Raw genomic sequence first — 280,116 nt, 5'->3', positions numbered from 1 at the left:
TTTTGTAACATAGAAGAGTTCACTAGAAATTGAATATTCAAAAAAAATTTTTAAAAAAAAGAAATTGAATATTCAATATATTTACTAAATACCTACCAAGTACAAAGTATTATGTTAGGTATTTTTGTGGATAAGAATAATACAGGCCCTGAAACCTAAAAAATATACCACCCTATTTTGAAAATCTCTAAATTACAAATCAATTTCATGTTTGCTTATCAGACGCTATCTACTTCCAAAAAAGTTTTGGAATAGCATAATAAAAACCAATCAACCCATTAATACGTACATCTTTTTAAGTAATCAAGAGCATGAGAAAAATCAATTACTTCTTCTAAGACACAACATAAATGAATAATCCCTCCCAAAACTAGACAGTTCAACTAAAAATAAGTTAAGAAAGAACTCACATATCCTTATAAGTAAATGTAAGACAGATACTGTTGTGGCTGTGAGGTCCCGTCAAGTTACCCTGTGCACAACAGAACAGACAAACAAACACTGTCCGGAAGTCACCCTGTGCACAACAGAACAGACAGACAGACACTGTCTGGAAGTCACCCTGTGCACAACAGAACAGACAGACACTGTCTGGAAGTTACCCTGTGCACAACAGAGCAGACAGACACTGTCTGGAAGTCACCCTGTGCACAACAGTACAGACTGACAGACACAGTCCAGAAGTCACCCTGTGCACAACAGTACAGACTGACAGACACTGTCCGGAAGTCACCCTGTGCACAACAGAAGAAGCAAACCACTGTGAGTCAGCATTGACGTCGAATAGGCACAGTGACGAGGCCCTCAAACAGTGTCTATCAAAGAGTTACTACTACACTTTTCAAAGTTAACTGACTCCTAATCACAGTTTATAATGCTTGCACTTTACCTTCAGGGTATACCCTTCTATGACAATAACCTCTTGCTTTTGAGTCAATTTTGACACATAGTGACCCCATGCGACAAACTAGAACTGTGCCATGGGCCAGAATTCTAGGTCAAGTCTTTCTCCCGTGGACATTCACTCTCACTGCCTTAAGTTGATTCCCACTCACAGGATACGCTAGAACTTCCCCTATGGGTTTGCACAGTTGTAAATCTTTTTTTTAACATTTTATCAATTGTATCAAGCACATTTGTACATATGTTGCCATCATTATTTTAGAGACATTTATAATCTATGAGCTCTTGGTGTCAGGCTCTTTTTTCTGTTCCTCCCTCCCTCCCACCCTTGTAGCTCCCTTGATAGATTATAAATTATTATTATTTCCATATCTTACACCGACCGCTCTCTCCCTTCCCCCATGGTTTCTGTTGTTCGTCCCGGGGGGTACAGGAGGGCTGTTAATATGTCAATCATCACGACAGGTTCCCCCTCCTCTCCACACCTTCCCCTTGCCCTACTGGTATCATTACTCCATTCCTGTTCCTAGATTCCATGTGTCATGAGCTCTTATGTCTTATCCATACCTGTGCACATGCTCCGGTCTAGCCCATAGTGACAGGCAGCACTGGGGTCATGATAGTGGCAGGTGAGGAAGCCTTAAGGAGCCAGAGGAGTATCGTGAGTATTGTGTGTTTTATCGGTGCTTTACTGCACCCTGATTGACTCGTCCTTTCCCTGTGACCCCTCTTAGAGGACATGTCTCTAAGATGGGCTTTGTCTACAGATGGGCTTTGGGTCTCTGCTCCGACCCCCTCACGCAGAAACTTTCACCTTTCTTCCAGGGAGCAGTTGGCGGGTTTGGACTACCCACCTTGCCTCCATGCCAACACAGTGCCTCATGCTAAGTCTGGATCTCTCCGGCAAGAACAACTAGGCTGTTTCAGTGAACATGGTGCAAAGTAAGTGATTGGTCTTCTGAGTAAATTCTTAACTTTTATTTTTTTATTTGTTGAAGAATAAAACCTAACCATGTAAATATGAGGCTCCTTACCTAGAGAGTTTATTAGCAGGAACAAACTATTGAAAATCCACCTTTCCCCTTATTCCACATTCAATCCTTCAGCAAGCCCTGAATAGGTAGAGATATAGCTCCAACCTAAACTAAACCCATTGCTGTCGATTCACACTCTGATGTGTAGTGGCCCTTTAGGACAGAGTTAAACTGCTCCAGGAAGTTTCCAAGGCCTTACCTCTCTCTGGGAGGAAGCTGCTGCATTGTTAGCCCATGGGGCGGCTGTTGACTTCTCATGGTCCAAGGGGTAGCAAGTAAGCACTGTGCCAGCTGGTCTGCCCGATATCTGTAAAACCTATCCTCACATTTCCACATCCACTGTGGTTCAAATCAGTGACTGCAGTACAAGTTCAACCACCCCCGGGCTGTGATGTCTATTCTGACTCTTATGGACCCCATAGGGTACGGTAAGAGTCTCTGCTGGTGGATTTCCAAGGCTGAAAGTCTGTATGGATGGAAACAGACTGCTTGGCCTTTCTTGTAGGCATCAGCTGGTAGATTTGAATCGCTGACTTTAGGGTTAGCAGCCCATTGCTTAACCCACTGCACCCCCAAAGGCTCCTTTCTCCTTCATTCCTCATTCATTCTATTAGTTATCATTATTCACACCGCAGCAAGAGAGATCATCTATCTGAAAGCTTAAATCAGATCCTGTCATTTTCTTAATTACAGCAAAAAGCCAATAGTAAATGTGGAACAATGAAATTAGAAAGTCATCTCCACCAGGCCTTGAGGACGATGCTCCCGCTGAGAGCAGCCAGTCCACAGAGAGGACCACATGGCCGGCCCCACTATGAGTCACGATGTCCTTCACTGACCCATAACCCTACAGGGGACAACACTACTGGAGACACAGTGTGGGAATTGTGCCCAATCTGATTCCACCACACCGAAGCAAAACACTAAGGAGGTGCAACAAAACAGCAAGGGAACGGAGCGGCGAAGTCCCCAGGGAATACCAAAGGTGGACTTGGGGCCAGGGCTGGGTGCCCCAAAAGACTGGACTGGAAAACACTCCTAAAGCCCAACAAACAGTCCTTGAACTAACTACAATCTTTTCTTTCTTCTTGTGTTTTGTTTTTTTATCATTGGTTTGTTGTATATTGTTGCTTGGTTTTGCTCTGTCTTATTTTTATTCTCTGCAGGTCTGTCTAAATAAGATAGGCTAGATGAACAATCTGGAGGAGAAAACAAAGGGGCCGACAGTTCTGGGGGGACATGGGAGCGGGGGAGGTGGGAGGAAGATAGTGGTGTTAACAAACCTAGGGACAAGGGAACAACAAGTGATCCAAATCGGTGGTAAGGAGGTTGTAGGAGGCCTGGTAGGGAGTGATCAATGGTAATGTAACCAAGAGGAATTACTGAAACCCAAATGCAGATTGAGCATGACAGTGGGACAAGAGGAAAGTCAAAGGAAATAGAGGAAAGAGCTAGGAAGCAAAGGGTATTTAAAGAGGTCTAAATAAAGGCATGTACATATGTAAATATATTTATATATGATGATGAGGAAATAGATCTATGTGCATGTATTTATAGGTTTAGTATTAAGGTCACAGAAGGACATTGGGCCTCCACTCAAGTACTCCCTCAATGCAAGAATACTTTCTTCTATTAAATTGGCATTCTATGATGCTCACCTTCTTGACACAATCGCTGAAGACAAAGCAGGCGAATAAGCAAATGTGGTGAAGAAAGCTGATAGTGCCCAGCTATCAAAAGATATAGCATCTGGGTAAACAAGCGGCCATCTAGCTCAGAAGTAACAAAGCCCACATGGAAGAATCACACCAGCCTGTGCGATCACGAGGTGTCGAAGGGATCAGGTATCAGGCATCATCAGAACAAATAAAATCATATCATTGTGAATGAGTGGGGGAGTGTGAAGTGGAGACCCAAAGCCCATTTGTAGGCAACTGGACATCCCCTTACAGAAGGGTCTTGGGGAGGAGACGAGTCAGTCAGGGTGCGATGTAGCAACGATGAAGCATACAACTTTCCTCTAGTTCCTAAATGCTTCCTTCCCCCCTCACTATCATGATCCCAATTCTACTTTACAAATATGGCTAGACCAGAGGATGTACACTGGTACAGATAGGAACTGGAAACACAGGGAATCCAGGGCAGATGATCCCTTCAGGACCAGTGGTGTGAGTGGCAATACTGGGAGGGCAGAGGGAGGGTAGGTTGGAAAGGGGAAACCAATTACAAGGATCTACATATAATCTCTTCCCTGGGGGATGGACAACAGAAAAGTGGGTAAAGGGAGACGTCAGACAGGGCAAGATATGACAAAATAATAATTTATAAATTATCAAGGGTTCATGAGGGAGGGAGAAGGAGGGAGAGAGGGGAAAAATGAGGACCTGATGCCAGGGGCTTAGGTAGAGAGCAAATGTTTTGAGAATGACAGGGGCAATGAATGTAGAAATGTGCTTTACACAATTGATGTATGTATATGTATGGATTGTGATAAGAGTTGTATGCGCCCCTAATAAAATGATTAAAAAAAACAATAAATAAATTAGAAAATCATCATTTGGCACTGTCAAGGAAAGAGATATAAATAAGCCATCATTCATCGATACTTGAACTAGTCGGTGTTAAGTTTGAGGAGCAGCAGGATAATCACACTCTCAAGTATTTCCTCACAAGATATTTTTCAGTTCTAGACAGAGAAATCTTAGCAAGTCACCAATGTTACCATTACTAGTAATGGAACAAACTGGCATCAGGTACCCGCAAGCACTCAACTCAAATTGAAAAATGCTTTATAAAATACATGGTGTGTTCGTCTTTTTTTTTTTTTAAACTCATTGAGATAGTTAACGTTTATTGTGCCAACATGGCCAATGAACACATGTGGGATTAATGGAAGGGCGGAGAGAGAAATGGCTTGGCGAGCCCACCTCTCGTCACCAATTTTCCAATCATGTTCCTTCCAATTCCCTGACGGTGTGTCTGTCTTAAAAAAAATCCTAGAAACTAAAGAAATACTAATGAACTCTTTTTCCAATAGATTAAAGGAGACTCGTGACATGATTACTAAATGTGGAGTATAATCGTTCCCAGGGAAAATCATAAGGCGATCTGCTCCCATAAAGGTCAACAGCCTACGCAAGGTCCACTATGAGTCAGAATCAACTGTCTGGCAGTTGGTGGGGACACCCAGTTGGTTCCGACTCACAGCGACCTTCTGTACAGCAAGACAAAACCCTGCCTGGTCCTGCGGTCCTGCACCATCCTCACAATCATTAGGCTTGAGTGCACTGTGGCAGCCACTGTCGCAACCCAGCTCCTTCAGCGTCTTCCTCTTCTTCCTGACCCTCTGCTTTACCAAGCATGCTGTCCTTCTCCGGGGACTAGTCTCCCTTGATACTATGTCCAACGTATGTGACAAAAAGTTAAAGCTTCCACGGAGCATTCTGGCTGTACTTCTTTCGAGACAGACTTAATTGTTCTTCTGGCAATCCTGGGCATTTTCAATATGCTTCCCCAGCATCATATTCCAAATGGATTAATTCTTCTTCAGTGTTCCTTATTCAATGTGCAACTGAAAAGACCATGGCTTGAGTCAGGCCTACTTTAGTTCTCAAAGGTACATCCTTGCTCTTCAAGGATGAAAGATATTATTGGGAGAATTGCCCAAATTTGAATTAAATTTGTAGATCGAATAATACTATCATTGATTTTATGATTTTCATCATTATTCTGTGGTCATGTAGGATAATTTCGTTAAAATGTTTTGTTTGGAACTATATACTATTCTGGGGTTAAAAAATGCTAATGGCCTCCCACTTAAGAGTGAAATTAAAATCCAAACTATTACATGACCTGGTCCCTATGCCTATCACTTCCTGCTACTTTTCTCTTAATCATCGGGCCAAGGCCTAGAACAACCTAAGTTCTCTGCTGAATGTCTCACTGCCATCAAGTCGATCCTATCACAGCTACCCTGTACGACAGGGTAGAACTGGCCACCGTGGGTTTCTGAGACGCTAACTCTTTACAGGAATAGAACGCCTCTTCTTTTCCCCAATGGCTGGTAGTTTCGAACCGCTGATTTTTGTTGTTGTTGTTGTTGTTAGCAGTCTAATGCATGACCACTACACCACCGCAGCCTTGGCAACACCTGGGGAAGGTGGGGGGGGGTACTCAGTCTTTTTCCCACCCAAGTTTCAGTTTCATTATTATCCATTCTATCATTTCCTAGCAACAGACTTAAATTTGCACCTCGTTTATCAAAGCACTCTTCCATTTTTTACTAAAAAATGCAATTTTCCCATTAGTGCCTGGTAATTCCCATTGACTGTAAAAATTCATGCGGGATGGGAGCATATTTTGTTCATTCTTGTATCTGTAGTGTTAGAGTAGTTGGAACGTAAATCTCTTGAATTACTAAGGGGGTTATAGCACAGAAAGGACATTAATGCTTCTGTAAAATTTCAATCCGAGCTCAGGGAGACAAATTAAGGAACACTTTCCTTCTCAAAGGCCTGAGGACAAGTGCATGGTGGGGATGTTGACAACACAGTGGGCCACAAGCAGAATGCCAAGCGGAGGGTTAGCTTTCTTCTGCTTTGGTCTTAAAAAAAAAATCTTTTAAAGTCTTCCTTGCTTCAAAGAAAGAACTAAGATAAGAGAGAAAATGTAAAAGATAATTAATTCCTAGCTAATGGAATAGAGCATCTATCTTCTCAAGCAATCTAGTGACTGAATGGTAAATAGAGAATTTAAGCTTTACCAATCCCTGCCTTCCTCGCTTCTGCGCATTCGCGCCACCAGCGCTCGTTCCCCGCCCTTTCCCACAATTCTCTACGCTCTCGAGCTAACGCGAGAGGGGGAGGTGGGGAATCAGCCGCGCAGTGGTTGGCTGGAAATGCAGCCAATGAGAGAGCCTGTTACTCCTTTGTGCAGTCCTGCCGTGGAGAGGAAGCGTTTTGGGTCGCTAAGCCGTCAGGGTGCCGGTTGCGTTCAGCAGGATGAGCTCTATCGGGACCGGGGTGAGTGTGTTCTCTTTCGGCGAAATAATCTGGGCTGAGGATTGGCGCTGGCGGGAACCCGAGTGGCGGCTCTAGTGCTGGTCCTGCCCCAGCCCGTGGGCCGCTCCGCTGCTGGCGACCGGTGGGCTCCCCTCCGCTGTGGTTAGGCCTGCGCCGGGGGCACGGGCACTGCTCCAGCTCGGCCTCCGCAGCCCCGGCGGGGCGGGTTTGGCGCGCAGCCGTGAGCTTTGCGGGCTAGGCTTGATTGCTGAGTCACTTTAGCCTCTTAGGAAAACCGAAAGTGGAAACTCGTGGGGCCTGCGATAGTGTGGGACCGTTGGGACAATTAGACTCTTGATAGCCGCTGAGGCAGCCAGGCTTGCGATTCCAAAGATGAGAGACGCCTGATTTTTCTGTAAATCGCCTAGGGTCCTGCTGATTCCCTGGGCCTTCTCTGAGTTCTCTGTGTGTGGACTGATGGACCACTACGTTTGAGAGGCCCTGGAAATCTCGGGGCGGGATTGGTAAGAGTTGTTGGAAAAACTAAATCTGATGACGTCGTTCCTTCGGTTTTTACTCTGTCCTGCTTCCCCTGCACACATTACATCACGTGCAGTTATTACTATCATAAACACTCCAATTCTTCCAACTTGTAATAAGCACACGTTAAGGATTGTTTGTTTGGCTTACTATTTACCTTTGCGTAGTTGTATGCAGTCTTTTGCATACTCCTTTGGTGTACTTACAGAAAATAAAGTTTTTGTTTTAAAATGTCGATTTAGTTGTTTGCAATCGAGGCATTGAGTAATATGTTTCCGGAGAGAATCTACTTTTACTTGTTAACAAGATTCTGATACTGTGCATTAATCCCACATGCTGATGTTTGATGATAGGCAACGTAAATTACAAATTTCTTAATCCATTTGATTATGAGGTTCTAAAGTTATGCCATACTTTTATCGGTCTAGTAGGTGTGTGATAAATGCATATGGTAGCCAATTGACAATGCTTTAACATTATCACAAATAGTGCTGTTGTCAAGCCCTGTAGAAGTACTCTATAATGTAACTAGGATATTTACACTGGTATTACAGTGGTAGAGCTATTGATCTTCTTTAACAAATCACGGAACTGAGACTAGAAAGCATCACTGTTTAAAGTTTATTTCCTATGTTCTCTTCTCCCAAAAACTTCAGATAGTATTTTTTCTACTTTAACAGGCATTTCAAACTGCACATGTTTTAGATGGCTTTTTATTTTCTCATATCACCTCTGTTTAAACTCCTCCAAAGACTTCACATTGCATCTGTAATAAATACTTCCTTCTCTGGTCTACCTTCTTGATATAGACTATTCTCTGCTTTATTTTCACCGTAGTATCTCTTCCTGGGCTACTGCTATTATCTTCCCATGTCTGGCCGCATTTAAAGTAAGGACGTGCTGAATGAACAGTCATCCATGTATATCCGAATAGCAGTGAAGTAACAAATTATTGCTACTGGAATGCCAGTTCATACTTGCACAGGCTTATTCCTAATAAAGTGAGTTGATCAGTTGATGACTGCAGGCAACTTCTCAGTAATACACTTGTCTTAGATTTGGCAGGTGCCTTCAAGTAAAAGGTCCAATCAAAAGAGTGGCTTCCGAATGAAGCTGCTGGGCCAATTAAATTCGAAGTAGAGAGGTCAGCTCAGAATGTTAGGTGACTGTCTTTTGGGATTCCAAAGGAGTCATCGTGGTAGATTTTCTTAAAGGATCCAGGAAACCATGAGGGCTTATTATGAAGAAGTTGAAAGAAAACGGAAAAGTACATTGGTGAGGAAAAGGCCAGGAAAGTTGGGGCAAGGAACTTTTTCCATTGGAGTAGCAAAGGAGCTTCCTTTGAGGATTTCTTTGGTAACCAACCTACTCCAGCCAACCTACAGCCCTGATTTTGCGCTCTATAGATCATCAAAGGACAATTTGAATCTTTCAAAGATTGTAAAATTGTCTTTTTTGGCATGATTTAAATTGAAGAGCTCAGATTATTTCAGGAAGAGTTCCTACTGCCAACAGTTGATTCTGACTCATACTGACCCTATAGAACACCCTATAGAACAGAGTAGAAGTAGAACCACAGAGGTGGGTTTCTGAGAGTATAAATCTTTATGGAAGTAGAAAACATCATCTTTTTAAAAATTAATCATTTTATTGGGGGCTCTTATAAATCTTATGACAATCCATCGTTGACTTGTATTAAACACACTTGTACATATGTTGCCGTCAACATTTCCAGAACATTTTCTACTGGAGCCTTTGGGATGAGCTCCTTCGTCTCATCTTTCTACTGGGGCAGCTGGTGGTTTCAAACGGATGACCTTGCAGTGAGCAGCGCAAGCCTAACCTGTTATACCACCAAGGCACCTGGGGTAAAAATTAGAGAGATATCAACATGGCTTTTGGTGGTATACAGACCTAGATATGGATATGTTGAGGAATAATAGCTTTATATTTTGGTATATTAATAGCTTTCTATGACCAAACTTATTGCCCTCCAGTTGATTCTGATTCATAATGACCTCATATAATAGGGTAGAACTGCCCTTGTTAGTTTCCTACTTGTAACTCTTCCAGGAAGTGGGAAGCCTCATCTTTCTCTCTTCATTTAATAGATTCTTATTTAATGTTTGATAAATAGGAAATTATTTGTCCAGTTAGTGTTGGAGTACCACTATACATTTTAAAAATCATATTACTGGGGGCTCTAAAAGCCCATCAATTGTCTCAAGCATATTTGTATGCAAGTTACAATCGTCATTAACCATTAACTCTCTATTTGAGTCCTTTCTATCAGCTCTTCTCTCCCCCCCCCATGACACCCTTGATAAATGATAAATTATAGTTTTCATATCTTACATCAACTGGAGGGGGGTGTTATGCGTCGATCATTGTGATTGGTACCAGCTTCCTCCCCTCCTCCCACGACTTTCCCCCTACTGTTCTGGTATTACTAATACCATTTCTGTTCCTGAGGGATGTATCTGACCTGAATTCCATGTGTCGTCAGTTGTGATTTGTACCATCACTATACATTTGTTGAGCTTCTTTTTTTTTTAGCTTCTTATTCTGGGGTTCAAAGACATAGTTGGAGAAATTGAAAACGTGTGACCTTTGCTTAGTTGCTTTTGATAGATACTCTGATGTGCTCCCCTCCCTCTTCGAAACAAGAGTATTTTCTAGGATATGACACTCCAGATCTTTAGCCATTAAGTGGGAAGGAATTATGTAGGTATTACTGTTAAAAGACATAGTACTATAAGCTTTTTTTTTTTTTTTGCTTTTTACTGTAGTATGACCTATCAGCCTCTACATTCTCACCTGATGGAAGAGTTTTTCAAGTGGAATATGCTATGAAGGCTGTGGAAAATAGTAGGTAAGAAACATTGTGTTCCTTGAAATAAATACGTTTGACCTTATATGACTTAGGGTCTTTTAAATTTGTTTTTGATAATTACACTTTGCTATGTTACTTTGACCTAAACTAGTAAACATTATAAAACTCAATTTTATTATTACTGCTCTTTTTCTAGGCTAGATCATTTTCATGAGTCCTAATCCTTTTATTTCCAGTTAATTCCAGGATTGCCCACCAGGATCTTCTACTGTGTCTCAAATATACACTGTATTTGAGACAAACACATTATCTTTGTTACTTCATTTTTCTCTTGAATTCTTGCTTTATAGCATTGGTCTAGCTATTAGATTTATGACTTTATAGTACTCTCATTTATTGCTCTTGTATTTTAAATGTCCTGTAGTTACTGACATGTTTGTCTCAGGAAAGATTTTTTCTTTTAATTTTTATTAAATACTTTTATTGGGGGCTCTTACATCTCTTATCACAATCCATACATTCATCCATGTGTCAAGCACATTTGCCCATATGCCGCCATCATAATTTTCAAAGTATTTTCTTCCTACGTAAGCCCTTGATATCAGTTCCTCATTTTCCCCCCTCCCTCCTCCGGGGTTTTTTCTTTTTGTTGCTGTTGCCACTGAGTAATAAATGATAGGATTACTATATTTACATGTTTGACCTTACTGTCTCTTACTAGAGTAAGGAACTAAAATGATTTCTTGGCATATCATAATGTCTTTGTTCCGTTGTTAGCATTGTTCAAAAAAATTTATTTAAACAAATTTTATCATTCTGTTGAAGAAACTTTATACATATATAATCCTATTTTTATTTTCAAAAATCATTTTATTTGGATCTCTTACAGCTCTTATCACTATCCATCCATCCATTGTGTCAAGCACGTTTGTAAACATGTTGCCATCATTTTCAAAACATTTTGTTTCTACTTGAGCCCTTGATATCAGCTCATTTCCCCCCTCTGTCCCTTCCTCATGAATCCTTGATAATTTATAATTTTTTTCCATGTCTTAACACCAACAGTAGTTTCCCTTAACCCACTTTTCTGAATTTGAAAAATGTTTCTAAGAATGGAATCGCAGATTTGACGTATGTATTAAGTGTGATGGAGAGTACTTTGAAGGTGATAAGGTTATTTCAAATACACAGCTTTGAAAAAATTCTGGGTGTTTTTTGTATCTCATATCATTAATATAACATGCAAGTAAAATTTTCCTGATGATCATGCAACAATGGTTGAGGAGTACATTGGCCGGGAGCTACTTGCAAATGAGGCTGGAGTCAGCAGAGGATGTGGAACCAAAGGATACCATTGCTCAGATCAATCTTAGATGAAAACAGAGATGTTTAAATGAGGGAATTTTTATCATACAAGCAACATGCATAATAAACAGTAATTGATTATATATTCTTTTGGGCAAAATTATTTCAGCCTTTCTATTTTCACTAATGGGTTCAATAAACTCTAAACTCATTATTTTCATTATTTCTCCTTTAGTTCCCCCATGTTGAGCTTCTAAAGGCTAGGAAGGATTTTAGTCAAATTCCTCCTGCTCCCCTTTTCCTATAATTAGACCAGAGTCGGGTTCCTGAGCATTTCTCAAGAAAACTTGGATCTCTTTCTCACGTATCTAACATGGTCTAATCTCCAACCTTGTTTTGTCATCATCAGAATGAAAAAAATTTTCCTTAATTTGAGATTTGTGTTGAGGTCACAAGGCTCTCAAAATCCAGTTAAACTGACTTTTCTCCTATTAGAGATATAGACACAAGTTTGTTTTTTTTTTGTGTGTGAAGAACTAGAGTTTATTTTAGGCTTTTGGTTTGTATTAAATTTGTGTGCCTGTGTGTGTGTACATATGTGCACATGCGCCTATGTGTGCATGCCGTGCAGTTTGTCACTCTGAACTGTCTCTACTGTGACGCAGACATTCGCAGTTGATGGCCTTCTGCTGTCGGGACCCAGGCTGGTTGTGACTATGCCACGTGGCCAGAGCTGTCCGGCTGAGCTCGGCTGGCAGCCTGTGTCCGTGTAGACACAAGTTTTATGGAGAATTTAATATATAGTCTTCCCCTGCACTTTAGGTGTCTACATTGGTTCCCCTGTGTTAGTCTGGGTGGATTTGTGAAACAAAACCAGGGAGATTCATGTGTAAAATAGTATTATATCAAAGAGTAATTGTATATTAAGGAAACAGCCCAGTCCAGATCAAGTCCATAAGGCTGCTTTTAGCCCATATGTCCAATACCAGTCTATAAAGTTCTCTTCAGACTCACATGACACATGTAATGACCTCAACGGCAGGAAGTTGACAGGCCAGTGAGTGGAAATGCTTTTGGATTCCGTGGCAGTATCTCAGCAGTGGTATGGGTCTCCACATGGCTCCTCGAGCTACAGGTCTCTGGCTGCCATCAGCATAGCTCCATGTGGCTTGTTAGCAGGAATGGCTTTCAGGGAGTGAGCATGTATCTGCCCTCCAGTGAACTTATTTATCTCCTTTTATACCTCCCAAATGAGGTCATCAAGCTGTGACCTGATTGTCAGGCTAGACTCCACCCATTCGCAACTTGACGGACGATTATGAAATTGCCACATTCCCCCTTGCCCTGCTTTGCAAAACCACAAGAATTTGGCAAAGCCTGTGCAACTTTTTCAACTCATAAAATGAGGTACCCTACTGACCTTCACTTAATCATGGGTTAGACGCTGACTGCAGCCTGGCAGGTGAAAACCAACCGTTACTCTTCCAGAAATAGAAACATGAGACTTTGTGCTTCTGCAAAGATTTACAGTTCTGAAAACCCAACTGTAGTCACAATCAACTGGAGAGTAGTCATATTTTTTGGGAGAAGGGGCAGTACTGGGAGGGGAAGGAAAATCGTAGTGGGTTGTCCCTATGTTTATATTTGCCTCTGTTTTTAGTCAAGTTTTCATGGGTAGTAGACTACAATTCTGCCTTACCACTTCACATTTACATATATTCTACAAACTTGCAAACTCATTTGACCTTAAACTCTGTTATCTTTTGATGTATTTCAACTTATCATCCATTATTTAATGCTAAAAGTTTTCAAAATGCCTATAAATCTCCGAGGAATTCCTGAGACCCTTTTGTAAGGGGTCTGTGACATCAGTTACTTTCTTACAGAAAGACACTACCTTTCCACTATCTGGGTATTTGTATTTTTAATGTAAAATCATTGGTAGTAACGCTACTAGCAAGTTAACAAATCAATACAGTGGTGATAAACTAGTTACTGTATTCTTGGTATACTCCTGAAATTTAACCCCCCCCCAAAATATAAGGGTCTTTCAAATTAAGAATGTCCCTGATGAAACCTTAATTTAATTAAATCTAGAAATGATGTTGCACACTGACATTATCATTGCCTATTCAAGGAAAAGCACTCATTGAGCTCTATGGTGTAATGGATTATCCATTGAGCTACTAACCATGAGGTTGGCAGATCAAACTCACCAGCTACTCCTTAGAATGTCTGCTGAAGTGATGATTTAAAATTTCTGAAACCCAATGGGGAAATTCTGTCCTATAGGGTTGCAAGTCGGAATCGACATGATGGAAGTGGTTTATTTAAAAAAGAAATTTTTTTTCTGAATTAAAAGTTTTCTCATAGGACATAATTTTTACCTTAAAAGTTATCAGCCTAGGCAGGATAAATAATCCGGAGGAGAGAAAACAGGACCAGTGGTTCCTGGGGGACAGGGAAAAGGGGGAGGTGGGGGAATGGAAGTGAGTGTTACCAAACTAGAGACAAGGGAACAAAAAGTGATCTAAAATTGAGGGTGAGGGGGGCGTAGGATGCCTGGTGGGGCTTGATCAAGGGCAATTTAACCAAGAGGAATCACTGAAAACAGAGTGAAGGCCGAACATGATAGTGGAACAAGAAGAAAGTAAAAGGAAATAGAGAAAGAACTAGGAGGCAAAGGGCATTCATAGAGGTCTAAATACAGGCATGTATTGTATATGTATTTATATTTATATATAATGATAGGAAAATAGATCTGTATACATTTTTTTTCTGTATACATATTTTTGAGTATTAAGGCAGCAGATGAACAATGGGCCTCTACTCAAGTACTCCCTCAACACAAGAACACTTTGTTTTAATAACCTGGCATTCTGTGATGCTCAGCTTCCTGAAACGATCCCTAAAGACAAAATGGGTGCATAAATAAATGTGAAGAAAGCTGATGGTGCCCGGCTATCAAAAGAAACAACTTCTGGGGTGGCTTGAAGATAAACAAGTGACCATCTAACTGAGAAGCAACAAAGTCCAATGGAAGCAGCACACCATCCTGTGTGATCAATGAGGTGTCCATGGGATCAAGTATCAGGCATTAAAGACCCAGGACAAAAAGTATCAATGTGAGTAAGGGAGAGGACAGAGTGGAGACCCAAGCCCCACGTGTAGACAATTGGACATCTCCTTACAGAATGGCCACAAGGAAGAGACGAGCCAGTCAGGTTGCAGTGTAGCACTAGCACCGATAAAACATACAACTTTCCTTTACTCTTTAATGCTTCTTGACACGCCCCCCCCCACTATCATGATATGACCCCAATTCTACCTTACAATCCGGCTAGACCAGAGCATGTACATGGGTACAGATAAGAGCTAGAAACACAGGGAATCCAGGACACTTAAATCCTTCAGGACCAATAATGAGAGTAGTGATACAAGGAGGGGAACAGGGAAGGTTGGAGAAGAGAGGGGGAATTGATCACAATGAGCTACATATAACCACCTCCTGAGGGGGGGGGCGGCAACAGAAAGGTAATAATAATAATTTTTAAATTATCAAGAGTTTATGTGGGAGGGAGGGGGAAAAATGCGGATACAAAAGGCTCAAATAGAAAGCAAATGTTTAGAAAATGATGATGGCAACAAATGCGCTTGACATGATGAATAGATTGTGATGAGTTGTACAAGCCTCAATAAAGTGATTATATTATATAATTAGGGTTTAAAAAAAGGTTATCAGCCAAACCATGGTTATTTACACTTAGTTAAAAGGCACACAAAAAACCCTGGTGGCTCCGTGGTTAAGTGCTCAGATTGATGCTCTGAACCCACCAGGTGCTCTATGAAAAAAAGCACGTAGGAGTTGAGCATCCTTAAAAATTGTTGTTAGGTATATGAAAAAGCACTCTGTGTTGTATATATTTTTAATCTTTTTTCATTTATTTTCCTACCAACTGATATTACTTTAAAGTACTCACCTGCTTGTGAAAAATTAAATGGTAAAATTAATTTGTTTTTTAAAACTTAAGATTATGAAGTTTCTTTTACTTTGAGTCACAGTGATTCTTTCCTGTTTTAGTACAGCTATTGGAATCCGGTGTAAAGATGGTGTCGTCTTTGGGGTAGAGAAATTAGTCCTCTCTAAACTCTATGAAGAAGGTTCCAACAAACGGCTTTTTAATGTGGACCGGCATGTTGGAATGGTAAGGTCACATACGAAACTCCATTTTTGTCATCTTGTCCAATTTTTGTAATGTTGATGACTATGTTATAATGGTAAACTCAAATCTAAAATAGTTGGAATATAATTCAGGGACCCATTTATTTCCTTATTACTTTGGCAGAAGCCTCTGGAAAGTGAACAGCCGCAAAAGTAATTCATAGTAATAAACAGAGAATTACTGGTTTTGAAAAGTGTGTGTCATAATGAAAGAACATTTCATAACCTTTTATGGAAAAAAATGTGTGTGAAGTAAAAGGATGTGGGAGTGAGGGCTTTGTTTAAAAAAGAGATCTTGGCAGCATAGATCACCATTGAAGGTAGAGAAGGCACTTCCAAAATTTCTTGATAAAATGGAATTTTAAAATAACTGAATTTTTCCATGAACTTTTTGAAGCGCCCTTATACACTTGAAGACAGGACTCTAGATTTTTATTACGTTCCTGTGGAGATCACTGTCTTTCCGAAGCTGCTTTCAGCTAGAGAACACCTTTCTTAATTGTAAAGTGGGCTGCCAAGGAAAACTTGTAATGAAAGGGAAAGTGGTGAAAGAAAGGGAAAGTGAACACGTCCTTTTACATAGCATTAATAGCATCACTGTCTTGTCATTTCATCCAGCTAGGAGCAAAGCAACGACCTACTTGCCCAGGTGCAAGCCAAGCTGCTTAATACATAAATACACTACTGATAATACTGTTACACAGGGTACTTCCAAGAGTTGATGGGAAGATTCCATAATTTTTTAATTCCATTACTTTATATTATATGATTTTAAATGTCATTTTCTCACAAATATTTTTGAAACTTGCTCTCATACACAGACTAGTGAATACTATATAGTAGGAGCTAATACCAATGAGGGAGAAAAATTAGAAATGGCTTTAACCTTATATATGTACATTTAGATGCTATTTTACTCATAAATAAAAGTAATCTGTGGACTTTACATAATTATCTTTTAGTCTTGACAGCCCAGTGAGATTAGTGTCAATCCCATTTTCCAGAGAAGAATACAGAATGATAGGAGCATTCTTTATAGGAATTCCAAATTTATGGGAGTCTGAATTAGAGAGCAACGGGGTTGTTTTTTTTGTTGTTGTGTTGCACATTTAACATAGTATTTATATTTATGTTTTAGAACTTAGTTCTTTGTAAAAAAAAGCATACATTGGAGGAAAAAAAATTTTAACTTTAGTTCCTATCAACCAGCGTAATGACATTATTGTTAAGTGCCATCAATTTAGTTCTGACTCAAAAACGTGACTCTGTGTGCAATAGAATAAAACACTCTCCGGTCCTGTGACATCTTTCAGCCCATTGTCGCAGCCATTACATGTCATCCTGTCTTATTGACGGTTGACACGTTGACCAAGCGCGATGCTTTTCACTAGGGACTGGTTCCTCCTAAACCCGTTAAAGAAAACTGAGACAAACATAGACCTTGCTTCAAAGGAAGCATTCTGGCTGTGCTTTGAAAACAATGATGTGTACAGTGTAAGTTCAAATTTTGGAACCAGATTAGATACTACCAACCTCATGTTTTACATTGATTTTCGTAGTATTTTTATCACAAGATTCACTGTTTAGTTTTTCACATCTGTGTAATCAAAAGGAACATAGAATGTTAAAACAATGAAAGCTGCTTCCCTCAGACAAAATGCACCACTGAAATGATTCTTACTAAATACTAAAAAGTCTACGATAAATCATTGCATACTTTTCTTGGTTTGTGACAGGAATGCATTTATTGTTACTTCTCTTTCAGGCAGTTGCTGGCTTGTTGGCAGATGCTCGTTCTTTAGCAGACATAGCAAGAGAAGAAGCTTCCAACTTCAGATCAAACTTTGGCTATAACATTCCACTAAAGGTAAGCTGTTAGCATGTTGAGAAGTCTTTTGAACAATGATGGAAATTTACCAATGAGCTTTCTTTTTCTCCCTTCACTCCAAAGCATCTTGCAGACAGAGTGGCCATGTATGTACATGCATATACACTCTACAGTGCTGTCAGACCTTTTGGCTGCAGGTAAGGAATTTTGTTTTATAGCCAAATCTATAGTGTGTTTTCCCTAACATTTTACAGTCTTTTGCACCCTTAAAATATTAACTATTAGGACAAGATTAAATAAAAAGTATATTTATAAAAATAACTTTGAATAAAGGAACTTTAGAAAATTAAGAGATGAGAATATATAGAAATTAATCTGATTATAATAAATTCTCTGGTGCTAGTCTCATTTCAGGAAACAGCTAATTTTAAATGTATTTGCTATTTTCATTATTAGGTAGCCAGTTATTTTTCTTTTTTTTTTTTTCTTTTTTTTACTGGCCAGTTATTTTTCAATTACCTGCTTTTCATCTCATATAATTTAAGCACTTAAGTAAAATCTTCTTACCTGGAGTTTTCATTCCATGTACATTACATTTCAGAGTCCCAATTAGTTTCTCTTTTTGTTGTTAAACTTGTCATGTTGTTTATTTTGGGAGATAGAAACCAAAAATCCAAACTCACTGCCATCAAATTGATGCTGACTCATAGTTACTCTATAGGACGGGACAGAACTTCCCTTGTGTGTTTTCGAGACTAACTCTTTAGTGGGAGTACAAAGCCCAGTCTCGCTCTCGAGTAGCACCTGGTATTTTGAACTGCTGACCAACTAGGGTTCCTAGAGACCTGGAATAAATATAAATGCATACCGTATATATTTGTGTAGAAGCTGAGTTTTTTCAGCATTTTAATGCAGTTTTGTGATAAAATTAGGTGCCCCGGCTGATATTCAGGTTGGCTTATACTCAAGTATATATAGTAATTCTATTCAGAGAGATAGTTCATGACTCTAAATTTTTGCACAATTAAGTCATGTTTAGTGTGTAACACTTTGCTCCAGACTAAATAGAGTATTTTTCAACTGAGTTCTGAATTCTAATTATTTTCTTGTATTTTTGAGGTAATAAAACTATTGGAAGATGTGGTAACTTTCTCAGTAAGCATTTATTGAGCATACACTATGAGATTCACAGACATGAATAACACCATGACTGATAAAATGTTAAAGATGAAATCATAATAAGGTATGTATGTACCTTGTGTAGCAAGGGTACCAATTAGGGAAAGGCCTTTCTGAGAGGGAAGAAAAAGTGAGGTGTAGGAAGAGTGTTCAAGATATTTCAAATGAAGGGGCTGGTGTGAAACGGCATTTCAGGAGATGCAGAGGTTAAGGATGTGTGCTGTGTAGAGTATAATGTTTAGAGAGAATACCGAGGACTTTGGAAAGGCCCAGTGGAGAAGCAGTGTTGAATTGGACTGTGATCCTCCTAGTCGGCGGTTTGAAACACCAGCAGCTCTGAGGGAGGAAGACTGGGATTTTACTCCAGTAAACAGTTATCTTCTTGGAAACCCACAGAGGGTTGCTATGAGCATTGACTTGAGGGCAGTGAGTAACCTGAACTAACATTGAAGTAGTTTAAACAGAATAAATGACAGATATATGAAGGGTTTCAAAAGCTTATGGACAAGTCCACTTTTTAACTTTATTTTTTCATTAACCTTTTAAAGCCTTGTATATCTGTTTAAAATCCTTCAAAGTTAACTCAGGTTAAGTTGAAACTCTTTAGTAGACAGTATAAAAAATGAGTGTCATAGAGCAGAAGACAGAGAGTAAGTGGCGGTGGTACTGGACAGTTGCCTGTAGGCATTCCCCACCGGAAATAGTAGAATCAGGTTGTGTAGTTTTATACTTTCAGAGCAAAAATTTTAAAATATCAGTTTCAGAAAATACAATTTGTAGGATTATTTGAAAGCCTAGTTTTAAACTTGCTGAGTATGGACCAGTTTGTATTAGTGGAGGAAGTTGGGGAGGTAGTCTAGAAGTGGTAGGCCCAGTAGGGTGGGAAGCGTTTGTAGAGTGTGTGTAGTTAACTGGGAATTTTGTCCCCATCGTTTTTTTTAAATGCTTTATTCCTTTACTTATTGGACGCGTTGTAGTCTCACTCTGCATTATAATTTACTCCTTTCTCAACAGTGTTAAGATACCAGGAAATTGAGATTCAACCCTAGGCTTAATACCCAGCAAATAGAAAAAGCCACATGAACTATATATACTTTTATTAATTGCCACATTAAATGAAACCAATTTTACCCCAAAAAATGTGTTTTAGTAATTTATACTCTAAATCGCATTTTCATGACAGAGTCTCCTACCCCCAACCATCCCAACTTCAAGGTGTTAAGAACTATGGCTTACAGTCTTAATTTTCTTTTATGCAGTTTTATGTTAGGGTCTTACAGTGCGAATGATGGTGCACAGCTCTACATGATTGACCCATCAGGTGTTTCTTACGTGAGTCATCTTAAAATCATCTGAAATTCTAATTTTTCTATTTTAATAGTATTCTTTCATTAATACTTAAACCTATTTGTGTTACATGGAGCTTCCTTAAAATTAGTGTTAAGGAATGTGTTTTTAGCATTAATAACATTGCGTACAAATTTATTATGTATAAAAAGGAGGCTATCAATATGAAAATTTGAATATGTGCTATTCCATTACTGTATAAGCAGTGTCTTAAAATGGAATATAGTATTTTTCCTCCTAAAAAGTATTTTCAATAACATTTTAGATGCTTTGTGTAACTTTTCAAAGTCATGTTATTCCAAAATTTATATGTTACTAATTTTTTATCACTGAGCTTTTTAGTATTAAATCTTTAAAACATCACTATATATAGCATCTTTAATTTAAAAACAACTTGCATTCAGACCTCATAGGCCATCCAGGCCTCTAGCTGACTCTTAACAAAAAGGGAGTCTTGAAAAAAGAATAGAGACTGAGATGGATGGTTCCTTGTGGTTAGCCACAAAGAGTGAGGGATTCTGGAAAGCAAAAGGTGCACTGGGCTTCTGTAATTTTCAACTTTGTCAATGGTCAAGAGGGAGAAAGCACTAACAAGGCAAACCTTCCCAGGAGTTCCCCTCCTTGGCTAGAACTTCATTGCATGTCTTGCTCAAACCAGTCTCTAGATGAGAGACATAACCTCCATAATTGTTTAGGCCGGGTAGAATCACCTATCAGTCTGAGAACATGCTTAGAAGAATTTGGATGATGAACAAAATTCTAGTTTGAGATGACCAAGTGTATGCTATACTTTCTCCCTCATAAAAAAAGGAGAAGAGGACAGACATATCTACGAGTTACTTTGAGTATAAAGTGTTATACTTACAGAAACCAGGTGAATATAAAGATAATATAAAATGTATTATTTAAGTCAGTATCTGCCATGAAAAATCAAAACAATAATTTTATAACACCATAACAACAAAAATGAGGACTTCAGAGCATTGGACCTAAGTTATTTTTACTTCCCTACCTCATTTCTTATTGTCACGTAGCTAAAACTTCTTATTTCTGCCTCTTCTCCTAAATGTCTATATCTCTTGAGGGTGAATATGATGATGATAATTTTCTTTTAGATTATACATTTTTTTTCTCCAAGACATCAACTCTTAGAAATTTTAATTTCCTTGGGCCTCATGGACATCATTGCAGTGTATTTCTCTGTACTTTTAACAACTTTTTACACTTTAGAAATATTTAAAGTATGGTAGTGTATTAACTTAATTGGATAATCTATATAATTTTTTAATAGGGTTATTGGGGTTGTGCTATTGGTAAAGCGAGGCAAGCTGCAAAAACAGAAATTGAGAAGCTTCAGGTAATTCAAATTCACTGTTGACATTTTGTTGTTATATCCCTATGCATTCAAGTTGTTGGTGTTTCGAGAGCATTTTGAAGCTAAGTGTGTGGGAAAGTTGGTGACACATGACAGAGTTGTGGAATGGATACCTTTATGATTTTTTGATAGACTGCTGTGACCTTCAATTCAGAAAATCACTTGAGGGCCTCAAAGATTTGGTGGGAAAATTCCATGATCATTAACTCCATTTTTTTTTTTAAAGAGCTTTCTGAAGCCCCCTTAAAATCGTAGGTTAGTATCAGAGAGTTCAGTAGTACTAATGAAAAAATACAGAGTACTTTTTCCTGTGTCATTTCTGTTTGGAACACAGATTTCATGAGGACTATCTATCTGATTGTGCTCCAGTGCTTGCTGATTTTGTTTTAATATGAATTAAATATCATGCTGCAACTCTTTATTTTAGGCACAAAACTTATCAAGGCTTTGGTAAATTACAATGTAATACAATTTCTCATACATTGAATATTAATGGCATGCTGGACCCTTGGTCAAGAATTGCTGAATTTAACCCTCATATAAAGCCTGGACAAAAGGGCTGTTGGGAAATCACTTTAACCCAAGACCCATTCTAGTTCTGTTACTCATTTTCCCCTAATATTAGTTCAGTTCACTAACCTTTAAATGATTCAATCCTAGGTGGCAGAAATTATTACTAGCTAAAATTAAGAAAAAACTTTTTTGATTAAGGACAAATGTTGGGGCAACAAACTTGGCAGATGCCCCTTTCTAAGTTTTCTTGGAACACAGCCATATTTGGAATAGTGCGCTCTAGTGGTGCAGCTAGCTGGTTGTATGTGAGTCTAGCTCTGCAGCACCACACTACCTTTATTTCCCTTCTGGCCTCTGTATAATGAAGAATTAATTTATGAAATAGAAACTTCATAAGATGCATAAATATGCTATTGAAAATGTTTTCAACTAATGTTCAGGCTATAATTAGACATTTTAAATAAGTTTGCCTTTCTAGATGCAATTAATTTACTGTAGAACTTAAGTAATGCTCTTTCACTTCTATTTATCTCTAATTTAACATGAAAGAGTCAAAAGAAATGAAAATTACATCTCTCCATTTGTTCTATTTTCCTATAGTTCCATCCATTTATGTGTAGGCTTTTCCTCCCAGAGTTGCAAGCACCGTGATATCCTATGCCCAAATGTGTTCATATACCACTTTTTATCACAAGTATATCATGGACTAAATCCATCATGAAATTTACTTAGTAATCTCAGAGTGTCATTTGTAGCAATCACACAGTCAAGGTTACATATTGAATTTGATGTTAAAATTTTAAGAGTCCTCTTCACTCTTCTACACAATGTTAGGTTTTTGGAAACTTTATGGCACTTGAATTTGTCCGTTTCCTAAAAAGTAGAAATTCTTAAATGTGAAACTTAAATGGGTTTTTTTTGCTATTCATATAATTGTGTAGACACAGGTTTAAGTATCAATATTTCTAAATTTCAAAAGTATAATATATATAGGTCTAATTGAGAAACTGAAGGCGCTTTGGTGCCTAGTGGTTACTAGTTGGGATGCTAACCACAAAGTCAGCAGTTTGAAACCAACAGCTGTTCTTCAGGAGAAAGATGAGGCTGGGTTTTTACACTCTTGTAGATTTATTCTCCCGAAAACCAAAGGGGCAGTTCCACCCTGTCCTACTGGGTTGCTATGAATAGGAGTCATGATGGCAGAGTTGGGTTTTTTGTTTTGTTTTTAGTTCTGAAATTAGAACTAGTTGAAACACCTAAAAAGTATATACCGATAATCTTTATCTTCATCATTTCCCAACACCATACAAAGAAAGCATACCTAGAATATGATTGTTTGATTATATTCTGATTAAAAAATGCACCTATCTTATATACAAAAATAACTGCGTGGCTTAACTTAACCTACAGAGTACACATTCCATTGAGCCAGATAACTTGAAGTCAATTTTTCTAGTCTGAATTCCAAATATCCATTTAACAGAACACTGAATTGCTTCTAATAACAAACAAGTTTTTAGGTTTCTAGTTTTTTTAATATTACAAATACTTTAATCAAAACTGCATTTAGCCTTGTACTTTGAAAATATAGACATTCATGATTTGCTTGCCATTTACTGTCTTTGATTATAAAGGGGAAAAAAATTTTCCCCCTCCCTGAAATTTTTTTCAGCCTGTGAATAGATTACTTGAGGGCGTTAGATTTTTTGTTTTTAAATCATTTTATTGAGGGCTCTTACAACTCTTATCAAAATCCATCCATTCATCGTGTCAAGCATGTTTGTGCCTTTGTTGCCATCATCATCCTCAAAACACTCACTTTCTACTTGAGCCCTTGGTATCAGCTCATTTTTCCCCTCGCTCCCTCCCTCCCTTACCCATGACAATTTATAAATTATTTTGTCATGTCCTACACTGTCCAACATCTCCCTTCACCCACTTTTCTGTTGTCCGTCCCCTAAGGGAGGGGGTTATATGTAGATCCTTGTGATCAGTTCCCTTACTACCCCACCTTCCCTCCACCCTTCTGATATCACCACTGGTCTTCAGGGGGGGGATCATCTGTCCTAGATTCCGTTTCCAATTCCTTTCTGTACCAGTGTAAATTGTCTGGCCTAGGAGGGCTTTAGATTTTTAGAAATTTTAATACTTAATCAAGTAGCTGCTGGCATTTAGGGAATGAATGTCCACAATTTTAACACTAAACTGAGTTAGAACGCTTTCTTTTCTCTTAAATTTACTTTCCCTGGTCCTACCCTGGGTCTTACATCTGAAAGAGTTTTAAGTTCATTTTATTGGGGGCTCTTAAAGCTCTTTATTTTCCCAGCATGATACAATAATCCATCAGTTGTATCATGCATATTTGTAGTTATGTTGCCTTCACTATTTCTAAATGTTTTTTTCTTCACATTTACTTTCTTGGGGGGCTCTTAAAATCTATACATCCATTGTATCAAGCAAACTTGTACATAATGTTGCCAACATTTTCTAAACATTTACTTTCTATTTGAGCCCTTGGTGTCAGCTTTTTTCTCACCCTCATGTTCCCTTGATAATTTTATCTTACAAATACCTCAGTCTCCTCCCCCTGGGTGTGGTTATGTGTTGATCATTTCAATTGTTTCCTCCTTCCCCTTCTGGTATTGCTACTCCTGTTCCTGGATTCCATGTGTAGTAGTGAACTCTTAATTCTATTTGTACCTGTGCACATACTCCAGTCAAGTCTACATACAGGGAAAGATAGGTCTGGGGTCCTTATAGGTGGGAGCTGAGGAAGCCTATAGGAACCAGAGGAATATTGTATGCTTCGTTGGTGTTATACTGTACCCTGGTTGACTCATCCTTCCTTGAGGAAATGTCCCTTGGTCTACAGATGGGTTTTGGATTTCTGCTCAGACCCCCTTCTCAACTATATGGCTTTTGTTTGTTTTGGGTCTTCTGGTGTGCTTCTTCCAGTGGGCTTGTTGCCTGTGTGCTAGATGGCTGCTTGTTTAACTTAAAGCCTCCCCCCTCACCCCCTGTAAATCCTTTAAGACCCAAGACACTTTATCTTTTTGATAGCCAGCCATATACCATTTGCTTTTGTCACATGTGCTTATGTACTTATTTTGTCTTCAGCGATCGTGCCAGGAGAGTGAGCAGCACAGAATGCCAGATTGTTAGAACAAAGTGTGGAGAAATTGTTTTAAGAGTATTGGTTACTGAATAGAAATTGTGAATTTCTAAAACCAGTTACCTAAATGGAAACTGTTCTTTTGGTTCTTAAAACTTTTGTTTTCTGTAGATGAAGGAAATGACATGCCGTGATGTTGTTAAAGAAGTTGCAAAAATGTAAGTTCAACTTTTCTTTCCATTATTAAAAAAAATCACCCAAACTTACTTTATCTCAAGATATTTTGTTTTAAAATAGCATGTCTAATTTTTAGAAGTAAGATTTAACTTGACAAAGTTATAACCAAAAGAGGTAAAAAAATTCAAAGACTAAAACTCTTAAGAGTCACTTTAAAAACTGGTTCACTTCTAAAAACAGCTTTATTTCGGGGATTTACAAGGGAGCTTCAAAAAGTTCATGGATGAAGAGAGAAGGAAGTGTTCTAAAATTGTGGCGAAGGTTGCACAACTCTTCCTAATGATTGAATTGTATGCAATGTGAATTATATGCCAATAAAAATATATTTAAACTCTCAAGAGTTCATGGATGATGGCAACATATATACAAATATGCTTGATACAATTGATGTATGGAATGTTATAAGCCCACAAAATGATTATTTTTTTTTGGAAAAATTCTATGGTCTTTTAAGTTTGTCCATGAACTTTTGGAAGCCCTTACCTTTTTCAGGTTTATTATGTTTTTGTAGCAAGATGAGAAGAATTCAAAACATTTCAATCAGCTTTTCAGTCGTGATTTTCGCAACAGTTAGCAAGAGAGTCAATCAACCTGCATGTTTATATGTCAAAAATAGGCCCCAAATAAATGCCTGGTTAGTCAGCTCTTTGTGCAAATAGTGTATCTAGTTTTGCATTGGGTGTATACATGCTGGGGAAAAAAATTCTAGGAGCTCTATTGTAAAATAAAAATAAACCACTTAAATGGTACCTGTCTGTACTATCGACACTGATAGTACAGGATGTTCCCTCTTGATAATCCTGACAGTTATATTAAAACCTATGTTCTCTAGTTGTATCCAGTTATTCCTATTCCTATTATGAGACTATCCCCCACTTTCCCATTATGTCATTAAATAAGAACAAAATCCATACGTAACAAAAAGGTTACACAGCCACCCTTGTGTAATTGTTTTCTCCTAGTGTTCATAATATATGGATACAGTGTTCTCCTAGGGTTCAGAGAACCAAATCATCTTCTTTATGGTGTCTTTAGTGGGCTTGTATTGCTGACCTTGCATAGTAGCATATCCCAAGGGTTTAACCCACTGTATCACCAAGTCACTTTTACCTCGGGACCCAAGAACCTAGTTTTATTTTGTTACACAGAATATTGTCTCAGAAACTTAATAATTAAGTTTCAGATTCAATTTCAACTCTTTGGCAATGGCTTTGTGTGTAATTTAACAAATGTATTAAGGATGGGTATCTGATTTGCACTGACAGGGTTGATGCATGAATTTGAGTGGTTGAACATGGTCAAATGAGTTTTATTTTCTATTCTAGAATCTACATAGTGCATGATGAAGTTAAGGATAAAGCTTTTGAACTAGAACTCAGCTGGGTTGGTGAATGTAAGTTATATTTGTTTACTTTAGTAGTTATCCAAGACTGTAAACCTTCCCCTACCCTTTAATGTATTACTGAGATATTACTGAGAAGTACTCTTCTAGTTACAGGAACATTGGAGCCTTCCATGATGTTTAAAAAATTAATAAAAACAAACTGCCATAACACAATTTATTCCTTACTTGGATAGGTCTAAGCTCTGAAGAAACACAAATTTGAGTTCAAAGGATTTGGTATTTGCAGTACATTTTTTAGAATGTTGGTAGGTATTGCAAATCACAATATACTTCTGAATTTAAACTGATTTAATATGGCTTAATTTATAGTAACCAAAGGAAGACATGAAATTGTACCGAAAGATTTAAGGGAAGAAGCAGAGAAATATGCTAAGGTAAGCCACAGCATACAGACGTTTCCAGCTGTAGAAATAAGAATAGTAATAAAGGAACTGAATTGAATTTTGAAGAGTTCAACTGCAAAATCCAGATAGAAATTCTCTCGGTTATCCCCAAGAGGGATAAACTTGCCCTGGTTCTTCCAGCAAAAAGTGTGTGTGTGAGGCAGTTCCTTGGGACATTTAATGTGTTTTGATTGTTATGGATTCCCTTCACTTGGGGAGAAAAATGTGGCTTTGGATTCTTGTAAAAAGTTAGTGTAGGAAAACCAGAGGGGCAGAGAGGGTTGTGCTGAGCCAGAATCAGCTTGATGTCACTGCGCTTGCTTTTAGAGATTTTCTTTACACTTTGGTGTCTTACTGTAATCCAGTATTTATTTTCAATTTTAAATAGCTGAATGTTTAAGACCGTGGTATTGAAAACTAATCAAAAACCCTTCTTTTAACAGGAATCTTTGAAGGAGGAAGATGAGTCTGATGATGACAATATGTAACATTTACTGCAGCATCTAATTTAAATTTCTATTACAATCCTGTGTAAACTATTTAGCCCTGTGGGTTATTACATGCCCAGTAACCAAATTTCATTAAAATTTTTGTCTTGTAACCACTGAAGTTTGATTCGTATCTTTGTGACTAAATTGGAGGTAATTGACGGTGTGTTCATCACCCATCAGTACTAACATGTAGATTTATGTCTACTTTACAATTCCTTGAAATATACTAAGAAATGAGGTAGCTTTGAAATTGTGCATCTATGGATCTACTCCACCACTTACTCATCTACAGTGATTGTTAGTCGTTAGTCATAGTTTGTAAACTTTAGGTATGAGGCAGAAGAAAAATGTTTTGAATTAGGATAGTTTTTTTTACAAATTTTTAATATAAGTCTAGAATGTTTTTCTTTTATTGTGTTGAAGTGGAATGTATTTTAGTAATAATACAAAACAGACAATCCTTAAGGGAAAATAAATTTGGGTATTATGTGAAAGTGCTCTGTAAAAAGAATTGCTTTTAAGTGATCTGAACAGTACTCTGGCCTAGAAAAATAAATGTCATGTAACAGCAATACAAACAGCAGGAAGAAATAATTGTAAACTGACAGGTATCCTGGATATACATCAGCTTTATTGGGTTCATGCCAGTATCACCCTATTCAATTCCTATGCTTCTAGGAAGGCAAGAGTCACTGGGTTTAGCTGCAGGATATTGCTTGAGAGGAGTATGAACATTATTTACTTTAGATAGCAATCATTATCCTTGAATAGCTAACCCCAAACCAGTACTTTGTTATTGTTATGATTCTTTTTATGTAAGATTAAGCACCACATACTGTCACAGTGACACAACACCTAAACTACACTAATGTGAAGATTAGTAATAATCTGTGGCCAGCCTTAAACTTCTCCAAATTTTAAATGGCACATGAATCATCTATTCTTATGTGGTGAGTATTCATAAACAGTAATGCAAACCTAACTTTAAGGAACCAAGTAAGCTACTTGAATGTACTCAGCTCTTAAACTATTATGGAAACTGATTTTCATACACTTATAAACAAGGTTAATCTAGGCTCAGTTATAACTTTACGGTTGAGATCTGATAACTCTAAGAAATTAAGTGATAACACATTTGACTTTTTGACTAAAAAATTTATTATAAGGAAAGGCTGAGTACCTTATTGTAGTGTATCTGTAATGTTGGTACCTAGAAAAAAGAAAGGCAAATAGGTATTTTAAATAACAAGATTTTTGTTTAGGAATCCCAAATAAAACAAAGTAACAGAAACACTTATCTGACAATTGTCCACTTGCATTTATTTGTCTGATTCATAAAAGACCTAAAAAGTAAAAAGAGAAAACAAATCTTAGGTCATCAACATGTTTAACTGTTGAAAGATTACAATATTTTTCTCTTCATAAGATAAGCACAAATTATTGCTTGTCTTGCGAGCGTGTCCAATGATGAGAATACTGGTAAGAGTAAATCTTGTGAAGTCTTTAATACACAACACTAAACCCTAGATTGGAACTCAAAGTCAATCAGTCTTTTTTCTTTCTTGCACTTAACTATATATCCATAATCTATTCCCAAGGACTATACATCTAATAAATTAGTCTTAACAGTTTTCAACCTAAACTCCAAAACATGACATGACTAAGAGTACATCTGCTCTGAACCCTATCCAAGTAAAACTTTAGTTCTATTACTATCTACTGTGGCGTTTCCTATAAACTAAGATTTACACTCTGAAACCCTACAGTCATTGTTTGCTGTCAGATAGGTTTGCTATGAGTTAGAATCAACTTGATGGCAACGAGTTTGGTTTTGGGTTTCAATGTCATCCATTCTGACACAAAAATTGGAAAATCATGGATTTGGACACAGGTTATTAAAAGGCTACTACTAAATGGGTTTTAAGATTTTTGGCAATATGCAACATGAGAGATGAAGGGACTACTAGAGAATGAAGAGGGATATTTGGGAAATCTTTTGTCCACTTAAACACACATTTTGTCAGAAATATGAGGGTTATCAAAATTCTTTCCATTTAATTTTTCCACTGATTTGTGTGAAGCCCCCTTGTACTTGCTTCTGAGATAGGATTACCTAAGTGAGAAAAAGTAATATAAACTTAACAGCACATGGCTTCAAACATTGTAGAATGCTCATCAGTTGTTGCAAAAGAGGACAATAGTATTTTCAACAGCGTAGACAAATAATGGCATTAACATTCACTAATAGTTAGGGTTCAGATCTGACAGGTCAAGAACGAAAAACAGCTCTAAGATTATCAAAACAAATACACTGTTGATTATGACTCACAGTGACCCTACAGGAGGAAATACAATTGCCACTGGGCTTCTCAAGTTGGGAATATTAATGGGAGAAAAAAAGCCTCACCTTTCTCCGTGGTTAGTAGCCCAAAATGTTAACCCGCTATACCACCAGCCTCCTTGTGAAATCTGGTTAAAGAAAATTTCCTAGAAGGGCCTGGTTCCTTCCATTACACTAGTTAACACTACAGGTAAAGATTCTCCTACCAGCATCGTGGGCATTCAGACTTACACTGAAATTTTGTCTAAGGACACAGGCACTGTAAGAGCGAATTGTTTAAGTTCACTTCTTAGGATAAAAGCAGTATTTTATTCACTTAGAGCTAAATGTTCTATCACACTAGTTGTAAAACAAAGAACAAAGGCTTACAATGGCTTTGCTATAACATTCCTCAAAATACTGTTCAGACACATTTGACATCCACAAAGTAGCCCAATGGAGCAAATGGTCAAATGCAGTTCTTAGGTGTTAGTCTCAGACCAGACTACTAGAAATGCAGAGATCCTTCACAGACAACATGACTCATCCACATTCTGCAATACATCTGACATGGAAAGCCTAAAGGCAAGCGTGTTGCTGACACTAAGTATTTCTGACAATCAAGTTTCTCTTCCTTCCTTGCACTCCTCTTTCATGATAGGAGGCCAAATAAGGCTTTCTGATAAATGACTTCATATGTAGAAATGACATGCCTCTTTGTCTCTCTTGATATTCAGACAGATTCTAAACTGCCTATTTGGTGAAGCTTAAACAGAAAACTTCGGCTAGCCTACACTAAAACCATTCTTTTTCCCTAAATGGAAAGATGACAAAACAGGAAGTACACCGAGGCACAGAGGCAAGTTCTGTGGCTAAGTATTTACTGGTAACAGACTACTTACTTCTTCCTGACTGTGTAATAAATTGCAGAACTTCAAGTTTGAGAAGAAAATAGCCAGTGTGCTTTGGTTGCCGTGGCAACTTTCAAAGGCTTAAAGGGAGAATGACATGATGATATATGGGGATGAGAAACAGAGAGACGACTATCCTTGTTTGCCCTGTCCCTTCATACACAAGTCCTTGTCTGACCAAGTTATAAGCCACCTACGTTAAACATATGCTAGGAGCAGTTTTATAATTACATTAAGAAATGATTTTAAGTACATAGCAAAACTAGTTTATTTTGAAGGAACTACTTGGGAAATTTAGTTATTTTATGGCTTGGCCACAGGGTTTGAGGCAACCCTAAAGTAAATTACACCTAAGTGTAACTAATAGCAATTTTAGAGATGGCAAATCCAACCACACACCACCAAATGTAAAAACCAGGAAAGGAAGAAAGAAAACAAGTCCGTCCCCCCCATTGCTGTTCTACTTAAAAAGCAATTAAAACAATTTGTATCCTAACATCCCATTTAAGAGTAAATCAAAATTAAACCAAAACCTACCCCATAACATCTCAAATTCAGACTTCGCAAACACATGGGACAGTTACAGTTGCTTCATAAAGTTCCTAATTAAGTCATAAAATCAACCATCAGACTTCCATATATACTCCAGTATAAGCTGCCTTGAGTATCTGCCGAGGCACCTAATTTTACCACAAAACTGCATAAAAATATGCTGAAAAACTCGGCTTATATTGGAGTATATACGGTATTTAAAAAATAAACTAGAGCAGAAAATACTGAAAGCATCACACTTACTTGTTATTAATAAAAATAATTTCCGTAAGCACAAAAATGTCTGTTAACTACTAGTCCTCAGGAGTTGTTAGTTAATAGTGACCATTCAGCGATAGATTACTATTAGAAATATGCCTTGAAGTTAAGTGAAAAAACAGTACTATTTTGGAACCATCAAACATAAGACCTGTAAATATTTCTCTCCCATGCATTTCATTCTCTAAAAGCAAAATAAATACATGCAGAGTGAGACATCCTAGGTCAGGCAGCCAATATCTAACAAGGTTCTTCTGATTAGAACATGGAATATGTGTTTTCAAAGCCAATGCTTCTGTATTAGGATGCTTATTCGACCAAAAATCTCACTGATCATGTAAAAATTCTAATTAAAAAATGAGCATTGTTTAGGGTAAAGGTTTAAGAGCGAATTTGTTTCACATTTAATGGTCTGTACATAAAACGAAAAGCTCCACAATGGTCATATGCCCCATGGTATGTCAGAATTCTACCCATCTCCCCTTTAGGTTCCATGTTTTTTGGTCCAGATTGACAAACCAGCATCCGGGGTTTTTTTCCCCTTCAAAATGTCCTTCTGATCTCACATACTGATTGCTCTGTGGAACACATTCCTCTCAGGAACGCTTGTTTAGCTAAAAGGTGATCTGGTTGAAATACTTCAGTTAGGGGTTAGAATAGTGTTAAGGCTGGGGCATAGCCTCGATTCTTAATAGTTAGGAGTGACCTTTTTAGTTAATTTATTGTTTTGTTCTACTCTTTCCTCGACTCAGTCAGGGACCCTCTGTTGAATCCTAGTTAAAATTCTGAAAATTTCTGATTATGAGTGCACAACTGTTGTTTCAGCATTATGTATGCCTACCCTGAGCCTGACAGTATAACTCATCTCCCCATTTTCCATAAATTCCACTTCTCTGAAATCTTAAGGTCAATATCCTATCAAATATCACAGAAAACAAGGATCAAAAAGGTCTTTAAAAAATAGCTGATTGATTGCCTATTCTCAAACCACCCCTAATTTAATCCTAGATGTATTATAGAATTATTTAAAAAACACTATTTATAAGACCAGATTATTGGTTTAATAACTGACTCAGCCAGTTGGCCTCTATATTCTTTTATTGGTAAAAGGTGTAGCCTTAACCCTGGTTAAATTTTTCAGGAATCTGTACCACTGGTGGGTGATAAGGTAGGAAGACTTGGGAAAGATCAGTAACTATCAGAAAAACAATTCCTATGTCAGTTAATTTGGCATATCATCGTTTAAAAACAGGACACTTCAGTGAAAACTCTTGATATACCTCTTACATGCTCCTGAACCTGACCTAAAACCTCTAATGATTTTAAGCGACTGATCAAGATCCTTAAATGTGCAACACTGACAAAATGCATTTCACATGCATGCATTTGACCATTGAACCTCACCTTTTAGCTTGTTACATCTTTCATAAACCTGCACCAGAAAGGGTAAGTTGGTTCTGAACATCCCCCAACATATTCACCTCAAAAAACCTTGGGCCAGACCTACATACTGAAAACCCCAAAGCATCATTTTTGTTACCACTCAGTGATTTTTAAAGTTCATAGAATTATTGAAAAATAAAAGATCAAGGGTAATAAAAAAATAAAAGTAACGAAAAGAAACAACTACATAATTCATTAATAATGCAGAATGCTGTGCTGTATAAAGCTAAGTTATTTGTAGAATACGTTACCTTTTCCCTCATGTTTAAATCTTCAAGATTTTAGCAGATTCAATCTTAAAGCTAGCCTAAGATAGCAAAACTGTTTAATCCCTATTTAAATGAACCACAACTTATATGTAAGTTTGTCATACTATCGTGGATTGCATGTTGCTGTAATGCTGTCACCGAAGTTACTGCAGATCAGACTCCAATGAAAGAATAGGCAATCCACTTCTGAGGGATCAGTCAGAAAAACCTTACAAACAGCAGCAGCACACTCCCCGACACTATGCCAGAAGATGAAGGCATTCAATGTACGACTTGTGAGAGTTGCCACCTCAAAGGAGTCATCATCACGAGGTGCAGAGTAACCCTTTGGGGACCTTCATTTGAAGACATGGCACAACTCAAAAGGATTAGAAACAGCTGCTAATATCCAATAGTTGCAATGGGGAATGTTCAAAGTGTGAATATAGTAAAACTGAAAGTCGTCAAAAAGATGAAATAGAATGCATAAATGCCCATACCCGATGCATGTTAAGGAGACCTGATGAACCAAATATCAGAGGTTCTGATTCACCAGATGCTCCACAGAAGATTGAAAAGTCTCAGAAACCGAAAGGGGAAGTTCCATTGTTTTATATGGTCAGAATCCACTCAATGTCAGTGATTTAGTGAAACATGAACTGAAATGGATGATACTGGCCATTTGGAATCAGACAGTGTAGTTTACATGCTAGGAACGCTACATTCAAGAGGAATTTTTGACTCATTCATTGTCAAAATGAACATTTCAATGCTACTCGGGGCCTGGGGACTCATCTGGATAACCTCCCCAAGCAGGATTGATTTCCTGCTGTTCCCTCTTCAGAGGGGTCAGGGCCAAGGGCTCCAGGAATGTGGGGATTACCATGGGTAACCACTAAGGCCACACTGCTGCCAGAGGTAGGGGGAGATGAAGTAGTCCAGGGACCTGCACCCGGGTTGGAGTGTGCTGGGTGTGCCAGCAGCCAGCATGATCATGGGCTTCCCTTCCCTCGTTTAGCAGGGCGGCGCACCTGCCCTAGAGAATGGGCAACTGGCTGTTTCTATGACATATTTTTTACTTGTGTTTCATGTCACTTAAAAAAAAGTGAACAGAACAATTTTAAGTCAATATAATAGCCTATCCGTTTTATTTCTTTTTGTAAAATAAAATTTAAACTAAAAAAAGAACATTTCAAAATCTATACACCAACACTAAAGCTAGTGATGAAGAAACTGTTTTTCTACCAACTTTAGTCTGAAATTGATCATACAATCACGATGTGTTAATTGTTGACCATCTGGATGGGAAAGTTGGTAACAAAGGAACTGTAATTGGAAAATATGCCATTGGTGATACAAAAGAATCCAACAACATCTTCACTGCAAACCTTTTTTCATCATGACTGGACACACAAACTTTGTCAGACAATTCACAGCAATCAAAGCGCCTACATCTGAGAGGATGGACAATAAATAAGCTCAATATTAGCAACCCAAAATGAGCCCGAGGTTACACTATGGAATAGATCATTAAGTGCTCACATAGAAGTTCATGTTGAATGTCAGAAGGGACTGATATTTGAAGCTACTCTGGAAGAGAGCGAATGGAAGAAATGATGAGCTGAATAAAAATGTTCAAAGAGCAGTTCCAGAAGACACAGTATCACAACGAAATGTGCAATTACCTGGAGCTAGAAAATCAAAACAAACAAAGAAAACTAAAACAAAGAAGAACACTTTCAACACATCTCAAGTCGAAGTACCAAAAAACCAACCAACCTCACGTGTCAACCTGCAATAGGCAAAACATTGAATGACGCAGGAAGTTCAACACCGGTGTCAGTGGACCAAAAAGAAGAAGCAACCATTTCAAGAACCAATGGTACTGAAAGAAGTCTAAGCTACATTGAAGGCATCGATGAAATAAAGCTCCACTAATTGTGAGAATACCAGTCAAAATGTTTCCACAAGCTGACAAAACACTGGAAATAATACACTAAGAAATTTGTAAGATCGCTTCCTGGCCAACTGAATGGAAGAGATCTGTATTTGTGCCATTTCCCTCACCCCTGGCAAAAAAGTGATCCAACAGAATGTAACAATTACCAAACAATATTACTATCACATGTAAGTAAACTTTTGCTGGGGATCCCTCAACAGATACAGCAGTCCATCAATAGGGAGCTGGGAGAAATTCAAGCTGGATTCAGAAGAGGATAATGGCTACCTAGACATAGATCACACCAAACCTGCTTAAATGGTACCTGGTGGTTGCTTACCAAAAGGTTAGCAGTTTGAACCCACCATTAGTAGTTCTCAGGGAGAAAAGACCTGGTGATCTATTCTAATAAAGATGCCCCCAACTATATAGAGAGGAATATAGAGGGCAAGTGCCTCCCAAGACTCTGATGTGCAGGTAACCTTATAAATATCGATAAGCTGGCCCCATATTTTCCAATAGCATCTCTAATTCCAGATTTTACACTCGGTTCAGGGCCTAACCCTGGGTAGTACTGACAGTTCCGTGATCATAATACAACTACATTCTTGCATCCAATTAGAAGCCTCTTTTCTCCTAGTTTTATAGATTGTATTTCACTAATCTTACAGTCTTCACCGATTTACTAAAATATCATTCCTGTTCTGCTTTCTAGAACAACTTATTTAAAATCTCTAGATCTGATTGTTTACCAGATGTTGAAATATCTGAACCATTTAAATCTTTAAAAGTAACTTTAAATTAATAAAATTGGAAAAGTACTTATTTATAGTTTAATTTTTTACAAGTTTCATTATGGTTTCCCTTTTACTGACAGAAAGCTACTTAAGCACAGATCGTTGCCAGGTCGAGGAGGCAATATTAGGTAACACAGAGCTGTTTGAATCCACATCCTAATACACAGTCATTCTGGTATGAATTCAAATCATATTAAAGAAATCACTATCAGTTTGCTTTAGTTATAAATAAGCACAATTACTTAGCTTTCCAAAATATAACTAAATCACCAAAAAAGCAGCTACAGTCAATATAGCAACCAGTTCTGTTTCTTATTATATACTAAAATTTACAGAAGTAATTGCATGATGGAACAAATTCTATCCAACCCCTCCAAAAAAAAGCTTATGTACGTTTGTGTGTACACACACACACTCTCTCTCTTTCTCTCATATAGTATGTAGGTACATACATGGTCTACTAGTTGTTCAGAAGTCCCTGGTTGCACAAATTTATATATAGATACATAAGATAGTATATATATCTATATTTCCATATAGATATATAAGATACTCAATCCAGGTCTTTAAAACTGGAAACCTTTGGTTCACTTTCCACAAAAATTAGGTTTATTCTAAGACAAAATTTCTTTTTAATTTATTTTTTAGACAAGAGTTGTTTAATTTTGCGATATTTATAATTGACACATTGCAGAGCATAGAACTCTGGAGTCTAATTCTGATTTCAAAATAGCTTCACGTAACAGAAGCAGCTCTAGTGGCACACGGTTGTAGTTCAAACCCCACCAGCAACTGTACAGAAGAGTCTGCTTCTATAAAGATGAGCAGTTGCAGAAATCCAAGCGAGCATTCCTACTCTGTTCCTGAGGGCTGCTATGAGTCAGGACGGACGCAATGGCACTGAACTAATTTTGGTTTACTTAACAGAAGCATTCATTAAAAAATTTAAAACCCAACAATTTTGATTTTGTAGGAAAAATCCCTATCATTTATGAAATCATAAGGAAACTGTAATTGCAGTTAACTTTAAAAAAGATATATTCTCGGTTGGAGTCATTCAAATGTTACATAAAAAGCAATTCTAGGATTGGCCCGTGCGGGGCCTCGCCCTCGTCCAATATGGTGGCGCCCAGTGGCGGTGTGAACTGCGAGGAGTTCGCCGAGTTCAAGGTTATTATTCTTTTATTTTAAACATGTATAGGAATTGCTCAAGGTGATGAGGACGATTGATGACAGAATAGTCCACGAATTAAACACTACGGTTCCAACAGCTTCATTTGCAGGGAAAATTGATGCCAGCCAAACCTGTAAACAACTCTATGAGTCGTTGATGGTCGCTCATTCCAGTAGGGACAGAGTCATAAAAAACTGTACAGCTCAGACCTCAGCAGTAGTAACAAACCTCCGAGAAGAGAGAAAAGAATTTGGATGATTTAACGTTATTAAAGCAACTTAGAAAAGAACAAAGTTGAAATGGATGCAGTCAGAGCTGAATGTTGAAGAAGTAGTAAATGACAGGAGCTGGAAGGTGTTTAATGAACGCTGCCGAATTCACTTCAAGCCTCCAAAGAAAGAATAGAGAAAGAGAGACACTGCTTGTTAAAGGACCAGGCCATCTCACAAGAGCTAAGCACGGCAGACATCAGCAGGGTGGGCTTCCTAGAGTGATTTCTGAGCCAACAGTCCAAGACTTTTGTTGATATCAGACCCACTTAGCCAAGACCTCAAACATGAGTAATCCTGATAATTACGGAGCTATCAATTACTATTTTATACTGATTGTGTAAAAAATGTTTTATAACTGTTAAAATAATTTTCTGAAAAAAAAAAAAAGCAATTCTATCACATTTTAGTTTATTTAATTTCACTTACAGCAGGGTCTACTAGTTGTTTAGGAGTCCTTGGGTGGCACAAATGTTTAAGTACCTGTCTATGGGTCAAAAGACTGGCAGGTCCATGGGAGATGTGGAAGACAGCAGGCCTGCTTCCAAAAGGTCCCAGCCTTGAATACCCTCTGGAGCAAGTCCTACTCTGTCACACATGAAGATACATTGAGTAGGTAGGAATCAACTCAATAGCAACTAACTGGTTAATTTACAATTTCTTCATATTAATATAAAACCTTTAAATTCATAGGATTAAAACAAAATCTTGAGTAAATATTACTTGGAAATATTTGAGTGGGTTCTCTCAATATACATTTTACTAACAATTCTAAATCAGTTCAGAATAAAATCAAGTACTACGAAGGTTGGAAAAAGAAACGGGGAAGGTGACAACAGCAGTGCAATGCTTAGTTCTTGGAGTTTCTATTAAGGCCTAGTTTATTGCATGTTTTGCAGATAAAGATACGTAGATTCACAAGTATTTACAAAGTCTCTAACAAGTCCCAGTTCCAGAACACAATGTCACGTATTTTGCAGACAAAGACACACACACTTATAACAAATATTTCCAACCCTCCCATGATGATGAAAGCATGCGCCCTTTTGGCGCTGCTGCCCTGCCTTGTCCAGGGGAGAGTCAAAGAACTCCAGCTTAGTGTGACCACATGGAAGTGGTCCTAGCAGAGTACAACACGGAGGAGATCTACCAGGAAAAGGACTTCAGACAAGTGACACAGAAACAAAGTTAACTCAACGAACCATAGGAAAGGTTTCTTCTTCAAAATTTAAAAGGGCACATTTGCTGCAGCAGTGTTTCACTGTACAGCTCACCTACCATCAAGATCCACGTACAGAAATACATACTCCTGAGGCCTAAGTAAATTTCTCAAAATTATATGCAACTTAAAGATTGTGATAATTCTATTTGATGGTGAGCTCTGGTCATGGGTAATCTGGGAGAGAAAAGTTTTAAAATGCCCCCTCCACCCAAAAACAAAAACACCCCAGATCCTGAAGAAAACCTATGGAGGCTCAGTTCTAGTCTGACACATTGCCATGAGTCAGACGACTAAATAGCAACTGGTTTAGTAACAAGTTTTAGTTATGAGAAACATGTATTTAAAATAGAAATAGGTAGAAATTCTTTCATTATGTGGACAGACTGATCTGAACATTATCACTCAAAAGTGGTAAGCACAACACTGTACAGAATGCCAACTTTTTTTTTTTAGAGCACCTGAAATTTATTAAACCGTTCACTTTCCTAAAAGCACACAATGGGATATGGAGGGGATCCCAGCCCTACTCTTTCAGCCCAAGGCAGGCAGAGACCCAACACAACTTGGCCTACTGGCCAGAGCCAGAATGTCAGCCTTGCTGATATATTCTTTTGGGGCTCTAATGTATTTTAATTCCAAAACAATAACAAAACCCCAAAACAGAAAAAAATCTGGAGGGAAAAGTAGTAAAAAGAAAAAGCAGGATAATATAGAACAGCCAGGGCAAAAAAGCTTTCTAAACGTGTCAAAAGCCTTAAAACATGTTATTATCCCTTTTGCCTGTATTTCCACTTCTAGAAGTTTATTACAAAGAAATAATCAAGGACATGAAAAACAATCTATATGACTTACAAATTTTAGTCAGTGGTATCAGTCCCGCTCAAGAAAAATGTTGAGGTCGGCAGCTGTGAAGATTGCAGCCTTGAAATCCCTCGGAGCATCTCTTCTCTGTCCTACACGGTCCCTAGGCCAGAAACAATTTGACAGCATGTGCTGCATGGAATGTCAATTCTTAAGCACACTATTTTGCAAAACATACACTAATACATACTGCTCTTAAGTTAAAAAGAATAGTATATATAGTTTATGGTACAAACCAAAACACAAACAAAAAAACCCCAATTCATTGTCACTGAGTCAATTCTGACTCAAAATGATCCTACAGGGCAGGACAGAAATGCCCCCATGGGTTTCTGAGACTCTTAACGGGACTAGAAAGCCTCCTAGTTATCCCAAATTATGGTATATCTACCCTACAAAATACTATATAGCCAATGAAAGATGCTTTGTGAACAATATACCCAATGTTTCCTATAGAGAGGAAACAAACACATGGGTGACAAAAAGATCTAGAATGATCTTGATTTTGTGACACAAAACCAAACCTCTTTGTAATATGTAAGTATAGTATAAACTGGTTTGTTTTGATAGATGGAATTTAAAAGATTTTGTTTTCTTATACTTTTTTGTATTTCCTTAAAAAAAGTGTTTCTAAATACATATTGTTAAGATCTTTAAAGGCTATGTTCTCATATGGGGAAAATCATGTAATTTTCAGTGTTTCATGAGAAAACTATTAAGTACTAAACACCTAGATCTAAGTACTTGAATGGGTAAAGAAATCTATACCAAACTGAGAACAGAGATTCGAGTCAATTGGACTCACAGGGAATCTTACAGGACGGAGTAGAATTGCCTCATAGGGTGGCCAAGGCTCTAAAGCTTTACAGAAGCCCAGGGGCGCTTCTTTCTCCAGCAGTGGGTTCAAACCTTTGGGACAGCAGGTAAGCGTACTGTGCAGTAGGGTTCCCTAAGAAATCTTTAGGGCTGTCTCAGTTTTTGAGGTTCATTCAAAAGGATAACATCAGAAAGCTAATAATACTGTACAGCCCCACTTGACCCCTTAACCACACAAAACTTCTTCCAGTTACTATTTGTTTCATTCCTTCACCTGGCTCTCTATTAGTCCAGAGGAAACCTTCCCAGGAGATCTTCCTATTGTAAAAGATTTTTACAGCTAGGAGGGCTCACCTCAGAAATCCAAGTATTTGTGTTGAATGTATTTTCCGCAGAGCACCTGTCAAAAAAAATTAGTAAAAATAGTTAAATCACTTAACCACCCAAGGAAGCTCTAATGCTGAAAATACAAGTGTTAAGAGTCCAATTATTAAGTTTCCATGCAGGTCACTCTAGAAAATATGACCATACAGTATATTTTCTGAAACAGTAGTCTTGAGGAAAAGCCGCCGCAATGAATGAGAAATGGGTTCGCTCTAAGTGCCCTTGTTAAGTGAACTATGTACACGTGGAATACTGTGTATCACGTTTTTATTATCAGTCTTTAACACTTACTGTTCAATTAACACTCCAGCGCCACTCTTAATGTCTGCAGGCGTTTGTTACATTTAACGGCGACTCGAACTGTAACAAAACCCAGCAGATATTAAAAGTTGCATGTGTAACTGTTCTTGTTACAGTTAACGGCGGGGTCTGCAGAGAGCAACACCGACGGCAGCCTTGACCTCCGTACCCTTCGTTCTTGAACTTGGCGTTTTCAGACCCCACCAAATCACGGAGTAAGCAGCACAGCCACGGGCCGTGGGGCACAGGCCCGGGTCCAAGGTCAGTGGCAGGGCGGGCAGCGCGTGGGCACCCAGCGCTTCCTCAGTCTCCCCCGTGGCTTGGTCGCGTGAGCAGCACGTGGAAACACGCACTCCCCACGTAGGACGTGTCAGAGCCAAGCCACCCCACTCTTGCCTCGGGCCGGCGCCCTGCCGGGACGATGTCCAGTCCCCGAAACTCGACGCCAAAGGGAGGGGGGACAGCTGCCGAGGCGTCCGGGAGACCCTCGCAGATCTCCGCCGACGGAGAGCACGCCGTCCCCTCCTCCTCTCTCCCTCTCGCAGCCGGCGGGAGAGGAAGCCTCGCCCCCTCTCCGCCCGCCCCACTCCCCGCCCCGCCGCGGAGAGGACTTTCTTCGCCATGGCTGCCAGGCGGCCCCTCCACTTCCGGTGGCGCTACAGCTGCGCCATGCCCCGACCAGCCTGGCAACCACAGCCTCCAACTGACCTTTTCGCCTGGCCTGTGACGCCTCCGATATCCACTGAGTGCTGTTCTGGAGCGAGCGCTGACGGGCTCCCGGCCTCGAATGGATCTGCGCGACAGAGACACGACTCCCTGCTTGCCAGAAACATAAAACGCGATAGAGCCGCGGCCGCCGCTGCCGAGACAAAATGGCGCCGAGAAACGGGGTTAGCGCAGGCGCCTGGGAAAGACCGTGCCCCGCCCCCGTGCGAGCCCCTGGCCGCGGCTCTGGGCTCGGTTTCCATGGGACACCTCGTCGCCAATCCTCGGGCCGAACTGCTCTTCCTGACCCCTCCGCCGGCCAATCAGCGCCCAGTTGAGCACATCCGGAGACGTCTCTTCCAATCACTCCTCAGGACTAGCTTACTCAAGCCCCTGCTGGCCAGTCGTGCTGGCTGGCGAAAGCAGCCAACCACAAGTGGAAGATACCCTACCTGCTGTCTTTCACACCAATCCCTGAAGTTTCGGAGCTGCATCCAATGAGGACGGCAGCTGACGAGCGCCAATCGGAAGCGCTTCGGCGTCATGAGCAGCCAATGGGAGTTCGTGTAGAAGCGAATCGGCTCCACAGCTTGTTATTTGGTGGATTGTGGCAGTAAATCGGGCTAGTGGGGGACCGGGCGCAGGAACTGCCGCCGCGGCCGGGAGTGGTGCTGCCCGGACCGGGGCCCGCGGGGGTCAGTCGGGCGGAGGACTGGGGAGCTGACAGCGCGCACTTCCCCCGCAGTTGGTAGGTGGAGAGGAGGGAAGCGAGAGGTACTGAATGGGAAGCGGCAGTAGCAGCTGGTGCTGCTGCCCGGGGTCCCGGTGCAGTTGGAGGCGGGGAGGGGGTGCTGGGGAAGCGGCGCTGCGAGCGCCGGGGAACGGGCAAGTCGTGGGGCGGCGGCAGCAACTGCAGGAACCGCCGTTGCAGCAGCCTCCTCGGCCGCCTCCCCGGGCGCCCCGGGAAAATGGCTGTGGGGCTGGCCGCGCCGCTAAGTTTGCTTCGGCGCGGCAGGGAGCGGGCTGCTGGGGGGGAGCCGGCCCCCAACTCCGCGCTGCGTCCTCCCCCGGAGAAGTCGGTGGCAGGACCCGAGGGGTCGGGGGTGGGAGTCGCTCTGAGCTCCACAAAAAGTTGAGGCGGGCGCGGGGAGGAGGCGGTGGCTGCCGCTGTGCGGCTCCCCTCCCCTCCCACAGCCCGTCCCGGCCACCTCCCCTCCCGCTCTCCGCCCCCCGGCCCCCTCCCCCCGGGTCTCCCCGCACACCCGCCGCCGCGGGCTCCCGACGGCGGCCCCTTCCCCGCCGGGGCGAGGAAGCGCTTCTCCTTCCTGAAATGGTGCAGAGTGAAGGAAGCAGAGCAATGGCGCCGTGACACTCCGCTGCCGCCACCGCGGGCCGGGGCGGGCCGAGGGGGCCGAGCGGCGGAGGCGGGGCGCGGGCCTAAGTGTCGGGCGTCTCCGGGGGGCGACGGCGCGGAGCCTGGCGGCCGCCCGCCGTGAGGTCCGGGGAGAGCCGCTGACACGCGCCCCCTTCCCCGGCGCGACCCGTCCTGGGGCTGGGACTTGGGCATTCCCGGCGCAAGTGACGGGCGCGGCGGGGGCGCGGTGGGCCGCTGGCGAACTCCGGGGCGGAACCGGCTGCCCTTTGGCGCCTCCGGGCTCCTCGCTGCCTCCTCTGCCCCCGCGTCCTGGCTGCCCTCCGAGGGGACCCTGTCCCTTCGCTGGCGAGGCTTCTGCCCCTCCCCGCTGGCGTTTGTTTACTTTCTTCTCCCGGGTCGCTCCCACTGTTGGCTGATTCTGTGCCCGTCTCCCCCCGCCCTTGGTTGTAGCGACGGTGAAGATCGCTCGTGGAGCTGGAGCCCCACCGGTCACCGGTTAAAATGAAGGTACGTGGGATCAGCCCTGCGCTGGAGCTGCGGGTCTGCCTGCCTGGCACTGCCTGTCGTGAGTGAGCTTGGTGCCCTGGAATGTCATTTTTTCCCCCCTCCTTTAAACTGATTTCCTCTCCTCAGCAGCACTTACTGAAAAGGAAGGGAGGACGTTGAACGGGTGAGGAATGAACCAGTGGGTATAAATTCCGCCTGGCCAGCCCCTCGCTGAAGCATTTAGCACTTTGGAAAGGCTGGTGCGGCCTTTCAGTTGTCCGTGGGGCTAGTATTTTTAAGCACTTCCTGTGTTGGCAGCAACCTTCACAGAAGTAAAGCTTTTGTCCTCTTTTAGGTTAAAAAAATATTTTTTCTTTCCCAGTGCCAGTGCAATTTGCTAAGAAAAGTATATAGATTGAGTAAGAGATATATTTCTGCTGGGCATAAAGGGACATTATGTGCAAAAAAATTAAAGTTGAACTAAAACTAATAATTTTAGTGTAGTTTTTAGTCAGTGTCTTTCAACATATGTCCACTCAATATATACATTTTCTTCTGAAAATAACTAATCATAGCAAGTCAAACTAAGCAATGTATTGATGTTGAAAGAGGAAGACTGGCAGCCTAACATTGTGAGGTCTGTGACATTAAATGCTTCAGGTTGGGTATTCAATGGAAAGTATTCTCTTTTCCTTTTGCATTTTGTAAATCCACCAACTTTAAAAGGTACCAGATACTAGACTCCTTGATCAAACAGGTGTATTACGCTGTGAAATGTGTAGATAGCTTTTTCCAAGACTCTTTTGCTTCCTTAGCTTCTTGCATATTAGGTAACTGATCTAACCTTTAATGTTTTATGGAGAAATGAAAACTTTTCCATTTTTTACTAAAAGTACATCTTTTAAGTGTACATTTACCTCTGCATGTAGCGATATTGAATTGGATCTAGCTTTTGGGGAAAAAGGGAACAGAATGTCAGATTGAGATGGTGAGCATTACTGTCAAGATTGGAATTTATAGTACAAGAAAAATTCACTGTCTTTTCATTGTTTCATTCTGATCATGGTCATTAGATATTCCTCAGTGACACTTATTTTTTATACCAAGATGATCAGCCTGGTAAACTAGATAGGGCTAGAAGGGTCATCTGAATTTAGACTTAAGCCTCTCATATGCAGCTTTCAACCAAAGATTTTTCAAATCCCATTATCAAGAGGATTGTCTTCATTTCTTATCTGTGTAGTTATACTATGTTCAAGGTTTTGCCTTTATGTAGCTATGTTAATAAATCTTTAAATGAACATTGTCAGTGTTAATTTTAATAGCAATCTTTTAATTTGAAGATAGCATTTTGAGGAGGCCATCAATAAATGGCTTAAAGTTCTGTGAGAAATTTAAAGAGAATATGCCTTTCCTTTTTTTTCTTATATAAATTTTACAGCTGTTAGGCCGTTTTCTGTTTGGAGAAAAACATATTTCCTTACTGATAATTTGCAATTACACCTGAAAACACTTTATCTTAGATGACATTTGTATATAGAACGGACTTTTAATAAAAGTATTAGCTTCTGGGATATTTTTCAAATTAATGATATTGGTGAGCAAAGCATGTTAGCATTCTTGTTATTTTAAATATAGGACCTCTAAATGAGACTTGAGACTGAAGTCAGGAAAATAATAGTGCGGTTTACATTTTGTGATCTTTTCTTCAGGCGGCGGATGAGCCTGCCTACCTGACAGTGGGAACTGATGTCAGCGCCAAGTACCGAGGTGCCTTCTGTGAGGCAAAGATTAAGACTGTGAAAAGGCTGGTAAAAGTTAAGGTAACTCCACCACACCCCGAATGTATCTCCTTTATGAGTTTGGGATGGAAGAGAGTTGGGGAGGAAGATTCAGCCTCTGTTGAATTAATAATTGTACATAAAAAGCACATTAAGAAATGAAAAATAGAGAACTTAAAATGAGAAATTATTTTGAAATGCCTTTCCCAAAATACCCTTGCTCATATGTACTAATGTTTGAATCTTCCTTGTTTATGGCAGTTGTGATAAACCAAGTTGTCTAAAGAAATAAAACCAGTGACATTCATATATGTATACGAAAGAACTTAATATCACGAGGTAGTTTGTTTTGTAATTTTATCAAAGAGATATCCTTGTCCAGTCCAATTCAAGTCCGTAGAGCTGATGCTACCTGTGGCCCTCTTTAGACTCTCATAGTAATAGGCTAATCCCACAGAAAGGTGAAGAAGGAAGATCAGAGGTCACTACGATGGTTGTGGTTATGTGGGCGCAAGGTTGGCAGGAACGTGGAAGGCTTCTGACAGCTCTCTAGGGGTACAGCCCTGGAGGCAGACACACAGAGTCCCCGGGAGCAGGGAGGGTGAAGGGACAGAAGAGGAGACTTTCTCACTGTCCCCTGTACAAAAGGCCGCACTCCCAAGGAAGCACCATCAGTCTACCACCTGATTGACAGCATTAAGTTGACATTAAATCTGCCAGTGTAGCCAACTGACTTAGGCCATGATCTTGTTTTCTCCCTTTTGGTAAGGTTTAAGTAGAGATGATTTCACTGGTTAGATAAGAATAGTGCAATGCGAATTGAGTTTTCAAGACAGTGTCAAAAATATTTCAAGAAGTTCATTATTATGATAGCTTTCACTAAAAAAGAGTGAACATTTTATATAGTAATACTGTGTTAAAAAAATCATGCCTCCAGGTTGGTTCAGTGTGGCTAATGAGGAGCCCTTGGCTCCTTAGTGGGTTACCAGTTGGCTGATAACTACACGGTCAGCCGCCACCAAATGCACCAAAACTGCTCTGGAGGAGAAAGGTGAGGCTTTCTGTTCATGTGACGAGCTCATCTCTGTCCTAGAAAGTTGCTAATGAGAAAATTGAATGAAGAGAGATGACATATGTAATGGGAAAAATTGACATGGGTGCAGGAGCAGCACTTCAGGAGTGTAGTGAGCCCTTTCAGGAGCCTGTGTGGGAGACTGGATTATTGCCAGGACTGGGGTGGGACTCAGCTTGCAAAGAGCTGTGGTTGGGTACCATCTTGAGCAGCGTAACAACGTTCCTGACTGTGCTCAGGGAGTTGGTGCCTGTGCAGAGTGCACGCTGCCCTTGTTGTCTAGATTGTTTTTAATCAAGTGTTGACCGTTAATGTTTTTCCCCTTCTGGTTATCATCCCGGTTCACCTACATTTTGCAGATTTGGTTACATTGCAGTTTTGCTTGTTGGCCATGACTGAACAGGGAAGATTCAGCTTGAAACCTTGTTTGAGATAATAAAAAATGAACAGGACTAATAATCTTAGTTTATGTCTCCAGAATATTACGGTTAATATTTTTGTGTCTATGGTAATTTTACTGTGTAAATATATTTTAAGTAATCTGTTACCCAATGCTTATTGTAAATATTGATATTATAGAGCTATAAAATATAGTTTATGGAAGTCTTTGTTAGACATCCCGGTAGATTTGGCTTAACCCTTTAAATTTTTCAGTGTGGCTGTCATAACATTGTTATTATAACCGGGAAATCGTTATTGGATTACTTGCAATTTTGCAGTTTGCTTTTTTCATTGAAAATATCATGTTTTCCTGCCAGAAGTGCTGTGGAAGGGTAAAAAAAAGTCTGACTTGTTTTATTTCCAGTAGAGGTATACACCAGATATATACCAGAATTTCAAATTTTGTTAATGAGTGAATAAACTTGGAGAATATGATTTCTGTGTGGTCGATAAAAAGATTTATCTGTGATTTGGTATAAAATTTCTGTTAAAAGTGTAATTAGCCTATCAAACTTTTTTTTCAGTGTTAATAAGATGCCATTTGACAATTTTTCTCAGATTTCTTTTATATTTTATAGGAAATTTTTATGTAGGATTTTTACCATGTCAGCTCGACAGGATTTATTTAGTAAACATTTAATTAGGATTGTGTGAAGTCTTTACGTTTTTTGAATTTTGGTTGGTAAAGTCATTATTATGGTTGCTTGAGGAGCCTATATATTTCCTATAATTTGAATTTTTCTTACTTGGCCAATTGCTCCATTGTGGTGACTTTTACTATGTATTTGGAAAGAACTGCAGCAGATAAGCAGTCCTGGTAGCACAGTGGTTAAAACACTCAGCTGCTAACCCAAAGTTTGGGGGTTTGACTCCATTAGCTACTCTGCAGGAGAAAGATGTAGCAGTTTGTTTCTCCACGTGTTTATGACTTTGAAACTTTGGGAGCTATACAGGGTGCTTCTACTCAGTCCTCTAGGATCATTATGAGTTACAATCAACTCTGCAACAGTGGATTGGTAGTAGAAAAGAGCATTTGTCTGTAACAATTACATAGTATGATTGTTACTCACATTTACTTTATAAAGTATCAGAGTTCTCCTTTTATTTTATTTTCCTTATGGGGAATAGAGGTTGCTACTAGTTTGTTATAAACTTGATGAAAATCATACTCTTTTAAGACTTGTCTATAAAAAACAGTAAAGGCAGTTTTTAGTGAGGATCCCTGTAAGGAATAGTGATTATGCTTTGGGCTGCTAACTGCAAGGTCATCAGTTCGAAACCACCAGCCTCTCCAAGGGAGAAAGAGGAGACTTTCTACTCCCATAAAGAGTTACTGGCTTGAAAAGACACAGGGACAAGTTGTATCCTGTCCTATAGTGTCATCATGAATTGGAATCGACTAGGTGGTTGGTAAGTGTTCCGTAGTTTGTTCATTCATTAAACAAGCATTTAAGGGCTTGCAGTATACACTGACACTCGGTAACTGGTAGGGATCTTGCATCGAAGACCAGCGGGGTTAATGTGAGAGAAAATAAACATAGATGCAAGACCGTGTATTACGAATTAAACTCCAGTTAACAACAGGGTTCTAAGAAAGCCTCTAGTCATTATATCATTTAAAAGTAACATAAATTGTGCAAAAATGTTTTTCAGGTACTCCTAAAACAGGATAATACTACACAGTTGGTGCAGGATGATCAAGTAAAGGGTCCTTTAAGGGTATGTATGTTCTACCGTTTAAAATATGAAATTATGGATAATAATTTGAGGCAGTTTCCTGAGCTTTATGTTAATAAATTCCTTACAAATATTTAGAGAGACATTAATTTTTTTAATAAGTTCAGGTAAGGTTAGTCTTTTAGTGCAGGTCTTGATATTGCAATGACTGTCTTAGATTAAGAACGTTACATACACAGGTTGATTTTTTAGTCATTTGTTTTGAATTCTTGAACTGAACACCTCATTTTGATTTTTACATTGGTGTATCTATTTACTCTGCTAAGTCATGTGCTAGTATTATAAGCCTGACTCTTCAAGTTTTCTGGTTTATCAGTTACAGTACGTCATAATTCACTTTGTTAATTAAGGTTGTGAATACCTGCAGTATGTTTTCCATTCATTTCTGGCCAACTGTTTATGTAATAAATCTTTGTTATTCCAGAGTACGACTTTGCTTAATAATCTAGCATATGAAGGTCTGAAAACTAAAAGGCCAGCTGGCACATCTCTGTCTCTACAAGAGAACTTTTAGCTGAAAAACCTTATAAATGCGAGCATTGAAACCAGTATCTTATATTTTTGTGAAAAATTAAAGCTCTTTTTGCTACATTAATGATTTCACAATTTTTGTATATGGCAAATTTTTGAAGGCATTCTATAGCACAGTAAAAGAAAACACTCTGAAGGGAGTGTGAAAAGACTGGGTTCTCATCCTGGAGTCTTCACAAATCATTTTCTCTTTTGAAGCTACACTTTCCAATGAGTACAATGGGGAGATGATATAGATAATAGACCACAGCACTTGGGGGCTCAAGTTATATAAAGAACTACTCATAAAGAGCTAAGCCAATGTAAAGTAAAACTATCATAAGCATTATTATTATTATTAAACCCAGATTGTGTAGTTGGGGGCAGGGGGTGTCATTTGAGTTGCCTTTTTTAATTGTCATTTTTAAAAATTTGGATTTTATGGTTTAGGTCGGAGCTATTGTTGAAACAAAAGCATCTGATGGATCCTTTCAAGAAGCCATTATCAGCAAGCTGACAGATGCTAGTTGGTATACTGTAGGTAAGAGGTGGAGTAATTTTTAGTTCTTACATTTGTATTTCTATATTTTAGAGACAATGAATCATTGTGTTCCCAGAGAATTATGTATTAACCTTATAAGATATAGTTGGATAAATGTGTAATGGTGGCCTGCTGTTAATGAAATTAACTATCATAGTAACTGGGTCACTTATTGTTATGCCATCCATGAATTTATTTCTCTTTTGTAGAGTACCTTGATACTTCTCTTTAAGGAAGTTAAATTACGGTGTTATTTTTCTCTCAAAAGAAGTTAATTAATGTGTACACCTTAGTATTATGTATAGTCAGAATTTTTCTGTAGTTACAATTAAGATTACATAACTTCAAAATTTTATTATAGTGCTACTTATTTTATATAAGTATAATGTAATTGTTACCAGAGAATTTGCCAACTGAAAAAAAACCCATCATTTTACCGGGGAGATCTTACAGCTCTTACAACATTCCATACAACACTTGTAGCAAACATATTTGTACATATGTTGCCATCATCATTTCCAAGACATTTTCTGCTTGAGCCCTTGATATAAGTTCCTCTTTTTTCCCCTCCCTCCTTTTTATTTCGTTGCAGTAAATTTTGTTCCAATGAGGGGTCTTGGTTTCAGCTCTCAAGAAAGAAATAAGGTGCTACTGTTATGAATACATTAACGTTCCATGAATACGCTTTACTGCAGGGAGTAGCAACAAGGCTTATCATACATTTAAATTAAAGCCTAAAACTAGTACTTAAATAGTTACTGTCATTAGTAATGGTTAACTTTTTAGGTCTTTTTAACTTCATAATCCTGTGCAGAATTCACCATCCTTTCTTTTGCAAGGATCTACAGTGTAGTTGTTTGGGTTCTGCATTCATATCTTGATGTAAGTGGTTTGATTTTAATGATACATGTTCCTTCCCCATTTGGAAGGAAAAGAAATGAACCTTTAGGGTCAGTGTTAAAGCCATCAGCCATATTGAAGAAAATTCAGTGTTATCTTGGAGATTTGAGGTTGTGTTAATTTGCTTTTTAAAGAAATTGGCCTTGGCTTTTAAATTACTTGATTTGTTGATTTGTGTAAAAATCATTGGTCTTTTCTTGATACTTCAAGCTGTGCAGAACATGCTTGGTTAAAAATGATTCTCCTGTGTTTTATGTTGTGGCTTTTATTAGCAGGAGCCCTTAGCTGTCTGTAACTACTGTTTTCTAATCCTGTATATATTCTTATAACTCATAAAAGATAGTATTCCTTCTCAATAATGCTATTCTGAACAATACATGTTTTGAACATTTTATTGGTTGTGGCTACTGGAATTGTTTGAGATTTAAAATCTGCGCTTAAATACACCAAGTAAATGATTTATTCAGTAAATGACCTTCAAAGTTATGGGGGAGGGAACTTCAGTTATAGGATGATCTCAAAATGGAAATAAGCTTGTCGTATGTAAAGAAATACGACGGGACTAGAGCAAACTAAGCCAGGAGAAGGATAGTTCAAAAATGGCCTTAAGAAGTAACCAAGCATGGGGGCATAGGATAGATAAGCTATTGACGGGGTTGGATAAGAAGCTTAAATTGTTGAATGCAAAATAAATGTAACCCCCCCCCCCACTTAATTCCAATTTTTAAAAAAGAGTAAGTAACCAAACCCCAGACCACGGGTAGTGTAGGTGCACCTTAGTCCTAAAGGCAACATCTTTGCTTTTGAACACTTAAAACAGGTCTTTTGCACATAATTTGCAAAGAATAATACTTTGATTTGTTGAGTATGACTTCCATGAGCATCATTTTTAGTTTAAGTAAAATAAAATCTTTTGTAACTTCAAAAAACAAACAAACCGGGCTTCATATAAACTCTGAGAACACCAAATGCAACTTTGTGTCCTAAATGACTTGTAACAATGACAGAGGTTAATGTGTACAGAATCATGGGCATATGTATGATGCATTCCCAGATACTAATATTTCAACCTATAGGCTACTCAGGGAACCCTGGTGGCACAAGTGGTGCTCAGCTGCTCACTGAGAGATTGGGGTACATACCCACCAATCTGCGGAAGAAGTGGCGCTTTCTGTTCTGAGAGGGTTGCAGTGAGTAGAGTTGACTCATTGGCGGTGGATTTGTTTTTATGGTTTAAGTGTAACATGTCTCATGTCTCATACACAGGAAGCTCCAAGAATACCATGCTCATGCCTCTGTGGAAGTCATAATTTTCACATTAAAAAATTCACATTCTGGATTCCAGAATCATCCTTCAATTCTGATTAGCCATCTCTGTGCTCTACATGAGTGGCACTTTGACATTTCTGAACCGAGTCACCACTGAGTATGTACTCTATGGTGATTCTCTATGATAGGGACTAACTGAAGAAAATGAATAATTCTGGATTTTAGAGTTCACAATTTTAATGGCCTGTAATTCATTTTAGGTTCTAGTGTACATACAAATCACATGGTGCTTTTTTTTTTTTTAACACGCAAATTTGAGGGCTTCAAATCTTTTACAATTTATTAAGCCTAGGAATTTTCCTCTTTAAAAACATAATGTGTGGTTTTAATGTAGATCATTCACACTTACGAACACAAACCATAATTGGAAAAACAGACTTAGTTGGAAGAAAAATTCAGAATATTAAAGATTTTTTCCATATGTGTATGAGGATTGACCTATTAAAGTTTAATTGTCCTACATAGACTCAGTATAATACTCTGCTAGGAAGAACATTTAGATGTTGAAGGATAGGAGTCGTACATTGAATGATCAGAGTATAAGCTTACTGACTGACTGGTGAAAACTGTGATCTACCACAGATCAGAAACTTTCAATAATTGTCTTATGTTGAGCTCCTACTAATTAGATTTCCTGCGGGATAGAGACAGTTAAAGCATTCATCTGCTAATTTAGAAGTCGCAGTCAATCCAGAGAAGCCATGGATGAAAGTCCTGGTGCTCTGCTTTAAAAAATCCACAGTGGATTGTGGTAAGAGTTGTACAAGCCCCCAATAAAATAATTTTTTTTTTAATCCACTGTTGAAAACTCTGAGCACAGTTGTGTTCTAAAATGCGTGGCTGCCCTCAGTCTGAATAGACCTGATGGCAGCTGCTAATTGGCGCTACCTTTTGGATTGAATTAGTCTTTTCCTGAAACCATTCTTGATTTCCAATTCCGCATAAGTGTTACAGGTAGACCAGAAAGTTACGCTCATATTCACAGTCTCCATGACCTCATTTGATTTGAAGAGATCCCTGATGTTGTATGTTGGGTAATTATAATAGATACAAAAGAAGATTTCACTGTATGGTTTTAAAAGAAATAAATAATATCATTAGTGATCAGAAATTATCTAATGAGTCACGGATTAACTCTCTTTTAATATAATATTAGTGTTAGTTTCTGTTCTGCAATAGTTGATAAACCAGTTTTGAAAGAGATTATATGTCTAATCTGACTCCAATTGTAGGTCTAATAATGCCTTGAACAGTCAGTAACCCTGGTCTGCTCTCTTAGGTTCATATTTTTAGCAAAGAAGTATTTTCTCTTCCTATCAGAAAGCAGTGCTTTGTTTGTTGTTTGTTCATTTGGCAGTCCATGCATTACAGATCGGTGTCCTTATATATGGAAGTATATTATCTGTCCCTTCAGAAGGCATCAAATAGGGTTTGTATAGTACTTCTCCACTTGAATGTTGTCACTTCCTGGCAAATGCAGTTCACACATTATTCTCGCCATTATAAAGAATGCACGTGAAATTAACTTTTCCCTTCAAAATTCCGATTGATTTTATTTCAGAGTGGTTATTTAAAAAGAGAGAAAGCTAAGGACATATAATTATTGAGACTGCAATTGATTTAATGATAAAACCCTCTGGAAAAAGATTTTGTTTAGTTTGATAGTGGCTATTGGTCTTTTTTTTTTCTTTCCATGTTCTACATATAATCAAGCTTCTTGGATTATTTGCATTCGAGTTTTATATATACAAATATATTTTAAAGCATTTGATTGGGGACTCGTACAATTCTTATCACAATCCATACATCCATTGTGTCAAGCACATATGTACATTTGTTGCCATCATCATTCTCCAAACATTTGCCTTCTACTTGAGCCCTTAATATTAGCTGCTCATTTTTTCCCCTCCCTCCCCAAGTTACTATTGGTTTTATAATTTCATTTTTCTTCCTCATATTTCTGTGTTTGTGTCCCACCGTCACCATCTTTGTTTTGTAGGGATTAAAAAAAATCAGACAGACCAAAAAAAAAAAATCAGACATATTAAGGCTTTATGGTTTGGTATTATGAACATTAACACTAAAATTAATTTAAATGGAGTTTGTGATAGGTTGATGATTGTGAACTTTTCAAAATATAATGGTTCATTAGGCTTGTTGGTATCCTAAGAATTATAATTGTAAAAAAAATGAAAAAATAAGGGAAAAAATTATAATTATGATACAGTTGTCTACAGCACTGTTAATTAAGCACAGATCAGTGATGTTATTGGTGGAGGTTGTTGTGTTTTCTATACTTATGTTTTTAAATAATTATTAATTTCTGTATTGGGGCCATTAAAGCAGAGTTGCTTGTTTTGGAATTATTGTGATTCTGTGTGTGAATATGTGCTTTTGAAGCTTTTACTTTTTTCTTCATTGTATCTTGAATGTAAGACAGTCTAATTTAGTTATCTTTAGTTTAAGAGGAAGAACTAGTTTAACGTAGAAAATGTTGAAGAAGTTGGACACTTTAATCAATATTCTAGGAAAAGTAAGTTTATTGTTTAGAGGCAAGAGTTTCTTTCATTTAAAGTCAAATACAGAATTGTAACTGAAGACAAGTTAAAAGAGTAAACTTCAGGATTTTTCTTTATAAAAACTAACTTAAGAATATTGAGTATTCTGTTGAAGGATTGAAATATTTTATAGAAAAAATACTGAACAATGCAAGAAGCATCAAGGTTAGAGGAAACAAATACACAAAATCACTGTACCAAAAAGAATTGGTCGATGCTCATGAGGAGGTAGTATATGTCCAAGAACCAATGGTATTGAAGGAAGAAGTTCAAGATGCACTGGAAACCTTAGTGGGAAACAAGGCTGCAGAAATTGATTGTACCAATCGAAGTGTTTCAGTAAATGGATGCCATGCTGGGAGTGCTCACTCATCTAAGCCAAGAAGTTGGAAGGCAGCTACCTGGCCGCCTGTCTGAAAGTGATGCATATTTTGCCTTTTCTAGAGACAGGTAATCCAAAATCATGCTGAAATGATTGAACAATAGAATTTGTCACATGCAAGTAAGAGTTTGCTGTAGATATTCATAAGCAGTTGCAACTGGGAGGAATTTCAAGTCAGATTCGGAAGAGCATATGGAACAAAGGATATCATTGCTGATATTAGGAATGTAACTTAGTTGAAAGCAGAGAAGACAAAGATGTTTGCCTGTGTTTTATTGACCAGGCAGGGGCCTTTGATTGTGTAGATCCTGACACATTCGAAGAAGAGGAATCACAGGATACTTAGTATCTTCATAGACAACCTGTGCATAGACCAAAAGGCTGTTGCTCAAACCGAAAATGTGATTTACTGCTCAGTTTAAAATCAGCAAAAGTGTGCACTAAAGTGGTATGGTTTTTTAGTATACTTACTCAATTTGTGTGCTGCAAATCTATGAAACTGGACTATATAAATAAAATAGCTTCTGGATTGGTGAATGGCTCAGTAACAGCCTACAAGGTCCAGATGATACAACCATGCTTGCTGAAAACCCAGAACTTGAAACCTTTAAAAATGAAAATCAAAGCCTAGCCTTTAGTATGGATTACATCTCAACAGAACGAAAGCTGGATTCCTCACAATTGCACTACGGAGCAGCATCATGATAACTGGAGAAATGACTGCGCTTGTCAAGGATTTAATTTTACTTGACTTCAGAATCAGCACTCGTGGAAGCAGCAGTCAATAACTCAAGCAATGGCATTGGGGAAAACTGCAAAATACAGGGAAAAATCTCTTAAAGCAAAGGTGTCTCTTTAAGTGCAAAGGTAGGCCTGATCCAAACCAAAGTATTTTCATTCACCACCTCTGTATGTGAAGCTGGACAGTGACAACTAGGGAAGACTTTGAACTGCGGTGTTGGCAAAGAATACTAAATACACTGATGAGTGAGCAAATCTGCTCCGATGACGTCCACAAGAGTGCGGCTTACTGCCGCAAAGTACGGGTGGTGCGGCCAGACACCTGCGCTCCAGGGCTCATCGCAGCACAGCCCACAACCGCAAGGAGCTGGAAACAACTCACATTTCCACCAACTGACGAATGGATTTAAAAACTGGTACATACATACAACGGAGTACTACGCATCGCTGAAAAGCAGTGATTAATATATGAAGCACATCTCCGCATGGGAAGAACTGGAGGAAATTATGCTAAGCGAAGTAAGCCAGGCACAAAAGGACAAGCACAACATGAGTCCGCTGAGGAAAGCTTAAAAAAAATGCAGATGTGGCATGAGAAAAAGCTACTGCATACAAGCATTCCTGGGGTGAGGACCAGTTAGTTTGGCAAGAGCCAGACCAAATCCTGGGATACATATGGTAGCAAACTAAAAAGGAGGGGGAAAGGGGAGAGAAAAAGAAGAAGAAATGGATAGCGAGGGAACAGGGCACTAACCCACCCAAGGGGAAGGTATTTTTTTACATCTCCACAGGGAAAGAGGGACTAGACTTCAACCCGGTGCTCCAAGGTGTGAATGCAACATACTGGCATGGAGTAGAGAACCAGTGGAGAGGTCTGAGGGACTGGCCCCAATCCCAAGTACATGGACACCTGCCCCTCCCAGAATAATTTAATTCAAAGGACAGCACTGAAGCTGCAGCTCAGGGAGAGGGACAACGTCTGACCAGAACACATGGGAGCAAATGAAGGGGGAGGAAGGAAGAGTGAAGCACATCCTGGCCCACCAAACCTTGAGGACAATATTCCCACTCAGAACAGCCAATCCACAGAGAAGACTATATGGCTGGCCCCCTATAAGAGACGACATCCCTCACTGACCCATAGCCCCACGGGGACAACACCGGAGACACTGTGGGAATTGCCCTTGATCCGATCCTACCATACCGAGGCAAAACACTAAGGGCTTGGAACAGAACAGCAAGGGGACCAGAACAACAAAGTCCCCAGGGAATACCAAAAATAGACTTTGGGGCCAGGGTTTGGCACCCCAACAGACTCAATCAGAAAATACTCCTAAAAGCCAACAAATAGTCCTTGAACCAACTACAAGCTTTTCTTTTTTGTTGTTGTTGTTTGTTTGTTTTGTCATTGGCTTGTTGATGTTTTGCTTACTTTTGTTGCTTGGTTTTGCTCTGTCTTGTTTCTGTGCATGTTATTTCTGCAGGTCTTGTCTAAATAAAATAGGCTGGATGAACAATCTGGAGGAGAAAACAGGACCAACGGTTCCTGGGGGACATGGGAGAGAGGGAGGCGGGGGAAAGGAAGTGATATTAACAAACCCAGGGACAAGGGAACAAGTGATCCGAATAGGTGGTGAGCAGAGTGTAGGAGCCCTTGTAGGGCGTGACCAAGGGTAATGAAACCGAAAGGAATTACTGAAACCCAAATGAAGGCTGAGCATGATAGTGGGACAAGAGGAAAGTCAAAGGAAATAGAGGAAAGAGCTAGGAGATAAAAGGCATTTATAGAGATCTAAATAAAGACGTACATATGTAAATATATATGAGGATGGGGAAATAGATCTGTGCGTATATTTATAGGTTTCGTATTAAGGTAGCAGCAGATGGACATTGGGCCTCCACTCAAGTACTCCCTCAATGCAAGAACACTTTGTTCTCTTAAACTGGCATTCCATGTTGCTCACCTTCCCAACACGATTGCTGAAGACAAAGTGGGTGCATAAGCAAATGTGATGAAGAAAGCTGATGGTGCCCGACTATCAAAAGAGATAGCGTCTGGGGTCTTAAAGGCTTGAAGGTAAACAAGCACCCATCTAGCTCAGAAGCAGCAGAGCCCACATGGAAGAAACACACCAGCCTGTGTAATCACAGGTGTCAAAGGGATAAGGTAAAAGGCATCAAAGACCAAAATATCAAATCATTGTGAATGAGGAGTACAGATTGGGGGCCTAAGACTCATCTGTAGACAAATGAACATCCCCTTAAAGAAGGGTTGGGGGAGAAGATGAGACAGTCAGGGTGCAGTATAGTAACGATGAAACATACAACTTTCCTCTTGTTCCTAAATGCTTCCTCCCACCATCCCCCATCATGATCCCATATCTGACTGGACCAGAGTATGTACACTGGTACAGATAGGAACTGGAAGCACAGGGAATCCAGGACCGACCATCCCTTCAGGACCAGTGCTAAGAGTGGCAATACTAGGAGGGTGGAGGGAAGGTTGAATGGAAAAGGAACCAATTACAAGGATCTACATTTAACCTTCCTGGGGATAAACAACAGAAAAGTGGATGAAGGAAGTGGGTTACATGACAAAATAATTGATAAATTATCAAGGGTTCATGAGGGAGGGGGAACAGGGAGGGAGGGTGGAAAATGAGCTGATATCAAGGGTTCAAGTAGAAAGCAGATATTTTGAGAATGATGGCAACAAATGTACAAATGTGCTTGACATGATGGACGGTGATAAGAGTTGTACGAGCCCCCAATAAAATTTTTTTTTTTAATGGTGAGACTTGAGTTGGAACTGACTTTTCATGGCAACGAGTTTGGGTTTTGTTTGGAATGCCTTCTGTGTATGCTTTTCCATATCTAAAATGAGGTACCTGACATCTTACTTGGTTTCATAATTTGGGGTCTCTTCTAGGAGCATTCTCATGTTAATGAGCTTTGAAATATTAAGTGCTAAAATCAGAGTTCATGGCTGAATTTTAACCTATAAATATGTTAATCAACCAGGTAAATGTACTCGTATGCTCAGAGACTTAAGAGTCTCTAAACCTTGTAAAGGGTTACTGCGAGTCTGAAACTACTCGATGACTGTGGGTCATTTGGGAAATACTAGTAACTGTCAAATCTCTTCAGTTGTCCAGAAAATTTCAGCATAACTTCCAAGTAGTATGATTTTTTTAAGTACAATTGAAGGTAAATAAAGCTTCCATGTGATTGCTTTTTTTTTTTAAAGAATTTTTCTTTGGTTTTCATGTCTTTCTGGTATGCCTTTGGTTTGATCTTTATTTCTAAACTATATTTTTAGTGTTTGTAATTTTAGAATTTGATAGCCAGCACTTCTAATTTAGGTTAGTATGTTAGTGTGTAGAAGCAGTCAAACAGGCCAACACTCAAAGATTTAGTAAAAATTTACTATTGAGGAAAAAACTCATAATTCTTTTTTTAAAAGCAGGTTTTTTTTAATTTTAGGATTGAAAGTAATTTACTTATGATGACTAGGTTGCAAATGGGCTAAGAAAGTTACCTAGTGGTGATAATTGAAAGAGGAGAGACATTTAGGGGCAGCTTTTGGAGTTGTGTTTATCATCAGAATAAAATTGATTTCACACATTTTGAAAGATTATTAATAATAATTTTTACATATTAAACTCTTAAATGATAATAACTTTCTGTGATTGCATTTACATCTAATTAATTTACATGCATACATTTTTCCAATGTCTTTTGCTTATAGTGTTTGATGATGGTGATGAGCGAACACTGAGACGTACCTCACTTTGCCTGAAAGGGGAGAGACATTTTGCAGAGAGTGAGGTGAGGTCACGTGAATGGGCTCTTGGGTTGAACAAGAGGTACTGGCCAATAAGCGCAATGTAGACTCAATTCATCTGTTTCTTATCCAGACGCTTGACCAGCTTCCATTAACAAATCCAGAGCATTTTGGAACGCCAGTTATTGCAAAAAAGACAAACAGAGGAAGAAGATCTTCCCTTCCTGTGTGAGTTTTTCCCCACATGTATTAATAGCTTCAAAAGTACTGCAATATTAAACAAGTGGCTTTTTAAAAAAGGCAAAATGTACAAGGCTAACCTTTCTATAACAACATGTATTTTCATGTTAGACCTTTTACTTGAACAGATAGACTTAAATTATTCCCATTTATTTTTCCAAGGATTATCGCAGCAGTTTTGTAAAACCTTTTTTCTTTTCAGCGGCTATGCCTAATTCCTTCATTGCCATGATCGTTTCCCTGTTTTTAGGTGATTATATGTATTCTCACTTGTTTTGTTATAAAAACTTTTCCACAAAATAATTGCAAGACTAGTATAGTGAGCGCCCATAGTCTCTTGACCAATTGTTGACATTTTTGCCATATTTGCTTTCTCATCCTCTTTATATGTGTATCTATATCTTATGACTAGTTTTGATTTTTTTTTTTTTGACTAGTTTTGATTTTATGCAGGAAAAGATGAGACTGTCTGATCCCATAAAGATTCACAATTTCAAATCCTACCAAGCAGTTCTCGCTGTCCTATAGGGTCACAAAAGTCTCATTGATTTGACAACAGTGGGTTTGGCTTTTGATTTTTTTAATAATTTTATGTTGCTGAACTAATTAAGATGAACGTGTAATCACACTGTTTCTATGCATAAATACCTAGGAATAAGAGTGTTCTTTTATATAACCATACATTATCAAATTCCATAAATTGAAAATTTATAGACTATTGTTACCTAAGTTTATTAATATTTCAAGTTTTTCCAGTTCCAATAATACCCAAGTCTTGAATTCAATTCATGATCATATATTACATTTAATTTATGTAAAAACATTTTTTTTGCAAAAGTGATGAAATTTATTGGATTATCTATAGGAAACTATAGAGGGGCCCAGCATACCCTACTGTGTAGGCATGCCCAGCAAAGCGTCATACCTTTCACTGTACCCCCGTGTCCCAGAGGGAGTTCCATTGAGTTGAGCCCCGTAGCCCCAGGACTGGCTGGGGGTGGGGACAAAGTTTATGTAATTCTTAATCCTCCTTTATCCTGGAATAATGCCTTAGCCTTTTTTATCTTTCATGAAGTTAGAGATTATTTATTTATTTATTTTTAAGAATACAGTTCAGTGGTTTTGTGGGCAACAGCCTTGGTTGTGCACTGGTTAAGTGCTTAGGTTTGAACCAACCAGCTACTCTGGGAAAGAGCTGGCATCTGCTCCCATGTAGCACTGGAAACCTTACGGAGCGATCTAGTTCTGCCCTTTAGCGTCACCAACGGTTAGAATTAACTTGATGGGTTTCCTTCCTCCAGAATACATTTGTCCGATTATTTCCTTTTTTGATATAGACTGTACATTTTTAATAGTCATATTTCATGCGCAATGGTGTGACTTTTTCAGTGTAGTCTTATCTAGGGGCACATGTTATCGTTTCCTCATAGTTGGTGACTGTAGCTCTGGTCACCTGGTTAAGGTGGTACATGTCAAATTTCTCTTAAAAGTTGTAATTATTTTCCCTTAATAATTTATAGGTAATCTATGGTTACTTTGTGATTATTTAAATATGTTCTTCTCCATCAAACTTTCGCACAATAAGTTAGCATCTGTTGATAATATTGCATGAGTCGATTAACTCTGAAAGCAGAAAGTTTATTTTTAAAATTTCCACCCCTTATACATTAGTTATCTTTCAGCTTCAAGAGAATCTTATCATTTTGGATTTACAGATCTTTAAATAATATTTTATTGTTTTAAATGAAAATTGATTTAGTAACTTAGTTTTCCCAGTAACAACTTTTATACAAATTCGGTTATAAATTTTACATGTCAGAATTTTGATTATTGCCATTTTGTTCATTTGGTTTGGATTGCTCTAGCTTCCTTTCCCCTTTTATCCTCTCGTCTTTGCTTTTGGGTAAACGATTGCTGGGTGTCATTCGGATGCTTAAGAGAGCACACTTACGGGTGGTGATGTTTTTGTTTGGCTAAAAGGTGCCCTGTAGACATGGCATCAAAATGAAGTTCAGTGATCATCTTAGAAAGATAGTCTTGAGGTTTCGCTAGTCTCTATTGGTCTGGCCTTTTTTCTTAGGAATTTAAGGAGTTTGGGTCTACGTTTTTTGCCCATTCTGTCAGTGGCCTTCGTTTGTGTCCCCATCAGAACAATTCATAATGCTAACTGAGCATTATCTAATTCTTATGGTTTGATTAGAAAAGGCTGTGGTTTATGTGGGCTGTTAACCCCAGGGATTCTTTGAGGCTTTGACAATTTTCTTTCACTTCATACTAGTAGAGACCAACAGCTCTCTCTTAGATTACTTACTGCTTACAAGCATGTAAGACTCCAGAGGCCACCCACCAAAGTAGAATATAGAACATTATCTCTGTGAACTGTTATGCCAATTGACGCAGTTACCTGAGACTGAGTTCCCAAGCCTTCTAACCCAGTAAATTAATGCCGTGAATTGTTTGAATATGTGTAAGAAGCCTCCATAAGTGTACCCCTATAAGGTTTGGTATCTAGGACATAGTTCACTCAGGCATGTGTATAAACACACCAATAGACGCATCTGTAGGTTCATGGCCATTTACTTGGTGTGCCTTTCTAGACTCACATCCGTCCCTATCTGCCCACATAACCACACATCTCTTTTTGGGTTATTTTTAACCATTTTGGAAAATTGCCTACGTTAATAGCATTTACCACATTCTCCCATTTTCTTGTGTAGTTCTTAGTATCTTTATTCACTTTGATGAATTTGTGCTGATTTATCATATATTTTACTTTGTCTTCTCTGTCACCAAAAGTAAGTAATAAGTGTCAACTGTCTAGAAAGTGATTTTCTCTCCTTCCAATTTTTCCTGGTCATTGTCAAAGAAGTATGTTTTCTGAGTAACTTTTTTTGTTTCATGCGATAGTGGGATCTTGCAAAATTTGCGTTTTTGTGGTTAACTTATTTCACGCATGCAGCATATGATATCCTCCAGTTTCATACATGTTATAAGATGCTTCTAATTTAATTTTTTTAGTTGTGTCTTATTCCATATATGTTTGTTTAATGGTTTTCTTTTCCATTCATTGTTTTCTTTTTTTCCCAATAGTTTTACTGGCACATAATTTACATATCATTAATTCAATCATTCAATCATATGAAGATGAATTGTACAATTGTTTACAATTGTTATTACATCAGTTTTAGAACATTACCCCCCCCCACTGGTGAAATCGCTTTTAACATGAGTTGCGCAATCACAATCAGTTCTGGCGCTCCCTCCCCCTTCCAGCCTTCATTGTTCACTCTCAATCCCCTTTCCCTCCCTGTCACTCAACCCTCACACCTACATCTCCCCTACAAACCCTTGTGTCCGTTAATATCACTCTGCATTCTCTCCTCCATTCATCGTTGATGGGCACTTAGAGTTGTTTCTGTCTTGTTTTCTGAATGAAGCAGTTGAACATGGATGTGTCGACGTCTACTCGTGTCACTCTTCTTTGATCTCTTGTACATATGCCCAAGAATGAGTTGGTGGATCATAGATACTTCTGTGAACGATCTTCGAAAGCACATGACAAAAAGAATTAAATGATAATGAAGTTTTCCCACAGATTTTTGAAGCTCTATTGTATTTGATTGCTGCCTCTTTTGTTAGGGGTGAAATGGTATGTTTATTCCTGACTTGTGGGCCTCCTTAACGTCCTCTTAGGTGAAGTATTTGTTCATGTTTTTTTACTATTTTTTTCATTGAATTGGTGGTCTTTTTATTTTTGGAACTCTCTTTTTTTGGAATTTTCCATGCATTTTAGAAATTAAACCTTCACCAATGACATTGCTACTAAAGATTTTTTTTCTTTCAGTTTTTTGGTGAAGTCTTCTAATGAGCCCAAGTACGTAACTTTTAGGAATTGCCATTGCCTAATTTATCCTTTGCTGTTCACACATATTTTAGTTTTGAACCATATGTTAGCTTCCAGGGACCTTACAGCTTTTCCAATGAGGTGTTTGATCCACTTTTGAGTTCGTTTTTGTCCATAGTATGAGGATACTGTTTGATTTTGCTACATCTGAGGGTAAACAGATTGTTCTTTATCACTGAATGAACTTGAGAATCAGCTGCCTGTAGATGGATACATATACTTTTGGATTTTTACTTTTATTCTCTTTTCTATGTATCTGCCATTGAATGAGTGCCAGTCTATTTTGGATCTGTGGCTGTATAGTACGCTTTGACATGGGCAAGCTTTTGTGCTTCAGTGTTGCTTTAATGTTTTGTGATCTCCTGCCTCTCTATAAAGCGGTGGTGGTTCGTTGTCATGGAGTGAGTTCTAACTCACAGCAATCCTATCTGTACCAGAAGGAAGCACTGCGATGCTTGACCCCACTGGTGCAGCCGCCGTGTCAGTCTGCATTGAGGGTCTTTGCCTTCTTGGCTGCCCTCTCCATTATCCAGCATGATGTCCCTCCAGGACTGTGCCTTGTGTATCTCCAAAGTCTCTGAGATGACGTCTTGCCATCCTTGCTTCTATGGAGCATTCTAGCTGTACTTTTTCCAAGACAGATTTATCTGTTCTTTTAGCAGTCCATGATATTTTAAATATTCTTTGTTAGTACCATAATGTAAGTGCATCTATTATCCTTTGGTTTAGAGGTGATTGGAAATATCACGGCTTTGGTCAGGCATACTTTAGTCCTCAAAGTAGCGTCCTTTTCAACATTTCAAAGAGGACTTGTGCAGCAGATTTATGTGATGCAATGCACCATTTAATCTCTAGACTGCTGTGTGTGAGCATTGATTGTGGGTCCAAGCAAGACAAACTCCTTGACAACTTCTACCTTTTCTCCCATTTATCACGATGTTACCTATTGGTCTGGTTGTGAGGATATGGGTTTTTCTTTTCGTTACATGAAGTAGTAATCTATATTTAAGGCTGCAGTCCTTGATCTTTCAGCACGTGCTTCAAGTCTTCCTGGCTTTCAGTAAGCAAGGTGTGTCATCTGCATATAGCAGGTTGTTAATAAGCCTTCCTCCAACCTGGATGCCAAATTCTTCTCCACATAATCCAGCTATCCCGACTATTTGTTCATCATACAGATTGAATAAGTATAATGAGATGATACAACCCTGATACACACATTTCCTGGCTTTAAACTGTACAGATATTCCCTTGTGTAAACCGCCTCAATTACACAGATAAGTGTTCTGGAATTCTCACACTTCTAAAGGTTTCCATAGTTTGTTATAGTCCACACAGTTGAATACCTTTGCATAGTGAATAAAACACAAGTAAACATCTTCTGAGTATTCTTTGCTTTCAGCCAAGATCCATTTGAGGTCAGCGGTGATATCAAATAACTGTTGGTGTTTGAAATACCAGTTCCAGTGACATAGTTTCCAGCATCACAACAACACCTGAGCTACCACAGTACGACAAACTGTCAAGTGGTGGTGCTTTTTGGTGGTATTGACATTTTCACTGTTACGTCTTCCAATTCATGATCATGAAATGCTTTCTTGCAGTATTGTCTTATAATTTATTTCACTAAGTCTTTTATCTTCCTGTTTAGGTTTATTCCTGGGTAGTTATCCTTTTGATGCGCTATTGTAAATGGTACTGTTTTCCTTATTTCCTCGTCAAGATTCCCCTTGCTGATAGAGAGGAACTCAATTGATTTTTGTGAGTGTGTGTTGGTCTTATACCCTGTCACTCTGCTGAATCCTTTTGTTAGTTTCAGTAGTTCTACTTGTGGAGTCTCTGGGATTTTCTGTGTATAGAAAATGTCATTTGTGAATGAGAATAGTTTTACTTCTTCCTTTTACTGCATTTCCTTTATTTCTGTCTCCATCTTGCATTTTTGCTGTAGCTAGGACTTCCAGTATAACCCTGAATAAGAGTGATGATAAAGGGCATCTCTGTCTCATTGCCGTTCCTGAGAAAATTACTCTTTTCTCCTTTTGCAGTAATTGTTGGTTTTGCATATATGCCCTTAATTATGTTGAGTGATTTCCCTTCTATTCCTGCTAAAAAGGAAAGGTTTTTGGGTTTTCTCGAATGCTTTTTTCTGTGTTCATGTTGATAGTGATAATGCTGAGCCATCCTTATATCGCTTGATCAGGGTGTGCTTGTTTGATAGGCCAGAATTGTGTTGGCTAGAATTTGGAGACTCTATGCTTACCTTCGTGAGAGAGATTGGTTTGTAATTTTATTTCTTAGTGTTGTTTTTTCCTGACTTTGGGATTAGGCTCATAGAGTGAATTAGGGCACATTCCTTCCTTTACTGTTTTCTGGAATAATTTTTGTAGAAGTGATGTCAGTCCTCTTGTGCAATTCTAAAGTGAAGTCTTCCAGGCTAGGGCTTTTTGTTGAGATGTTTCTTTTGATGATATCTTCAATTTCGTCTTGTGTTGTAGGACTATTCATATTTTCTATCTTAGGTAGGTAGAACATTTCCAAAAATAAGTTTTTTTTTAGATTTAATGTTTTTGAAGTATTTATTTTTCATGCTTTTTTAGGGTCATTTTTATCTCAATTGGCTCTGTTTTAATGTCACTTATCTTATTTGTGTTTACACCTTTGAATGTGGTTTGTGTTTCCCTTTGTCATTTGGCAATTTTCTACTATTGGAGCCACTTCTCTCTAGTTTTGTTGATGCTTTTGTTGTTTTACAGTTCATTGGTTTCTGCTGATTTTTATTATTGTCTTTCTTCCGGAGACAAGGCTTCTCTTACTGACTGATCCTCGGTAAACTTGTTCCTGCTGGCGGAGTGAGCCATTGATCTGAGCCCTTCTTCCCTATGTGTGCATTGATTATAAATTCTCCTCGGAGCACTGCATCTGCTGTGTCCCATAGGGTTTCGTTTGTTGTGTTTTGAATTCCCTTTTATTTAATTGTTTTCTTTATTATTTCTGTTAGTGATTCCTACTTTTAAAGCCTTATGATTAGAGAAGGATTTACATAGTAATCAATGTTCTTTTCATTCATTTTGATACTCGAATGGTCTCAAATTTAGCCTTTGGGAACCACCATACAGTGGCTTTCTTAGGTCTTTTAACACATCCCCGCCATTTAAAAAGAAATTCTTTTTCTTTTGCCCCCGCCTTGGAATTACCTTATTTCTGTAAAAAAAAAAGTCTGGTTTTTATTTACAAACCATAGTCAGGTATTAGATGTTCTGGATGTCAGGGAATTACATGATTTAAAAAAAATACAGGTTATAAGAGGCAAAATCTAAATGAAAAAATAATGCCTAAGTGTTATGGGAATGGTAGTGGTAAAACAAATATACTGCTACAAACTAGAAAAAAAAGAAAGAAGAAAAAAAAACGACTATTGAATAGAAATCCTGGCTTGGACACTTAATAATAGATTAGATGTTTTTAGAAAGTTACTTAACTTCTTTAAAGTTAAAATTCACAACACATACTGTCTTTTTTCTTTTTAATCATTTTATTAAAGAGGGCTCATACAGCTTGTAACACTATACATTCATTGTGTCGAGCACATTTGGACATTTGTTGCCAACATCATTTTCAATACATTTTCTTTCTACTTGAGCCCTTGGAATCAGCTCCTCATTTTTTCCCTTCCTTCCCTCATGAACCCTTGATAATTTATAAATTACTATTATTTTTTCATGTCTGATTGTCTCCCTTTCCCCACTTCACATATTGTCTTAAATTTTGAAAAAAAAAAACTAAACAAAAACACAAGATAATGTTCTTTCCGAGAGTACTCCTGAGTAAAATAAGAATGATAGTGTCTTGCCAGTTTTTGTGAGGATTGAATTTGTATATAAAGTTATCCCTAAGCAGTAAGTACATACTACATGCTGTTTAAGGGTCTCTGGACAATACAGACAGTTAAGCTCTTCACTACTAACTAACGAGTGGATAATTGGAGCCCATCCAGAACTACTGATCCCAAATGAAAACCAGACTCGCTGTCATCAAGTGAATTCTGACTAATAGACACTCTGTGTCCTATAGAGTAAAACTGTCCCTGTGACTTCTGAGACTTTAACTCTTTAAAGGAATAGAAAGCCTCAGCTTTCTTCTGCCGAGCAGCTGGTGGTTTCAAACTGCCGACCCTATGGTGGGTTAAGCAGCCCAACACATAACCATTACACTACCAGGGCTCCGACGCACAACATCGACCTTTGACTTTGCTTCGGAAAAATTACAGCCTTGAAACCTATGGAGCAGCCTACTCTGCACACGTGCACTAACAATAACATTTAATAATTTGCTGAAGTCTAGATAATGTATTAATGCAGTGACTTCAAAGATTTTCCTGAAAACTTATTTATGTTGCTTTTACTTAGAATTTTAGTAAGTTGAGTTGTTAAGTTTCTCAGAATGCAGCAAATGGAAAATAATCAAGGTGTTGAAAAAACAAAAAGGATCGGTGAATGCATACAATAAAGAAGCAATGTAGAGCTTGAAGCTGTTGAATTATGGAGGCTATGCAGAAAGGAATAAAACTAAAAAATAAGAAATGTAACAGTTTAAGGCATTTACTATTCTTTTATACCTATGATTAAAATCTGAAGGTATGAATATATTACAAGATAGTGTGTTCGGGGAAGATGTTAAATTATTCAGTATATAATTATCAATAAGTAAAAGTATTCATTTTTATTTTTAAAAATCTGCTTAAATTAATGCATATTGCTGACACTTAAGGATTTTATTACACATCTGAGAATTAAGTTACTCTCATCATCATACATGTTTAAGTGAAGTATCTTCATAGTCTGGTAGAAAATTAATATTTATATTATCTAGCATCCGGCGTAAAAAGGAGAGGGACAAAAATCATTCAAAAAATATTTGAGAAATATGGTGCTGAGTTAGTCCCCCTTCTCCTCTTCCCTTTTCTTGCTCTCCAAAGATGACCTTGACGCTCCCAAAACGTCACCAAACTCTGCCAGCCCAATTAGCAAGAAATGTACACTATCTTTTAAGACCTTGAATTACTACCTGCAGCTGTGCTGTTCCCCCAGACCCCATTACCCTCTCCACAAGATAAAAGTGTAACTGCTAGCTAGACATTCAGAGCAGACCAGAGATAACTTGAGCAGGCTGGTGATTCTGGAGCAGGCCAGAGACCCATGAGATCCATGAGCAGGCCAGAGATCTGAAGCAGGCTGGAGATCCAGAGCAGAGCTCTTGTCTTTTCTTGGCCATGAATCGGAGCTAAGTCAGTTTCCAAAGACATCCTCAGCCGAGAGCAGCAGAGTGGACAAATAGTCTGCCCTTGCTTCCCTTTCCAAACCCAAACTTCACAAAAACAGCCAATGTGACCCCAAACCCAAAGAAAAGAATTATGTCCAAATTGTTAATAATTTCTTCCTCTGGATCCTCAAAACAACCAGTAAAAAACAAGTTACCAAAGGAAAAGTAAGATAAAATAATAAAAAATGCTTGAATCTGTAAACAGTTGACGGTTGAACTTCTGTCCAGATATGCATCGTCTTGGTACATGAGCTTAGAATTGCTGTGAGTCACCCAGGACTGTTTTCTTGCGGGCTTTGAGATGATCCATTTCCTCACTTCAAAAAGAATCCAGAGACTACGCCTGTTCCAGAGTATTTCAGATCAGAAGTTGTGTTCTCTCTCCTAACTTCACACCATTCTAACTGCGTCAGTACTGGTTTATGTTCGATCATGACGGAGTCCTTTTAACTTTCAGAACGGAAGATGAAAAGGAGGAAGAAAGCAGTGAAGAGGAAGATGAGGATAAGCGGCGCCTCAATGATGAATTATTAGGAAAAGTTGTAAGTGTGATAGCTACATCGGAGAATGCAGAATGGTGTCCTGCTTTGGTAAGTAAGATTTGTTTCTTACTAATTAAAATTGTTCACTTGACATTGATTTTTTAAAGTATTTTTGAAGTAGTGCATATATTTAATTTGGATTTTAGTACATTAAGTTTCATATCAGGTCCATAATACATAGCAATCATTTATGAGAATATTTCAGTTCTTCAAAATGTACCTGCTGAATGTCATCGTCTATCCTCTCTTATTTTGAGAGCCCTGGTGTTGGTCTAGGTGGTGTTGGACTAACTGCAAGGTTCAAATCCACCAACCTCAAAAATCCTGTAGAGGCTGCTATGAGTTGGAATCTATAGTAACGCTGGGTCTTTTTTTTTTTTTGCCTCTTAATTTGATTCTCAAATTCTTTCTTTACTATATTTAGACTAATTTTCTAGAATTGTGTAGTGAAATCTTTTCAGAATAGTTGATTTAATCATGATAGTCCCATTCTCAAAAACCTTCTGTGATTGCCAGATGGATAATTTTTGCTGCTTTCTTCAGGTGGGTATTTGAGGCCAACCTGAGCTCTGTCTTTTTCCCATTTTCTGCATGAACCTATCATGTCCTTTCCCATTTTTCCAGGCTTTCACTTCTGCCCTAAATCAATTAGTCAATATTTATTGACGCTCTGAAGTGAATTCAGCTTTGTACTTGGTCATTCCAAACAAAAGGAAAAATCCTTCCAAATCTGACTCATAGCGTTCTACAGGACAGAATAGTAATGCCCCTTTGAGTTTTCAATACTATAAATCTCTGTGGGAGCAGACAGCCTCGTCTTTCTCTTTAGGAGCAGCTGATGGATTTGAACCACTGCCCTTTCACCTAGTTTATTATGACACTTGGCCCTTAGAAAGAAAAATAAGATGGTGGAGCATGTTGTCCTCAAGAAGCACACTATTCATATTCAAAGGATTACGTATTAACTAAAGGTTAATGGTAGTAACTCACTGCCATGGAGTCGATTCCGACTGACAGCTACTGTATGGATGAGTGGAGCTGTCCCTGTCGGTTTCCTAGCCTGTAATTCTTTATGGGAGTAGAAACCCTCATCTTTCTGCCACTGGTGTATTTGAGCTACTGACCTTGCATTTAGCAACTCAATGCATGACCCATGATGCTACCAGATTAAACAATAATAAAATAGTGGGGTTTTTGCTGGAATAGGATCGGGGAGTATCTGAGGAAAGACAACATACTTAGATTTTATAGAAGGCATTGGCAATGCCAAATCTCTAATGGCATTGGGAAGGGATGAGAGGAAGGGGCGGACAAGAGAATGACTTGAAGATAGGAATTGTAGGACCTGGTAAGTAGTACCTATCTCTGTTTCCTTTGTCTCAAAGTTTAACTCAAGACCTCTCTTTTCTTCAGAGTCTCCCTGAACCACTAACAGAAGCACACTTTCTTCTTCTCTGACTTTTGATATCACTGCTACCTCTAAAGATAGTTTTGGCATCCACACATGTAACACACAAAATGTGTCCCTAATTAGATTATAATCCTTGAATGAGCTGAAGCAGTTTTTAGGATTTTATGTGCATGTAAATACATCACTCAATATCACCATAGGAGATTTGCTTCCATCTGAAAATTCTTTGTGCCTTTCAGTGATAAATGCATATTTAAGTTATAGTGTGCCAAAAATTGTTTTACAAATTAATTACTCAATAGATTTATCATTTCACAGATGATACAGAGAACAGGAGTAATACATGATTCCTAGATTGGCATGTGTTCAATAGTTAGACATCATGGCCAGAGGTAGTACATTTATTTGAAGCAAATCTAGGAAGCCCTATGAAGAAGGTGAACTTGAGCTGAATCTTGAAAGAATTAAAGTAGAACATTACTAGGGAAGGGCCTTAGAGGAACTAGGGAGATAAAATGAGGAAAGCCAGGAGTTTATACGTGGAACTAGTTTAAGTTTCTATTGTGGCTGACACTATAAGTTAGAGGAATAGTAGGAAACATGACTTCATTTGAATCTAGGGCATGAGGAGCCTTTAACATTCTTCCAAATCAAACTCTGCCACTGAAATGGTTCTACCTCACAGTGGCTGTATAGGACAGAGTGGAACCGCCCATGTGAGTTTCAGAGGCTTACGTCTCTATGGGAGCAGACAGCCTCATCTTTGACACAGTGTGCTGGTGACCTCAAACTGCTGACTTGGTGGTTAGCAGCCTAATTCTTAATTCACTTTCTAAGTAATTTGGATATAATTCTATAGAATATTTTGCACGAGGTGTAAATTATTTGCACTGTAAGTTTAATGACATGATGCTTTGTTATGTTGGATCAGTGGCATGAATCTCTTGGAGACCATCAGGGTAGTTAACAGGTGAGGCATTGAGTCCTGGGTTGTGCCTACTCATCCTTTAAGACATACGCTAAGCCTTTGCTGCCACATACATATCTTTTTTGTTTGTATCTCAATTACACTGTTAGCTTCTCTGGGGCAGAGACAACTATATTATTATCTAATAATTAAACACCTACCAAACTAAAAAGACATTTCCATCTGGTGTTAAAAACAGCTGGTATGACTGCTAAGATTATATAATTATCTGGTTATGTGCCGTTGAATATGATACCATGAGCCACGTGGAGCTATTTAATTCAAATGTAACTTCATTAAAGTTAAGTAGAATTTAGTTTCTCAGCCGTGCGAGCCACATTTCAAGTGAAAAGCCGATGTTCAGTTGCCTTGGTCATCGTGTTGAGCAGAGTGGATCTGCATAGCATGCTTGCCATGCAGGAGGTCCTCTGGGCTGTGCGGGTCAGATTTTCTCACAAGTGTTGTTGTTGATGTGATGAGCAAGCATAGATTTTTAAAATAAATTCTGAGTAGTGTATATAGAGATTAAATACTTACTGATGATGCTATGACTACATTTGTTATTTTGAAAAGTTAAGACACTGAAATATTCTTTGCTCAGATTTTTTTATATTTGTTTGGATTACTAAAAGTTGTATATGCCCTGTTAAGGAAGGGACCACAGGTATTTCTTTTAAATAAATATCCAACTTTTAAAGTAGATCCTGTGATCCAAGTGGATTTTAAGCAATTATAATATCCAAATTTTCCATCACAGATGTTACATTTTATATTTTTGGTAATAAATGAATTATTGTTTGGCTTAGAATGAATCTTGATATATATTTTTAATTTATTTATTTTTGAATCATTTTTTAAAAGTGGTATCACATTGTAATTTTGTTTTATTAGTTATTTTATAATGTGACAACTATAGCTAAGTTAAATATCTAGAATGCCAACATGTTAAAGCACCTGGGCAGACATTTTTTAAAAAGTAGTTCATTGATAATAAAGCTGTTCCTTGTAACATAGTCTATTTGAGATGTTATAAGATACAAAATTGTTCTTTTCAAAATTGTATTATTTTTTTCTGAGCAAGAGAAATAGGAATCAATTTGTTTGTTTATGCTTCAGGTAATTTCTCCCAGTTGTAATGATGACATCACAGTGAAAAAAGACCAATGCTTAGTTCGTTCATTTACGGATTCTAAATTGTGAGTAATCAACCGCTTGTTAATTACTACATGGGAGGGAAAAAGATGGAATCATTGTGATAAACCCTTAAGATCTTATTTTTAAAAGCAATTCATCTCATGAGTTAAGAAGAAATATATTAAGTTTTGACATTTAAAAATATAAACTATTGTGTACTGTTAAATTCAGTGTAGAATTATTCTATATAAAAATCCATGTTTCATAAAGTATGACAATGATTTTTCTATGGACAGTTTTTAGCGTTAACTCCAAAGTTCTCCAAGCTCAGTGCCATGCAGCTGATTAGATTTTGACTGATAGTCTCCCTATAGGACAGAGTAGAACTGCCTCTGCGGGTTTCCAAGGCTGTAAGTCTTCACAGAGTCCTGCCTCGGCCGGGTCCTGGGGATGGAGTAGTTAGTGGTCCTGAGGATGGAGTAGTTAGCGGTCCTGAGGATGGAGGAGTTAGCGGTCCTGGGGATGGAGGAGTTAGCGGTCCTGGGGATGGAGGAGTTAGCGGTCCTGGGGATGGAGGAGTTAGCGGTCCTGGGGATGGAGGAGTTAGCGGTCCTGGGGATGGAGGAGTTAGCGGTCCTGGGGATGGAGGAGTTAGCGGTCCTGGGGATGGAGGAGTTAGCGGTCCTGGGGATGGAGGAGTTAGCGGTCCTGGGGATGGAGGAGTTAGTGTTGGGCTGCTCAACACAAGGTCCGCAGATCACTAGCCTTTTCTCTACAGAGCCGTTTGAACTACCAGTTTTTTAGTTTGCAGCTTAGCACTTTGCTCCATGACAGCTCCTTACAAGTAGATAGATTTTTATTAATTTAATATTACTGTCATTCATTTTTTAAGTGAGAATTTACTTATTTTTTGTTGCTGTTTTCTTTTTAAGTTATTTTATTGAGGGCTCATACAACTCTTATCACGATCCATACATACATTAATTGTGTCAAGCACATTTGTTGTCCTCATCATTCTCAAAACATTTGTTCTCTACTTAAGCCCCTGGCATCACCCCTCATTTTCCCCTCCCTCCCTGCTCCCCTCTCCCTCATGAACCCTTGATAATTTATAAATTATTATTTTGTCATATCTTACACTGACCCACCTCTCTCTTCACCTACTTCTCGGTTTTCCGTCCACTAGGGACTGTCATTCTTATTAAAATGAATAATACATTAAAAATACTAAGTGTCAAAGTAGACATTAATTGTAAGTATTAAAAATGACACATTGCTAAAATTAACCCCATTGTCTTTAGGAACATTGTGTAGATTGAAATATTGTGAATGTGAGCCTCTTAAATATTATACCTCTGAGAAGCATATGGATCTTTCGGATTGAGGTATTAACTTTGCCTACTCTCCCATTCCCTTTTGAGGGATTAGGCTATACACAACGCTCTTTTTGAAAACATTTTATTTTTTTATTTCTGCCCCCCCCCCCTGAAAACATTTTAAAGGCAAAGTGATTTTGATTTATAGGCTTATATTTATGTGTTAATATAGGCTGTAAACATGGTCATTTTCATTTAATCCATTTGTTCTTCTCTATAATTAGTTACTCTGTAGCAAGAAAGGACATCAAAGAAGTAGACATTCTCAATCTACGTGAAGCTGAGCTCTCTGCGAAACCAGGTACAGTAGTGACTGGTCAACCCATGCTCTCATGGTGTGTTTTCATCTGGAAATAAGAATGTGTAATCACTGGTACTGTTGGAGGTATTCAGTGTTGATTACCACTTACACTTGATGGCCATTCCCTTCTTGATGTGTAGATGACATGCTTATTTAATTATTGGATAAGTTTACTTTCCTGGGTTTTGCCCTTCCTGCTGTTAACAGTGTTCCCTAAGGCAGGACAGTCATCTGTGTTCATCTGTGTGGCATTGCTCCAGCCACATAGTGGAATAGGCTTCAGCTTTCTGTATCATTTTCGCTTTGAAACAGCTCTTTTAGATTGATATGCTGGTCATCATTTTTGGAATAAGAAACCTACTCAGGGAGATCAAGTGTCCTGGTTAGGTTGTGGTAGTTAATAAGTGACTGATGAATCGGAATCAAGGTTTTCTGACTCTGACTTTCATGCTTTCTCCATATTCCTTTGGTACCAATTTTATAACACCTGCTGAAGTATATTTTCACTCCTAGGGCTTCAAAACGCAAGCATCTTTTTAAAAACAAGAGTTGTTCCAGACAACTGGAAAATGGATATAAGTGAAATCCTTGAGTCGTCCAGTAGTGATGATGAAGAGGGCCCGGCTGAAGAAAAGGAAGAAGAGAAGGAGAAAGAAGCCCAAAAGGAAGAGGAGGTGGTAGGTGAAATCACATGTTTGTCACAAAAAGACACTTGGTAGACTTTCTGGAAAGTAATATGTTCATATAGTTTTCCTCTCCTTAGATCATTATTTGCTTCTGTTCTTGCATTAAAATTATTGTGGTGGGAGTGAGAAGCTATTTTTTCTTTTGGAGGAGATTTTTGGCTACTAATGTTTCAATGAGCAAATTATATAGCTAATTTCAAGCGAGAAAGAGGTAATGAAGAAGTACCTCTTGTTAGGTGAAATACCTAACAAATGCAAACTGGCTCTTAAAAAATTTTTTCCCCAGGCAGCCAAGGAGGAAAAGAAATGTAGATTGTAGGGTGTGTGTGGGAGGGGGCGGGCGGGGGGCAGTGGTGGTAGTGGTAGTGGGTTGTGGGGGGGGTTGTTAAAGTATTTCAACTGGTGTGTGTGTCTGTGTGTTGGGAGTGTTAAAAAGTATTTAAAATGCTCACTTTAGGAAGTAATTGTTACTATCCTCTTTTAAAGGTGAGGGAAAAGGCTCAGAAAGTAACTTTTTCAGAGTGATACAGCTAAAATGTGAAGGACAGGGATTTGAACCAAAGTCTGTTCTGTCTTAATTTCTGAACCTCTTCTCTCTGAGATGTGTAACAGTATCTCAAGGATACTGGAGATAAAAAAAAAAAAAGTCCTACCTAAAGGCAAAGGTTATTTTATTTGACATGTTTTGTAGAAAAATAGTTACATATAATTTTTGAGATGCTGATGAGTTTTTTTGTAATCTTATTTAAATAGTATACATATAATTTATGAAACAATCCACCGGGTACCACATAATTACTTATGCAGATATTATTGTGTATTTGTTCTGTAGTTTATTTCAAGTGGGATACGTTGCCCAGTATATTTTTGTTGTTAGAGGATAAATGGGATTAGGACAAGACAAAGAAAATTAGTTTACTAAAATAGAGGGCCTGTTAAGCTTGCAGCATAGTTGCCTGTGAAGTGTGGGAATGCTTGCTTCTGTCTTCCTCAAACAGCTGTGAATGTAAGGAATAAAGTGAGCACACATGTATGTGTTGAAGGGCATAAGACATTTCTTTGCTGGTAGTTCCCCTGCAGTATGTGGTTTTTGCACTCAGAAATCAGAATGGCGGTTCATACTTACAGGCTGCCTACAGAGTTGCCATAGTAACATGCTGTTGGTTTTAAGTGAGCATGCTCGGAAAGACAGGAAGGTTTAACAGAGGCTTGGCAGGTTGCCAATGGAGGTTTGCCAGATGCTTTGAAATGGGCTGTCTTTCTTTTCCTTTCATGTAATGTCTGATTTTTATGTGGAAGAGAATGTAAGTAGTGTTGTATAACCCTGCGGATGCTATGCCCTAAGAGAGAAAGCAGATATTTGCAAGTCAGACTGAAAAATGTCCAGACACTGTACTGATTAAGTAGAAGGGGAATCTAACCAATTTTCATTTGCAAGAAAATGCAGCATATAGGTAAGATTTTTTTTTGCATTTTCTAGTTATCAGTTTGGTAGCCCAAAATGAGACTAATTAAGAATTTTAGGTATTGATGATGTGGCTGATGTGTAGTAGTCGTAACCAAGTGTAATTGTTTCTTGTAAAAAAGACAGTAGGAATCTATTTTTAGAAAATCAGAGGATGAAGGCTATTTTTCTGAAAAATAAGATGGATTTTGAAATGCTGATGATAACGAGACAGCTTGGCAAAATTCAGGATTGCAAGTCTGAGTATTAGATGTGATTTTTGTGTCTTACTTGTATTTATTTGTAAATTATATATTTCCAGGCCACATTTTCAGGGTGTGAACTGTTGCAGTCTGTGCTTTTTTGCCTATATATTTTTTTTCTTCAGTTACTGTTAGTTAGAATTCTATGTTGTCAAATGCTGGGAAAATATTGGTCTTTTTTTAGCTAATACTTTTAATTGGTATCTCTTTCAGATTGTATTTTCCTTACCTTCCCCCTCCTCCAAAATGTGAAATATTAAACAAAGGGTAAAAAGATGTTGGCTATAAAATCTAAGTAACTAGTGTATTCTTATAAATATTCATATCATAAACTATAATATCTTTTTCAAGTTGAATAAACATTTGTTTTAAAAAAAGAATGAAGACACAGAATCTGTTATCTATTTCTTATAGTGAATAAGTAAAGAAATTTTAAAAGAGGAAAGGACCCTCTAAGGAAAAGCTCTTAAACTATATTACTTAAAGTGTGAACCTGTTAAAATTAAGTAAACCAGGGTGCTTTTGATTATCTGAAAAATAGCAAAATTACAAAATTTAGACACTGCTCTAGATGGTTATTTTAAATTATTTTTCTTATGGCTAGTTTCATAGCATATATATTATAAAGCTCTTTGATAGAAATCAGTTCCTCATATTTCTTCTGACCAAGCAGGTAGATTTCCTTAAGTGTGATTTTGGTTTCTTTAAGAGAAAAATCAGCTGCATATCTTGTTTTAAGATTCAAGATTCAGTTGCTGAATCATCCTAACTTGTCTTGAGCACTAATTTTCTTTGAAATTTAGTACACTGAAAAACTGAAAAGCACTTAACTTACATATAGAAAAAGGAGGGGGAAATGAGTCTGTTTTAAGATGAATAAAAACCTAGTAAGCCCGGGCCTACCTGGCTTAGTCATTATAGGCCTTCACCACACAAGTGAGAGGTTGAGCTTTGGATTGTTAGACAAGATCATATTCTTTAAAAAAAAAAAAAAGAAGATCATATTCTTCTTGAAATGTATTGATGCTACTGTGCTTTTTATGAACATTTAATGTAGTCTATAATGATCCAAAAGATAACACCATTCTGTGAAACACCATGCCAATTCTTCAGTCTTCATTTGGTATTTATGGTTTGGGAAGAAATCCTGTGTGCAGTAGAATCATACAAGTGTTAGGTGCTTCTGCAGTGTTTAAATAGTGTTTTATAAAGAAAAATATTACAAAGATAATATAAGATAAATGAATTATCTTGTGAGGTTTATAATGATAAGGATAGCCCATGTAAATCTAATTAACAAATATAGGAGAGCTCTCTGTAAATGGATGGTTAACTATTTAGAAGACTGATTCTCAGCAGGAGTTTGACTTTTTTCAGGTTTTTCCTTATCTTTTAAAAAAATAATTTTACTAGGGGCTCATGCAACTCTTATCACAATCCATACCTACATCAGTTGTGTCAAGCACATTTTACATCCATTGCCCTCATCGTTCTCAGAACATTTGCTCCCCACCCAAGCCCCCGGCATCCGCTCCTCATTTCCTTCTCTTCGTAGCTCATAAACGTAAATGCTTTATCTTTGGGGATGTTTCCGTCGAGAGGTGCCTGTGCCCACTAGCTGAGGCCCTTTTGAAGACACTTGCAAAGGTATTTGTTAGTAACCATTTCAAGAGAACTCTGAGTACAAATGTGCAGTGTGCACATTCATACATACAGCGAATGCTTTACAATTCAGAAAAGGATGCGAATTTGGTAAAATTTAAAGATAACCCTAATGTTTTAAGTTTATCTAACTCCAGCTCTCAATCAAGTGTTTTTAAACAGGCCCTATAAGGCCAATTTTCCATGAATAGTTAAGACTTTTACTTGAATTAAAATATAACAATTGCTAAAGCCTTAAAGGTTAGCTTATTAAACAAGCACACAGAAAGGACCCAATGTATTCAGCACAACCTTTCTTCACAGTGTTAGCATCAGACTATTGAGTTAAGTAGGGTTCACCTAATCAGATTAATAAGGAGTGTACATTTGCACATATAAAGACAGATACATTTTTAGGCATCTTTTAAAAAGAGTACATCTTAATTAATGTGCTTTTCATAAACCAAAATGTCTTATAGTTATGTTAGTATGAAAAGAATTGACTGAGAGAATGTTGTACCCAAATTTTACCCAAACTATATCTTGTACTTTTACAAATGGGAAAAAATTACTCATATCATTTACGTGCCTCTGATATAATACAAGAGACATGTAATTACTCTAAGCAAGTTGTTAAACTCTGTTCTGAAGTTGATAAAACAACATCTTAGCACATAATGACAATATCATTAACATTTTCTTTAAAAAAATATAATTTTTAGGGGCTCATGCAACTCTTTTCACAATCTAACATATATCAATTGTGTAGAGCACATCTGTACAACCATTGCCCTCATCATTTTCAAAGCATTTTCTCTCCACTTAAGCTCCCAGCATCAGCTCCTCGTTTTAACCCCTTCCTCTCTGCTCCCCCTTCCCTCATGAGCCCTTGATAATTTATAAATTATTATTTTGTCATATCTTGCACTGTCCGACACCTCCCTTCATCCACTTTTCTGTTGTCCGTCCCCCAGGGAGGGGGTTATATGTAGATCCTTATAATTGGTTCCCCCTTTCCACCCACCCTCCCTGCATCCTCCTGGTATGGCCACTCTCACCACTGGTCCTGAAGGGATCATCCACCTTGGATTCCCTGTGTTTCCAGTTCCTATCTGTACCAGTGTACATCTTCTGGTCTAGCCAGACTTGTAAGGTAGAATTGAGATCATGATAGTAGTGGTGGTGGTGGTGGTTGGCGGGGGTGGGTGGGTGGGGTTGGGGATGGAGAAAGCATTTAGGAACTGGAGGAAAGTTGTTTGTTTCATTGTTGCTACACTGCACCCTGACTGGTCATCTCCACCCCACGACCGGATGTCCAATTGCCTACAGATGGGCTTTGGGTCTCTACTCCACACTTCCCCTCATTCACAATGATACGATATTTTCATTAACATTTTCTTATTCCTGAAAATCTCTCTTAAAACTGTGTACAACAGGGAAGACTGGTGCCACTCTAACTTTTATGATAGTCAAGTCTTGCTGGGGCTTTAACCCCTGGGCAGTACCCAGTTTCTATCATTAAATCTATCTCCCCCATTAAACTAACAACCCTATCCCTACCGAACTGTTAACTGCAGAGGACTAGGAACTTCAGATGGGAGAGAACATACTCTAAACCCCATCTCTTGTCTCCTTCCTTCAAGGTGCAATTGAAAATAAGCTGTCCTCTGTAAAACCAGTGTCTAGATTTGTGCTCAGGATCTGAACTAAAGCAGTGGCATCCTTACTACATTTCCCATATATGAGGGGGTACCCCCGCCCGGCCCTGCAAAAAAAAACAGATTTGCACTGGATGAAGTGAAACTTTCATAGTACACATTTTTCCCCACTAGTTGAGCAGCTCACTCTGAGTTAGTGCACCCAGTGGCGTCACCTGGGAAGGTTCTTTCTGGTCACAGTGAATTTTTTTGTAAAAGCAGTTTAGCTTGAACCTTGTTTGTTGTGATAGTAGATTTAAGAGAACAGCATGTGGCTGTGAGATTTTGTTTTCTGCTTTAGAGAATTTGTCACAGAAACTATTTTTATGTTGAACACAACTTACAGAGAAAGAGCTATGGGAAAAACTCAAGTGTATGAGTGATTTTCTCATTTCAAAAAAAGGTGAAATGTCAATTGATGACAAACCTCGTTCTGGATGTCCGTCAACTTTCCAAACATATGAAAATGCTGACTCATGGTGGATATGGAGTTTCTTTCACCGGGTCAGAATGTTAATCAAGCTTTCTATTTAGAGATCTGAAAAGATTGTATAACAGTGCGTGACAGAAAGGCCTGATTATTGGCTGAAGGGGGACTGGTTTTGCCCAATGTCAATACACCTGCTCAGGCAGCCATCTCAGTGCACCAGTTTTTGGTGAAAAAATACATAGCATGTCTTTCTTGCCAACACACCTGAACTGGTCCCGGGAGATTTCTTTTTGTTTCCATGAATGAAGAGGGACATGAAAAGACAGGGATTTGATGACATAGAATAGATAAAGAAAAAAAGAGGGAGGTGCTGTCAGCCATCTAAACAGATGAGTTTAAAAATAAATAAGTAAACAGATGAGTTTGAAAAGTTTTCATAAATAGAATCGCAGATTTGACAAATGTATTGAGGACATTTTCACTTAATACATTTGTCATGGCGAGGACTTTGAAGGTGGTTTGGTTGTTTTGTAAAAAAAAAATTTAATACATAGCTTTAGGTGGTGGGGAGGGGGTAGATTCAAGGTTTTTTTGGAGCGGGGGGTACGCATGTATTTGGTTGCCCCTCCAATCTTCTGTGTCCTCTGACTAAAGTAGTAGTTAAAAAATCCAAGGTAGATAGATCATGCCTTCTTCTTAAAACTAAGATTATTTAGGTTGTCAGTAAAAATGAAATATAAAAGTGTTGTAAGGACTTAGTTGTTTTTTTTTAATTGAAAGTGCAAATGTGATTACTTTAGAAATAAAGTAATTATGGGGTACAGAAATGGTTGTACTTTTTATTCTTTCAGATTGAAGTGTTTCTAAGATCCATAATGCCATTTTTCCTAAGTAGTATATGAATTTAACTGCTTAACTATTATATACTTAAAAATCTTAGCCTTGGAGGGGCAGGGGAGGAAGAAAAAAAAAATCTTAGCCTTTATACCAACTTCAGACTGTCTTTTCAAAATTTATTTTTATTTAATTTTTAAAACTTTTTTTTAACTGTGTCTTTTAAGACTTTTAATTTTTCTTCATTTTTCCCCCTTCTAAATTTAAGCAGTCAACTCTCAGTTTTTTTACGTATGATAATTTTTCTGGACAGTTTTTCAAAATTCTGTGTGAGATCGAATTACTGATACTTTCAGACCATGTTTTCCAAAATGGGTGATAGCACCCCCTGGGGGGTTCTGGAATGAGCCAAGGGAGTGGCAGAAGCAGATATCTACACCATGCTATGGATAATGGGCTACAATCCAAAAGATTTTAATTGCCATGAAGACACTGAGTAATTTTTTTTAAAGGCAATGGTAGGTCAAGTAAGTTTGAGATCAGTGCTCTAGGGGGTCGTTTTGACCCGTGTAGATCACCTGAGTTAGCATTGGGTTTTGTTTGTTTTCTCTTTAGTGTCCCCCCACCCCCATATTTCATTGAAATGCTCTTTAAAAAGTGTATCTGGCACCAGAGATACATATTGATGTCTTTTATTATACCACTGCTAAAAAGTTTAGCTTTTGTGAAGGTAAAAAGATTATCATACAGTAATTCTCTATTTGCTCTTAGTAATTAATTGTGCTTTTAAAAAATCATGATTGTTTCATCCTCAAAGTGTAGTCTATGAACGTTTTCTGTAGATACTCGTTTTTTAAGGTTTCCCAGACTTCTAAGAACGTTTTGTCTCTGAGACTGAGGCTGTGGTAGTAGACACTGTCAGTTTGTCTGCTCGCTCTTTTCCTTCCCGGAATAACACCCACCAGCTCGCTGCACAGAACTTAGTACAGCGTAGCCTACGATACATAGCTGTTGAATGAATGAAGGCTGGTCAGACATGTTAGGGAATTACTATCTGAAGCAAGGCACTAGAGGGTTTATTCTAAGGTTCTAGGAAAGGTCACTGTGGAAGGAACCAGGCCGAAGGATCTGACTTCCCTTCATAAATGATGTTTTCTCAGGCTGTACCCAATCTCATTTTCTTACATGGTTTTGTGAGTTTTGTTTAAGCCATTTTTAGGCTTAAGTCACTATTGCTTGCAATAAGTTACTGATTAATAGTATTCCGTCTCATCTTGCCACACTTATTTCAGGTGTCTTTGTTTGTTTGTTTTAATTTTATTTTATTAGGGACTCATACAACTCTTTTTACAATCTGTACATACATCATTTGTGTCCAGCACATTCATACGTATGTTGCCATCATCATTCTCAAAACACCTGCTTTCTACCTGAGCCGTTGGTATCAGCTCCTCATTTTCTTCTCCTTCCCTGCTCCCCCTGAACCCTTGATAATTTATAAATAATAATTATTTTATCATATATTTCAGGTGTCTTTTACCTGGTCTTTTCCCCACCTTTCTCTGTATCCTCCAGCGCATTCTTTATGTTGTCTGTTTCATTCTTCAGCATCATTAAATAAACTAGGGAAAATAAAATTACAGTTGTTGGGCCTTGCCAGCTGTACTCACCCATCCCCAAGTTTTAGATTCCTCCTGCTAGTTTCTTGTCCAGCCTTCTCACTTCTCCCCCCCCCCTCCCACCTCCGCCGTTATTCTAGAATTGGTAATAATGTCTCTGGGTATTGTGAAAATTGAATGTTCAAACTATTAGTTAAAATGTTGGTGGGTCAGAAGCCCCCCAGAGGCATGTCGGAAGGCAGGCTTGGTGATTTGTTTGCAAAAGGCCATAGCTGTGAAAACCCTTTGAAGCAGTTCTCTGCATACGTGAACTGATCAGATGTCAGAAGTGACTCAGCGGCACCTGTGCTGTGGTCACCATGAAGGTAGCTAAAAATAAGAGAATGGAGATGGAGAGATTAAGGCAGAGGTTCGCAACCTTCTTAATGCTGCGACCCTTTAATACAGTTCCTTATGTTGTGGTGACCCCAACCATCAACTTATTTTCATTGCTACTTCATAACTGTAATTTTGCTACTGTTTTGAATCGGGTGACTCCTGTGAAAGGGTCATTCGACCCCCAAAGGGGTCTCAACCCACAGGTTGAGAACTGTTGGATTAAGGGTTGTATGAGAGTTGGGAGGATTTGTGATGGAGTGTCAGAGATGGCTAATGGGTAACTAATGAAGATAAAATAGAGAATGAAGTTGCTGTTGTCCTTAATGACATGATTTCACATTAAAAAAAAACGTATTTTGGTTTAAATAAACCAAAGATTTTTATCTTCATATACAATGCATAACTTTGGGAACCAACAAATTCAGGTTTAGTTACACTCTTAAAATGTCCATTTTTTGTGGCACCAGATTGTCGTATGCTGAGAAACTATTCCAACCCACTCCTTAGAACTGTGTGCAAGGTACGTGGACCTTTGCATTTGACAAAGGGTATCATCTTTTGCTGACATGCGTTTTGAGAATTTGGACACTTTCTGTGCTCTGGGTTGTAGACTTGCTAACTAAGTAAGTTGACAGCTCAGCAGAAACAAGTTATTTAAAAGAATAAAAGCAATGTAGTTCTCTCCAGTAAAATAGCCACAAGTCCATTCTTCACTAGAATTTTTGCCATTCCTCAATCAATGAATGATCACTTTCTGATTAATGTGTGGGAAGAATAAGGTGAATTTCAGGCAAGTGATATGTGCCCCAACAACTTACATCATTAAAGAACATCTTTAACCCGTTCCCCTCTCCTTTTTCTGACTCCTATTACATTTCTGTTACCAGTGTTGTTCACCCTGAGAATGAATGGATATGAAATAGTTGAATAAAATCTCCTTCAATTCGTTTTTCAATTACAGCATGAGAGTGTCTTGCTAGATGGAAGTCATTGGGGATATAATCATGAGTGACATAGGAATGATCCCTAACTTTAGAAATGACTGTGCTTACTACATCCTGTTGGACCTCTGACGATTGCAGGCATGAATATGACTTATACTAAAATCAGCGTCCACTCCACTCGCACTACCCCATCCATGTGGAAACCTTTCCGTCATCAGGAGACCAGGGTAATGGTGTCGTTATCCACCTCTCGGGATTGCTTTAATCTAGCACACTCCGTCTTGTCAAAGAACGCTCAAAAACACATAACTGACGTCAGTTCCTCTTTATCTCTCTCACACTGCACATCTACCCACAGTTCTAGTCAGAACCTGTAGCATGTTTTTTAAAAGTCAGTTCCTAATCCCCAGCCTGTATCTGCAGCCTGTTGCACATGCTGTTTACACCGACCTCGTGAGTTCATAGATGGGCTTGTTTTATATGTCTATACCTACTCTAGACTCAGTGTCAGAAGATGAAAGCACATGTCTTCCGCATTCTAGCTCACAGTGCTTCTGCACAGTTGCTGACTCATAGCTATCAGTAGCTCTTTGAAGAAATAGTAAATTCATAATCTGTTTGATGGATGGGTAGCTAGATAAACAAACACTACCTAAGCAGTATTCACTTTTCTCCTGGAACCCTCACAATTACTGTATTGAATTATTCTTAGGCTGAATTAATTAAGCCATCTCGATTCAAGCATTCAGTAACAACTCTGTAGTGATGATTAACTCTGTGAATTGCTGAATTTTGTGTCATACTAGAATTTTCACTTAAGTTTTGCTAACATGAGTAAAACTGAAAATACTCTTAAGATTATATATCATTCTGAATTTATAAACTAAAAGAAAATATACATACTAAAAGATTGTACTCCCTTCTCTATCTCTTCTTGCTTTTAAAAAGTTATATATTATCAAGTATATATTTATTTAGTTTGACTATATTATATTAATAGCTATTAGCATTCTTAAAGATAGATGATTTTAAAGGGCCTATTACCATGCCTTCGGACAGCAAACACAGTATTTGTTACCTAGAATTGTCTTTGCTTTAATAACAGCTTTGAAAAAGACAGAAATTGGCAGGCAGGGGAGGGAGGGGGGAAAATGAGCTGATACAAAGGGCTCAAAGCATTTTCAAATGCTTTGAAATGATGTTGGCAGCATATGTACAAATGTTTCTGACATAATGGATGATTATATGGGTTGTGATGAGAGATGTAAGAGCCCTCAATAAAAGTATTTAATTTTTAAAAATCTAAATTTTTTAATATAAAATAATACTAGTTTGAAATTAAATTTTGATAAGTAGAAGAAACATAGCATTTAAAAATAGTATTAGTAAACCTGTAAAAATTTTCCCCAAATGCTAGATATAGTTTATCAGAAAAGGGAATATTTTATTACATAGTTTCTCTGACTAAGCCTGAGACCATGGCAGCATAATTTGAAATAATTCAGGTTATATGATTAGTAAAAAGTAACAGTTTAAACAGATATTTTTAGAAATGCTTGTTTGTATGGGAATTTTTTTGGTAAGTTTTTCCTTGTGAACTAAATTATATGTCCATTTTCCTTCCAAAAGAAATGATTGTCATTGCTGTATTTTCAGGGTTTGCGAAGTCAATTACCAAGGTCATGTAGGAAAGGCAAATGAGAAAAGCATGAGGTTTGAGACAGGGATAGTGAACATATTTGAATTTTTTAAAACATTGTTATATCGAAACAAAAACCTTTGTTCACTGTGACTTTGAAACCATTGGTTTATAGTCATTCAAAAATAGCAACACATAACTATATATGCAAATCATTCCTATATAATAAAAGCATTTGCTATTACGTTCCTCTACTAATATATTTATATGGGCCCAATGATATTTTGTTGAGGTTTTTTTTTGGGGGGGGTGTATTTTTTTTAAATTCCAAATAATGGTGAAAATGAATTTTCACATCTCGTTGCTTATTGCTGTCTCATTTCTTCTTAGCTAGATTTAATCTCACAAGGACATGTAATGTAGGTTTAGAGCGATAAATGGGGTGAAATATAGAGATTGTATATCTTCACAGTTCCATCAAATCAACTGGATTAAAATTATGTCACTCAAAATTTGGTATTATAGATTTTTTTTCATTTTATTAAAATCATATCTCTATATTTATCTTTGCAGCCTGAGGAAGAACTTGATCCTGAAGAGAGGGACAACTTCCTCCAACAGCTTTATAAGTTTATGGAAGACAGAGGTATTTCCATTAGTAATTATTTAAAATTAGTCATCTGTTTAATAGTTGTGCATTCTAGTCCTGGGCATGGTTATTTGGTTTGGGTTATTTTTTTTATCATGTGCTATGGCTAAGGATAAGTTAGAGCTGACAATAGTTAAATATTTGGAATCAAAACAAGCTATCTTGATACCTATTGTGGAAAGTCATCTAGCCTGAATCTGGTCTCCACACAATCACAATATCAGATCAGACCCTCTCTGATCAGGATGAGGGTGTTTAACAGAATTAGAAGAAATGGAGTGATTTAAAGCGAGTGGGTGTAGTCACTTCGACTCCTGTAGTCCCCGTGAGTGTCGGAGCAAACCTGCTCTGTAGGGCTTTCAGTGCCTGAGTTTTTGGATGTGCATCAGAAGGCCTTTCTTTAGAGATACCTGAATGGTTTTTAACTTCTAGCCTTTTTTACCAGCACATGATAGATAACTCTAATTAATGAAATTTTGGGAATTTAGAAGTTGATAGCATTTTTTGTGTGTTTTTTTCCTTTTTTTTGGTATTATTTTTCATTTAAGTAAACATTTTCTTTCTGCTCTCTGACATTAAAAAGGTACCCCAATCAACAAACCACCTGTGTTGGGCTACAAAGATCTCAATCTCTTCAAACTCTTCAGATTAGTTTATCATCAGGGTGGATGTGACAATGTAAGTATAGTATTGCTCTTTGAATATGTACTCGTCTGATACAAAGGTAAATCATCTAATGTTGTATTTCATATGTGCTTTAGAGAATAAGCACATTTTTTAAATAGACGAAGACTAATTCTGTAAGTATCATTTCCCTTTGTAAATGTTAATCGATAAAAATGTATTTTCCAGATTGATAGTGGCGCTGTGTGGAAGCAAATTTACATGGACCTTGGCATTCCTGTTTTGAATTCAGCTGCTGCCTACAATGTAAAAACTGCTTATAGGAAGTAAGTGGTCTTGTTTATTCTTCAGAGATTACATCTTTATATTACATCTTTATTCACTTTTTATTAAACTAAAATACATTAATTATGGAAGATTGAATTTAGAAAAGGTATATAATTCTGACTGGCCCGGAGCATGTACATGGGTAGAGATAAAAGCTGGGAACACAGCCAGGAGGCAGAGGGAATTTATAGAGGTCTAAGTAAAGGCATGTACATATGTAAATATATTTATATATAAGGATTGTATTAGGGTAGCAGGACATTGGGCCTCCACTCAAGTATTCCCTCAATGCAAGAATACTTTGTTCTATTAAATTGGCATTCCATGATGCTTACCTTCCCAACACAACTGCTGAAGGCAAATGGGTGCATAAGCAAATGTGGTGAAGAAAGCTGATGGTGCCTGGCTATCAAAAGAGATAGCGTCTGAGATCTTAAAGGCTTGAAGGTAAACAAGCGGCCATCTAGCTCAGAAGCAACAAAGCTCACACGGAAGAAGCACATCAATCTGTGTGATCACGAAGTGTCGAAGGGATCAGGTATCGGGCATCAAAGAACAAAAAATCTTATCATTGTGAATGAGGTGGAGTGCAGAGTGGGGACCCAAAGCCCATTTGTAGGCAACTGGACACTCCTTTACCAGAAGGGTTGCGGGGAGGAGACGAGTCAATCAGGGTTCAGTTGTAGCAACAATGAAACATACAGCTTTCCTCTATTTCCTAAGTGCTTCCTCCCTCTTCTCCACTATCATGATCCCAATTCAACCTTACAAATCTGGCTAGACCAGAGGATGTACACTGGTACAGATAGGAACTGGAAACACTGGGAATCCAGGAGAGATGATCCCTTCAGGACCAGTAGTAAGAGTGGCGATATTGGGAGGGTGGAGGGAGGATGGGGTAGAGAGGGATACCGATTACAAGGATTTACATATAACCTCCTCCCTGGGGTAACAGGCAACAGAAAAGTGGGTGAAGGGAGACGTTGGACAGTGTAAGACATGACAAAAAAATAATTTATAAATTATCAAGGGTTTATGAGGGAGGGGTGACTGGGGAGGGAGGGGGGAAATGTGGCACTCATGCCAAGGGCTTATGTGGAGAGCAAATGTTTAGAGAATGATGAGGGTAACGAATGTACAAATGTGCTTTGTACAATTGAAGTATGTATGGATTGTGATAAGAGTTGTATGAGCCCCTAATAAAATGATTAAAAAAGAGCTGGAAACACAGGGAATCCAGGACAGATAAACCCCCCAGGACCAATAATGAGAGTAGAGATCCCAGGAGGGGAAGAGGAAGGAAGGGGAAAAAGGGGGAACTGATCCCAACTGCATATAACCACCTCCCTGGGGGATGGACAACAGAAAAGTGAGTGAAGGGAGCCATCGGGCAGCGTAAGACATGACAACATAATAATAATTTATAAGTTATCAAGGGTTCGTGAGGGAGGGAAGGGGAAAAATGAGCTGATACCAAGGGTTCAAGTGGAAAGAAACTGTTTTGAAAAGTATCATGGCAACAACTGTACAAATGTGCTTGACGCAATGGATGTATGTATGTGATGAGTTGTATGAGCCCCTAATAAAATGCTGTTCATGAAAAGGACGAAAGAAAAGGCGTATAAAAAGGTTTAAGTTAATAGATCTCTATTGTAGAGGAAGGAGTTCCTGGGTGCCAACACTTTCTTCACTGCTAACTGAAGATTTACATTTTGTGCCCACCCAGGGGCTCCTTGAAAGACTTTGGTGATCTTCCAAAAGCCATAGTCTTGAAAATCAAAGGGACAGTCTTACAAGGAGGTACCCCTCAAAAACTGGAAAAAAGCTTCACTGTGCATGGCATTCAGAGTATGTATTTTGAGCAGCTTGCGCAGAGTTAGTGCACTGAGTGGCATCACCTTGGAAGGTTCTCTGGTCACAGTGTACTTTTTGTAAAAGCAGTTTCACTCAAACCTCATTTTTTTGTGATGGCCTTTCCAAGAGAATAGCATTACTGGAAAAATGCAAGTGTTATGACTGTTTTTTTTTTTTTTCGTTTAAAATAAGTTGAAATGTCGATTGATTACAAATCTTGTTCTAGAGGTCTATCAACTTCCGAATAGATGAAAATGTCAACTAGTAGTGCATTTGGAGTTCATTCCACAGGTTAGACAGCTAAGCTTTCTATTGAGAGGTTCTGAAAATGTTGCATAACAGTATGCGACAAAAAAGGCCTGATTTGTGGCAGACAGGGACTGGTTTTGCCACCAAAACAGTGCACCTGGTCACAAAGCCATCTACTAGACCAGTTTGGCAAAAAAAAAACCTGCATGTCTCTCTTGCCCTGACTCACCTGACCTCGCTCCAGGTGACTTCTTTTTGTTTCCACGTATGAAGGACAGGAAAGGACAGCAATTTGATGATGAAGAAGAGGTGAAGGGAAACAAGGAGGTGCATTCATCCAAACCTATGGGTTTGAAAAATGCTTTCAAGAATCACAGTTTTGACAAATGCATTAAGTGTAAAGGAGAACACCTTAAAGGTGATACAGTTGTTTAGTAAAAAAATTTAAATACATGCTTTGAAACACAAATTTCATTTTGGGGGGATGCCCCCTTGTATTCGGCAAATAATTCAATACATCAAGTTTTGTCTCACATTTTCTGGATTTCCTTTTCAAAATCGGGTGCATACAATATTTATGGTCTTAAATTATGATGCACATTTATAAGTTTTTCTCTTGAACCATCTTTAAATCAAAACTGTGAAAACCAGTGTTTAGTTATCACAAGTTCCTATTTCTCTGGAAGGCATTTCATTTTTTGATCCGCATGTCTGATTATAATCCTGTCTGAAACTCCAAGAAATTAGTAGCACAGTTAAAGTACTTTTTATGTTACTTGAGTTTTTCTTTCTAAAAAAATGTATATTTAATAATGTTCTCATTAACTTCAAAGACTTAAAAATTTTTAACATCAAGTATTGGTTGCTTAGGTATCTCTATGGTTTTGAGGAGTACTGCCGCTCTGCAAATATTCAGTTCAGAACTATTCACCACCATGAACCAAAAGTAAAAGAGGAAAAAAAAGACTTAGAAGAACCCATGGAAGAGGTGCTAAAAGAAGATCAAGAAATGCCTTTAGTAGAAGTGAAGAGCGAGCCTGAGGAAAATATTGATTCAAATAGTGAAAGTGAAAGAGAAGAAATAGAATTAAAATCTCCAAGGGTAAGCAGTGAATACTAATTTTTTCTGACTTATTTTAAATGATTTGATTTTAAAAGTCATTGTAGACATTTTCCTGTGAATACAAAATGTCACAGAGAACCCTCATGCACTCATAGAATTCCACCCATGTGTCCAAATAAACGAGGGCATTTTCACAAGTATACTTATTGCCACATTTTTATATTACTAAGAAATGGGAGAAAATTTTGGGGAAGGTAAACTTATTGCTACACTTACACTATGGCATACTGTATAGATGTTTTGCATAAGATGTAGATTTTTATGTAATATGAAAATAAGCCCACAAAAACTTGTGGCGTGACTAGGAAATATTTAAAATAATATGTCTAAAAATGGAATTCTGGGTAAAAAGTACACAGAGATAGATTCTGATAGATAACTGTTGCTTTTATTTATCTACCCCAAAACATCTAAAGGGCACTAGCTGGGTGCCAGGCACTCACTAGACCTAAGGTACAACTGTGCATGAGACAAAGTACTTAACATCTTAGAACTTAAACTCTAGTGTTTCTGAAAAACAATAAAATATGAAATGATAAATGTGCTTCTTTTTCCCTTCTGCCTTTGAAGTATAAAAAGCACATAGTCAAGAACTAGAAAGACCAGTTATTATATGTATGTTTTCATGTACATATATCATTTTTTTAAAAACTTGGTGTTTTCAAAGTTGGAATTGTGCCGGTTTATGCAGAATTTTATATAGTGAAGTTTATATAGAAGTATTTATTTAGAATTAATCTAGTGAAATGCCTGACCAGTCTCGTGGCCATGATGCAGCATGACAGAAACTGTTAGAGGTAGAACAAGTTGGTGCTGGTACAGTGCGCTTTCCAGAAACCTGTTCGGTTTTATACTGTGGGCAGTTCTGTACTGTCCTGTATGGTTGCTGAAGAGCCCTGGTGGCGTATTGATTACTAATTGGGCTGTGATCTGTAAGGTCAGCAGTTTGAAGCCACCAGCCGCTGCGAGAGAGAACGTGGGCTTTTCTGTTCCTGTAAATGGTTACAGCCTCAGAAACTCACAGGGTCAATTCTACCCTGTTGTGTTGGGTCACTAGGAGTCAGTATTGCCTCGATGGGAGTGGGTTTGTAGGGTTGCTTTGAATCCAAAAGGACCGGATGGCAGGGAGTTTACGTCTGATATAGCTAAAGATCATAGTTGACCTAGATAGAATTAGTATATTTACGTCGATCATTCGCATACTTTAGCAAGGAGACATGGGGTATGTATGAGTTGGTTGGTTTTCAGGGTCCCATCTCAAGCCAAAGAGAAGACTTGTTATTGTTGTTGAACTTTTAAGAAAAAAGATTTCTCTTTTATCATCTTTGTAGTGATAACTATTTTAAAGCTTTTATTCCTTCTAGGGGCGAAGGAGAATTGTTCGAGATGCGAATTGTATTACAAAAGAAAGTGAAGAGGAGAAACCAGAAGACAAATTACAAGAAAATGACACAGAAAGTAAGGACGTAGAGGATGACTATGAAACTGCAGAGAAAAAGGAAAACGAGCTACTCTTGGGGAGAAAAAATACACCAAAACACAAAGAGAAGAAAATCAAAAGGCAGGAGGATTCTGACAAAGATTCAGATGAAGAGGAAGAGAAAAGCCAAGAGAGGTACATTATCTTGTTTGTTCTCCAGAAGTACCCGTCTGGGGTGCAGCAGTGCTTTGTTCCTGCTTAGAGATTCAGGTGTGAGGGAATGTTTTCTTATTGGGACTTCCATTCCTCTTGTCTAATGAAGGTGAGACACATTGTGAAGATGATGTGTATCGCCTTTCGGAATTGGAGAATATACTGGTCGCACCATTTTAATAGCACTTGTGCCCTAAACAGTGGCCTCACAGAAGGCTGCGCCACCCAGTCAAAAGAAAGGTCCTGCAGTTGACAGCAGGGAAGGGAGCTGGAGAAAAATGGAGGAAGTGGACAAGAGGAAACAGCGACAGCAAAAATTCCATTTTAAAAAAGGTACAATGTGGGAAAGCTAACAAACACATGGGTGCACAGTACTAGAAGATATTTATGTGTGTTAGCTTTATTTAGGTCAGTTTTCTTTTTTCAAGTTACTGTATTTGGATAAGTGGCATGCACCCCTGATTCTTTGGAAAGTAAAGTCTTGCCCCACATCACACCAATCAAGTTCAGCTTTTAAATGTCCATCCTGTTTGCTGTTGAGTGAAAACTGTATTTTTCTCCCATGTCTTAAACATGTATGCTATAAATTGACTTAAAAATGAAGAATGATTAGGCAGCCCAGCTAGATCAAGCGATTGTCAAATCATGCTGTAAGTCTTGCCAAATGCATTTTCTGATTTTTTTATATACTACCAAATGAATTTCAAATCAGCTACAACATAACCTAGTTACCTTCATAAAACTTCTCCTCCATAGTTTTTAATATTATATGATGCTAGATACTCTGGAAATTTGAGTTTTTAGCACAGTTTAGGGAAAGTCATTTCTTACAACCAACTAGGGATACCTATCTGAAAATTAGCTGCAGAAAAATATTTGGAAAAATAGAATAATTGAGAAAGGTAATTTCATGATTCTATATGAATAGGTATTATATTGCATTATAAAAATTAGATTTGGATTTAGTGAATAAAGAAGTTTCTGTAGTGAAATATAATTAGGATTAGGAAAAATGGGAAGAAATAACATTGTGGGTATAAAATGTTAAATATAGGTAGTTACTGACTTAACGAAAGGGTTTTGTTGTGCTAACTCCATCTTATCAGTTCAGATGGAAGTGTAATACTTCATTATTTATTTTTGTTTTAATATTCCTGCTTTGGTTTGTCTTTGTGGAGTAGCATGAAAATGATAACAGCAATTTATGTTTTGCAACATTATATTCTATACATAATACTAATGATAAGTACAAATAAAGCACAAACTAGGGTCTTAAGTTAGTACTTCTAACTCAGGTATGTCTAAGTCGGAGACATTGACAATGAATTTATGCAGTTGTCAACAATACCAAAAAATGTATAGTTTGAAATGTTAAAATTCATTATTAAATATGAATATATACATATTTTTCTATGTCTTTATAATTATAAAAAGTATAATAGGCATAGAGAATATTTAATAGACTTGAGTATAAAAAAACAATTCTAACATTTAAATAAAACTTGAATATACTGACAACAAATATAGCCTGTATCCTCTTTCTGTAGAATCATGGAAATGGGGAGACTGTTTTAGCTGTAGAAATTTCTATTTAAAGTAGTTTCCTTCATGGTTTTTGAAATTACTTTTATCAGATTATTAAGGAAAGTATCCTTGGAGAGAAAATATTCCTACCACCAATGGCCTGTCAGCTACTGCTTCATGCTGAATTACCCAGTGGACATGAAAACAGTGCCTTATGGTTATTATTGAACACAATGTATCTTAAGCTATTTTACACCGTGGGACACTAGAATAACCTGTGATGGAAATCTAGTCTGCAGAGTTAACACAGAATGGTTTATTGTAAAAATATTTTAAATGTCCTTGGACCTCCCTGTGTGAAAGCCCTTTATACTTGACTATCAATGCAAAGGGAAGCTGCTGGGAGATGAGTGAGACAAACAGAAACCAATACAAGAGAAGTAAAGCTTTGTTGTCCTGGGGCTCTTCCACAAGTGTAGCAAGTGACCTCCTATTCAAATACTTACAGTTACTCTGGTCGGTGGGGAAGTCTACAAAATATAAATTAGGTGAAAGAGATGTTTACTAATGTAGATAACCCATTTTCACTATTTGCCCACATATACAAAAAAAATAAAAAGAAAGAAAGGAGCCATTCTAAAAGGAACAGGAGGTGAAAGTTAAAGATAATGTAGTTGCAGGAAGTTATAAAAATAGCTCTAGATCAATTTTGAGTAAGGTGGCACTGGAGTATGAATCCTAGAGATTTTTTCACCTAATCTTCTGATTTTGTTGTATCAGAATTGATTTATTTCACTTGTCTCTTCATTAATTGTGACTACTGATTGGCCCTTAGGAAGTACGGATTTTTGGTACAGTGCACCTTTACACAATTAAAGAATTCCTAATAGGTAGCTCATAAGGTCTTCTCCTTCTCCTCCTTCTTCTCCTCCTCCACTGACATGCTACTAAGGTAATACTGAGTTTATGGATATTCTACAAGATGGATTCTTTTGGCTTATGTGACTTTGTTTTCCACTAAGTTACTAGTAGCATTATCCCTGTTATAACTTACTGCAGGGAAGAAACTGAAAGCAAATGTGATTCTGAAGGAGAGGAGGATGAGGAAGACTCTGAACCCTGCCTAACAGGAACCAAAGTGAAAGTAAAATATGGACGAGGGAAAACCCAGAAAATTTATGAAGCCAGTATTAAAAGCACTGAAATTGATGATGGAGAAGTTTTATACTTGGTACATTACTATGGTTGGAATGTCAGGTAAGCAAGAAAATACTTTTTTTCTCCTTTTTTAATCATTATTATTGGGGGCTCGTACAACTCTTACTACAATCCATTCATCCATCTATCTATTGTGTCAAGCACATTTGTACATTTGTTGCATCATCAGAAAATACGTTCTTTTAAAATTCACTTCACTGAGGAAAAGCATGACTGTAAAGTTGCAGAAGGAAGGTCCACATTTTGAAAGTTCACGTACAGTTTGGATTTTCCAAATCTACATTTCCACTCTTTTATTATCTGTTGGTGCTTACAGCCAGACACACAGCAGGAGATGCGCAAGTTGAGTTTATTAATTGTTTGCAAAGAGGGAGAGCACATCCTATGTGGAGCTGGGTGGCGGTGTTCCGAGAGAGGGTGTTGGCTGCTCAGTGAGTGCTCAGGGCGCCACCTTCAGGAGGAGCGCAGCCCCAGGTTCTGCAGCAGCCCCTCGTCATTCACTTCCTGTTCTTGCTGTTCAGCTTGTCAGACATAAAGTCTGCGCCACACTGCTTAATAAGCCAAACTTTTTTTTAATACTAAAAATGTATATATTTAAAGAGAAAAAAATAAAAATGTATATATTTTTTAGGACTAGGGAAGTGGAGCTTTGGTCTAGATTCGATGCTGAGAGGAAGCAAGTCAAGACTAGATCAAGGCTGAGAATGAAATTGGTAAAGTAGCAGCACTCGTAAAAGCCAGGAAAGGAGGACTTTGGTCATTTTTCTGGCTTGGACAGTGTTTGTGTGTATTTTTCTGGCGTAGGCAGGATGAGTCTGGTTCTTTGTCTTGCCCATCATGGTCACAGAGTGGCCTTGTGTGATGTTGACCCTTGGTGGAATGCTTAGGTTCCAGAGGAGACCACAGCCTGACTGTGAGTGTCAATGAGCTCATAGCAACACTGAGGCCCAGCTGATAGTACCTGTCAGCTGCTTCCGCATGTTAGGGCCTGCTTTTCTCTTCCTCCTCTAGGAAGTCTTTGTGGTTATGATCTCTGGTTGCCCCTACTTACTTGGAACCAGACTGTAAATCAGGCACGATTTACTAGATGTGTGCGCTATTAAACCTCAGTTCCTTAGTGTCTAGATTGGAGAAACCAGCAGCATGTTCTGAGAAACAATTGCAGGGCCTTTCTTCCTTACCTTAACACATTAGGGGCATAGAACAGTGCCTGGCTTGGAGGAATTACTCAATAAATGTTGGCTGTTTGATTTGGTGGGGCTAAAGGTATAGGTTTATTGAATAGCAGACAAAACTTAAAATCGTGTCTCTCCGCACTGCTGTCGGACCCTGAGCGAAGGGCTGCATTTGCCCACTTGGAGTCACTGTCTTGGCGGTCGTGGCACGCGAGCCTTTCTCCCTCACCGTTCAGTCAGTCATCAGTAGCTTGTGTTTATATGCTTTCTCCTTTCCTCTTTTTATGTTTGACTTAGGACTCTTTTCAGTAGTTTTTTTATTATATCCCAACTGGTTATCTTATTAATTAGTTACTCAATTGGATATTCATGTGGTTAATGCTTTCTGGATGTCCTTTCATCCCCCTAAAAGCTGGTTTAATTCTGCTCTGTTAATTAAAATAGAACCTTTATGGTCTCTAGAAAATCTAGTGTGATTCTAAAACCGGGGAGCATTTTCAGTTAACGAGGAGAATCCTGGCCTCTAGTGGAGAATCTCTGGACCACACTTAATTGGCTACTTTAGTGCTAGAACAGTGGTTCTCAACCTTCCTAATTGCCGCAACCCTTTAATACAGTTCCTCATATTGTGGTGACCCCCAACCATAAAATTAGTTCCATTGCTACTTCATAACTGTAATTTTGCTACTGTTATGAATCTTTTTTTAAAAAAAACATTTTATTAGCGGCTCACACAACTCATCACAATCCATGCATATACATACATCAATAGTATAAAGCACATCTGCACATTCTTTGCCCTAATCATTTTCTTTCCTTTTTTTTTACATTTTATTAGGGGCTCATACAACTCTAATCACAATCCACACATATACATACATCAATTGTATAAAGCACATCCGTACATTCTTTGCCCTAATCACTCTCAAAGCATTTGCTCTCCACTTAAGCCCTCTGCATCAGGTCCTTTTTTTTTTTTTTTCCCCTCCCTCCTACTGTTATGAATCTTAATGTAAATATTTAATATGCAGGATGTAATTTCACTGTTACAAATTGAACATGTTTAAACAATTAAGGCATAGTGGTTATATTTTATGAAATATTTATGTGTTTTCCAGTGGTCTTAGACCCCTGTGAAAGGGTCATTCAACCCCCAAAGGGGTCGCAACCCACACGTTGAGAACCGCCGTGCTAGAAGTACTTACGTGTTGATTGGGCCAGTGTGCTCTGGAACAAGTGTATTGCAGGTCTGGCCTGTGCTGCTGAGTCATGACATTTTGGAACTGGGCAGAGTTATTTACTCTTGTTGGCTGTTGACTCGCACATCATGATGGAAGTGTCAGGTGCTGTCAAGTCAGTTCTAAGTCATAGTGACCCTACATACACAGCAAAATACCTGCCAGCCCTGGGCCATCTTCACAGTTGTTAAATTCGAATCTATTGTTGCATCCACTGTCAAGCCAACTTCCTCTGTTTTACTTAACCTCTACTTTACCAAGCATGATCTCCTCTTCCAAGGACTGGTTTCTCCTAACATGTCCCAAGTACGTGAGACCAAGTCTCACCATCCTTGCTTCTAAACTGCATTCTTACTATACTTCTTCCAAGACAGATTTTTTTTGCTCTCTGGCAGCCCACAATACTTTCAGTATTGTTATATGAGAGTGCTTCAAGAAGTTTGTGGGAAAATCCCATTATATTTTAATTCCATTTTGACACCTCTTTGCATTACACTTAACAGACCAAATATGATTTTATCCTATTGCTGTCTTTAACACCAGGCTGCGAATTGTTTGAGAGAAAGGGCCTTGACGTCACTGTTTCTGTGTACACTCTCTAATGCGCCTCATAGTGCTAGTAGGTCCTTAATAGATATCCAAATGAATAAACATTTCTAAATAGGTAAGGGGATACAGATACTTAAATGTCTGGCAAAGTGTTCATAGATTTAGATATTCATTCAGGAGATTATCTTCAAACCATAGCATAGGTAGTCATGGTGCCATGTCAACTAAAATAACACATAATGTAACTGTTCCAATACTTCAGTTCTGTGGTCATGGGGTTACAACGTGAGGGTATGGTTTTCAGATATATGAGCTTCTATTAACTTTTTACTTTTAACTTAAAAATTCAGAGTTTGAGTGAACTTTATAAATTCTTATATGTTTATGTAATGTAAGAGATATTAAGTGCCTGAAAGTTTAATTTCTTATTTGCCATTGACTAGTAACTTGGACGAGCTTAATATGTAAAAGTATTTTTTTAAAGAAGTATGGAAAATGATGGGGTATAGCTTTACATTTGAACTAAACAAAATAAACTTAGATAAAGGAAATAAAGTAGCTCTTAAAAATTTAGTCTCGTAATTTAGAATTAATTTGATAGAAACATAAAAAGCTAGGGAGAGTTAGGAGGGAAAGAGTTGGAAAGGACTTGATAAAGTAACGTGGATGAACTAATCGTATCGCACGTTTGTATTTGTGTTTACCTGAGTAGGGAACCCTGGTGAGTTAGTGGTCACTTACTGGAGTGTAGTCCTCATGGTTGGCAGTTGGAAATTGCCAGCATCTGCACAGGAGAAAGACTGGGCTTCTCTATTCCAGTCAGTGCTTGCAGTGTCGGACTCCCACAGAGGTGGCAGTGAGTGTTGGACCGTAGTAGTGATGAAGAGACATGCTCAACAACAGCAGCTAAAGATTGTGACCATCACCTTTGCATTCCTCAGTCACTAGCCTGCAACCCAGTGCAGAGTCAGCTTATTTAATTAAGCTCACATCTGAAGGAAGTGTGGAAACACAATATGGTTTAAATAGCCTTGAATCCATTTATTGTTTGCTTACTCAGTGCAGAATAAGCCTGTTTGACTAGTACATTCTCTTGCCTTGTCCCATGAATCTAGAAGGCATGCAAAGCCTGTACTACACTGGTTGGCACATAGTGCCAGCAAGCCAACTGCTGTTTTTCCCATCTCTGCCAACAATAGTCACAAAATTCTTGATCTATGTCAGGGTGTTTTATTGTGAAATCTCTATATGTATTATGTATTCTTTATTTTAAGGTATGATGAATGGGTGAAGGCTGACAGGATAATCTGGCCTTTGGACAAAGGTGGACCAAAGAAAAAACAGAAGAAAAAAGCTAAAGTAAGTTTATAGGGTCATATCCTGGGTTCAGAAATTGTCAAGTTGAATTGTGGTTTTATAGACAGACTTTATTTTCTTGTTGCAGTACTCATCTTGATTCTTTTAATTGTGATATTCTCTGTTATTACTATTAAGGGCCTTAGGAAGTAAAAGTTAAAGCACATTACCACATGAATGAACAGCAAGAAGAGGGGTGAAGCAGGGACAGTGACAAACGCACACGTACCTCAGCTAGAGAAGGTGAAAGCATCCTTCTCTGTTGTAGGAGCACAGACCTCGGTTTCACAGGCCTCTTAGGAAGTTTCAACTTTACAAAAAAAAGTTTCAACTTGTCTGGATTTTTCAAAATATGAAATCTCATTTTAAATGTAGATGCTATTTTAAGTTCTAAAACATCTACTTACTGCTTAGTTGTAAACTTACCCACTCTTGAATTTTCAGTCTTTGCCATGTAGATTGACCTGCTGTTTTATCTATTTGACAGTCCCTTGACCCCGACCCTCCCCCACCCTCCCACTCCCCACGCCCACCCACAACCCCAGGATTGAAAGAAAATTACAATGGGGGTGTTGTACAAACTTTCTTCTTCTTCTTTTTTTAATCGTTTCATTAGGGCCTCACACAACTCTTATCACAATCCATACATACATCAATTGTGTCAAGCACATTTTTACATTCATCCTCAAACATTTGCTCTCCACTTAAGCATCAAGTCCTAATTTTGCCCCTCCTTCCCCGCTCCCTCATGAACCCTTGATCATTTATAAATTATTATTTTGTCATATCTTGCCCTGTCCGACATCTCCCTTCACCCACTTTTATGTTGTCCGTCCCCAGGGAGGAGGTCACATACAGATCCTTGTAATCGGTCCCCCTTTCCAACGTACCTTCCCTCTACATTCCTAGTATCACTACTCACACCACTGGTCCTGAAGGGATCATCCACCCTAGATTCCCTGTGTTTCTGGTTCCTATCTGTACCAGTGTCCTTCCTCTAGTCTAGCCAGACTTGCAAGGTAGAATTGGGATCATGATAGTGGGTAGGGGGCGGAGGAAGCATTTAGGAACTAGACGATAGTTGTATTTTTCATCGTTGCTATATCACACCCTGTCTGGCTCTTCTCCTCCCCAAAATCCCTCTGCAAGGGGATCTCCAGTGGCCTACAAATGGGCTTTGGGTTTCCACTTCACATTCCCCCCCTCATTCACTATGGTAAGATTTTTTTGTTCTGATGATGCCTGATACCTGATCCCTTCAAACCTCGTGATCGCATAGGCTGGTGTGCTTCTTCCATGTGGGCTTTGTTGCTTCTGAGCTAGATTGCCACTTGTTTATCTTCAAGTCTTTAAGACCCCAGATGCTAGATCTTTTGATAGCCGGGTACCAGCAGCTTTCTTCACCACATTTGCTTATACACCCGTTTTGGCCTCAGCGGTTGTGTTGGGAAGGTGAGCATCATAGAATGCCAATTTAATAGAAGAACGTATTCTTGCATTGAGGGAGTACTTAAGTGGAAGCCCAATGTCCTTCTGCTACCTTAATACTAAACCTATAAATATGGGCACATAGATCTATTTCCCCTTTCTCATAATATAAATATATTTGCATATGTACAGTCTTTATCTAGACCTCTATAAATGCCCTTTGCCTCCCAGTTCTTTCCTCTATTTCCCTTGACTTTCCTTCTGTCCCACTATCATGCTCAGTCCTCACTAGGGTTTCAGCAATTCCTCTTGGTTACTTTACCCTTGATCACGCCCTACCAGGCCTCCCACAGCCTCCTCACCACTGATTTGGATCACTTGTTGTCCCCTTGTCCCGGGGTTTGTTAACACCACTACCTTTCCCCCTACCTCCCCTTCTCCCATGTCCCCCTGGAACTGTCAGTCCCTTTGTTTTCTCCTCCAGATTGTCCATGCAGCCTATTTTATTTAGACAGACCTGCAGATACAATAACATGTACAAAAACAAGACAGAGCAAAACCAAGCAACAATATACAACAAAACAACAACAGCAAACCACTGACAAAGAACAAAACACAAGAAGAAAGAAAAGCTTGTAGTTAGTTCAAGGATCGTTTGTTGGCCTTTAGGAGTGTTTTTCATTCCAGTCTTTTGGGGCACCACACCTTGGCACCAAAATCCACCTTCAATATTCCTTGGGGACCTCGCCGCTCCATTCCCTTGCTGTTCTGTTGCACCCCCTTCATGTTTTGCCTCGGTGTGGCGGGATCAGATTGGGTGCAATTCCCACACTATGTCTCCGGTGTTGTCCTCTGTAGACCTATGGGTCAGTGAGGGGTGTCGTGTCTCAATGTTCTTCTTTGTGGACTGTCTGCTCTAATGGGGGGTCATCGTCCTCAAGGCCTGTTGGGCCACCCATGTGCTCCGATCAGATTAGCACCCGTGTGCTCCGATAAGATATGTCCCTCTCCTTGGAGCTGCAGATTCAATTCCGTCGTTTGAAATAAATTCTTCTGGGGGGAGGGGTAGGTGTCCATTTAGTAGCTGGGACTGGGTCCGGTCCCCCGCTGTACAAGCTTTCTAATGCTTTGGTTCAGCACGTCCCCCCTCAAAGCCATTGTTTCGATATATTTTTTTCAAGGCACCCTAATGACAGCCCTGGTGGTGTAGTGCTTGAACATTGGCTGAGTCACAAGGTCAGCAGTTCAAAAACACCAGAAGCTCTTTGGAAAGACAGGGCTTTCTGTTCCACAGTTACAGGCTCGGAAACTCACTAGGCAGATCTAGCTTGTCCTAGAGCAGTGTGTTCTCAATCTTCCTAATGCTGCAGCGCGACCCTTTAACACAGTTCATGTTGTGGTGACCCCCAGCCATAAAACTGTTTTTGTTGCTACTTCATAACTGTAATTTTGCTACTGTTATGAATCATTAAGTGAATATCTGATATGTAGGATGTATTTTCATTGTTACAAATTAAACATAATTAGAGCATAGTGATTAACCACAAAAACATATATGTAATTGTTTATTGTGACATATTTATTTCTAATGAACAAAATCAATGAAATGTTGTCTTGAAGCATGGTGTAGCACGGGTAATAGTCTTTACGCCTGGGACTCGTATGTGGGAGCATCTGCATGTGGGCAGACCTGCCTGGAGACGGATAGAGGAGCGGTGTCTCAGAACCTAAGACCATCGGAGATATCTGTTTTCCTATGGTCTTAGATGACCCGTGTGAAAGGATTGTTCGACCCCCCAAAGGGGTCACGACACACTGGTTGAGAACCACTGTCCTAGAGGCTTCTAATATTTTCTGTGAGCACACATTAGGAGTTGAAGCATAAAGTTGCTGACCTATAGTAGTTATAGTTTGCCTTAGCCCTTCTTAAACATTTTTTTTCACCCAGAATAAAGAAGACCTTGAGAAGGATGAAAAGAGGGAGGAGGAGAGGCAGAAGTCAAAACGTGGACGACCTCCTTTAAAATCTACCAATTCGCCAAACATGCCATATGGTTTGTCTAAGACACCAAACAGTGAGGGAAAATCAGGTACTGGATTTCTCTGGAATGGGCCAGACAGCTTACCGCTGTCATGAATGGAAGGGCCTCAGTTTGAGGAGCACTGCATTTTACAAGTCATTGGTACTCATGATAAAATTTTAGTTACGTGAGAGAATCATAGTATATCTTCTGGATTTTTAATTCATATATGATGTCAAATTCAGAGTTTAATTGGTAAAGGATGCTTACTTTGTAATCAACATTTTGATATAAACTTCAGTGATACCTAATTTAGTGATCTGACAAGCCGTTCGTCTGAGGGTACACACCACAACGTCTCTTGTAAACTCAGTGTTATTTGCCCAAAGCCTTTCATGAGAGTTGCGGCCATGCTATTCAAAGAAAGCACAAGCTAATGTGGTCTTTGCATGTTTATGATGAACACAGCTGAACCCGTTTTCACCTGCTTTGGCTTTATTGTTTTTCTACCTTTATACATTATTCCGTGTAATGTAATCAATGTGAACATTTCTTCCTAACTCTTCTGAGCTATAGTCAGATGATTTTTCCCCTCCAAAACCATTTTACTGGATGCTCTTACAGATACCCTGTCCTTCCATAATTCAATCCCATTAAGCAGTATTGTAAAATTGCTGCTACAATCAGTTTCAAAACATTTTCTTCAGTGTTGAATTGCTTGATATCAGCTCCCCTTTAACCCCCTCCCCTCCGCTAAACTCTCAAGAACCCTTATTATACTATTTTAAAATATTCATTTAACATATTATTAATTGGGAGTTAATACACATATCACACCATAGTTCAGTCACGTCAAGCAGAATCGCACAATTGCTACGACGCCATTTCCAAACATTCTTTTCCTTCGTGGACTCCTTGACATCATCACCCGTTTCTACTCCCACCCTCCTCCCCAAACCCCTAGTCTACTTGCTGTTCCTATAGGTTTTTCAATCCTGGGCTTCATGTACTGAATGACATACAACACAACTTCAAAGAGAGTGACCACCAATGACACCTCTGAGATAAACCCTCTTATGAACAAAAAAATACAGAAAATGCTAAAAACAAGTTCAGGTCCAATGTACATCAGTGGGGATCAACTGACGAAGTTTTAACTGTTCAGTTGAGTTTATCCTTTTAACTTCTTTATCATCTCTCCACGGCACTGTTTAGTAACTACTTTCCTCCTGTCTCTCTTACTGATGGAGATTACTGGGGGCTTAATTTCCTATGTTGTTCCCACAAATAGATCTTGGCCTCCACTGTCGTCCATAACTGTCTGCAAACCGGATTCTCATAATTTAGGCTCTGATACTAATCCCTCTGATTTTGGGTTCAATGATTTACAGTCCTTTGGTGACTGATGCTGGTGTGCTTCTTCCATATGGACTTAGTTGACATCTCATTTAGATGGCTGCTTGTTTGGAGATAAACCTTTCAGACCCCAGATGCTACTTTGGCTCCCTCTCAACACCTTCCAGTTAATTTATGGTAGGGAGTCTTAGTCTTGTCGATCATCCCCCTGGGGCATAACAATCTTCTATTAACATTGTCTTTGATTAGACTCTGGTACTAATTTTTTAAAGCCCTGTTGAGAGATGGATATTGGGCCAATATAGGCTAACTCCAAATCACAGCACTGGAATCATGTATTTATTTATTTTAGTACCTGAATTATTCATTTTTACAGAATCAATCCTCTCATGGCTAGATGCTATTTACACAAACAATGGGGGTGAATTTTCAGGGAAATTTACAATAATCGTCACTGAGCACGTCCCTCGAAGGCTTGCCAGAATAATACGTTATCGTAATGCAGCGTATTTGGCATTGAGTAGCAAGACCATGTTTGTCTGCTTCCCAACAGCTCAACTGTCTTGGCACAGCTGTCTTCCGCTTCTTAGACACCGCGTGTTTCCGACATACATCTTCAGGTTACAAGTGTGTCTGAGGGAGAGTCCACATCACCCGTGGACTTTCTCCATTGGTTCTCACTGATGTGGCCTCTGGAACATGCTGTGTGTGTGAAGATCCAGGATTCGGTGGCCCGTCACCCTGCCTGACCTGGGTCCCCAGGATGCACCCAGAAACTGAATGTTGCCCATTCAGTGTGTACCACCAGGGACACACCCCCAACACCGTCCCCAAAAGCATTGCCAGTCAGTAGTCCCCCCCCCCCCCGGAAGTCTGTCCTCCTGCTTTGCCTCCCTGCAGTTGTACATTTGTGTTCCTCCAGCCGTGTTTCTTCCCTTTCCCTCTCCCGACTTAGTTTTCCCATTGGTATTCCTCATCCCTCTGTGTCACATGATTCTTGTGTGCAGATTCGAAAGGCCATCCTCCTTCCTCCTGCCATGTGCTGGGCAGCTGTTACAATGCACAAATGCAAGGTGTCCACACAGTGAAAAGGCACCTTTAGCGATAGATGCCCATGTGTAGTATTGTTATTGCTGGGGACCCTGAAGTCAGTCCAGATCGATGGTGATCCCATTATGGTCAAGACTTCTGTGGATACTTTTGTAGGTGGTATACTACACAATTTTTAATTTTTTGAAAAAATTCCCCCCCAAATGTGGTGTATCACCTATAAAAGTATCCATTGGTGTCTTGACCATGGTAATAAATAAACTCTCCTTTCATTTGAAAAAACAAAAGACACATAGATATTTTTGGACTTATTTAGGGTAGTAGCATCCTGTGGCAAAGTTTTTTTGTTGTTTTTGTTTTTCACAGCTTCCATATAATCTTAAACCCCTATGTTCTTATTTTTAAAACTCCCTTTCTTAAAGGGAATAGCGTATTTTTTGTTGCCTATGCATCCTTAGATCTTAATCAGAAAAATATTAAAGTATTTAAAATTTCAATTGCTCTTTTTTTCTCCCCTTTGTCCCCCTCAATTGCTCATTTTGAATGTTTCTCTCAGAGTTATGTGGAATTGTCCCTCTTAGGACACAAAATATTCATCACATGTATTAATGAGTACCTACAAGCTCTCAATATTAAAAGTTAGCAAATTAATTTCATATTTCAGTACTACTCTTGCTTTTCCTAAAAAGTAATATTGGCTTAGTAGAATGCTATTGAAAATTTGCATAACAGGTCTTTGTACAAAATTGAAATGGTAAGATAATTGTACTTTTACATTAAGTTTAATTTGAAATTCTTTTCTCTTATTTTTGGCAAAAGTGTATGACTAATTTTATGTAACACATTTCTGCAGGGAGGCATTTAAAGGCAATTGATTAAGGCTTACTTTGTTTTTACGTGGGATTTTATTGTGTAATTACATTGCTGCTAAAATAGAAATCTTTGTAATGTAATATTTTCTCTTGCAGATTCTTGTTCCTCTGATAGTGAAACAGAAGACCCTTTGGAAAAGAACTTGATGAATGAAGAGCTTTCTCCTGATATTAAAGAAGAAGTGGAAAAAAGTGAACCCTTAAATGATGATAAATTAGATGAAGAGAATCCAAAGATTGCACAGACATTGAAAGAAAACGATAGGACTCAAATGCAGCCTTTAGAAACCCTGAAGGTAGAAGTTGGAGAAAATGAACAACCAGTTCAGATTTCTGGAAACCAAGTGGATCAAGTAGTAGAAGTCGAGAAGGAAGTAGAACAATCTCCAAAAGGAAAGGGAAGCAGGAACAAGACGAAAGACCTTTCTTTGGAAATTATAAAGATTTCATCATTCAGCCAGGATGAAGCAGCATGTGAACCTCACATAGAGACTCAGAATCTAGAATTTTCTTCATTGGACAGCAAAGACTTTTCTTCTACCGAAGATGAGGTTGACCAATGTGTGAAAGAAAAAAAGTTAAAGCGGAAAATACTAGGACAGTCATCACCAGATAAAAAACTAAGAATTGAGAATGGGATGGATATGACAAATAACTTATCTCAAGAAAGGACCGGTGATTGTATGGGACCTGAGGGCGTGAAAAGCTTAACTTTTGAACAGCACTTTGAAACAGAAAATGAGGGGATGCCATCGTTAATAGCAGAATCAAACCAATGCATTCAAGAGCTGACCAGTGAAACATCCGAGAGCCCCGCTGAAGAAACTATAAATACTCCACCCAAAGAGGAGGAGGGTACTATGCCTGTGATTGGGCCAGAAACCTTGGTCTGCCATGAAGTGGATTTGGACGACTTGGATGAAAAGGACAACAATAGTGCCGAGGATGTCGCGGTAGAAAGCTCCGAATCAAATGCTCTGGTTTCTGTTCCGCCTTCCCTGCCTCCTGCGGGACAGCATACCCTTTCAGTCGCTTCACCTCTTACCCTCAGTCAGGATGAGTCTCGGAGTATAAAGAGTGAAAGTGACGTAACGATCGAGGTTGATAGCATTGCCGAAGAGTCTCCAGAAGGCCTCTGTGAGAGGGAGTCAGCAAATGGATTGGAAGCCAGCGTAGCTGCTGGTGCTTGTAGTCTAATTGTACAGGGAAGAGAGGACAGAGAAAAGGGTAAGAGCTTTCTGCATTACAACCAAAAATGTGTCGGTGTAAGGATTGTTGAATTGTAAAGCACCGTCTCGTACGGCTTGCTCACTCTTCCTTTTCCAATGAACACAGCAGGCAGATGTAGAGTAGATAGGTAAATAAGTGCCTGCCTCAGGTTTGTAATGGGGTTTTCCTCCTTGTCTTTTTTTAATTTTAATTTTTCTCTTATTTCAGGTCAAAAAAGGCCAAGCGATGGAAATAGTGGATTATTGGCAAAAAAGCAGAAGCGTACCCCAAAGCGAACAAGTGCTGTGGCCAAAAGTGAAAAGAATGGAGCAGGTCGGTGGTACTTCCAGCAGCTGGTGTGTGACTTAACATCAGTCTGGCTCTTTGTCTCCTGAAAGTAGCCATTGACTTTAATGTGAGGGCACTTATCACGTTTCTTTGAGCCAGGGTAACTGCTGTTATTTTTTTAAGCTTCTTGCAGTTTAATATTATAGGAGTCCATTTAGAAAATGAATATTTGCTATGGTTTTAAAAGCATATAAAGTTCACATTTTTGCCAGGAGTATTTCTCCCTATAAATTTATGAACTTACATGAAATACAGAAGTAGTAAAAGATTGGAAGAACAATTTGAGGTGGGGCGAATTATATAAAGTCAAGAAGACTGGAGTAGAAATTGACAAAGCATCATGGAAAGTCAGAAATACTCTTAGGTCAAATAAGGACGTTTTCTGATGCTGCTAACTATTGAGGTAGCTAGCAGTCATTGATTTGGAGAACAGCAAGCTCGGAGGACCTTAACAAGAGCACAGAGGGGTGATTAGGTGTGAAAGTGGGAAAACAGGATTTCTTGCAAGGAATTTGACATGTCAAAGACAAGGTACCAGCTGACATGAAATGATCCAAAGAAGCAGGAGTGGATGTTTCAAGAATGTAGGTGAAGACAAATTTTTCCAGAAAGTTTCCTCTTTAAAACACACACATATACACACTCTCACACACATACTCACACGCACACGTACACTCACACACACACAATTAAAATGTTCTTTTTTTATTGTTACTGTAAGAAAAAGGCAGCAGGGGCCTGTACTAGTAGGAGAGGGTCTGGGAACATGTCACCCCCACTTTCCCTTTGCAGTAGTAGCAAGATTGGCTTTTCAGAGTGAGCAGCCTCTAGGTAGGATGTGTAGTTTGAAAAATAAAATTGAAAAAAATATTTTTTTTTGAGCAAAAATAATTTTATGGTTGGGGGTCACCACAACATGAGGAACTGTATTAAAGGGTCACGGCATTAGGAAGATTGAGAACCACTGGGCTAGAGGGTCTCATGGGGGCTGGAGGGTGGAATGCAGGGGTGGGTGTGGAGAGGGAGGTGCTGGAGCTGGGAGACCCAGAGCCCACCACAGGGGAGGGACACCAGGTGGGCTCGGCCACTTCCTGTTCCTTAAAAACTATTATAAGCAATTGCAATGTAATAGAAAAAAGATTGAAGTTGTCAAAAGATTTTCTTTTCGTTAGAGCCACAGTCAGTAATTTTGGAGATGTCAGGAAACCAGAGGACATGTATTACATTAGACATCTGCTGCATAGGACCTCTTTACGGTTAACAAAAGCCAAGATGTCACTTTGAGGACTAAGATGTGTCTGACCCAAGCCATGGTATTTTCAGTCACTGAATTTTCATGTTAAAGATGGACACTGAATAAGGAAGACCAAACCATAAATGGAACACACAAATCTGTCTTGGGAAAAGTACAACGGGAGTGTTCCTTAGAAGTGAGGATAGCAAGACTGTCTCACAGAAGTTGGCTATGTCCTCGGAAAGGATCAGTTGCCGAAGAATATCATGGTTGGTAGAGTGTCAGCAAAGAAGAGGAAGATTCTCCGTGAGATGGGTTGACAGTGGCTGCAACAATGGGTGTAAACAAGGACTACTGAGAGGAGGGCCCAGGTCCAGGCAGTGTTTGGTTCTGCCGTCCATTGGATTGCTAGGACCGGGAACCAACTCAGCAGCACCTAACAGTAAACTCTGATTTGTGTAGGGTTTCCTATCTGGATCTGGCTTCCCCTCTTCCCCCTAAATAACAAGCTTTATTGTTTGTGTTTTTTAATGTGGAAAGTAACAGAACATTTTCCATTTCAATATTTTGTACATGTGTCATCCAGGGACATTAATTATGTCTGTCATGGTATGCATTCATTCATACGATTCTGCATTTTGCTATGTGAAAGTATTATCATAATTTTTAAATTGCTTTTTTAAATTACAGGACAAAGCAGTGACAGTGAAGATCTTCCTGCCATAGACAATTCAAGTAAATGTACTCCAGTAAAGCATCTTAGTGTATCCAAGCCACAGAAGCTTGCTCGGTCTCCTGCAAGAATATCACCTCACATTAAAGATGGAGAAAAAGATAAACACAGAGAAAAACATGCAAATTCATCTCCTAGGACGTACAAGTGGAGCTTTCAACTCAGTAAGAAAGTTATAGAAGATCTAAGTATATCTTTTGAAGTAAAATTTATTTTAGAATATCTTCTTGGATTAACGTTACTAAATAAGAAATAGTGATTAACCAGTTGGGTGGCCGTGGAAGGTTACATACATAATGACTAAGCTCTGTTCAATTCCCCCAGAGATCCCTTGCATGGCCAGATGTTCAACTTCAGAAAAGTCGCAGTCATTGCTTTCACATGTGTCAGAAATGACACAGTAGCAACTGGGTGTGATTTTTTTTTTTTAATAGCAAATTCATTAATTCAGGTCTTCCACACACCATGTTTATAATGACTACTTACTATCTTAAATACAAATCTGTCTTTTGATAGCACTACCTTGATTAGTATTGATTGAAAGAGCTCCAGTTAAGAAATAATAAATAGGTAGAGGAAAAAATAAGATAACTCTTGCAGTAAAATTACTAATTACTATCAGTGGGAGAATGATTACCATCAGTGTCAGCATCAACAATAGCAAAATCATTCATTAAATTCACTATGGTGAGTGTCTGTCAGTTCTAGTAGAATGATTTTGAGCATCTGTTTTCTATATGAAGGAAATTAGAAATATTATTTCACAGTCTTTGGAGAAAATTGAAATAGCACCTACTCTAAAAAGCTCCATTTTTATAAAATGTCCAGGAAAGCACAGTTAAAATCAAGTAATACTCTTTAATTAGCTATGGAAAAAGTAAAATAATTTTATGTAAATATTATGATGTAATAAAACTATCTTATAAAGCAAAAATAATAAGTATGATTTTTACAAACCATTTAAACTAAAGTACCCTTCCTACTATTAACAATTAGAAATAACTAATTTGGAAACAAATTTTTATAGAGAACTATTATAGAGTATGGTTTCTTTCTGGGTTTTTTTACTTCTTAAATCACTTTATATATATTCAGTTTGGGATATATATCTAAAGATGTGTTAGTCTGGGTGGACTAGAGAAACAAATCCATTGACACTCATATGTGTATGAGAGCTTCATAAGCAAGAGCAATTGAGCATTGAGAAAACTCCCAGCCCAGTACAGATTAAGTCCATAAGTCCGATGTTAGCCCATATGTCTGATACCAATCCATAAAGTCCTCTTCAGACTGACGAAACACATGCAATGATGCCAAATGCAGGAAGATCCCAGGTTGTAGGGAGTCTTGTGAATCCAGTGGCATTATAAGCATCTCAGCGCTGGTGGGGGGCTTGGGGGTTCTCCATGTGGCTTCTTCAACTCCAAGGCTCTAGTGTAGCTCCATGTGTCTTGTCTGTAGGAATGTCTCTCGGTAGTGGGTGGGTGTCCTGCCTCCAGTGAGCTATTTATCTCCTTAGCGCCTCCAACTGAGGTCATTGAGCTGGCGACCCGATTGACAGGCTAAACTCCACCCTTCACTCAAATTGACAACAGCTTGTGTAACTACCACAAAAGAATTCCTAACTCTTAGTCTTACATGCAAGACTTCACGGTTTACAGATTGACATGTAGCTGACTATTACAGGTTTTAATAAACTGAGATATCTGTTCATTTATAAATTGTACTTTTGAAATAACTACTATCTTTTCTCATAGAAAAAACTTAAAATCTCTTAACTCTTTTTCCTTCCCTTTAGATGAATTAGACAATATGAATAGTACAGAGAGAATCTCTTTTCTTCAAGAAAAGTTACAGGAAATCAGAAAATATTACATGTCTTTGAAGTCTGAAGTTGCAACTATAGATAGGAGGAGAAAGAGGTTAAAAAAGAAAGACAGAGAAGGTAACTATGACAATCTTTCTTTCCCCTTTTTTTATATTTACGATCCTGTTAGATAAGGGAGCTCTGGGTTATGAGTCGGGCTGCCCAGACCAAGGGCTGCTAGTCTTTCCCCTAGAGAAAGAGGAAATCATTTTAGTTAATGTGGGATTTGTTGCTCTCTGATTATATTTCACCTTCATTAATTTTTTCAGATTCCCAGTGTTTTAGATCTTCTATTGCTATTATTAAAGTGAGTTGATCAACAATTAAGACATAAAGGAACTATAAACTTTTTTTTAATGTGTGATTTTACTCTCCCAGAAACTATTCTTGCCCAGCAAACACTTACTGGTTGCCAATTAATGTTCTTTTTTGCTTACTATTTTGGAGATTATCTTGTTGGGATCATCTGTCATTTCGGAAGTGCCTTGTGAAAAAAGAAAGTGTTGTGTAAGCTGGTTCATCTCACAGCATTAATGTGTACATGCTCCAGATGAGCATTAATGTGCACATGCTCCAGATGAGCATTAATGTGAACATGCTCCAGATGAGCATTAATGTGCACATGCTCCAGATGAGCATTAATGTGCACATGCTCCAGATGAGCATTAATGTGTACATGCTCCAGATGAGCATTAATGTGAACATGCTCCAGATGAGCATTAATGTGTACATGCTCCAGATGAGCATTAATGTGTACATGCTCCAGATGAGCATTAATGTGAACATGCTCCAGATGAGCATTAATGTGTACATTCTCCAGATGAGCATTAATGTGCACATGCTCCAGATGAGCATTAACGTGCACATTCTCCAGATGAGCATTAATGTGAACATGCTCCAGATGAGCATTAATGTGAACATGCTCCAGATGAGCATTAATGTGAACATGCTCCAGATGAGCATTAATGTGAACATGCTCCAGATGAGCATTAATGTGCACATGCTCCAGATGAGCATTAATGTGTACATGCTCCAGATGAGCATTAATGTGAACATGCTCCAGATGAGCATTAATGTGTACATTCTCCAGATGAGCATTAATGTGCACATGCTCCAGATGAGCATTAACGTGCACATTCTCCAGATGAGCATTAATGTGAACATGCTCCAGATGAGCATTAATGTGAACATGCTCCAGATGAGCATTAATGTGAACATGCTCCAGATGAGCATTAATGTGAACATGCTCCAGATGAGCATTAACGTGCACATTCTCCAGATGAGCATTAACGTGCACATTCTCCAGATGAGCATTAACGTGCACATGCTCCAGATGAGGGGACACGGGCTCCGCTCTCAGAGAGAGTCGGAAGGAGCGCATTAGCAAGCGTACAAGTTCAGCGGAAGGAGAATCATCTTGGGCTAATCACGGAGAAGGAGCAGTGTCTACGCGAGACCTTAAAAATGTGAAGGATGAAATGATCGCTAAATGTGGGCATGTTTCTGTTCACTTCAACCTAACACTTTACTGAAACAAGAGCGAAGGAAATGAAACGGTCTGTGTCCACAAGAGAAAGGGATAGCCGCAGAGAAATGTTTCGTTAGGAAACTGGAACTGCCCCAGTGATGAAGGAAGAATAACGCTTGCAGTTGGCTGAGACTAGTTAGGCCCAGAACTGGGAGACAGGGTGAGACTGAAGAAGAAAGGCTTGTTGGAAATGGGGAGCAGTTGGAGCCGTTCCTCCCTCCCCAGCGAGCTAGGCTACATCTTTTCTGAGCTCTAGCTGAAAGTGGGTGGCTGACTTCCTGGAAGGTGTTGGGGAACTTACGAGGCTATAGGCTCAGGGAAGGAGACCAGCGACTGCCGCTAAAGGTGAGGGTTAAAAATCATGAGATTGCATAAAAGTTAACATATTCATTGGTGAGACTCCTTTTCCTTTTTCAATCCAAGATTTTATCCTCCTATTTCCTGAAGCACAATAGCCCAGCTTATTCTCATTCTTGGGAGGAGCCTGGATTCCTCTCAGGAAAACCTGACCAACCCACATATACCAACATTTGGTGGTCCTGAACTACTAAACAGCAAGATCCTCGCCCCGTTCACAAACATGCATGTTGCCTCTCACTGCGAGCTCTGCGTCTACTCACGCACAGCTTCCAGTCGGCTTCTCAGTGTCTTTCTCGAGTGTGGAAACCACAGGGGGGCCAAACGTTTGAGAAAAGCTTCTTCAAGAAATTCAGAAATCAAACTGGAAAAAGAAACTTGGAAGAGAAACGTAATGTGCCCCAAACACTGCAAAACTAATTAGTGGTATAAGATAAAGGAAAAGATACTGTGGTCTTGAAATAAGAATATAAGACTATTTAAAAAATTTAGAGAACAAAATGCTCTCTCCCCATTAAGAGGATAATGGCAAGAATTTTAAAATTTCAAAAGATATATAAGTAACAGATTAATAGAAGAGACAGTAAAGCTGGAGGAATCTAAGTGGAAAGTAAGGCTATAGGATCTACACATGGTCTGGCTAGGTGGCCTAAATTATGAATCAGGTTTTACAGGGGGAGTAAACAGAATTTGTCAATTGACAAAACATAACACGGAAATGCCTGGAATGGGAAGATTGAATGAATTCACTGTATCCTTTTTATTGGTTGAGGGAAGGAAAAAAAATCACTTGACAGTACATTATAAAAGTTCAGAACCTTAAGTATAAGGAGAAGATTTTAAACGTTTACCAGGTAAAGGCACACACATTAAAAAAAAACAAAACAGTATCAAGTTTCTCAAAAGGTTTCTCAGTGGTAGCACGAGAAACTAGAAGACAAGCTAAGCAGACAACCTGGGGTCCAGGAAATGAATCCCGCCTAGAAGACCAGGAAAGCGAGGGAGCATGAATGGATCCTCTGGAACACACCGAGTTCAGGGATTGGCTAGACCGAAAGAGGCAATCTCCGAGAGGGAAGGTTTGTTTTTTCAAACCCAGAAAAATTGAACCAGAAGTTTGAGCATACTGAGAGGAGTTTTCCCGCTTCTGGGCAGAGATTTGGGAACTGAATTACTGATTGAATGGCCTGTGCCATAAATGATCTTAGGTCATTCTTTACCAGGTCTACCTATCCCTGGAAATAGGAGATAAGGCGCAGGTCAAAAGGACTTGGGCTTTCATGTTTGCCATAGTCTTTAAAATTTGTAAATGACAAGAAATCTCTTATGAACTCTTAAACACAAAATGAAGAAAATAAAAAATTAACAAGTTGAAAATTTTTCAAAGACACTTGAAGAGGTTTGGAGTCAATTCTTCAAAGAGATCTAAGTTTTAAACAACTAAAAAGATTATTTTATTATAGGCTTGACTGTTTTTGTTTCTGAATTCATTTGTAGTCCAGCCTGTTGGATTGGGACATTGAGTGGCTTTCATTAGTGTACGGATAAGAATTTTGTTGGAATGAGAATATGCTAGCACCATATATCATACAGATACCCCCTTAGACGTTAATAAAAAAAAAACAAAATAGGCCCTCTAGTAAGTAAGACAGACAGCAGAGCTTACTGAGAGGAAAAGAAAGATGCCCAAGTCAGAGTGGTGAGCTTTAATCACGCCTATGCTTTCATCCTAGACCCACACCTACCTACCTACCTATCTACCTACCTAACCTACCTACCTACCTACCTACCTACCTACCTACCTACCTACCTACCTACGTGTGTCGCCTACAGGACTATTGTGTCCATCTGTCAATTGGAGCAGAAGAAAGATAACGAACGACCTCATGGTCCTCTCAGACAGTGCAGGAGTTCTGCAAGTGATCTCACATTGCTCTGGTTTCTGATTCGGGAAAGCCAAGTTCCGTTATCAGAGCTACCAAATAGGAGTTTAAGAATTGGTATCTCTTTGATCTTTGTTTCTTAATGTAAAATTTGGTGCCTTTTAAAAACTAACGTGTTCTTAGTGATTACTGACCAAAGGCTGACCCAGTCACTTAAGCCAAACCCATTTTTCTGTTTACTGTTTGTTTCTGCCTCCAGGCAGTATTTTAAGAGGGTTTTGATTCAGGTGAATAATGTGTTAAGAATTTTGTCTTTGCTTTCCTCTGGCTGGATATCTTTGTGCAGTAGCACTTGAGATGACTGAGTTTGTTTTGACTCCACAGTGTCGCATGCAGGAGCGTCCATGTCATCCGCTTCCTCAGACACCGGAATGAGTCCCTCCTCGTCGTCTCCTCCACAAAACGTGCTTGCTGTAGAGTGCAGGTGATACATGTTGTCTCTGCCTTCCCAGCAGCTGCTGCCATGGACATAAATCCCCAAGCTCTGAAATACAACCACAGGAAGCACTCAGCTGGTTTGACTTTGCCAAGTGTATCTTGTATACGTTCCCAGGCTGGATTGTATCTACTCCTTGCTCTTTTCTTTCCTCCTCTTGCAAAATATAAGCTGATTGCTAATTGAAGGTTAGGGAGCCTGCCATGTTTGTCATATTTTTCCCCTTTAATTCTTTTCATTATTTGTGAATATACAAAAAGAAGGGCACTTAGCAAATTTAAATTTGTATAATAAAGCTTTCAGGTGTTATAGAATTCATAGACAAGCAAGTGCACACGATAAACATCAAAATATTATCCAGCTGAATAGTTACTGCTGCACTTTCACTAAGATGTATTTTGAACACTTGGTGAGTTAGGGGGTTTATGTTTTTGTGTGTATGTGTGTGTGTGTGTGTGTGTGTGTGTGATTTTATTTTTGTTTTTAATTTTTGTGGAAGCACTTGCTATTTAGAACTGCCAAAGTATATGTTCAGCAGTGTGCCCAGTTTTAAAGGTGTAAATGGGACAAAATAAATTGTGAAAGGAAGTGTAGTTGGCTGAAAACTACAGTTGTCATAAGTCTTCCACTTTTTATAGGATTTTTGAGCACACAATTATGCAAATATTTTAATGTTTATTAATGTTTACAGTGGAATTGTGAATAAGTTTTCAGTGGACTATCTTATCCCTTGACAAAAATATTTTGTCTTTTTTCTATGTAATTTCAGAGTTTTTATTTTGTTACAAAAAGACAAAAATGAAATATATAACAACAATGAAGTTATTTAACAAGATTTCTAAAGCTGAAAATTTTGTGTAAAATAGGTATTATCTTGCAACTTGTTAAATATATTTATTCAGACATTGGATGTTGTATTTTTATGTATTTTTTAAAATATTAATAAAATTGAAAAAAAAGAAAATTCTAGGTGAATTCCCTCTTTGGATGACACTAGCCCTCAGCTGTCCCCTCACAGGCCGTTGTGTGCCGCAGCCGTGCCTGTGTGGAAGGGGTCTGCCTCAGCCTTGTAGCAGAACTCGGAATGGGCCTCTGGGTCAATGAAGTATGTCCTCATGTAGAAACGTTGGCAGTCCTAGTATTTCAGCTGTTTTAAGGATCAAGTTTTGGGTTGCCCTTAAGATAGTTTGTCATTTTTTATGTTTGCTATACTGCCGAATAAATTCCTATCTCCCAAAGTTGAGATGCAACAACTAAGTAAAGCAACTATGTATGCTTTTGTCTGTGAATTGTTCCACAGACTGATACATTTTGTAAATAATTCTTCCAAAATCATGTATTTAAAGCAGTTTTGCATATACAGTATGTAAAAAAGGTGATTTTTAAAAAAATCAAATTTTAAATTCATTTGTACATTGAAAGGGGTTTTTTAAAGCTCCTTTTCTGTGTTTAATATGCTGTAGAGTAATAACCTAGATGCTCTAGACTGTATATAAGGATCTGATTTACAAGAACCAAGTCAGAGCTGAACACTAGTGATGACATAGCATTACTGAAATCATTGTTTCCTAATATCATTTTACCACATTGTGAACTTGTGATTCAGATTCCTTCCATTTTTTGCAGAGAATTAAAAGCAAAAAAAGTACTCTTGTAAAATGCACTTTTTTGTCTTTTCTTTGCAAAGCAGAAATATCTCAGTGTGATATAAAGATGGAGCTCAGCGGACAGTATTAATAAAGGCCATGTTTTAAACATAGGCTTTATCCTTTTAGTTTTCATTTAAATGCTTGCTTTTGTCCTAAGTGCCAATAACTCCGCAGTTGGAACCCAGACTTCATAAAGAATTTCAGTATATTTTCAGGGTTGTCTAAATAAAATATTTATGCCTCTCATTATGAAAATGAAAAAGATGTGCCGTTAAGATCCCGTTCAGGCAGGAGGTCACCTGAGACTCACGCATTACATACTTTAAGGGTGTCTCAGTACCTTTGAGATAGCTAGTTATTGGCTTGAGTTTTAGCCCTTCTAATTGTTATAACTCTGGTAATGAACTGTTAGGTCCTTGCTACAGAACAGAATTGTATACTCATTGAATATAAAGATGGATAGTTAAAATCCTCTTTATTTGGGAGCTGCAAGTGATTTTGAAAGTAGGTGAATACTGAACAGGTGTTACAATTTGAAATTTGTGCATGTCAGTGGACAGTTTCTCAAAACATCTGCGTTTAAGTAAACTTCTACTTGCCGCATGTAAAAGTAAAAGAGTATCTTTAGTCCCCACTAGCTGACAATGGTGGGAGGGGGGCCCTAGTGGCACAGCAGACAACCCGCTGGACAGCTCACCACAAAATCCGTCCTTAAACCTCACCAGCCGCTCTGTGGGAGAAAGACAACATTTTTCTCCTAAGAAGATTTGTAACCTTAGAGGTTGAAAGGGGCAGTTCTACTCTGTCCTGTAGAGTCACTTAAGAGTCAAAATCTACGAGGGCAGTGAAGTTTTTGTTTTTAGATCTGAAAATACTTGGTGTTCTGTACATAAAGTCAGGTTATATGCACATTTATGGGACTGTTTCAGTTAGTCATTTTGTGCTTACATTAAACCTTTGGATTTTTATGGAGAAAATGTTTATATTTAGCATTCTTTGAAAGACTGCTACATTTCTTCTAGGAAATGGCTATAGATTATGGAAATCTATACAAATTAAGCTGTTTGCTGAAGTATCTTCCTTAACATGGCTATCGCCATTGTGAGGAGGACCCCTGGAGGCATCATGGTTACTTGTTAGGCTTCTAACTACAGGGTCACAGTTTGAAACCACCAGCTTCTCTGAGCGAGAAAGATGGAGCTCTCTCCTTCGCATAAAGAGTTAACAGTCTCAAGACACCTGCCGTCCAGGGTCACCATGAATCCGAACAAGGGCAGTGAGTTTGATTTTTGGTTTGTCGACATTGAGAAAGCATTTGAAGGCATATAGAAAGAACCACACATCCCACGTAGTACTAGAATTTCCATTGTCATTTTTGAGTAGTTGTGGACTGGGCCATTTTGCTTAGGCCCAGGAACCATAACAGTGAACAAGATTCTAGTCACTGTCTTCAGGAATGCATAATCTAGTGGGGTGGATGTTAAACAATGAACACATATCATTAATCTGCAGGTGTGATTAGCATGTGAAATTACAGCATGCCAGAGCCAACTAATTTGAGGACAAAGGTGCTAAAGGAAAGCTTTGCTGAAAAAGAAAACATGTGAGACCTAATGAGGCTTGTGAATTGCTTAGGCAAATGAGAGCTGAGAAGGGTGAAAGGTTCTAAGCAGGAGCAAGGGGAGAGGTTGGGGGTGATGAGCCAGAGGCCTGAGCCATTGTCCCACCGGCCACTCAGGCACTGCCCTCTGCTGTCTCTTGCTCCTTTCATGTCTTTCTGCTTTCATCCCCAGTTGCCTGTCCCTCAGTAGCCAGTTTTTACACGAAACTTTTGATGACTTAGCGCCATCAGAATTTCATCAAATTTGTCTCCAGAGCAAATTTCTTTATTATTTCACTTCATAATTTGTATTTGCTTTGCATGTCTTTATATAATATTAGATGACTCGCTCCTGAAGTAGGAGGTCAAATGACGGCTATTTTAATTGAGAATAATTAATGATTCTGAATTCCTGTTTTTTTCTGAATGGTCTTTATGTACAAAGCCAAACATCTAAAAGAGGTGTTCCAGGCTTTTCTCACAAATATGTTAAAATGCAGTTTGTAGAGTATAAAATAGACCCAACTTAAAATGGACCACAGAGCCCAACGGCCAACGTAAGTGCCCAGTGTTATTAAAATAAGTATCTTTCCATCTCTCCCTGTGTCTTCTGCCCTCTGGTTACCAGCATTTTATCCCACTGCAAGAGAAGCATAATGTGCGATAGCGTTCCTCATTTAGTGAAGCTCTGTGAGGTTCTTAGAATGGAATTTGCACTCAAGGAATTTCTTTTTTTTAACTAGAGGAATTTCTAAGGAGTGTATGCTTTGTGTTTTCTCAGAGTAGGAATAGATGGGTTTTTTAATACTTTAAATTTATTGTCAAATCAAACTTTTTCACTGTAAGAAGCCTAAAAACATCTTTTTTCCCTGTTCACACAGGCCCATTATTCATTTTTTACAACAAATAACAATGTTTATGAATTTGATTTTTTGATTAATCGTGAAGTTTATATTCATTTTGCAATCTGTCACGTAGAACTCACTTTGAAAAGTCCTATTCGGAAAAGTTCAAAGAACCTCTGTGCAATAGGATTTTCTCACCGTCACGGTTCTGACTCTGGCAGCCTGGTGTAAACCAGGAAGACACACTTCTGAGTCCTGAGCCATCTTTATATGATCGAGTTAGCTGTCTAAATTGGCATGGCTGAGTTCATTGTTGCAGCACTGGGTCAAAGTGCCTCACTGCGGGTGTCTCTTGTTTTTGTTGGTCATCTACCCAACACAGCCTCGTCTAGCAATTAGTTTTCCCTGATGATGTGTCCAAAGAGAGTGAGGTGAAAGCTTGCCCTTCTTGCTCAAACCAAAAATCAAACTCACTGCCTTCCAATCAATTCTGATTCTTAATGACCCCATGGACAAAGTTAATCCCCGTGAATCTAAATAAATTATGATATACTAACAATAAAATATTATGCCCCTGAAAAAAAGAATAAGGAAGCTATGGTATTTATTGAAGAACAAATTGAGCACACGGATTGCCTCTGGAAGGGCACGGTGGGGTGACTAGCTGAAGAAGAGAGTTGGGAGAAGTCTTTGGTGTCTTCAGGTTTGAATCTTGGGCTGCCAACCCATTACAAAAATGTAGATTTAAGGTTTTAAAAATGTCACTGAAACTAACAATTCAAACTTTTACTAAGTTTTGTTTAAGTTTTCTTACTCAATTTAAAATTTAGTGTTAGAGTTTCAACTTTTGATTTTGTCAATAGGATGATGAGACTCAGAAAGGTCATTTCCCCGTTCAGATAGAGAGCTAAATTGTAAATGGCTATGCTTATAAATCCTGTAAAGAGGATCTGAGTCCTCTGTCATTTCTCTCTGACCTTACCAAGGAACTGCCAAACTATGCAAACAGCACAACTGCTTTGGAAAAGGGTGTAGTAATTTCTTTAAAAGTTAAACATATACACATCACATAACTTAACATTATTATCCTTAAGAGAACTGAAGCTTTATTTTTAAGAGCCTGAGAAAAGGTCAGCAGGTGAGTGCACAGTAATTTGTTGTATACCCATACAATGGAATCCACCTGAACACGAAGGGATAAACTTGATGAATGCAAGAATATAGATGAATCTCAATGCTAAGTGTAAGAAGCCAGACAGTATGCATTAGATGGCTCCATTTATATATAATTCAAGAAGTGTAAACTACTCATAGCAAACCAGTGGTTACCTGGACACTTGGGAGTTTGGTTAGTGGAGAGAGAAATTTTTGAAAGTGGTGAGTGTATTATTATTTTGATTGTGGTGATGATTTCATGGGTCTGTATATAAATTTGTATAGCTTATTAAACATTTAACAATAAAGCCTAAAGCAAAAAATAAAAAGTATAAGCATCTAAACCCAATATCCGTGGTTAGCTAGTATAAAGACTTTGCTGTTGGGTGAAGTCTAGTCAGACCCTCTGTATATTGGAGCACAATATTGCCGGTCCTTTGCCAGTCTCACAGTTGTTGCTGTTTTGTGGTTTGAGCCATTGTGTTGTTGCAGCCGCTATGTCAATCATCATGGAGAGGCTTCTTTTCTGACGAGTCTGCTTGACCAGGCTTGATGCCCCTCTCCAGGGACTGGCTCCTTCTGAGAACATGTCCAAAGTATGTAAGTCCAAGTTTCGTCATCCTTGCTTTTGAGGAGCCACCTGGCGGTACGTCTCCCCAAATAGAGTTGTTCAGGTTGTCCATGGTATATTCAGTATTCCTCGCTAGCACTGGAATTCAAATGCATTAATTCTTCTTTGGCCTTCTTTATTCACTGTCCAGCAAATTTAAAGTGCAGGGCATGGGCCAGGCACACCTTAGACCTCAAAGTGATGTCTTTACTTTTCAACACTTGAGAGCTTTCTGCAGCTCAATGCAGTATGTCATTTGATTTTTTAAAATAATTTAATTGGTAGCTCGTACAATGCTTATCACAATCCATCCATCTATCCATTGTGTCAAATGCATCTGTTGCCATCATCATTCTCAATGTCATTTGATTTCTTGACTGCTGCTTCCAAAGTTGATTATAGACCCAAGTAAAATGAAATCAGGAACTTCAATATTTCCTGCTTTTATCCTGATGTTGCTTATTGGACCAGTTATGACCATTTTTGTTTCCTTTATGTTGAGGTATAATTCATTATTGAAAGTTTAAGTCTTTGATCTTGACTAGTAAGCAACAGATTTTTGCATTCAGCAAGCAAAAGTATGTTACCTGTGTGTCACATGTTGCTATCGCTTCCCGGCCTTTGGGCTAAGATCAAGTATAGTGTCACGGGTTGCTAATGAGTCTTCCTCCAATCCCACCCCATTGTTTAACTTCTTGAGTTTACATGGTAAAAAGATTGATTAAGTGAAAGGATACAACCTTGGCACACATCTCTTCTGATTTTAAACTGTTAGTCCTTGTTCTGTTTGAGTCACGACCTCTCAAATTTAATCAGTCAGCAGTTACTTTTTTTGTTAGTACCTATATTGTACAGCAGAAAGAAATGGGAGAGATTTCTTCTTTCTGCCCAAACCAGTATCCCAAATATATCAGGACCCTTTTGTATTTTTTTCATTTGACCAGAAATTGTGAGCTCTAGCTTCTAAGGTAAGGTATAAATGATCCACCATATTATGTATCAGGGCTGAGTAGAAATGCAATTCTTATTTTTCACATTTTACCTCGACTAAATTGTGTGTTCTCTTCCTCTAATAGCTGAGAATTTCTCAAGTACTTTTGGGAACAAGTTTTATTGTTAAAAATTAAGTATTTACTTGGATTATATTATTTACTCTTTTTTTAAGATTCTGAAAACCCTATCACCTATTTTATTTCAGGAGAAGGGTATGGGCAGAATCACTTTGATTTGAAGGTCAGCTAAATTAGAAGCAACAGTGGCATGAATTTTAGGACATGAAGGATTCTAAAAGGATCCATAAGAGAATGCTGAAACATCCTTTATTTGGAGAGTCAAAAATGTCATTAAAATTTTTTTCATTTCCCTCAAAGGCAGTAGTTCTCCACCTTCCTAATGCTGTGACCCTTTAATATGTTCCTCATGTTGTGGTGACCCCCAACCATAAAATTATTTTTGTTATTTCATAACTAATTTTGGTACTGTTATGAATTGGGTGACCCCTATAAAAAGGTCATTTGACACCCCCCAAGGGGTCACGACACACAGATTGAGAACCGCTGCCCTAAAGGCAAGACCATCCCTTTTTATTGGGATCAAAGATTAAATAACAAACTCAATAGCACTAAATGGGGTTTTAGAGCAGAAAATAGAGCCAGGTTTCTCCTGCAAGTTTTTACAGGAAAATAGGTTTATGAATCATAGTTGGTTTTCCTCTTGATTAAATCCCTCTCCCTCCTACCCAGAAGCCCCTGGAGTCTGAAGAGCACAGGCATAACTAAGCAGATACACAGCCGCCATGGTGGGATCTGTGACTAATGGACAGTCAAGCCCAGGGAAGCCCCCAGGGCTGGCAAGCACTAACCACACTCTCAGGGAGAACAAAATGGACACTGAAGGTGCCACCCACCAGTTGAAGAGGCGGACACTGCACTGGGTTGAGGATGACTTGGATGTGCTCTGTTCACTGTGCATCCACAGTGATCCACAGCCACTGTGAATAAGAGAGACCCGGAATAGCAGTTCAACTCGATGGTGCTACATATCAATCAGAAGAAAGATGAAATTGAGAGTAGTGACCTGCAGGAGGCAGCAGTCTTGGTGTGGGTTGGTATGAACAGCTTTATACTGAATGGGCAGCTGCAACCCTCTCACACATTTGCTTATTAACCTCAGGGGCTGTTCTTTGAACTTGAATGTCCACATTGGTTTCTATTGCCAACAACCTTTCTGTACTAGAAAAGTAAGCATTTGGTATCCTTGGGTGTTGGGCATGCTTTCTGGAATGGCAGGGTTCTTGGAGCTTGGAGTGTAGCAAATGGCTCATACATGGATACAGAGATTGGATCACACATGCCGGAGGAACCCAGTTTCTCCATTGAGTCTAGTCACAGGGCAAAGACAGGCATCCAGAGTGTAGTGTCTTCTATATAACCTGGCCCAAAAGGCAGCAGTGCTACAGTCCAGGCATTCTTACAAATTGGGAAAATTCTCAGTGTCCTCAGGAAGGCTATAGGAGGCCAGCTAGCAAAGCCAGATATCCATGGCATACTCTTCTCCAGCCCTGTCCAGGTCTTCTTTGTTCCTCTTGCTTTTCTTTATTCCTGGAGACTGTTCTCTCATAATGCTCTCCTCTTGGGCATCCATTGCATCACTGCCGCTGCTGATGTCACAGGGCTCACCAGCCCCCGCAAGAGCTTCCTCTGCAGGAACCTGGGAAGGCTTCCACAGAAATTTTACTTCCTGCTGAACGGCATTGGCTACGGCAGTGATTCTCAACCTTCCTAATGCCGCGACCCTTTAATACAGTTCCTCATGTTGTGCCGACCCCCCAACCATAAAATTATTTTCATTGCTACTTCATAACTCTCATTTGGCAACTGTTATGAATCTGGCAACCCCTGTGAAAGGGTCGTTTGACACCCCCCCTAAGAGGTTGCAGCCCACAGGTTGAGAACCGCTGGGTTATGGTTTCCATGACTCATCTATACTTAATGATGGCCCAATCGAAGTTGGCATCATCTGCCCCATTGAATTGCCCTGAAACTTGAATCACTTCCCTCTCTTGCACATGGCAACCTTGTGGTAGTGAGGCTGGCCTTGCGGGCCTGGGCCCCAGGCCACGTCTGAGCAGAGAACTCGCTCCAGGAGCCATGGGCCAGCTCTGCCCTGCTCCACTGCTGTCCCATACCTACTCTTTCTAACCTTTTCTAAGTTGCCAGTTTAATACCCCAAGACTCCTACCTTAAATTTTGGTTTTATTGTCATTTGTTTGAGTCTTCAGCCGCCATCTCCTCCATCTTTTATTGCTTCTGATTTTCCTTTCTGTGTTCTGCTATTGCTCTACCTCACCTCCGTTTAGCCTTCTCTTGGGACATCCTTTCATTTGACCTGGCCTTGAGATTTTTGTGTGTTATATCTTATCATACTAAAGTATTGCCATAAAACATGAGGGAAGGGCTGGTGTTTAATGTAGAGAAGTGATAGTAAAAGGACTATACATGCAGATGAATACAAAAATATGGATAGAATGCATTATTGTGTATACCTTGTACTCGGGATTTTAGGAGAATGACTCAGTGTGACAATAACAGACTTTAAAAGGAGATTTCTAGTTCTGTGAGATGATAGATTAAATTGATAAAGCTCTATGTAGACATATCAAGAAAAAAAGGAATGCGTATCAAGAATAAAAGAGGAGACATTGTTAGAGATTCTGTAGTTACTAAATAACAATAAGAATATCATGGACAAAAGATACAAAACATCGTGGACAACACTCCTGATAACTTCAACAACCTAAAATCCTGAGAGAGACTAAATGCAGTTCTCCCTCTGTCACTATTAATGCTGGGTCAGATCTTACACATCCTCCAGACTTCCAAGTGTGCTCAAAATTTCCGAGCGGGCTTTAAGCATGGGGTCCCTAGAGCCCCTCACTGACCAGCTGGTTTCAGATTCAGTCTCACTAACTCCTACCTCAGACTTCGTAATTCACTAGCATGAATGAGACCTTAGGAGAATACTGTACTTAGCACTAGTTTTATTTCAGCCAAATGTACAAATGAGATTCAGAGGACAAGGTCTGGGAGGGTCTCAAATCCTTCACAAACCAACAGATACTACCCTCCGAGCATCAATGTCTCATCAGCCAGAAGGCGCACCTGGCTTATGCCCAGCTTTCTACCAGGGTTACATTCAAATCACCCTGAAAATTAAACAATTCTCTCCCAAAATAAAGAAGGGATACTTTTGAGTCACCGTGGACAGCATTAATTACTCTGACACCAAAGCCTGACAAAGGCATTGCAAGAAAACTAAAAGAACATTTAAAATGTATGCAAAAAGTCTCATCAGCATTTTAGAAAATCAAATCCAATGAAATATTAAAAGTAGACGTTTGTAAAAAAATCCACGATCTTTTAATTGTACTTTTCCACAAACTTTTTGAAGACCTTTGAAGTTAAATTACTTGGTATGGCTCTTAAATGCTTAGTTTTATAATTCATCAAGTGATTGGTGGGAGAATGCAAACATTAGGTGTAGAGGACTTTAAGCTCAAGGATTGGTCAGTCCTGTTATTTCGATAGATGTGAAGTGAGCCATTTCAGAAGCAGGTTCAGAGTCCTAGGATCATCAAGAACTAACTGCTCTGGAGCAGTGTGTGTCCAAGATCCCTGCAGAGAGAGGTGGAGGCAGCGACAGCTTCCTGACCCACAGGAACTCCTGTCAAGCTGAGTGTGTTCAGGCAGGAGACCAGAGAGAGAGCATCAGCGATACAGGGGCTTTGTACCACGTGCCTGAGCAGGGAAAAGACCACAATGCCACGCGGCTGAGAGGCTGAGGACAACAGACAGGCGTGCTCACCAGCACGGCTGAGAAGGGGTGCGAACGCAAGAGCGATAGCCTTCATTTTTGCTGGTCCTAATTTCTTGTAACCTTTTACCTTCCTTAATAACCTCCATCATTGTAGTATTGTGAAATGGAACTCTCCTCGTGTGTGGCTGGCGGTCAGACGTGGCCCCCAGGTCATTTCCTCAAGGCCCCTTCGACAACACGGGCTTGGGGGGGGGGGTTATCTCAGGTCTGCAGGGTCGGGCTGATAAATTCAAAACAAAACAATGTCGGCACCGTAGTAACAGGCTGAGAAAGAAAACCCATGGCCGACATCCCCCCGGGGATTCCCGTGGGAAACGCTCAGCTCGCGGGGCAGAGAGGGAGCACGAGGGCGCTCTGACGGGCGGGCAGGCCGGCCCCGGCCAGTATGTTTCGAGGCTGGAGACATTGTCCTTGAACATGCCCTTTGCGACGATGGAGGCCCTCGGACTGGCCCCTCCGGGACGGGGCCCCGGGGCAGGCGCTAAGCGCCCCGCGTTGGGGGCCGGGGAGAGGGCGCCCGCACGCGGAGTGCGCACGCCGGGCTCGGGGACGCTCGGCGAGCGGGGCGCCCGCAGCTGGCGGCGGATGGGCGGCCGGCCGTTCCCCGCGCCCGTCGCCCAACGCCCGGCTCGCGAGGCGCCCGCGGCCCATGGCCGGCGCCCGCCCCTTTGTGGCGGTGCTGGCGGCGCTGGCGGCCTGCGGCGTGGCCGCCTTCCTCGGCTACTGCGTCTACTTCGACCGGAAGCGGCGCGGGGACCCCGCGTTCAAGCGCCGCCTGCGGGACAGTGAGTGCGGCGGGGCGGGCGCGCGGGGCCGGCGGGCGGGCGGACGGACGGACGGACAGCCGGCCTCGCCGGCCCCCCAGCCCGCACGTGCCGTGTTGTGTTTGCAGAAAGAAGGACCGCGCCGCCACGGGCCCAGGAAAGGGACGCGCAGGTGAAAGGCGGTCCGCGTACTCGTGCTGCTTTGGGCCCGTTCTTTTCTCTTGGGGCTTCGTGCTGGGCGCGCCCAGCAGGTTCGTTGCCACGCCTCCCAATGGGCGCTGCAGCCAGGAGTTTGGTTTGGTTTGGCCTCAGAGAAGGCGCTCTGGTGGCGCCGTAGTTAATTGAAAGGTTGGAAGTTCGAACCCCCCACTCCCACCCCGATTCCAACTCCTGGCCCGGAAACAGTTCCCAGAACAGCCAGCATCATCTTTCTTTCCCCGAGAAGCTAGTGGATTTGAACCGCTGACCTGTGGTTAGCAGTGCAACACTGAACCCCACAGCGCCCCGGGGCCCTTTCAGAAGGATTACAGCCCTGGAAACCCTGAGGGGCGGTTCTCCTCGGTCGCAGAGGGCCACTCACTGTGAGGGAACTGGACGCCATGGCAGCAGGCTGGTTCCAGTGGTTGTCGGGACCAAGCGCACAGCTCTCTGGCATTTTTTACGTTTTACTCTCACCCCTCAAAGTACGGAGCAGTGGTCCCTCCCCCAGTCCCACCCGTCTCCCCGAGAAGAAGGCAGCTGTAAGAGTGAGTTTTCTTGACACCGGGCAGGCAGGAGGAGGAGCCCTTGCCCAACAGAAGCGCAGAAGACACCTAGAAACCATGGCAGCCACTCCTACCTGGCCCATGTCTGCACCATGGGACCGTTCTTCATCGCAGAGGCAGAACGTGTCGTTTTCTTCTCTTAAATGGAATTTATTTTCTACATAACCATCACAAGCAATCGTCCTGGTGGCTGTTTTACTCACGGTCCTTCGGAAGGGTTACAGTTTCTTGTGTGCATTTTCACAGAGAATGAAGGTGCTCCGGTGCAGAGGTTACATGTGCGCAGCGACCCTCCAAGTCAGTAGTTCAAAACCACCAGTAGGAGAAAGAGGGGGCTTTCAACTCCTATAAAGGGCTAGTCTTGGAAGCTTACAGGGGCAGGTCTACCCGGAGTCAGAATTGACTCGAGGGCAGTGTGTTAGCCTTCATTCATTCCACTGACCAGTCAGCACCAGTTTGAGAGCCGCCTGTGTGTGAGGCCCTGGCGGAGAAGCGCACATGTCAGCAATAGGGAAGAAGAAGAACCCCTCCACAAGGCAGTGTGACAGGCCAGCCGATGTCCGAGAAGTGCATCTCTGAGGCAGAGCAGGATTATCCTGGCCGGTGTTCCAATGACCTCTTACTGTTCTTGAACTTGGGTTGAAAAGAACATGTTTTATGTTGTAATCTGCAATGTGCACAGAGCTTGGTGAAGATGGCGCTCGTCTGCTACCGTGTCACTCAATGTCAGCCACTGTGGGTCAAGGTCTAGGGGCTGGTCATTTGAAGACTCACCTACGTGGTGGCTGATGCTGGCTGTCCACTTAGCTGAGACTATTGGCCACAGGACTCCATAGGGCAGCGATTCTCAACCTATGGGTGGTGACCCCTTTGGGGCGGCCAACGACCCTTTCACCGGGGTTGCCCGATTCATAACAGTAGCAAAATGGCAGTTATGAAGTCGCATCAAAAATAATGTTCTGGTTGGGGGTCAGCACACATGAAGTGTTTGAAAGGGTGGCGGCATGAGGAAGGTTGAGAAACTCTGCCATATGGGCCTCACCGCACGGTGCTTGGATCCCCTGGGACAAACCAGGGTGTGTGTTAGTGTGTTGTAGAGAGCACTTGCGGGTTGGTGCCACTTCCACAACCCCAAGGCTTGCTTGCTTTCAAGCGGAGACTGGGCTTTTGGGTGGGGGAGAAGCGAGGCTTCTGAAGTGCCCGAGACCAGGAATAGTGCTATGGTTATTTTTGGACAAAGCAGTTCTAGGAAGAAGACTTCAATTGAACAAAGCCTAGAAGACCGGGCTGACTCTGGGGCCAGTTTCCAGAAGAGGCAAGGTTGAGGACAGAGAGCCCTGCACTTACACCTTCACAGAGGTCACGGCGGGAACGCTGCCAGACCTGTTGAAGAGATCAGTTTGGCAGTGGGGTCACAGTGGGGGCTGGAGGAAAGCAAGGTTGTTGAACTAAGTCGTGGTGGCATGAATTAGGAAAGGCTTTGAAGGGCAGGCTAGGAGTGCTGGTCGGTGATGCACTGGGCTGCTAAAAGCAGTCGCCGGTCTGAAACCATCACCCACTCCTTGGGAGGAAGATGAGGCCTTCTTCTCCCATGAAGATTTCCAGGTTCAGAAACCCACAGGGTGGTTTTATTCTGTCCTGTGGGGTCACTAGGAGTCAGACCCCACTGAGTTTGGTTTTGTGAGTTTTGAAGGCCGGGCTAAGAAATTCATGTTTAATGGGAAAAGTACAAAGTATTCCTATGCAATAATTAAAGTTAGTAGGTAAAAAGAACATTTTGCTATTGTTGTAGATTGATCTGTGCAGTAATTCCATCTTCTTATCCCAACCTTGCCACTGCTATTGTTCATATACATACATATATATCTCCTATGATGACCGTACCTCATTTTGATAAGTATCGGCCTCATCATCCACACCCAGCCCCTAATGCATGGGAGGCAAAATAGCAGTACACGTGGGAATGAGAAATGCTCTGAACTATGGTGGTATCAGTAATAAATTGTCCATGCAGAGTGGGTGGGGCCTGATAACTGCTTGATGATAGGGTCGCGGAAAGGCGGGAGTCAGATCTAGATGCCTGTGAAGAAGCCTGACAGGAGTGCCTGAGGAGCTAGCTAAGTGGGGTCTGTAAAGTGCATGAACTCTCCGAAGCCCCTTTGTGAGTGGCCTTCCTGACCTGTCTGGCCCAGGTAGTCCTGTGCAGCTCCATGGCCTCTCTCCCCCTCATTGCCAGCATCCCCTGTTGCAGGTGTATAGCCACCCGTGAGGCTGTCTTTAACGTCCCCGCTCCACTTGATGGCAGTAAGAGTTGAGCACCAGCGACTCTAATAGAGGTGGCTGGGGGCACCCCAAGGGTTTCGAAGCACACCTTGGCTCTCAGAGTGCATGAGGATTTACCTGAGGAGTTGGTGAGAACTGACACTCCAAGGCCCTCGGGACGTCGTGGGTTGTGTTGAGCTGCTGATCGCCACAGTCAGCAGTTGGGAACCATCAGCTGCTCCAGGGAAAGAGAGACTTGCTGCTCCTGTGATGAGTAGTCTTGGAAACCCACATGGGCAGTTCTGCTCTGTCCTACAGAGGCGCTATGAGATGGCAGTGAACTTGAGTGAACTCTTCGAAATTGTTTCAGTAGGTCTGGGTAGAGCCCAAGAAACTCCAGATTTAACAGATCCTCCAGGTGATTCTCTGTCCTCCTCCTCCTCCCCCCAGTTCTCCCTGGGAACTCTGCTTTCCCCCGAGTGCTCCTCAGAGGTATGATTCAATACACCATCTCTGGAAGCATTCAGAGCCACATTACACTTAGCTGCCAGGCTGGCTGCCATCTCAGTGTCATATGTTGTGCAGTAATTGCATCTTCTCATCCCTTGCCACTGTTCCTGGTCACATGTATACATATAGATCTCCTACTATGACCTCGCCTCATTTTGATTAAGTATCATCACAACCAGTCCCCAATGTTTACTGTTTGCCTTTGGTTTATCACATACTTGACGGATTCCTTCCACACTACTTCAGCCGTTGAGTACCATGTACCCAGGCTTCAGGTTCTCATGTTAACTGAGTAAATGCTTTCTGCCTTGCAGTTCTGAATCTCTAACGCCTTGCAGTGGTGCTCTATACTGCTCTCACGAGTGCCTTTTCTAGTGACACCTTGTTTTCCTAAGAATTGGAACTCCTATGTTTAAGGTTCTTAGACCACAGCTGGCTTTCAATAGTTGATCGTTGGCATTTACACCGACTTCACGCTTCTCATTACCTGACATTTTGCATTTCTGACTGTCTAAAGATCTCCTTTGTGCATTACTGGCAGGTCGATGTCTATAAGGAACACGGAAAAAAAAAAAAAAAAAAGGAACACGGGGTAGGTATGAAGCCCGAGTAGTGCTGGCTCTGCTGGTTCGGTACCAGTTTGCCGGGGCACACTCAGTCGGTTGGCAGTTATGTGCTGATGTTGTCGTCTCCATTTTGTGATCTGACGTGATCACTTTCCATGTGCGCACACTACTGATTTCCACAGAATGCCCGAGGACAAGGTGTAATAAATAGTGTTACACGGCACCTTTGCTTCCTCCCTCATTCCATCAAAATCCAGCTTGTGGGAAACTACCACCGAGGGAAATAGATTCCCTAATTTATTACAGAGGGACTCTGGAAAACTGCCATTCCAATGGTAGGACAGCCTCCACTTTCGTAAATCAGAGGCACAGTCCAGGTCCATTAGCTTGCTTTCAAAATCATTCCCACAGATTCTCCCCTAACAGCCATGCTGCCTTCAAGTGAGCACGTGGTTGATTCTATCGCCCTACAGAAGGACACCTTATCCTTTTCTCTCTTCCCGCCATGACACCCACCCCCATTGTGACTTCCTCCCATTCAGGTATTAGGTTTCCTCACCTGTGAGCTCAGGGACCTTTAAAGCAGATACCACGTGCCCTGTGACAGGTACCTGCCGAGTATGCCTGTCTTAAGCTTGCCTGTAGCGATCCCGAGGTAGTAGCGGCTCGCGCTCACTTCTCCCGCACGCTGTTTGGCATGGTCGGCCGTCGGGAGAAGCTGACGTGAGCGCGCAGCCCTGAGATGTGTCGTACTCTATCGCATCATTCTCCCTCCTCATCACGTTCCCAATCGTCGCCGTACTCGTGTGCTTCTGGTTGCCGGAGGCTGGTTCCCTCTGACACCAGCTAGATAGAGCACCTGGTCTTTTGCATCACCTGTAGGTAACCTTTTCATGAAAACAGTTCACTGTCTCCACATCGCAAATGCTACCCTTTTGAGAAAGCTTTCCTTACTCCCTGACCAAGCAGATGCAGTGTCTCTGTACTTTGGCCCCTAGAGGACGCTGGACCTTGCTGCCCCTCAGGGCATTTTCACAGGCCAAACTGTGCTCCTGTGGATGGCACCTGGGGGCCTGGCTGCCTATCCGTGCAGCTCGTCCTAGTCTAAACCATGTTCTCACTAGACACTTACTGATGGAAACCTGTGGCTGTCCATCGCTCGCGTATGGGTCAAAGCTTAAACGCACTGCGCACATACGCTCATTTCACTCTCCAGAAGGTTCTTGGGGAAACAAACACAAAAACAACAAACATCCCTCTGGAGGTGCCAGATTGCAGCAGGGATGACTGGCAGCGGCCTGCCTACTCTACCTTGAACCACCAGTGACCTTTGAAGGACTTGACATTCCCAGAGATGAAGGACGATGCCACCTCATGGCCATGGTGCCTTCCTGAGCCAGGCTGCAGGGAACAGTGCCCCACCCGAGCACTAAGTGCCAAATCCCTACCACACCACGGGAGGGCTCCCATACAAAATCTTCAGCTTATCTTTTGGCCTGCCCAGCTAAAGCAGGGTGGCTGAGTCGATGGGAACAATGGCAGTGGATTCCGGTTTGGGATACTAGAGAATTGAAGCCAGGATGGCACAGCTAAGTACTTGGCTGTTCCCTAAAAGGCTGGCAGTTCAAACTCACCAGCTCTTCCTTGGGAGAAAGACGCAGTAGACTGCTTCCACAGTAAAAGGTTTTCGGCCTTGAAACCCCTATGGGGACAAGTCAACTCTGTCCTATGGGGTCGTTAAGCTGAAAGTATCTCAGTGACAGTGGGCATGGTCACGAGTTATACTGCATGAACAGAGATCGCATTTCTAACACATGACCCAGCAGGGCAGAGAAAGCACTGTAACCAAAACAGACTGACTGCCATCGAGTTGATGCAAGGGCATAGTGACCCTGCAGGACACAGGATGGGTAGACTGTCCCTGTGAGTTCCCGAGACGAACCCATTACGGAAAAGTACAAAGCTCCATCTTTCTCCCGCAGAGGAACTGGTAGTTTTGAACTGCTGACCTAGCAATTAGCAGCCTACTACATAACCACTACGCCACTACAGCTCCTGGAGATATCACTTGGGGTTGGAAACTGTAGCTCTTTTGGCACATACAAGTGGTTCTGAATAAAACTGAAAATAAAACTATCATTCAGAAAATGGTGATTTCACTTGTTGGTAAAGATATACTTATGGCTCTCAAATAATTTTTAAATTGTGAGGGACATGATTGGCTCTTTCAGTTTACCATCCTTCCCTAGACAGTAGCTTTATAAATATAATCACAGTAGTCTTTCCTGTACATTTCAGAAAGCTGGGTAGACTAGAATACTGTAGATTTGGGTTCTGCTCAAGATGTTTTTTGTTTTTAGTTAATTTGATCAGTAACCCTATAACATATGCTTATAATCCACTGTGAAATATTTTGTAAATCTTGTAGTTCTGGAATTCAGCCAATGAAACGTTACAAGATCTGTTCCTGCAAGAGGTACGGATGGGAGAGCTCTGGCTATCTAGAGGTGAGAATGGAAATGTCCTTTTATCTTTTGTTAATGGTTAAGAACTACTTGACTAATATTTGCATGTCAACTAGCTAAGTGTATGAAACCCACTAGCTAAGTGTATTAAAACCCACTTGCTTCAGTTAATAAGCACGTTAAGTGCCACCACATTCGCCAGCTTTCCTGTAAAGTTTATATTGCAGCCTTTGGAGCAAAGCCAAATAAGAGACCACCTCCCTTATTGTCAGATAAAAGGCCATGCATAAATCTTCCAGAATATGTCATCTAGAAACCTGGCCTTCTTTGGGAATTCTTAACAGTGCTCATTTATGAACCCCCATTCTTAGTCTGTCTAATGCAGTAGCACCAATAGAATTTTACTTAGAAAACAAATTTCCTAAGTCCCCTTCTTAGCTATGTAACTCACATTTTATTTTGAAAGTTTCAAATTATGCTCAAAATGCGCCGTCTGTTTCAGGAGAGCACAGAATGGGGGCTGGTCATCTCAGTAATGCCCTCTTAGTGTGCGCACAACCACACGAACTTCTCCAGGTTTTCAAGCAAACACTCCCTCCCAGGGTATTTGAGATGGTGTTGCACCAAATTCCCCTTATCTGCCAGGTGAGCGCATGTTTAGCTGTCTTTATGATACGTATACAGTAAATAACTATGTTGAGCTTCATCACAAAGAAATACCAATTGTATCTGTGAATGGATGGCCCAGAGCTTGAAATGTCTCTCGGTTGCCTTTCTTGCTCGGATAAAATAAGTCTATTCTTTCATATACCTTGGAATAATACTAAATGGTCTATTTTGTGGGTGTTACTCATTCTTTTAACATTTCAATGTCAAAGATTACACTACTGATATTTACCTTTCCAAAGATATAATTAGTAACTATAATGTGGATAGAGGCATGTAAATTAAGTGGTGTTACATGGTTAATGGCTTATGAAGGGAAATCAAAAGGTTCATGGAAACATGGAAAGATAATGGAATTTTTCTATGAACTCTTTAAAAGCACCCCCCCCCTAGTAAATTATCAACGCTGAACACTTATACTTTCAGTTAACATAAGAAAACAAATTAATAAAAAATATTTTGGTAGATGTAAATAGAGGTTCATTAATGTTCTATTAATTGTAGTTTAGATTGGTATTAAATGGAATCCATTCATAAGGCAACCAGTGAAGGCTGTTGGTCCAGGTGAGTTGACCAGTCTGCCTGGGTACTTAAGCATCACCTAGTTTCCTCAAGTGCTTAAACTTGTTTCGGAGTTCACTTGACCCCCCCAGACACTGCTTTTCTCGGGTTCTGTTTATAGTGATCACATATCACATTGCTCGTCTTAGAACCACTCATGCTTGCCTCGGCTTCTGAGCACAATGCAAACAATAAAAACAAAACCATCTGTCTCCACTAGAGAACAAGAGTTAGATGGGCTTCTCCGTGGAGGTGTGTGAAAATGTTGCCAGGATAAGAATGTGTAATGCCCACTCTTATACAAGGAAGGCGAGACGATTATGTATTGCAATGATTAGAAAAGTAACTGTTTTATGTATTTACCAGCAATTTGAGGCAGACGCAAATGAACAAGAGGAAGATCCCAACTGAAAACCGTTTCAACGTGTCCACAGTCCAGTCAGAATGCTATGGTACTATATAGGATAAACAACTATACAGTGTTGCTTCCATTTATTTTTAGTAATAAAAATTTTTTTGTCTCTTACATGATTGGACACATATTTTGATTTAAAATTAACAGTCACAACAGAAGAAACAATAGTTTATTTTTCTAATCAAGTGACCAAGCTGCGAGTCTTCAGGCCTCAACCAGTGTTGCGTGTTCCTATTTGCATTGCACAGCCTTCCATTTGAGGACGCCTGCTCCACAGCGGTTGGCTCTCCAGCAGGTCCATGTGCCAGACCGCGGGGCACGGGGGCTTTGGCTCTCGGGCATTCTGTCACGCGAATCCTCATTCCAGGCCAACACCACTCGCCAGTCCAGCCGTCTCTAGCGGGGTTGGCCAAGGAGTCCTGCTTTGGCTGCTAGAGCTTCATTCTGCTGAATATGATATTCCTGAAATCTCATGGATATTCTTTGCGTCATTTTTAAATATTTCTGTAAGCAATGCTCTGAACATGTAGTCTGGGAAATAAAAACAGAAGATCCAAAGAGGCAGAAACAAAAACATAAATTAAAAAAAAAGTATTAAAATTTTTTGCTTTTCCTAGACCCTATATAAGATAATTAAATGGTATTGTGTATCAGAGGAGTCCTGGTGATGCTCTAATTAGGCATCGATTAGGCTGCTAATCACAAGGTCAGCAGTTCTAATCCACCAGATGCTCTGAAAACGAAAGATGAGGTTGTCTCAGATTTACAGTCTATAAACCCATAAAAGACTGCTGTAAAGTTGGTATCAAATTCATGACCATGGGTTTGGCAATGTGTAACTTTTCATCAATTTCCATTTTTTGACAAATATGACTATATACTGAATGCTTACTAGCTTGCAAGGCACTAAGAACAATGGTAAGTGAAGCGCCTAACTTCATGAAGCTGTTTTTCCTCGAGGTATGTTTCTATATTAACAGAAAGCCCACGCTCCCCCATCCTCCTTGTCAATGGATAAAATACAGGAATAGAGGCCAGTACCCCATATAAATGAGAAACCCATTCTTACCCCAATTCTCAATCTTTTTTTTTTTTAAAAACCAAAAGTATTTAACTCAGCATTTATCCTAAGCTTCATCAGTTATTTAGCAAGTACATCCTGGAAGGAAGTTATTTTTTACTCTTTTTAAATCATTTTATTGGGGGCTCTTTTTAAATCATTTTATTGATTGTGATTCTTATCACAATCCATACATACATCCATCGTGTCAAGCACATATGTGTATTTGTTGCCATCATCATTCTCAAAACATTTGCCTTCTACTTGAGCCCTTAATATCGGTTGCTCATTTCCCCTCCCTCATGAACCCTTCATAATTCTTAAATTATTATTTTGTCATGTTACACTATCTGACTTCTCTCCCTGCCCTCTTCTCCACTGTTCATCCCCCAGGGAGGAGGCTATACGTAGATTCTTGTAATCGGATCCCCCTTTCTACCTCACATTCCCTCCACCCTCCAGGCATCACCACTCTCACCACTGGTCCTGGAAGTTTTAATGTCATCTCGAACCAATGTATGAATACTACGATAGCAGATATTAAAAGTTAACACTTCTAATAGGATTGGGGATCTGGAGTCCATCGAATTCAAGCTCTGCGCTTTCCTGTTCTAGGGGTCAGACAGAAAGATCTTACATCTTATCTTATTTTTCTGACCAGGTCATCTTAACTGAAAGCTAACTAGTAAGAATCTTTTCTCAAATAGTTAACTCAACCCCAAGCATCTTCTCCAAAAAGGTGTGTCAGCACAATAGGACTATATGTTAAATTCGGCCTCGTTAAAGTTGTCATAGGTCCCAGGGAGCTTTAGTTCCTTTGAGCAATGGAAACATAATAGGTAGTCCAAATTTCCCGTAATGGGGAACAAGCTAAAGGACTAGGGGCACCCCATGTACACGGTTCACCAAAACTGCAGAGAAGTGTTAGTAGGCAACACTTTTCTTACCTCTTCAGGTTTCACCTCTCTTGTTGTGAAGTCTTTAACACAGTCCAAAAAGCAGGTTTCTGTAAGTTTATTGTAGGTTCCAAGAAATTCCTTAAACTACAAATGAAACAAAATGTTCTTTAATGATTTTTTCTTTTTAAAAATCATGGTCAAAATACATAGAGCATAATAGACAGCAATTCAACAACTTCTACTTAAAAACCTTTGTGACATTGGATATATTCTTCACGTTGCACAATCATGTTTGTTACGTTTATCCAAATTATCCCATCACCAGGTAATGTTGCTTTTACAATTTGTTTTACAAATCTTTTTATTGGGGACTCTTAACTCTTAAAACAATCCATACATCTATTGTATCAAGTACATTTGTGCATATGCTGCCGTCATCCTTTTCAAAACATTTTCTTTCTACTTCAGCCCTCGGTATCAGCTCCTTTTTCCCTCCTTCCCACCCTCATGACTCCTTGATAAATTATTATTTTTTATTAAATACTTTTATTAGGAGCTCTTACATCTCTTATCACAATCCATACATTCATCCGTGGTGTCAAGCACATTTGCGCATATGCTGCCATCATTTCAAAGCATTCTCTTCCTACTTGAGCCCCTGATATCAGCTCCCATTTTTCTTTTTTTCTTTCCCTCTTCCTTTAAAATTTTTTTTTAAATTAGGGGCTCACACAACTCCCACCACAGTCCACACACACCAACCGTGCAAAGCCTGTCCGTCCGCACACTCATTGCCCTCACCACTCTCAAAACAACCACTCTCTACCCAAGCCCCCGGCATCAGGTCCTCAAAATTTTTCCACTCCCTCCCCAACAGCTCCCCATTTCTTCCCCCTCCCTCAAGAACCCTTGATAAGTTATAGATTATTTTTTCATATCTTACATCATCCTCCATCACCCCTCACCCACTTTTCCGTTGCTTGTCCCCAGAGGTGGTTATAGGTTGATCCTTGTGATCAATTTCTCCTTTTACCCCCACCCTTCCCTAATCCTCCTAGCTTCTCTACTCTCCTTGTTGGCCCTGGGGGGGGGGCGGGGAGGGTATCTATCCAGGATTCCGTGTTGTGGGCTTTTATCTGTAGCAGCGAGCACATTCTGGTCTAATCTGATTTGTAAGGCAGAAATGCGGTCATGATAGTGGGGGGAAGGAAGCACCAAAGAACTAGAGCAAAGTTGTGTGTTTCAAAGATATGATGCTACATTGCACCCTGACTGGCTCATTTCTTCCCTGTGACCAATTGTCTACAGATTGCGCCCCCCCCCCCCCCCCGCACCAAATCACCATGTGTATGATTTTGTTCTGGGTGTTAGATGCCTGGTATCTGATCCCATCATGATCACACAGACTGGTGTCCTTCTTCCATGTGGGCTTCCTTGCTTCTCAGCTAGATGGTCGCTTGTTTATCTTCAAGCCTTTAAGACCCCAGACGCTATATCTTTTGATAGCCAGGCACCATCAGCTTTCTTCACCACATTTACTTATGCACGCATTTTTGTCTTCGGTGATCATGTCGGAAGGTGAGCATCACAGAATGCCGGATTGTTAGAAAAAAAGTGTTCTTTTGTTGAGGGAGTAGTTGAGTCGAGGCCCAATGTCCATCTGCAACCTTAATTCTCAACATACAGATGAGTACATAGTTCTATTCTCGTCGTTATCTGTTTACATAAGTACATGCCTGTATTTAGACCTCCATAAATGTCCTTTGTCTCCTAGTTCTTTCTTCTATTTCCTTTTACTTTCCTCCTGGTCCCACCAATGTTTTATTTTTAAAACAAGTAAGTTTTGAAACTTAGTAATGGATGTTATTATATTTAGATGAAATACTATGTAATACTTGAAATCATAGGTTCTTTTACCAATTTAAATGAACATAAATATATAACTTCTAGTTCAATATTAAGTTTTTCTTTGGTTATCAAATGAAAAATATACATATCATTTATCCCTTCTGGAAATGAAATGCGTATTTTGTGAGAGCACTCACTGACATGGCTGCATTAGGAGTGCCTTTCATCTTTTAGCAAAACCTCTTTTCTTTAATTATAACACCTTACCTGTTTTATCTGATCGGATTCTGGTATTTGCGCAGCCATATTCTTTTGGTATGTTGGAGTCACCTGATTTAAAAAACAAGAATAGTTTTATGAAACTAGAATTGAAGCAAGTTTACCTGAAGTTATTGTTTACATTTTATAAATTCTTAACTGTGTGTAATTATATGCCAACTTTCCAGAGGGGTCATTAATGAGTGTAAACTGTTAATGTGCTCAGTTGCTGGCCAAGAGAGCGTTGAGTCCACAGAGGTGACCTACTTCTGAAATCTCAACCACTGAAAACCCCGAGGGGCACAGCTCTGCCCTGACACATGGGGTTATCCTGAGTTGACGTGACAAACTACCACAGAGTAGATTCCAACTTAGAGCAACCTGGTAAGAACAGGTAGAACTGTCTTGGTGGGCCTCCTAGCCTATTAAACTCTACGCAGCGAAAAGCCTCGCCACTCTCTTGTGAGAGGCTGGTGGTTCTGAAATGCTGTGGTACACTGGAGGTTAGTGGTTCAGCACCTAATCCACACTGCCACCAGGGCTCCTGAATGCAACGATGGACCTGGAGCATCGTTTTAGACATTATTTGTCAAAGCCGTCCATTTTAAGATGGCTTACACTGCTAAAGGGAGTAAAGGACTAAGCAAATTCGAGATATCCCTGGCACATAAACAAATGTGGCTAAGAAAGCTGATGGTGCCCGGCTATGAAAAGATAGTGTCTGGGGTGTTAAGGACTTGAAGATAAAAAAGCGGCCATCTAGCTCAGAAGCAACAAAGCCCACATGGAAGAAGCACACCAGCCTGTGAGATCACGAGGTATCGATAGGATCAGTATCATGCATCAAGAACAAAAAATCATATCACTGTGAATGAGGGGGAGTGCAGAGTGGAGACCCAAAGCCCATCTGTAGGCAACTGAACATCCCCTTATAGAAGGGTCTCGGGGAGGAGATGAGCCAGTCAGGGTGAAGTATATAGCACCGATGAAACACACAACTTTCTTCTCATTCTTTAATGGTTCACACACACCCCTAGCCCCATTATCATGATCCTAATTCTACTTTACAAATCTGGTTAGACCAGAGGATATACACTGGTACAGATAGGAACTGGGAAACACAGGGAATCCAGGACAGAATAACCCCTCAGGACCAGTGGTGAAGAGTGGCGATACTGGGAGGGTCGTGGGAAATAAAGGGGGAACCGATCACAAAGATCTACATATAACCCCCTCCCTGGGGGACGGACAATAGAAAATTGGACACAGGGAGACATCAGACAGTGTAAGACATGAGAAAATTATGAAGAGTTCTTGAGGGAGGGGTCAGGGAGGGAAGGGAAAAATGAGCTGATACCAAGGGCTCAAGTAGAAAGCAAATGTTTTGAGAATGATGATGGCAACAAATGTAGAAATGTGCTTGACACAATGGATGCATGTAGGAATTGTGATAAGAGTTGTACAAGGCCCCAATAAAATGATTAAAAATAAATACATAAAAATAAAATGAATCTGAAATTTAAATGGATAAGACAGTAGAATAGCTCAAAGGAATGTGGAGAAAGAAAAAGTAGGATCAGTCGATTTGATGTCAGACTTACACAGCTACTGTAATCAAGAAAGTGTGGCAGAGGGACAAACACTTAGGAATAGAAATAGAAAACTCAAGAAAAGTAACAGAAACTTCAACGTTTTACAATCAAATAGGACAGGTTTGTTAAACTGTTGAAGCAGCTATCAATAAGCAAAAGCAGCTATCTCAATAAACACAGAACAGTGGGTGAAGGCAGACGTCGGACAGTGTAAGAAATGACAAAATACTTTATAAATTGTCAAGGGTTCATGAGGGAGAGGGCAACGGGGAGGGAGAGGAAAATGAGGAGCTGATACCAAGGGCTCAAGTAGAAAGCATGTTTTGAGAATGATGATGGCAACAAACATACAAATGCGCTTGACACAATGGATGTATGTATGGATTGTGATAAGAGTTGTACAAGCTCCCAATAAAATGATTGAACAACAAAAAACATGATCCATAAAAAGAACTGATGACGGATGTGCTTGATACAATTGATGTATGTACATGTATGGATTGCAATAAGAGTTGTATGAGCCCCTAATAAAATGTAAACAAAAAAATAGAACTGATGAGATTTAATTAAAATTTAAAATTCTCTATTAAAGTCCCTGATAAGAGGATGAAAATACAGGACATAGACTGAAAAAATATATGCCAATCATCTATTTGACAGAGATATTAAAAACTCTCAAACCATGGTACAAATACACAATCAAATCAGGAAATGGGTGTAGGACATGAAGAGAGATTTGATCAAGAAATTTAGTTGTTGTGTGGGACCGAGGTAATTCCAACTCAGAGCAACCCTACAGAGCTGCCCAAGGGACTTCCTCGCCTGTGGTCTTCGAAGAAGCAGACTGCCGAGCCTGCCTCCCACTGAGTGCTGTTGAGCTTGTCACAGACTTTGGTTTGCAGCCAGGTACTTTAAACCGCATGCCATCTGGGCGTACAGATGACTGATAACAGCCAACACCAAACTCACTGCCATGGAATTGATTCCGAATCACAGTGCCTCTACAGTCCACAGGACAACTGCCTCTGGTTCTCAAGACTGAACTCTACTGTGGAGTGACTGGTGGTTTTGAATGGCTGACTTTGTGGTTAGCAGCCCAATGGGCTCCAAAGGATGGCAAATAGGTGCACAGAAAGATGCTACACCTGATTAGCTACTGGTGTTCATTTCTCTGAGCTGATTCCAACTCATGAAGACTCCATGCGTGGATGCAAAACCACAATGCACATCTATGTATCTGTCACAGCAGCTAAAATAAAGTGACAACGCCAAATGCTAGTGAGGAATGTGAATAAACTGGGCCACCCATACATTCCCAGTGGGTACACAGCTACTCTGGTAACCAGTGTAGCAGTTTCCTAAGAAATTAAATATGTAACTAAAATACAACTCAGAAACCCTATCAGTGGGCATTTATCCCATAAAATGATACTTACGCTTACATAAAAACCGATGTATGTGAGTAGTTCTTCCCTCAGTAACATAAATCCACTGTCCCCCAAAGAGCCTACTTACTCTTTTGAATTGCTTGTTAATTTGATCTCAGATAAACAAGTTCTGAAAGAGCCCCTCCCCCCACCCTACCCCTGCCATTCATTTTTTAACTAGTTACCCTAAAGCTAACCTGTTGAGTGGTTTTAAGATGACTTCAGTGGGCATTTATGGTTTAAGGTTTAAAGATTACCTTAGGGCTGTAGTTTCAGGATTTCATCCATCTTCCACGGCTCCAGAAAGTCCAAAGCCCATGAGAATTTGATATTCTGTCCTGCATTTCTCCTTTCCGATCAGAATTCTTTTAAGGAACTTTGACCAGACTGTTCAGAAATATCTGATAATCAAGCACTATCTAGTTCTTATGGTCTCATGGCAAATGAGGAACCTAATTAATTATTCAGAGGCAATTAACCACATAGTCCACATCCTCCACCTATTCCTGACTCCTTCCTGTCCTTCCAGGTGAATAGACTAATGAACGGCTGTGCAAGAGGCTTTTGAAAAGCCCTCAGGAGCTGCACAGCCAGCTAGGAGACAGACTAGAGGCACGAAACACGTGATAGGCCACTTACGTGTGGTCACATGCAAGTGTGACCTTCCACCTGCAAAGCGAGGAATCCTTTGGTTGTATACAAGCAGTGTCAGCAGCTACTCTTTTTCTGTCACTGTACGTATGTCTGTCACACAGCTTTGCCAATTCAGCTTTTTCTAGTACAACAAATCAACAGCAATTACAATGGGCTGTGTAAGCGCATCCTACCCTCCCCACCCCATAACCGTTAGCAAACTTTGGCCTCTATACATTTGCCTCTTCTTGTCTGTTTCCAAGTCTTTGGGGTATATATACCTAGGAGTGGGGTTGCTGGGTCATGTGGTATTTCTAAAGAACCCTGGGATGGTGCAGGGGCTAAAGGTCTTGGTTGCTAAACAGAAGGTTGGCAGTTCAAACCCACCAATCACTTCAGGAGAGAAGGATGTGTCCATCTGCTTCTGCAAAGCTTACAGCCTGAGAAAGGGGCAATTCTACTCTGTCCTCTAGGATCCTTGTCAGTAGGAATCTACTCGATGGCAGTGGATTTATGGTAGTTTTTTCTTTTTTTCCCCCAGACCACTTTGCACTGTTTTCTACAAATATATGTATTCTACAAAAACAGTATATACTCGTGTATTCAGCACATTTAAAAAAATGCCTTTATTTTGTTTTTTAGAAAATAATTTTATTAGGGCCTCATACAGCTCTTATCACAATCCATTCATTGTGTCAAGCACATTTGTACATTTGTTGCAATCATCATTCTCAAAACAATTGCTTTCTACTTGAGCCCATACTATCAGCTTTTTTCCCTTCCTCCCCACCCCACCCCTTCATAAACCCTTGATAATTTATAAATTATTATTTTGTCATGTCTTCCACTGTCCGTCTCTCCCTTCACCCACTTTTCTGTTGCCCGTCCCCCAGGGATATGTAGATACTTGTGATCAGTTCCCCTTTCTACCCCACCTTCCCTCCTCCCTCCCGGTATTGCCACTCTTGGTCCTGAGGGATTCATCTGTCCTGGATTTCCAGTTCCTATCTGTACCAGTGTACACCCTCTGGTCTAGCCGGCTCTGTAAGGCAGAATTGGGATCATGGTAGTGGGTGGGAGGAAGCATTAAAGAACCGGGGGGGGGGGGGGGGAAGAACCAGAGGAAAGTTGTATGTTTCATCAGCCCTACATCGCACCCTGACTGGCTCGTCTCCTCCTGGAGACCCTTCTGTAAGGGGATGTCCAGTTGCTTACAGATGGGCTTTGGGTCCCCACTCCGTACCCCCCCCCTCATTCACAATATATTTTTGTGGTAAAATTAGGTGCCTCAGCTGATACTCGGGTCGGCTGATACTCGAGTATATGCAGTACCTTTTTTTGCATTCTAACCAGCAATGAATACAAATTCCAAAAACTAGAGAACATATTGACGGTCGCTGAGGGCTAAGTAGGGGGTGGTGGTTGGGAGAAGTCGATGGGGCCACAGAAGGCAGTATGAGGACTGTGCTTGGAATCGCTGCATTAAAAAAAGAAGAAGAAATGCTCTGTATCTTGACTGTCTTAATGCCCCAATTCTGGCTGTTAAACTGTGTTATAGTTTTGCAAGCTCAGGGAACTAAGTCAAGGGCACAGGGGATAGCTTTGTATCACTTCTTACAATTGGATGTCGATTTAGGCCTCCCTCTCAGAGAGGTTAAGTTAAACCAGTTTTGTGGGAACTGAAAAAACAAAAACCCAAGTATAATAAAACATGCACTCAGGAATCTGGTTTCTCAGCAGACCTCCAGGTAAAAGTACAAAGGTCATCCACTCGCTCCTGAGCCTATGAGTTGTGTAACCACTGGACTTTAGGAAGACAGGCGACGAACCAAGCTTTTACTGCTCACCACCACTCACTTCCTGATAACACCTTAGAAATCACATTATCATTCATCCAAAAAAGTTTAGTGTCCCAGTTCAATTTACCGAGATCCAACCTATGTACATTAAAAAAATCATTTTATCGAGGGCTCGTACAACTCTTATCACAATCCATACATTTATTGTGTCAAGCACATTTGTGCATTTGTGGCCATTATCATTCTCAAAACATTTGCTTTCCACTTGAGCCCTTGGTCTCAGCTCCTCATTCCCCTCCTCCCTCGCGGCTCTCCCCCCCTCATGAACCCTTGATAATTTATAAATTATTATTCTGTCATATCTTACACTGTCCAACGTCTCCCTTCACCCAGGGACGAAGTTATATGTAGATCCTTGTAATTGGTTCCCTTTTTCCAACCCACCCTCCCTTCACCCTCCTGGTATCACCACTCTCACCACTGGTTCTGAAGGATCATGTCTGGATTCCCTGTGTTTTTAGTTCCTATCTGTACCTATGGACATCCTCTGGTCTAGCCAGGCTTGTAAGGTAGAAATGGGATCATAATAGTGCAGGGGATGGGGGTAGGGGCAAGTATTTAGGAACTAGAGGAAAGTTGTATGTTTCATCATTGCTACACTGCACTCTGACTGGCTCGTCTCCTCCCCTCAACCTTTCTGTAACATTATCATTCACTGTAATGAAAAAATGATGCCAGTTCCCTTTTTTCCTGTCTTAATACTGTTTCATGAAAAAATTCGTAATTTTCAATCAGATGCTAGGACAGAAAATGGAATGTTTCAAAATTCTGTCAGTTTCAGAGCCTGGCAACACTGCTCCTCCTCAGCACCCCCAGTGAAAAAGGAAGGTTGTTACTGGGATGTCTTGATGACACGTGGATGAGGATCCCTCTCCTCTGGTGTCAGGATGAAATGATCATCCTCATGTAAAATGATCTTTCTGATACTGTCTTTTAATGAACAGTGCACTAAACATTTCTCTTCCTCCGAAAAAGTACCTATTATGGAAGTAATTATCTATTAGTCAGAAACTAATATGTTTACATTATGATTAATTTCATTATCTTTCTCTAACTTACATTATTTCATTTTTCAAGTTATTTCTTCAGCTCTACTGCGAAGAGCTAACAACTTTCTTAAGTCTGCCCACGTTTTCAAAGCTCTTCTCTATAGTTACCAACATCCTGACCTCATGTTAACTGCCATCGAGTTGGCTCCATCCCAGCAACAGAAGGAAACACTGCCTGGTCTGGTACCACCATTCCTTTGTCAATTTGTTGTGGTGGCCTGTGTGTTGTTGTGATGCCGAAGGCTATCTGACTGGTATTTCAAATACTAGCAGGGACACCAAAATGAGCAGATGTCAGCCGTCACAGACCACAAAGGTGGAGCCACTGAAAACCTAATGGATAGAATCGAAATATTGTCTGATACGGAAAACTTCATGATAAATTGTTACGAAATTGTCCTTAGCAAATACTGGTGCTGAGTGAATAAGCTATGCAACATTTACTTGCAAGTTTGAGATCATTTAAATTTTTCGGTAATCAATCCTTTGGTAGTCTGCATTTACTATAAAGATGGTGAGAATTGGTGTCAGCAACAAGGCGGCTCTTGATTTGATCTTTGTTTCCAGATATAGCAGCACATGTTTGTTATGGTGGAAACAAAATCCAGCCATGGGCCATTGCTGGTAATACTCCTAAAACCTAGCAAGGGAGGGGACGGGGAAGTTCTAAAATTGCCAGCTTGTTTTGAGAATGGTAACAGCAATACGGAGTTATTTTTTGTGGAAATAAAATATATCCCAGAACCTGGTGATGTAAAAGTAAGGAATAATCTCAGCAGTCACTCAGCTCATACCTTTTCTGATGCATGAGTTTCCTTTCTGTTTGGGGATAACAGTTGCTCAACCTTTTCTTCAGTGATTCGAAGTCTGAGGTCTTACCTGTAAAACAAGGGGGGTGGGGGAACTGTTAGAGATGACTGCTGAGACCTGTAAACTTGTAAATATCATTCTATCTTGGTTTTTGGACTTCCAAATCATATTTTTTCCACTCTCCAACAAGACCTATAAAGTGTTTGTTAAAAGCTATTATAATTAATATTCATCAAAAATGTTATTTTCTAAATAGTGCAGTACAGGTTTTAATTTTTTTGTTATGTTTTCTAGCCATCACCAAATATAAATTTGTTTTTGCTACCTATAATACGATGGGGGAAATCTCCATTTCTCATTTTAGAATCATATGGTTTATACCAGGTTTGATGCCAAACCTTGAATTCAGCTCAAACTTGGACACACCAATTCTTCTGGTTTGGTTCCCGGTCACCACAATAAAGTGAATATTGCAATAAAGTGAGTCACATGCATTTTGGGGTTCCCAGCACACAGCAAAGCTCTGCTTACACTATGTTTTAGTTTATAAAGGTGCTCTGGTGGGGTAGTGAATTACACATAGATTAAGAGTCACCAACTGCTTCATGGAAGAAACATGGGTCTGTCCTCTCTCGTAAAGCCTGGAAGTCTTGGAAGTCCAAAGGACGACTTTGTCCTTGAAGAGTCCCTGTGAGTAGAAGGAACACCTTGATGGTAATGAGCTGGGTGGGGTTTTTTTTTGGAGGGCGGAGGTGGGGTGTCAATAAAATATGCAATAGCATTATGAAAAAGCTGGAATAGTATGAGAATTACCAAAATATAACACAGACCCATGAATTGAGTATATGCTGTTAGAAAAATGGAGCCCACAGATGTGCTGCTCATAGCCCAGTTGCTACAAGTCTTTAATTTGTTAAAAATGTATTGCCTGAAAAGTGCAATAAAATAAGATAGGGCTGTAATTGCCCTGGTCCTTGAAGGCTGAGTACTGGTAACGAGTACCTTGGGATTCAGAAAGGTCATGAATGGATGAGAAAAGACAGAGTGATAGGTTACTGGGGAAAAGATATTCGGGTCTCACAGCAGCTTTGCAGGTACTTAGTACAAAAGAAAAACTATCTTTACAATAGACACATCTGGAAGTGGCCGCCTTTACCACAGATTAAACCTAGTACTGTATAAAAATACTGGATTCTGACATTCTGTGTTTCTTGGTGGATACAATAACAGCCTAACACTATCTGTCAGAGTAAACCAGCCTCTGACAACCACAGGGTCGGTCCATAGGCACAATTATACAGTAATAATATGTAAAGATAATAGTAAAGTCATAGAATATAGGAGAGCTAGGTAAGAGTAAAATAAAGGGGACAGACACATTTTATGGTAGCATGCTCACATCAGGGATGCCATGATGTCAGCAGCCAGGTCTGCGCAGAGAGCGGAAATATATTCCTAATCATGGCTTATACACTTAGGGGTGTGCAAGCCCCTGATTACAGATAACCATATACTAACAGGAAGGGGCTGTTCAATAGGCATTTGCACCACAGGAAGGGATGAGCTAGGGGTGTACATGCAATAGGAAGGGGAGGGACTAGGGGCACATATGCATCAAGCTGTGTGGATCCTAGATTCAAGATGGCAGCCGAACTTTGGTCATCCTTGAGTTGGCTTGACCTTGTATCTGGGCCCTCCTTCAGGAGAACAATCCACTCTCCTATCAGCAGAAAGTGGCCCCACCTACAGAGGGACACATAATAGAATGGGACTGCTCTAGCCGGCTGCTGCCCTCAGGGAGAGAACCTCTAAGCAGCTGAGCTCTCATGTGCTAGCAAGCAGTGTCCTGGGCTGGGCATACAATATTGGGGAATAACCTGAGGAAAAAACTTTCTCTACAACTAGCTATGTGGTATTTTTGCCGGATTCTGAGCATGAAGAAATAATCAGGAGAATCCACATTATGGAACAAGGTACAAGATTGGCTTGGAAGTTTTAAAAGTAAATCATAAAGCCGAGGGCGGGCTGTTCTCGATTTGAGACTAAAGGATCATGACAATTACAAGCCACTGGAATCACACGCACAAAGGCATGAAATCTTAAAGACATTCTTGGGATAATAGGAAATTAGAACATGTTAATCTTTCCTGCTTTGGTGATCTTACTGTGTCTTGGTTACAGTGTCCTGAAAGAGATAAATGTTGAAGAAATTAGGGCTAAGGGTCATGATGTCTACAATGTACTTGCAAATGGTTCAGCAAAAAGAGAAGATATAGAAAACAAAAGTAAATGAAAAAAAAAACACACCAAAAAGATACCCAAAAAAGAAAAAATATTGCAAGCCATGTTTTTGCTTTGGTTCCACGACTATTAATGTCTTTTAGTCCTAAATTCATCTGAGCTTATTGGTTGGTTTGACATCATAAGCCCCTATCACATCCCTTCACTTTATCTACAGCATGTCTAGTTGTCAGATTTGCTAGCTAATTTAACTCATTAGTCAAACCAAACCCACAGCCATGGAGTTGATTCTAAATCATAGTGACCCTGCAGGATCCAGTAGACAGAACTCCCTCACAGGGTTTCAAGGGCTGTGAAATCCATGCCTTTCTCCCATAGAGCAGCTGCTGGGTGTGACAGTGGGTGCGCAGCCAAGCATTTAACTCATGTGCCACTGAGGTTCCTTTCTGAGGGGAAACCAAGCAGATCATATCCCACTTTCAGATCAAAAGGTTGGCTTCGAGGACACGAAAGGTCAATCTGGGAGCACTGGATCCTTCAAGGACCCCCCGGGAGGATGAACCTGGGCCCCTGGTTGGGTTACATACACACGCACCGGTTATTAAAGGTGTGGTATGAAGGGGCCATTGCCAGACAGGAAAGTTGGCACACAAATCATTTACTAAAGACATTTTACAGCGTGCCCAGCTAGCTGGTCAAGATCTGTTTTCTGAGTCTGGAGACTACAAAGATCCCTTTTTCTTTTTACTCCTAGCTAGAATTAAGGGAGTCTAGTCAGTCAGCTGCAAAGTCTCTTGGAACTCTGACATTATAGTCCCATCTCCTAATTCACTCATATTACCCATGAAATGGTTTGTGAATAAACACACCGCCAAGAACCCAATATTAAAATACAACTGAATAATGATCATCAAGGGGCAAAGCTAGGCTTTTAAAGTCCTTTTAACCTTGGGATTTCTGCCACCCGAGAAGATAACAGAGATGAAATAAATAAAATTGATTGTTTAGCCTTTAAATTAAACCACAGTTTTTACTTCAATATTTTTAAGCCTCCAATAAAATGTAAAGGGAAAAGGTCCAAACAGCAAATTCTCGAAAATGTACAGACTTGGGAGAGAGCTGTTGGCCCGGTATTCGGTCTAGAAAGGAGCCCTGTCCTCCTCCCGCCTACTTAAGAAAGGCCTCCTGTCAGAGCAAGGTCACGGTTGAGAACCTTACAGCTCAACTCTGTGTGTCCTAAACAAGATCCCTGCTCTCCGAGACCGGACTCAGAGCCTCAAGTTTTACCAACGCCACGGTGGAGTCGTCTCCGGGCGCGACCCAACCAGCCATCGGGCCCTGCTTCGAACCTCCGCACAGGGCCACGTCCACGCGGCGGCCTCGGAGACCCTGCCTCTTTCCCCAAGGGTAGGGGCCACCCCCCGCCCGGGATCCCGGGGACAGAAAGGAAGTCACACTTACGCACAGGTTCCTGCATGCGATACCAAAAGAGTCTGGGGGCGCTTCGCTGCCAGTCGTTAGTGGGCGGCCGAGGAGCAGAGTCACGGTACGCGCGGCGGCCGCAGGAGAGAACACGTGGGAACGGCGTTGGCAAATGGCAGGCAGCCCTTCGGACGCCGATTCGTTACCACACCGCGAACTAGAGAGAAAAGAGAGGCTAGCACCCGAGCATTCTCGAATCTAGTTAGAATCCATTGGAGTGGTTTTTGTTTAAACGTTGCTCTCTATTCCTGACGTCCGCTCCGGTACCTGTCGGAATCTGTCGAAACTCTTTCAGAGACAAATTTACCTAATCCTAGGAGCCTAACGGTCTTCAGGAGCCACCCTGTAAACACTCCCTAATGCCTACGAATGGTGCCGTCCGTTAGATCTGGAGCGCTGCACAGCTCCGAGGAGTCCCCCGGGCTCCAGTCGATGATTAGCATTTACGAGGCAATGTTCTGCCGGGAAACAACGGCATTAGCAAGGGGAAAACCCCCCCACTCACCCACTAGTTTGAGGTCGTTTGCGCGGGGTGTCGGTTTCCGCCGGAGGAGCAACGGGAGCGCACCGCGGCGCACTCGGCTCCGGTTGGACGCTTTCGGAGGCCCTGAGGGGCTGGGGTTTGGGCGGCGCATGCGTGTTGCGGCTCATGGGCGGGCTTAGAGGGGCGTGGGTGGGGCTCGGCGGGCAACCGAAGCTGCCGGGCTTGCGGAGTCGCCCGGCTGTCCGGAGCCGCCGTGGGGTGAACCGAGGGGTTCCGTGGTCGAATCTGGAGGAGCGCGGGAGCCTCTGGCTGAGGGAGGCACCACGCCTCCATTGTGGGTGTTTTTGCTTGTTTCTTTGGCGAGCTCTTCGCCTGATGAACCTTTTCTTCCTAAATCTCAACCCCGCCTCTCCAGCTGTTTAGTTTGCATCCGTTGCGGCGTGGGGAGTACAATGGCCAGTTCGCGGAGTGGGAGTACACGGTTTGGGGAGCGTAATTGTCCCTCCGGTGGCCATTCTCTAGACCGCTCCACTTTAGATTTATTGGCATAGTGCATTAATAGACTGGGATTAGTGGGTAAATAAGACGTTTTAGTGGTCTCTAATCCTGCAAAAAGTCCTCAACTGTAACCATCCAGTTTTGTCGACACTGTAGGCATCGTTTTATATAAAGGTTTATGAAAGCATGTTCCAAAATTGCTTCCGAATATTGTTTAATCTTACCACACTATCCTCTTCTCTTCCCCGGACCCCCTTCCGCCATAGTCTTCAAAGCGGTGACAATTTTGTACCGAAGTCTTCAAAGCCAGAAGAAAGTTCTTCCATTCCGAACTCTGGGACCAGGTTTATTACCAACAATATGAAAGGGTCTGAATCGAGCCCAGACAAGAAAAAGAAGGTACAACTACCAGCGAGGAAACTTCGTGAAGTAGTTTCTTCAAATCCAGGAGACAATTTGGTTTTGCTGAAAGGTGGTTCTACCTGTATTCCTCCAGCCTTGGCTGCAAATAAACGTCTTCCTGTTAAATTGGGGACTGACTTGGATGGAACATTACATGGTATGTGAAGCCCATAGCTTTTCACTCAGGTTTCAATTTGGCAAATACTTAGGACTTGTTTTCTCTATCTTTGTTTTTGTGCTTCAAAACGTAAAGCATTCCTAATGTTTAAATTCAGAGATATAAAATATGCCTAGTTTTTAAGGTTTTTGAAACTTTATTCTTATTCCTGGCAACGTGGCCAGGCTTGGACACTACACTGTGGAATGGGTGGAATGAACAGAGCTGTAACTTACCGAGTATGCCTTTTGTGTCCGTGGTTTGGGCATACTGTCCTTGTGTCCCTCTGTGTTGGATTCACTTGCATAATGTGCTTTATTTTCACCAGTAATGCTTTTTTTTTTTTTTACTTAATTCTCTAATTCTGTTTGGATAATGCTATCCAGACAGAAAAAAAAATCCTATTTCTGCCCTTTGATGGGTCCACGTTCGAAGTCACTTAACTTCTCTAGAACTCACTGAAAAGTATAATTTTAAGGATCAAATCAATGATTATGTGTGTAAATACCACAAACTGCATTTGTCATGCCTGCTTCTGTGGTAGTGGGAGTACAGCATGGACAACCTTGTATAGGCCGAGTGTTAAACCAGGCTTTTAGCTCATTTTATTTCTGGAAAATGATACAGTATTGTATTGTAACATTTTATACTTGTGTCTTCACTTGATTGTTAGTACTTACTTTTGCTTTCCAAAATACCAACTACAAATTTCTTCATTAGGATACATTTTATTATTTTCTTAAAATTGTTTTTGCAAGCAAAAGTAGTTTCTGTTTTCGCTCCTTTGTTAAGATGGTGTGAATCTTGTTTACATACAGTTTTGAAAACTCACTAAATTTAATTTCTTTGTTTTGTTAGGTTCTCCAGATTTAACTTCTACTAGAAATTATAACCAGCCTCCATTACAAAATCTCTCATCAGAAACTGTAAGCAAGAGTGCTCAATTAATGTTCTTGTTAAAATTTTTCAAGTAGTATGTTTTAAAATTATGTTTAATTAGCTACCGACTGTGCTTTCATTCAGACTTCACTTACCAAGAGAAATTATTTTTTTATTGTTAGAATTACGGCCTGAATAGTGTTGGAGATATTTAAGAGGGGGGAAAAGACTTCCATACAAGGAGTTGAAAGCTTTAGTGAGATAATGATCACTGTGGAAAATAACTGAAAAGAAACTGCCACTAAAACAAATAAGAAAAGAAACTGCGACTATCTTCAGAACATCTCTCAAGGCCTGGTGTTCAGACTCAGGATGACCTTGTAGGACAGAGTCCAGCTGGCCCTGTGGGTTTTTGAGACTGCAACTGTTGGAGTTGAAAAGCTGGTCTTGCATGAAAAACTAATAGCAATTTGTAAATTATCAAGCACTGGTGAAGGGAGGTGGGGAAGAGAGAGAAAAAAAATGAGCTGATACCAAGGGCTCAAGTAGAAAGAAAATATTTGGAAAATTATGATGGCAACAGATGTGCTTGGCACAATCAATGGATGTATGTATGGATTGTGATAAGAGCTGCATGAGCCCCCAATAAAATGATTTAAAAAAAATAGATACCAACAAACTACTCTCCCAAGGGGGAAAAAAGAAAACCTTGTCTTTCTCCCTTGGAGCAGTTGGTGCTTTCGAACTGGTGACCTTGAGGTTAGCAGTCCAATGAATAACCAGTACATTACTAGCGCTCCTGCTGCTGCTATCTAGGAAAGAAGAGAGAGAGCGAGAGAGCGAGAGCGAGAGAGCGAGAGCGAGAGAGCGAGAGCGAGAGAGAGATCTAACAGAGAGCAGAGAGTCGCAGGGAAGGAGAGATCTTTGCGTGACGCTGAGCAGCTTCAGCCAGGCTGCATGGTCGGGAGGAGTCCTATGGGTGCTGTGTAAAACCTGAAACTTCTTCTACCTCTCATCAAACTCACTTGGATCACGAAAAAAAAAAAAAAAAGGAAAGAAGATATATTTTTAAAATCATTTTATTGGGACTCTTACAGCTCTTATAACATTTCATATATCAGTTGTATCCAGCATATTTGTACATATGTTGCCATCATCATTTCCAAGACATTTTCTACTTGAGCCCTTGTTATCAGCTTCTCTTTTCCCCCTCCCTCTCCCACCCTCCTATCCTTGTGTATCCTTGACGGATTATATATTGTTTTTTATTACATAAATCTTTTTATTGGGGCTCATACAACTCTTATCACAATCCGTACATACATCAATTGAGCAAAGCACCCTTATACATTTGTTGCACTCGACATTCTCAAAATTCACCTTCCACTTGGGTTCCTGGAATCAGCTTGGTTTCCCTTTCCCCCCCTCCCCCTCCCTCCTCACTCCCCGCTTCCCCCTGGTCCCTTGATAGTTTATAAATAATTATTATATCTTATCTTACACTCCCCGGCGCCTCCCCTCACCCACCTCCCCATTGCCCATCTCCCAGAGAGGAGGTTACACATAGATCTCCAAGATCGGTTCTCCCTTCCTACACCCCCTTCCATCCTGGTGTTGCCACTCCTATCGCGGGTGTTGAGGTGTTCGTCTGTCCTAGATTCCCTGTGTTTCTAGATCCCTACTGCACCGCTGTACATCCTCTGGTATAACCAGGTCCGCAAGGTAGAATTGGGGTCATGATAATTGGGAGGGGATATATATTGTTATTGTTATTTCATATTTTATACCGTCCATTGTCCCCTTTGGGGGTGTATATAACCAATCTTGTGATGGGTTCCCCCTTTCTCACCCTGACCATTCCCCTACCCTCCTATTAGGCTTTGACCACTAACCATAGGGGTGACTTACACATTGCCAATTTCACACATGGAGATAACAATCTGACAGAGGTGTACAATATAATGTATTGAAAATTGAAGCTCGTAATTAAGACTAGTTGTCTGAGACTGTCAGTTTTGTCAGAGATCACAAGAAGATGCATACCAGTCTCCCATATGTTTGTTTTACATGATGAAGGACTTTTCTAAAGATGTCGCAGCACCAGGGTCGCCTTTGTATAAAACAGATGCAAGCAATCGTCAGAAAGGTAAAAGGATAAAATTGATTTTTAGACTTGTTTCAAACTGCTTAATGAGTTTGTGAATTATGATTTTTCAAAGTTTTAATTAGTTTCTCTTTTTTAAGAATTTCTTTTTAGTGGGAGTTAATACACATACCATTCCATAGTTAAGTCACATCAAGCAGTAATATATAATTGCTACCATATTCAATTTCCATTGTTTTCCTTTCTGGACTCCTTGACATTGTCTCCCTTTTACACCTCGACCTCCCATCCCCCATTAGTTTTTCCCTCAGACAAACTGATTTGTAGATATTTATTAAAAGCCTTATTTTTCTTATTTTCATCTTAATTCGATTTTCTTCCAAATTAAGCTAGTAATAGAAATCTCAATCTACAAAACTGTTTGCAGTGGCAAATATTTTATTACTACAAACCAACTGTATAGGTTTTGTATTGAATATGATGTTATTGGCCGTTGATTCAATTTCTACTTAAGATGACCACATGTGGCAGAGTAGAACTGCCCCATGGGGATTTCGTGGCTGTGACTTTTATAAGAGCAAATCACCAGTCTTTCTCCCATGGAGCTACTGGGTGGGGGTTGAAGTGCCAGTCTTTAAATAAGCCACCAGGTGTTTACCCATAGGGCCCCAGGACTCTACCAGGAAACCGAACTCTTGGCAATTCCAATTCATTGTGACCCTACAGGACTGAGTAGAACTGCCCCTGTGTTCTCGAGGGTGTAAATCTTTACAAGCAAAGCAAGCCTTATCTGTCTCCCTCAGAGAGCTGGTAGGTTTGAACTGCTGACCTTGAGCCACCAGGGCCCCTTCTAGGGATCCTTAGATAGCTGTATATTCTGAACTCAAGATTTCAGTTCCCTTTGGTCAGATAATGGATTAAAAAGGTGCTTTCAAACGTTTTATCTAATGATAAATATACTTAAAGTAATTGGCTTTTCTTTTTTCTAAGGAAAAAAATCATAGTTGAATAGCTATTTAAAAAGTTGTATAAACATCAACACAATCAGTTCGAATGCTCTCTCCCTCTTGAAAAATTTTTTTCCTTTTACACACCTCTGTCTTTATATATTAGACACAGGCCTAGGGAGGTGGCGGGGCACTGGGCTCGCCATGGGCCCCCTCTCCACTCCGGCTATCCACACACAGAAGAAATATTTTTTCATTAGATCTTTAAAGCCAGTGTGTCCAATTTAGCCGTAGGTGTTATTGATAAAGTTCTTTTCTCTGGGTGTATGACTGTTATGTTATTGAGTCAGTTTACTCCTCCCCTCCCCCTTTACGTAGATAAATTATATTACCAAGAACCTAAACATTCTTTTAGTTTAAAAGATGTTTTTCTGTGAGTAGCTTATCAAAATTTAATAAACTTTCAGGGATCTGAAGTACACCTGTGTCTTGGTTTTGCAGCAAATGATGTCTTTATTTCTCAGTACGCCATGGGCCAGAAAGATGCTCTGCGAGCTGTGCTCAAGCAAAGGTAAGTTGCATTGTTCACAGCACAAGCCTTCTTTTCCCTGCGCGTGATAGTGAACACAACCCTCCGTGGTGCTGGGCACGTCTAAAGGACCGAGCATCTGTGGGCCATTATTATAGAAGGGGTCTGTTCTGAGCACTGCATGCGCATGGACTCAGTAATGCTCCCAAGATCCTATTAAATGGATTCTGTTACTGCTTTTATTTTACACAATTTCCATCTTATAGAGAAGGAAAATAAGGCACAAATTGATTTCACCAAGATCTTTGAGCAAATAACCATTGGGCGGGGATTGAAATAGGCAGCCTGCTTTTAGCGCCTGCTCTCCTCACTGCTTCGCTGCTGTGCTTGCATGGTGGTGACGTAGCTCCTAGTGCAGACTGCTTATAAATGTCAGAGTGAACTTAGACCCTGCTGATTCTGATCTGACAATGGGACAAGTTTGGTACCCGGGATGCGTTTCAGTCCACCTAAATGTCCCCACCCATCATTAAATATCTTTGAAGTACAGACCCAAACCTGACAGCTGCACCATGGGAAATGCATCAGGATCAGCGGACCTGGCCTTCTGTGCTGCGTCTCTTGTGAGGAAGTAGTGGACATCCAGTCCGTATTTTCTATACAGTGACATTTATCCAGCAGTTATGTAGATAGGGAATGGCTGGAAATAACTGAAAATACCAGGAAATAGTTGACGTAGACATCTAGTGTTTGTTCTTAAAGTGTGATCGATTGAATGACCATCAGGAGGCGCAATTTTAGATTTTTGAAAGGTAGAGCCATGTGTGGATGTTTTTAAGTAAAATCTAGAAGAATGAAATAGTTGGGCAAAGGTTGCCCCCTTTCCCTCAAGAGGTGAAAATGAGAAGGGTGAAGTGGTGCTCTAGTAGGGCAGCTGTGGTGCAGTGGATCTCCGGGCACTTGGCCCTACCTCTGCTACTTAAAGTTTATGTGATTTCAGTCAAGTAAATCCTGGTACCACTGTGCATCTCACTTGCTTCATCTGTGAAACTAGGCAATTAGAATAGGTCACCTTTGGTTTTTGTTACCTCTATAATTCCATGACATTTTCGGAATTGTGATGAAACAATTGACACAACTTGATGACTCAGCTTGATGTGAGAAGGCAGGCAGAGGATGGAGAAGTCAAGGATGACTTCAAAATTTGAGACCAAGAAGAAATTGATGTTCTATCCTTCATAGAAATGGGGAAATGCCATAGAGGAGGCGTAAGTGGAGGAGCTTGTCTTAGCCTTCTTCATAGGTCAGGGGGGATCCCGCAGGTGGAGTGGGGTACAGTCCTACCTCCAGACTTGAGTTTTGTCAGTGGTTCCTTATATCGTTTTCTTTTAGGTCTAAAATAGAGTAAACTTGCCTCTCCCCTTTAGCCTTTAGTTAAATACCGTACTCTAAATGTGCATCTACATATTTACTGGCCAATGCTTTAAACTCAAGCTGCTTCACGCTGTGTTTTTGTGCCTGGTTGAATTACTGGTGACATTCAGTGAGTGATCTAAGTAAGCTAGAATGCCGGAAAACTTACTTCAGCAGTTAAAGGATTCCCTTTGTCAATTTTAATAATTCCTCTTGGGTTTTTCACCTTTGGGAGTAAAATTTGAACTTGGGTTCTTTGAGCTTTCTCTGTGTGTTTTAAATTTGTTAGTTCTTGATTATGTACCTTGGTAATTTTGCCCCCGTCTTTTTAATTTGAGTGATTCTTACTTTCTGAAGTAACATTTCTGTCCTAGGGTGTGATCTTTGTATTTCTTTAGTGTTTCAGACACTAGCGCATTATCAGTCCAGTAAGTGGACCCTCTTCCCACATTTTATGAGCCACATAGCTTTCTTTGACATGTTTCTGAAGGGGGAAAATCAGGTGATTTAAGTTTGAACAAGCAAAGCTTCACCTGCAGCAGAGTAACTTACAGGTATTTTGGGGAACATTTCAGTATAGTTTGCTGAAGTTTTGCACCGTTTTTCCCCTTACAGAGCTCAACGTATGCCTGTTTTTAAGGAAGTAAAGGTACAGCTTCTGGAGGATGCAGGTGCGGAAAAGGCCACTGTTGCCCAGGAGACCAGAACTTCCCCTTCACCTTCACCCAGTGGAATCGATTCAGCCACCACTGTGGCTGCAGCTACTGCGGCTGCCATCGCAACAGCTGCGCCACTCATAAAAGTATATGTTATTCCTTTGTGAAATGGAAAGTCATTTATGAACTGATTCAATAAATGGCTGTCTGTCAACTCTAGAAACATTCTGGTTGTTCTCAATTTGAAAGCAGTTTCCTGCTTGTGGTTGTATTTTCATTAGGAGTTGTCAAAACCACTGTGAACAAACCAAAACCCAGTGCCATTGAGTGGATTCTGACAGAGGGGAACTACCCCTTTGGGTTTCCCAGATGAAATCTTTGCAAGAGCAGGAAGCTTGCTCTTTCTCCCTCAGAGCAGCTGGATTTAAAGTGCTGACCTTGCAGTTTAAACTATTGATCTTGCAGTTCAAGTAGCCCAACATGTAACCCACTGTGCCACCAGGTTCCCTGATTGTGGTGACAGTCACAGTGAACTCAGGACTTCCCAGATTTAGCACTGAGAGCCGCACATATTGGGAAGCCCCCCAGTCTCAGGCAGCCTGGGATGGTGTCTGCCCTGTTAACAGAGCTGGAAACGACCGTGGCAGATGAGCCCTTGCGTTAACTTCTTTAGCTTGCAAATGGGGAAGCAGACAGAGAGACCACAAGAGGCACAGTGCTGATAGGCAGTTCAAGCAAGACTAGATGGAACTTCAGGAGCTGCCCTAACTCATCTTTAATGTCCATGATGTATTCAAGGGCAAACTTTTTTCAGGGTAGGCCTGTTACTCTTTTCAGTTTCCACTTAAGTTTTGTATTTCTGGCATAAAATTCTAGGTTGTAAATTCAGTGAGTGTTTTGGAGGCAGGAATAGGGGTGAATTATCTATCTAATGATAACTATTTCCTCCCTTATATTTTTGATCTTCATAATAAAGATTTTGGATCATTAACTAGAGAGATAAAAGTGCTAGCCTGAGGATTTCTCTATACCAACTTCATTACTAACTTTTCTAGCAATTGAGCATATTTTTGGTATTGATAGCGTTATTTTGGTATTTCAGGTGCAGAGTGATTTGGAAGCCAAAGTCAATTCTGTTACAGCATTACTTAATAAGTTGCAAGAGACTGATAAGCAATTACAACGTGTTACCGAACAGCAAACAACCATTCAGAGTCAACAGGAGAAACTCCACTGCTACGATCATGAAAAGCAGCTGAGTGTGTTTATGGAGCAGCACATGAGGCACCTTGAGAAGTTACAGCAGCAGCAGATAGATATTCAGGTATCTGTGCTCACATGGCCGTTACCACTTAGCGCTCTAAGCTCATACGCATTGGTTAGTGATTGCAGTAGCTCCTTAGATTGTAACCATCTTAGTTCTCCCAGAATGATTGTCTTGGGACACTGGCCTCCCCTCTGTGTGGAGAACGATGTGTCCCAGCTCAGTGTCGTGAGCTCTGGCCTACTGTAGTTGGCCCACACACGGCTCTGAGGAAGCGTGGAAGAAAGTAAGCTTCAGCTTATAGATCACTCTTTGGAAGGGATATTAGTATAAAACCAGACCTGATGCAGACCCTAATGGCCTTTGAGGACAGAGCAGAACTGCCCCACAGGATCTGTAAGGCTGTAAATCCTTATGGAAGCAGACTACCACATCTTTCTCCGGTGCAGTCGGTGAGTTCGAACCACTGATCTTTTGCTTAGCAGTTGAGTACTTTTAACTACTGCACCACGGGGGCCTGCCTCAATGGTTAAAAAACAAAACTCACTGTAACTGTTGGGGAGAAGAAAGCCTCCTCGTGTAACTTGAATGGGTAAGTAGGTCACCTATCAGAACCCAGCATAAGCAGGTCTTTGTGATGCTGTAACCTACTGTTTCTCAAAGTGGGTGATACTGCCCCCTGCAGGGCACTGGGAAGATCCTGGGAGCCTGCAAAAGCAGATACACTTTATACTAGATTATGGGTTATATAGTACAAAGGTTTTTAATATCCCCGGGGGGCACTGAGTCATTTTTTTTCTAGAAAGAGGGTGGTAGACCAAATACATTTGAGAAACTACGCAATATAATCTATCCAGTAAAATCTCTACTGTTATGAAAGGTTACAGTGCAATATATGTTCTCATGGCTTATTAATTGTAAAATTGTTTTTGCGACCTTTAATAAATTTCAATGTATTTTGCCATAAACTTTCAAAATGATTTTACTTTAAATAAAAAGCATAATTTGTGTCTTCTAGACCCATTTCATTAGTGCTGCACTCAAGACTAGTAGTTTTCAGCCTGTTGGCGTGCCCCCTTCCAGACCAGTCCACCAGGGTCCTGCGAGACCAGAACATCCCAATCTCGGCAGCAGTGAGGTAGCTTCCCATAACACATTGGCTTTGACACCAGGTATAGTTCTCTGTATGTCACCTGTGAATGTTCTTTGTGCGAGAAAAGTTTAAACATGTGTTTGCAAGTCATGGTCATCTAGTGGAGGCTGGCCCACTCGCTCCTCTGCAGGCTGAGATGGTGGAGCTGCTTACAGCAGTAGAAATCCCATCTTTCTCCTGCAGAGCGGCTTGTGGCTTCAAACCGCCGATCTCAAGGTCAGAGGCCAGTGCCTAACCACCACGCCACCAGGGCTTCTAAGAGGACGCTGAGTCTTCATGGAATTAGTTCTCTCTCTCTCTCTTTTTTTTTTTAAAGTTCTCATCTTTAATGAAATGACTTTGGGAAGAACATACATCTCTGTGACACCAACACTACAGTTCTCGGAGTCAGTTAAATAGACAGAATTATATCCATTCCGTAATTAACATGAATGCCAACATCTCTAGCCATTCATTTTCGTCACATGGCAAACAAAATCAAGAAAGCAACCATCAAACAGAAGAGACCCATAGCTTCAGACAAGGCAAATCCCAGGATAACATATGAGAATAGCTGCTGCTTCAGCAAAGGGTTTCTGGCATAACCAATGATGAGGCTGCCAAAGACGGTTCCAATACCAGCACCAGAACCAGCCACTCCTACTGTGGCAGCACCTGCACCAATAAATTTGGCAGCAGTATCAATGTCTCTGCTGATTGCACTGGTCTGCAACTCCCTTCGGATTAGTGGAGACACACCAGCCTGGGCCCCATTAAACACTGCTGAGCCCTCTCCAGTTCTTGCCTCTGGTCGATATAACACTGATGCAGAAATTGGTCTGTATGCTACTCTGGATCCAGCTCGGATCAGAGCGGGGGTGCAGGCGAGCTTGGCGCAGGCGAACATCTTCGAGTCTTTAGGGAGGCGCGGCTGGAGGACTCGGCTGACAGGTGGTGTGGGCTCCTCTCCCGCTTCCTTTCCTGGCGGCGGCAGAGGTAGAAAGAGTGGGGCTCGAATTAGTTCTCTTTTATGGTCAAGTTATTCTCAGGTCATTTTGAAATTTGTTCAGTCAAATTATGGGTCATTTTCTAGCTTACAGTTTTCACTAATAGTCCTCAATTAAATTATAAGATTTTATTTTGTAGCACTGATACATTTTGAGAAAATTTAGTTATTTAGTATCAAGAATGTTTGTAATGAGTAAATTTTTTAGTTTTCTGACAAACTGTATTGGCTATTTTTCTTAATTCTATCAGGAGAGAGACCCCCTATGTACATTTATAAACTATTTTCAAATATTTTCAAGGGTTCATACATGTCTATTGTAATAGAAATGTAAAGATCTCATGATAAAGGAATAGGTCATTTATGTTTATCAAACCATTGGAATTTAAAAGACATGTTTCCACGGTATTGCTATTTGAATAATGAATTTAAAGAAAATCAAGAATCTATACTTTTACCGATACAATGATTATGTAGTACATTTGACCTATTAGAAACTTCTTGCAGTAAAGTTTCTTTATTGTTAAGAGGTGCTTGATGTTTGCAGCAAATGAGCGATCCATACAAAACTGGAGGGGAAAGGAAAATGAAAGTCAGACTTAGGGCTTAAGGGTGAGAGCGTCAGAGCGAGGGCCAGAGCTCATCTCCATGTGTCCCAGTCAGATGCCTCCACAGAAGATTTTTATATCTTTATGTGCCTAGTACCAATCTTTATAATGTTTTTCTTTACTTGGTCAAAATTTACATTTTAATTTATTTAATTTTAAAAAATCATTATTGGGGAGCTTGTACAGCTCTTATCACAATCCATACGTACATCCACTGTGTCAGGTACATTTTTACATTTTTTGCCGTCATTTTCAAAACATTTTCTTTCTATTTGAGCCCTTGCTATCGACTCCTCATTTTTTTTCCCTCCCAATTCCACCCTCTCTTACTCATGATCCACTGATAGTTTATAAATTATTGTTATTTACAATTTGTGTTTTTTGGACTTGAATTTTTTTTCTTTTAAAAATAATTTTATTGAGGGCTTGTGCAGCTCTTACCACAATTCATACATACATTCACCGTGTCAGGCACATACATTCACCATGTCAGGCATATACATTCACCGTGTCAGGCACATACATTCACCGTGTCAGGCACATACATTCACCGTGTCAGGCACATTTGCACGTATGATGCCATTACTGTTTTCAAAACATTTTTTTCTACTTGAGGCCTTGGTATCAGCTCTTCGTTTTTTTTTTAAACATTTTATTAGGGCTCATACAACTCTTATCACAATCCATGCATATACATACATCAATTATATAAAGCACATCTGTACATTCTTTGCCCTAATCAATTTCTTTCTTTTCTTTTTTTACATTTTATTAGGGGCTCATACAACTTTTATCTCAATCCACACATATACATACATCAATTGTATAAAGCACATCCATACATTCTTTGCCCTGATCACTCTCAAAGCATTTGCTCTCTACTTAAGCCCTCTGCATCAGGTCCTCTTTTTTTTTCCCCTCCCCGCTCCCCCCTCCCTCATGTGCCCTTGGTAATTTATACATCGTTATTTTGTCATATCTTGCCCTATCCAGAGCCTCCCTTCCCCCCCTTCTCTGCCGTCCCTCTCCCAGGGAGGAGGTCACATGTGGATCCTTGTAATCAGTTCCCCCTTTCCAACCCACTCACCCTCCACTCTCCCAGCATCGCCCCTCACACCCTTGGTCCTGAAGGTATCATCCACCCTGGATTCCCTGTGCCTCCAGCCCCCATATGCACCCGTGTACAATCTCTGCCCTATCCAGTTGGACTTGAATTTTACAGAAAAAAGATTGTATAATGAATTTGTGGTTTTTTCTTTTAGTGATAGTAACAGAAATAGAAAAATATGGAATTAAAAAGGCAATGAAGTATTTTTCCTACATTTTAAAAAGTTCTTGTAAACTTCAACATATTTTTCCCATGGAAGTCTTAGGTATACATCATTTATGCATATTATCACTTATGCATATTTGTTAATTATAGCATAAACATAATTTCATGCAAATTTGTTTACGTTTTAAGGAGGCCTGGTGGTGCTGTGGGTTAGGTGTTAGGCTGTTCACTCTGAGTGCTTTGAAACCCACCACCACCACCACCACCCCCCCCCCCCCCCCCCCCGTTCCCTTGGGAGAGATGAGGCTGGCTGCTCCCATGATGATGCACAGGCTTAGAGACTGTATGGAGGGTCGGTGGTGCTGTGGGTTAGGTGTTAGGCTGTTCACTCTGAGTGCTTTGAAACCCACCACCACCACCCCCCCCCCCCCCCGTTCCCTTGGGAGAGATGAGGCTGGCTGCTCCCATGATGATGCACAGGCTTAGAGACTGTATGGAGGGTCGCTGTGAGTCAGAATCAACTTGATGGCTATAGTTTTGTTTTACAGAGTTGTCTTCATAATTTTAATGACTGAAATTTAGTAAATAATTATTTCATAATTTCCCTCATTGTTGTCCTGTTATTAGATACGAATGTGGCTATGTTTAAGTGTTTTCCTTTGTAAATAATGCTGTAATGAATGTCATCTTTTGTTTATTGTTTTCCTTTTTGTCAGGTTACTTTATTTTTTTTCTAGAATAGATTACTAGGTCAAAATAATAATAAAAGCACCTGAAGACTTTTCTTCTACTTATTGGTAGATGGATTTATCACGTCTTTTATGATGAGCAATACATGCTTAGATCACTTTCACTACCGCTTCAATAACCTCAAACAGTTTCATAGTGATTTATAATTTAGTAGCCCTACGTGTGAAATATTCTTAGAGTCTATAGTTCTTTTGATTTCTAGTGAGCATGAATTACTTCTATGGACTCTTCATGATTTGTGTGTAGCATTTTATTTTTAAAGAATGGGAAGAGTTACACTCAACATTTTTTTTAAGTAAGTTAATATGCTCTTTTACTTCCTGTTAAAGTGCCTTCAACAGAAGTTGCAGCCATGAGTCTTGAGAAGCAGAGGTCACCTTTGGAGACACCAGCCCCTCGCAGGTTTGCGCCTGTGCCTGTTTGCAGAGAGAGCAAACTCTCAAAGAGAGACAGTCCTGCGGACGAGAAAGAAAATATGGAGATGCCAGTTCATGGAGGTAAGACGGCGGTTATCATTAGTACCCACTGTTTTTTTTACATAGACTTCAAATTAGGAAACAGATCTCCTCTCTCACACTTCATAGTTTCCTGTGTCCTCAGGTAACTAAAGTGGGACCTTTATCGTTCATGTTTTCTTGAAATGGTACTTGGGCAAGTGAAGTTTCTTTAGATCCTTTGTGGTAAGAGTTGGAGATAAACATTTATGATATTCTAAGTACTTCTTATGGGTTATTACTTAGATATTTAATGAAAAAAATTGTTATAAGTAAATATATACATATATGTTTGCTAAAGATTAAGACTTTTTAGAGCATGTTTCCTTCTATCATCCTTAAAGGTGAATTTTCAGAATAAAACTCCCAAGAAGTTTACCATTTCTCGCTAGATTCAGTTTGGAAAAAGTGCTCCTATATGAATGTATTCGTAGAATGAGAGCTTTGGAAAAGACCTGAGATAATAGTAGGTGTCATGCCCGTGAGCGGGCCCCCAAATCCTAGCAGCCTCATGCCCAGCAGGGTCAGACCCTAGTGAGCCGCAGGGGTCTCAGTGACTGATTGATCAGAAGAAGTCACACCTGTTTTCTTAGTCGGCCTTGATCTGGAAACTCCTGTGGAAACCAATTAAGCACGACAGACCCCAAGCCTCCACTGACCGTCCAGTGGAGGCTGTGCGTGACCCTTCTGAGCAAAGCAGTGCGGTCATTGGCCTGTAAGCTGCAGTGCTTGGCATGTTCATTTACAGAATTTCATGGAATTAAAAGACTAAAATGTCTAGGAAATTAAAACAAATGATATAGTCTTATGCAAAATGAGGCTAAAGATAAGATCCCATTAATAGTTTCTCTGAGGAAACAAACAGATATCCTGTTTTATTGGTTTGTTTTTGTTTTTTTGCCTGTCTTTATCATGAAGAGATTTCTCATTCAAATTCTTTTTTCTGGTGATGAAAAGAAATTTTCCAATATGATTTCATGAGCTTAAAACATAATGATTTTAATTGAGGCGTGTCTTGATAGCCTACATTGTGAAGCGTGTCCATGGTCATCCCCCTAAGGAGCTGATTTGGCTGGAGCGTGGCACCGGTCACGTTTAACACACCTGACGGTAGCTCCAGTTGGAATTGACTTGGTGGCAACTGGCAGTGTCACACATGAATTTAAAACATATTTGAGGTAACATTCAAAAAAATTGATGCTTGAAAATGACTCTACATTTCTTCTTCTTTTTTTTCCACATTTCTTCTATTGTAGGAAATGTGAGACTACTGGAACAAATTCTGAATAGCCAGGAGACTCTGACCAGAAAAAGCGAGTCTTCTGATAAGGGCTCACTGATTCCACCTAGCCGAGCATGGGATCCTGAGAGGAAAGACAGGTAAAATGGAGAGACTGGGATGAAAATGTCGTTGGACTTTCCTTAGGAATCTCTTTAGTAAGTCGGCATTGCTTTTAACAAAGCCGGCAGGTTTAGTTATGACTTCCTGCTGCTGCTGCTGTAGCTTCCACTGTTGCTTATTTATGAAATGAATGGGTTTCTTTGTCTCTGAATGTAGATGACTAATTCCTGTTGAAATTGTACCTGGAATTTGATTTAAAAAATAACTTAATGCAGAGTAGGGAGACGAATGGAATAGATTTATGGAACAGGCAAAATAAGGATGGCCATGAGTTAATGCTGTTGCAATTCAGTAAAATGGGGGCGTGGGAGATTTATTACAGTATTGTGTTTTTGTGTATGTTTGAAATTTTATGTACTAAAAAATTGTTAAAATAAAGTGTCATCCACCTATGCCAATGTCATGACCATCGCAATAGATATGAATGGAGGACCAGACCTGACCTCCTCTGGCTCCCTTGTTGCCAAGAGGCAGGGGTCAGTGAAGCCTCCATGGCCCATGCTTCCTCACCTGTTTGGACTCTGTCTGTTCTTCCCATGCTGGAGGTCAGCTTCTGTTATAGCACGGTGGTTTTTTTTGTTTGTTTTGCCACAAGTTGTTTGTTTAACAACTTTCCTGGACTAATTTTGTATAGTATGTATCTTTGTTATATGTAGCTACAGAGATCTCTGGCTAGCTTAGTCAGCTAATGAGGGAAAGTGATTTCCTTAAACTTGAACTATTAAGTCTCCCTACTTTTGTCAAAAGACCCTGTATGTGTATGTGTGTTAGGGCATGCTTTGAGTGGTCTGGGGGTTTTTGTCTGGCTTTGCTTTACCTCCCTTTCCCCCTTGTACAGAACTTGAGGTCGGCTAGACATGAGAGATTAGGGCCTTCTGAGACCTCTATTGCACATAGCCTGGCATGTGACCCACTAGATCCCAAGGACTATATTGGAACGTTTTTTGTGTTTTTTAAATTATTTTATTGGGGGTTCACACAGCTCTTAACACAACCCGTACATACATCGATTGTGTCAAGCACATTTGTACATTTGTTGCCATCATTTTCAAAATATTTTCTTCCTACTTGAACCCTTGGTGTCAGCTCCTTGTTTTCCCCCCTCCCTCTCCCATCCATCCTCCCTCATAAACCCTTGATAATTTATAAATTTTTTTCATGTCTTACACTGACCGATGTCTCCCTTCCCTTCACCCACTTTTCTGTTGTCCGTCCCCCAATATATTGGAGCTTTTTAAAGTCCCTTGTAGACATCTCATTCTCCAGATTTTAAAGGCTTGTTCGCTGACATCTTGTTTGCCTCAGCTGGTACAGCCAGGCCATGTAGCTGAGGTGTTAAACAGGAATCACTGGGGCTTTTCAGTGAATGTCGCAGGGGAGGGTTTCCCCCGAGCTTCCTCTGAGTCAGGTCAAATACACTTGAAGTCCCATGAAGGCAGATTCTGGGGGATCTCTTAACAGTTCTGAGCCACGATTGGTAGCTGTTGATTTTCAAGGCAGTAGCATGGAGGCGAGATGGGAATGTGGCAAGTTAAAAGTGCCATAAAGCATATTTTTCTAAACTAAGATTCAGCTTAAAAAATGTATTACTTATAAACTTTTGTTTAATTCCCAGAGTTCTGAACAATTTGACTTTAACAATTTTTTGCCAGTGTCCTTGTTACTCAATAGGAAAGAATGTATTTTCAGACATTCTCATTCCCTGATTCTGGAAATACTCCCTGTTACTTGCTTTTTTTTAAGGCAAAGCATTTTCCTGCCCTTTTCCTGCTACCCACCAATCTATCTGGCAACGTTGTCTCGTGACTTAGCTTTTTATATGTTTGATCACATAAGTAATTCATTCCACTGTACAATTTTAATGTATAACACAATATATATATATATATGATTTAGTTCTTACATTCATTGACTCTGAAACTTGGGGAAATTTTTACATTCTTCTATAGCCTTGGCACTCTGCCTTCTCAACCATGTCCTTCCTATGACGAGCGAGGGACAAGTAAGGCGGTTCCTCGGCACGCTGAAGAGGATCGTGACCGAAAGAAGAGTGCAACCAGCGGCATGCTTCAGGTAAAGCGGGGTAGGATTTTAAATCTGGGGATGGAGATGAAAATTATGACAGCATAAAAAGTTATGAAGACACAGTAAAGATGAAAGACGCAGTTACTGAAGAAGACTGTCAGCCCTATTGTGTTAGTCCAGGTAGACTAGAGAAATAAATCCAGGGAGTCTCATGTGTATAAGAAAATGCTCTCTATGTAAGAGCAATTGAACATTGAGGAAACACCCCAGCCCAGCCCAGCCCAGATCAAGTCCATAAGTCTGATATTGGCTCATCTGTCCGACAACAATTCATAAATTCCTATTCAGACTCACTAAACACATGCAATGACACCGAATGCAGGAAGATCACAGGCCAGTGGGTGGAAAGTCTTGTGGATCCAGTGGTGGTGGAAGCATCTCAGCGCTGGCAGGGGTCTCCACGTGGCTCCTTCAGCTCCAGGGCACTAGTATAGCTCTATGTGTCTTGTCAGCTGCAATGTCTCCGAGGGAGTCAGCCTGTGCTCTGCCTCCAAATGAGGTCATCAAGCTGCCACCTGATTGCCAGGCTAAACTCCACTTCTTCACTCTTAATCCTCTCAAAAGTGACAGCAGATTATATAACTACCACACCTACCTATGAGGGGGCTTTACAAAGTTCGTAGAAAAATGGCAATAAGAGATAATGTAATTATTTGCTAAATTTCCTGAAGCCCCTTTATACTTCTTGTAGAAAGCTTTTGAGAGGGCAGGACTGAGCCACACGGCCACCTCTCGCTTTCCATCTTGTTTTACAGAGGGAGGAAGGAGGAATTGATTGCCATACCTATCAGTGGCCACCTTGATCCTATTTAGTTTTGGCTTTGGTCACCAGATACAACTCTTAATGGTCATGAGACAGCTTAGCGCTGCTGGGAATATTCTAGCCCCACCTCCTTTAGAGCTCATTTTCCACTTCGAAGTGGAAAGCATTCATAATCACTGTGTATTCTTCTGTGGCTCTTCAATTTGACAAATCTAGGTCCTAGTATATGTTGGTACCGCCTATGACACCAATAATAGTAACAGCTTTAAAAAAAATTTTAACCGTCAATATGAGTTTTACATGGTTCCATCCTTTTTTTAAAAGCCAAAAGAATCTTTGATTATGTCAAGGCTGACTGATCTTCCCCAACATCCACTGAAATTTCAATCAACTAAACCAACAAGGTCCATAGTGAAAGATGCTGAGAAGATTCTGCGAGGCGTGCAGAATAATAAAAAGGTGCTTGAGGAAAACCTGGAAGCTATTACCCGTGCAGAGGACGGCGCTGCCGTGTATTCCTTTATCAGCGCGCTCTCCACCAACAGGTAGGGCAGCGAGCACTTGTCAGTCGGCCTTTTTATTTCCTTAGCACCTCGTCTGCTCTAATGGTAGAAAAGCTTGTTTATTACCTTTGAAGCTGTGAGTCTTGTTGCTATGTTGGAATGTGAACATACTTATATACATGGAATTAATCATGGAAATTTGCTTATACTTAATTTTTTTTCTCTATGATACACGTCTTCTGGGATCCACATGTATTTTTCAAGCACTGATCTTTCAGACGTTTGGGTGAAGTCTAATAACACTGGTGTTTCCTTCCCAGATGAAGGCTGTTAGGCTCGTGGTAGAGTCAAAACTGGGTAAGAGTTAGATCTGATCCAGGTTCTGTCCTCAGGAGAGTAAGTGCTAATTTAAGGGAAATCTCTTGCTGTTTTGCAGAGAGATGTCAGAGAAGATTCGAATTAGAAAGACAGTAGATGAGTGGATAAAAACTATTTCTGCAGAAATACAGGTATGTCTAGAAAAGAATTAAGTGGCTTGCAATTTTAAAATATCACACACTACTAAAAGTATTTCTTATACATAAGTCCACTTAGGGATTCCTACTTTAAGTCTATTCCTCTTTACATTTACTTAAAACAATTTAATTTTCTCTACCAAGTGCTATATTTCATATTATATCATGTGCATAATGTGGATTGGTGGAAGGTAACTACTAAGGGAAAGTGTAGCAAAAGCCCTAGAAAAGACATATGCTTGCAAAGATGTTTTGAGACCAGGGATTTGGAAGCAAGGTTATGATGTTTATAAAGGTCACAGTACATCTTCACACATAAGCATTGTAAAAGTGCGGGAGAGTCATTCTTTATAGACGGTTTGTGGAAATGAAAGATTTTAACAGTTTCAGCTCTCTGGATGGCAGAGCAGAAAGGGTTACTGTGCATTGTATTTTGTTTATCTTGGAGTGCCGGTGCTGTTTTTGCTTGATGGTGAGCCGTGGTTTACATATGTGCTTACTTACTCACATGGTAACTAGGTCAAGTGTCAGTTTTGTTTCCACTGAAGTAAATATTGAAGTATGTTTTAAAATGTTGTCGTGTAGGTGTATGTCTCTAATGCAATTATCAACTATACATATCATCTACTATATAGTACACAGGAAAACTCTGAGTCAGAAGACTTAGCATCTAGTTCAGGCAATATATGTTGTGTATATCATGAATCTCATGCAAAATACATTGATCAGAATCATCCAGTCATTTTAATTAAAGTAAATTTGTAGTTGTATTACAAAATTGTTCCTTTTTCTGGAGACTTTTGTTTAATTTAAAATTTTAGCTGTTGCTATATTTGTAGCAACACCAAGAAGAATGAAGTGGTTTATAGTGAAAACTGCCTTCCCAACTGTGCTGGTCTGGATTACTGGACACAAACCCAGAGACAGACACTCACGTGTGTGCTTTACATTAAAGAGTCATTGTATACGAACCTCAGAATGCCTGGATTTTAATTTCAGGACAATGTTTTTTGTTTTTATTCTTTACTTTCATAGTTATCAATACATATAACAACCAAAATATATTAAATATATACTTGGAGGGTGGAGGGAGAGTGGGTTGGAAAGGGGAACCGGTTACAAGGATCTACATATAACCTCCTCTCTGGGGGAAGGACAACAGAAAAGTGGGTGAAGGGAGATATCGGACAGTGCAAGATATGACAAAATAATAATTTGTAAATTATCAAGGGTTCATGAGGGAGGGGGAAGGGTACAGGGAGGGAAAAATGAGGAGCCTGATGCCAGGGGTTTGGGTGGAGAGCGTATGTTTTGAGAATGATGAGGGCAATGAATGTACAAATGTGCTTTACACGATTGATGCATTTATGGATTGTGATGAGTTGTATGAGCCCCGAATTAAATGATTTAAAAAATTAACTAAAAAAAATATATATATATAATTTGCTATTTTTTAAAATGTAACCAAATTGTCACCTTCATCCATGGTTTGCTCTTCCAATATAAACATGAATTTCATAGCTTCACCATTGACATAGCAAGCAGTGTACCCCCAAATTGCTGAATTTCCTGGCTACTCAGTGCCAGAGATTTATTGGGATTTTGCTGGATTGCATAAAGATTTGATTGGCCAACAATATGAGTAATGATATCCTTTGAGAAAAAATGTCTAAAATATTCAACAGGACATTTTACTACCCCAGAAGAATCTATTTGTCCTAACGATTCAGGCATAGATCTAGCTGTACCGTCTCCAGAAATGTGCCGCCAAAGAGGAATTCTTCGATTTCTTAATGTAGATGCCTTTGAACTTGTAGTTTTTGGAATTGATTCTTCAACTTCAACAACTGAAGTTTCTGACTCATCTTCACTAGTATTACCATTACTAACTATGAGGTCTTCTAATTCATCCAAGTCAGAATAACTGGGCGTATATTCGCTTCCTCTCATGGGAAAAAATACTGTTATCAAAATAGTTTGAATAGCAATATAATTAAAATTTTATATTGTAAAATCAAAAATTTAAAATATAATACACATTTTATTTACCAGTTTCATCCATATTAGCTTCTGACTCCATGTCTGAGTCTGTACCGCATCCATCTAGGCCATAAATTTGCCATTTTCCATAAAACAAATCACAATCCATGCTGTGGTAATTTTTGTCACCGTCAATTCAAAAGATAAACGTAATGAATTCGTTACGTTTTGAAAAAGCGAAATGTATAATAAATGTTTTTTATGAGTATTACACCTTTGACATAAAAATTAGTTTTATGAGCACATACAAAAATATCAACACTAAAATTTCACTAGATTGAAAATTATCGTAAAATGCACAGACCGTCAATGACCACTTAACCTCAAATGCACAATCGATCAAAACATGCGCCACTGTTCAAGCATTTTGCCGCTAAAATGCGTGACTAGCGGTATGCATTTGTACTAGTAAAGTGCGCCGATTTCCTCGACATTGTCGTCGGCTCCAAAAACTTTATAATTTCGGTACCGGATACATTTTAATTAAACGTTATGAAAACGTCGCACTCGGTGTTATAGGGTTAAGAAAACATCCAGCCCAGTCCAGATCAAGTCCTTAAGTCCGATATTAGCCCATATGTCTGATACCAATCTATAAAGTCCTCTTCAGACTGATGAAACACAGGCCAGTGGGTGGAAAGTCTTGTGGATCCAGTGGCCATGGAAGTGTCTCAGCGCTGGCAGGGGTCTCCACGTGGACCCTCCAGCTCCAGGGCTCTGGTTCCATCAGCATAGCTCCATCTGGCTTGTCAACAGGGATGTGTAGCAGAGAGAGTGTGTCTGGCCTCCAGTGAGCTATTTATCTGATTGATGGGCTAGTCTCCACCCCTTCCTAAAGTTGGCGTAGATTATGTAACTGCCACACTAACCCTGTGTCTCATCTACTACATCCCATCTGCCCCCACTCTGTATACTAGTCTTTTTAGCTGAAACTCCATAAAATTTTTCTTCATGTGAAAGCCAATATACTTTTTAAATGAAGTTAAATATTAAACTATATTTTTGTAAAATCAGAAAATAAACTAAAATCTTGTTACATAAAAATATTGCCACTTATGTGCATTCTTATTCATTTTTTGATTATGTTAAGGATGAGCTGGCAAGAAAAGATTATGAACAAAAGAGATTTGATCAGAAGAATCCAAGGACCAAGAAAGTGCAAAATGTGAATAAAGATATGAAGACCCACAAACAAGATAAATCTGTAAACAATGCCATAATTCCTGGGAAACACTGTCAAAAACAAACAGCGGAGCATTTTAGAAATGTACCTGTGAGAAACATGTCTGTCTCAAACTTACAGAGAGAGAGAAAAGAAGTAAGATTCTAATCTGGTTTTATGACATAATACTGTATTATAGTACATCATGTCCATCTTGATATAAATGATCGACTGAAAAGGTTAAGAATGTGCAGGACTGTCCCCATGTAAACCATCTTTAGAATGTTGCTGCTTAGGGGTGTGGATATCTGTAGTGTGGAAGACGTTACACAAAAATACATAGTTCCTTCTGAGCTGTCAAGGCAGAGAATCAATGATTGTTGGTTGTAGTAGGTATATCTAGGGAGCACTTTGTTAAAAAATTAAATCGTTTAGGTAATAATATTCACACTTGTAGTTCATCTTTGTGTGTGTACACGTATCTGTATGGTTATCTATTTTGCCGTTTAACAAATGTATGTTTTATTCCTGAGGCATAGTACTAAGTGCTAAGGAGGGGATATTTTAGCTGCTTTAAGTAGTAAATTTCCTAAACATGAGTTTTTAGGAAGCTTAATGAGGCTCATGGTTAGCCACAGATGGGATCGAGAATAAAGGAAGTCATTCAAAGACTGATAGCTATCTCTGTTGCAATTGAATGTTTAAAGATGTTTGATACTGAGAATATACTTAGTGATGTAAGAATAAGAACCTTAGTGTTTTTAGATGGATGACGCTCTTATTTAATTTTCATGCTTTTAAAAACCATGTTTGAGAACTACGTCCAGATAGCCCTTAAGAAAAGTTCCTTGGAACAGAGGATCTTTCTCACTTCACGAGTCTCAATGTGCTAGTTCAGCTCTGAAAATGAGGGGACTGCTTGCTGAGTGACTTTTCTCCATGAGTTCCATAGCTTTGTGTGCACAGGGCCTTTCGGAAGCAGCCACAGTGAAGCGCGAGGAGAGTCGTATGTTGCAAATCTACGGGACACCGGTCTACCAGGGCCATCGCAGCACTCTTAAAAAAGGGCCGTACCTGAGATTTAATTCTCCTTCTCCTAAATCCAAACCGCAGAGGCCAAGAGTCATAGAACAAGTTAAAGGTAAGGACCCCCCCTTTTTTTTTTGGTAGTAAATCTTATATTGTATGATACCAGTTTAATTTGTACATTTCCAAATACAGTTCAAAATATATGATGCTTTTTGGGAGGGATAAGTAATTCCTTCTGTGCGAGGCAGGAAGATTAGAACTTAAAGATCAAGGCACTAAGGTAGAAAGGAAGACGTGGAAGAAAAGTAGGAATCAATGGTGTCTTCAGATGAAGCATCCACAAACTTGGCTTAGGAAGTGATAACTCTCGAACAATCTGATCACCACCCATGTGTCAGTTTGCCATACCATGGAGGCCTCCCTGCTGCAATGATGTTGGAAGCTTTGCCAATCAGATTGCATGTGCCAGGCATGGTGGATGTGTTTGAGCAGAACTTCTGGACTAAGACTAGGAAGAAAGTCCTGGTTCTCTAGTCCTCAAAATTAGCCCCTGAAAACCTTATGACTTATAACAGAATATTCATTGTAGTGCTTTTGGTTGGGAAGCACTCAGAGTACCCAGTGGCCACAGTAATTACTTCAAAGTAATTTTGAAGATGGTACAGGACTTGCAACATTTTGTTTTCATGGGGTCACCCGTGAGTGGGTCAGAGCTGACTCAGGAGCAACTGGCAACGAATTATTCTAATGACCATCTAGAGGACATGGTTCTCCGGTTTTTAGGAAAAGGATATCAGCCGTGTGGTGTGCACTATCGTAAGCGTGCTTGTGGGCACTTTCAAAGGCTAGTTCGTTTGTTCTCGAACACCTCAGGTGGCAAAGACGAAATACTCCGTTACTTGTGTTTCACTGCATATTTTGCTTCCTAACTCCCATGTCATTGGCTGCACCTAACCGTACCTGGCATTTCTCAGTTTCACCTCTCCAAAGGAACAGCAAATTTCAAATATATTTCAAATATATTTCTATTTAGACATACTTTGTAGGGATAAAACTATAAAATGATATTAACTTGTATAAAATTTTAAGAGGATAAATTCACCTTTGAAGAAGAAAGTAACAAGTTCAAAAAATAGTGCCTGAATAGTCTTCAGAATCTCTTTTTTTACATGCTACATCGCAATTGCTTTATTCAAACGTTTTTGGAAAATGTATTTGGTTCATATATAATTGTGAATGTGTTAAAGCTCATTCTTTTAAAAAATTCATTTTATTAGAGGCTCATACAACTCAACATAATCCATACATGCATCAGTTGTGTAAAGCACATTTGTATATTGATTGCCCTCATCATTCTGATAACATTTGCTCTCCACTTAAGCTCCTGGTTATCCTCATTTTTTCCTCCTCCCTCCCCGCTCTCTCCTCAGAATGTTGGCTCACCGTTTTTCTCTAGTCAGTTTATTTTATCATAGTATTAGTTACAAGATGCACATATCTTCAGAGATTGGCAAACTGTGACTTTCAGGCCAGCGGCCTGTTTTGTAAATAGTTTTATTGGGACACAGTCATACACATTTGTGTCTGTATTGCCTGTGTTAGCTTTCATGCTAAAATGACAGAAGCCAATAGTTGTAACTAAGAACATTTGACTTACATATTTGAGTTTGTTTTTGTTTTGTTTTTTAAGAAAAAGTTTACCAACTCCTGATCTATATGCATCTTTAATTTTGATTTTATTTTTTACTGTATCGAATGAGATTTTTGTGTGAAGAAAGAGTATATTTCTAGATGATTATAAAGTAGAAGTTCAATTAAAAAATCATTTTATTGGGGGTGCATACAACTCTTATCACAATCCATACATCCATCCATTGTATGTCAAGCTCATTTGTACATTTGTTGCCCTCATCATTCTCAAAACATTCGCTTTCTGCTTGAGCCCTTGGTATCAGCTCCTCATTTTTCCCCTTCCTCCCCACTCTCCTCTCCCTCATGAACCCTTGGTAATTTATAAATTATTATTATACACTGTCTGAAGTTCACTATTTTTAATATCTGCCTTTGATGATTATTATAGGCACTAAAGTAAAGTCAATAAGAACACAAACTGACTTTTACACCACACAACCTAAGAAGGCGGAATCTAAAGGACAGCGTTCTCTTACTGCCCTGCCGCATGATGATCAGCAGCAGTATTTGTTTAGCCCAAGTAGAGAAATGCCTACTCTCTCAGGTACACTGGAAGGCCATCTCATTCCTATGGCGATACTTTTAGGTAAGAACCAACAAAGCATATTGGAGTACGATTTGTATCAGTAATAGCAGAACTTACAAAAAGGTACTGCCACCAAAGTCCCCTGCTTTTGTCTGTCGGTGCTGCTCTTATTCGTGGAGCGGCCCTCCCTCTGGGTCCCTACTCTGCAGCTTCTGAAACGAGGGTGCTTTGCTACAGTACGACAGAAAGCATTCTTCTAGTATTTTGCATTTTGCTGTAGGGAAAATGGAAAATTTGATATATCAGCATTAATAATAATTCAATAATTCTGATTAGCTTGTTAATACTATATATTAAAGAAAATTCTTCAAAGTATCTTTTGTATACTTGGTAATTATGCAAAAGTTATGTGCTTGTTTATTCTATTCAAGGAGTTTTGGTTGTACTGTGGGTTAGGTGTAGGACTGCTAATAGCAAGGTCGGTGGTTCAAAGCCACCAGCAGTTCTGAGGTAGAAAATGGGCCTATTTGCTCTTTTAAAGATTAACAGTCTTGGAAACTCTGAAGGTTGCAATGAATCAGAATCGACTTGATGTTGTTGGGTTTGTTGGTTGGTTGGATTGGTGTTCCCTTATGTGAGGCAGTTCATCATGGTAAAAAGGAACAAAGTACTCTTGCCCTCACACTTCACATCCACTTAGCCCCTTTTTTCTTCTTTTTGTATTATTGGTTTTCCTTTCTTAATTTTGATGGATGTGTTTAAGAATTTTTTTTTTGTAAATATAAGAGATTTTTTTTGGTACTGTATGTTAATAACATGTCATCTTGTGTGCTAGTCTGGATTGACTAGAGAAACATCCAGGGAGAGTTTCATATATATATATGAAAGAGCTTTATGTAAAAGACCAGTTGAATATTCAGAAAACATCCCAGCCCAATCCAGATCAAGTCCATTAGTCCGATATGTCCTATGCCACTCTATAAAGTCCTCTTCAGACTCAAGAAACACATGGAATGATTCTGAATGCAGGAGGATCACAGGCCAGTGGACGCAAAATATTTTGGATCCAGTGGCGGTAGAAGCATCTCAGTGCTGGCAGGGGTCTCTCCATGGCTCTTCCAGTTCCCAGGGCATGGGGTCTAGCAGCATAATGCCATGTGTCTTGTCAGTAGAGCATCTCTCAGGGAGTCAGCAGAGAGAGAGCGTGTGTGTGTCTCCTGCCTCCAATACAGGAGAGAGAGAGTGTGTCTCTGCCTCCAATACAGGAGTTTCCAGAATTCTCAGGAGAAGGCCATGCCCACCCAGAAGCCTCATTGGCTATGACCTGATTGACGGACTAGACTCCACCCCTAACCCTTCACTCTTAATCCTCTCAAGTCCCAATTTGACACCAGATTATGTAACTACCACATCTTGCTAGCTGATGTCTGTTCTGAAGAGCCTTCTCGATTATTCTTAGACTAACATTTATCAAGCCCCTTTTATGTGCCAGGAACAGTTCTGAGCACTTGACTCATTTATTCCACCTTATGAAATTGGTGGTAATTCACTCATTCTACAGATGAGGAACCTGAAGCAGAAAGGGGTGATGGGAAGTGTCAAAAGCCACGTCGTCAGCAGGATCAAACCCAGGCAGTTGGACTTTGGAGTGGTTTTAGTGAGTTCGCTGTGCTGCCCTCCTTTACCTTGAAGTTCAGGGAGTAAGTGAAACTCTCGAAATGAAAGCCAACACTTTAAAAAATCATTTTATTGGGGCTCATACAACTTTATCACAATCCATATATACACCCATTGTGCCAAGCACATTTGTACATTTGTTGCCATCTTCATTTTCAAAACATTTTCTCACTACTTGAGCCTTTGGTATCAACTCCTCATTTTTCCTCCCTCCATCCCTTATGAACCCTTGATAATTTATAAATTGTTGTTACTTTCCCATGTCTTGTACTGTCCGATGTCTCCCTTTACCCCCTTATCTGTTGTCCATCCCCCTGGGAGGGGGTTATAGGTAGGTCATTGTGATTAGTCTCCCCTTTCTCCCCCTACCTTCCCCAACCCTTCCTGGTATAGCTACTCTCTCTATTGGTCCTGAGGAGTTTATCTGTCCTGTATTCTCTGTGTTTCCAGCTCTTATCTGTACCCATGTATATGCTCTGGTCTAGCCAAATTTGTAAGGTTGAATTAGGGTCATGGTAGTGGGGGTGAGGAAGCATTAAAGAACCAGAAGAAAGCTATATGTTTTATTGGTGCTATACTGTACCCTGACTGGCCTGTCTTCGCTCCACGACCCTTCTGTAAGGGAATGTTCAGTTGTCTACAGATGGGCTTTGGGTCTTCACTCCACACTCCCTGCCTCATTCACAGTGATATGATTTTTTGCTCTGGGTCTTTGATGCCTGATACCTGATCCCATCAACACCTCATGATCACACAGGCTGGTGTGCTTCTTCCATGTGGGCTTTGTTGCTTCCCTACTTGGTGGCCACTTGTTTATCTTAAAGCCTTTAAGACTCCAGATGCTTATCTTTTGATAGCCAGGCACCATCAGCTTTCTTCACCACATTTGCTAATGCACCCATTTGTTTTCAGCGATCGTGTTGGGAAGGAAAGCATCTCAAAGTGCCAGATTATTAGAACAAAGTGTTTTTGTGTTGAGGGAGTACTTGAGTAGAGGCCCAATATCCATCTGCTTCCTAACACTAAACCTATAAATATATGTACATAGATCTATTTCCCCATCATCATATATAAATGACTGGAAAACACTCGTAAAGGTCAACATATAGACTTTAAACTATTTATAGGCTTTTCTTTTTTGTTTTGTTTTTGTTGTTATTATTTTATTTTCTATTGTTGCTTTGTTTTGTTTGGTCTTGTGTTTGTGCATATTATTATCTCTGCATGTCTGTCTAGATAAGATAGGAGGGATAAATAAGCCAGAGGAGGAAAAAATGGTACTACAGTTTCCAGGGGACATGGGAAAAGTGGGAGGCGGGGGAAAGGAAGTGGATGTTAATAGACCCTGGGACAAGGGAACAACAAATGACTGAAAATTGATGGCGAGGAGGGTGTAGGTGGTCTGGTAGGGCGTGACCTAGGGCAATGTAACCAAGAGGAATTACAAAAACCCCGAATGAATGCTGAACATGAGAGTGGGACAAAAGGAAAGTTAAAGGAAATAGAGGAAAGAGCTAGGAGGCAAAGGGCATGGATAGAGAGCTAACACGTTTGTAAGAGCTATTACAGTTTCTAAATGGTTGACTTACGTGCTGTTGGTAGTCAGGCACGAATGCTTTGTTGCTAGGCTCACTGTGTAGAAATGTATTTCACTGTTGATCTGTTCCCATTTGAGAACAAAAAGAATCCATAATAACACGCTTCAGTTCTGGCTGTGCGGTGATAATCTGTTAAGACCCGGGGGAAAGTTGCATTATCACATCACTAAACCTATGCTCGTCAATTATGGATCCTGGAAGTACGAGTGGAGACTAGCGTTCTTTTGTGGGTGAAATTTGATAGTGTACATGAAGTATGTGTACCTACAGTTATTTATAAAGTTGGCCATTGCTGAAAAGGTGATGTGAATCTGTTGATAGTGGTGATGTTGGAAGAAAAGAGACTGTCAGATAGTATTTCCTTTCATAAGAGAATTTAGCCACATAGATCTAGGTATTGTATTAAATTTTCCCATTTATATTTGAATAGTTGACTAATTCCCTTCCCCAAACTTCTTAGGACAAACACAGAGTAATAGTGATTCCGTGCCACCTGCTGGAGTGACTATAAGCAAGCCACACCCTCTAACGGTGACGACCTCTATTCCGCCATCATCTCGAAAACTAGAGACCGGCATCAAGAAACCTAACATAGCAGTTGTCGAGATGAAATCAGAAAAGAAGGATCCTCCTCATCTTACTGTGCAGGTATGCCAGGGAACGTGAGCAACAGTTTGATGGAAAATTCTTTTGCTTAACATTTGTGCTTAAGATGCACATATTTCTGGCAACCTTAGTTTTTAACCCTTTGTTCTTTAAAATGGTGGTATTGTTGGGCTAGCGCCTGTTCTGCATGACTCTACTTTGCAGGCTGTGAGGTGTTTCCACGTGACTACATGATACTCCAATGGAACTGCTGAATAATGTATTATAATTAAGTTTAAGAGTTATTGTGTGTGATACAAAGCTAATACTACAAATTTTATTCCAATATATTGAATAGAGTATTCAAGTTGTCAGCTGTTTCCAAGTTAATGTATAATTTTAATTATTTTCTAATAAAAATGAGTTAAATTAATTCTCTTGAGGAATAGTATCAGATTTGTATCTAATACAAATTTACTATTAAAAAGCTTTATATTTCTTTGATACTTGGATAATTTTGATATCTGACAGAACAGTGGGGGGAGTTGAAAAATTAAAGGGTAAAATATGCATCCATTGTAGAAAACAATATGGCATCATCTCAAACAGCTGGGAATAACAATTCCAGACAGTCCATCAGTCCCTCCCCTAGGTGGGTGAAGAAGTGCGAGTCATAGCCTGAGCATACCTGTGCTACACCCAGGTGCATTGCAGCATTATTCACAGTAGCAAGAACATGGAGACAGCCTACATATGCCTATCAGTAGAAGAATGGATAGAGAAACTCTGGCACATCCTCCAGATGGAGGATGGGTGTTAAGTTTGGTGTGATGGCTGCTAGTAACCATGAGAGAGAAGAGTAATCAAGGAGTGGTGAAGGGGAAACTTTTGGGAGTACTGACTCATTGTTTAAATTGTTGACTACAAAATTGATGATCCTAAAGGGACCCCCCGCCCCACACCTTAATAATTTTTTTTAATCCTGAAATAAGCCACACAAAAAAGAAAAAGTTAAAGGATAGTCAACTGGTATAAACAAAATTTTATAAATAGCCTCTGTTACTCAATATAATATGCCATGGAAACATCATAAATAGGTGAGAGGTGACAGGATTATTATAAAGGAAACAGTGTATGTAGTTACTGGGTTACTTAGAAAACTCAAACTCATTCTCACCAAGTCGATTCCAACTCCGAGCAGCCTGTGGGACAAAGTAGCACTGCCCTCGCGAGTTTTCCAGACTGTCAGGCTACCGGAGTGGACAACCGTGCCTTTTTTCCATGGACTGACTGGTCATGTCCAACTCTTGAGCCTGGAGTGCTCCACCAGCGCTCCCTAATAACTGGTTGCAATGTGGGAAAAGAAGGTCAGGTTTAACCTCTAGCCTTCTACCATATCGCCTGTGAGTTCCAAATGGGCTGTAGGTAAAAGTCTAATTAGAAAATATATAAACCTAGAAGAATTAGAGTGCTATTGGTTTAATTTTATAAAAGCAAACCCTGGGTATGAGAGAAGAACACTTAGATAAGAAAAAAAAGGGATAAGAATCTAAAACAAATATGTCTAAAAAAATCTAAATAAAAAGGAAAATAACATACACATGAAAGGAATGTATTAGTAGTATAGGATTAGATCTACATGAAAAAAATATAGCTGCAAATCCAGAAATATTCAAAGGACATGAAAGTATAAATGAGGACATGTAATTTACAGCAAGAAAGCTGAATAATCATCCTACTAGTCAAGATAATGCAAACTAAAATCACAACAGTGCACCTTCATCTTTAAATTGTTAATACCGTGAAAAGCATACTATACAATTTTGGTTAAGCATTGAATAAAAGTTGATTGTGTATTTGATAATATAACTAGAGTACATTAAAAATTATAGTTTGGCAGAAATTATGAAGAGCTCAAATATTCATATCTATGACACAAGGCTATATATATGTTTATATGATATTTGATACTTGACCATAATTAAATAAGTCAAAATTTTGGGAAAATTACATATATAGGATGTTTTTAATAGTAATATTTGTGATAGTAGCAAAATTTGGAACATCCTAAATATTTATGAAGAGAATGATTGGATAATTAAGATATGTGTACTTGTTGAGATATTCTAAAATCATTAATATAATTATCAAGTTCACAAGGTGGCTCGACTCTACCAGCATCTCTGTCAGAGACACATGGCAGTCTGCTTCCGTGGAGACAGCAGGGGGAGTCAATTCACGGCATTGGTTTTGTTTTAGTGTTCTGGCACATGGCAACATGATTAAGTTACACATGGCATAATAACAACGAAAAATTAAGAAAGAAAATATTTTAGATTTGAACTGTATACCAATCTAATGGATTTTGTATTTTACCCTTTACTTTCTGAATTCTGTAACATGTTTTTTGTACTGTAGAAGTTTTGGCATTGACTTCACAATAAAGAATTAAAGGGCCTATGTTGTTCTCAGCATCTAGGTTGATAAACATAGTTATTGGAGTCAGAAGGGTCAACAGAGTGATGTTGGATTCTGTTTCAGGTGTTACCCAGTGTCGACATAGACAGCATCTCTCATGGCAGTGTTAGCACCAGTCCGTCTCTTCCCAGTCCCAGAGAAGCATCCTCTCCTCCTCTGCAAACCTGGATGCAGGTATTTTTCAGAATCTTATCCAATTGTTTTCTGGAATTTCCGGCTACTGCTAATCTATATACACGTGGACAGAAATTGAGAATCATTAACAACTAGACCAGTAAACAACACATTTCTTTATAGATGGTAAGAAATTGAAGTTGAGAAGGATTTTATTCGCCTTAGGTCAACAACCAATGGCCATAGAAGCAGCAGTCAAGGAATCAGCCGACACAGTGCACTGGGCATGTCTGCTCTAACAGACTTCTGTGAAGTGTCAGGATACAGAGCTGTCACTTTGACGACTAAGCTGTGCCTCGCCCACACCATGATATGTTCAAATGCATGTGAAAGTTGGCCAGTGAAAAAAGAGTCCTCCCTTTGACCTATTTTAAAGTTGTTTCAGTTTTAAAAAAGTGGAGTGGAAATGTACGTGAAGTAAGCCTCTGAGTTCCCAATAGCCTTGCTATCATGTAGCACGCATTGGAAAGTAGATTATTGCAGATCCTGTGAAGTAAGCCATTTGAGCTCCCTTTTGACCCACTTTAAATTTGTTCTCGTTTTTTAAATCTTCTGCTTTCTTTTTGATTGAGGTTTTTCTGTTTTATTTTATTATTCTTGTTAGGCTTTTGGTTGTTGTTTTCTTTTTAAATGCTTTTCTGTGAAATCCAGGAGAGGTGAATCTATAGCCAATAACTAGATTCATGGTTTCTTAGGGGCATGGCATGGAAGGTTGGAGGGAAATGAGGAGCTAATAACAATGAGTATAAGAAGGAAGAAATATTCTAAAATTGATTGTGGTGATGATTGTACAACTCTTCATAATATAACTGAACCATTGAAGTGAATAGTTTGTGAACTATATGCCAGCAAAACTGCTTTAAAAAAAAGTCCAAAGAAGAATTGATAAATTTGAATTATGATGCTGGCAAAGAATATGTAGCTGCCGTGAACTTCCAGGAGACTAAATTGATCTTCCTTGGAGTAGTAAGTATAACCAGAATGCCCCTGAGAAGCGCGGCTGGGGGTTTTGTCTCCCTTATTTGGAACACATTACCGCAGGGGCCAATGGCTGGAGAAAGACATCATGTTTGGTCAAGTTAGATCGATGGAAACCCCCACACCAGCACTAATAGCAAAGTTTGAAAAAAACAAAAACAAACCCACAACAGAAAATAACAAGTCTTGGAGAGGGTGTGGAGAGATTGGAACCCCCGTTCACTGCAGGTCTGACTAACACATTTCAACCCTGTGAAAGCAGTATGGCACTTCCTATAAAAAATCGGGACTAGGAATCACCATACGGCGGCCCAGCATCGCTCTTAAGAAACAGGAGCCATAGCATGAACAGATGTGTGCACACCCGTAGTCATCGAATCACTAGTCAGGATAGCAAGGTGAAACCACCGAAGTGCCCATTGAGGAACACATCAATAAATAAAGTGGTATGTAAGATAATTATAGAGAGCATTACTAACGGGTTGAAGAGGGGGCAGGATCTGCAAGGAGAAAACATACCCAAAAGGAATAACCAAAAGTTAGGGCTCGAGGGTCTGCAGAAGAGACAGACACTCCAGAGCCCAGAGGCTTATTGGGGGCAGGCTTAAAGACTTTCCCTGCACGCAGCCTGGCACAGGTGACAGGATTCTACAGAAGAACAATGTACAATTCCTTAAGAGTACAACAAGGAGCATTAGCACTTCAAGTTTTTCATAGACAGGAGGGAAGGATGAGGCCGGGAACCTACAGAACTGCTAAGTTTTCAGGTGGCTGTTTTCTGCAGCTTTTCCAGGGAACAGAGGCTAAGTGTCCATTTTATCTCAGATGGAGAGACAGACCAACAGTCGTGTCAGTCAGCTCCCCAGGGTGAGCCGTCTGCAGGTGTCCACTGCCTTGGGCCAGGAAATGTGGGGGTCCTGTCCTGTCTGCCTAAGGAACAAACCGCTTTTCCCCCACACTGGTACATACACAACACAATGTTAAAAAATAAAAGATGAATCTGTGAAGCATCTCATAACATGAATGAACCTGGAGGATGTTATGCTGAGCGGAATTTGTTAATCACTAAAAGATAAATACTGTTTGAGACCACTATAAAAAATCAGTATGCTCATCACTTGATTTAAACACATTGTTGATAGATTCCTGGTCAGAAGAACTGATATATAATTCTTCACAGCTCTTGAATGGTGATCTAATGGTTTGAGGATAAATTTAGATTTCATTTACCTACTAAAATCACTTCAGAAACATGATACTTTAAAAAAAATGAGCAAGGCAGTATAATTACAAATTAATTTTTTTTTTTCACAAGAGAAAAGCTTGTAGTTAGTTCAAGGATCGTTTGCTGCCCCTTAGGAGCGTTTTCCAGTCCAGTCTGTTGGGGCACCACGCCCTGGCCCCAAAGTCCACTTTCAGCATTCCCTGGGGACCTTGCCACTCCATTCCCTTGCTGTTCCGCTGCACTCCCCCAGTGCTTTGCCTCGGTGTGGTGGGATCAGGTCAGGTGCAGTTCCCACACTGTGTCTCCGGTGCTGTCCCCTGTACCGCCCTTAGTCACTGATTGGCATCATTTCTCATAGTGGGGCCAGCCATGTTGTTCTCTCTGTGGACTGGCTGCTCTACTCAGGAACATCATCCTCACGGCCTGGTGGGCCAGGCTGTGCTCCACTCTCTCCTCCTGCCCCTTCATCTGCTCCCGTGTGCTCTGATCAAATATGTCCATCTCCCGGAGCTGCAGAGTCAATGTCGTCCTTTGGAACAAATTCTTTTCGGGGGAGGGGCAGGAATCCACTTAATTTATGGTGCTGGGGCCAGTCTCCCAGGCCTCTTACAAATTTATATTATGGTTGGAAATATGTATGAATTTTTCAAAAAGATTAAGCTCACCAAAATATTTTTGAAAATGCCATTTCAGACTTCAGAAATTATGAAGTTAGATGAAGAGGAAGTAAAGTTTCCAGGAACTAACTTTGATGAAGTAATTGATGTCGTACAGGTAACAAAGCTTAGAAATCACGAGGAGCTATTTTTCCTTGTGGTGGGATATCTTTTGACTGTCAATATTATGTGAAAGTGTTCTGATAGTCTTATTTTTACTTTTGAGGTAAATATACTTTCATTTTTAAGAAGGTCGTAAGTTTGTTATGTGTGTGTGTGTGTGAGTGTTATGCTATAGTAGAGTATTTTCTCCACCTCTATCACCAGTGCCTTTTCGCTCTCTCTTTTCGCTGTTAGCTCTTCCTGACTGCTGCCTTGCCTCTTCGCCCGAGGTCTTGACTTCCTTCTTTCTTGCTTTCTGGAGCTTGCCTCACGCCTGTCTTTTTCTCACTCTGTCACATTTATTTTAAAGTAGTTGAGAGATCACCAGTTGATCTGCCATAACGAGAAAAAAATATTGTGAAAAGACACAGAACCTTTTACGAAACAAAAATACCACAATGTGAAGCTATTGTCTTTCAACATCTTCTCGTCTAGGTCTATACTGTTCTGAAGTTGGTGTTTCTATCTCTCATCGTTCCCCTAAAGAATTCCGTACTCTTTGACTGACACCACATCAAAACGGCAACTTTAGCATCCTCAAATTCAGATTGTGTTCCTTTTTAATGTTCTTGAGTTTGGAGAAAACAAAAAAAAAAGTCTGAAAAGGGAAAGAACAGAGTTTAGGGTGAATATGGGCTTGGGTTTCCTTCACGAAATTCTCTTAGGACAAGCTTGTCTAATGAGCAGGTGAACACTGTCATGCTGGATAAAAATGCTTCAACACAAATTTCTTAGCCCTTTCCTCACCAGAACTGTTGACTTTCTTATCACCTTCTCAGAGTAAACCCGTGCAATTGCCCTATGTCCTTTCAGAAAAATCTATCAAGATTATTCCTTTGGAGTCCCCTAAAACAGTTCCCTTAGTCTCATCTGACCTCTCTGCTTTGAATGTAGCTAGCCCAACAGATCCTCTTGGAAACCACTGTTTTGATCGACAGACTTTGTCTTCAGATCCATGCTGGTATATTTATGACTTGTTCCTGGTTGCTTATCTGTTCCATCACCTTATCTCCATCCGCTTTGATCTTGTTTAAAAGACTATTGAGCTAGCTGATCTTCTTGCAACGCCTCGGGCACCCATCGAGCAGAAGCTTGCTGAGGCCAAGGTGCCTGCTTAAAATGGAGCCAGCTTTAATGATGTAAGATCACGACTACACCAGCTACTGCGTCACTGGTACCTTTGTAGTCCTTTTCCACCAGTGTCTGGACTTTAGGCACAGTCTCTTCATTTGTCAGCGCTCACCACCTTTCCTTGCTTGCCTGTGGGTTCTTTAAAATTCATTTATTTATTTTTAACAGTTTAACCGACATACGTCTCACATGTTAGACATTTCACTAGTTTGCTCACCTTCATACAAGTTGGGGAACCATCACCACATCAATTCCAGGCTTTTTCTTCTTCAGTGTCCTTAATGTTGTTAGGTCTCCATTTCCCGCCAACCTCCTCTGCTGCGTCCCTTTGAAACCACTAATTCAGTTGTTGCCTCTAGGTTCACCTATCCTGGGTCTTCTCTTTGAGGTCTTATCAATCTTCCGTAAAACACTTGACCCGTCTAGAAACTGCTGTTTTAGATGGGACAACATTCCTGTAAACTTACTGCAAAGCTTCGGTGATTTGAGGAGATGTCTATTGAGTTTTGTTAAAATGTTGGCACTCACCCTGACACTAAAAGTGCCCTTTTGGGAAGACATCTAGCATGACTAAGTCAAGGGTGTGACTGAGAAAGCTTGACTGCGGCCCGCCACTGGTCTCAGACGTGTTTAAACACATTGTGTTTGAACTCAGCCTGTTTGGGGACAAAATAATTGTGCAGTTAAGTCACATTCAGTGTGATTTGTAAGACTGATCTATATATTGTGAACAATGCGATAGAGTAGCTAATTAGAAAGGCTGGTAGATAATTTAGAAATGTTGGTCAATTCTCTTAGCTAAGCACTCTCCCTATATTTGACCCTCAAGAACTATTAAACAAATAATTTAATTGATACATTTTTATTATTGATGACAGGTTTTTACTGTTACAGGAAGAAGAGCTGCGTGATGAAATTCCAGAAGACCCCGAGCCAGTTCTGGAGTTTAGCCGAAGTGTTAAAGTTGCTCCTACAAAATACAGTGGCCCTCCGTTTCCACCGGTTGCTTCTGAGTTTGAGCACACTGCTGATAACCTTGCTAAAGTAATTGAGAGACAGGAAACATTGGAAAATCGCTTAATTCAGTGGTGAGTTAGCAATGGCGTTAGCCCATCACATCACCACCTACCATCCGGTTCCTTTTACATGCACTTACTACAAACAGGGCACTTGGCGAGGGTTTTCACATATTTTAACTTATCAGGGCTAGTGTGAGCCCATTTCTAGTTTTCAGAAACCTCTAGGAAGTTATGGAATAAGCCATGTAACTGAATACTAATGTAGTTACCAAAATTAGGTTTAAAATTGTTTATGACGATAATATATCGGTACAAATAAAGAGAGCAGGATACTCACATTATAAAGTCCTGATGAGCAGGAGACAAGCTCACTGCCATCGAGTCGATGCCAACTTGGTTCAAGATCTGCCCTGTGAGTTTGTGAGACTTCAGCCCTGTAGCGGAACAGAGGGCCCCGTCCCTCCGATGTACAGGAACAGCGTGTGCCCAAACCCCTCCATTTAAATGAACATATATGTGCAGAGATAAAATCTAGGAAGCAAATTGTTAACTGGTGTGTCCCTAAATTTGGGATTATGTTATTACCAAAAGAAAAAAAAGGTTGTATGTATTTTCTGATATTTTTTGCATTGACTATCTATTACTTGTATGATAATAAAACCCAAAAATGTATGGTTAAGCACTTGACTCCTCCCTGGAAGGTGAACGGTCCGAACCTCCCAGCTTCACCATGAGGGAGCCATGTGGCACTCGGCTCTCCTGTCAGAAGGCAGCCTTGAAAACCCTACCAGGCAGCCCGCTCTGCCCTGTACGCGGTAGCAATGGCTTGATTTGATTTGGCGCTCAAGGAGTGTCGTTAGAAGAGATCTATTGCATCACAACTCAGTCTTACGCAAACTGAAAAAGAAATATATTTTTCTTCCCTTTATAAGAGGAAAACCCCCTACCACATCTGACAATACTTGTTTCCTGAACACTGGTCTGACCAGGCTTTTTTCTAGCTTTGGTCTTACATGGTGTTCTGTGTGGGCTCACAGAATGGGGCGTCAACCATTTTGGGTGCCCGCTACACCAGTGATCACTCATCCAGCCTTTATTTTGAATTTAGGGGATCTGTTAAACTTCTAGCTAGGCTGATCTGGAAGATTTTAATATGCTTCTATAAGCGTATCTTCCACCTGGAGATTCTGGAGCTGTGGTTTATCTTGCTGGCAGGTACATGCTACATTTTCTCTATTTCCAGATCCAACTTTCCGAGTGACTGCTTTCATATGTACATTTTTTGTGTCCCTGGGTAAAACCTAGGAGCCCTGGTGGCGTAGTGGTTACATATTGGGCTTTGATCTGCATTGTCGGCAGTTCAAAACCACCAGTAGCTCTGCTAGAGAGAGACTGGGCTTTCTACTCACGTAAACATGTACAGTCTCGGAAACCCACAGGGGTCACTGTGAGTCAGCACTGACTCCATAGCAGTGAGTTTGGGTTTTTTGGTGTGGGGAAACCTTATTGGTAAGGTTAGTATGCCCAACAGTTACACATTTCTTTCAAATTTCAGAGTCTTTAATTTTTGCCTCTCAGGGTCGAACAAGAAATAATGGCAAGAATTATCTCTGGGCGCTTCCCAGTCCAGGAACAGGCCGTACCTAATGTCAGTCTTTCCGTCAGTGAGGAAAGTGAGCCATCGGCCTCTAACAATGGTAAGTGAAAGGGGATCTATTACCTTTTTCTGTTATTAAAAGACAAAGCCTTATGAATTTATAGAGTTTAGGGGGCAGTTAAGTCCGGGAATGACAAAAGATCCACTCTTTGCTTTAATTTCACTGCATCCTGCTTCTCTGTGGTGGAGGTCCTCTCTCACTTGTATTGCATGCTCCCAATTCCCAGCCCGTTCCCACGGCACCTTACTATCTGCATCTCTCTGTGAGAATAGTCGTCAGATTATATTTCGGTGGGCTGACGTACCTGCGTTACGTACTACACTGTGCGTTACTCAGGACTAGGGCTCTTTCCCCTTTGGTGCTAACCCGTGTTGAGCACCCGAGAAGGGCCAGGTGGGCAGTGAATGCAGAAAGGGGCCTCTCTGTGGGGCAGCCCCTTCTGTTCCGCCTCCATGTGTGCAGGGTGTACTTGAATTGTAGTAACATTCACCAGTGTGAAGTGTACAACTGTTGCTAAGTTTTGACAAGTGCATATTACTGTATTTTACACAATCATGATACTGGAAAACATTTCCATTATCCCCCAGATATCCCTGTGCCACTTTGCATTCAATTCCTACCATCTTTCTATCACTTTTCAATGATTCCAGACAGATGGAATTATATGTTTTGTAGCCTTTTGTGTCTGGCTCCTTAGAGTTAGCATAATGCTTTTTTCCCCAACGCTTTTATTGGTACATAATTTACATATCATGTAATTCAGTAGTTCAGTCATTCAGTCACATCAAGGAGAATTATGCAGTCACCCCCACATCAATTTTAGAGCACCCCCTCCCCATGGTTAAGTCGCCTTTCTAGTGCTCGCTCCCCCCAGCAGAAGCATCAAACTGTGAAGCTATCTGTTTGGATTGTTTTTCAGATCATTTTACTGGTGGCTCTTATAGCTCTTAAAACAATCCATGCATCAGTTGTATCAAGCATATTTGCACATATGTTGCCCTTATTATTTTAGAAACATTTACTTTCTACTGGAGCCCTCTTTATCAGCTCTTTTCCCCTCCATCTCGCCCACCTTTGTCACCCCTTGATAAATTACTGTATATACTCGAGTATAAGCCGACCCAAATTTCCACCGTGGCACCTAATTCTACCACAAAAACTGCATTAAAAATGTGCTGAAAAACTTGGCTTATACTCAAGTATATATGGCATAAATTATTATTATTTTCATATCAACACCAACTGCTGTCTCCCTTCCCCCACGGTTACTGTTGTTTGTCCCCCTGTGTGGGGGGCCGGGAGGGTGGTGGTGTTAATGTGTCAATCATTGTCAGGTCAGCATAATGCCTTTTTGATAGTCAATCATGCTGTTGTGTGTGGTAACGTTTGTGACCTTGGATAGCTATTCCAGAATTTGCTCTCCATGTACCAGTGGATGGGCATTTGTATTCTTCGTACGTTTGGCTGTTGGGAATAGATAAATTTTATGTAGGCACCACTCTCCATCTCTCTTGGCCATGTGGCGAATGTGTGTCCAACTTCTGTAAACTTGTTTTCCAAAGTGTGTGTTTGCCTTGGATTTGCCTGGTGGGCTTTGTGTCACAGAGCTGATCTAATGTTGGTTATAACAGAGCATTGAATACAGGAATTGCAGCGTGCCAGGTTTTGATGGGGTAGCTTCAGAGTAAATTCTTAGTACTTTTCCCACAGTAAGTGAGTCTGAGACACGTGTACTCATTTTTTAAGGACATGTGGATATTGTTGCTGCAGATGTACTACTTCAGAAGGACTCTTTGGAGAAGGCTACGTCCCCAGAAACGTTTAGATCAATGTTGTCGCAAATGGGCAATGCCACTTTCAAGGCAGTGCTGGTAAGAGCCAGGGAGCTGCTACTTATAATTACCTACTTATTTACAAAAGCAGCTCCTTACATTTTTTAAAATTTAAATCATTTTATTGGGGCTCATACAACTCTTATCACAATCCATGCATACATTAATTGTGTAAAGCACACTTAACACATTTGTTGCCCTCATCATTCTCAAAATTCTCCTTCTGCTTGGGTTCCTGGAATCAGCTCATTTTCCTTTTTTCCCTCCCCCTCCCTCCTCGCTCCCCCCTCCCTCATGAACCCCTAATAATTTATAAATTATTTTATCTTGCACTGCCCAGTGTCTCCCTTCACCCACTTTCCTGTTGCCCACCCCCGAGAGAGGAGGTTATATGTAGATCCCCGAGATCTATTCCCCCTTTTTACCCCACCCCCTTCCCTCCCGGTATGGCCACTCTCATGCTTGGTCCTGAGGGGTTCATCTGTCCTAGATTCCTTGTGTTTCCAGATCCCATCTGTACCACTGTGCATCCTCTGGTCTAACCAAGTTTGCAAGGTAGAATTGGGATCATGATAGTTGGGGGGAGGAAGCGTTTAAGAACTAGAGGAAGGTTGTGAATTTCATTGTTGCTACACTGAACCTTGAATGACTCATCTCCCCACTTGCCCTCTGCAAGGGATGTCCAGTTGTCTACAGATGGGCATTGGGTCCCCATCATGCGCTTCCCTCATTCACGATGATATGATTTTTCCCCCCACCTTTGGTGCTTGAAACCTGGTCCCCTCGGCCCTTCATGATCACACATGTTGGTGTGCTGCTTCCATGTGGGCTTTGTTGCTTCTGAGCTAGATGGCTGCTTGTTTACTTTCAAGCCTTTAAGACCCCAGATGCTATATCTCTCGATAGCCAGCCACCATCAGCCTTCTTCACCACACTTACTTATGCACACATTTGTCTTCATCGTTTATGTGGGGAAGGTGATCACACAATGATGGTTTTTGTTCTTTGGTGTCTGCTACCTGATCCCTTCGAAACCTCGTGTTCACTTAGGCTGTGTACTTCTTCTCTGTGGGCTTTGTTGCTTCCAAGCTAGATGGCTGCTTTGTTTGTCTTCAAGCCTAAGACCCCAGATGCTTTATCTTTTGATAGCCGAGCACCATCAGCTTTCTTCACGTTTGCTTATACACAGTCTGTCTTCAGCGATCATGTTGGGAAGGTGGGTATCATGGAATGACTGTTTAGCTGAGCAAGGTGCTCTTGTATTGAGGGAATGCGCGCGAAGAGACCCTACATCCACCTGCTACTCTACTACTGAACCTATAAATTATGTACATAGGTCTATTTATCCCATAATCATTAATATATTTACATACCGCATATACTCGAATATAAGCCGGCCCGAGTATAAGCCGAGGTACCTAATTATTACCTGGGAAACCAGAAACACTGATTGACTCGAGTATAAGCCTAGGGTGGTAAATGCAGGGTGTGAATTAACACAGAGACAGAGCGTAGCCACAGACACATCCTTACCAGTTTCAGCTGCCGGCGTAAGTGAATCACTACAGGTGCTTCTGCGAATTGGAGCTGTCCACTTCATAGGACCGCTCTGATTGGTTAGATGTGAGTAAACAAACATTCAAAATTCTGCAGTGTCACCGGGATTTGAATGAACAGTGGAGAAATGGCAATCACCCACGAGATGTTACACCTCGCTGGGGTACCACTGACCCGTGTAATAGCCGAACCCCAGTTTTTGAGCACATTTTTTGTGCTGAAAAACTCGGCTTATACACGAGTATATACAGTATGTACATGTCTGTATTTAGGTTCCTCTGTATGGCCTTTGCCTCCTACTCCTTTCTCTATTTCCTTATGCTTTCCTCCTGCCCCACTACCATATGCAGCCTTCATTCTGGTTTCAGTAATTCCTCTCAGTTACCTTGCCCTTGGTCATTCACTACCAGTCCTCCCATCTCCTCCCTCCACTGGCTTTGAACCACTTGTTGTTCCCTTGTCCCTGGGTTGGCCAACACCTCCTCCCTTCCCCTGCCTCCCACACTCTCATGTTCCTCCAGGACCGTTGGTCCCGTTATTTTCTTCTCTCATTGTTTGTCCAGCCTGTCTTATCTAGGTGGACCTGCAGATATAGTAATATGTGCATAAAAATGCGGATGGCTTTGACAGCACCAAAGTGGCACATAAGAACATGGCGTTGAAGGCAGCAACACTGACAAGCTAACAAACAAAAAGCCACTGACATACAAATTTTAAAACAAGAGAAAAAAAGAAAAAAAACTAAACTAAAAGACAGCAAAAAAAAAAAAAAAGCCTGTTAGTAGTTCAAGGTCTGTTTGTTGACCTTTAGGAGTGTTTTCTGGACGAGTCTAATGGGTGCCTCATCCTGGCCCCAAAGTCCATCCTTTATACTCCCTCGGGACCTCCTTACTCTGCTTCCCCCACCACTCCATTGCACGCCCCCAGTGTTTTTCCTCAATGTGGTGGGGTCAGCTCAGTCGCACATCCCCCACTGTGTGTCTGGTGCTGTCCCATGTAGGGCCATGGGTCAGTGCAGGATGTCTCATCTCGCCGAGGGGCCGGCTGTATGGTCCTCTCTGTACATTGGGCCCTTCGAGCCGGGCTATCGTCCTCTGAGCTTGGTGGGCCCAGGTGTGCTCCGCTCCATTCTTCCTCCTTCCTTTGCTTCTTCCGCTTCCTTCTGGGTGTGGTGTGGTAGGTCAGTTCCTTTCCCACACCACACAATCTGTTTTCATTTTCTATGGTACTCCCTTCGATGGTGGGGTCGGGCTAATTCTGGTTGGGGCCCGTGTATGGTCCAATCTATGTATTCCTCTGTGCTTTACGTTGCCCTCCTGGTTTGGCGTGTCCTGGTGGGGTCTGTATGCATGTTCCAGTTCTTCGGAGACACAACCAGTACTCTCCCCCAGGTGGGTTAGTCCCCTGTTAACCTCCTTGCCATCCACTCGGTTTCTCCCCACCCCGCTTCCTCCTCCACCTGCCACACTTCCCCTTCTTTATGCTGGGCTCTCATGTACCTCCCTAGGTGTGACCTGCCCTCCCTCCAACTATCTATGCTTCCACCTGTTCATTGCGAGATGGGTGTTTATTCTTCTATTCCTGGCATGCTGATTGTACTTACCTCAGGAGACTCATGTTATACCTGTCCTTTTGAGTTTGCCTTACCTCGCTTAACATGATTCCTTCCAGCTCTTCCCACGAAACGATGTGTTTCATGTGATCATCCATGCTTTTCAGTGCTGCATAGTACTCCATTGTGTGTATGTGCCAGAGTTTACTAATCCACTCATCTATTGATGGAAACTTAGGCTGTTTCCAAGTCTTTGTGATTGTGAATTGTGCCACATTAAACATTGGCGTGCAGATGACTGGTTGTGTTTTATTTGTTGCTTCCACCGGGTATATGCCCAGTGGAAGGATGGCTGGGTCATAAGGTAGATCAATTTCCATTTTCTTTAGGTATCGCCAGATTGCTTTCCACAATGGCTGTACAAATCTACACGACCACCAGCAGTGGAGGAGGGTTCCTACTTCACCACAGCCCCTCCAACACTTGTTGCTCTCTGATTTGCTGACTTGGGCTAGCCTCAGGGGTATTAGGTGGTATCTCATGGTTGTTTTGATTTGAATTTCTCTTGTGGCTAATGACCTGGAACATTTTCTCATATGCTTATTGGCCATGTGGGTCTCCTCTCTAGTGAAAGTTCTTTTCAGTTCTTTTGCCCACTTCGTTAGGGGGTTAATTGTTTTCCTCTTTTTGCAGGTCATGATGGTGTTGTAGATTTTACTAATGAGCCCTTTGTTCAATGTGTCATTACTAAAAGTCCTCTCCCAGTCTGTGGGTTGTCTTGTCACCCTCTTGGTGAAGTCTTTCGAGGTGCACAGGTGCTTTATTCTTAAATCCCATTTGTCAATTTCCAGTTCACTTGTGTGTGTGCCCTTCCCTATTGCAGTGAGCCTATGAGTTCCCTGGGTCAGTGCTCTGAGGTTGGTCCCAATTCCCTCCTTGATGGTCCTGATGGTTTGGGGTTTAACTTCTGGGACTGTGATCCACCTTGAGTTTATTCTTTTGCATGGGGTGAGGTAAACGTCTTGTTTCATCTTTCTACATGTGGATGTCCATTATTTCCAGCACCACTTGTTAAAAAGGGCATCCGCTTCCCACTTAATGGTTTTGGGACCCTTGTCCAAGATCAGTTGTCTGTATGCTGATGATTTTATTCTTGTGTTTTTTATTCTTTTCCACTGGTCTGAGTGTCTGTCGTTGTGCCAGTACCACGCTGTTTTGACCACTGTAGCTGTGTAATAGGCATTAAAATCGGGTAAGATGAGTCCTCCAACTGGTTCCTTCTTCTTGAGGAGTTCTCTGGTAATTCTGGGTTTCTTCCCTCTCCAAGTAAAATTGGTGGTCAGTTTTTCCAATTCTTTGAAGAAGGTTGATGGTATTTGAATTGGTATAGCATTGAACTTGTAAAGTGCTTTAGGTAGGACTATCATCTTTACTATGTTGAGCCTTCCAATCCATGAGCAGGGGATGTTCTTCCATTTGTGGAGGTCACTTTTGGTTTCCTGTAATAAGGTCTTATAGTTTTCCTTGTGTAGGTATTTAGTATTTTTTGTTAAATATATTCCTAGATATTTCAGTTTGTTCTTAGCTACTGTGAAAGGTACTTCCTTCTTAATCCCCTCTCCATGGTCCTGTCCCAATGTGTATAAAAAACCTACCGACTTCTGTTTATTGATCTTGTATCCTGCTACTCTTCCATATTCCTCTTGCTGTAAGTGCTCCAGCTGTGGAGCTCTTAGGGTTTTCAATGTACAGGATCATGTTGTCTGCAAATAACGATAGTTTCACCTCCTCCTCTCCCATTTGGATCCCTTTGATGTCCTTCTGCTGTCTTATGTTGTTAGCTAGAACCTCCAAAACGATATTGAATAGAAGTAGGGACAGGGGGCATCGTGTCTTGTACCCTTTTTCAGTGGGATTGTTCTTATCTTTTCTCCATTGGCTATGATGTTGGCCGTTGCTCTTTCATAGATAGCTTGTATAAGCTTGAAGAACTTACCTTCCAATCCTATCTTCATGAGTGTCTTGATTAGGAATGGGTGTTGGATGTTGTCAAATGCTTCTATGGATATTATCATATGGATATTATCAAATAGTTTTTAATCCTTTTTCTTCTCGATGTAATGTATAATATTGATAGATTTTCGGATATTAAACCATCCCTGCATCCCTGGGATGAATCCTACCTGGTTGTGGTGGATGATATGTTTTATATACTTTTGCATTCTATTGGTCAATATTTTGGTAATGATTTTTGCATCTATGTTCATTAGAGATAGTGGTCTGTAATTCTCTGTACCTGTGGGGTCTTTGCCCTGTTTGGGAATCAAAGTAATGCTGGCTTCGTAAAATGGGTTTTGGAGTTTTCCATCCTCTGCTATGTTATGGAATACTTTGTGGAGGATCGGTGTCAACTCTTCCCTGAATGCTTGGTAGAATTCTGCTGTGTAGCCATCTGGCCCTGGGGATTTTTTTGTCGGTAGGTTTTTGATGACCCTCTCTATTTCTTCTTTCGCTATGGGTTTGTTGAGGTTCTTGATCTCTGTCTGAGATAATCTAGGGAGAGACTGTTTTTCCAAATATTTATCCATGTCTTCCATGTTTCTGAATTCATTAGAATACAGACCTTCATAATACTTTGTGATTATCCCTTTAATCTCATTGGGGTCTGTTGTTATTACCCCTGATTCAGCTCTCATCCTGGCTATTGATGTTTGGTCCTTTCTATCCTTGATAAGCTTTGCCAGAGGACTGACAATTTTGTTAAATCTTTCATAGAACCAGCTTTTAGCTGCATTTATCTTTTGCATTATTCGCTGATCTTCCCACTGGTTTAACTCTGTCCTGATTTTTATTATTTTTCTCTTGCTATTGGAGGGGTTGTTCTGCTGACTCTGTTCTAGTTGTTAGAGGTTTTGTGTTAATGTATCTGTCATACGCCTTTCGTCTTTTTTCATATATGCATTTAATGATATCAAGCTACCTCTGATAACTGCCTTTGCAGTGTCCCATAAGTTTTGATCCGTATTCTCATTCTCGTTAGTTTCTAGAAACTTCCTAATATCCTTTCTGATCTGGGCCTGTACCCATTCATGTCGAAGGAGATAATTGTTCATCCTCCCATTGGTTCCCCTTGCTTTTCTGGGCATCCTCTTATTCATCTCCAGCTTTATGGCATGGTGATCTGAGAAAGATGTCTGGATAATATCTATGTGTTTGCATTTACTCAGGCTGGACTTGTGTCCCAGAATGTGGTCTATTCTTGAAAAAGATCCATGTCGACTTGAGAAGAATGTGAAATCCTTTGCATTTGGATGTAAAACTCTATAGATGTCTATCAGGCCCTGTTGCCTAATTACATTGTTTAGCTCTGTGGCCTCTTTGCTGAGCTTCTTTCACAGCGATCTGCCTTTCTCTATCAGCTACTTCCATTTTATCCTGGATTATGGCCTATAGTACAAACATTTTTCATTGCCAAAGGGGCGCTGAGTTTTTTCAAGCTGACAAAAGGACAGTAGGCCCAAGAAGTTTGGGAATCTATGGTTTAGATCCTTTTCTTTCCAAACAGAGCTTTAGAGATTTTGCCATTTTAAGTCCAGTGAAATCTCTTAAGGAAATTATGGTGAATTTTATGTATATTCATGTACTTGAGAAGTACAGCCCATTTGAAAAATCAGTGTACCTCTTGAACGTCTATGGAGCCCTGGTGGTGTTGTGGGTTATACATTGGACTACTAACCACAAGGCCAGCTGTTTAAAGCCGTCAGCTGCTCTGTGGGAGAATGATGAGGTTTGCGGCTCCTTTATTTATTTATTTATTTATTTACGTATTTATTTATTTAAATCGTTTTGTTAGGGGCTCATACAACTCTTATCACAATCCATACATATGTCAATTGTATAAAGCACATTTGTACATTCGTTGCCCTCATCATTCTCAAAACATTTGCTCTCCACCTAAGCCCCTGGCATTAGCTTCTCATTTTTTCCCCTCCTGCTCCCCTCTCCTTCATGAACCCTTGATAATTTATAAATTATTATTTTGTTGTATTTTTTCCTGTACGACGTCTCCCTTCACCCACTTTTCTGTTGTCCATCCCCCAGGGAGGAGGTCACATGTAGATCCTTGTAATCGGTTCCCGCTTTCTAACCCACCCTCCTTCTGCCCTCTCAGTATTGCCACTCACACCACTGGTCCTGAAGGGATCATCCACTCTGGATTCCCTGTGTTTCGAGTTCCTATCTGTACCAGTATACATCCTCTGGTCTAGCCAGACTTGCAAGGTACAATTGGGATCATGATAGGGGGATTAAGGGGGAAGCATTTAGGAACTAGAGGACAGTTGTATGTTTCATCATTACTACATCTCACCCTGACTGGCTCATCTCCTCCCCCCGACCCTTCTGTAAGGGGGTGTCCAGTGGCCTACAAATGGGTTTTGGGTCTCCACTCCGTACTTCACTCTCATTCACTATGATAAGATTTTTTGTTCTGATGATGCCTGATTCCTGATCCCTTCAACATCTTGTAATGGCACAGGCTAGTGTGCTTCTTCTATGTGAGCTTTGTTGCTTCTGAACTAGACGGTGGCTTGTTTACCTTCAAGCCTTTAAGACCCCAGATGCTATATCTTTTGATAGCTGGGCACCATCAGCTTTCTTTGCCACATTTGCTTATGCACCCATTTGTCTTCAGCAATCATATCATGGAGGTGAGCACATAATATGATTTTTTGTTCTTTGGTGAGTGATAACTGATCCCTTCGACATCTTGTGATCGCACAGGCTGGTATGCTTCTTCCATGTGGGCTTTGTTGCTTCTGAACTAGATGGCCACTTGTTTACCTTCAAGCCTTTAAGATCCCAGATGTTATATCTTTGATAGCCAGACACCATCAGCTTTCTTCACCACATTTGCTTATTTACCTGCTTTGTTTTCAGTGGTTGTGTCGGGAAGGTGAGCTTCATGGAATGCCAGTTTACTAGAAGAAAGTATTCTGCATTGAGGGAGTGCTTGCGTGCAGCCTCGGAAACCCACAGGAAGCCCTGCAGCGTTGTTAGGAGTGTACATCCACTCACTGCGGTGGGCTTGACTATAGATCTTCTGACAACAAGTGCTTCACCTGTTGTAGGGACTCAGGAACGTCAGCCTGTAATGGTAACAGTTGATGTGTGTGAAACGAGAAGAAGAAGTACGTTCGCCTTTATGAAATAGCTGCCATTTCTCCAAAGTTCCTCCCATGGTCGTTCTGTTTTCGACCAAGCACAGTCGCGGTTCCTGTCGGCAGGCTCAGAACCGTGGACTGCTTTCAGGTGCTCTCATCCTTCATGTCTGCGTTCTACAGTGGCAGCGGGAGGGTACCCTCCGAGTAAACGTTTATCTGTATATTTTCCTCCCCATTTTGGTTTGTTCAGAGGCTGTTTGCTATTTAAGTTATATCATCTTAATCTTTCACAGTAAGGATATACATATATATATATATAAATACATATATTTCAATTTTTATTCTTCTTCCACCCTCACTTATTGGCAAATCTAACAATTTTCAGAGTTCGGGAATTTTTTTGTACACTTATTCTGAAATCCTTTCATTTTGTCAGTGGAAGGTCCGAGAAGCGGTGCCCTCCAGCTCTTCGTTGATGCTGGAGTCCCTGTGAATTCAGACCTGATTGCCCACTTTGTGGACGAAGCTCTCGCAGAGACCATTGCCATCCTACTGGGTGACAGAGATACTAAGAGGCAAGACGTCAGTGCCGCAAGGGTTCCTGGGGACGTCTCAATAAGCGAAACATACTTGCCGGTAGGAGTCTCCCACATTTCATGGTTCAGACTATTCAGGGGTTCTTCAGTTACAGTCCTTAAAAAACAATAAAGTAGATAAATTCTAAACAAAAAATACAGTTTATGATAAAGTTTGATTTCTTGTCGCTGTTATGAAAGCAACATTTTCTCTTAGCATTTTGAAAATCTAATGTCCATTGAGCAGTTGAACATGCTGTACAGTGGACACATCTGTGTACCCTTGACTGGAATTTGCCAGCTGGAAGCTCATTGCTACCTTTTCCGTCTCTCTCTCTAGCTTGACTCTCAGCTTCCTTGTTGGTGTACTGATTAGCACACTAAGTCCGCATCTACCTGAAAGGCTGCATGAAGATGACAGCCTCAGGACCCAGGAGGCAGTGCCACGGTTCTACTCTGTCCTGCAGTGCTGCTTAAGGGGAAATGGGCCCACAGCATTTCTTATCTGTCTACCATTTTTTATAGAACTTTAGGTTTTTTCTTTTCTTAATTGCTAAACCATTTGAAAGTTCAAGACACCATACTTCATCTCAAAATGCATTAGCCACATCTCCGAAGCACAGGAATTTGTTCTGACATAGCCAAAATATAACTATCACACCCAAGAAATTTTACACGGGTGTCTTTATATCATATATTAGAGTCCATATTTATATTTCCTCTAATGTTCCAGAAACATCTTAAAACACTTTATAAATTCAGGAGATAGTCAAGGACTACAAGTTCCATTTAGTTATGTAAGCTGTTATGTTTAATCGTTAAAAGAAAAAAATTTCAGTATCTTTATTCTTTAATATTGTTTAATCAGCTCTACTTTGTAAAATGGTTTCTAATATATTACAGCAACATGAAGTATTATGAAAGCAAATTTACTCTACATTGTGTCATCTGTTTACAACTCTAGTTTACTTGGGCCTTATACATTACAAGACATTACTGTACACAGGTGAAGCGTTTGAACTAACTCGTTTGACATTCACGCATTAGACGAGGGCCTTGAAAGTTTGTTAACTATCTGGTAACACATGCTCTGTCAATATGCTTAGGGAATATAGTTTTCTCTGTGGCAATTAAACTGTTTGTTTACTGGCTTATTCCACATACACTTTTAAAAATCATTTTATTGGGGGCTCGTACAACGCTTACCACAGTCCATACATAGATTCATTGTGTCAAGCACATTTGCACATTTGTTGCCATCATCATTCTCAAAACATCTGCTTTCCATCTGAACCCCTGGCATTAGCTCTTCATTTTTCCCCCCTCCCTCCCCGCTCCTCCTCCCTCATGAACCCTTGATAATTTACAGGTCATTATTATTTTGTCATAATTTACACTGTCCAACATCTCCCTTCACCCACTTTTCTGTTAACCGACCTCCAGAGAGGAGATTATCTGTAGATCCTTGTAATTCGTTCCCCCTTTCCACCCCACCCTCCTTTGACTCACCACTCCATACACTTTTTTATAAGGGTGATTGAAGGAGAAACATCTAGACAAACCCAGTGTACAGGGAAATCTTTGTATTTGTGAAGAGATTGGGCTTTGGAGTTTAGCACTGTGATTTTATTGCTTTAGCCTCATCTGTGTAATCGAGATAGAATATGACTACTTAACCCTTTCCTGACAGATTATTCCGCACTTAGGGTTTTCGGTTAAACCACATGCATTCAGTAGTGGAAGGCATTTTGAATGGAATGAGAAAAGTCCCATACAATTGGTGGGACACATCCGTCCTCAGGTGGGCCAGTACGTTTCCTCCCAGCCCCGTAGGCAGGCCGCAGCCAGAAGGCAGCGCGCACTGACAATGGGAGAGCTACTACTAAAGCTCAGGTGGAAAATGTTTCCCGGGTGTCTTCAAAGGGTAAACAGAGTTTCAATGGCCAAATGTTAAATGTTACCAAATTACCCTTGGTTCCTCCTGTTTATTTCTTATTTTCAGAATTTCCATGGCTTTTCTTGGCTTTTGATCTTTGAATATATTTTAAAATTAGTTTTCAAGGTGTAATAAAAACCCAAAACTAAAACATAAAACTAATAAGACAGTTTTGAGATTTCATGTAAAATTAATCTAATTTTAATTGGCTTAATTTGAGGAAGATTGAGATTTCTATGGCAAGGTATTGTCTTAGCTGCCATTTGAAGCGATCATGTATGAAAAGAACATAATCTCGTGTCTGGGATGTATTTAATCCTCATAATTATTCTTCATTACTAATACTAATAGAATACCTTCAAGTGTCCACACGATGATGCATTATACAGGAAAAAAAGCACTCTTGTGCTGTAGGTGTTTGTTGTCAAATAGAAAAGGACCACGTATTTTATTTTAAAATCACGAAAAAGAGAGTACTTGAAAAAGTCATGCTATGGAATTTCTAATGTACGTTTTCCTTTTAAATCACGTATTCATTTGCAACTCAGAATGCGGAATAAAGGGTAAGGAGCCTGCTATAGGGCCGCTTTCAGGTGTGTTGGAGTGCCAAATACAAGGTTGGCAGTTCAAACGCATCAGCCACTCCATGGAGGAAAGAGGAGGCTGTCAGCCTCCATAAATATGTATAAGACCTTGAAAACCTTTTAGAAGGTCACTAAGAATTGACATCACGTCAAGCTGGCAGTGGGTTAGGATTCTACGTGTGAGGGAGCATCCCAAAGTTGGGATTAGAAGATAATGGAGCTTTTCTACCAACTTGTCGAAGCTCCCTTATATAAAGGGCTTCTGAAATGAGAAGGAAAGGATGAGTAATGTAGTTGAAAAGTAAGCAGCAAAGACCGTGACCAGACAAGTCACAGAAACATACATAGTCAGCCTCGTTAGTAATAAGATTCACTGAAAGTCTACTTTTACCACTTAGCTGAGCAAAACTCTGAAAGCCGGCCAGTGGCCTCAGTTGGACCATATTTGGCACACCTGGGCCTCACACACCTTCAGCTGGGAGTGTAACATAGAACACTACCCTGTAAGTGGAAACGGGTCTATCAACCAGAATTACAAATGCAATGAAGAGTTTTGAGCCTACAGACCAACTTGTGGGAATTTACTGTGTAGTTAAATATGTATACATGTAAATATACATCTAAAATGACTTAGTGTGTGTACTTGTTACCTTTGGAAAGGACACACAGAAGATAGGGTGTGGGGAGGTATGCTTACTTTATTATTTTTGGGGGCGCGGGGACTTTGTTTTAATTCTCCAGAAATTTTTATTTTAAAATTTCAGATGTACTATCAATTTTTTTTTTGGTGGTAAGAAAATATATAGACAATAGAGCATTTGCCAATTCAGCAATGCATTCAGTTCCTTTTAAAATCCATCTCTTGTTGCTGCTGTCCCTAATTTTCTCTTCTGCCCTCTAAATGTTGAATCGTTTGAAAGTGACCGCTTCGAAATCAGTTTAACACCACTGCTTTCCTGGCCCCGGTTCTTGTCGGCGTCGTCTTCACCTTTTTCTGATCTTCCATGCGTTTTTACATGTCTTTTATACCAGAAAGCTGATTTTTGATATCGCAGCCATCAAATTAAAATATCTCCTTTCTACCCAACCAGCTTGTAATTTGGTTTTGATCCTTAATGGCATCTCTTGAATCTTCCTCTCTGTATTACAGCGCACGCGTCAGCGGTCTGGAGGACTACTTCAGACGCAGGGCTATTTCAGGGGCCTGGAGGCCATTATGCAGACCAGATCCTTTGCATTTCTGCAGACTATTAACCATTCTTTCAGAGCCAAGGCACTTAGAGTTGATTTGGGTTTTTTGGCCCATAAATTTAAATTCTAAGTAGTCTAGGAGTTTTACCATTTATTTTTATTTGGGTGATTATAAGCACAATTTATCTTGTTTTATTTACTTAAGGCAAAAGTGTGTACCCCAGTGGCTACCCCACAGCCTACTCCTCCTCACTCACCTTCATCTCCTCCTAAAGAACGCGTGTTGGTCAAAACTCCAGGTTCTTCTCCCTGTGATTCAGATCATGGCGAAGATTTTCCTGTGCAAGAACTACTGCCCGAGAAAGGTACAGCCCTTCCCACCACGGCCCAGCTTTAACTTCAGAAAAAGCTGCCAAATCAGTGACTTTTCATTCCAACTAGTAGGAAGTAAAATGTCATGATTTGTTTTGAAGATGTTTCATAGATTAATGTAGGAGGGTAAGTCAGAAAGCACTGGTACTACCGTTTCAGTTCGCACACGTGCAAGTTTATTCCAAACAGAACAGGTTGAAAGATGTCCCTGAGGTCCATGAATGACTACAGACAAGTTCTCTCAGTCATACACTGGTCTTAGTCTCCTTTGTGGGTCTTCAACAAAAAAGTCCATCTTCTGAGCCAGTTAAATTCAAGGCAAAGAGGTCGGCTCCGAGGCACTTGTTGGATCCCAGGGGTAATCTGGGTCAGTTTTCTCAAAGGACACAAGGTGACCACAGGGGTTTATTGGGAGGAGGTTTTCAACAAATGAAAACTGCATCGGTGAGGAGAGTGCCCAGCAAGTGGTGCCAAGGGACATTTTGTCTGTCAGGACCGTGTATGTCCCTCCTGATTCTCTGAGGGCCCCAAGGACTGTCGTGTACGTGCGCACTGGGCAACCCGCCCTCTCTGCCCTGAAGCCCTGGTCTTGCCTCTTCAGACTCCTTTATGTCCCCAAACTCAAAACCATTCAAAAGGAACACAGCTTGAGTCCATCAGGACATCCAAATTACCGTTCTAATCGGGTGTAAATTGAAGAGCGCAGAATTCTGTGGGGGAAGGGTGAGCGAGATGGGCACATCCAGGAAGCTTCAGAAGTGGATACATCTAGGAATCATGTCTATGTCCTGGATGGAGGATAGGCACATTGAGAAACAATAGTTTCAAATTTTGATGAAGATACATGTACTATAATGGTTTCTATGATTTCAGTACTTTTGAACCTGCACTCATACCTATTGTTCACAAGATAGTTTTTTTTCCCTTGCAAGAAAGTAAGGAATTAGTTGCTACTTTTGAAATATGTAGTAGACACACTAATTTTTTAAATAATTTTATTGGGGGCTCGTACAACTCTTATCACAATCCATACACCCATCCTTTGCAGACACACTAAGTAACTGTTGATATTAAAAGTGTCAAGTCTTTAAGGTTATTTGCTTATACTTTACTAAATTAGAAAATTTCCAGTTAACTGGTCATTATAGTTACTATTGCCAGTATTTGTATGCCAAAATATTAAGGAATTTCCGAAACAACTTAATTTGGCTTCCTGTGGGTTTGTGTTGTTTCTGTTGTGAAGAGGTGCTGGTGGTGCTGTGGGAAGCAGTTTATCTGCTAACCCAGAGTCCGCAGTTGGGGTCCGCCAGGTGCTCCATGGGAGAACGATGTGGACGTCTGCTTCCGTAGAGGTTACAGGCTCGGAACCCTTATGGGGAACTTTAGTGTGTCTCAGATGGTGGTTATGAGTCAGGATCAACTTGAAGGCAATGGCTTCATTTTTGGATGAAATGATTATTATTATATGTAACAGTTTTATTGGCATAGGATACATATATCATACAGTCCAATAGTCCAGTCACACCAAGAAGAGTTGGACAGTCATCACCACAATCCGTTCTAGAACGTTTTCTTCTCTATCGTTATGCGCTCCCCGTTGCCCCCACACTGACGTTTGTCTTTTATAAAATCTTTAGGAAGTGATATATCTGTCCGGACACTTGTTAATACACCAGCAGTTACCCCCACTACTTCGCCACCGCCTGCTGCAGCTTTAACCCCCACTCTGTCAGAGGTTTCCATTGATAAACTGCAGGTATCCAGCCCGCAGCGCCCAAAGCCATGGGGTGATGGCGACCTGCCTCTGGAGGAAGAGAATCCCAACTCCTCTGACGAACCACCCGTTCAACCAAGAGCTATGTAAGCAATAGCATGTTTACTATGTGCCGCTGCACCTTCCCTCTTAAACTTGACTTAAGTATCAAGGATAATAAATGACGCTTTCAAGACCACAAGCTACTCGAGGAGAAAGAAGTTTCATAAATATTGCCTTTTGAGCATTTTAATCAAATATTAGAAGTAAATAAATTGCCTCTTTCATAAAAGGTTTGAAGCAGAGTAAGATAAAGCTATTTATCATATTGCTAATAAAACAATTTTCTCCATAGTGTGGCTCTTCCCTTAATTATGATCCATTAACATATGCCCCCTGTCGATTTATTTTATAAATGGAAGAGCATCCAAGATGGTCTGTGAACTAAGCACAAAAACAAATTTAGAAAAATAAAATTTTCATTAATTATAGTAGTGTAAATTAAGGAAATGCCATATATACTCGAGTATAGGCCGACCCGAATATCAGCCGAAGCATCGAGTTTTACCACCAATGCTGCATTAAAAAATGTGCTGAAAAACTTGGCTTATATACGAATATATATCGTACTTTGCATCTCTTTTATAGCAACATGAATATAGGCTTTTAGTGATTACATGAGGTTAAAAGTCTGCCTTTATTTCTTTAGTGTAATGTCTGTGGCAATGGATGAAGAACCTGAGAGCGAGAGCGAACATTTCCCTGCTCCACCTGCACGGCTGGAGCAGATTCCCTTGACACCCCCTGCTGAGGGCACCAAGGCGCCTCCTTCAGTGCAGATGCCAAGTTCAGAGTCATCAACACTGGAGAGTACCTTGAGCGCCAGCATCACGGAAACTGAGACTTTAGATAGACCCATCTCTGAAGGAGAGGTGGTACTTCACTATGGTGGCAAACTGGCTCCTAAGTGTAAGTTAACTTGTATTCACATTGATTTCACTGAATTCCTAAGGCATGCATTTATGTTTTAGAGTGTTTTGACATAATTTAACAGGAGACTTAGTCTGGTGCACTCAAAGGCTGGTGGTCTGAGTTTACCCAGAGGCACCTGGGAAGGAAGACCTGGCAATCTCATTCCAAAATGAGTCACTGAAAACCATGTGGAGCCCGGTTCCACTCTGACTGCGGGCTTCCCAGGGGTTGGAAACAATTTGATGGTGTCTGGTTTGGGTGCTGGCTTAGCTTGGCTGACTAGGAAGAATCTGGACCGAAGCAGCAGGAGATAAAATAGCTCTGATAATGCAGTCCTTCAGACATACTGTCACTCTTACTAATTTGGGCTATACCTTTCCAGTGTCTGAATTTATTTTGTCTCTGTACAAAGGAGCTTCACGTGTGTAGCAAAGTAAATTATTTTTTGACTCCAGTTTTCCATGAATCTTTTATATCTGCCTTTAAAAATAGCATCATTCTATAAATATTATTTTAAAACGGAATTTTCTTCCAGCAGTACAGACATTTTCTGTGTCAATTCGGATAGATCTACCTCATTTTTTAATGGCTTGTGATTTCTTCAAGCATTGCCATGGGATGGACATTGGTATTGTTTTCCGTGTTTCATTTTATACACAGTTCTCTGGAAGAACCATCTGTAGGGAGTGGCATCTGACTTCCTCTGACTTAACCAGGGAGAAAGAGAATCCGATTCATCAGCTTAAGGCTGTTTCTTATGCGGTGAAGGTCAGATATGCCTCCCCTCCTGGCGGCTATCAGTATCGCTCTAACAGTACTCTGCTTCCCACTGGGTTTGAGAATTCATGCATTGGCCACGTAGAACTCAGACAATACTCATGATGGTGGTTTTTTTTAGGGAGGGCAACAGGTTACAATTCAGGACCAGAAATGATCAGAATGTAGTTCTTGGGTCAAGGACGGCTTCTTCTCAGTCATGACCCTGGGCAGACTTCTCTCCAGTCCTCAACCATGGGCCCCTTGGTGCTTCTCTGCTTGGACTAGGTGACAAAGTGCTGCTGACAAATGCCCATAGGGCCCCCACTTTGCTCTAAGACTGTTTGAAGGTGCTCAGCTCTAGGTGAGGGTCAGCAAACGTAGCTCCCCAGTTAAGTGCTTAGAGTAGTGCTTCTCCACCTTCCTAATGCTGCGACCCTTTAACACAGTTCCTCATGGTGTGCTGACCCCCCCAACCATAGAATTATTTTCATTGCTATTTCATAACTATCATTTTGCTACTGTTATGAATTGGGCTACCCCTGTGAAAGGATCGTTTGGCCCCCGAAGGGGTCATGACCCACAGGTTGAGAACCGCTGGCCTAGAGGCACCCTATTCACAAACAAGCCTCTCGTTGAAGGTACTCAGTGTAACGCACTCTGTGTACTGAGAAGGCCACCGCCCCTCGTCTTGTGCTCCCGCTTCTGCTAGTCTCTGGTGGCACAGCTCGCTCTCCCTAGTCAAGGAGGGTCAGTGGGCAGGGATCTCCAGGTCCAAAGGGCATGCCCCACTCCTGGCACTTCGTTCTTGAAGATAGGGAGATCCCCTGTTCCTGCCTCAGAGATGGCCCATTTTATACCTACTGGGCCAGCAAGACTGCCTCATTGCCTCATTAGGATGCCACACATCTTATTCGCATGCTCCCAGCTCATCAGCCTAGAGGAGTTCCAGAGACTTGGACTCAATCGCGGCATACCAAGTAACCTAGTTACACCCTCTGACTGTTGCACCCACATCTTTGTGCACTTTGCACTTCCTTAGAGTAAGCACCTGTAAGTGGGATTACTGAATCAGAGCATTGACCCTTAAAATACCGATACTTTGCCATAGTGCTCTTTAAGAAGGTTAATCAGTTTTAAATTACATCAACAATTTCAGACAGTGGGGCCATATCTCAATTGAATAGTTAAAATTTAAGACTTTTTTTAACTGTATAAAGCATAAAATTTTAACCATTGTTATAAATTGCCTTTTTAAAGTTTAAAACTGATCAAGTTGAGTGCTTTGTGAATTCTTTATTTGTGAACTCAGTCAATATCTTTTTTTAAAAAACTCGGTCAATGTCTTATAAAAGTAAATGTAATGTTCTATGGCTTTATAATTAGATGATCTGCTAAATTTCTTCCGTTGCAGTTCTTTTTTCCTAAAATGTTTCTTTCAATGTCTAGTTTTAGGAGCCGGGCCATATCCAACCGTCCTAAATGATAGCTTTTCCAGCACTCTGCAGGATGCCCTTGAAATGGTAAGGAGAAATCGCTTCAAAATCGGAGTGTTAAGCTGAAGAATAGCTTGTGAACTTGTTGCTGTGGATTAAGTTCCCGTCACAGTGATTTCAGTCGTAGGTAGAAAGTTAATAGTGTTTCTTGCACTTAAAAAATAGAAGTAAAATTCATACAACATAAAATTAACCATTTTATAGTGAACAATAGCGTTAGCACACTCTTGGTGTTGTTGTAACCAACCACGTTAATTTTTAATCCTTTTATTAGGGGCTCATACAACTCATATCAAAATCATCATTTGTGTAAAGCACATTTGTACATTCATTGCCCTGATCATTCTCAAAACATTTGCTCTCCACGTAAACCCCTGGCATCAGCTCCTCATTTTTTCCCTTCCTTCCCCACTCCCCCGTCCATCTCTATTTCTACAAGCTTTTTATCACCCTCAAAAGAAACCTCACAGAACTGGTTCAGGTGTTGAACTGATACGCACAAGGTCAGCAGGACAGTAGTTTGAATCTACGAGCTGTTCAGTGGGAGAAAGGAGGCTTTCTACTTCTGTCTAGATTTACAGCCTTGGAAATCCACAAGGGCCAGTTCTACTCTGTCCTATAGGGGTCCTATGTGTCAGAATTTACTTGATGGCAGTGGGTTTAGTTTGGCATTTGGTAAAAGGAAACACCATACCCTTAAGAAATGGCCCCCATTCTCTCCTCGCCATAGTCTTACCCATTTCATGATGCAACTTTCAGTTGTGAGGGAAAAAAAGTGTTTTTAACTTCTTTGAAAAATACAGTTGATGAAGCAATGAAATGTATGTAACTTGGTGCAAATTGTCACCTGGATTTGTCTCATGTTAAGTATTTTCAGCAGGGTCTTAATAATTTCAGTCAACCCTCTTATAATACATTTGCTATTTTTCCTAACCATGGTTGTAACCCCTTGCACTAAAATAGGAACCAAACTTATTAATCCTTTCTAGTTATTATCCAGCTCCATGAAAGAAACAATTGGCAGTGAAAAATAGATGGATATCTGTGTGTATATATGCATATATGTATATGTCCACATAAATATCTTCAAGAATGTATGATACACATGTATCACACAGGAAGACATTAGAATGTTGGTGGGAAAATGGATTTGAAGGATAATAGAATTTTTCCATGAACTTTTTGTAGCCCTTTGTATATAATAAATGTCTTATCGAAATGATAGTAAGAGCTTTCTTTTGAAAAAACTTACAGAATATAAATCTTCTGCCCCTTTTATGCATTTTCAAACAACCTAAGCAAGGGGAGGTAATCCCACTGAACTGCAGGCATACACAGTGGGAAACTGTGAACTGGAAAATGGATGACACTGTCAGATATATTTATGAATTGCTCTAATCAGTCACATGGTAGAGGGTCACTAGTTACATATTTTGGTAATAAATCTCCAGTATAAATTTAACTGAATTACTTATATGGTTATTTATATTTGAGGCAAACTTAGAGAGTGTGTGTGTATATAGATATGTAAAATGGAGATGAAGACCAAGTGGGAAAAACAAAGAATACATTTTATTCCTGAAAAAATTAATGTGATTAAAAATGTTTGCTGCACTAATGATATTTCCATTGCTTCCAGGATGATGACCCCTTCAGTGAAGGCCAAGTGGTTAAGATGCCCCATAAGCATGGTCATGGAGATGCAGTTCTTTCTCTTTTTGCTAAACAAAGTCAGGAATCACTGGTTTCACAGCAAGCAATCTCTCGTTCAGAGGTAATTTTTAAACCCTGATATATATTTTTTACACTGAAATGCAAGAAACAACAACAAATACTCCAAGTTTTAGTGAAAAGCATGTTAATTCTACTTGTTCAGTAGCCAGCTTTGTAACAAGTTTAACAACCTGAAATTATAGAGTTATAGAATTTTATAGCTGAAAGGAATTTAGACCATATGTTCAAACCGTCTACTTGAAAAACATTGACACCCTGTTAAATAATTTACGAGGAGTACTCCCTCGTACCTTTTTTCTGACACCATTTACTGCATTGTACATGCCAGACACAGCCTTGGAAAGACAAAGATGAATGAGACCTGGCCTCCAGCAGGGGAGGGGGATTTGGACGAGACCTTACATAGAGGGTATGATATTGATCTGAGTCTTTAAAACTAAGTAGGATTTTGCCAGGGAGGAATGAAGAGTAAGAACAGTAAGGAAGAAGAAATAGATTTTGTCAAACAATATAAGGCAAGGGAGATTAGGGCATATTTAAAAACTGCTGAAAATAGTTTAAAGAAGTCAATTAAGTCAGATGATCAGAAAATTCTTTTTAGGCCATCGTAAGACTTGGGCATTGTGGAATCCACTAAGCCTTTTGAACAAGGGAGTCACATGCTAAGGTATTTAGGGAGAAGTATGGCCCGCGAGGCAGAGAGTATTCCTGTTGTATTTGAATTCCTCTCTCTAAAAACCCGTGGAAGTAGCTTTCAATGAAATGGAGATCTGTAGCTTTCGATGGAATGGAGATCTGTAGCTTTCAATGAAATGGAGATCTGTAGCTTTCGATGGAATGGAGATCTGTAGCTTTCGATGGAATGGAGATCTGAAGACGATGCAGGCCCCAAGGATCTGTGAGAATTGCATTGCAGTCGTCTGGGCAAGAGAGAACAAGAACATGAACAGAGACACCTGCAGCAAAAATGGATTTAAATTCAGGGGTAGAGAATTCTTCATGGATTGAAGGATGTTAAAGAAGCTTTTCAAAATTAATTTTTGTTTCCCTGGCATACATTTCACATACTATACATTTCATTAGTTCATTCACATTCATAAGAATTATTTAACCATCACCACAATCAATTTTAGAACATTTCTTCTTCCTTCTACTTGTTAGGTCCCTATTTCCCACCAGCCACCCTGCATGTCTTTTTTGAAACTATTAATCCTCTTGCTTTCTCTGTAAGTTTACTTATTCTGGGTTTCATATACAGGAAAACTTACAAAAGCCAAAACAAAACACAAAAGGCCCAATAACGATGGCAGAATGAAACAGAAGAACCTCAACTGAAAACAAAGCAGAAAATATTAAAAACTAGAAAAATTATACATGGGACTGAGAAAGGATCGGATGACAATTTTGACCTTACTACAGTACATGGTAGTTTTCCACCTACAATGTACTCTGTCTGATAAGAAGGCCTTGCCCATCTGTGACCCATAGTCAGTGGGAACTCACCAGAGGCTTAACCTGCCTGGGGGCTCTGCCAATGGGCTTTGGGCTTCCACTATCTTCCAGAGCCTTGGAAGAGAGGTTTTTCAGGATAATTCTGACGCTTTAGCATTTGATAGCCTGGCTGGGTGGTGACGGTGATGGAATTGTTGACTTGTAATTGCAGGGGCTGGTGAATACCAAGTGTCCTGGGGAAGGTGAATTCAGTTTCCTAGGAGACAGATAAACCCCTCAGGACCAGTCATGAGAGTATCCATACCAAGAGAATAAGGTCAGAATGGAAAGGAGAAACCAATTACAAGGATCTATATATAACCCCTTCCAGGGGGACAGAGAATAGAACAGTGGGGGAAGGGAGACATCGATCAGTGTAAGACATGAAAACACAGTAATTTATAAATTATCAAGGGTTTTTGAGGGAGGGGAGAGGATGGGAAGGGGGAAAATGAGCTGATGTCAAGAGTTCAAGTAGAAAAATGTTTTGAAAATGATGATGGCAACACGTATACAAATGTGCTTGACACAATGGATGGATGTTTGGATCGTGATAAGAGCGGTACGAGTCCCCAATCATGATTTTTTTAAAAAAGGAAGTCTTGGAAGAGAGGTGAGGCTTTCTGTTGATGTAGAGTTGTACAGCTTCAGAAACCCATTGGGCAGGTTTTCCCTGTCCTATCGGGTCTCTATGAGTCGAAACTGATTCCATAGCCATAAAAGTCCAGGTGAAAATGTACAGTGAGTCACCCAGGAGGGTTAATTGTGAATTTGGAATCAGGAGCCTTGTTTTCTTTTGTTGAGCTTTAAAGACCCTTGGTGGCATAGTGGTTGCATGTTGGGCTGCTAACTGCAAAGTCAGCAGTTCAAAACTCCCGGCCATTCCAAGGGAGAAAAATGAGGCTTTGCAAGCCTGTAAAGAGTTTCTGCCTCTGAAACCCACAGGGACAGTCTACTCTGTCCTGTAGGGTCTGTATGAGTTGGAATCACCTCGATGGCAGTGAGAACAGGGACCTGGGACTCTGTCTGTTGTATTAGAATGCCTCTCTTGGAACACACGTGCGTTTTATAGGCCTGTTTTCTGGCTCCAAGGTGATTCTGGGGCGTATTCTCTTCCAGGTGTGAAGGGTGACTAAGTCACAGCCTTGGGGGTTCTCATCCTGTCTACCGACTAAGCTTTCTGATGCTTTGTGGTGTTTGCACTTCATTCCACATTTTCCTCCCATTCTGTCCAGGACCTGCTGTATCCCGGTCAGAGCAGTCCGTAGTATCCAGGTGTTGACATTTCTAACGCTGTGTTGTTTTATCTATTACATTTCGTGTTACCTTTTACCTTTCTACTTATCCTTCCGTCCTATCTTCTATTCTTGGACACATTTTTCAAACTCATCTGTCTGGGCGGCTGACAGCAGCACCTCCCTTGTTTTCTGTTTCATCTCTTCTAAGTCATCAACTCGCTCTCATTGTTGCAGCCACGGTGTCCACCAGCTCGTTGAGGCCTTCCCCTCCTCCACTGCATGTCCACTTTACCAAGCGTGCTGTCCTTCTCCGGGGACTGGTGTCCTAACAATATCCAATTATGTAAGACGTGGCTCACCATCCTTGCCTCAAAGGTGCACCCTGGCCTTCTTCCAAGACAGATCCCTTTTGGCAGTCCACGATACTTTCAATATTCCTTTGCCAGTATCACAATTCAAATGCATCAATTCTTCGGTCTTCCTTATTCATTGACCAACTTTCACCTACATATTAGGAAATTGAAAATACCATGCCTTGGGTCTTGTGTAGCTTGCCCTCAAAGTAGCATCCTTGTTTTTCAGTACTCTGACGAGGTCTGGTACAGCAGGTGCTATAGCACCTGCTGCTTCCGTGAGCATTGATTGTGCATCCAACCAAGACGAAATCCTGGAGAACTTCAACCTTTTCTCCACTATCACGAGGCTTGTGAGGATTTTGGTCTTCTTTGCCATTGAGTCATAATCCATACTGAAGGCCGCAGTTCTCGATCGCCATCAGCGAGTGTTACAAGTCCTCCTCGCTCTCAGCAAGCAAAGCTGTGTCTTCTGCATAGCGCAGGTGGTTAATATAATAAGCCTTCCTCCAATCTTGATGCCCAGTTCTACTTATAATCCAGCTTCCCTGATGATTTGCACCTTTGGATGGACTCAAACCACCAACCTCTCCTTTATCAACTAAGTAGGTTAACCTTTTGCACTAGATACTCATTGCATTGAGTGATTCCAACTCATAGTAACCCTGTGGGACAAGGTAGAACTGCCCCTGTGGGTTTCCCAGCCTGGAACTCTTTCCTTCCGGGAGTCGGAGCCGCAGCCTTGCACACACCCACTGGGCCGCCATTGGACCAAACAGGGCATGCCGTACTTGGAAATGAAACAAAGAAAGCTAGTTTTTGTTTGGTTTTTAATTTCCTGTTTATTTCATATAGATGATAAGGAAGTACACAACATATTTTTGTGCTTTTATGCTAGGCAAAGAAAAAATTTTAAATTAAATATGGTTAAAGTCTTGTTTAAAATCTGTATACTTAGACAAATTAACTATTCATATAGAAATAATCTTAAGTCACTTAAAATGCATTGCTTTATCCCCTGTTTATAAAGTTCACACTAAAATTAGTGTTGTAAATTCTTTATAAAGCCTGAAATATTAACAAAACAGTTTATTTTGCTTCTTAGAAAGTTAGCACAAATTTTAACACTCAAAGCCTTAGAAAACCTTAAACTTGTCCTTCAAGCCTTGGGGGGGGGCGGGCTTCATAAAGTTCAAAGGAAAAAGGATCTTTTCATTTCCACAAGTTTTTGCATTCCCTTCATAACATAGAAAAAGCACTCTGTCCAATGCCCGTCTAGCAGGCGAGCAGTGCAGAGCACGGCATTCACCCAAAGCCGCCTTCGAGTTGGTTGTGTGACAGTGGTTTTGCTAACTCTCATCGTCTCGTAGGAAAGCAGTGTGGGTGAACTCAGTGAAGGACAAAGGCCGAGGCTGCCGGCAGCAGCCGAGAACATCCTCCTGGGACCTTCTGCCCATGGGCAGCAGCCTGGCACTCATGCCGGCCCTGTGCATAAAAAAGGTGATGCCAAGCCACTAGGTCAGCAATTTGACATGGCTTCAGGTAAGCAGCAGGCTAGTTTTCTTGATGTACCATCTGTTACTCTCTTGGAATTCCGTGGTTGTTTCTTTGGACTGTTTCCTCTGAATGCTGTATTTGACTTTGTATGGTGCTTTATGGTGGTGCTCCTGCCCCGAACTGAGAACAGTAGCACTGTTATTAGGAGAGTATCATCAGAAGTTCTTTATTTTCAAAGGATCTTTGCCACTGAGAACACTGCTGTGTTTCCGCAAATATAATTCAGGGGTGGGTCCATGAGCCACCGACTGGCGCTCGTGCTGGTTTAGGTAATAAATAAGTGAACATGTACAAAGTGTTAATAGGGTCGTTTATTTTAATACATTGGAGAAGACAAGAGGAGTCCTGGTGGCATAGTGGTCACACACATAGGGCTGCGATCAGCAAGGTCCACAGTTCAAAACCACCAGCCGCTCCATAGGAGCTAGACGCGGCTTTCCCCGTAAATGGTACCGTCTCGGGAACTCACTGGGGCAGGTCTACCCTGTCAGCACTGACTCGATGGCATCAAGTGGTCGTTAGACAAGTTGCTCATCAAGCCTGTGGCATCCCGCAGCTGTTGTTCAGGATACGGCGGGACCTGAATGTCAAACACAGGGCTGTTTAGAACATCACTCAAAGTATCCGCAGCGCTTTGGAAATGCGGATGGGAGAGTACTGGTGCCTGGTTCTCCTGCTCATTGCTCTTTCTCTGACGTGAAAAAAAACCTGTAGAATGCAGTTTCCAGAAACCAGACGAGGAAATGCCGGCGGGTGGAAAAGCACAGCTAGCGACATGTTCAGAGCAGTGACAGTGAGCTGCTGTCACGCAGAATGGGGAGAAATTCAGAACTAAACGCCCTACGAGAAGCAACGTCAGGCTGGAAGTACTTCCCATTTTATAGGTATTGAGAGAGGATTTAAACATGTTTTACATTTTTTTCCCTTCACATCAGTAGATTTCAAAGGTGTCAAAATGTGGCATAGCCTTTAGTGCAGATTGCAGTTAAACAAGACTGCCACTAGATGTCACTCACCGATCACTTGCGAGATCCAACACCATCACTGCATCCAGCCTATCTGTTGTACAACCCTCTGTAAAGTGCCACCGACCACAGCTGTCACTGTGAGGACAGAGGTGCACCTGACCCAAGCAAGGGTCTTGTCATTCTCCTCTTCTATGTGCAGAAGCCGGGCAGTACATAAAAAAGACCAGAGAAGAATCAGCGCCTTTGGATTACGGTGTTGGTGAAGGCTATCAAAATACACGACCGCCCAAAGAATGAACCCCAATACTCCTTAGAAGCCAGGGTAGCCAGACTCCTCTCACATCCTGTGTCCATGGTGTCAGGGGGGCCCACCCCCTGGGGAGGGCCTCACGTTTGGTTAAGTAAAGAAGAGGACTACCCTCCGGGAGGGGTGTTGGCACATGGCTGCAACAACGGACTCAGCCCAGCAAAGACTATAGGTGACCCAGGAGCAGGCAGCGCTTTGCACTTTTGGACACGGGTTGGTGTGTGCAAAAGCAGAGTCATTGGCACCTAACAGCAGCAGTACTCGAGAAGAACCGACCTGGTGCCATTGAGTTCATGCTGACGCCTTGGGGTTTCATAGGACAGAGGAGCACTGCACCCAACGGCGCCCTCGGGTCTCCTCATTCTTGCAGCAGAATGCTCTTATTTTCTGCAGAGCAGCTGGGACGTTCCAGCCACCGGCCTTTCAGTTGACAGCTGCACACTTACAGTCACTTCACTATCAGGTCTCTCCTTCTGAGAACAACTAAGTACTTGTGAAATTATTACCGAATCAAGTCCATGAGGAAATAGCATCTCCAACTCTTCCTTATATCTCTGTTAGTACTTAGCAGATTGCCTACACTTAAAAAAGAATCGATACATACAACCGTATGTATTGAATTGTCAAGATCATAAATAACATGCCAAACATAACACTGAGTGTAAATATAAGGCAGTATTGCAGAGTGACTAAGAGTTTGGGTCAAAATGGGTTTGAATTTCTGCTCTGTCATGGACTAGCTCTCAGGTGGATTGAATGGCAAAACGAGGCAGAATCGGTTTTGGAGCATTGTCTGGGAACCCTGAATTGTCACCCAGTATTTTTAATGAGTGGCAAGAATCCTGGCATATACCACCAGGCACCAGTCTGCTTTTACTCAGGAAACATATGCTACCTTGCTGCCACTAAAATAGAGATGAAGATGTTGTCACGGAACTTGGCAAACCAGGGTGAGAGAAGTATAGGACAGACAACAATTATGATATTGTGTAGTGAGTAAAACAACACAGATGACTGCAGAAGTGCAGAGGAGGAACCGGCCCACACATGAGGGCTGAAAGACGTTTCCCACAAGAAGTGGTGTGAAAAGTCGAGTCTGAAGGGAATTAGTCAAGTGATGAAGGATGATAAGAATATTTCATTCATCGAGAAAATATTTTTATTGTGTTGGCTATACTGTAAGCTGGCTGTTGTTTCGATGCACATTGACCTCATGTGACAAACCAGGACTTCCCCCCAGAATTTCCTAGACTAATCTTTATGGGGGCAGATAGTCAGGTCGTAGTCCATTGAGCTGCTGGGTAGGTCAAATAGCAACCTTCTGAATCACTGTGCCACCAGGACTCCGTGCTGTACATACTAGAAATACGAGTGTAGAACCAGGTAAAAACGCACTCGATGATGAAAGTTTCTCTAGTCGGGAAGTAGATGAGAAAGTATGCATATATTTATATACTATTATGAAGAAGCCCACAAAGAATGAGGTACAATTCAGTTGTACCGAGGAAGAAAATCATGAAGACTTTGTTGATGAAGGATGGCTAACTTAAGGTGAGTGTCCCAAGGTGAAGAGCTGTTTGCAGTGTGGTGAGTGAGGTGGGGGTGTGGGCTTCTATGTAGAATATGCACTGAAACGAGGAGGAAATGTCAGAAATGCACGGTCGGATCTGGAAACAGTGTCTGGGCAGTGATGAGAACCCAGGAGCGCAGGATACTGTGAGGTTGGAGCAGTGAGCAGAAACCTAATCATGAGAAACCCCGGGTGCTTGATCACGACACTGCTGGAATTCTTCTAAAGAATGTGCAGAATTGCTAGTCTTAAGTTCCTGTTAACGTGGGATGTTTTGTGATATTGATGGATCCATGTAGCACTACCAGTAAGGACTGAGTGGTCTTCTTATTAGAACATCCTTTGGGGAACAGTGTGAAGCAGGAGGTACTGGCTTTCTAGGAGTGCCGTCACAAAGCACTGCAAGTGGGCGGGCTACTTTGAACATCAGCAATTTATAGACTTCACAGTTCGGAGGCCAGTGGCCCAAATTCAGAGTGTCAGTGGGGCCACGTCCTTTCCCAGTGCTTCAGGAGAAAGTCCTTCCTGTGTCTTAGAGCTCTGGGCGCCTGACTCCCATCTTGGCTCCCATCTTTATAAGTCCGTCTGTCCTCTATTACGCTCTCGTTGTGCTAATTCTCTAATTTCCTAATTTGACCGTGAAAAAAGCATAGTTGTGATTGCTACCGTGTCCTTATATAAGAATAGCAAATCCACACGACAGTATGGTCTTAGGTCGCCTTCAAAGACCCCACATTCACAGGTCTAGCTCTTAGGACTTTCAACCTAGTTTGATGAGGTGAGGTGGGTGCTGGTGACGCCATTCACCATCAGATGGATTCAGGGGATGAAGACTGGAAGCAAGGAGGCTGGTTAGACAGATATTCGGCAAATCTGGTGAGAGATGATGCAGCAGCGAGGCTATGGCATGGGAGAGGACGAGAGTGGGCACATACGTGGATGGAGAGGTACGAAAGGAGGATGGTATGAGGTGGTTCCCAGCTACATGGCAGGCCCCTCCCTGCGAGCGGAGGAGGACAGGAAACACGGGGCAGGAGGAAATGGAGAGGTGTGGGTTGTACCCCTGGTGACTTCCATGCTGTGTGTGTGCTGACGTGGACACTGGCGCTGTCAGTTCAGGAGACCTTTGTTTTGTTGGAAAGCCTGCCACTGCTGCCTTTTCATTATCGCGTGACTCTAGAAAAGTAAAATGAGAGATTGCAAGTTAGGATTAATGCAAGGACATTTTATTTCAATGAATACCCTATACTTAGCACCCCTTTGATAAAGGCGAACCCGGTAAGCACACTCAAGGAGCATACACTTCCGAGGGAGCCCGCCAACACGGTGTTGTTGTCACTGCTGCCCTGGGAGCCTCATCACTGGCCAGACCCGTTCTCCGCGCTCTTGGTGCGCTTTTCTGTTGTCACCTGCACAATGTCATCCTTATCACTCTGATGGGTCATCTCACTGGGGGGTCAGGGCTTCATCTTCTTCACTGTCATGTCCCTGTCATCTCACGGAGTTTGTGGTCTTATGTGCATAGGCAATGAATAGCTGTTCAACGGTAGGGTGTTACATGATTTGGAAGTTATTTATGTACCCTTACTGCTTTCTGAGGGATGTGTAATTATATGCTCTGTGGGTTTCTATATCTCATTTTCTTTTATAAAAATATGTCTGGGTGGGGCCTGAAGGGGGAAAAAATGAAGAGCTGATAACCAAGGGCTGAAGTAGAGAATGTCTTGAGAATGATGAAGGCAGCACATCTACAAATGTGCTTGACACATGGATGGATGGATATATGAATGGATTTTAAACAGATATGTCATGTCCTTTTAATTAAGTCTCTTTATGTTCTTTCTTTAATAATGTGCTTATAATTTTATGTAAGAACAGAAGAGTGATTATATAATTTTATTTTTAAAAATTATTTTATTGAGGGGTCTTACAGCTTTTAACATTTACATACATCAATTAATTGTATCCAGCATATTTGTACATATGTTGCCATCATCATCATTTTCTAAATATTTGCTTTCTATTTGAATCCTTGGTATCAGCTCTTCTTTTTTCCCTCCCTCCTCTGCCTCCCACCCCCGTAACCCCTTAATAAATGATAAATTATTATTATTTTCATATCTTACTAACCGCTGTCTCTCTTTACCCACGTTTTTGTTTTTCATCCCCCCCTGGGGAAGGGGGTGTTATGCATCAGTCATTGTGATCAGTTCCTCCTTCCTCTCCTCCTCCCCCTGCCCTCTTGGTATCACTACTCCCATTTCTGTTCCTGACGGGTTTATCTGACCTGGATTCCATGTGTCGGGAGCTCTTATCTGTACCAGTGTAAATGCTCCAGTCTCGCCACAACTGAAAGGCAGGACTAGGGTCATGATAGTGGGGGGTGAGGAAGCCTCAAGGAACCAGAGAAACATTGTGTGTTTCATAGGTGCTATAGTGCGCCCTGGTTGACTCATCCCTTCCTTGTGACCCTTCTGTGAGGGGATGTCCAATTGTCTACAGATGGGTTTTGGGTGTCTGCTTTTTCGTTTTGCTTTGGGTTTTCTAATGCCTGCTACTTGATTCCGTCGACACTTCATGATTGCACAGGCTGTGTGTTTCTTCCATGTGGGCTTGTCACTTCTCTGCTAGATGGCCGCTTGTTTAACTTCAATCCTTTAAGACCCCAGGTGCGATCAGCTTTCTCCTCCACATTTGCTCTTGTACCCATTTTATCTGCAGTGATCCTGTTGAGTGAGTGAGCATCGCAGAATGCCAGGTGGTTAGAACAAAGTGTTCTTGCATTGAGGGAGGGCTTGAGCAGAGGCCCAAAGTCCATCCACTTCCTTAATGTATTGCCATATAAATATATGTACATAGGCCAATACCTCTATTTTTATGAATTAATATATTTACATAAGTGCACACCTATGTTTATTATACCTCTATCCATAGCTTTGCTTCCTAGATCTTTCCTCTGTTTCCTTTAACCTTCCTGCTGCCCCACCACCACTCTCGCCCTTCTTCTGCCTCTTAGTAATTCCCCTCAGCTAGATGCTGTTGCTTCAACACCACAGCGATCTCTACATCCTCCTTGTTGCTGCTTTTAATTCCCTAGTTGTTCCTCTGTCCATGGTGTTGTTTGCTCACCACTTCTTTCCCCTATCTCCTCCTCCCCCAAGTCCCTCCAGAACCATCAGTCCCACAGCTTGCTTTCTCCGCGGGCTTGCTTCCCATGCTTATCTTTTATTGGTAGGCAAAACAACAATAACAGAGACAAAACAAAAAGAAAACAAAAGATGTACTAAAAAAGGAGAGCAAAAAAAGCTAGCAAAAAGATACCCCCTCAAAAAAATGGGGAAAAAAGCATACATAATTACAGATCTCTCCCCTGGCCTTTATGATTATCTCCCCACTGGTCCTGGGAGGCCCTGCCCCTCCTAGCCTGAGGTCTATTTTGGGAGCTCCTCAGGGGTTTTGTGGCTTTGCTTTACTCCCATTGCTGATCTGTTGTTTCCTTCTTGGTTCACCTACTGGGTGGGGCTTGGGGATTCACTCCCAGCTGTGTGTCCCTAGTATTGTCCTCTGTCAGGGTATGCTCCAGTAAGGGAACATCATATTTGACTCCCAGATGGGAGGCACATGCCATTTGTATACCATTATTTTCAATGGCATTCATTTTCACGGCTTTGTCTGCTCCTCCATCCCATTTCCACACACATTTCCTCTGGCCTGTATTGGGCCTCACTCAGATAACCTGTGGTAGGTTTTGGTGTGCAACCTTCTTATTTTTTCCTGTACTCCTATAATCACATACACATACAATGTTTACCCAGTAAACTCTGTGTCAATTACTTTAGATCAGTTGGGATTGCTTAAATTCACACTTTTTAATGATTGCATAAAACCACATGAGATATGTTTCTAATAATTTATTCAGTTATCTCACCAATGAGGAATATTTACTTTATTACCATTTTCTCCCACTATAAACAATGTAGTGTAATACCCTACTGTATTATCAGGGGCAAATGTATTTTTGGTTTTAAAGTAGACATGATGACTTGTTTTTTTGAAGCTTAAACCATGAACACCTTGTCAACATTCAGAGCCCCATCCCTGCGTGTTCTCCAGCAACAGTTATTGCCCTCTGAATTTGGTTAGTTCCTTCGTAAAGGCACTTACCTTATTTACATATAAAGCTGTCTGACTGTAAATATTGTGAGTTTGTCTTTTCACTTGTGAACCATTTGGATTTGCTCTTTTGTGAATGATCTATTCTGTACTCGGCTGTCAGACTTTTAATTTTTTTTGAAACTCTGAAAGAATGATTCCTTTTTAATTTTTTTTGTCAGTGAGTGAGTGAATGTGTGAGTGAGTGTGTGTGAGAGAGTGAGTGTGTGAGCGTGTGTGCATGAGAGTGGGTGAATGAGTGAGTGTGAGCGTGTGAGTGAATGAGTGAGTATGTGAGTGTGAGTGAGTGGGTCAGTGAATGAGTGGGTGAGTGTGTGGGAGTGTGAGTATGTGAGTGCGTGCGTGTGTGAGTGAGTGAATGAGTGAGTGTATGTGTGCATGACTGTATGAGTGTGTGCGTGAGTATGTGAGTGAGTGTGTGAGTGAGTGAGTCAGAAGAATGATTCCTGTATTGGATTTCTTGAGTCATCTTTATGATCACCTGTATCATCTTTTAATTGATGCTAAATTTAATGGCCATGTGCCTGGACGAGGAAGAACGAGGTCGATTGGCTGAGAGGAATGTCTGCTGAACAGACTGAGCAACACCAGCCTTTTCTAGCTGTTTGCTTTAAGGTCCCATCTAGATGGACGTACAGGCGCACCCCTGCATGTCAGGAGTTTGCATCACCCCACTCCCGTTCCACGGAGATCTTCACAGCGAACCCAGCGGGTCTCCACCTTCCTCTTACCACGACCCCTTCATACAGTTCCTCATGTGGTGGTGACCCCCCAACCATCAAACTATTTTCCTTGCTACTTCTTAACTGTCATTTTGCTACTGTTATGAATTGGGCGACACCCTTCACTACCACCCCCTCCCAGGTGAAGGGGTCGCGACCCACAGGTTGAGAACCACTGACTAACTGAAAGAACTGCAGGGAGCAATTTTGCTTCTCCGGAAAGAGGCAGAAGTGAAACTAGTGTCCCAGCATGTTTTGCGCTGAGCTGTTAAAGCGGCAGCACCTGGCGGGGGGGGGGGGGTCCTCCACGGTCCGAGCTCGCCTGGGGAGCTGCGCTCAGCATCTCAGCTCTGAACTGTGTCTGTGAACACTGGCTGAGTGGTGTTGGGGATTTTTGTATTGTTTGAGGGGCCATAGGCATTAATATAATTGCCTCTTCCCTTTACACCGTGACTGCTTACGAACCGTATCGCAGGGCAGCCTGCTGTCAGACAGCAGGAGAAACCTTGTCCTGTTGGCTTTTATCGAAACAAAAGGTGAGAAGACAGGCTGGGAGTTGCTGTGTGGGGTGCAGGGCTGAGGTGGCCTGGGCTGCACGAGTGAGTTGATCAGAAGCTTATTTTGTATCGTGCAGAGCTTCCTTTGGACACAGGTACTTGTTGCATCCTGTGTGTGCTTTAGTTTTCATTGCAAGGCAGGGTCGTCTCAAGTGTTTCGGTTTAAGTATGCTGCTACCTTGACTGCAGCAGGTAAAAAGTAGTTCTGGTCAATTGCTTGTTATTTTTGTAATGTTAATTAAATAATTTATTCTAACTTTTATTTACATACTTGATCATAGGCGATGTCTATGAAGATTCACGTGCCAGTCATGGGCCAATGAGTTTGGGAGAATTGGAGTTGCAGCCAAGTTCTAACCGTGGCCCCTCGACGACACATCTGACAGGACAAGAAAGTGTTCTTTGGCCAGCAGCAGCTGGAGATTGCTCTCAGGTACTAAATTAATGGGCCCTTGTACCCATGTCACTGAAAGTCAGCTTTGTAACAATATCACTGTGGCGTTGGGCACTATCAAAAAGAACTAGTCAATGTTAACCCATTTCAGGAGGTAGCATATGAACAAGAACCGAAGGTCCTGAAGGAAGAAGTGCAAGGTGCACTGACAACATTAACCAAAGACAAGGCTCCAGGAACTGATGGGACAAGCATTGCCATGCTGCCACGTGCTGATGAGCACTGACGCACTCGCTTGTCTGTGCCAGGACATTTGGAGGACAGCTATCTGGCCATCTGACTACAGGAAACATGTATTTGTACCTGGTCCAATGAAAGGTGTGACCCAACGGAATGTGCAAAATACAAAAAATGCCTGCATGCAAGTGGAATGTTGCTGAAATCATCCAACAGTGGCTGCAGCAGCACATTGGCAGGGAACCGCCTGAGGTTCAGGCCAGATGCGGAAGAGAACTTGGAACGGGATATCATTGCTGATGTCAGGTGGATCTTTGGCTCAAAGCAAGGACTACCAGACCGCTGTTTACTCGTATTTTATTCATTGTGCTAAGACGTAGGACTGTGTGGATCACAACACATCTTAGATGGCTTTGAGAATAATGGCAATTGTAGAACACTCATTACACTCCTGCAGACCCTGTTCGTGAACCAAGAGGCTGTTGGGAGAACAGAACAAAGGAATATCGCAGGGTTTAAAATCGGGAAAGTTGTGTGTCAGGCTTGTCTCTCACTATACGTATTCAAATATTCAGTCTGTATGCTGAGCAAATAACCAGAGAAGCTGGATTATATGAAGAAAACTGCAGCCAAAGGATTAGAAGAAGGCATATTAACCATCGTCAATGTGCAGATAACACAATTTTGCTTGCTGAAAGTGAAGAGAACTTTAAGCACTTACTGATGATGGTCAGAGACAAACAAACAACCTTCCGTCTGGATTACAAGTCAATGTAAGGACGACCAAAATCCTTAACAACTGGAGCGACAGGTGACATCATGATACCTGACCAAAAGATCCAAGTTGACAAGAATTTCATCTTGCTTAGATCCATAATCAGTGCTCATGGAAGCAGCAGTCGACAGATCAAAAGACCTGTTGCATTGAGTAAATCTGCAGAACAAGACCTGTTTAAAATGTTGAAAAGCAAGGTCGTCACTTTGAGAATTGAGGTGCACCTGACCCAAGCCATGGCATTTTGGTGCATGTGAAAGTTGGACACTGAATAAGGAAGGCCAAAGAAAAATGAGAGTACCATGGACTGCCAAAGAACCAACAGATATGTCTTGGAAAAAAGTACAGTCAGAATGCTCCTTACAGGCAAGTTTGGTGATGAAGCGGAAAGTCAGTGACAAAGAGGAAGTCCCTGGATGAGATGACACAGTGGCTGGAACACTGGTCCCAAGCATGCAAACAATGGCGAGGATGCTCAGGCCTGGGGGTGTTTCATTCTGTTGTGTATTGGGGCACCATGAATGGGAACTGACTTGACAACACTTAACAACAATGGTTATACCCTTATCATTTGTTTGTTTATTGGTACCAGAAGTGTGCCAATAAGTAACTCACTGATAAGATAATTAGAAGACCGGATAATATTCTAATTCTATGTGCCAAACACCAAAATACTTTAATTAACAGCATATATATATATTTTAAAGTAACTAAAAGATGACTTCTCATCTTAAATTTTTAATTCCAGCAAAAGCAAGAACAGCATGTTGTTGAACACAAAGAAGTTGACCACGAACCAGTACAAAGTTGTTTAATACGTGTAAGAGCTAAATCTGATACTTCACTTTCACAGCAACAAGGTAAGATGTGTGGTGTTCATGTAATAGTCGTCTTGATATTGAGTAAATGTGCAATGAGATTTCTTAATTTTAGGTGTTTTACCCTCGTCTCGAGACTTTTTTGTTTCTCATTTAAACTGTTTGAAAGAAGAAACTGATAACATTTCACTGGATATTTGTTAGCTCCTTTTTCCAACAAACGCTATTTTTAGTGGTTTTTATTTTAAACTCAGCGAATGTTTTTCCTTAGCTGTATCCTAGTTGTCTCGGTTAAGGTTGGCTGTATCAAAGGCAGGGCTAGGACTGCGGTGTGCCTTGTGAGGCAAAGCGGTGCTGTGGAGATGCCGCCACAAGTCCACTCAGAAGACCAGTGATTCTCATACTGATACTGTTCCATGGAGGCCGTCATCTGATTGTCGACATCTCGGGGGTCTACCTGCATCTCCCCACCAGCTTTCAAATGGTTTGACCATGTCTGTTGCTCCAAGGCTTTGTGCTTTAATTTTTTAATACTTAGTAATTAAAAATGGATATAGTTGTATAACCTGAATTCTGAAACCATGGTCTTTTCTGTTGAAAAATTCCTCCCTGGCCACAATCCCAAGAAGAATCTTAGGAATAGTTTGATCGTGGAACGTGTTTTTCTCGGCTTTGATGGCTGGATTTATCTTTCACATTTCAGAGAATGTTTCAGTGGGAGGAATCCCGAACTGAATGCCTTGTAACTGTGCATTTGGAGTTTGGGGGGACAACCTCTGAACTTTCTCAAGACAGTAACATGTTGCCCCATGAGGTTTAACATGACACTTCCCTTTGTGTTCAGTGCCTCATTCGCTCTTTTTGTAACTTTGCTCTCCCTCTTATTTTGACACTTAACAATTGTACCTCAAACCATCGCCATTAAGTTGATTCTGGTTCATAGCATCCAATAGAATTTCCCCCAAATGGTTGCCAAGGCTGTCAGTTTTATAGATCCAGCTCACCGCACCGCTCACCTTGGGAGGAGGCTGCTGAGCTCAAACCGCTGACCTTGGAGCTGTGCCACTAGGCTCGTTAGCCATTGTATAATAGTGCTACTGTTGTATTTTAGAATCTTTTGGAAAATTGTCTATAAAACTATCCTGATGTTGACCTCAGAACTAATCATGACAGTGTGTTTAAGTATGAGCAAATAAATGCTCCTTGATATCCTGCTATTAAGTACTATTACCATTCAGGAGCCTTGATGGCATAGTTGTTGTGCACTAGGCTGCTAACTGCAAGGTCATCAGTTTGAAACCACCCGCTGCTCTGTGGAAGAAAGATGGGGCTTTCTACTCCTGTAAAGGGAGTAGACTGGGAGCCCACAGGGGTTGTTCTGCCCTGCGCTAGAGGGTCTCTGTGTGTCAGAGTCAACTCGATGGCTGTGAGTTTAGAGTTTTGGCCTTATTACCATTCAAGGAGTCCCTTGGTGAAGCAAGAGGTCAAGCGCTGAGCTACCGGCCCAAACATGGGCTGATTGAACGCACCCAGAAGGGCCTCAGACGACAGACAGGTGTTTTGCTTCAGAAGAGTGTAGCCGGGAGACCTCTGTGGAGTAGTTAGTTCTCTTCTGCATATGCCGGTTGCCATGGAGGGGAATCCACTCGCCAGGAAGTGACTGCAACAGCGTTACCATTTCTGAGCAATACGATTGGTATAGTTTATTTTAAAAAATACTTATTTTTTAATGTTTTATAAATGAATGCTGCTTTCTCAAGGGATGTGATAGCTAATAAAATCATTATTTTTCTCATGTGATAGCTAATAAAATCATTATTTTCTCTGATAGAAAAGTACCTTTGTTTGTTGAGATTTTAAGGCTAAATATCACTCTTTAGGAATCTGATCATTGTTTTCAGTTTCACTCATAAGCATGCCTGACCACAAGATGGCAATATTTGAATTTTTGTTGACTTTAAAAAATGGCATTTAATAATATCCAGTTACTATTTAATAAGTCACTAAAGGAATCAAGATGAGCAAATTAGTTGAATTTAGAAAGGGGTTCAGAAAATGTGGACGGACTAATACATTTCAATGCAATTTTTGTTGCATTTAATTTTCCATCTAACACAATATTAGGAGGGGCAGAACTACATTAGCCTCATCTAAGAGCAAGCTATAAATAGAGTGGTTTAAATAGAAGCCAAGGCTTTCACTCCCTAATTGGTACATGTCTGCATACCGAATGTTTCTTGAATGAATTTGATTGCTTAGGCAAACACAGTTTGGACTTTCCCCCCACAAGTTCTGTGGGACTTGTGTGTTACTCTGCTGAAATTCTTAGACATTGCCAGATGTCTGAGAAGGTATGGACAGAGGGCCAAAACAATCTCCTAGGGCTGTCAGGATGTCAGGTGACCCTGCAGGGGTTCATTCCTGTGTCACACAGAGGGACCTCGAAGGCGGGGACTGAAGGGAGTTCACCTTATCAGAGAATCAAAACCACATCTTTTCTGGCAGGTAAATGCTTCTTAGTTTAGTTGAACCCAGATTATGGTCATGCCAGTGGGCAGTCGTCGTTTAGTGTGTGTGTAATGCGGCTGAGCCATTGCCATTTAGTGTGCGTGATGCATCTGAGCCAACGTTGTTTAGTGTGTGTGTGAGATGCAGCTGAGCCACCACGGCCCAGTTAAAAGGAACCGGAAATGTGGTAGAATCCAGCACTCTCCTGCCAGCAAATTTGTAAAACCCTTGTTTTCCCATCTTTATTATGACTTTCAGAATTTAATCTAAAAGAGGAGAATTGAAGAGATGGCTCTGACGGATGGTATATCTTTGCAATCCGTAACTTGGCATTGAATTTTGTTTGAGCACACAGCAGTGCTTATTTAATTATGTGCCCTCTTTGATCTGTCGAACACTTGTCATAATAGAAACTTTTTTAAAAAGTGACTTTTCCCTCTCACTGCACATGTTAACTTGTATTATATCTTTTTTTCCCAATCGTTTTATTAGGGCACATACTATTCTTACCACAATCCATACATACATCAATTGTGTAAAGCACATCTGTATATTCATTGCCCTCATCATTCTCAAAGCATTTGCTTTCCACCGAAGCCCCTGGAATCAGGTCCCCATTTTCCCCCTCCCTCCCCCCCACCCCCTGTATCATGGACCCCTGATAATTTATAAATTATTATTTTGACATAGCTTGCCCTGCCTGACGTCTCCCTTCACCCACTTTTCTGTTGTCTGTCCCCCAGGGAGGAGGTCACATGTGGATCCTTGTAATCAGTTCCCCCTTTCCAACCCACCCTCCCTCTACCCTCCCAGTATCACCACTCACACCACTGGTCCTGAAGGGATCATCTGCCCTGAATCCCCTGTGTTTCCAGTTCCTATCTGTACCAGTGTACATGCCCTGGTCTAGCTAGATTTGTAAGGTAGAATTGGGATCATGATAGTGGGAAGGGAAAGGAGCATTTAGGAACTAGAGGAAAGTTATATTTTTCATTGTTGCTACATCGCACCCTAACTGGTTCGTCTCCTCCCCGAGACCCTTCCGTAAGAGGATGTCAGTGGCCTACAAATGGGCTTTGGGTCTCCATTCCGTACTCTCCTCCACCCCATTCACTATGGTAAGATATTTTTGTTCTGATGATGTCTGATTCCTAATTCCTTCTACATGTCGTGATCGCACTGGTTGGTGTGCTTCTTCCATGTGGCCTTTGTTGCTTCTGAGCTAGATGGCCGCTTGTTTACCTTTAAGCCTTTAAGACTCTGGATGCTATATCTTTTGATAGCCGGGCACCATCAGCTTTCTTCACCACATTTATTTATTCACCCGCTTTGTCTTCAGCAGTTGTGTCGGGAAGGTGAGCATCATAGAATGCCAATTTAATAGAAGAACGTATTCTTTCATTGAGGGAGTACTTGAGTGGAGGCCCAGTGTCCTTCTGCTACCTTAATACTAAACCTATAAATATAGGCACATAGATCTATTTTCCCATCCTCATATATAAATATATTTGCATATATACATGTCTTTATCTAGACCTCTATAAATGCCCTTTGCCTCCCAGTTCTTTTCTCTATTTCCCTTGACTTTCCTTCTGTCCCACTATCATGCTCAGCCCCCACCAGGGTGTCAGCAATGCCTCTTTGTTACATTACCCTTCATCATGCTATACAAGGCCTCCCACGCTGTCTACACCACCGATTTGGATCACTGCTTGTTTCCTTGTCCCTGGGTTTGGTAACACCATTACCTTTCCCCCCACCTCTCCCTCTTCCATGTCCCCCAGGAACTGTTGGGCCCATTGTTTTCTCCTCCAGATTGTTCATCCAGCCTATCTTATTTAGACAGACCCGCGGAGATAATAACATGCACAAAAGCAAGACAGCAAAGCCAAGCAACAATATACAACAAAACAATAACAACAAACCAAAGACAAAAACAAAACACAACACAACATGAAAGAAAAGCTTGTAGTTAGTTCAAGGATTGTTGGCCTTTAGGAGTGTTTTCCAGTCCAGTCTGTTGTGGTACCACACCCTGGCCCCAAAGTCTACCTTCAGCATTCCCCGGGGACCTCGCAGCTCCATTCCCTTGCTGTTCTGTTGCACCCCGCAGTGCTTTGCCTTGGCGTGCTTGTAGTATATCTTTTACTATACATGTTAACATTTTTAATCCAAATGAGAGGCTTGTTTTAAATTCATTTATTTGTTATAAACACAGGAATAATTAAATTCTGTAAATTAAGATGTTAAAATACCCTCTCTTTGGATATTTTTAAGACATAATTAACATTTATTATGCTATAATAATAAACATCAACTAATAAATAATTATTGTACACTTACAATAGTAATAGTAATTTGTAACATTAAAATAATGGCTAGAAAGTCAAGCATTGGATATAGTATATACAGTATTATACGATGTAGTATATATACTATGCAGTATACATTATACTCTACATATACTCAACATTAAAGCTTTTGCTCCTACAGTCAAGACCAAAAAAGCAAATCCACTGCCCCTTTGGGTTTCCAAAGCTATACATCTTCACGAGACTGCAATATGTGATATACAGTAAATCTCAATATATAATAAGTCTTCAATATACAATACAGCTCAACATATATATTAAATCTTCTATATACAATGCATCTCAGACACTTGGCTTGACTTTCTAGCCATTATTTATTGTCATGTTAAGTGTACAATAATTATTTGTTATTAGTTGATAGCTACTTGGTGGATAAAAAAAACAGACGGTGTTTCATGGTTAAACCAAGACAGATCGGATCATCAGAGTGCTTTAAACATCATAGCATTCTTCAATTTTCTTATTTGTACATTACATGTTACTTAGAAAATATTTATCAAAGTGCTAAAAGTAATGGATGCAATCATATTAATCAGTTTACCTTTTTTGTTGGTAATATGCAGTTTTTCTTTTGGCATGATGTCCGTCCTGAGTTAAGTTGCTTGTTATCTTGTATGTTTCATTCCTTGCAAATTGTGATTGCGCCTCTCAAGGTGTGAGAATTAGGAAACTTTAAAACTTTCTGTAGATTTAGAAGCTACTTCTGACCACACGTACAAATCAAATAATTTTTTCTGTACTAAAATATCTTGCCTTTGCATTTGAAATACAGCTGTCAGAATTATAACTTGAATTTAAGCAGTTTCAAAATCATATTTAGGCGTTTAAGTTGATGCTTTTGGTTTAAGCCACGACAGAGATTGTAAAACCATGTTCGTGAAACTGATGATGAGACGGGGTTGGGCAGAGTCTTCCATAAATCTGTGCTCTTTTTCATCAGTAAACTACACATGCATTAAAAAATGTTGCTGAACTAGGGGACTGTTTTTACCTAGTTGTAAAAAGTGAAAATAGTGTAGCTGTCGTCTCAACTATCATAAGATCCCAGGTAAACTACAGAATCACAAGTTTTTTAACTCCAAGATTTGATGATGTGCATGCAGAGCAACCAAGTATCCTGAAATTCAAAGAATCAGTGCCAACTCATAGCAATGATTCAGGAGAGACTAGAACATCCCTGTGGATTTCTGAGACTGTAATGCCCGTCAAGCCTCTTTGTTCTCCCATGGAGCAGCTAGTGGTTTTGAACTGTTAACCTTGCAGTTAGCAGCCCAACATATAACCGCTGCACCACCTGGGCTCCTGCAAAGGGAGAAAGACTCCTTTAAGAAGAGATGGTTTATACGATATTTGTCCACAAATAACACGTACCTTTATGTCTATTTATCAACTACTCCCCTTTTCCTAAGAGGGAGGTATTTTTGTAAGCATCCACTATGACAATTGGTTTTTTTGGGGATTTTTTTTGCATGTTACTGGAAAAAAATTAGCATGGCATAATTAGAAGAATACCTCCTTGGGGAGGGATCGATTGGCAAACTATAGAAAAAGGTGTGTACAAGTTACCTGGGTAAAAATAAAATAAGCACTTTCTCCTCTAAGCGAGAACACACGCATAAGAGGCATCAGAAGATAAGGATTTAGCTATTTTTAAAATGATTTTCTGGAAGTATGTAACCAGTGGAGACTATAGATATGAGAGGAATTTAGGCTTTTTTCCACAGACTTCTAGAGGAAGAAGATTGGGGGCAGTCCAAGAGACTCAGGAGAATGTCCTTAAGCCTGGAGAAGGGAGTGGCCATCTCTGACAGAAGGACTGAAGCCTCATTTGGAATCTGCTATATGGGTTCCAAGGAACCCCGCTGGCACAGTGGGTTTTACACTGGCAGGTAACCACAAGGTCAGCAGTTTGAACCCATCAGCAGGGAGACAGAGGAGACTTTCTGCTCTCTGGAAGATGTGTAGCGAAGGACGCCAAAGGGGCAGTGGATTTGGGTTTTTTGGTCTTGACTGTAGGAGCAAAAGCGTTAAGCCACCTGGGGAGGCACTCTACACCTGCCACCACCACGTGTAGATTAGAACTCGTCGTGGCTGGGAGAAGAATAGAGGAAAAAAGATCTCCGCTCTTGCTGGAAGGGAAGGAAAAATCTGAACCCAGGGTCTTAGCCCAAGTCTCTTCTAGCTGGGGGAAGGGGGGGAACAATCTTAATCCACAACCAGCCTTGGCTGCCATGGGGAAGAGAGGCAAGCCTTACCATGTCGCTGAACAAAGACAATAGAGAACCACCACGCGACACAAGGTCAGAAGCTAAGTAGGTACAGTCACATTGAGAAAAACACATCAGCAACCTAGTGTTCACACTGAGCACAAAGTAATGCTAAAGGGTTTTGAAGCCAGTGGTACATTGTTTGCCATCGCCCTGCCATCGAGTCAGTTCTGATTCATAGTGACCATACAGGACAGTGTAGAAACTGCCCTGTGGATTTCTGAAGCTGTAAATCTTTATGGGAACAGAAAACTTTGTCTTTCTCCAATGGAGCAGCTGGTAGGTTTGAACAGCTGCCCTTGTGTTCACAGTTGAGTACATAACCCGCCACCCTTTCAGAGTTTCTTTCATGTTTACAAAAGCAATAATAAAACTCAAAAGCCAGCTTAACTCCTAACATATGTGACTGAAACCCCTCCCACTATTGGCTTAACTCAAAAAGATGCATGTCCATTTTCTGAGCATAACTCTATATCTTCAGTATGGATTACAAGTTAATCTAAAGAAGACCAAAGTCCTCACATCTGGACCACTAGGTAATATCATGCTAAGCAGAAAAAAGATTGAAGTGGTGAAGAATTGATGCATTTGAATTATGGGACTGGGGAAGAATATTGGAAGAAAGTACCATGTATAGGAAGGTACTAAGATAGAGAAGAGAGAGAGAGAGAGAGAGAGAGAGAGAGAGAGAGAGAGAGAGAGAGAAATGCCAAGACCATCAAGAAAGGAGAGCCGCCAGTGGAGCGCATGAGCAAGGAGACAGTAGAGGCACCCGGAGACCACAGCACCGAGAGTGAGAAGCCTCGCTGAGTGCAAGAGGCAGTGCAAAGGCACAGCACCAAGATCACGAGGCAGCGTGACGAGATTCCCAGCCCTTGGAACAAGGCAGGGCCTTTCAGGCCACATGGTCGAGGGGACATTCCTGCCAGCATAGCACTGTGAGCTCAGCTCTATCCTTAGCATACTGTAACTGGTTTGCTTTCCTAGTAAGCCCCTGTAACGATGAGCACTGTCTGTGAGATCTGCGGTCAAGCCCAACCGAGCAATAGAGTACCATGGGAGTGGTGGTCGGTCGGAATGGGGCAAAGAGGATGGGGCATGTCTGACCTCGGCCTTGGGGCAGTTGCCCCGAGACTAGTGTGGAGTTGACGTTTCCTCCCTACTGAAACAGAAAGTCAGATGTGGTCTCCATGCCATTCCCTCTCGATGCCCCTGACCCACAGCCTCGTGGTCCAGCACAAGGCGTTCAGAGAATAGCGCTCTGAACCCTGCGAGACTGTGGCTTCACCCTTTAGACCCAGAAGGCCATGGCTCTACCCTTTGAAACCTGGGAGACCTTGACTTCTCCCTTGGAGAAAACCAAGGTAGCTTTGCTGCCTGTGTCCCTCCCCCCAGTTCTGCACATCTCCACGCTGCTCCAAGGACGGTCCTTTCCTTGGAGGACAACACCTGAAGCTCCTTCGGCCTGTTTCCTGCTATAGAATTAATTCTGAGGGACAGGCTGCTCTCTCCTTTTTCCCTGCCCCCCTACCTACCTCAGTCTCAGCTGATGGGTTTTCTGCTGTGGGTACTAGGCTAGATCCATCAGTTACAGGCTTACACTTTTTAAATAAAAGATTATGTAAGCACCTCATTTTGGTGAAAATTTGAGCACACATGTCCTTATTTTTGCATAACAATTTTCTGAATCCTTAATTTCAGTTTTCATTTTGCAAAGTTCATTTTTCAGTTCATTTCTTTATTTTCATATTTTACTGTAAGTGGTGAGGAGAAATCCTTTAAAATTCTTGCTTGGAAATCTCAGCCAAATACTCATATTTTAAAAATTTAGCTGTTAGTTCAAAACTTGGATTTTAGGTACGTTCCATTATGATGTATAATCAACCCAGTGAAATTCAATACACATTCACCCAGCCTAGTCCACGTTTTCTGCACTTTCAAGTCTCCAAGTTTTGAAAGTCACTCTCCTTCCACCTAGACTTTCCTTCTCCATTTTTACATGCCTGCAACTCAGTTCACCAGTCAGCTCCATCTTCCCCAGGCCTTCCTGAACCTCCAGTTGGAAATAATCATACTCATTTTAACACGTGCTCCCATAGCTCTTTTATACTTTGAATATCATCACAAAAATAGCTTCCATTTACTGAGGGCGTGCTAGACGCTTGGCCTACTTATTCCCCACATCACCATGTCGTGTAGGTAGTTTAAATTTCCATTTCACGAAAGACGACCATCCGGTCCATGAAGGTTAATAACTAATTTCCCTCAAGCACACAGCTTAGAAAAGAAAGATCTGGGATTCAAGGCCATGTTCACCTGCTTGCAGAGCTGATGTTCTTTCACGGCACATGCCATTTTATGCAGGAAGCACTGGACAAGTGCTGACTGTGTGCTTGAACAGCTTGATGGCAAGATACCGTCCTGTGCTCCCGGTGGGGTAGTTTGTTAAGGCAGCTTGCTTTGTTGCTTAAGAACTTACTTCCCAGCCTACCACGGTGCTTGGCACACAGTCGGGCATAAATAAGTATTTATTGAACTCATGTGGCGATTGCATCATTCGCTATTGAGTCCCAATGACATTTGATTCTGTTGTTTTGTAATATGATGGAAGGGACAGAAAGGAAGAGGGAAAGCAAAAGCAGAGACTTATATTTTGTTATCATTTTACAAATTTTGACACCTTTGAATATAGGGAATGGTACAAATGGGCAAAGTAGAAATACTTTCGTAGTTATTTCTTTGCTTAGAGTTATATTAACCATAAATGTTATTCTTTGAGAGCATTAGTTGAACAGATTATAGAATCAGCTAAGAACATGCTCAGGGGTGCAGAAAGTTCAAGCAGGCTGCATATTAGTTAGTGAGCAGACTTCTTGAACTCAAGAGGAAAACAGAAAGGTCATTCCCTCAGATACCATAAAATGCATCCTTTTAAAAGTATAGAGCTCAGTAGGTTTCGGTATATTCCCAAGGTTGTATAACCTTCACCATCATCTAACTGCAAAACATTTTCATCCCTGCCCCCAATAACCCTGTACCCGATCAAGGCCACGCCTCTCCTCCCTCCTGTGAGCGCTCATCTATTTCCTGTGTCTATCGGTTTGCCCATTCTGGATGTTCCCTATAAATAGAATCTTCGTCTATATGGCTTTACTGTCCCACTTCGTTCACTAGAAATGTGTTCAGGTTTATTCATTTTGTAGCATACATCAGGACTTTCGATGACTGAATGCCGTGTCAGTGTAGGTCATGTAGATCCTGCCCTTGATGTACAAAGGGGAGTCCTCAGGTGCTGCTGATGTTAAACCTCAGCTACGAACCCAAAGGTTGGCAATTCCTTTCCCCCAGAGGGGCCCTGGGATAAAGCCCTGGAGATCTCTACCTGAAAGGTCCTAACTCTTGAAATGGTGTGGAGTCCAGTTCTACTTTCAAACTCACCGGCTTGCCAGGAGTTGGACTTGACGCTATGGCAACTGATTTGCGTTTGTTTTGGGGTTTTCTGGTGTGTGCGAAGGACTGTAGAAGGTGCTGGGGACCAAGAGCAGGGTTTCCCAAAGTGGGCGGAGCTAGGGAGGGTGCACGGAAATGGTCCAGAGGGCCTGCAAGAGTAGATGTCTAGGCTTTCTTTTGAAGTATGGTCACAGTACACGCACACTTTCATTGCCAGCGAGGCACTGAGTCAATTCTTTCTTTCTCCTGAAGAGGGGACAGCAGGCCAAATGTATTTGGGAATCTGTGATGAGAGAGAGGGATTAGATAGAGCCTGTACCCTCCAGGAGGAAGAAGCAAAAGGGTAGTTGAAGTGAATTGTTTAATCTAACTCCTCACGTAACGCCGATTTTGTGATACAACATTTCACATTTACAACAGTAAAAAAAAAAATCTATCAGACTCTTTTGAGCATTAACAACATATAAGGGGGCTTTGTGGACATATGAAATTAGAAGATAGAATTTCCATAAATTTTTTGAAGCCCTCTTGTACATCATCTGGACTAGGTGTTAGGCTGCTGACTGCAAGGTCAGTTGTTCAAATCCACCAGCAGTTCTGCAGGAAAAAGATAAGGCAGTCTCGTCACTTAAAGATTTCCAGCCTCAAACTCTCCTAAGGGCCAGCAAACGATCCCTGAACTAACTACAAGCTTTTCTCTTGGGAAGTGTTTTGTTTTGTTCTTTGTCAGTGGTTTGTTGTTGTTGTTTTGTTGTCAGGTTGTATACTGTTGCTTTGTTTTCCTCTGTCTTGTTTTCGTGCATGTTAGTGTCTCCACAGGTCTGTCTGAATAGGACAGGCTGGATGAACTATCTGGAGGAAAAACAATGGGACCGACAGTTCTGGGAGGACTTGGGGTGGTGGGTAGGGGGGGTAAGGAAGTGGTGTTAACAAACACAGGGACAAGGGAACAACATGAGACCCCAAATGGTAGAGAAGGGGGAGTGGCAGGTCTGGTGGGGAATGATCAAGGGTAAGGTTGCTTAGAGAAGAGGTATACTCTAGCCCAGGTGGCGACGAAGCATGGTAGTAGGGCAGGAGGAAAGTCGAGGGAGATGGAGGAAAGAGCTAGGAGTCAAAGGGCATTTATGGAGGTTTAGACAAAGACATGTACATGCAAATATATATAGGAGGATGGGGAAGTAGATTGATGTGTCTATATTTATAGGTCAAGTATTAAGGTGGCGGAAGGACCTTGGGCCTCTACTCAAACACTCCCTCAATGCATGAATACTTTCTTTTATTAAATTGGAATTCTATGATGCTCACTCTCCCGACACAACGGCCAAAGTGGGTGAACAAGTAAATGTGGTGAAGAAAGCTGACGGTGCCCGGCTATCAAAAGAGATAGTGACTGGGGTCTTAAAGGCTTGAAGATAAACAAGCAGCCATCTAGCTCAGAAACAACAAAGTCCACATGGAAGAACACACCAGCCTGTGTGATCGAGTGGTCCCGAAGGGATCAGTTATCAGGCATCAAAGAACAAAAAATCATATCATTAACTGCACACCTCCATGATAGGATCGCTGAAGACAAATGGGTGCATAAGCAAATGTGGTGAAGAAAGCTGATGGTGCCCGGCTATCAAAAGAGATAGAGTCTGGGGTCTTAAAGGCTTGCAGGTGAACAAGGGGCCATCTAGCTCAGAAGCAACAAAGCCCACATGGAAGAAGCACAACAGCCAGTGCGATCACGAGGTGCCAAAGGGACCAGGTATAAAGGCATCATGCAAAAAAAAAAGGATATATGTGTGTATATGTATATATATATATGTGTTTATATATGTATATGTGTGTGTGTGTATACCATTTTGAATGAAGGGGGAAGTGCAGAGTGGAGACCCAAGGCCCAAGTGTCGGTCAATGGAGATCCTCTCACAGAGGGGTTCAGGAGAGGAGATGGGTCAATGAGGGTGCGAGGTAGTACCAATGAAGAACACAGCTTTCCCCCGGGTCCTGGATGCTTCCTCCCCCCAACTACCATGATCCGAATTCTACCTTGCAGGGCTGGATAGGGCAGAGGTTGTACACTGGTGCATATGGGTGCTGTAGGCACAGGGAATCCAGGGTGGATGATACCTTCAGGACCAGGGGTGTGAGGGGCGATGCTGGGAGAGTGCAGGGCGAGTGGGTTGGAAAGGGGGAACTGATTACAGGGGTCCACGTGTGACCTCCTCACTGGGAGAGGGACGGCAGAGAAGGGGGCAGGAGGGAGACTCCGGATAGGGCAAGATATGACAAAATAACGATGTATAAATTACCAAGGGCACATTGGGAGGGGGGAGCGGGGATGGAGGGGAAAAAAAAAGAGGACCTGATGCAAAGGGCTTAAGTGGAGAGCGAATGCTTTGAGAATGATTGGAGCGGGGAATGTATGGATGTGCTTTATACAATTGATGTATGTATATGTATGGATTGTGATAAGAGTTGTGTGAGTCCCTAATAAAATGCAAAAATAAATAAATAAATAAAATAAACTCTGGTACTCATTTTAAGACTTAAAAAAAAAAAAAAAGATTTCCAGCCTCAGAAACTCTGGGAAGGGTCAACATGAACTCTTGTACATCTGGCAGTAACAAATGACCAGGAGTTAAGCTAGAGACATGGTGACTGTGGTGATTAAGGTTAGGTGTCCACTGGGCTGCGCCGTGAACCTCCTTGGACTGGCAGTTACGTAATGGTGTAGTCATCTTCCAGTTCAGGATCTGACGCAGTCTCCCTCCATTTTCACATAATAATGACTTGCTCTTTGGAACCTAACCAGATTAATAAGTGAGGAGTGGGTATATTCAAAATACTTCATTTCATAATAATTTGTTACCACCCTATTAAAAATACTAACAGATTAGCATCTTTATGTAATCCTGCTGTCATTTGTTTCCCCCAAGTGTTGAAAAAACAAACACATGACAGCAAATGTCAACTCGCTGCTCGCCTCTGTAATTACACTTACTGGGTTTGGTGTGAGGTTGTTTGAATGGAAGTAGGGGCATAATTTATAAGGAAAAAAGACACTCTTCCAGCACAGTAATGGATTAAAAACACCCACAGAAACTTTGATGATGACTTTTCCCTACATAAAAGAATTGATGCCAGTGATTTGGGGGCACCGCAATGTAACCAAGGTAGGAAGTGTACATAACTGAGGTTATTCTCTCACATAATGAGAAAAATGCATCGAATGTTATCTTGGAAAATCTATTAACTAAGATGGTAAAAATTGTTCAAGGGTTTATATAACATTTGTTGGCACTAAAAGCAGTTTTCTGTTTAATGGAGAACTATTTTAATTGTGCAAAGATTTAATTTTCTCATTGCTGTCGAATTAATTATACACTCTGTCTATGGAGATTAGGTTTGTCTTGAGTCAGTTTGACATGAAACACACACCAGGGTTGTTTTGAAGATTCGCCAACATTCCAAAAACTCCTGCAACCCTTTCTTTGTACTTAGCCAGATTTCCTGGAGACTGGCTGTACAGTTTTTATTGTGGTGCTTTCTGTATCAATCAGGTTGGGTAAAATGTAATTTAAATGATTAGACAAACTTTATTAACCTTTTATGCAACAGACATTTAAAAAGTAATTATTCTTATGAAAGAAATAACTATAGCAACAGATGTAAATTTGATTTAAAAAACACCTTTATATTTTAATAGCAGTGAGACCAACCCTTAAGTATTGGAGCAAAAAAACCACCAGCATTTATCATACCCAAAGGCAGCATCCAGCCTCTGCTAACCTCGGATCTTTTATTGCCAGCTCAGTAATATGTCTTCGCTGCCCTTCTCCAAATGAAATTGACTGCAATTACAAGTTACTGTATTAGAACTGTTATTTTTCTAATCAGCATAATTGTTTACATGTCTAGTGATTTAAAGTGTTATATGAATGAAATGAAAATAAGGTAGATTGTTTTATCCAGGACCACAGTGGATCATACTACTAACCCAGTTCCACTGGTGGTGGTGGTCACATGCTGGAAATAAGACAAGCTTGATTATTTCCATTCAGAAGGCTTTAGAACAAAGAAACAATATGAACAAACCAATGCCGGATCTTGTTCTTTGTTAGAGCTTCTCACACTTTTCACAGTCACACAGCTCTCCTGGAGTGCTTCCCCAGAATGCAGATTCCCAGGCTTCACCCTGAGACTAATCATTTGCTTGAAGCGGAGTCCGGGAATCTGCTTGTGAAAATCGTGCCTCTGGTGATTCTGGTGCAAAGGAGGGTGGAAGACACGTGCGAGGCACTGTATGAGGACTGTGAAGCGCTTGCTGACTTCTGTGTCTTGCCTGCTACAGAATGAAAGGCACCGCAGCACAGAGCATGGACCCAGGAGCCCGCTGCCTGCGGTTTAAATCCCAACTCTGCTAGTCAATTGCTGGTAACCTTGCACAAGATTTTGATGTGGGGGTTAAAATATGTATAATGCATTTAAAACTCAAGAGTGAGGAAAGTATGAGCTGTAATTTGTATGATTGCGGTTAGGAGAGCTCTCCTTTTTGAATGTTGCAGTCAGGCCTCCTTGTACACAATCTATATTGGCCCTGAGCTTCAAGAATGTTGGCAAGAAAATTCTAGTGAACAAACATGTTCCATAGAATAGTTGTCAGAGGGATAAACTGGTGTATAACTTTTTTTCATCTTCAGTGATTATATTTGAAATAACTATAAGTAGGGGTCCTTAGGAGTCCTGTAGCATAGTGGCTACGCATTGGGCTGCGATCAGCAAGGTCAGCGGTTCAAAACCACTAGCATTCTCCAGGGGAAATAGAGATGAAGCATTCTACTCCTGTAAAGAGTTGTAGTCTTGTCAACTCTCACTGTGTCCTATAGGCTCGCTATGAGTCGACCTCAACTTATGGTCGTGGGTTTGGTTTTGATAGGGATGGCTATCTACTCAGGATACAGTGTTTTCCTCCTCCTTCCCTATACGGGCTGGTTTAGGTCATTAGGACAGTGCACAGCTATCAAGAGGTGGCAAACTCTCTGCTCAATGGAGCCGCCTCAGCCATCTCTTCTTGCTTCTCACATGCTCTCACAGCTCCATCCGCTTGGCCCCTCTTTTTCTTTTTTTTCTTAAAACAATTTATTAGGGGCTCATACAACTCTTATCACAGTCCATACATATACATACATCAATTGTTTAAAGCACATCTGTACATTCTTTGCCCTAATCATTTTCTTTCTTTTTTCTCCTCTTTTCTTTTTTTACATTTTATTAGGGACTCATACAACTCTTATCACAATCCATACATATACATACATCAATTGTATAAAGCACATCTACACATTCCCTGCCCCAATCATTCTCAAAGCATTTGCTCTCCACTTAAGCCCTTTGCATCAGGTCCTCTTTTTTTTTCCCCTCCCTCCCCGCTCCCCCCTCCCTCATGAGCCCTTGATAATTTATAGATTGTTATTTTGTCATATCTTGCCCTATCCGGAGTCTCCCTTCCCCCCCTTCTCTGCCGTCCCTCTCCCAGGGAGGAGGTCACAAGTGGATCCTTGTAATCAGTTCCCCCTTTCCAACCCACTCACCCTCCACGGCCCCTCTTTTTCTTGCTGGCTATTCCTGGAGCGCCCACACCTTGCCTGACCTGCTTGGTTGTCCATTTAGGTACTGTCTTACCACCGTCAATTCCATCTCTATCACCGAGTGTTTCCCTTCTGGATTCTTTCTCCTGTCAAGGACCCACGTGTTGTGCCCTGGCTGTGAAGACGGATGCTGAATGGAGATGTAATTTGTATGCGGACAGCCTGTTGGGGAACTTGCTGGGGGCCTTGAGTGGGACTCTTGCTTTTCTTAGTCATTCTTTCATTAATTTCATATCGACCTTAGCCAGCTCCCAGATAGCTACACTTCTGACCCTTCTCCCCAAGTGTCTAACCCCAGGGTTGTCCCCTCCGTCCCCTGCTGACACCTGCTCTTGTGCTTTTGTAGGTGCGCTCTTTGAGGTTGGCAGCGAGAGCGCCTCTCTACTCCCAACTTCCGAAGGCTCTACAATCACCTCCCGACTTTCCTCCTTCCAGTTGCAGAAAGAGCGGTGTTTCTTTCCCCTTTTTAAGGGGCCCCATGTGCATCCTTGATCCCATACATCCTCTTTGCTTGGGAAAAGGGAAGAGAGAAAAGTGTCATTCTGAGAAGACTAAGTGCAGAGTGGGACAGGAGGGGTGGATGAGCAATGGTGGTGAGAGAAAGGAGAAGGGGAAAGGACGGAACGTTAGCGAACTCTGGAAAGGGCAGGCATACGGGGCCCGGTGTGGAGCAAACAAGATCTCGTAACTACTGGGGCTTCATGGGTATTAAGGTCCTGGTACCATACACGTTTTATAATTCTGTTCACCTCCTGTCTCAGATTGTATTGTTTGCTTTTACTTAAATCCAAGTTGCCCTTTTTTTTCGGGGGAAGACTTGGGTGGGGGCATGTTTGCACTGTGCATTGTTCAGTGCCTTCCCGAGAAATTCTCTCTCCTTGCCCTCTGATTCATGTGCCCATACAGCCTGCTTGGTCCTCTCTGGTATCTTTGAAGAGCCCATGCCATGTGGAAGCCACTCCCTTTTAGCCCCGGTAGCACCCCTTTTTGGTGCTCCCTCCCAGACTGCTTCTCCACTGGAGAGTGAATTCCTTAGTCCGCGACCTTGTTCCCTTCGCTTCTACAGTGCTCTCTAGCACAGGGCCTCACACAGTAGGTTCTCAGCACATGTTTGTTGAAGCAAATGTATTATGCTGTCCTTGAAACATTGAATTAAGAGAGGCTTTTGGTGTCGTTTAGTCTATCCTTTTATCTAGTACAGAACCCTTGTTAGCAGGAGCCCTGGTGGCATAGGGGGTGATGCAAGGTCAGCAGTTCAAAACCACCGGGCACACACTGCGTGAGAAAGACGAGGCTTTCTACTCCTGTAAAGAGTTACAGCCTCAGAAACCCCACAAGGGCAGTTCTACCCTGTCCTATGTGGTCACTGTGCATCAGAATTGACCCGATGGGCCTTCTTTTCTCTCTCCGTCATTTCTCCTTGAGTACCTGCTCTGTGCCACGCACTGTTCAAAGCCTCGGGCAGACTGCCGTCAACAACATGGAACAAAACCTGCTTTCACAGAGCTTGATGTGTACTGTGGACAAGACCGCTCATCAAGCAAACAAATGCACTCATAATTTCAGATAGTGAGAAACACTACAGGAAAGCACAGAGGTCTGCGGAAGAATGCCAAGGGTTGGCTGGTCAATGTGGAGTGAGTTCCGGAGTCGGCAAGTCATAGTAATTGTAAAGGTGAGATTAGGCATGCCATGCCAATGAATGCTGTGTACAGAGGGGGATTTTGGATGAGATGCAGGATAGTTGCAGTGTCTTAAAGTATCTCCTCGTGGATTGCTCAGTGATTGCAGGGGAAACAAGACAGTCCCTTGACTGTGGGGTCACAATTTGTATCACTGTGGAGGCACAGATGGACATAGTTTGCCTCCGGATGTGCTACCCGACCAGACAGTGTTCTGTCTTAAAAGAGTCCGACCTGAGGTAGCCGTGGGGTAATGTCAGGGCCAAAGGAGCTACAGAGAGCATATCAGCAATTGGTGAACCTGAGTAAGTGATTTATGAGTGCTTTTATACTGTTTTGCAACTTTTCTAAAGCTATTTCCAAATAAAAAGTGAGTTTTCAAAAAATTGTAGTTGTTGGGAGTTCAAAAATTTTGATGCAAATTAGCATTTCCAGCAGTAGGAAGTCTAAAAGCGTGAAGCAAGGCGATGAATAGGAACGGAAACAAGGCAGCTGGTCTGCTCGGTGACACCGTTTGGCTACAAAGCCTCCTGAAGGAGCAACACTTGCCCAAAGGAGGAAGTCTTGGCAAGCTGTGTTGGCACGCGTGTTTCCTATAGAAGGCCTGGGAAGAGAAAGAAGGTTTTGAGGAGGGCCGGAGCTCGTTGGGCCCAGCAAGCAGCCCAGCCGGCTAGGGTGGTGGCAGTGGTAGGAGCTGAGAGAGGAAATGCAGGCATCAGTCTGAGCACGTCTTGTACTTGAGTCGGAGCGCGATCTATGGAGGGCTTGAGCAGTTGTGTTTTTCTTTTTTTTCTTTTAAAAATTTATTGGGGCTCATACAATTCTTTTCACAGTTCATACATATACATACATCAATTGTATAAAGCACATCTGTACAGTCTTTGCCCTAATCATTTTTTTCTCTTTTCTTCTTTTACATTTTATTAGGGACTCATACAACTCTTACCACAGTCCATACATATACATACATCAATTGTATAAAGCACATCCATACATTCCCTGCCCCAATCATTCTCAAGGCATTTGCTCTCCACTTAAGCCCCTTGCATCAGGTCCTCTTTTTTTCCCCCCTCCCTCCCCATTCCCCCCTCCCTCATATGCCCTTGGTAATTTATACATCGTTATTTTGTCATATCTTGCCCTATCCGGAGTCTCCCTTCCCCCCTTCTCTGCTGTCCCTCTCCCAAGGAAGGGGTCACATGTGGATCCTTGTAATCAGTTCCCCCTTTCCAACCCACTCATCCTCCACTCTCCCAGCATCATCCCTCACACCCTTGGTCCTGAAGGTATCATCCACCCTGGATTCCCTGTACCTCCAACCCTCATATGCACCAGTGTACAGCCTCTGTCCTATCCAGCCCTGCAAGGTAGAATTCGGATCATGGTAGTTGGGGGGAGGAAGCATCCAGGATCTGGGGGAAAGCTGTGTTCTTCATCGATACTACCTCACACCCTAATTAACCCATCTCCTCTCCTAAACCCCTCTATGAGGGGATCTCTATTGGCCGACACTTGGGCCTTGGGTCTCCACTCTGCACTTCCCCCTTCATTTAATATGATATATATATACATATATACACATACATATATACATATACACATATATACACATACATACACACACTTATATCTTTTTTTTTTTTGCATGATGCCTTATACCTGGTCCCTTGGGCACCTCGTGATCGCACTGGCCGGTGTGCTTCTTCCATGTGGGCTTATTTGCTTCTGAGCTAGATGGCCGCTTGTTCACCTTCAAGCCTTTAAGACCCCAGACTCTATCTCTTTTGATAGCCGGGCACCATCAGCTTTCTTCACCACATTTGCTTATGCACCCATTTGTCTTCAGCGATCCTATCATGGAGGTGTGCAGTCAATGATATGATTTTTTGTTCTTTGATGCCTGGTAACTGATCCCTTTGGGACCACTCGATCACACAGGCTGGTGTGTTCTTCCATGTGGACTTTGTTGCTTCTGAGCTAGATGGCCGCTTGTTTATCTTCAAGCCTTTAAGACCCCAGTCACTATCTCTTTTGATAGCCGGGCACCATCAGCTTTCTTCACCACATTTACTTGTTCACCCACTTTGGCACGCGTGTTTCCTATAGAAGGCCTGGGAAGAGAAAGAAGGTTTTGAGGAGGGCCGGAGCTCGTTGGGCCCAGCAAGCAGCCCAGCCGGCTAGGGTGGTGGCAGTGGTAGGAGCTGAGAGAGGAAATGCAGGCATCAGTCTGAGCACGTCTCGTACTTGAGTCGGAGCGCGATCTATGGAGGGCTTGAGCAGTTGTGTTTTTCAAAAGATCTTTTTGGCTTTTATTCAGAGAAGCAGACTATCGATGGACAGTCGTGCAAACAAGACAACCAATGAGTGGGCGTCTGCAGTGTTAACAGGGGTAAGGTGATAGTGGCTTGAGCCACAGTGGGACTCGAAAGGTGAGCAGGTTCAGGCTGTGTTTGCAGGAATAGCTCATAGAGTTGTTGACAAATGAGATCATTTCAAAAACGATAATGCAGTGGGAGGTGGTGTGTGGTGGAAAGTAGGGCCGAGAATGAATTCCGCTTCAAGTTTTGGTGTGAGAGTTCCTGTGTGAATGATGGTGTCCTTTACCGAGGGGAGGAAGACAGAGAGGAAAGTGAGTGGTTTGCAGAGGGCCTGATAGGCGACGTGTGGGATCCTGCTAGCCATGTAAGTGGAGGCATCGCCTAAGCAGTGTGCTTTGAGAACAGCTCAGGGGAAAGGTTATGGTTAGAGCGCTGGTTCTCAACCTGTGGGTCGCGACCCCTTGGGGGGGGGGTAGTCAAAACGACCCTTTCACAGGGGCCGCCCGATTCATAACAGTAGCAAAAGGACAGTTATGAAGTAGCAACAAAAATAATTTTATGGTTGGGGTCATCACAGCATGAGGGACTGTATGAAAGGGTGGCAGCATTAGGAAGGTTGAGACCACTAGGCTGGAGAATTAAATTTGAGCCTTGATAGTGTAGATGCTATTTAAAGCTGTGGGTCTGGATAAGGTTGCCAAGGGATTGAATGCAGATAGGGGCGAGGGAAGCATCTCCGTTTTAAGATCTCAGACAGCTTCAAAGGTGAAGCTAGGAAGGAGAGGAGGAACCAGCGACAGAACTTTCAGTATGAAGAATGTTAAAAGGACATGCTATTTTGTTCTAAACTTGATACAGGAAAATCTCTAATTATCCTGAGTTGGCATTTGCCTCTTTAAAATGTCTTTTCTGCCTTCTTCGAGTTAGAAACACATTTTTCAGTGGGACAGTGTTTCAGATATTTGGGGGCAATGTTCATAACTCACGTCTGCATGTGATTGCCCTTTCACGATCCTCACTGACAGCCTCTTAGCTAGTTTGGTCACTAAATAAGAGGTAGCTTCAAAAAATTTGTGGGAAATGCAATGAAAATATAAACAAATCTTTCCATGAACCTTTGAAGCCCGCCTTTGTAAGTCGCACATAGAACTGTAATAGCACACGGCACTGTCGTTGTCAAGTACCGTAGATCTGTTTTTACCCCAAGCCCACACTACGAAATGAACATTTGGCCAATGATTTACAGCTTATAAAGAATTCTCACGTAGCTTTCATTCTCACAACAGACTTGAAAGTATGCACAGATATTTTAATAGTTAGTTTTACTGTACAGAGAAGGAAAGCATGGCTGAATATTCTCCCTAAATGCCCTTTGAGTTGTCCCATCGTCCACAGGAGTGGTTAAAATTGCTTGATTCGAGATGCTCTGCTTTCAACTATAACCGGCCCTGGTTTATTTTTCCCGTGACCTGATATCAAGCGATAGGTTTTCTACATCCTACAGCTGTGCGGTTGATTTTGTTCAGCATATTAATTTCCCACCTGTATGGTACTCTGACAGGCTTCTCAGCTGGTCTTCCTGTTTTCACTCTTCTCTTGTCTGTGATCCACCCAGAGCGTGTGCAGCAGAGTGCAGGGGGAGCCGCTGTGGCTGGAAATACTTACGACTGCATGAACTTATGCCAAACTGTTCCTCCCCTTCCGTGCCCCTGGTTTCTTTCCAGAGTTACTTTGCTTGGGATGAAAGCACTAATGGAACAGGAGAGATGTCCTCACACATTTGACCTGTTTGCAAGGTGGAAAGCCTGTGGAGACAGCCTGGATAGTGCGTGCAACAAGTGTAAACGGAGAGGCCTGGCTTATGTCTCGTGGTCCACCAGTGACTCCCACGATGCCATACACATATGTGTTTTCTCCTCAGAACCCTAATGATCTCTTCTTTAAAGAGAAGAAGACAACCACCAGGATCACAGCGAGAGAGCATTTTCAGATGTGTGCCTAAAAATGCTGTGTAAGCACAGCTCCACGCCGCCCCCCCCCACCATCGGTGTGAGTCTGACTCAGCGTGATTACACGGGACAGTGTCGGACTCCCCCTGGGGCTCTTCAAGGCTGTCAACCTCCTAGAAGCAGAAAGTCTCTGTGCTTCCCTGTGGAGAAGCTGGTGGGTTCGAACTGCTGGCCTTACAGTTAGCAGGCCAGTGTGAAACCCACTACGACCTTGGGGTCCCTTGTATAAAAGTACCTCGTTTTTCCCTTTGCCCTCCTGGCCTTCCTATCCAGCACCTACAAATGGTGGTCACAGATTAAGGCTTTCTTGGGTATATTTCTCAACTGGTAGGAAGCATTGGCCCAAGTTGTGCTGGAGTGTCAAGTGGAATAAATGCAACTACTTGTGGATCATTTCACACTAGAAAGCTTGCTTGCTGCCTGTTAGACTAGTAAATAGATTTTTAAAAACTACCGTATATACTCGAATATAAGCCCCGACCCAAGTATAAGGTGATGTACCTAATTATTACCTGGGAAACCAGAAAAACTGATTGACTAGAGTATAAGCCTAGGGTGGAAAATGCAGAAGCTATTGGTGAGTTTCAGTAATCAAAACAAATGAAAATAAAATGACTAAAAATTGAGACATCAGTGGGATAATGTATTTAAATAAAAAACAAATAAAAGGACAAGTCATTTAACATTAGTACATTAGCACAGTAAGTGGAAAATAGGTTCAACAAAAACAATAAGGTATCAACAATGATATCTTAAGAGTACTATTCCCTGAGCTCAATCAGCAACCAAGCTAAAATGTAAAGAGTTCAAATCCTTCAAAACTAGATTCCTCATCATCATCCGGATCCCAATGCAGAGCTTCAGCTGGTGTGAGGTCATCATAGACACTGTCCTCACTGAGATCGCCGTCATCACCATCACTGCTGTCATTTTCATACAGAGCGCAGTCTTCACTGCCATCCATAGCATTACTAATAGTACATTTCTGGAAGGCACGTCACACCCTGTCTTCTGGAATGTCTTCCCATGCATCTCGAACCCACTTTGCTATTAACTATGTCAGACTTCATGAAATTTCCTCCTTTTGTTAGTCGGACTTGACCAGATGACATCCATTCATGCCACATCCTTCGCACACGGTCTTTAAAAGGCTTATTCAAAGATGCACATCATAGGACGGCTCTGATTGGTTAGATGTGAGTAAACAAATGAACAGCAGAGAAACGGCAATCACCTGCGAGATAACAGGTGATCGTTACCTTGGGGGGAGGGGGCAGCGAGATGTTACACCTTGCTGGGGTACCACTGACCTGTGTATAAGCCGAACCCCAGTTTTTCATCACATTTTTTGTGGTGAAAAACTCAGCTTATATACAAGTATATAGGGTAGTAAATACTGTGCATATAATCTACCTACCTACAAAACATCTAAGCTACCTACAGAAGTCTTCCTGTGAAATGTTACTGCCAAAAGGAGTCTTAAAGTCTAATTGTGAGTGTTAGATTTGTCAGCTCAGGGTCAATGAACAGCTTTTGTGTGCTGAGCCTTACTGAGGAAAGGGTCTCTGGCACTCTTCGCCCTCAGACAGCAGTGCAATAATGCTGCCGTATCTAGTGAAGTCAGAAAAGCCATCTAGATCCCAAGTTGTTGTTCTAGGAGAGCCGGGGGAGGACCGCGGGAGTGGCGTTTTGCCTATGCGAGAACGAGCTGGACTTGGGAAGTCCTGGTGGGAATGTGCGGCTGCTTGTGTTCTAATTACCATGTCAGCATGATCAGTCTTTCTCTAACTGTGCCAGTTCCGTGCCGAAGCGTAGCCTGTGTTCAGGGCACTTGGCAGGAAGCAGCACCCAATTACATGCTGTGGCCTCCTAGGATCCCCTTTGTTTCCCCAAAACATACACGACGAAAATGCAGTCTTTGCCTTTGGCGTCAGGGCGGGGACACCCAACGACAGTGAATGAATATGAGAATTCGAATCAAAGCTGTGTTTAGTCTGACAAAACTAGCTCTTTCAAGTGCAGCCGCATGGCTGTTTCTTGTTTGCCGCAGCCCGGGGTGACTGACTGTCTTCTGAGGGCTCGCTGGGGCAGGGGCCTGACTTTGTTGAATGAGCCAATTGTTTGCCTTTGTGTTGCCCATCCAGCAGGTCCCCATCTGGTTTGTATCAGACTGTTTTCACAGCCAACAACTGCTGCCTTTCCTATATCCTGACACTTGGGGCCCCGCGCTATCAAAGCGCTGCGGCCATGGCCGGGCTCGCAAGGCCTCCACAGCTGGGCCGCACAGCTTGCAGCTATTACCCCGACGAACGGTAACTTAGAACTTGGGGCGGCCCTGATTCCCACTGGTGTCGTGTGTACAGTGCGCAGAAGTCCGCCCCCTCCCCTCCCCCTGAGGCTTACCATTCAGCAGAAAAGGCTCTCAAGCTCTTTTGTAGGATGTGGAGTGGCAGTGTTCTTATTTCCTAGTGGCTTCCTGCATTTGATAGCTCATTTTTCATTCGGCTGCCCTTTTTCAAAAGTCACCAGATCAAGGCCGAGAGAAACGAACTGGCCCCTCCGTCACGTTTGATTTTCCAAACTTAGTGAGGAATGGCCACATGAGACCAAATCCATGTCAAAGGCTACGCAGAGCGTCGAGTGTCTTTTTAGTTGCGATCACAAGCTCTGATCTTAAAGGAAGTTTTCAAAGATTTCCATCTCAGAAAATGGGTTCTCAGTGTGGCATGCACAGAGGTGCTCTGGTTCGGCTGCTTGGTCAAGGTGAGGGAGAGAGACTGCCGTCAGCTCTGTGGTGGCCACAGGTCGTGTTCAAGAACTCCACACCAGGAGCCTTCTCCTGCCGGCTGCGGGTCAGTTGCGATTTAGTTGAATTAGGATCATAGGTGGGGTTGTCAAGTAGGAGATAAGTTTAACTGTGAAGTCAATACATTATTGATGTAAACCAGAACAGTCAACTTTTTTTGGCACCCAAAATAAGGAATTCAAGTTTGCTTTTACAAAACTGAGCAACAAGACTGAGCAAACAAGAGGAAGACCCACCCTGAGATGGACTGACACAGTGGCTGCAGCAGGGGTTCAAACCTAGGAATTGTGAAGGGGCTGCGGGACCTGCTGTGTCCTGTAGGCTCACTGGAGAGGGTAGCGCTGAGTCCGCGTTGCTTCGCTGGCTGTCGGTGTGGTTTGGATACAAGAAGAAGAGGAACAGAAAGGCATTCCTCTGTAACAGTCACTTCATTCCTCGTCAAAGCCTCCTTACTAAGTAAGGTTGGTTATGTGGTCATTTCAATCACCAGAACACATTTCAAAATTAAGGAGTCACCTTTTAATTGCTGAAACTACGTTTTTATGTTTTTCTCCATTTTAACTCTACCGAATAATAGTCATATAGAAACACACACACACATCTTAAGCATACAGTTCAACACATTTTTCCAAAGTGAGCCCAGTTGTGCCACTAGTGCCCAGTTGGAGGGACAGAACCTTGCAGCGCTCCAGAAGGGTGCTGGAGGGGCACCTTGTGTGTCCGCAGCCGCTGCCTCCACCCCTCCCAGAGCTCACCTCCATCAACCGCTGTGCCGACTTCCAAGAACATGGATGAGTTACCTTGCTTTTGTACTGTGTATTTTTAATGTATAAACCATATAGTACATACGGCTCCTTTTACACGACAAACCTATTGTAATTTCTGAGATGCTTTGTTTTCAAACCACTGGCTTGCTTTTATAAAGGATTATCTGAGAGGCATGTTTGCATAGCTGTTTCACAGGCAGTTGAACCAACAGGAAGTGCGCTGTGGATAGAGTTGTCTTCTCACACGGATTCTTTCAGTTCTCATAAGGCTGGCTAGAATTCCCTCTAGACATTCCTGTTCCTAAAAGGCAGGCAACGTTCTCCGTTACATACCACACAGCTCTATATTGAAATACTTGATGCTTTCAATGAAGTGTAATGAGTAAATGCGCATTGTTCTTCAAGCATATCATGGTCTGCATTCAGTGGGGGCATCAGAGTGGGGGGGCATCTATTTTCTGTTTTAACAGTTAGCTCCTTGGCAGTTGAATACAAGCTTTTTTTTTTAGTATAATAGATTATTTTATTAGAACAGGGAATTAATATAGACTAATATGCATGGACATAGACTAATATGTCTCTAGCATATTTTATAGCATACATAATACATTAACTTAATAGCTTCATCTGGATACTATACAACAACAAAATTCCATCATAGGTTATTTTGTGATGCAAATTGAAGCCTCACCAAAATATAATTTTCAAGTTTATATTTAGTAAAATCTAAATCTTTGAATACAAGCTTTTATGCTGCTAAGATACGAGTTCTGAAAATGCAGTCATTTGAGAGAGTTGGTATACCAATCAGATACACAACGATGGAGGATGTAGCCAGAATTTTTGTTTTGTAAGTATTAATTTTTAAAAAAATTTAAATGCCCAATTTCCTTTTATCTCTTAGTGAATACAATTAAATTAGTATAAAACAGTCAGCTAAACTTTTTTTAATAAAATAAAACTTTCAGCTAGCCTATCCGTTACTGATTTTGTTTGAACTTCTGGATAACATCCGTTTAAAAACATCATGTTTGTTTTATGGCGAGATTAGAGGACCTGTGTGTTTCTCTCCGCACACTGCAGCTGCTAGTCCTGTAGTCCTCTGGCTGCACTGAGTGGCCGCCCCACGGGTGGCGAGTAGACTGCCCCCTCGGGCTGTCTGGGCTGCTATCTCCATGGTAGCTGGTCGTCAGGCCCTTCCTTGTGGTGTTGCTGATGAGTTCACCATGGAGCGCCTTCAGGGTTGTGGTTAGGTATACACTATTTGAACCTCCCAGGGACCTACGGTACAATCCAAATTCCCTAAATAATCCACTGAGGATTTGTTTGAGACTAGTATGAAGAACGAAAGATTTCAATATTGACATAGCCATGATTTTTACTGAAGGTAGAAAGAGCAGTATAAGCTATAAAGCAACACAGAGACAAAGATAAACTTGCAGACAGACACAGATGGTGTTTTAAAAGTACAAACATTGTAAAACCTAGGTTCTTGCCCTTTAAAATTCTGACCTTTTGAAAAGCTCATCTACATGGTGGACCTTCAAATTGGCATCGATCGGCTACCAGATTTTTGGTGATTGTGACAGTCTATCCTGTGGTGGAAAGCCAGGTCCTATATCCAGCAGCGGGCTTACTGTCTTTCTTGACTTGGGGGTACTAACAAGCCCTTCTGAGTGGCATGTAGGGTGGCAGAGATGTCTCTCTCTATCTCTGTATCACACACCACCACCACCATGCAGCAAAGGAGCTAAGGACAAGTTTTGTTTACACTTAGAGTAGATACACGTCAAAAAGTGAAGCAAGCGGTCCCCTTGCGATTTGAGAAGGTCTCTGTCTCTAGGGGAGCGCTTCTCTTTCTTAGAGGCGCAGTCTGAGGGTGGACACGACAGCTCTGCAGATGATCGTGGGCTGTCCAGTTGACTCACTCCGTCCATCCCTGGGTCTCATCCATATTTCCTCTAAAGTTATCTCAGGCTACCGCACCAGGGGGTGGGGATGGTAGGATGTTGGATGTTACCAGGCCTGGCCTCAGGGTCCCTGATTCCCTTAACAGGCAGCAGGCCATCTTCAGTCCCTCTCGGTAATTAAAAGACGAGGTCAAGTTACTCAGTGAGGCGCGCGTCTGGCGGAAGCATCGTGTGCAAGTGTACACAGGTCCAGCGAACGCCCTCTCTTCCCTCGGTTCACGCAGTTCACCCACATCCCTGCATTCACAGCTTTGGATTCTGTTTCCATTCGACGACCACCTGCTTTTTATGTTGTGGTATCTTTAAATACTTAAATAAAAGTTAACAAGTCTGTTCTCTGCGTTAGAGGTAACAGGTGACATTAAAGTCAAGGGCAATTTATGACTTGATTTTCAGTCAGTGTTACTCTGTCAGAATTTCGATAGAAATTTTTATGGAAATTATAGATCAAATAATTAGAAATTTTCTTATTTCAGCCTTTGACTTTTGAACCACAGGGTGAAGGTACATAAGAACCTACCAATTTGATCAGTTCTAGGATGTGCTTTGTTCCCTTGGTCTCTACTTGTGGGGTCTACTAGTCAACTTGCAGTAACAACCCGCCACCCTCCAATGCCAATTATCCAACCAGAGAATTTAAGTGCTCAGCTGTTACCTGATGGGTCGAGATTAGAATCCACCAGGCGCTCTGCTGAGAACAGTGTGGCCGGCTGCTCCCACACAGACTCCAGCCTAGGAAACCCTATGGGGCAGTTCCACTCGGTCCTATAGCATCTTTTTGACTCCGAATTGACTAGGTGGCAACGAGTTACTTGTTACAAGAATAAATTGTTGAGTAATGCTCTTTTACTGTTAGGCCATAGTGGCTACCTCGTTTTATTTTTCCCCTTTTTGCTGTTGCCTTCTTTCTCATTTTCCTTTGTTATTGACTTTGTGGTGACTGCTTTACTTCTAGAAGAACTCACTGTAGAAATCAAGACTCTCCCCAGCTTTAGCGGAGAACTTTGGGTGTGTACAATCATAAGCACCAGGAGAATGTAAGAGGTGACATTTATGCACACTTCCTATGGCTGATGGATTTTGCTAACCCTTGGCATGCGATACCTTATTTAACCCATAATTAGGTCAATTAGTTTGTGGGTCATATTCTCATTTTTTCCTTGAGGAACCTGGGGCTCGGTAAGGTCCCACATTTTGCCCAGGGTCACGTGGCTGTTGCAGCAGAGAGGCAATGGCAGACTCAGCTCCAAAAGCAAAGGCCATGTTCTTATACATTATGTATCATGATTTTTCAGTGATTCTACGAACAGTCAGGACTGCTCATTTGTGGTTATTCTGACAGGGCTCAGTATCTTATTGCTAAAAGACACAGAGTATGAAGTTGGGAGGTGGAGAGAGAACCATTTGTTGTGGCTCTTAGGCCTTCAGACTGATTTGTGGCTTTGACCTTTTTGTCAGTTAACCTATCCTTGATTTTATTTATGCAGGTAAGATGATCGCAAAGACCTTTAAGCCTGCAAGGTCAGCAGTTCAAAACCATCAGCTGCACCATGGGAGAAAGATGAGTCTTTCTATTCCCATTAGGAATTACAGTCTTGGGAACCCAAAGGGGCATTTCTACCCTGCCCTGTAGGGTCACCATGAGTCAAAATCAACTTGACGGCAGTGCGTTAGTCAGAGACTGTAATATATGATCAGTATATTTTTCTTTTTGCTACAAAACAAAAAAATCCCAGTTAAAAATGTCTTAAAAGGTTGCCTACTGAAAGTGATTGTTTATCAAGTAGGTATGGTTACAAACTAGTCATAGTTACTAAGACTATCAATGATTAGAGCCCTGGTGTCACTATGTATTAGGTGTGGGCTGTTTACCTCAAAATGGGTGGTTCAAACCCGCCATCTGCACCAATGGAGAAAGATGAGGTGGTCTTCCCATAAAGATGAACATTCTTGGAAACACTGTTTAGCACCACTATGAACTGAAATCAACCAGATGACAGGGGGTTTGGTGTGGATTTTTGTTTTTTTCTGGACCAAGAACTGCCCTAAGGTATTTGCATAACTTCCTTGTTAATTATCACAAGCTTCCTATGAGGAAGAAGAGGAGGACATTGGACATAAAAGTTGACAGCGTTCTCCTTGGACTTCAGAGTTAGTCCGGCAGGTGTTGCAGTCTGCATTCAGAGCAGAACTTCACAGCTGCCTCGAGTATAAAGTGGCGGCTGTCGTTTATTATCCAGCTTTGTTTTTATCGTACAATCTCCAATAAAATTAGGGAAAAGGGATGTTTTCTCCTAGAAAATAATTCATAAAAGATCTCAGAGGGTATCCCCTTGCCACAGGGGGCTCTAGAACATCAGCCAGGTGTCTCGGTCTAAGCAGCTGCTCCTACAACATGGAGAAAGTGAAGTCAAATAATTGGAGGGAAACCAGTTGTGTTGCTACCTCTTAAGAAAATACAACACTGCAGTAATTTTCCTTCGCTCCATGAAGTAGCGTAGTGAAGATAATAACATATTTTGTATATTATTTCACTTCAGAAGTTTTTACTAATAATGTAGCTTCAGTGACTATAAAGAAATGACTGAAGTATGCTTTGGTTTAGTAGTGAAATAATTCTCATTCTTTGAGTTAAATTTGTTTTTCTAGTAAAGCAAAAATAGGCTCTTGCTTTTGAAAGTTCCACAAAAGAAGGCTTTTACTAAGCAAAGAGCCTGAATATTACAGAAATGCTCCTCTTTTGCTTTTGTAAAGAAAATAAGAGTGTTGAAAATTCACAATTAGATAGTTGTTAATTTGAAAATGTTTCACTGTAGTAGTGACTCTCCTTGTGAGGGTGGGGGTGGGATACTCCCACTGGAGTAATCTACCCTATTAACGTAATCTACCCTATTAGCAAGAAAAGGGACAAGACCATATAATCTTATGAATAGATACAGAAAAAGCATTTGATAATATCCAACACTCATTCCTAATAAAAACTCTTTCAAGAAGATAATTGGAAGGGAAAATTCTCAATACAATAAAGACCGTATACGAAAGCCCAATAGCCAATATTACACACAATGGAGAAAAACTGAAAGCATCTCATTGAATAAGGGAACCCAACAAGGATGTCCCTATCGCCACTTTTATTCAACATTGAGCTGGAAGTCCTAGCCAGCATCATAAGACAATGGCAAGAGACCAAGAGTATAATTGGGGAAAGAAGTGAAATTTTCACTGTTTGCAGATGATGCGATTTTGTATATTGAGAATCCCAAGGAGTCGACAACAGGATTACTGGAAAGAATAGAGGAGTTTTGTAGGATAGTGTCACAGGATACAAGATTAACAAGCAGAAATCAATTGGTTTTCTATATACCAGCAATGGGAAAATCGAAAAAGATATCAAGGAAATGATACCATTCACAATAGCCACGCAGAAGCTGAAATACTTAGGAATAAATCTAACCAGAAAAACTAAAGACCTGTACCAAGAAAGCTACAGAGCAAATGGCGGAGCAGCCCATGTTCCTGGATTGGAAGACTCAATATTGTGAAAATGCCAATATTGCCTAAAGCAATATACAGATTCTATGCAATCCCGATCTAAATCCCAGCATCATTCTTTAAAGAAATTGAAAGAAAAATGATTACCCACTTCATATGGAGAGTAAAAAAGCCCAGCATAAGTAAAGAACTTTCAAAAAGAACAAAGTAGGTGATCTTGCCCTGCCCGACTCAAAACCTCCTTCCTATACAACCATAGTTGTCAAAATAGCCTGGAACTGGTATAATAAGAGATAAACAAACCAATGGATCAGGACAGAAGACTCAGAAATAGAAACAGTTATGTACAGACAGTTGATTTTTGACAAAGGCCCAGAAAACATTAAGTGGGAAGCAGATGCCTTCTTCAATAAGTGGTGTTGGAAAAGCTGGATCTCCACTTGCAGAAAAAATAAAACAAGATCCATGTCTCCACGCACACAAACAAACTCAGGTGGATCAAAGACCTAAATGTAAAACCTAAAGCAAACAAGATCATCATCGGTGAGAAAATTGGGACAAAGCTAGGAGCCCTAGTGAAGGGAATACACGAGCTACCAGAATTAACAAATGAAACACACACCATGGAAGGTAAAAATAGATGAATGGGACTTACTTAAAGTAAAACACTTGTGCACTGAAAGACTTTATTAACAGAGTTAAAAGAGAGCCCACAGCCTGGGAAAGGATATTTTGTGATAACAGACAAAGAACTAATTACTAAGAACTACACAATCTTACAAAGTTACAGCAAGGAAAAAAACGAATGCCCTCTGAGAAGGTGGGCAAAGGATCTGAACTGACAATTCACAAAAGACAACACTCAAATGGCTAATAAACACATGAGGAAATGATCCTGGTCATTAGCCTTCAGGGAAATGCAAATCAAAACAACCAGGAGGTACCACTAATGTCCATTATTGTAGCCCAGTTTTAAAAAAAACAAACACTGAAGACAACAAATGTCAGAGAGGGTGGGGGAGATAGGAACTCTTACCCAGTGCTAGTGGACTTGTAAATACATACAGCCGCTGTGGAAAGCAATATGGGAGTACCTGAAACAGATGGAAATTGAACTACCCTATGACCCAGCGATACCATTACTGGGCATATACCCCAAAGAAATAGAAACAAACCATGAGCAGAGGTTTGCGCCCCCAGGTTCATCGCAGCACAGTTTCACAATAGCAAGAAGCTGGAAATAGCCTAAATTTTTATCGATAGAAGAGATGATACAAAAAACAACCAACCTCTGGTACATACACACCATGGAATATTATGCATGATGAAGCCATGAGACGCCTCAACTCATGAAGGGATCTGGAAGACATGATGCTGAGTGAAGTTAGTCAAGCACCAAATACAAGTAGTGTATGAGTCACGGCGGTAGGAACAAGCAGCAGACCAAGCACAAGGTCGAGCTTGCAGGCCCTCCAGTCTTCCGGGGGGACCAGATGGCCTGGTACAGAGGAGGGCTAGTGTCTGTGTACCACACATCATCCGCTCCAGGTAAGTGTAGTGTAGGGATAACATGGACGGGATGGAGCAGGGGTGGGGGTGGCCATATGGATTTGGGGATGAGGTTTACTGATGGGAGGGGCAGTGCAGGAGACGGAGAGGGAATGGTTAAGTTTGGGGGAGCAAAGGTGCATGTCTTTTGAGGGGAGGGGAGGACGGACTGCGGGACTGAGGATGCTTTTGGAAACAGGTGGGGAGGGTCTTAAGTGGTGTGCAGAGCTAGGGCATTGGGCTGGGGTGGGGGCCGCGTGGTATCTTGGGAAACCCAAGCGTGATGCTGTAGCTCTCTGGGACAATGAATTCTGCATGTTCGGGGCACAGGCATGCTCCAGAAGCTACTTTGGTGAAACCCCATATAGGCACCCCACTGGTGAACTGGACTCCACCGCAAACACACTTGTAGCCTGAGGACTTAAGCTGGAAAAGGCATGGTGTCTGAGGAAGCGGAAGACAGCTGTACTAAGAACAGTGTACTGTTGGTTGGCGGATAAATAAGATCTTGCTAAATCAACACCCAGTATGCACTATTCTGGCAATCCTGTGGTGGCCACTGTTATATTTTGCTTATGCTTATGTAGATTAGGGTGTATCTCAGAGGTGTACTGCTATAGGGGGCCACCCTCTTGAAGTGGTATTGTTTCTCTTTTTCTGTAAATGAAGCCCAGAGAGGTTGAGCCTCTAGGGAAAAAAAACATAATGAGGCTGGGGGAGGGGAGATGTAAGGGGATGATAAGAAAGAAATGACATCAAGAAGCCCAGGAAGGAAACGTGCATTTGGAGACTGATAGGAAAGCAATTTTATAATTGTTTGATATGATTGAATTATGGAATGATATGACAAATGTATTAATTCCCAAGTTACAGCAAATTAGTAAAAGCATAGAACCAGGAATGAGTTCTGGGCTTTCACTAAATCCTAGCTCCAATTTAAGAATAATTAGTTCTTACAACATGGCCCTGCTTGATACTCACCTCCATGAAATGATCACTCTTGAAGATAAGGGTGCTACAGCAGAGTGGTAAAGTGTACCTGGCTATCAATCGAAATAGTGTCTGGGGTCTTAAAGGCTTGCATTTAAACAAGCAGCCATCAACCAAGCCACGCAGCAGAAGCACACCAGCTTGTGTGATCCAAATGTGACAATTACAAAAGCACTGTGAAGAGAACAGCTTCAGCTAAAATTAAAAACACCCAATTTGTCGAAGGCTGTGGAGGACAGTGGGTGCTCCAACTCATCTGCAGAGTCTCTAGTCGGACCAAGCAGCTGGCAGATCCGCTCTAGCCAAAGGCCAGAGTCCCCAACAGCCCTGCTAGCAGGCAGACACCCTTGTAACCTTGACTATGCTGGATCGAACTCCATACTTGGCCAGTGGACCTCCCCATAGAGACCGCCTGAATCTGTACTGGGTGCAAGCATATCTTAGTTATTCCATGACAGAAATTGCTTCCCTGACTTTTTGAATGTTGATGGGATTTCTCCCACTGACACGTTGTTTGTATTTTTGTCTTTATACTAATAGGATCTTATCCTTACCAACTTAGTGCACTTTGTTTTTCATTGTTGTCTGTGGGGTTTCCCGCCTGTGAAACCTCAGAGGAGTGAATGTGTAATGCTAATAACATACATAGTCTTATAGGGAATGCAGAGGTGAGGGATGGTGGGAGGAAGGGACAGAGGATTGTGGGAGTAAAAATGAAGGTGGGAGGGGGGGGAGCACTAGAACTGATCATGATTGTACAACTCATTTTAAAGACAGTTCAACCATTGGTGGGGGTGAGGCTCTAAGATTGAAGTGGTGGTGATTGCATAATTCCCCTTGATATGACTGAACAATTGAACTATTCAATTATGTGATATGTGAATTATGCGCCAATAAAACTGTTGGTGGGGGGGGGCAAGAAAGAGCCTTGGCTATTTTGAAAGGACCTGCAGGTGAACCAGATGTTTCCTGACTCCGACCCTCTGCTGAGAATCACTGGTTTAGAAAAGGTTCCAAAGCTCAAGTCTCCCAAACCATCCAGGCACAAGGTATATCACCTTCTTGAGGAAAATTAAAAAGAAAGAAATAGAGCCTGTAGGAGAAAAATAAAAATAAGAATGGAAAGAGAATTTCAGTGGAACAAGTGGAAATACTGGCAGATGAGGTAGTATAATATTGAAAGTCAGCTAACTCAATTCGTTCTTGGCTTTTAAAGTCCCTCATACTTTAGGTGTGGCAGGAGTATCATAAGACAATTGAAAATACCATGGCTTGCCTCATATGCATGTGAAAGTAGGACATTGAATAAGGAAGACAGAAGAAGAATCGAAATGTTTGAATTTATGGTGCTGGCTGAAGAATATTGAAAGTACCATGGGCTGCTAAAAGGATAAACAAATCTGTCTTGGAAAAAATACAGGCAGAATGCTCCTTACAGGCTAAGATGACAAAACTTCGCCTCCCATACTTTGCACATGTTGTCAGGAGAAAGCAGTCCCTGGGGAAGGACATCACATTTGCTCAAGTGGGGGGACCGTGAAAAAGAGGCAGGCCCTCAATGAGATGGACCGACACCGTGGCTGTACCAGTGGGCTCAAACAGAACGACTGTGAAGAAGGCACAGGACCGGGAAGTGTTTCCGCCTGTTGTGCATAAGGTCACCAGGCGTCGGAACGGACTCCATGTCGCCGAACAAAAGGAGGGTTCATTGGAAGATTTACTCACTTCTGCCAGCCCTCACTGTGTATCCCTGTTTCATTTTCTTTTATTATAAGGATTGTATCAGTATATAATCTATCTACATATCATACAATTCAGTAGTTCAGTCATATAAAAAGAGCTGTGCCGTCGTCACCACAGTCCGTCTTAGAGCCTTTTCTTCTTCCTTGCACGCAGTGTTCTTAGCCCGCCCCCCCATACCTATATGCTTCCTGTCTATAGTTACCTAGCCTGGATTTTGCACACAGAGAAAGCATACCAGAACAAAACCTAACAACAATAACAAAGTAAAACAAAGAAAAACCTCAATGGAAAATAAAGTAGAAAATAATACAAGCCAGAACAAATTTAAAATGGATCAAAAGGGAGCGCAAATGATAAGGTGTTCAATGTAAGCTGACGGCATCTGCAGTGATCCGCTTTGCAGTGCGCTCTGCATGCTCACCAGCCCTGGCCTATGGTCACCAGAGGATTCATCCAGGGTAGTTCCCCTTCACTGAAAAAACAAAAACAGACGACCTTTAAATAGGTCCAAAGGGAAATCAAATGATATTAGCAAATTTAAAAGAGATCAAAAGGGACATGAAATGATAAGATGTTAAACGTAACCTAAGTCTACTGTAAGCAACTTTACAGCGCACTTTGATGACAAGGCTGCTCACATCCCTCAACTATGGTCAGAGGGGATTCATTGGGAGGTTAATCTATAGATGGACCCTTCAAATGGATTTTGGGCTTCCACTGTCACCCATAGGCTTCTGCAAACCAGGTGTTCGCAGTTTGAACTTTGGTGCCATTCCCTACGTTGGATTTGAACTTCAGCATTACACTCCTTGTTTTGCCTTTCTAAGGAAAGAGGATGGACACAATGTCTTCTTATTCTTCTCTGTAGCCTTCACAATGCCGAGCACAATAATATTAGACACAGAGAAGGTCCTTCAATTTTGTTTTGTCTTGATTGAGTCCTGCAGGGGTGAAGATAGGTTTTCTTAGTTTCCACCCAGCTTTGATTAGTAGGGAAGGGAGCAGATAAATTCCAAGCACGCCTTTCAGAAAAGATTGTCCCTTAATTTTGCTTGTTACAAACAAATGATTTATCAATGGAGAGATACTTTTGCTTCCATATCTGTACCATATGTGCTTGATAGACTTGTGAAAGATGTATATTAAATGGGAGTGACCAGGCGGTAACTTCTCTCCCTTTGTAATTCCCCAGATTGTACAACACGCAATAGTTAACCTCGTGTTAAGTACTTATTTAAAGTTGACATCGGAAGATTTAAAATTTTTCATTTTGTTGAGTATACATAGTAAAACATATAATTGCTACATGTACAGTTTGGTGGTATTGATTACATTCTTCAAATCTTATGACCATTTTTACCCTTTCTCTCATCAATAGACTCATTGCCCCATAATGTTTCTGGATGATCTTTCAAATATGCATCATCAATTTGATCTCATATAGACTGGTCTTAAAATAGCATGATGCTCGGGAAGATTAAGCAGAGTTAGAAGAGCTCAGAGGATATTTTTGGTTTAAGGAGCAAAAGATTTTAATGTTATATCAGGTAACTGAGCATATACTTCTTGACACAACACCCGAACTCGGCTGATGGTAGCTTCTCCAAGATGAGTTAAAATGAAGACTCACACCGTGTCAGTGAACTTCCTGTCTACTACATAGTAAGTACTTCTGACCAAGGCCCTGCTACAGAAGGATGAGAGCTGGGCTACGAGCCACAAGGGCACCTGGGAAAACAGGCCAGGGGTCTGCTTTTGAAGGTCTGTCATACATGGAGTCACCGCGAGTTGGAAATTATTCAACAGCCACCACTACCACCAGGACCATTTCAAAAGCATTTAAAGATTTTTTATTGAAACTTAAGGTCAGATGTTCAATTCTGGTCTCTTTGCAGAATGCCAAATGTACAAATAACTTGTCTGTGTCCACAGCCCTACTGCCATTATAAATATATGCATTTTCTGGTAAAAACTATTCCCTTTCAACATTTTGTTAATCTGTCTTGCATTCCGTTTTTAACATATTTGACCATTTATTTCAAAACATTTTCTGCAGTATTATTCAAATATTTAGCGTTAATATTTGCCCCCAATGAATAAACTACATAATGCTTATTATTTTATTTAAATACTCTACTTTTTCTACAACCCGTCTGATTTTTTTAAAATAAAAGAAGCATGAGAGGCAACTCTACTGATTACACCACTTCATCATTTTTCTCCATGCCATCTGCCCCTAGAACTAGTTTAAAACAGCAGCTACCGACAGCTGCCGATTTCGGCGCACTCTAGTATAGGTCCCCAGCACCATCAACACAGACCTAGGACCTTAGCACCCAGACTGCCCGGTTGGCCTGAGAACTGTGTGCTGTAGGTTTCTCTTTGGTGATTTAACTTTTCTCTGCTTCATAATTCTATAACCATGTCAAGGTGTTCTCCTCGCCTCCTTCACTGTAGGTTAAAGTGGGACTGCTCCCTGACGGCTGATTGGCTGTTTCCGAGAGCTTGTGTTGCGCAGCATGCCCACAGTCTGACCAGGCCGAGTCCTGGGGAGAAGGGAGATGGAAAACTTTCTGGAACATTTAAATCAGCTGTTCTCAACGTGTGGGTCGTGACCCCTTTGGGGGTCAAACGATCCTTTCACAGGAGTCGCCTGATTCATAACAGTAGCAAAATGACAGTTGTGAGGTAGCAATGAAAATAATTTGATGGTTGGGGGGGTTACCACCACATGAGGAACTGTCTGAAAGGGTTGCAACATTAGGAAGGTGGAGAAGCACTGATTTCAATCCGTAAGTGAGTGGAGACTAGCCGGGGCAGGAAAAGGCCTCCGAGGTTTTTGTTGTTAATATAAACAGCACATCCTTTATTTTCTCCCTTCCCCTCATGTTTGAGGCATAAAGCCAATAATCCATTAGGTAAATGTTTTCTATTGACAGTCATTAAAATTCAGATGTGTAACTCCCTTCTTTAGATTAAGGCAGGAAGATCAGCCTTCTGTTGACCTGATTTGATGGAGTAACCATGGGAGTGCTTTAGGTTTGTGACTATTTTCCTTGGGAACTCGTAGTGAATCATGATGATTTCTGTGAAAACTAGTTTCCTTGTGAAAAAGTGTTTGTTTTGTTTAACAGGAGGTATGAATCGGACACAAATTGAGCCCAGTTTATAACTCTCTTCTGCATTTACCAGTAATTGTCTTACATTCAAAGCGCTTATGTTTGGGTCTGCTCGGAGTTTTCAATTTCCTTTCTTCTTAATAATCAGTACAGTCGAGAGCCTTAACTATACTTTTTTATTTCTTGAAATTATCTATACACTCACCCCAGTTATAGAAATCCCTGTGTGCACTAAACTCCCCAAAGGCATATGTTGGGGGCAGAAAATAAAAGTGACTGTTTCTCTTTAGAGAGCTTAGAAGCTGTTGAATGAAAAGGCCGCAGGTGTGTTGGTCAGCACACTGAGGCTAGTCCAGATCATTCCATCATTCCATCTGTGGGAGGTTGTTTGTTGGGACAGGACAGTGTTTAAACTTTGAAGTCAGTTTTAAACAAAGTGAAGCAGCTAGAATCTGGCATAAGAAGAAACAACTCTTTCGCTAGAACTATCGCTTTTTAAGGGAAAGAGTTGGAGTTGTTTTCACAGGTGCCGGTCCATGTATTCTTCCTATCAGAATGGCTTCATTATAACCTTACATTAGAAATTTGAAAACAAGCATGTATCTAGTCATTTTACAAAACAGGAGCAACAATAGGAAAAATTTAAAATATAGTGGGATTTGTATGTTTGGAACATATTTGGGGGCCAGACACTTTGAACATTTTTCAGTCGCCCTTTTAAACATGAGAGTAAGGGAAGGGATATTTAATCGCGACTACTTCTGGAAAGCAGAGTCAAATAAAATATTACAAACTATCTTAACATCACATGGCCCAGGCACCGTCTTCAGCCAGATTTGGCATATGTGCTCTCAAGCGCAGAGGCTCTGGCATTGCGAGCCGGCAGGACTGGGTGAGGTATGAGAATTCCCTGCAGCAGGGTGGCGTGGCAGCTGCTTACACAAGCAGTTGAAGGGAGACTAGATGCACCCAAGGTGGTGGGCAGGAAAACTGCCTCAAGAACGCAAGAAGGCACAGCTGCACTTCTGCAGCATTGTCCTCGACAGCTGGGATGCAATGCACTGCTGGAGCTCAGGGCTGATGTTAACGTCTGGGTCTGGTCGGCACGAATGGAAGCAAGCTGTTAGCCATGAGGAGCCGCAGACTCTAGGAAGCAACCAAGAGATGCAGTTCAGCAGCATTCTAATTCCCACTCCGTTCCCGGACCAATGCCACGGCTCCGATGTACACAAAGGTGAATACGACAGGCACCGTGGCGGCTCGGTGGTCGGCCCCACGGAGAAAGTGGCAGCGGTCTGCTGCTGTACGATCCTGGCCACTGTGAGTCGGAAGCAACTGACCGGTAGCTGGTTTGGGTTGGTGGACTGTCCTACAGAGTACATGTGAAATGAAAACAGGAGCCCCCTGAGCAAATTATAATTCAAGATGAAAAGTGCAGCTGAAAATGTGGATATGGAAAATGTCTGCGTGCACGTAGGAGGAAGAAACTAATTTTGTCAGAAAAGGTTACTAGCAAAAAAAGGCCTGAGAGCAGGTGAAGTTTGGGCTAAAATACTAGCCATGGACATTTCACCGGCGGTCATTCGTGGAAGGTTGTCTGGATGGGTGTCTAAGAGACAGCCTGTGTCGGATTATTTTTTTTAACGTTTTATTATTTTTTTTAACATTTTATTAAGGGCTCATACAACTCTTATCACAGTCCATACATATACATACATCAATTGTATAAAGCACATCTGTACATTCTTTGCCCTAATCATTTTCTTTTTTTTTCCTCCTCTTTTCTTTTTTTACATTTTATTAGGGATTCATACAACTCATATCACAATCCATACATATACATACATCAATTGTATAAAGCACATCCGTACATTCTTTGCCCTAATCATTTTCAAAGCATTTGCTCTCCACTTAAGCCCTTGGCATCATGTCCTCTTTTTTTTCTCCCTCCCTGCCTGCTTCCCCCTCCCTCATGAGCCCTTGATAATTTATAAATTATTATTTTGTCATATCTTGCCCTATCCGGTGTCTCCCTTCACCCCCTTTTCTGTTGTCCGTCCCCCAGGGAGGAGGTCACATGTAGATCCTTGCAATCGGTTCCCTCTTTCCAACCCATTCACCCTCTACCCTCCCAGTATCGCCACTCACACCCCTGGTCCTGGAGGTATCATCCACCCTGGATTCCCTGTACCTCCAGCTCCCATATGCACCAGTGTACATCCTCTGGTCTAGCCACACTTGCAAGGTAGAATTCGGATCCTGACAGGGGGAGAGGGGAAGCATTTAGGAACTAGAGGAAAGCTGTATTCTTCGTCGGTGCTACGTTGCACCCTGACTGGCTCATCTCCTCCCCTAGACCCCTCTGCAAGGGAATCTCCAGTGGCCGACAAATGGGTTTTGGGTCTCCACTCTGGACTTTCCCCTTCATTCACTATGGTAAGATTTTTTTGTTCTTTGATGCCTTATACCTGATCCCTTCGACACCTCATGATCGCACAGGCTGGTGTGCTTCTTCCATGTGGGCTTTGTTGCTTCTGAGCTAGATGGCCTCTTGTTTACCTTCAAGCCTTTAAGATCCCAGACGCTATACCTTTTGGTAGCCAGACACCATCAGCTTTCTTCGCCACATTTGCTTATGCACCCGTTTGTCATCAGCGATCGTATCATGGAGGTGTGCACCCAATGATATGATTTTTTGTTCTTTGATGCCTGATAACTGATCCCTTCAGAACCTTGTGATCACACAGGCTGGTGTGTTCTTTAATGTGGGCTTTGTTGCTTCTGGGCTAGATGGCCGCTTGTTTACCTTCAAGCCTTTAAGACCCCAGATGCTGTATCTTTGATAGCTGGGCACCATCAGCTTTCTTCACCACATTTGCTTATTTACCCTCTTTGTCTTCAGTGGTTGTGTCAGGAAGGTGAGCATCCTAGAATGCCAATTTAAGAGAAGAAAGTATTCTTGCATTGAGGGAGTACTTAAGTAGAGGCCCAATGGCGTCGGATTATTTTTTCTCCATTACGGTGTTCCTTATGTTCATAGTGGCAGCTTACCCTAGTTATAGATGTTGTTTAAAATGTATTTAATACAGTGGTAATATGAAAAACCTTTGGTATATAGATCCTAAAGATGTAGAACTCCAAGACAATTGCTAATAAGGAGGATCTGAGGTGATCCTTTATAGTTTTTTTATTTTTTATAGTTTTATTTTTAAATGCACAATTTGAGGGGAAAATTTTCCTCACAAGGTAGAAAAACCCAAACGCTGACAACTTAAAGCAGTCCCATTATCTGTTCCTCATTGGACAGACTAACACCGGGAAGCCCTATCATGGCTGGCACCACCTGCAGTCCCCGGGTAGAATGTGAGGTGCGAGGTGTGGAGCCACCAAGGAAAATACTCCCCACTTCTCTGCTCGTGGCCTGGAGCCCTAGGAGGCAAGGCTTGGTCTGGATTCCTCATAGTTTTCCAGTTACAGAGAATAATGGGCTACCACGTGTTTGAGCAGGTCAGCATCTAAAACCTGCTAAAGAAATGGGTTTTATCTAAACCTGAAAAGCTTTTAGGAAGCTCTGCTACATATATTTTTCAGCAGCCTCTTAAATGGACAGTAAAAAAAAAATCCTGTGTCATTATCTGTTTTCAGAATAATGCGTTTTAACTTTTGTCTTTCTTTGTCTAATACCAAAGAACAGAAAACAGCACAATTCCTAGGTAGATTTTAACTTTTTAAAAACACTTTCTAAAAAACACAGAATTATAATTTCAAATGTCTAAAATGTTATTATAAAATGTTGTAGGACACTCTGGATCCCCAGCTTCAAATGTGTGCTGGGTGAAATGATGTCATACTGAAAACCCATGGAATCAAGAAATAGTGGTTTGTGTTTTTTTCAAACCTGAAAACAGCTGTTGAAACAATGACATCATAGAGTTAGTGACCAAACCAGCAAAAAAACCAAAAAGCTCATTGCCACCGAGTCCATGCTGACTCACTGTAACGCCCCTGGGGGTCCGAGACTGGAACTGTTTACGAGAGGAGAAAGCCCAGAGTCAGTGACGTGACTTTGGAAATATAAAAGTCAAACTTTAAAAGCTTCGAGCTACATTTAATATAAGTAGAACATTTATACTTGCCCTTAGTATCGATTTATTACGATGTCTTTTCTTTAAATAAAATTACACTGTGAGCACTGTAACTGGGTATGAAGGTTACCTTTTTGGCCTGTTCATAATGTTCAAAAATAATGCTCTTTTTCACTTCAATCCTAGTCAAAAACATTCTCTTTCAAAGTTCTGAGACTGAGACTGTTTAGCGTGTGTAAATGAACACTTCATGAAGACTTCCCCAATTGTACATTCAAAACCCCTTTTGATGGTGCATTTTACTGACAGAACTTGTTGATTAAAACACAACTGCGAGAGTTAAAAATAGCTTTGCTGTTTGGAAGCCTTCCAGCACCTTGTTGTTATTGTTGTTGCTGGATTTCACAAATCATTCTTAACCCCTCTTGAAGTCACACTGCCTTCTGCAGCCTGTCCTGAACAGTCAGTGCCTCATGCCATATGGTCCGTCCCTCTCCGGGAGGAGTGCAGTGAACAGCCAACCTGTCTTGAGTGCTTACTGCGCCAGTGTGACACCAAGTATTTTTTATCTTATATTTCATTAGCTTTCACAAAACCTGCGAGGGAGATACTCTTGGCTTCATTTATTGGAAACTGGCGTTTAGAGATGTGAAATAACGTCCCCAAACCTCTCCCTCGCATCATTGTCCTCCTTACCCCGCATTGTTTTTGTGTATGGCACTTGCTACCTCCCGACAAATATCCTGCTCTTTTTCTTACTTGTGGATCACCCTCCCCAACCCCCAAGGAGACTGTGAGAGGCTCTTGGTTTTGTTCATTGCATTGTTTTCCCGGTTCTTGAAGAACATTTTGCCCGGAAGAGAGCTTTTAATCGATGTTTTTTGGGTGAAGAGATGGATGAACCCATCTCTGACCTTTGCAGATCACTCCTTCCTGCACAAACACCTGACTTGACTCTCTGGGTAAGACCATTCCAGGTGACTGGATAGCAAAACTCATTTGGATCCTGGACTTGATCTGTCATAAAGGGTCTTGTGTTTGAAAATTCAGCACACTAGCTGTTCCTTACTGTTACATACCACCAAACAAGTGGAATTTCCTTCAACCACCTTTAAAACAATATGAGATTCAAAATAATTCATTACTGTGGTTGATTAAGGTATTTGATATTGCAAAGAGCAGTGAGTTGTAGTCTCAGCTCTACTAGTTATGGGTTGATTAGATGAGTTGTACTAGACTTTCTTTTTGTTTTTTATAATTTTAGGTAAATTCTTAAAAAAAACATTTTATTGGCACTTTGTCCACATATACAATTCAGTAGTTCAAGCATACCAAGAAGAGTTGTACGATCTTTACCACAATCAATTTTAGAACGTTTTCTTTTTTTCCCTGTGCTCATTGGTAGTCATGTAGTTTTTTTCAAAATTGGCAAAAATCTACACAACAAAAGACTCACTAATTCAATGAATCCTACATGTATAATTCAGTGTCATTTTTTTAGTTTTCTTAATAAAATATTCACATATCATGCACTTTTCAGTTAAATTGCTTCCAAACCAGCTCCAATGCTCCTCTCCCCTCCTGCATCCACCAAGTGCTCCCCAATTCCTCTCCCTCTCCCGCCCCCCACTTTCAGTTTTTGTGCCTTTCCTGACTCTTCCCTCTTCCTAGGCTGCTGCTTATCTCCCTGACACCTCCTCCTCATTTCCCTTTATTTGCTCTTTAATCACTTTTCTTTCTTGGTCCCTCCATCACATGTCTCTAATTTCTTCAGTCTCTTTTCCTTCCGAGTGATGTCTATTCTCATTGATCTAAAAATTATAGCCATATGATGGCATGGCGGGTTATACCTTTGGGCTGTTACCTACAAGGTCAGAAGTCCAAACCCACCAGCCGCTCTGTGGGAGAAAGTTGAGACTTTCTGCTCCCATCAGGAACTAAGCCTTGGAAACCCACAGGGGCAATTTTACTATTTCTTATAAGGTCAGAACTTACTATTTACTGTTTCATATGAGTCACAGTTGACTTGATGGCAGTGAGTTTGGTGTATGTTTGTTTGTTCTTTTGTTGGTTTTTTTTTTTTTATGTGAGTTAAACATTAAGGTGCTAACGAAGTTGGCAGTTCAAACTCGAAACCAGCAGCTCCGTGGGACTGAGACCCTCGGGAGCACTCCTGTCCTGTCCCACAGGTAAGAGGGAATCACCTCAACAGCTGTGCGTTTGCATTTGGATGCAGATAACTGCTAATCCTGTGTCTTTGCAACTGTCTTCGGGTCGAAAAGGCCCATCTACATGTTTTGTCTGCATTCAAATCCATCAAATATATGTCAGTATCCCTCTGCTTCTTCCTAATATGAAAGGAATTTGCCTTCTTTTACAAACATGCTGATCATTTTAGACAGCTGTTGTTGAGTCACCACTGGAACGTCCAGACGGTCTACGTTTACCTCTGACCCTGTGAACATGGACTAGAACACTTTATTCCTGGGGCAACCATAAGGGGTGTTGGAAACCTGACTTTAACTCTGCCCTCAGAGGTGTCTTTAAGATTGCTTAAGGTAATTTGTTGTTGTTGTTTTAGCAGTTTTATTGCCACATAATTTACATATCATAAAATTCAATGGTCTAATCGTTCAATCATCACCACATCAATTCTAGAGGATTCCCCACCCCCAATTGGTTAAATTGCCTTGAATATGAGTTGTGCAATCCCAGTCCATTCTAATGCTCCCTCCCCCTCCCCCTTCATTATTTACTCCCCAAATCCCCTTTCCCTCCCTGTCACCCACCCCACCCCTGTTTTCTGTATGTTTTAATTGGTTTAATTGAGCTATAGTTAACAACATCCAGTTCACTCAGCCGGTCATAATTAAGAAGGGTTGTGGAGTCATCCCCACGATCATCTTTGGACCCTGTTCTTCCATCTGTACCCATTGATGTTGACTCCCCGTTTCCTCCACTCTCCACTTCCATGCGCCCACAGAAATATTATTTGTTGCTATCTTCAAAAACCCCACCACCCGAGCCTCCCTACATGAAAAAAACTTACAAAATGAGGACCAAAAGCAAAATAGAAAGCAAAGGATAAGAAAATTTAGAATCACCTGAATGTGGGTCCAAAGGGAGATCTACTGACAGGGGTTCCGGTCCAGCCGCAAGACGGCCGCTGCTGAGGACCGCGCGACAGTGCTCCCTGTCTGGTTCTTGGTTGTTCACATTCCCAGTCTCTGGACAGTGGGGATTCGCTGGGGCCTCAATCCATGGAAAGACCCTACAAATAGGTTTGGGGCGTGGTAATTTGTTTCTTGAAAGTGCTTATTATTTTTTTATGTGTAGATGATAAACCCGTAACATTGAAATGCAAATTTTTGTGCTTTAGGGTAGTATCAAGTTCAGATTCTGTATATTTTTATTCAGTTTGCCTTAAATCTTGAATGAATTAAGAATTAGGCAGATAGATATGCATCTGTAGTTAGCTCTGGACTTTTTAACATATCAAAGAAGTCTTCATCCTAAACTGTCTCCCTGCTGCCCCCATCTAGCTTCTGTAGACCCTCCTCCCTCTGCTTTCAATCCAGAGTGGAAATATTTTTCCATATTTGGCTGAATGTAGCAGTAGTGATGAAGATTACATTTACGAGAGGTGCTTGCCAGAGTTAAATGTCATTAATCCTTGAATTATCCACTTCACCCGTTGCGCGCCCCCCCCCCCCCTTAGCAGTGTTATCATCTTAGCAACCTCTTCACCAATAAATAGCATTGCCCCCTTAGGCATTCAGTGCGTAATCTTTAATGACCTGACTCAGTTGGGGATCTGTGTTTAGGAGTAGGAGGAAGAATAAAGTGCCTGTATGTGGGCAGTCTTTGACTTCCGAAGCCTTTTACGTGGCTCGTATCTGTTTGGTGCCATTGCGTCAGTGCCGAACCATAAGGACCTTACAAGAGACGAAGCCCTGCGCCGGCGCGCGCCGTCCTGATACCCTCGCCGTGCTGCGGCCATGGTTGCAGCCATGGTGTTGTCAGTCCATACCCTCGAGGGCCTTCCTCTCTTTCGGGACCCCTCCGCTTCACCAAACACGACGTCCTCCTCCAGGGACTAATCGCTCCTGAATTGTGGGTCTGCAGAAGAATACTGAAACTCCCCCGGCCTGCTGAAAGGACAAACCAATCTGCCCAGAAGACGTCTGAGCAGAGTGCTCCTGAGAGGCAAGCATGGCCGGTCTTCCTCTCACACCCTTTGGACACGTTGTCAGGAGAGACCAGTCCCGGGAGAAGCACATCATGCTTGGCTCTATCTACCCCTTCTTGAGACTCAAGTGCCATCTATGACTAGCAGTACATCCTTATTTTAGGACCACTATGGTGGTTTTGTGTTTTTATTCGGACTTCTAGCTATCGAATTTATGGTAATAGTGATACTAGCAGTCACTTAGTGGTAATAGTAGCTCTTGGTTTTTAGTACTTGCTTAGCATAAAGTTCTGTTAAGCCTTTTAAGATACAAGGAGGTACCTAGGAAAGCAGCAGAGTTGCGCTGCGTGGAGCAGAGCTCGGTAGCAGTAATGGTACTAGTAGTCGTGCGCGTTTTTCCTGCTAAGCGAGCTTCAAGTAATTGGATCTGAGTTAGTGCACCCGTGGCGTGCCTGGGAAGGTTCTCTCTGGTCATAGCGAATTTTTTCTTTTTTTCTCCCACACACATTTATTCTTGCCACTCTGCACAGGCAGGAGCAACAGCCATGTCCCCAACACTGTGCTCCGACGTTCCCAGTCGAGTGGACACCTCATCCGACAGGATCTCAGGCAGCTGCTCAGTGGTGCCCGTGGGCAGGTGCCCCACCGGAAGCTTTGGAGCTTGACTTCTTTGATCGGTGCTCCTGCTCTTGTATATGATGAAGCCCATCAGGCCCATTCCCACCCAGATCTCTTGGTAAACTTGTGTGCAGTAGGGCTTCATGGGGGTCCGCACATTCTTGATCAGGCTTTGGAGCATTGTGGCGCAGGACAAATGGCTCTGCCAGGCGGAGGACCCGCAGCGAATTTTTTCTTAAAAACAGTTTCACTTGAATCTCATCGTTGGTGATGGCTAATTTAAGAGAACAGCATACAGATGTGAAATTTTGTTTCCTGATCAGAAAAAATGCCACAGAAACCGTTGTGATATTGAACACAGCTTACAAGGATACCGCTGTGGAAAAACTCAAGTGTTCTTTTTTTCCAAAAAGGTAAAATATCGACTGATGACAAACCGCATTGTGGGCATCCATCAATTTCCCCAATGGACGAAATTGTCAACTTGCAGTACATTTGGAGTTTGTTCCACCGGGTCATACAGTTAATCAAGCTTTCTGTGTAGAGGTTCTGAAAAGGCCTGATTTGTGGCAGACGGGGGACTGGTCTTGCCACCATGACAGTGCACCTGCTCACAGCCATCTCTGCACCAGTTTTTGGCAAAAACAGCATGCCTCTCTTGTCCCACACACCTTACTCACCTGACCTTGCTCTGTGCGACTGTTTTTGTTTCCACTAATGAAGAAGGACACGAAAGGACAGCGATTTGACAAAGTAAAAGAAGTGAAGAAAAAAATGAGGGAGGTGCCGTCAACCATCCAACCAGATGAATTTGAAAAACTTCCTAGGATGGAATCATAGATTTGACAAATGTATTAAGTGTAATGGAGGGTACTTTGAAGGTGATAAGGTTGTGTTGTTAAAAAAACAAAGTGCATAGCTTTAAAAAAAGAAATTCTGGTTTCTTTTGGGTACACCCTCATATTTCATCCTCACCACACCATGCACAGTAGGTGCTATTAGCTCAATTAAGTGCAATTCTGAGTGGTAAAATAACTTAAAGTCACACAGTCAGGAAGAAACAAATTTGGATTTCAGAGATTGCTTTGAACTCTAAGCCTTGTCTGTTATTTATTATTTATACTACGGCTTTTGGCACTTGACTACATTGACATGTTGCCTCTAGTTGAGGCAATATGTGGAAGTGGAAAGACGTGTTCTTTCAATGACAAGTGTAGAACACGTTGGGAAACAGAATTACCTTGTGTGCAATCCTTGTTATAATTCCCTTAAATTACTTAGGAAAGCACATGCACACTTACCTGGGACCTCGTTTTTAACGGTGTGTCATCAGATAATGACTACAAAAGCACGCATTGCAAAAGACCTGGTAGATACACAGGACCTCCTTCAAATGAACTTGTGATTAATTGATTAAAGTCATCGCCGGACTTCCTTCATCAACAAAGTGAAGAGACAACCTATATGTTGGGAGAAATATTTGGGGAAACCGTACCTCCAATAATATTTGGGTCTATAGTCAAACAGAAGCAGCATACCTCGCTTTATTGTGCGGTGCGGACACTGCATTTTCCCCACGTTAAAGGTCTGTGGCAGCCCTGCGTTGAGCACGTCTGTCTGCTCCATTTGTCCAGCAGCATGAGCTCACCCCGGGTCACATTCCCGCGGTTCTCCTGTTATTTCCAGCGTTCCACTATGTGCTCCATGTAACAGACCACAGTGTAATGTAAGCAGGGCTTTTACGTGAAAAACCAAAAGTATGTGTGCCTCACTTTATTGTGACATCGCTAGATTGTGGTGGTTTGGAATGGTGCTCATAATACCTCTGAAGTATGCCTGTGTAAAGTTTCTGTAACTTAGCAGCAAATGACAACAGTGATCTGATAAAAACCGGGTAGTGGACTTAAACAGATACTTCACCAGAGAGGATGTTCAAATGGAGAGGAGACGCTTGAAAGGGTGTTTGCGTCATTAGTCATTGTTGCTAGTTGCCACTGAGCTGATTGCGACTCCCTGGCTACCCTGCGCATCTCAGAGGAGGACTGCACTCTCTAGGTTCCCAGGAGCTGTGGTGGTGCCGTTGGGCAAGGGGCCTGTACGCCAGTGCCCATTGCAGCGTTTTGCACCACAGCCCAAAGGTGGGAACCACCAAATCAAAGTGGGCAGACAGAGCATGGCACATGAGTACAATGGGGTGCTGCTCACCCTACAGAGACTGAAGTCCTGGTGCACACCTCATGTTGAAAACACCATGCTGAGCGAAATACGTCACTCACAGAAGGACAAAGATTGTGTGACCTCATTTATATGAAACAATAAAGCAGATTTAGAGAAAACAGAGATTGTTAGTGATGACCAAGAGTGGGAGAGGGGAGGAAGGAAGGGCACTTTTGCTGAGGGGGCAGTGAATGTACATCTGTGGTGGCAGAATGCTCTCGGAGAGGGTAAGATGCTACAGCACAGCTTGCATAATGTCAGAATATTTCTAAATCATTTTATTGGAGCTCGTACAACTCTTATCACAATCCATACATCCATCCATCGTGTCAAGCACATTTATCCATTTGTTGCCATCATCATTTTAAAGCATTTCTTTCTACTTGAGCCCTTGGTAACAGCTCCTCGTTTTCCCCCCTCTCTCCCTCCCTCATGAATCTTGATAATTCATAAATTATTATTTTTCATGTCTTAGACACTGACCAATGTCTCCCTTCACCCACTTTTCTGTTTTCCACCCCCAGGGAGGGGTCATGTGTACATCATTGTGATCGGTTTCTTCTCCCCCACCTCCCACCTTTCCTTTCCCCTCCTGGTATGGTTACTCTCCATACTGGTCGTGAAGGGATCATCTGTCCTGGATTCCCTGTGTTTACAGCTCTTACCTGTACCAGTGTACATCCTCTGGTCTAGCCAGATTTGTAAGGTAGAATTGGGATCATGATAGTTGGGGGAGGAAGCATTAAAGAACTAGAAGAAAGTTGTATGTTTCATCATTGCTATACTGCACTCTGACTGGCTCATCTCCCTGTGACCCTTCTGTAAGGGGATGTCCACTTGCCTACAGATGGGCTTTGGGTCTTCACTCCGCACCTCCCCCTCATTCACAATGATATGATATGTTGTTCTTTGATGCCTGATACCTGACCTATTGACACCTCGTGATCATGCAGGCTGGTGTGCTTCTTTCCATGTGGGCTTTGTTGCTTCTGAGCTAGATGGCCGCTTGTTTACCTTCACACCTTTAAGACTCCAGATGCTATATCTTTTGATAGCCGGGAACCATCAGCTTTCTTCACCACATTTGCTTATGCACCTGCTTTGTCTTCAGTGATCGTATCGGGAAGGTGAGCATCATGGAATGCCAGTTTATTAGAACAAAGTGTTCTTGAATTGAGGGAGTACTTGATTAGAGGCCCAATGTCCAGCTACTACCTTAGTACGAAACCTATAAATATATGCACATAGATCTATTATAATGGAGGCATTTTTATGGAGTTCTACGCATGGAAGTGTTGAGGTGGTACACACTTTTTTATTCATATGTTGCCACAGTAAAATACTGTTGATATTCGTGTTAAACTAACTGAGTGTCTCTTTGTTGCAGGTGGTAAGGCAGTGCCCCTCTTCACTGCACAGGCATCACCCGCCAAGATGTCGGTGACCCTGCCCTCAGTAAATGCGGAGGACTGCTCTCAGTCTCTGAGCATCAGCACAATTCAGGGCGACACAGACTCCTCAGGAGCAGATACCTTCTGAATGTTCTGAACAGGACTGGCAGAAAACACAGTCTTGTTCAGAGAGTTTGGAAGTCATTTTACTCTGGCACAGAACGGCCTCCTAAACCCCCTATGATCTTTGAGTATAGTCCCAGAAACCATTTTTAAATTAAGATGAAAGGCATAACTTGAGTATACACATGGGATTTTAAAATAAAATTACTTAAATAAAATTATTTAAATATACATCATCATGGATCTGGCTGTTTCTTAAAAGCATGAAGTAGTGGGAAGGGCATGACCTTTTATAAGTATATGTTTGTTCTACAGATGAAATTATTTGTTTATACTTAGGAAATTATGTACTCAAGGTTATTCTTTCCAGCATTGTTTATAACCGCAAACTAATTGAAAGCAACCTAGTACCTATGAATCAGGGGCTCACAAGAGAATGCTATGTTGTGCATAGGAGGCTTCAAAAGGGTATATCTATTGATATGGATTATCTCGTAGATAATTTGAATTTAAAATTTAACAATATATCTTATAGGTAGGTAGTTAGAATGAAAAAAATTGTGCTATATGCTACTACTGTTTGAAAAGGTGGAGGAATCCAAATATACAGATATGGTGTGTACACACACACACACGGAATCTTAAAAAACTGGGGGGGGGTGGAAACCATTTTTAAAATCTGTTTTTCTGAAACCTCTCCTCTAATTGCAGTCAGTACTTGGCTAGCACCACCATCAGAGTCACCAGGTGGTGGTCATGGTCTCTGACCTAATGCACCCAAGACTAAAAGACATGAGTCATTCTCTGTGACACATCAGGTTTTGACATATTTACACTTGCTTCCAATTTATTTTTGTACTGATGTTTATATTTTCCCTTTTTGAAAGGTTCTAGTTATTACTCTAACGAGACCAGAATTATTATATTTTCTTTAGGAAATTTTAATTTCATTAGCTTTAGCTGGTATTGCCTGACTGAGTGGATTGGTCAACTTTGGGAATCTTTTGTTTTGTTTCAATTTTTTAAGTGTGAATTGGGTGAAGTTTTTCCTGACGAGATCAGTGTTCTATTTAACAGTTCATACATAGTTTATTTCATGTCCTACATTGTAATCCTGACAATGTAACATCACATAGCCCACTTCCTCCCTACATTTGTTGTTTTTATTTTTCCTTCTTTTCTACTACTGAAAAATACATTTGAGGTGAAGAGATTTGGAAATGGGGTAGTGGTGATGGTTGCACATGATGTGCATGAAGACTATGGCTCAGCTATGGTTGCAAAATATTGCAATTGTGTTTGGTTTTTAATCATTTTATTGGGGGCTCTTTACAGCTCTTAAGACAGTCCATCCACTGTTTCAAGTACATTTGTACATATGTTGCCATCACATTTTCAAAACATGTTCTTTCTACTTGAACCCTTGGTATCAGCTCCTTATGTTTTTCCGCC

At 41.0% G+C, this 280,116-nt stretch overlaps 5 protein-coding genes and 4 pseudogenes across 15 annotated transcripts; 5 read left to right on the top strand and 4 right to left on the bottom strand.

The window, feature by feature from the left end:
- The first annotated feature begins 6,801 nt into the window (after positions 1-6,801).
- Positions 6,802-27,817, top strand: PSMA3 (proteasome 20S subunit alpha 3). The gene is made up of 11 exons (XM_075531903.1): positions 6,802-6,958; positions 10,267-10,349; positions 15,697-15,820; positions 17,603-17,704; positions 17,789-17,862; positions 20,104-20,176; positions 21,483-21,548; positions 25,363-25,409; positions 26,754-26,821; positions 27,143-27,207; positions 27,660-27,817. Exons 1-11 carry the CDS (start codon positions 6,938-6,940, stop codon positions 27,702-27,704), a joined length of 768 nt encoding a protein of 255 aa, XP_075388018.1. The 5' UTR covers positions 6,802-6,937; the 3' UTR covers positions 27,705-27,817.
- Positions 27,818-37,294: 9,477 nt separating this feature from the next.
- LOC142426267 (protein MIX23-like) lies at positions 37,295-38,000 on the top strand (annotated as a pseudogene).
- A 4,494-nt stretch (positions 38,001-42,494) lies between these two features.
- Positions 42,495-117,824, top strand: ARID4A (AT-rich interaction domain 4A). 2 transcript variants are annotated; one of them, XM_075531901.1, is made up of 24 exons: positions 42,495-42,654; positions 43,732-43,788; positions 45,480-45,590; positions 48,715-48,780; positions 49,759-49,849; positions 59,508-59,587; positions 59,677-59,771; positions 69,461-69,593; positions 73,040-73,119; positions 74,658-74,734; positions 75,248-75,411; positions 86,883-86,955; positions 87,542-87,636; positions 87,811-87,908; positions 90,883-91,114; positions 92,500-92,750; positions 95,352-95,549; positions 99,747-99,831; positions 103,205-103,346; positions 106,652-107,782; positions 107,993-108,097; positions 110,037-110,243; positions 111,878-112,024; positions 116,099-117,824. In XM_075531901.1, exons 2-24 carry the CDS (start codon positions 43,783-43,785, stop codon positions 116,200-116,202), a joined length of 3,771 nt encoding a protein of 1,256 aa, XP_075388016.1. In that variant the 5' UTR covers positions 42,495-42,654; positions 43,732-43,782; the 3' UTR covers positions 116,203-117,824. The 2 variants fall into 2 exon arrangements, with proteins under 2 accessions (XP_075388016.1, XP_075388017.1); XM_075531902.1 differs by lacking the exon at positions 42,495-42,654 and having other exon boundaries at positions 43,186-43,788.
- A 6,279-nt stretch (positions 117,825-124,103) lies between these two features.
- LOC142426569 (transmembrane protein 183-like) lies at positions 124,104-127,030 on the bottom strand (annotated as a pseudogene).
- Positions 127,031-127,593: 563 nt separating this feature from the next.
- On the top strand, positions 127,594-135,913 carry TOMM20L (translocase of outer mitochondrial membrane 20 like). Its single transcript, XM_075532198.1, has 5 exons — positions 127,594-127,729; positions 127,837-127,880; positions 134,239-134,317; positions 134,778-134,920; positions 135,869-135,913. Exons 1-5 carry the CDS (start codon positions 127,594-127,596, stop codon positions 135,911-135,913), a joined length of 447 nt encoding a protein of 148 aa, XP_075388313.1.
- Positions 135,914-151,673, bottom strand: TIMM9 (translocase of inner mitochondrial membrane 9). Of its 8 annotated transcripts, XM_075531281.1 has the most exons (8): positions 151,581-151,673; positions 151,055-151,232; positions 147,952-148,040; positions 147,337-147,421; positions 143,641-143,776; positions 139,992-140,054; positions 137,925-138,020; positions 135,915-136,448 (listed from the first exon to the last, which is right to left on the bottom strand). In XM_075531281.1, the coding sequence occupies exons 6-8, from the start codon at positions 140,028-140,030 to the stop codon at positions 136,314-136,316; spliced, it is 270 nt and encodes an 89-aa protein (XP_075387396.1). In that variant the 5' UTR covers positions 140,031-140,054; positions 143,641-143,776; positions 147,337-147,421; positions 147,952-148,040; positions 151,055-151,232; positions 151,581-151,673; the 3' UTR covers positions 135,915-136,313. The 8 variants fall into 8 exon arrangements, with proteins under 8 accessions (XP_075387397.1, XP_075387396.1, XP_075387391.1 ...); XM_075531276.1 differs by lacking the exon at positions 147,952-148,040; XM_075531278.1 differs by lacking the exon at positions 143,641-143,776 and having other exon boundaries at positions 135,918-136,448; positions 147,930-148,040.
- Positions 151,674-151,760: 87 nt separating this feature from the next.
- On the top strand, positions 151,761-278,895 carry KIAA0586 (KIAA0586 ortholog). Of its 3 annotated transcripts, XM_075530943.1 has the most exons (31): positions 151,761-151,893; positions 152,324-152,616; positions 153,475-153,542; positions 155,572-155,641; positions 157,048-157,117; positions 159,104-159,290; positions 160,247-160,468; positions 161,427-161,580; positions 165,507-165,674; positions 166,928-167,051; positions 169,023-169,146; positions 170,246-170,466; positions 170,861-170,933; positions 174,070-174,297; positions 175,108-175,282; positions 177,251-177,448; positions 181,124-181,311; positions 183,790-183,900; positions 186,797-186,877; positions 188,947-189,140; positions 190,650-190,768; positions 201,269-201,468; positions 205,324-205,483; positions 207,128-207,350; positions 207,953-208,212; positions 210,421-210,494; positions 212,107-212,241; positions 216,654-216,825; positions 225,419-225,570; positions 227,292-227,403; positions 278,538-278,895. In XM_075530943.1, the coding sequence occupies exons 2-31, from the start codon at positions 152,418-152,420 to the stop codon at positions 278,687-278,689; spliced, it is 4,614 nt and encodes a 1,537-aa protein (XP_075387058.1). In that variant the 5' UTR covers positions 151,761-151,893; positions 152,324-152,417; the 3' UTR covers positions 278,690-278,895. The 3 variants fall into 3 exon arrangements, with proteins under 3 accessions (XP_075387058.1, XP_075387060.1, XP_075387059.1); XM_075530945.1 differs by lacking the exon at positions 151,761-151,893 and having other exon boundaries at positions 152,548-152,616; positions 157,071-157,117; XM_075530944.1 differs by lacking the exon at positions 151,761-151,893 and having other exon boundaries at positions 152,548-152,616; positions 157,014-157,117.
- On the bottom strand, positions 162,022-162,527 carry LOC142425560 (ATP synthase F(0) complex subunit C3, mitochondrial pseudogene; annotated as a pseudogene).
- On the bottom strand, positions 274,933-275,114 carry LOC142425634 (ATP synthase F(0) complex subunit j, mitochondrial pseudogene; annotated as a pseudogene).
- Positions 278,896-280,116: the final 1,221 nt, after the last annotated feature.

The sequence above is a fragment of the Tenrec ecaudatus genome, chromosome 14 (genome assembly GCF_050624435.1).
Source record: "Tenrec ecaudatus isolate mTenEca1 chromosome 14, mTenEca1.hap1, whole genome shotgun sequence".
Classification (NCBI taxonomy): Eukaryota; Metazoa; Chordata; class Mammalia; order Afrosoricida; family Tenrecidae; genus Tenrec; species Tenrec ecaudatus.
This window is presented reverse-complemented; position numbering and strand designations above follow the sequence as displayed.

Bases quoted from the DNA above. Each gene is read 5' to 3' on its own strand.
- PSMA3 (XM_075531903.1), top strand. From the start codon at position 6,938: ATGAGCTCTATCGGGACCGGG. The intron at 6,959-10,266 runs GTGAGTGTGTTC...TTTTTACTGTAG, and splicing joins TGAGCTCTATCGGGACCGGG to TATGACCTATCAGCCTCTAC. The intron at 10,350-15,696 runs GTAAGAAACATT...TTCCTGTTTTAG, and splicing joins AAGGCTGTGGAAAATAGTAG to TACAGCTATTGGAATCCGGT.
- ARID4A (XM_075531901.1), top strand. The intron at 74,735-75,247 runs GTACAGTAGTGA...TTTCACTCCTAG, and splicing joins TGAGCTCTCTGCGAAACCAG to GGCTTCAAAACGCAAGCATC. The intron at 99,832-103,204 runs GTAAGTTTATAG...TTTTTCACCCAG, and splicing joins AACAGAAGAAAAAAGCTAAA to AATAAAGAAGACCTTGAGAA.
- TOMM20L (XM_075532198.1), top strand. From the start codon at position 127,594: ATGGCCGGCGCCCGCCCCTTTGTGGCGGTGCTGGCGGCGCTGGCGGCC. The intron at 127,881-134,238 runs GTGAAAGGCGGT...TAAATCTTGTAG, and splicing joins CCCAGGAAAGGGACGCGCAG to TTCTGGAATTCAGCCAATGA. The intron at 134,921-135,868 runs GTGAGCGCATGT...TGTATTTACCAG, and splicing joins AAATTCCCCTTATCTGCCAG to CAATTTGAGGCAGACGCAAA.
- TIMM9 (XM_075531281.1), bottom strand. From the start codon at position 140,030: ATGGCTGCGCAAATACCAGAATCCGATCAGATAAAACAG. The intron at 138,021-139,991 runs GTAAGGTGTTAT...TTTCATTTGTAG, and splicing joins AATCCGATCAGATAAAACAG to TTTAAGGAATTTCTTGGAAC. The intron at 136,449-137,924 runs GTAAGAAAAGTG...TTTATTTCCCAG, and splicing joins GAGAGGTGAAACCTGAAGAG to ACTACATGTTCAGAGCATTG.
- KIAA0586 (XM_075530943.1), top strand. From the start codon at position 152,418: ATGAAAGGGTCTGAATCGAGCCCAGACAAGAAAAAGAAGGTACAACTA. The intron at 161,581-165,506 runs GTATAGTTCTCT...TTCCTGTTAAAG, and splicing joins CACATTGGCTTTGACACCAG to TGCCTTCAACAGAAGTTGCA. The intron at 177,449-181,123 runs GTAAGAACCAAC...CAAACTTCTTAG, and splicing joins TCCTATGGCGATACTTTTAG to GACAAACACAGAGTAATAGT.